Source organism: Abramis brama (genome assembly GCF_963993115.1).
Source record: "Abramis brama genome assembly, chromosome: 4".
Lineage (NCBI taxonomy): Eukaryota > Metazoa > Chordata > Actinopteri > Cypriniformes > Leuciscidae > Abramis > Abramis brama.
The window spans coordinates 45527857-45800933 of record NC_139966.1 but is presented as its reverse complement, the minus strand read 5'-3'; the positions used below and the strand labels follow the sequence as shown (position 1 = coordinate 45800933).

General features: G+C 37.2%; 13 protein-coding genes and 1 long non-coding RNA gene across 24 annotated transcripts in view; 8 read left to right on the top strand and 6 right to left on the bottom strand.

Annotated features, from left to right (window-relative positions):
* Nucleotides 1-29654: 29654 nt before the first annotated feature.
* shisal1a (shisa like 1a) lies at nucleotides 29655-58842 on the top strand (the record flags this gene model as incomplete). Of its 2 annotated transcripts, XM_084112067.1 has the most annotated exons (5): nucleotides 29655-29903; nucleotides 37659-37819; nucleotides 43721-43934; nucleotides 46886-47179; nucleotides 56868-58842. In XM_084112067.1, coding segments are annotated over exons 2-5 (576 nt in total). In that variant the 5' UTR covers nucleotides 29655-29903; nucleotides 37659-37752. The 2 variants fall into 2 exon arrangements, with proteins under 2 accessions (XP_083968193.1, XP_083968192.1); XM_084112066.1 differs by lacking the exon at nucleotides 56868-58842 and having other exon boundaries at nucleotides 29767-29903; nucleotides 46886-47183.
* Nucleotides 58843-68701: 9859 nt separating this feature from the next.
* On the top strand, nucleotides 68702-71703 carry akr1b1.1 (aldo-keto reductase family 1, member B1 (aldose reductase), tandem duplicate 1). Of its 2 annotated transcripts, XM_084110559.1 has the most exons (10): nucleotides 68702-68894; nucleotides 69156-69323; nucleotides 69644-69760; nucleotides 69842-69919; nucleotides 70039-70161; nucleotides 70267-70373; nucleotides 70908-70989; nucleotides 71170-71253; nucleotides 71388-71470; nucleotides 71563-71703. In XM_084110559.1, the coding sequence occupies exons 1-10, from the start codon at nucleotides 68832-68834 to the stop codon at nucleotides 71603-71605; spliced, it is 948 nt and encodes a 315-aa protein (XP_083966685.1). In that variant the 5' UTR covers nucleotides 68702-68831; the 3' UTR covers nucleotides 71606-71703. The 2 variants fall into 2 exon arrangements, with proteins under 2 accessions (XP_083966685.1, XP_083966684.1); XM_084110558.1 differs by having other exon boundaries at nucleotides 68739-68894; nucleotides 69644-69919.
* A 133-nt stretch (nucleotides 71704-71836) lies between these two features.
* akr1b1.2 (aldo-keto reductase family 1, member B1 (aldose reductase), tandem duplicate 2) lies at nucleotides 71837-75851 on the bottom strand. Its single transcript, XM_084110560.1, has 10 exons — nucleotides 75639-75851; nucleotides 74652-74819; nucleotides 74422-74538; nucleotides 74215-74292; nucleotides 73896-74018; nucleotides 73291-73397; nucleotides 73079-73160; nucleotides 72914-72997; nucleotides 72751-72833; nucleotides 71837-72397 (listed from the first exon to the last, which is right to left on the bottom strand). The coding sequence occupies exons 1-10, from the start codon at nucleotides 75702-75704 to the stop codon at nucleotides 72355-72357; spliced, it is 951 nt and encodes a 316-aa protein (XP_083966686.1). The 5' UTR covers nucleotides 75705-75851; the 3' UTR covers nucleotides 71837-72354.
* Nucleotides 75852-75999: 148 nt separating this feature from the next.
* Nucleotides 76000-83230, bottom strand: prdm4 (PR domain containing 4). The gene is made up of 12 exons (XM_084110554.1): nucleotides 82976-83230; nucleotides 82601-82647; nucleotides 82349-82461; nucleotides 82051-82239; nucleotides 80453-81208; nucleotides 80230-80379; nucleotides 79724-79842; nucleotides 79054-79139; nucleotides 78797-78924; nucleotides 78282-78701; nucleotides 77075-77243; nucleotides 76000-76726 (listed from the first exon to the last, which is right to left on the bottom strand). The coding sequence occupies exons 3-12, from the start codon at nucleotides 82458-82460 to the stop codon at nucleotides 76390-76392; spliced, it is 2466 nt and encodes an 821-aa protein (XP_083966680.1). The 5' UTR covers nucleotide 82461; nucleotides 82601-82647; nucleotides 82976-83230; the 3' UTR covers nucleotides 76000-76389.
* Nucleotides 83231-83252: 22 nt separating this feature from the next.
* Nucleotides 83253-88394, top strand: psmc2 (proteasome 26S subunit, ATPase 2). Its single transcript, XM_084110557.1, has 12 exons — nucleotides 83253-83421; nucleotides 83786-83823; nucleotides 83928-84009; nucleotides 84106-84205; nucleotides 85981-86112; nucleotides 86197-86269; nucleotides 86353-86448; nucleotides 86565-86729; nucleotides 86842-86929; nucleotides 87577-87779; nucleotides 87897-87993; nucleotides 88125-88394. The coding sequence occupies exons 1-12, from the start codon at nucleotides 83352-83354 to the stop codon at nucleotides 88280-88282; spliced, it is 1302 nt and encodes a 433-aa protein (XP_083966683.1). The 5' UTR covers nucleotides 83253-83351; the 3' UTR covers nucleotides 88283-88394.
* A 102-nt stretch (nucleotides 88395-88496) lies between these two features.
* On the bottom strand, nucleotides 88497-102101 carry slc26a5 (solute carrier family 26 member 5). 2 transcript variants are annotated; one of them, XR_014605643.1, is made up of 20 exons: nucleotides 101963-102101; nucleotides 100172-100307; nucleotides 99781-100044; nucleotides 98710-98849; nucleotides 98428-98538; nucleotides 96995-97167; nucleotides 95228-95392; nucleotides 94783-94935; nucleotides 94606-94688; nucleotides 94357-94504; nucleotides 93229-93342; nucleotides 92938-93015; nucleotides 92695-92790; nucleotides 92402-92508; nucleotides 91824-91893; nucleotides 91511-91603; nucleotides 91169-91297; nucleotides 90626-90835; nucleotides 89974-90205; nucleotides 88497-89627 (listed from the first exon to the last, which is right to left on the bottom strand). XR_014605643.1 is itself a non-coding variant. In XM_084110555.1 (20 exons), exons 3-20 carry the CDS (start codon nucleotides 99933-99935, stop codon nucleotides 89488-89490), a joined length of 2220 nt encoding a protein of 739 aa, XP_083966681.1. In that variant the 5' UTR covers nucleotides 99936-100044; nucleotides 100172-100307; nucleotides 101963-102101; the 3' UTR covers nucleotides 88497-89487. The 2 variants fall into 2 exon arrangements, 1 of the variants encoding a protein (XP_083966681.1); XM_084110555.1 differs by having other exon boundaries at nucleotides 89974-90028.
* A 5082-nt stretch (nucleotides 102102-107183) lies between these two features.
* tspan33a (tetraspanin 33a) lies at nucleotides 107184-122518 on the top strand. Of its 2 annotated transcripts, none has more exons than XM_084110634.1 (8): nucleotides 107184-107515; nucleotides 109609-109663; nucleotides 117850-117980; nucleotides 118262-118336; nucleotides 118846-118941; nucleotides 119027-119155; nucleotides 119888-120049; nucleotides 122169-122518. In XM_084110634.1, the coding sequence occupies exons 1-8, from the start codon at nucleotides 107429-107431 to the stop codon at nucleotides 122268-122270; spliced, it is 837 nt and encodes a 278-aa protein (XP_083966760.1). In that variant the 5' UTR covers nucleotides 107184-107428; the 3' UTR covers nucleotides 122271-122518. The 2 variants fall into 2 exon arrangements, with proteins under 2 accessions (XP_083966760.1, XP_083966761.1); XM_084110635.1 differs by having other exon boundaries at nucleotides 117853-117980; nucleotides 122169-122492.
* A 2036-nt stretch (nucleotides 122519-124554) lies between these two features.
* smo (smoothened, frizzled class receptor) lies at nucleotides 124555-132338 on the top strand. Its single transcript, XM_084110633.1, has 12 exons — nucleotides 124555-125438; nucleotides 126271-126479; nucleotides 126558-126767; nucleotides 126908-127080; nucleotides 127281-127500; nucleotides 127586-127709; nucleotides 127808-127900; nucleotides 128110-128218; nucleotides 128345-128530; nucleotides 128634-128782; nucleotides 128958-129092; nucleotides 129608-132338. Exons 1-12 carry the CDS (start codon nucleotides 125141-125143, stop codon nucleotides 130198-130200), a joined length of 2499 nt encoding a protein of 832 aa, XP_083966759.1. The 5' UTR covers nucleotides 124555-125140; the 3' UTR covers nucleotides 130201-132338.
* A 661-nt stretch (nucleotides 132339-132999) lies between these two features.
* On the top strand, nucleotides 133000-142934 carry cax1 (cation/H+ exchanger protein 1; the record flags this gene model as incomplete). Its single annotated transcript, XM_084112936.1, has 20 exons — nucleotides 133000-133072; nucleotides 133983-134138; nucleotides 134465-134577; nucleotides 134720-134828; nucleotides 135162-135278; nucleotides 135383-135444; nucleotides 135735-135917; nucleotides 137892-138077; nucleotides 138155-138254; nucleotides 138580-138721; nucleotides 138832-139015; nucleotides 139145-139244; nucleotides 139318-139436; nucleotides 139542-139579; nucleotides 139822-139940; nucleotides 140033-140178; nucleotides 140810-140904; nucleotides 140992-141070; nucleotides 141155-141263; nucleotides 142591-142934. The coding sequence occupies 20 exons, from the start codon at nucleotides 133000-133002 to the stop codon at nucleotides 142662-142664; spliced, it is 2304 nt and encodes a 767-aa protein (XP_083969062.1). The 3' UTR covers nucleotides 142665-142934.
* Nucleotides 142935-142994: 60 nt separating this feature from the next.
* On the bottom strand, nucleotides 142995-154567 carry klhdc10 (kelch domain containing 10). 2 transcript variants are annotated; one of them, XM_084113049.1, is made up of 10 exons: nucleotides 154258-154567; nucleotides 151383-151475; nucleotides 147622-147843; nucleotides 147337-147491; nucleotides 147067-147215; nucleotides 145859-145943; nucleotides 145584-145650; nucleotides 145434-145481; nucleotides 145194-145333; nucleotides 142995-145078 (listed from the first exon to the last, which is right to left on the bottom strand). In XM_084113049.1, exons 1-10 carry the CDS (start codon nucleotides 154340-154342, stop codon nucleotides 144869-144871), a joined length of 1254 nt encoding a protein of 417 aa, XP_083969175.1. In that variant the 5' UTR covers nucleotides 154343-154567; the 3' UTR covers nucleotides 142995-144868. The 2 variants fall into 2 exon arrangements, with proteins under 2 accessions (XP_083969175.1, XP_083969176.1); XM_084113050.1 differs by lacking the exon at nucleotides 151383-151475 and having other exon boundaries at nucleotides 154258-154541.
* A 1235-nt stretch (nucleotides 154568-155802) lies between these two features.
* Nucleotides 155803-159707, top strand: zc3hc1 (zinc finger, C3HC-type containing 1). Of its 2 annotated transcripts, XM_084110737.1 has the most exons (11): nucleotides 155803-155963; nucleotides 156500-156602; nucleotides 156969-157119; nucleotides 157204-157287; nucleotides 157372-157499; nucleotides 157580-157728; nucleotides 157808-158060; nucleotides 158193-158396; nucleotides 158589-158801; nucleotides 158897-158964; nucleotides 159093-159707. In XM_084110737.1, the coding sequence occupies exons 1-11, from the start codon at nucleotides 155830-155832 to the stop codon at nucleotides 159223-159225; spliced, it is 1620 nt and encodes a 539-aa protein (XP_083966863.1). In that variant the 5' UTR covers nucleotides 155803-155829; the 3' UTR covers nucleotides 159226-159707. The 2 variants fall into 2 exon arrangements, with proteins under 2 accessions (XP_083966863.1, XP_083966864.1); XM_084110738.1 differs by having other exon boundaries at nucleotides 158897-159112.
* Nucleotides 159708-160080: 373 nt separating this feature from the next.
* ube2h (ubiquitin-conjugating enzyme E2H) lies at nucleotides 160081-191981 on the top strand. 2 transcript variants are annotated; one of them, XM_084111854.1, is made up of 7 exons: nucleotides 160081-160355; nucleotides 182521-182597; nucleotides 183499-183573; nucleotides 184071-184110; nucleotides 184986-185038; nucleotides 186925-187053; nucleotides 188441-191981. In XM_084111854.1, exons 1-7 carry the CDS (start codon nucleotides 160303-160305, stop codon nucleotides 188563-188565), a joined length of 552 nt encoding a protein of 183 aa, XP_083967980.1. In that variant the 5' UTR covers nucleotides 160081-160302; the 3' UTR covers nucleotides 188566-191981. The 2 variants fall into 2 exon arrangements, with proteins under 2 accessions (XP_083967980.1, XP_083967981.1); XM_084111855.1 differs by lacking the exon at nucleotides 160081-160355 and adding an exon at nucleotides 182005-182216 and having other exon boundaries at nucleotides 188441-189844.
* Nucleotides 191982-209542: 17561 nt separating this feature from the next.
* On the bottom strand, nucleotides 209543-224391 carry nrf1 (nuclear respiratory factor 1). Of its 2 annotated transcripts, XM_084111072.1 has the most exons (12): nucleotides 224263-224391; nucleotides 222259-222508; nucleotides 221910-222024; nucleotides 221013-221139; nucleotides 220781-220924; nucleotides 217819-217977; nucleotides 217034-217237; nucleotides 216393-216494; nucleotides 216093-216250; nucleotides 215088-215129; nucleotides 213893-214017; nucleotides 209543-209989 (listed from the first exon to the last, which is right to left on the bottom strand). In XM_084111072.1, the coding sequence occupies exons 2-12, from the start codon at nucleotides 222479-222481 to the stop codon at nucleotides 209829-209831; spliced, it is 1560 nt and encodes a 519-aa protein (XP_083967198.1). In that variant the 5' UTR covers nucleotides 222482-222508; nucleotides 224263-224391; the 3' UTR covers nucleotides 209543-209828. The 2 variants fall into 2 exon arrangements, with proteins under 2 accessions (XP_083967198.1, XP_083967199.1); XM_084111073.1 differs by lacking the exon at nucleotides 215088-215129.
* Nucleotides 224392-272735: 48344 nt separating this feature from the next.
* The window catches only part of LOC311080630, a 9214-nt gene continuing 8872 nt past the window's right edge, over nucleotides 272736-273077 (bottom strand). For all 3 annotated transcript variants that reach the window (XR_014605655.1, XR_014605656.1, XR_014605657.1), the window contains one exon: nucleotides 272736-273077. This exon is cut by the window's right edge. This is a non-coding gene — a long non-coding RNA (uncharacterized lncRNA).

The following is a 273077-nucleotide window of genomic DNA, read 5'->3' as shown; positions in this document are numbered from 1 at the left end:
TGTTCCATAGAGATGGCATTATGTAGCATGATGCTAACAATGCTAAGGTCAAGGGTCCATTTCCCAGGAAACACACATATTGATTACATTCATGGGCTTGAATTCACTTTAAGTTGCTTCAGATATGCATATGTAAGACGAGCAAATGTTCATTTGCAGCTCTCAAAGGTGGAGCTCCATGGGCCGCAGCTCATAAAAAGGGAATCACACACAGGGGCCACATAAAAGCAGTTATTTTCATGGAGATGTGAAGTCATTTTCCGTAATGATTTTGCCCTTTCAGCTGTCATTCAAACTTTACATTGTGCTTATTTTGTTGTTGCTTGCTGGGACTGGGCTTTTGTTTGTTCACAGCTGAAGCTAAAGATGAAAATTTAGCTCATTAAAACAGTTGGGCTCTGAGGGGGAAAGGCCAACGCATTGCCTGTCTCCCGCGGTACCGTTTATCGCTTGTTTGGTTGCTCTAATTTGCGTAAGCAACTCTCTGGTCCCTTAGTGACTGTTGTCAGGGACAACGGTCGTGCTGCTACCTCACACTGACCCAAGGAGCAAGGTGAAACAAACAGCACCAGGAGTGAGAAAGTTTAAGAGGGAAAAAAAGACACTTTAGCTCCTCGACCAACGAGAGTCCATTAATTGAAGCAGTTCAAGGAAAGCAACTGCTTATCGAAGCATTTTAACGCAAGTGAGTGAGTCGGAGCGGGTGCAGGAAGATAAATGTGGATTCGCTTGCAGAGTGATAGCTTTCGGCTCAGTACTGGACTCGGACTGTTTAGAAATTCACCAGGGCTCTTAGGTCTTCAATAAAAGCAGAATACAATTACTTCTTTAATTATATATTTTCGAGAAGAAAAAAAAAAGCATTAAGGTTGTCCTGCACATTCAGCAGGTTTAAGAATCCAATAAACCACATTTGGACTGTCAAATGTGCGGAGCAGACTATTGCCTTTTGTTTAATAAAAAGGCTTTTGAGACAATAAAATATTAAATGCTTCTTGAAGATGCCACTTTTCTCAATCTTAAAACACTTTCTTCTATCCCAGCTCAGATACTGTACACTGTACAAAATTCTATGATCAATAAGTTACGACAACATATATTTTCTACATTGCTTTAACTCATCAAAATAAGTTAAGCAATTTTCAGATTTTTTATAAGCTATACATGATTCAACACATTTTTTAAGTCAGTTTAATGTAATTTAAGTTGAAATGATTTTAACATCCAAGTTGATTGTACTTAAAAATTTAAGTCAGCAACTTTTTCTACAGTGTAACTGTAAGCACACCTTTTGTTGGTTGATTGGTTGATTTAAAAACAAATAAAAAAGGAAGTAACTAACTAACTAACTAGAAAATAAATAAATAGATTACCGGTTTTAACAATTTAGCATGCAAACGGTCAGCTCATTAGCAAATTACCGGTAATGAAATAATAAAAACAACGGAAATAAGGACAAGAGAGAGAGCTCCTAAAAGTTGTTACTCAGATAGCGCGTGCGCGTGTGTGTGTGTTGAATCTTTGTCACTTGTGAAACACCTAATTTATCAGTTTTCTGTTCACACTGACAAACTGACACATGTGAAAAATTGTTTTGAATTACGTTTGAATATCTCACCCCACTCTCATTATATAACTGAATGTTGTCTTTGTATATGTATGCATGGAAAACAAAAAGAACTTAGAACTAAATTAGAATTAAAACAATAAACCACTTTAAGCAAATCCTTTCCCCAGCTGGGCAGGACGCCTGCTCTTCTGAAGATCTGAAGAGCTGCGAATGTGACTAAAGATCAGAGGGAGAGAATGACACACCTGCTTGCCACAGACCTGCACAACAACAGTAACACCACAGTGAAAACCAGTCAAATACACAGGCTTTCATGAGCGAAATTATCAGAGATCTTCTCACAGGTGTTTTAATACTGAATAATTTTAGTTTTTCCCACAGAATGACATCAAATTACAATTTTACCATGATGTCATGTCCACTGCTTTTCAAATTATGTATTGTGTTTAATAGCATTACATTTTAAAAAGGTTTGCAATAAAACAGCTGTATCACTTTTGCCTATAGCTTATAGGCTAATTTCATAGCTAGCATTGTAATACATACAGTACAATGAAATTATATTTGCACACTTTTTGCATAATTTAACAAAACTACAGCTTGATTTGAAATGACCAACACAGTCTAATGACAGTTTGTAACTTTTTTAGATTTGGACTAATTAGGGGTGAATTATTTGTACAATACTTGCGTTTTCTTATATCAGGTTGAAATAAGATATTATATTTACTATATTTATTATAATATAATATATTTATTATATTTAAATTTATGTTTCTAAAGCATGCATTTCACAGACACTTTTGTTTTATGATCCTGACTTTATGGAATTTTATGGTCATGATGGAAATAATGTTAGAAATGTGGGCATTTTTTCACACAATAAATAGACTTTTGACAATTTCAGTCTTTATCAGATTTTTTCCCCCCAATGTGTTTAAATTTATGATGGATTTTTTTATTGTTTTATTTTAAGATTAAGTCTGACTGGTAATGAGGTAAGAAAAGTCATTAATATATTAATTCATTCTAATTAATGGTAAAAGGTTTCCAAAACTATTTTACTGTGACTTATAACAAAAAGAATAACATTTTAATAATAGTTATACATTTAAAAAAAAAAAAATACTGTGCTTTTTACAGTGTTAAATCTAAAAGTGAAAATCTAAAAGTTAAATCTAAAATCTAAAAATCACAAGCACTTTTTATATTAACTTAAAATACAATACTGACTTTGAAGCTGGAGAATTAAAGCAAATTCAGAGTGTCTGACCTCTTGACTAAATTAGCCAAGTAGTTTATTGGTACAAAAATAAATGTACACAGGTCTAACATCTAGTTGACTTTATGCAATCAGAAATGCAGAATGAGGTTGCTGTATAATCACAGTGAGCGCATTTCTTTATGAGCTGTGAGCATGTTTAAGACTTCCATCATGCTTCCCATTATGCTAAACTGAGGAGGGATCTGACAAACCTCTCCTGCTGCTTAGTAAAAAGCAAGAAACCCACCCTCGTAATAATCCAGACGGCTGACAGAAAGAAAGCCCTGTGGATCTGTCTACTTCTCAACCTGAAGATTGAGCTACATGATTACTGTGATGTGGTGGGCAGGACCATACTGACATTTTTCTCAATAATGCATAATGATGAAATATTCAGGCTTAAATGTCAAGAGCCGCGGCGGAAACCTTTAGACTTGACTATGAGTGAAAAAGAAAAATCTCAACAAAAAACAAAAAAATCCAACAACAAAAAACAGGGTAAAACAAATTATGAAACCATTCTGAACAAAATATAAAACTAATTGAGGAGCATAAAGCATTTCAGACTAAAGCAATAAAATATTTCAGGCCAAAGCAATAGCCAGATCATATATTTCTTTATAATAGTAGCAATAAATATTGTTCCTGAGCAGGCTTCACTTAATCTCGATTCAAAAGCATTTTGTATCAAAGTTTTTCTTGTGTATTTTCCTGAGGGAATTTGTTGGCAAAGTTGTCATAGCCAGATTCTGCAAGTTCAGAACAGTCACATCGTGACTGGTCTGTAGTTTTTGGGCCTTGGTTCAGACAAACTGAAGTTGCTCAAGCAGAGAAACCATCCTTAAGTTACAGAAAACACATTTACACACAAACACACACACACACACACACACATCATCATCATCATCTGTGCCCCATTAATCTAGTTTACAGAAGGGTATTGATTGGATTAAAAACCACGTATCCTGTGAAAATCCTCCTTACATGTTCAGCGACTAGGGCCGGTTTCATAGACAGAGTTTAGATTAAACCAGAATTAGGCCTTACTTCAATTAGGGCATTTAAGTAGCTTTTATAAACGTGTCTTTGAAAAAAAACATTACTTGTGCATCTTGAGACAAAACAATGGCACTGACATATTTTAAGATATGTCAGTGCAAGTTGCTTTCAGTTAAGATAGCTCAAACATTAATTTTAGTCAGTGAAACCGGGCATAGATGTTCTGTCAGCATCCAGTAATTGCCAGCAAACATGTACTGTCTAAAAGGGTTAGCATGCTAGTTAGCATCAAGTTACAAACATGTCTTTATGGAGGGCTCTAAATTGATTTTTCCTTGCCTGCTGCGCAGCATTCATATCATGAACTTAAAATTGTGTAAAAGTGTGTGCTAGCATGCAGAGAAACTGCCATTAAGATGAATGAGAATGCTAACTGGAAACTTTGGTGTTAATTAGTTTAGCATTTGCACATGACCTAATCAAAAAGGTTGTCATGGCCATGGAGTGCTATAGAAAATCCAGCCCTGAGTGTTTCTTCCTGAAAAATGCAACAATGCTTTTCACACAGAACCACCTTTTAACAAAAATAGTCTAAAATCAACACTTGAACAATATTTGAGATGAATCCAGTCAGATTAACCATTATATTTCTCCATATCCTGCTCACATTGATGAGAATTGCTAACTTTGACATTACGATAATACATTTTCACAGATTCCCACATCATTTCAACTCTTCCAGCCCACAAACTCATTTAAATTCACTCCACGTTCTCTGTCACTCCCCAGCGATGTGCAAACCCCTGACCTAACGCAAATACTGGCCTCCTACAATGGTCCAACACAATTTATTTTGTCTGTAAGCAACTGAGTCTCATTCGCCATACTGGCACAAATCTCAAAACCTCCATTTCTGAAAAAACATCCATGTAGAACGAGACCTTACAACAGCTTATCATGAATGCATTTCTATAGCATGTGACATGATCAAGCAATGTTTAGGAGACACAATTAGTATTTTAAATGCTTATCAGGTGAGTTGAATTACGCAGCTAAGACTGTCACATTCATCAGAAACACTGAACGTCAAGTTATGATCCCTGAATTATGAATCGACTCAGGGAGAGCAAGAGCAGTGTGAAGCAAATCCTTGAATCTTCACAGGAAGATTCAACACACTGGCTGCATCCGAAATCGCATACTCTCTTGAATAGGTACTTATTTTGAACAAGTACTTTGTGTCCACTAAAAAAGTACGTTCTATGAATGCGTTTAGTATGAATGATCTGGACGTCCTACATTTGTGGTCTCATGGGATTGTAAAGTGTCCATCATATGCACACTTCAGATTTTCACCTTTTATGAGTCCTATGAATTCTAAAGTATCGCTCTTGTTTTTTGCCTATAATTCGTAGCTATTTTACATTCTGGCGAATTGGTGGTGAGTTTGTATCTTCTGAGGGAACACTAAATGGTCTGAATGGTATGAACTCATTCAAAATGTTTTTTGTTTTTTTTTCATATATAATTGAAACTAATTTACAAAAACTCAAAAAAATAGTTAAATTTTCCTCATTAAATCAGGGGTGTAGTTGGAACAACAGCTCTCAACCTTTGGTTAGAAGCTTACTTTATTGTTTGCATGACATGTGGACTTAAATCCATATCTTGAGCAAAATAAGCAAGCTGACATTCTGTAGAATTTATATCTTTAATTTCGAATATTATATACAAATTTCATTAACGTCCTTTAGCCTACTTTGTCAAGAGATTTAAAGAGTCGTTTTTGAAAAGTGCACGTGTAGGTGCTCTAGTAGCCTACGTAAGAACGAGACTATAGCCCTATTCGCACGGGATAAGTATTAGCATACCTGCGGTGACCTCTAGTAATTTGTAATAATTGCGGAGGTTGTCTGTGATCTTAATCCCGTGCGAATCGGCCATGTCGGTAATTTGTAAAGTAAAAATTCCCCTCAAATGACCTACCATATTTCGCCGAACACCGAGGTCCTGTGATAATATTAGTCCCGTGCGAATCGGCATCTCTGTGATTTGGCGGGGTCGTTTATAATGTTTTCAAGGTTTTTGTTTCCTGTGCGCTTTTTTATCCATCTTTGGCGAAGAATGGAGGCTGCGTTGGAGTGTTTTGATAGTATTTTGGGTGCTGGGTCATATCGCTATACACCATGATACGATACAACTATACAATTTGCAGAAAGAGAAAGCTGAAAACATCAGAAGAGCAAAACAAAAATAATGATTAGATGGAGATGGATGACATAGCAGCATGTGGTAAGGAATATTCTTCTGTTTATGACCATACAGCTAGACCTATAATAACAAGACATTTCCAAGCAATAGCCTATTGACATCATATCCGGGAGATAAGTCAATAATTTCAAGTAAAATCACAGGCTTCGTTTATCCCGTGCGAATACGCCACACGAAATTCAGATGTGGGTGGGTAATTTCTAAATCACACGAGGTCCCCAGATAATACTAATCCAGTGCGAATAGGGCTGGAAATGAAGCAAATTAACTGATAAAAATTTTAATTAGCCCTCAGATGCCATTCCAGAAATTTTAAGGGAAAAAAATCTGCCATTAATTAGATCTCAAACGGATTAATTAAAGAAGTTATTTCTCTGCCACCTGCATTGATATCATTAACCAATATGGTTGAACAACAAATTTGCAAGAATGCGCTTTCGAGAAACAGTCGTGACTATAGTTGATTTCTTCAACGATGCATCGTACTATGGTAGTTAAGCAGCGAGTCACATCGTTTTATGGGAAACACACTCCAGTTTGGAAAGAATATAGGCCTATAGATTTTTTAATAGCACCCTATTGCCAATTTTATCTCTACAGCAAAACTGTGATAACACAAAACCTTCTACTGATATGCTTTTCTTTTGTAAGCAATGAACTCTGAAAGAGGTCATTCATTCATTCACTTGTTGATGTATTGATTCCTGCATTCTCAAAGGATAAGCTATTTAGCTGATAAGAGTTGCAGAGGGATCAAGAGAGACAGAGATAAATAAATAAAAAGAGCTAGTCAATGATAAGTTTGATTTGGCCAACCAGAAGGTTTCATATATTACTTTTCAACGATTTACAAAAATATATCTTATCTTTGGCAACAGAATGTCTTGCAGATTAATGCTGAAATGTTTGTGATTTTAGAAATTAAAGTCATATTGAACATGTCTTGGACCGATTTAGCTGGTCACAAAATGAACACGTGGCAAAAATAAGAGAAATATCTAATTAAAAAACTGCCTATACGCTTTTCTGGCATGGCTATTGTACATGATTTCATTATCTTGAAAAATACTTTTAATATTTTGCTTTACTTCTGAAAACACACACACACAAAACCGTCCCCTAAACAATTATCCTCCTAATATTATTATTTTTCTCATTAAATATCCCATTTCACTCCTAAGAGTCACATTATAAATGAATTAGGATTCCACATCACTTTTATGAATTACATAAAGAAAACAAAATAAAAGGGATAGGGAAAGCAAATCCTCAGGTTGTTTTTTAAAATCTTGTGTCTAACATAATGCAGCTGTCAGTAATTAGCAGTGATTTCACAGACGCTCTCATTGGTGTTTGAAGAGGGCTGTGTGTTGATTGGTCATATCCTTCATAAGCCACAGGACACACCCACACATCTTCTTAGCATTGAACACAAGAAGATAACTGACATATAATCATTTAAATAACTCAAACTCTTATGTCTGCTAGTGCTAAGAGATTTGAAAAAAAATCTTTTGAAATTTTGGCCTCTGGCCCATTATAAAAAAATTGCTTTATTTTTTAATTAAAATATATTTTTTAGCTCATTAAATTAAATGATTTGGCATGAACGATCAGGCTCATTATCACACGGGAAACTTCAATAAGAGAGAATCACTTTTCAACTGCGTAGGAAGCAACTTTGTTTTATTGCTGCAATGTGATGCAGTGAACAACTGCAACTTTTTTCTTAAAGATTGACTCTATGTTTCTCAATCAATATGAATACAGGGTATTTTTCTCAGAGGACATCGTCTCCATGAAGAATTCATATATTATGCTTTTGTTTCTAGAATAAGGAAGTTGGTCAGCCACATCCAAATTTAAACCAGTATCTTGAGTTTTCTTCGACACTGGTGGTCTTTGTAAGAGCAATAAATAATTTGTATGAGGCCTTATGTTCTATTCTTCATCAGTCTGTGTCGCATTAGATCTTAAAATAATATATTAAATAGAATCTACGGTATCCAAATCAATCACAAGTACCGTAATTATGCACAACCCAATTATACATTTGCTACTGCAAATCAGGCCTCCAAGAGTTTTGAATTTTGTTGATGTACAGAATTCTGCGGCAATTTAAACTGTAGTTAAGTCATCGTTATTGTATTTATGAGATGAAAACACATTAAATGCACCACAATGTCTTAATTAATCTATTCTGGACTTTTTTTGTGTGTGTGGGGGGGGGGGTATCAATTAAAAAAATCTAAGCAAATTGGTACTGAACATTTTTTTAGCTTTCATTTTGAAGGTTTACTTTACAATTAGTCATTTTTAGTGCTGAAAAATGTCTTTGGTCTATAGAAGAGGATTCTTCCCAGGAAGACTTGAAGGCTTCTTGTTCCTCATTTCCTGTAAGCAAACCTGAACAGCTTTTGGCCATGCAATATGTTGATAATTGATAATTATTATAAAATATTTAGCAATCAAAGAAGCCTCCAATGAAGAAAATGGTATAGGAGACTATTTGCAACTGCACACAGCCTGCCAACTGCCACAGACATACATTAAGATGCGAATTTTCATGGACGAAATCCAATCATTTCAATATGAATCCACACGTAATTTCCCATGAAAGATTTCCCATGAAAGATCGCCACACTGACCAACAGAAATCTGCTTGGTTTGAAAGTTACTTCTAAGTTAGCTTCATTATTGACATAAGAGAGTGGAGAGTTTTGCCTGCAAAATTTTGTTAATGTAATCACACCTTTATACTTTAAATACATGCATTGTTATGACATACTACAACTCTGGTTCTCTTGGAGAAACAAAGCACCTTCACAACCTCTGGAAGTATGCAATCCTCTCTCAATGGCTTTCCAGCCAGCCAGACCCTCCAGTGACCTCAGTGTTGACTTCTGAGTGCTATTCGTGTTCCTAGCTGTAGACATAGTGTGAAGGACGGTCATACATTCCCCAGAGACTGTGATGATGTTAAAGTTTTAAGACCTTTGCGCACATCTAACCAACCCAGAAAGCGTCTAGTCTTGTTCTTTCCTGTCATCCATGGCTCTCGGCTGAGTTTTTTTGTCTACTGTAATCACCTGCGCTGTAAATATAAGCCTGTTGAAGCCTCAGTTTAGTCTTTTCCCCATTAGCACTCGCACAAATACTTTGAGATGTCTGCGATCTGCGTAAACACGGTGACATATGTGGTCAGAATTGCAAATCGCTTCAGCGAAGGATCCCAAAGCGTCCACAGACTGTGCGTGCGGAGGAGGAAGAGGTGAGAGAGTCCAGACCTGCGTTTGGCTCTTATCTCTCGGCTTGTATAAACGGGCCTGACTGGAACATCATGCCCATTTCTCTGTTTAGCAGCGTAACTAAAACAAACCTGGCAGTAGCCGTATGTGCCATGAAACGATCCAAGGCCCGAGCTATTTTTTCTCACTCTGTTTTGCACTTAGCACTAATGTACTTGAAATGTCTGGTGGTACGGTTACAGACTTACTGTCAGTAGAAACGGGACTTGTGTTCGAAAAGAGGGAAAAGGCAATATGTGTGGGTGAAATCCGGTCTCTTTTCCATTTACTATTTGAGGAACTCTGGAACCTCTAGATTGAAGCTCGCTCCTAAAATCTAATGAGCTGTCTATGGCCTTCATGGGCACCCTTCTCAATGTTGGTGTTCACATTGACAGCAATTAAATAACTGGATGTCGGTGAGTCTTTGCTAGTAGCCTGAATCAGGTAGCGGATCATTGTTCATTTACATAAAGTTGAGCTCTGCTCATGCCATTGGTGTCATGTGAGATTGTATCCTCTCGTAGAATCTAATCCTCCTTTTTCAATTTCTAATCAAAAACATAGCATGTAATTGTGATGTTTTGTTCTAGCTATAGTGCTATGCATAAGTTTAGACACCCATGCTAAAGAGGAATAAAAAATCATCTTTTGGAAATTGAACTTAATGCCTTAATTAAAAAAATTGGCCTCCCTTGGCCTTTGGAATTAAAATAGCCCCACATCATCACATAGCCTTCACCATACCTAGAGATTGGCATGGAGTACTTTCCATAAGATCATCTCTCAATGCAAATCAAACCAGCTTTTAGGCTAACTGAAATAAAACCATGCCAATCTCTAGGTATGGTGAAGGCTATGTGATGATGTGGGGCTATTTTAATTCCAAAGGCCAAGGGAACTTTATCAGGATGCATAGTATCCTGGATCCATGAAGTAACTGGCCTTTAAAAATAAAAATCTGCCTGCCTCTATGGGAATTTAACATAGGGGTGTCCAGACTTATGCACCCTGTATTTTAAGGAAGAACATTTATTTATTTACGATACATTATTCATTCACAAAGAAAATTGGTGTCCTTAAAGGTTGGATTTTTCCTAATTTTTTTAATTAAGGCATTAAGTTCAATTTCCAAAAGATGATTTTTTATTCCTCTTTTTAGTCAACTTTAGCATGGGTGTCTAAACTTATGCATAGCACTGTAATCAAGAGCTGTTCTTGTTAGCTCTATGCTAAGAGAGTAGCCAAAGCGGTTTGCTTGCTAACTGAAGGCTTTCTGTAAACAACATAAAGGAAAAATGTTTCATTTAAAAAATTTTAGCTTCTGTTACATTGTGATATGTAATTTAAAAGGCATAATTATTCATTTGTCTAAGTTAAGTATTTAAATATAAAAATGTATTTACTTAATTATTTTCAAATTAGGATAAGATATACAGAATAAAGCAATGTTTTACAGTTTCCTGCAATACATAGTTCCCACATGACGTCACAACATACGGGCATTTGCCGACCCGGCGCCATTTCTGTGGGCATGCTGTGGGCAGAACATTAGACGAAGAAGCTGAAACGAGTTAATTTCGTGATAAAAAGTGAAAATGGTCATCTCCTGCTGGGTCAATGGATGTTCAAATCGTGCCGGAGGTTCAGTTAAATTTGGATTTTACAGTATACCCGTCATTAGACTTCATGAATGTGACAAGACGAAGCTTTTGTCAGAACAACGATGGAGGTTATGGCTGGCGAGGATAAACAGGAAAGAAACTCCCTCAAAACATGCAAGAATTTGTTGTTTTTTATTGCTAGTGTACACAAATATAAGTTAGCACTTTGCAGTTTGAATGATGTCCTGTATGTACAAAATGACGAGGTATTAAAAACATACAAAAACAACATTGTTTCCACTGTTCGATCGCGCCCGCGACTCTCTCTCTCACTCGCACACACAGACACAGACTGACGCACACACACACATTCCAGCCTTGCAATCTCAGATTATGTCCCTAAAGAACCCGCGTATAAAGTAGTTCCGCATTAACTGTTACATTAATTTGCACGCGAGTTTTATTTATTTTCATACCGTGTATATTCATATTCATGCACATATTTCCAGGCTCGTAATTGCTTACATGTGTTAAAACTCCTAGCCAATACCAGATAATGGTACACATGGATAATACAGTATCTGAGCCAAAGCTGCAAAATCAGTGCTCAGTTTAGCGCATACGGGTCCACACCATTTATGACTGAAATTTTCGCATTGTACCTCTCTCTGTCTTGTGTTAATAGAGTGTCTTTATAATCTCTGTCACTTTGTCTCTTCATGATTTTCGTAACATTATAAATAGGAAGAAATCTTCAAAATTTGCTTTTAAAACCTTGTAAACACAGCAGCTTATGCCCTCAAAGATGGCGTCTCCGGGGAGGTCACGTGACATTAATTGGCCTGTGGGAACTATGTATACTTACTCAACAGTACCACAAGACCACTAATGAATCCAAATACAGTTCGATTGTTTCAATTATTCTTAATCAGGCATCGCATAGACAACCCATAAAAAATGTGGGTGCTTCTCAATCGAAAAGCTGCAAATGTGGGCTGCCATGTAAACAAGTGCTACTGAATGTCATCTAAATTTGAAGGATCCTTGGAAGGTAGCCTTCATTTTGCGTTCTTCATTCAGCGTGTTTTAAAGGATTCCTCAAGTGTGCCCTTCGTGTCCTCCCAATCACCAACAATCCTTTGCACACATTACAATTCATGAAAATCAATTCGTGGAAAATGAATCAGCACTGAGCTTGTCCAATTTTCTCATGTAATGCAGGGGAAAAAAAGATTTTGGAGGTCATGGCATTATGTTTTAATTGGAACTTCTCATGAGGTCTAAACATTTCCCATGCAGGTTTCACAATAGGTTTGTCACGTGTGTTTGAAATATATAATAGCCTGTGGACTTGACCATCTCATTCTATTGTTCAATGCTGAGAAGGACTCACCAATAGAAGCCTCAGAAGGACTGGTTTAGGACGGACGCAGTCTCAATAGGATGCAGCCTTCCAATTGAGAAGCACCCGTTGTCTCAGCCAATGCATTGAGGAGAAAGTAGGATTCTGCAGCAGCAGCAAAACTGCCCACTAAAACCTCAATCACTATTCCTTAATTAGTCAACTACTAGTCCAGTTGAAGGAGTGAATGAAAACGAGTGCATTTGCATTGTTTGTGCTTGCAAGTTCCTTTTTTTTTTTATTGAGCAAAAAGGAACTTACATCTGAATGATTCAGCTGTGGACGCCAGAGTATATGGGGGCGATTTCAGATAGTAGGATTTTGCGCAGCTTCAGAAATGGGCAACTCCCATTGAAAATTAATGATTTGAGGTCGCTTTGTCAGTGCAAATCGCTGTCAAGAGTCAACATGCTTGAAGGCAGCCTCCTAACTGAAATGGAAGTGACTGATTTCAAGTGTTCAGTCACTTGAAATCAGTGTTCAATGAAATCATCAAATACATATGATTCTGGGATTGCCATGTCCATGAAGGATGCAATGCGGCCTCAGTTTTCCGCCAAAATGTGGCATCTTATCTTAGCCTTTGAGTCTGGAGTGCTCCTATGACATCCTAAAATCCTCTTTTCGTTGCGCTATTGTGCTCTGCAAGAGAGAGTGATTGGAAAAGAGTGAAATTGTGTATTATTCTCACTTGAGAGCGGTACTCTTTTGTAGTAAGGATGTCAAGGACTGACTCTCACAGCAATTTTGGATGGGTGCTCTGTGATCATGTTTTCATGAACGCAGCAATTACTTGCCCATCTTTTCCCCATGGACCCTTTGCTCCACATACACTTGTTCTCTTTGATTTGCTGTCTACTCTTCTTCTTTTATATACTCTATTCAGCCAGTTCAGAGTGCCTCAAATTCAGCATGTTTCTTTAAATTGTTCTGGACGAGTTTTGTATGTCACCCTCATTACTTTTTCCTCATGATCAGACAATTTAATAAACTTCGCATTGCTTGCTACTGGGGTTTTTTAAACAACGTTTCTGACAGCTGATGGCAGACTGAAAGTTATTGCTGCGAGTGAAAATGCACAAATTTGCTAAATTGTTGCATGTTCAATGTTCAGAGAAGAAAGCACGCAAGGGTATAGCGTTTAAATTGAAATATTATCTCTTGCAATGTTCCATTCTCCATTACTGACGCAGATTAATAAAAAATTTTTTTTAACTTTTTTCTTGCACTTTGGTTAAGAACCTTCTTAGTTTGAAAGCCATCAGGCAAGTTTACTGTAGATATAATTAAAACATTTAATGCTTGCTGTCCAGGCACTCGCTTGTTCTCTAGAGATTAGTTCAGGAACAACAGGAGCACATCGAAACTGAAATTAAAAAGTTGTTGTTTGTAAAACAGATTCAAAATTTTCTTAAGTGCTTCCTTGTGAAACTCTAAATTAAAACACCCTGCAAAGTGTGCTTCATTTGGTTCCAACTAAATTAAGTTTCTGTAAACAAACTAATGGAGGGGTGGAACGGATGTTGTCAAAGATGTTCACGGAGGCTCCAGCCAAACCTAAATGTTTGATAAACAAAGGATTGCCTGCCTCCTGTTTTTAACAGAATCACTTTGAGCTCTGGCTGCGAGCCTGTATTACAGAATAAAACTTGTAATACAAATTAAAGATGCTTTTAATCAAACCCTTTTAATTTTTGCATAAGAGTTTATATTATCTCTCTAAATAAATATTTGTATTGGATGATGGCCCAATGGCTGGATGCAAGTCATGTTTTGCGTTATTAAAGTGCTGCGTCTGTTTGTATGTTGTTGAAGTGCGTAGGAGATTTAAATTTTCTGTATTTGCCAAGCGCTCCTCAGACTACTGAGTCATGCCTCGGATATCTGTCAGTGGACTTCAAGAAAATTCAGAAAATCACGCCTGTACACATTCTTATAATTAATACTAGGGGAAGAGGGGGAATATCTTCAAAAACACTGTTGGTGCAAAACCAGATTTCTGGCATTGTGTGTAATTCTAAAGATTAAATGCAGCTGTAAAATGTCAGCCGCTAATAATGAAAAATGAAGAGAGATGCCGCTCTCCACAAAGCATAAAAATAAGGGCAGCAGGAGAACCATATTGCAGCAACTTTGCTTAATATTCTGTGTTTTAGTCAGTGAACTTCAATCCAGCATTCAGAGGAAAACATCCAGCTGGCTGCTTTAATTATGCTTCACCTCTTTGTCACTGACCGCAGACTGGCAAGCCATTGTGTTCCCCAGACTTTTGTTGTGTGGGTGCAGTAGCCGTTGATGTCTATGGGCTCCGTAGCGACAGGCTGCCCGGTGACAGTTTCCGTGGTGTTATCACTGTGAGCAGACCACTCTATGACAAGCTTATTCTCAAAGCCAGGTGGGCCACAATTTCAGAGCAGTATGACAACAGGCATTGTGTGTATGTCAAAGAGATGAGAGAACACGACAGCTCCATTAATGCCAGTGTAAATAGGACTCGACCGAGAGGTTATGTCTCCGAAATTGAGGCCCCATATCAGCCACTGTGGCCAGTAAGCTGTCCACAAGCCTGAATGGTCTTATTATAGCCATCCAGGAGACTGTAATCGGCATCTCATAATGGGGTTCAATAATAATGCAGGAGAATTTTAACCTTGATCAAGCCATTCATGACACTTTCCGTCATTTCATACCTTCATCCATGTGGATTCATTTTCTAGAGTCTTCATATTCTGCCCTGACTGCTTTAAAACCTCGGCCAATCATCGGTTATCCAGGACAGTAATCTGAATGTAATGAACTGGCATATTATTTGAATAGCTGTGGATGAAATGAAAGCATCCCTCATTCCTCTGTCAGACATTTCATCCTTTATCCACCTCTCCTTCGTCTCACCACTTGAATCAACATAATGGATGCCTTTTTAAAGTTTCCATTATCTGGACCCCAAAGTGATGCATCAAATTCATAGTGAAGGACCAGGCAGAAAATGCCAACTACTCACAAACAGCATGAGCGACATCGGCATAACAATCTCTGAAAGTGCAGGTTAAATGAGGCATCTCTGTTCAAAGATTTATCGTTGTTGTTTGGAACAAAGATTGTGTCTGAAATTTAGAGGCCAAACCAACTTCTTGTGCCTGCAGCCTGTAAAACCATTGATTTCACTAAACAGTTGCACCACTTTTTATGAGTGATTTTCCATAAAGAAAATCTTATTTAATAACCACCTCAATCGAGATTAAACCAGATGCAAAATGCTGTCAAATAAATATACAGTTTTTGTATTTATATTAAGTAATTTGGATTCTCAGTGCAAACACTTCTCCGTCCTAAGTAAATCATTCACAAAAGTGAATTAATTTTGACTTAATTTTGACAGGTCAGTTCAAAGAAAGACAAGTTGCAATGGAGATGTGAGAGGAAAGGTCCACAAAACCAGATTTAAACTCAGTCGTCTAAAGCAATCTTATGCGGTATATGTCAGAGAGCTTCCCTCAAGGCCATGGCTCAGACAGATGAACACATTTCAGATGAGCAATTAATATTTATTCAGCATGGATGCATTAAATTGATCACAAGTGACAGTAGACATTAGTAATGTTCTATTTCAAATAAATGCGGTTCTATTAAGCCTTCATGAAAGAATCCTGAAAAAAATGATGTTTCCACAAAAATATTAAGCAACACAACTGTTTTTAACATTGATAATAATAATAAATGTTTCTTGAGCAGCAAATCAGCATATAAGAATGATTTCTGAAGGATCATGTGACACTGAAGACTGGAGTAATGATGCTGAAAATTCAGCTATGACGTCATAGGAATAATTTGCATTTGAAAATATATTCAAATAGAAAACCCAGTTTGAGCTACAGGGGGCTACATATTTTGTGGGTGCATTTGCACCATTACCTGATGTGCATAATTTCCAAAACATTGCAGATAGAACATTAAAAAAAAAAAAAAAATCAGTGGGCGCAGTTTGCCAACCCTCACTGAATATTTTCTTTCTTATTTTTGTGGATTGGCTTCAGTTTCTGGTTTCTGTCTATACTGTATTTATAGCAAGCTGTTTGTAATCACTGTTAGTTGGTGAGCCAAGCAGCCAAAAAATACATAGTGAATTCATGTGCATAGGAATAATTTATGGCAAGAAGAACACTGATATTGATTTTAGATCTACTATTATAAGTAAATATTTTACACAAATGCCAGACACCGGTGCTTTATCATAGGATGCTTTACACAGGCAAACACAATCAGAATGTCTCTCTTTCTTTCTCTCTCACTCCACAAATCTTCCTGATCGTTGCAGGTCTTATCAGGCAGTCTCTTTATATTGCAGCCAGATACATAAATTCCTTCCGTGAGCCCATGTTAGAGTTTCTGTTTATTCTACTGCTGTAGGATACCTGAAACTCCAGCCCAAGGTTATCACTCTTTTCTAGAAGTTTGGAGGATTTGGAGAAAGCAAACAGAACCAAAACAAATGTTTCTATATAATGACAAATGCCTTTGAGAGCTTATATGGGCTTTGAAACATCCTGTTTTCCTTCACTCCGTAAAATAACAGCCGTCTAATCGCGTGAGGTGAAATGGTTGTAGAAGTTTGTGTTGTAGAAAAGATTAAGACTAATTAAAAGGGGATTAATGATTACTGAGATAGTTTTATTGCTTTGAATGTTCTATTGCTCCCTTCATCGAGCCTAAAATCTCCCTCATTCAGAGCAAAGAGATTTACGGCGCCGAGTTTAACTGATGCGCCACCCTGTCATGTTTACACCGATCTTTAACAGCCGGCTCGTTCTGAGAAGCTGTTCACTTCTCTCAGAAGCACTTGACCTCTCTCGCGGTCTCTGTGTTCGCGGTACAGTCGCCATGAAATCTCTGGCACAAGTGAGTCGGCTCTCCGAAGATGGTAGAAATCCAAATGCCATCTGCCATCTCTGAGGACATCATCGAAGAGGATTTGGAACAACGGAGCGTTATGAAAAGCCTTGTCAAAAGCATGAATATTTCAGTAAGGACCGCCACTTACTCTCTGACAGAAGGTCAGGCCTCTGGTCTTGCTTATTAACCTTTAAATGCATGAATGTTTCGCCAATCATTCTTACATATTCGTGTCTTTAGCAACCAGGAATTATATCTAACATGGATGGATCTCTACCTGTCACGATAATATAAAACTTTCCTTATATTAGAGTAACAATTACAAAATAATAAAAATAAAGCATATTTTGTTACCTTTTGGAGCTTGGAAGGGTTCGGTTTGAGCGGGTGTTTTATATCATCATCACTGTCCTCGTCACAGCTCATTTTCCAGTATATTCAGCAAATTATAGTTTTGAGAATATGTTTGAGATCACAAATATGAGCCCATTTGCAATCTCAGTGGTCAATTCTCAAAACTATCAATTTCAACATCTTTAAAATCAATATTTTGATCGCTGACAGCTTCTTCGCCAGATCCACCATCATGACAGTGACACTAATATTTGATTGCATTCAGTACTTGCTCTGCATTAAATCGTTGAGCCATTTCAAGTTTGCTGATGATACTTCCTATTCTTTTGTTTACTGCCTGCGGTAACTATGAGTGAAACGTCACTTCATCATTGTGTATCAGACATTGCCACCTTCTGGAATAAAGGTGAATTGCACTTATTCAGCCATCAATGATTCAAATATTGTTGACCAGAAAAAAATATACGTACACTGTTACGCACCCCGGGTCGTTAGCAACCCTATACAATTTTTACAAAAAATGTATGGGAAAACTATAATTATAATTATTATTTTTTCTTGTTATATTGTTTATAATGAATTGATTGAGGAATACTAAGAATTAATGAGGAGAAGGGTAATGAATGACGTCCCGGGTCACTGCATTTAAGGGTTAAAATAATGACTGAATATTCAAGAACAACTGAAGCTTTTCAACAGGGGCAACATTAGCCGGTTGTCACCATGGAGACCTTTCGGCCAAGAACGAGAGGTAAAATAGTGTCTGTGCACAAATCATCTAAATTGTCTCAACAGGCATCATAAGCCTTGGCAAAGAACCTCTAATTTGTTCTCAAAATGAATGACCAAATCAGCGACTCGTCTGTGTGAATGCAACAAAACTGAATTTTAAGAAAAGGTAATCACAACCTTCTGTTTAATGTTTTCTTCAACATAAGCTCACTGAAAAAAACATGCCTCTACCTACATTTTTGCAAAACTCCAACACGTACATACAATTCACTGCAGTTTCCAGATGAGATGAACACTAGAGGCAGTAAAACACCATCAACTTTTACACAAATTATGATTATCGACTAAAAAAATACTGAACAATACTGTTATGACTGCAAAACACCACAGTGCATGATCTGAAACCAGCTCCATATGTATGGATTTTCTAACATGCTGAAATTGATCAGTAATTCACCTGGAACAGCATTGCACTTGCGATGTTGGGTACGAGTTCCTTAAAACACAAGCTCAAAGACTTCTAGAAGTAAGTAATATGTCAAGGTTTTTCAGCAACTGTTTTTTTGTTAACAATAGGGTAGGGTTATGAAAAATACGATTCAGGAGCATTAACCTTTTAGCGCCACTCACTGGAAATTTAACTTTCTTACTCTGGAACACATTATTTCGATGGTCCACTAGTCCACTTTAGACATTCCACTACTATAAATAACTTTGCAACAACATTTGTCAAATACCTCTCATTTGAGTATTAGTAGACTGTCTGCTCAATATCTGCTAACACTTTGACGCTCCACAACAGACATTCTACTGACTAAAAGTGACTTTGCAACTAAGTCAACTTATTCTACTCGAACCCTAACACCTAACCTAACAGTCTACTAACACTCTAATGAGAGTTATTTGTCATGTAGTTGCAAAGTTACTTATAGTTAGTAGAGTGTCTGAAGTGGACCATCAAAATAAAGTGTAACCACAAACTGACACAATATTTACAACAACCAACATAGGATCGGCAGATTCACATTCATCTGTTTTGGGGGCAAAAATGAACACACTTTTAGCGTCACTTACTAGACATTTCTCTTTGCGAAAACGTCTTTGCGAAACGTGCAACATGATATAATTTTGCAGAAAAGTCGCCACTTTTTTCCAATGAGCCTTGCTTGGATTTCTTCCATATTTTGTTTGATTACAAAGGTACAAAGCCCCTGATAGCATTTTCCTCCATCAACGACATCTATTTAACTTCATAAACAGGCTATGCGTGACACATACCCAGCCCTCTGCGGGTCTGCGAATGCTCCTAAACTTGATTAATCATTGGTTTTAACATTCCCCTGCTTCTCAGCCTCACCATTCTCAAAATAACTCCACCTGATTAAGATTATTGACTTTGTGGATTTCATTTTCTCATTAACGGCGATGCCAGTCAGAGCTCTGTGAGAATAGTTTTTGTCAGAATTCTGCAAAGGAAAAGATTATCCATTTAATGAGGCCCTTTTTTGTCTCTAGGGAGCCAACTGTCCTGTAGCTCCCAAAACTTCCCTCAATCCACATGTTGCCATTTCAGTGATAACATTTTCCGTTCCATAGCCTGCTCATCTGGTCCAGGGTGACAGATGGTGACCTATCAACAAATAGAATTTACGGGTCGATGATACAACCAGCCATTGGCATAAAGGACACCCCTGCTGCTCTCGCTCGAATGACAGCAAATCACTCAGCGGGCTAAAAAGGATGGAAATGCCTGGCCTGTTTTCAGAGGAAGTCAAGTTTCTTTTTGAGAGAAAAATAGCTTGAGAAATGTCATATTTGACTTTATTCAGTCTCCAAAATATCAAATGCATTTCTCTGAGCTGCTTGGTGAGAACTGTGTGTTTTTTTTCATATGATGTGAACACGTATGCTAGTAGATTTTTAACACTGATTAGGCCTGATTAAATGATCTGGAAAGCGAGGGTACTCATGCATACTCCTGATTAGCTGAGAGGAAGCATCATTCATACAAACACCAATAATTAAGATGGACGAAGGAGATGAAGATAAGATTGTGGTGTTGATGAGGATTTTTCTTCCAAGCTCAACCTGCATGCGGTACAATGCTTATAATCATTTCATCCCCTCTTCATCATCCCATCCCCTCCATCCTCTTTCCTCTTTAATTATTCGCCTGACCTGTTGATTGCAATCTGCCATCAGTGCAAATGAGGCCGTGTGAAGTATCTCAAAGCATCACCTGTCGCCCCGTGTCTCGAGATTAGGAGAGATGAGAACTGGAAGGGTGGGAGGGAATAGCTGAAAGAAAAAATAAACCAATGATCAGTTTTAGAGATATATGTTTTTCACAAATTTAGGAACTGAAATGAAAGAATCAGATATGAATCATCATACAGAGACTGCATGGAAGCATTGTATTGATATTCCTCATAATCATGATAACATTTTTTTATAAAAAAATTATTACTGTAAATGTATTTATATTACATTTATTTTTACTAAAAATAAAATATAAAAATTATAATATATACATTTTATTTTAATATTTTATATAATGTAGTCTTAATAAGTATTTTAATTATATTAATTCACTATACTTACCATAAGTACAGTATATATAACTATAAGTATTATACATTTATTAATTGACTAAGTATATTCCAGTGACTGTTTATGATATATATATATATATATATAATTCATATTTTTTATTAATATTATTTTAATTAATTTATATATAATCAAATATATGTAAATTAAATGCCATGAAATGTAAAAAAAAAAATATATATATATACACATTTATATATATACATAATATATATATATATATATATATATAATATATACATATATATATTATATATATATATACATTTTATTTTACTATTTCATTTTATATAATATATTTTAATTTTGATATATTTAAAATATATATATGTTTTATTTAATTCTTGAATATGCATTAATTGAAGAAGCATGCATTGTCATGACAACAGCAAAGCGAATCTAAAACAGCGTTTTTATGTACGCAGGACCAAGACCTAAACTCTAAACTTCCTACAAGTTTAACACTATTTTTTTTTGCTGTGTTGTGTAACTTGTGTTCCAAGGAAAATTCACTTCCCAGAATTTATTCCCAGATAGGAAAGTCTCACATCAGCTGCCTATGAGCAATTTCTCTGAAGGAAAAGATATACATGTTCTTGTCATGCATTTTTTAGTTATTCTGATAACAGTTCATTTTTATAAGCCAAGCCAATTTGAGTGTGTATTTCTATAATAAGCTTCACTATAATAAGATCCTAAGTGAGTTTATCCCAGTGCAATCAGCCTCTAATGAAAAGTAAGTAAAAAAATAATTTTATGGAAGTTCTCTCGAATCCTAAGGTCCACTTTACCAGAGCAGATGCATCGCCATGGTAACAGCTACATCCTGTCAAGGGGTTAGGAAACAGACATTTGAGAAGACAAGCTGACCGTGAAAATCATCATTCACTGTATTATCCACCCAATTAGTGCTCGCAAAAAAACACAAATTGCATCCAATGATTGCATTGTTCATTTGCGCATGCTGTCCGAGTTGTTTTAGTATCCGAATCACTGAAGCAATAATGAAAAATCAGGTAATGCCACAAACATGCCCAAAAATTGGTGCCATACTTAAACTTTCAAAGTAAAGTAGATGTGAGTGTGATTGTTTTCTGCAGTTAATCTCATAAATACTTTCATTGCACCATGAACTTTTCTACAAAAAGCAGGAGCGTAGCATTAAGCCCCCAAACAGCTCAATGACTCAGCCTGCATCTATAAAAGATTTTTTTTTTTTAAATAAATAAAATGAATAACAGTTTTCATGAACGGCAGAATGGGGCCAAAACAGATGCTTTGTGTTTGTGTGCGCCTTTAAACTCTGTCCTCTTCCAGCACTCTTGGGTTGGATTAACAGGCTTAATCGCATCAAAAACGAAGATAGTCTTTTAATCATTCCAGGAATTTTGGATTTCCATTTATTATAAACTTCTTTTTAGATTCTTTTTGGCCAAAAAAACTCTTGCCCCTTTTTGCATCCATTTCCATCTACCTCTAATCGTTTTTCATCCCACATGAAATGTTGGTAATATCTCACAACCTGCACATATGTATCAGCCAGCTTTCTGCAGGTACAAATGATAAATCATTAGCCATGTGACCGTCACAATCACAGCAAAAGCATCAGCAATGTCACAATCTCTGGTCTTGTGTTAGAGAGGTGACTGTCACCTTCAGTTGCCGTGCAGATCTGGATATCAGCCAGCATTGCTCTGGAGCCTGGGGTGACGTACCTATTTTTACAGATTGTCCTCGGAGGACATGTTAGCATGTGTTTTCTGTGGATAGGCAGATGACCTTGTGAAGGCACTATACAGCAAACATGAGACAAGGAGACCTATAGGAGAGGCAGCAGTGGTCGCAGATGACTTTGAGGTAGATTTTTGAGCATAAATGGTTCATGAATGCATGGGTTATTAACTGAAATCCCTCTTGTAAATCAGCTTAAAACAACCTAAAATGGTTAGACAGTCTCAAAACCAACTGGCTGACTAGCTAAACCAATTTCTTTCATGACAACTCTCTGAGTGTTTGGCATGGTAATGGATATGACAATATTGATATGCTTCTGTTATTGCTGCTGCTGTTATTGCTGCTGCTACTGCAGATCAAGTAGACTTGCTACTGCCAATGCATACACAACACTGCTGTGAGCAAGTAAGACATACGGCTTCTGTACAATATAGCATACATGAATTACCTAAAGCAGATCTAAACAGGTGGAGCTGGGGAAGGTGGAAGGTTTCTGAAAGCGTGCAGCAACTGCTACAGAATATACTGACCAGTATTTAAAGGTTTAGAAGCGAGCTCATTGGCTGCTGATACAGCAGGAACCAATCAGCTGTGCCCTATAGGGAATGATGTGATTGCAAGCTGACTGAGCTTACGCCATCTAGAGTTTCATGACAGAACTTTGTATTTAAACCAAACCAAATAAATATAAACTTAATATTTTAAGTATTTAAAACAAGACCAAAACGGCACTTTAGACTGGATTAAGCATTTTTGGTCTGACAGGGATGGTTATCTAGTTCTGCTATTTAGTAGAAAATAGAAAAGTCAAAGTGTTTCCATAGTTACTAGAGACAGGCACATGATGTTGTACTGTGTTTGAGCCTGGAAAAGCATTGTATTTTGCATCTTCAAACGCGTTCTCCTCAGAGTCCAGTTGTATTGCTTAAGAGTCATGTGTTCCAACTCTTGTTAAAAAAAAGGAACAAAAATAGATCTTGTCCTCCACCCACACGCCTGGGTGTGGATTCTGACTAAATAATCGCAAGGAACATATACATAAAAAATACTTAATTATGCAATAGTAGATAATTTGCCAGTGTCTAATATTTGGGGTATGTCATGTGAAGATGGAAGATGCTCTGTTTCTGCCACTGTATAACAAACTGTAGATTGACACTAACACTCATTCAGTCTTTCAAATGAAGGCTTGTAAACAGCTGTGTTTGTCTTGCCATGGTAACAGAGCAGTGGTGATGACAGTACTTGTTATATCTAAACATAGTCAAATGAACTTGTGCGTCAATGATCTGCAACCTACTGACTTCACTGAGCTCTGCCTATATAGTATAACCTGTTCCTGGATTAACATCTTTGTTGATCTTGGAACAACATTCCATTCAGCCGATCAGATTTGAGGGACGAGTTTACAGTTTATGCCACATTTAGGCTTACAACCAGGGTTAGGTGCTTCTACATCAGTGTTATTCACCTATCATTTCCCTCTTATTTTAGGGATAACTTATGGGAAGGGTTAGGTTTGAGGGTAGGGATATGGACGATTCATTTTTCGGACAGGAATGTTGTTCCAGGATCAACAAAATATGTTGACCCAAGAACGCGTCTAACTAAACGTGTGTAATTAAACATACTTTTTAAATGCAGGAATCTAATTCTTTTTGATCACATTTTAAGAACTGCCATGTAAAATTAATGTGAAAACAAAACCTAAAATATAGCATTACTGATGAACTGGCTATTTAAGAGTGTCTCAGATGTAAAACGTTTAAGGTATAGTCAGCCGTTCTCTCCCAAATCTCCTTCACCTTGCCCAAAGCGTTTAGCCTTTGTTACTCATTAGTTGTGTTCTGTTGCTCATCATGGCTCACATTCATTTTTACATCACTCTGTCCTTGTTATAGGACAGTTAACACACTGTCAGAAAACCTAATGGAAGAAGAATATTTGCTTCCACTTCTCTTGATGAGGCCAACTTTAATGCTGACTTTCTGCCTCAAAACTGCAAAATAAAAGCACAAAATGCAGCAGTTCTGACAGATTTTCCACAATAATCATGATTAAATCAGTTATTATAAAGTGATAATAACAGATGAATTTGTATTTTCTTCCATTGTTGTTCTTCAAAGAAGCACACACACCATATGCTAAAATTAATTACTGGCAAATTTACAAGACTGTAAACCATACACAGCCTCAAATGAGCTAAATGATGTAGATTAAATCGATGCTCTGTGAGCACCAGGGTTTACAAAGTGCAGATTGATTTACCTTTAATTAGCAGTTCTTTGGAGATCAGTGAAAACCTGCAGCTAAATTTATTCTGTGTGATTAGAAAGAGAGCAAGCCATTGTGTTCAGATCACTGATTTTAACCCATCTGTCTCACAGTAACCAAAAGTGTAAATCTAATAGATGTACAGTTTTTCAAACCTAAAAAAAGTATTTGATTCCGCCTATGAACAAGTTTGTAGGAATGTATTGATGATGAATTTTCTTCCTCGATATGAATAGGGCCTTATTTTTCTGTCAGTTTTTCAGTGAATTGAGGACAAAAGAACCACCTTCAGACAAAAAAAAAAATTGCTTTGTCATTTGAAATTTCCTTTCCACTGTCAATAGGTCCAAAGGAAAGCATTGCTTTGGTTTTTATGGCAGAAATTCACAGTATTCAACAACATCACTCACCATTCTATGGCTTTTAACGTTGATCTTTTTCTGCTTGCTTTCTTTTTTCCATCACTATCTCTGTATGTTTTTCCAGGCAGCTGGTGGTCTTGATAAAAGCCAGCTCCACTAACAGGAAGGTGAGGAGGAGGTCTTTGCTAAACTGTATTTCACCTGACAAACTTTGGCGGGGGCAACTCCCTCCCTCAGTTTTCATCTCTCTTCATCTCATTCTCTTTCTTGACATCTTTATCTGTCTTTCTCCCTCTAATTACATCTGTTTTCTTCTGTCGCTCTCTATACGAGATGTCCAAAGGGCTGGCCATGATAAAACAGTTTAAAACGTTAGCCTATATGGGCTGCTATGGAGAGATGTGAAAAAATTAACCATTTCCTAAAAAGTTTAATATATGACAAGACATCTAAATTTCCCTCTTAGATGTTTAACACTTGTTTTGGCTTGTTAAAAGTGTGTTTTTTTATTCGCTTTCTTTCATTCACTTTTTTTTATACCTTTAGGGATTCATATATTCTGTAATGCCTCCTCCGCACCAATTCATTATTTCCCCAGACCTCAAGAGTTTTGTCATTTTGCTCAACAAAAAAAGACCTATAGATTACAAGCCTGTCACACTTGCCTGCTGTGGAACATGAGATGCCACCAACATCTTCATGAAATAATGATGTGGTGCACTGCAAAGGATGTGTGTTCATTCACATGCTTTTAAGGGGCCATTCACAAAGAACGCGCTACTTTTACATTGTTTTTCTATGTAAACTAGAAAGTTTGGCTGTTGCACCCACGTCTTGCGTCTTTTGTAGCGTCTCACGCATGAAATGGAATTCTGCGCCAAAGTTCAACTTTTAAAAAAGGCGTCTCTAGACCTTGCTCTTTGTTTTGTTTGACTGACCTAACCAGTCAAACCTGACAAGTTTTCAATAATTCACAACTCTTCGCACAGAGAGCACAACAGCAGTCAGATAGATAGATAGATAGATAGATAGATAGATAGATAGATAGATAGATAGATAGATAGATAGATAGATAGATAGATAGATAGATAGATAGATAGATAGACGGATTTGTTTGATAACTGTTCAATTTCTGTAATTTCAAACCTATTAGATGCGATTAATCACGATAAAATTACAGAAAAATTTGCAGTTATTTAGTTATTTTTTAATAGATTAACAGAACTAATTTAAATATAAAATACTCATTGGCTCTAAATTTTTTATATTTACATTTTAGCTGTTTTAAAAAACAGCTTCTTGAAGCTTCTTGCTTCTGTCTCTACATGCGATGACATTTATGTGTCATCAACAGGATTCTGAAGAAAGAAATACTAAATTGCTGAGCATTTTCTCTGTTTTTTCCTTTCTCAGCCGACACATATTTGAAGCTTAACCTCGTCAGGACTTTCTCAGACTGTGCTGACAGACACATTTGTGCCATCAGATACTGCTGCGTCTTTACAATTTCACGTGCGCATCTCATCAAAACGAATCATGCTCATTTGTGGCATGGTTTCAGAGTAAATATGTGTTTGTTGATGTGGGTGTGACATTGGAGATATTTGGCAAATGTAAGCCATACTGTAGATGTGAACATGATATGGAACTGTATCTGCTGGTGTGTGTGGGGGGAGAAAGAGATTGAGAAGGAGGAAACACACTTGAATAAAAGTGTGTGTGGGTATTCATTGTGTGTGTGTGTGTGTGTGTGTGTGTGTGTGTGTGTGTGTGTGTGTGATGGTGAGTGTATTGTGGACTGCAGAGGTGTCATAATGCAGTTGTCCTGCTTCAGGTGCTCGATGCAGTACTGTGTATTGCAGAAGCGAAGCATTCTGCTGCAAATGTGTGTGTAGGGTGTTTTAGTGAATGAACGTGGGATGGTTTCACCCCAAAAAAAAAAAAGCCTGCTTCGACAAGCTTTGAACTCTTTTATCATGACTCATGTTTCACAGGGGGTACAGAGCAAGTCTACTAGGAAAAGCCATAAAGAAAAGCCATACATATGGATCTGGTTATGTGATGCATACATCAAAATGTATTCGTTTACAAATCATGCACTACGGTTACATTGCTTTGTGGTCATAACTTAGTATTGTTCAAGGGACTGCATTAGAATAAGTCTTTATTAATCAGTAATCTGCCTTGTAATCATAATTTGTGTCGAAAGGAATAAAAGTTGTTAATGTTTTACTGCCTCTAGTGTTCAGTTCAGCTGGAAACTGCAGTGAATTGTATGAATTGATATCGTTTTTGGAGATTTGCAAAAATGCAGGTTGAGCTACGTTTTTCTAATGAGCCAATATTTTGAAAAAAGTAGCATCACGCTATTAATTTTATAAATAAGTAGGCTAAATGGTAACTGGCAGGCCACGAATAGATGGAAAATTAGAAACAGGAACAGTTTCAAGTTTCCTGAACCTTAAAAAGTTGTGAAAAGTTTTCTTGTTTCTGTTAGACTGACCTCACAAATACATCTGGAATCTCCAAACCTGGATTGAACCATTGTGTTCCCATAAAGTTTGAATGATTAGTTTAGGATCTATGTCGTTAAAGATTTATGCATGATGCTCTTTAGTTTATTGGTTTGAAGAGAAACATGCGTGTCGGTTTACCGCAGTTCTGCATATGGGCATTTCTTACAGAGACAAGTCTTTATAATGGCAGCTAATACATTTCTTTCTGGATTTAAGAGTGTGGACAGGGATGTGCACACACTTTCATGTCTTTACTAAGTATCAGATAACCTAAATGTATAAATGTAACCACACAACATGTACAGAGATTTTCCCTTATCCTGCAATGACCCATGTTCACCTTGTATCTTTTTCATTGAGTATCCAGGTCCATAAGACCTTCTAGCTTTCAAGCTTCTGTTTTGTATTCCAGCTTCACACAGATATCAAGTAGAATAAATGTAATACTGATGCTTTACAACAGAGAGAACTGAACTGTATTGGGTTTTGAATGTTCTCATTTGGGTCAGATGAGGACAGAAAGATCTTGACCTCACACACATATGCAATTTCTCTCTCTCTCTCTCTCTCTCTCTCTCTCTCTCCTATTAGAAAGTGGAGATCTGTGTGAGTGTGTGTGTTATAGAAAGACTGGTTGATTGAGCTCTAGCGAGCTGTCAGAATCACACCCAGACCATCCCTCATTAGTGAGCCAACACTGACCTTCTGCCTTCAACTGTTGGACTATATCCAGATCCTGCTACACATGGTGAATAACTCACCCACACACACCCACACACACACACAGACACAGACACACACACACACACAAACTCATACTCAGAAGCATTCACCCACATTGATGTGTGTCTATTGTGCTTTCTAGTAATTTCAATACCTTTTATTGATATGCAATGATATTTTACTGACTAAATTATATTTTCTATCCCCTAAACCAATGTTTTCCAACCCATGAATACAATTTGAATATATTATATTCTATAAATAGTAAAATTCTGGCTGGTACCAATAAACTGGAAATGATTTTCATGTTGTGGCTGATAACTGAATATTAATATTTTATACTAGGCCTACATAAATTAAAAAGAAAATGTTATAAATATATGAATAATAAACCTTTAAACAGTCGTTTCAAATGCTTATAAATAAGTTATTAAAATTACAATTATTAGTGTTTTTAAAAGATTAACTTTGAGGGAGTATTAGATGACGACAAAGGTAAAAACAGACAGAAATGAGCATGCATAAAGAAAAATCCAATTACGGCATATATATATATATATATATATATATATATATATATATATATATATGTATATATATATATATATGTATATGTATATATATATATATATATGCCTTATGGTACCAATACAACCCATATGGTATATATTGTGCATTCCTATATAAAAAATAAAGCAGAACACAAAAATTGTCTTTTAAAATGGATAAAATATTTGATCATTTGCTGCATGAAGTTAAAATCAAATGTAAAGGTTTTATAAAATGTATACAATGCTCAGGGGGTACTTCAAGTAAATAATTTAACTTGCAAAGCTCTGCCCCTTCAAAAAGATTTTCTGCATATTTAAATTTTAATTTGAACTATTCAACATGCTTTAAGCCATTTTCCTAATGAAGACCATTAACTTCTTCACAAGATGTATGTGATTTCAGGTATTACTATCTCCTCAATATAGGCAAAACTTAACCCACACATAAATACACACACACACACACGCGCGCTGCTCCCTCTCATCCTCTCTGCCTCTCCCTCTCTCACTCGCTCTGTCTGCGCTCAGTTTAAGTGCAGGGATCCAGCGCATGGAAGGTAGAGGGCAGAAGTGCGTGTTTCCTCTCCTCCCCTTTATCCCTGTTCATCTTCTCATTCAGATGACAGCCTGAACGCTCGCTGGAAACAACAGGATGAGTGTGTACCTGTGCATGTGTGGCGTACTCCATCGGACAGTCTCATTCAACTGAGCTGTAACATCAAGCAAACTGGCTCTTCAAGAGAAAGAGACACAGAAAGAGGTAAGACTGACTCTCTGCTTCTCATTAACATGAAACACGCACTTTTCTGTCTGTTTTCAAAAGCACAGCCAAATTCCCTGCTTAACTCACATGTGCTAAACTTGAAACTCTTGGATTATTGTGGGAACGGTGGAGCAGACACATGATGTTCACATGATCATCAGCTCTTCACGCTTTAGATAATCACACAGGTTAAAAAGGGAACTGCTCATTTGTTTGTGTTTCCTGAGTGTTTAAATATTCCGTTGCTCAGCAGTGGAAAGGGAAAGTCGGGAGAGATGGTAACTTGGAGACAAGAGTGTGGAAAACGACTATAGGGATCAGGGGAAAATGTAATGAACTTGTCTAAGTCAACAGCAGATGGGCATCCATTTAGTCTCTGTGTGCATTTGTGGTTGACAGAAGCATCCCGGCAGCAGTTCACAACTCCTAATTGGGTTCCCCACCTCGGTTATTTCTCAGACTATATGAGTCTACGTTTTTGACAGCTCTCTTATCTCTTTGAGTAGCTGAGATGTCAGTTGGTATACTCAAGCATACTTTAGTTAGAATGTATCCTCAGCTGAGCAGTGATGAGTGATTTTTGACGGAGCCCTCAAGCTGGTTTTTATAGAGTGCCACAGCATGTCCGAAACCCTCACAGTTTGATTAGACACATCTAGTGACTGACATGACCAGAATACTACAAACCTAAGCTTTTGGGTTTTTGTTTAAGCTTATGATGTATTGTTTAAGGGCATAAATGAATAATTAATATATATATATATATATATATATATATATATAGCTTTCATTTATTTCAGTTTTAGTATTTTTTTGTACTTAAACTTATTCAACATTTCTAATATTTAACGTTTTTCATCTAATATTTAGGCCTGTTTTATTTTATTGAAGTTTTATTTTGATTACCGAACGTGATTTTTAACAGTTTCAGTTTTAGTTAACAATAACAAAACTGCACTACAGTCGATAACCGAGATGCAACATGGCAGCGGTTGCGTTTGCATGAAACAAGAGTCAGCGAGTCTGTGATACGAAAGACATGAAAGTAGTGTTGGTTTCAGTTACCATGTGTGCTCTGATATATAGCATTCCCATGGACGGCAGCAAATACTAGGAAATATCTGCTGAATGCTGCGATTGACCAATCAGAATCAAGTATTCCAGAAAGCTGTGTAATAATATTAAATATCAATGGTTGTGATCTTTAGTATCTGAGAAACGCTTCCCTAAAAGGAAACACCTGAGCCAGGATGTGAGCTGATGCATCTCCACACAGCGTTGAGAGGTTTTTGTGAATGAAACTGGATTTCCAGCATATAGGATAAAATACTTTTTGAAATCCCAAAGTTTAAATTCAGCAATGTGGCATTATTATTTAGTCTCTTTTGGAAACACTGTCAAAAAAAAAAGTTCTCTCTGAATCAGAAGCCAAATTTAGGCTCCTAATTTTAGTCTCGACATGTCATCTCTCTAAGGTGAGAAATACATTTAGGAGGAGATAGTATTAATGAGAGCCATATTTCAGTCCCCTTTTGCCCCAGCAGCATTGGTTATCTGCCTTTCACAGAGAAGGAGAGAAAAAGACATTCTTCTCGATTACAAACAACCCGCTCTGGATGTCTCTAAACAGTTTGCTATGAATACATGACTTGAAAGGCAAAAAATCCTTTCATTTCTGAGATCCACCCAGAGTCTGTCATATATTACACCTGATGCTCCGCTTTAAACATCAATACGCCTGTGGCACAGTTACAGCTAATAGCTTAAAGCTAAGAGCAGTCGATCACACTGCAGGTAAGTCTTCCCTCGGGCTCACAGACGATGTACACAAAGGGGCATCTGAGTCGCTTAAAGACAATGCGCATTAATGTGTGTAATGAATAAGCCTGCCTCTATCGTTTTCACATTACAGCAGAAAACTGACTCAGAGGAGTAATAAAAGAGCTCTTTACTAACACAGCAATGAAAAGTGAGAGAGGGAGTTAATTAGGCATAAATGGACAGAGAAAGAGGGGATATAAAAGCTATCTGCTGCTGTTGATCTCCCATTTAAATGGACAATCATTCGAAAATGGAGGATGAAACCCTGGTCAGTTGCATAAACATAAACTAAGATTGTTTCTTAAGACGTACTAGCAATTATCAGTGTTACTTTTTGGATTCAAATTAGACCTTTTTTCTGTGACTGACTTATGACTAGTAAAACGACCAATTTATGACTTCCCTATTTCCTACCAATTCTCTCCCTACTCTCAATTTAGGATGTTTTACCACCAATGAGCCATTTTATTATGACCTTTTTTATAGATTTATTATTATTATTATTATAGACAAAACTATATTTTTAATAATATTACAATAATATTTTATTATAAGCCTTTTTAATATAATAATATCATTATATTAAAATGGCTCATAATAAAATATTGAATCTTACAATAATAAAAGTAAGAATATTTAAGATTCGAAAATGGAGGATAAAACCGAGTTCATAATAAAATGACAAATTTATGGTCATATTCTCACCAGACACTCATTTTAGGATGCTTTCCCACCAATGAGCCACTTTATTGTGACCTTTTTTAATAGTTTATTATTTATATTATTATAGACAAAATTATATTTTGTTATGAGCCTTTTTAATATAATAATAATAATTATTATTATTATTACATTATATATTATTAAAAAATAAAATAAAAGTTACACTTTATTTTAAGGTGTCCTTGTTAGTGGGTAATTATACATTTAATATTAATTAACATGGTTAATCAAGGTTAGTGTTAGATTAGGGTGTGGTTTAAGGGCATAGCATGTAATTACGCATAATTACCTGTTATTTCCATAAGTACAGGTAATGTGTAACACTGTAAAATAAAGTGTTATTAAAAAACTAAAACAACAAAAATAACAACAACAATGAACAAAAATATTATTTTAGAAAGGATAAATCCTAAGCAGAACACAACAATGCCTGTAATCTGATGTTTGAGGTGTTTGAAGGTGTTTGTATCCCTGTGCCATTCTTTCTGAATTTAGGTAAGGGGTCTATTGATGGTAACTATGGGGATGAGCAGAGAACAGTCTGTACCATCTGCAGTGCTAATGACGTTAGTTCATGTTATCTAAATGTAACCTTCCCTCTTTCCTCAGTGTTCAACACACATCTCAATTCAACCCAACACTTTCTCAGAATTAAACCCATGGATGCAGTCTAGATTTAGTTTGTTTTTTGTTGTTTTTTCTTAAAAACATGTCATTAAAAATCCTTTGGTGCAATCTATGACATTTTCCATTAACGATTTAAATAGATTCCATCACCCTCCTAGATTTGCATTTACTAGAATAGACTGCTTTTTTGTGAGCTGACAACTGACTTTATCTTTTCACGGTAGAGTGCTAGTGGAAGTTTTTTGCAGTTTTAAATTGTCAAGCCAGGCAGAAAGCAAAAGACCAATAACTGAGGGACATTTTTCTAAATTCAGGATAACTTTGCATTTGGTCCTGCGGTGCTTTTGAATATGAATTGTGCGGTCGGGTATATTGAGCGTTGAGCTCTAAGGGTTTTTACCGCATGCACTCCATCTCATATACATGTTTCAGAGAATATGAGTCAGATTTATTGAGCCAAACAATCCAAAATCATGATATAGTGACTGGTTTTTAAATACAATCTTACTTTCACATTCATTTTCCTTTCAAATGGACGTCTAGTCTGTCCAGTCAGATCCTCAATAGGTTTGGCTAGTTAGCATTGTCCAGCCCCTGCCAAATACTGTGGACAAAAAGTATCTTTCTTCAATGATGGCCATTAAAAAGTAGGCGTATTCATTGTATATTTTCCCCTGTCTGCTATACTTCTGGGAGTCCTGCACCAGAAACTGCCTCTGAGATGAATGGGAATGTAAATGCATACCTCTCTCCAGGTATTAAAGACCTCCTCTACCCAATTCTGTCAAAAAACGTCCCCTTGACACCAGAAGAACAGAAACTTGTTCACACAACAGTCGTAAGTCTCAGAGGATGATGTTGCATCTTCTCGCAATCTGGCATTGTTTCCTTCTAAGCTCACATTAGTTTACAAAGCTTTCTGTAATAAAAAATTTACAAGCAACAGAACACATTCACAAACAATTAGCAAGTAGCTACTCTATTATTCAATATTCGGTGGCAGGGGGTGTGTGGATGAGCATATGAATTTAAATATTAATTGATCTTCAGAGAGGAACAATGACTCCAGCGAAGCTCAAGCTGATTTTTTTGTGATTCTCGTTTGCTCAAAGGCAATAGGAGCGTCTCCCATTCTCTCATTCTCACACATGCACAACGGTCTGGAGGGGATCGATAAACACACTGTGGTAAAGCCCTGGGAAAAGAAAGTCCTTCACACTCTTCTCTGCTTCTGTGAAGCGATATGTGATGTACTGCCAGGAGAGACACTACTAGTGGATTTGGACACAAATGTCAGAGAATTCAGAGCCATATGTACCACACTTCTGTTTGGAAAACACTGTTTGTTTTCAATTTTGTTGAAAATATAAAACTTTTCAGGTTTAAATGGCCGATCCAGATCTTCGTCTGTAGAACTAACAAGAGTTGTTCAAAACATCTGTTTGTCTGTTTGTTTTGTCTGTTTGTCTGTCTGTTTATCTGTCTCTTTGTTTGTTTGTCTGTCTGACTGTTTGGTTGTCTCTTTGTTTGTTTGTTTTGTGCATACAAAATGTCCATACAATGTTTTGTTTTGGACCCCAATGACTTTCAATGTATGTGAAAGTCATATACATTCTTCAAAATATCTTCTTTAGCAAAAAAATAAATAATAATAAGTGATTAATCAAGCATTAAATTAATAAAATTAATGATAAATTATTACATTTAAATTAATAATTAAACATTAAAAACAACTGATTAATATTATAGTTAAGAAATGATAAACTAATATCTTAAAATAAACAAATGTATAATATATGTATAATATACTGTATATACATTAAAATGAATAATACAATAAATTATATAGGCTACAGTATATTACATAAATATATATTTCATATGAATTATCTTGTTTTACAAAGCAGAATCCAAATTTAAACCAATTTAAAAATGGTCTCAGTGTTTTGTTTTTGTTTATTTGTTTGTATGTTTTTTGTCAATATAAAATGTCCATGCAATGTTATTTTAGACCCCACTGACTTTCATAATATTTTTCATGTTCCACAGAACAATGAAATTCACACAGGTTTGGAACAAAACAAGGCTGCGTAAAAAAAAAAAAAATAATATATATATATATTTCTGGGTGAACTGTACCTTTAATGTTTACATACTTTCTGAATGTCCCTGAGTTTCCACGGTAACACTAAAGCTGTTGCATATGCGTAGGACAGTGAGAATTTTTTTTACCTTATGTTTTTTGATTTCTGGTTTTAGCATATAAAAGTACAATGTCGGTTTCACCACACAGCATATGTGCGTTATCTCATCAGACCTCGCTGGAGTATTAAAGGAACAATAAACACAAACAGAGCTGCTTTCTTTATTTGATTAAGATATGAAGATATCAGCACTGACTTATGGCTTGATGCCTGAGTAAACAGTCATTACCTCATTTATGGTATCTGATTATCTGATTGTTGATACTCAAGGCTGTTATGGAGCAATATGATTCAGTAACTGCACATTCCTGTAAAAACATGAGACAGTATATAATAATACATTGTTGATTATTGATAATTTCTGCACTAGATTCAAACGTAGAGTATATCAGTATAACAGTATATCAGGATGCAAATATTTTAAGGAGAATTTATCTGTGCCATGGGCTTGTGCGAATATGACTGCGTATTGCTGCACGGTATTGACTTCTGGTGTGTTTTGTGTGTGTGTGTGTTTTCCTGTACACTTAGAACTGTATAATCCATAACAATGTGCTGATTTGTTTTTATCTGTTGGATTATTAAAAAAATGTATAAAATGTGTGTGTGTGTGTGTGTGTGTGTGTGTGTGTGTGTGTGTGTGTGTGTGTGTTTTGTTTCCTCCATGTTGGCAAGGGGCCGGGGGAGTGTTTGTGACTGCCAATAAGCCATTCAGAGGCCCGTACGGGTGACAGAGGCGGATTGGCATGGTGACGTGTTATGACAGACGGCCAGCTCAGAGCAACCATGCTGTTAGTGTAGCTGTAAACCAAACACAGACATGCTGACTGCTGTTTAAACACAGAGAGAAAGATAAGAAAGATGGATGATATAAATATAAATCTATAGAGAGAGACACATTTACACACCAAGCACATATTCCCATAAACCCCTTTAGTTCAACACATGTATTATGCAATGCAGTTCCATTTAACTGACAGCTGGTTGTCCTTAAGTGCCACATTTCCCCTCATCCTGCCTGAAGATCTCTGTCTTAGGTAGGTCACATGCATCTATTCCATGTGGTCCTCCTGCCAGCCCCTTTCACCATCCTGTGCTTAGAGTCTCAAGGTATGTTCAGAATAGCATAGTGCTTTCACTATTTTTGCATCATGCACTACACACAGGGCAACCCAGATGGCATACAACATTTGACAAAATGTGCCACTTGCAACCTGATCAAATATAGCGATCCAGAATATAATGTGCTCGACTTGACCTTCCATTTCACTACAACACAGGCAGGCAAAAACAAATGAACTGTAAATGATAACTAAAATTATTTTATTTATTTGCATTTTTGTGATTGGACTGCCAAACATTAGAACATTTTTACACTTTACTAAATCAATGCATAAATAAATCAATAAATCAATAATTTAATAAATTAATGATTAATAATTGAACATTAAAGTAGATATTTATTGAACATTAAAATTCATAAATGAATAATAATGAATCTAATAATTACTAAAGTAATACATCAACATATATTAATGTATAATATTTAATCAATATTAATATATGATAATTAAATTAATATATATTATATTTATTATTAGTTTTATGGCTTTACAACGCATTGTTAGTTTTTTTACCACTTTAATTCAAAATAAATGATGGGTAAAAGAGTTGGCAACAGTAGCGGGGAAATACACCAGCCGGATTTGAACTCATGCCCACACGATGCAAAAACCACTAGGCAATGGCTCTTAACACATACAATAAATTATTATTGTATCATGCAATTATACTGTGTAGCATGCAGTAGCAAATATGTTGGTATTCCATTCCAAACATACCCTCTTTGGCGCATCGTATTTTTTTTCTTACGTGTCTCATGACAGTCGCACCAGGATCTGTGAGGATAGAGGCTTTGAAAAGGCTTTAGACAGTGAGTTTTGATTTGATTTGTTGTGTGGGGACTGGAAGGCTTTATTCATATTGCTCTGTTATAAAATATGCTTTTCATCAAAGAAGCATGGATGGAATCATCAATAAAGAATTATCGCATTTAATCCTTTGCAACATCTATTTGTTATGGGTGCATATTGTGTGGTATTTTTCGTGCCAAGATTCCCCTCATCAATATTCGCATATCTCATGTCATATCTCATTTCCCTTTTGACAGCAGTAATGAAAGGATTTTTGTAACACCAGCTGTAGCTCCATCTAATGTGTAAATTATAAGTCAATAACTTAAATATCAAGCTCAACAGATGTCTTTGTTCAAATAATGCACGAGTCCTTCACTCCATTACATTTTATGTTGGAACAACATGAGTCTTGTTTTGAGAATGTACAGTTTAAATGTAGCCTATATTTGTGTGTGTTTCAGAGCTTGCAGAATAAAATGACCACCAGGCGGTGAGCAATGAGGGTGTGTTGACTTGCTCTCTCTCCTCATACTGTTTCTTCATGAGGGCTGAGAGATGACCATGAACGGCCGCTGGTCCTTCAAAACCCTGACCGTCATCTTCATCCTGCTGTCCACTGCAGGTAAGACCACTTCATACAGATGCCTTTAAAGTGAGCGATTTCTGAGAAACACTACTGATATCTAAAATCAACCCCAACAAACACATCCTTCCCTTCATTGCTCCGCCCACAAAATGCTCAAACACGCAATGCAAGATTGGATAGCTGAAGCAAAGCACAAAAAAATGCCTTGTGAAAAATAAAGCAAAGATGATGAATTAACAACAAGGAAGAACAAAAAATGAGCAAACAGTATACATACAAGCAAGAGCTTGTTGCTAGTCGATAGCAGCACACCAGCTCCAGACAAACAATGACATCAAAACTGTCCTGTCACAATAGCTGAAGAAAAGCCAGGAACAGCATAGACCAAAAACTCCAATCAGGGAAACACTTAAAAAAAACTAGGCATTGAGAAAGGTCACATGTGACTGAAACATTTGCCACTTTTTCATTAAAGCAGTGGTTTTATCTTCCAATTGGTGGTTCCCCTTCATTGTTAGAGTGTGCAGGCTTTTTTGAAGTGTTAACCCTCACACTATAGCTAACATTACAACAACAGGTTCTGAAACAGCAAAACCAATGTTAGTCACGTATTGAGCAGAAACAACACAACCTGCGTCCGTTATCAGGCCTTCCCGCTTAGGTCTCTCCAGCGCTTAAAGTCATTACCCCTCTTTTTCCAGTGATATTCCTCTGACCTTTTCTATTTTGTAATGTCTCTCAGCCACCTCTCTTTCAACAGTCTTTCTTCAAATCCCCCTCTTGCTCACTCTCTCTCCTCCCCCAAAACGAGTGTAATTCCCATGCAGCGTTGAGTTTTACATTAGAATGAACAAAAACTCAGTCAGACACATGTCCTCGGAAATCATGGCTTGGACTTGATGCAGACTGAGTCACAATTATAAGGATCTGACTTGGAAAAAACTGATTCAACTTTTACTCACAGTAACTAATGACTGCATTTGGACTGATTACTCAACATGAGTCATTCAGGATTGAACATTGGCTTATATTGCTCTTTCTGCCAGGCAAAGCGTGCAGTGATTTGTTCGACAATCATCAAACATGTGGAGGGAAAAATAATGGCTATGATGTAATTGAAAGCAATTCATGGGCCATCTACCAGCGCAAAATAAAATGCAATGTACTAACAAGCAAGTTTACCATTTTTGTAGCAGTTCCAATAAGTATTTGCCAAAATATAACATCACTATATACACTGTATATTTTATGACCAAATATTTATCAAATATGATACATGCATACATATGCAGATTATTATTATTCTCGTCCATTTATTCCACAAAAGCAACTGTTTGTGGTCTGCAATTATCATGGAACAAATATCTGAAAAAAAACTCTATTTGCTTAGTAGAATAACTTAATAAACATAAAATGATGCATTGCCACTATATTGCACACTATACTTGTGTATGCATTTTTTTATATAGCAATGTAGAAAATATGTATTTTTCCATTTTGTACATGGAACTCTTTATGCAAAGGAGCTGTTCATCTGCTCAATAGACCGCTGAAAATTTCATCAAATGGTCCTAACATGAATTCAATACCTACAACCACATTTCCCATAAGACAAACAGCCAGCACTGATTTTGCCACTATACTAAAGGCCAGGGCGATGACAGATGTGTGTTTGGATTGAGCTCAGAAGACTATGCTGTTGTAATAGGATGTGAGAGTGAGAGAGGAACTGTATGAGAGAGATATTTAGAGAACTATTTGGGGAATATTTATACAAATACCTTTTCAATTGTTTGGTCCTGTTCACTCACTCTGTAATATTTCAAGACAAGAGGAGCCACACTTAGTATCTCACTCAGGGGGATTCATGAAGAATGAATTGTGCCTACTGATAGTAATTTATTTGTAAATGCTGTTTGTGTTGTTTTAGCAACCGATTTGGAATTATGCTAATCGGGTAACAGCCCAAACACGGCCCAAATAGTTTGCTGAATGCAATTTGTACAGAGCAATTCCCAATCTTGTATTGCTCTACTATGATATTCACACTGCCGCTCAAAAGAATTTTTTTTCTTTTTAAACTTTTATTCAGCAAGGATGCATTATACTGATCAAAAGTGACAGTAAAGACATGTAAAGTTACAATTCTATTTCAAATTTGACATTTCTTTTGACATTTCAAGAATCCTGAAAATAAATGTATTTTGCTTTCCACAAAAATATTAAGCAGCACAACTGTTTTCAACATTGATAATCATGTGAAATGTTTCTTGAGCAGCAAATCAGCATATTAGAATGATTTCTGAAGGATCATGTGACACTGAAGACTGGAGTAATGATGCTGAAAAGTCAGCTTTGTTATCAGGACATTTTAAAATCTGGATTGAGTGTACTTGGCGTTTTTGTGCTGAAGAAGTGCACACTGAAGTGGCACAACTGTTTAGTGCATTCACCCCAGGATATTTTAACAGACAAGCAGAGCCAGAAGTATCACACTCAGACTTTTGAGATTGTTTATGTAACTCCTAAGCCATATCTCAACCGACAAGAAGAGATAAATATCTCAAATGAACCGAAACCTGTCCTCAAAGTGAGCATGGAAAGAAGTAGAGAAATAGAGTTGTTTTTTTTTTTTCAGACCTAATGGCTGAACATCATGGAGTAATGGTGCACAGTGTCATTCATAAAACATTTTGCTGTTATTCTCCAGTGAGTGCAGACATGTTAATTCTAACATCAACAGACACAACTACTCAGAAGTAACTTGAGGACAAGGCTCTTTTTCAAACATCTGTGAATATTTAATATTTCTTTCATGGAATGCTTTTCGCAGTCAAGTAACTAGTTATAATGAGCGAGAGCTACAGTCCACCATCATTATAAAACACAACCAGGTAGATCTTCTCTCTGCCAGAAAACACATGCTGATTTCCTTCATCTGCCAAAACTCCCACAAAAGGGTGAACTTTCACCTTTATGAGTCCACACAGCTCGTGTTTGGCTTATGAGGCATTATACCCCGTCCAAAATCTGCCGTTCCCTGAGGTTAATAGTCCTAAACCTATCCATTTATGGTAGCGTCAGTCTCCTTAAAATATTTACCGGACTCTCTTGACTGAGCTCACTTCGATAAGCATGAACGATTTCACTATTCATCTTTGGTTTTCTCTGAGCAAACGTCTTATGCGCCATTTGTGTGAGGCATTAGCATTCAGACACGTCTCTCTCAGCTGAACTCTGAAATAACAAAAGTCTGAGGAAGAGCCCTTGCCAAGCCCAGTGTTAAGTAGAACTGGGAACCGTTTCCATGGTTTAAAAAACACCAGAACGGAGTGATTTATGACTTTTGGTTGTGTTTACAGTGCATTCTTTCATTAATGCGGATAAAACACAGTACTAAAGTACGGTATTAAAACCGCAGCACTGCTATGGAATCTGATATTTCGCAAAACATATAGTGGACCTAGTAGTCTGGTTCTTTTTAGTGAATCAAAAACACTTAGGAATCAATACACTGTAAAAAAATTCTAACCCTCCCAAATCAAAAATTTCAAGTGACCGATAACATCTAAATTTTTCAATTGGCCCAAGTGAAATTCTTGTTGCAATAGTCTGTTAACATTGGCTCAATGAGAAATAATACGTCAGACTAATTAAAAAATGTAGATGTTATCGGTCACTTGAAATTTTTGACTTGGGGATGTAATTTTTTTTCACAGTGATTGGCTACTAAGTCATTAATTAAATCAGTGTTGCTTTTAGTTGTTTATATGACCATGTTTATTTACTGACACACATTATGAGTTTTGCATGAAGTAGTTATTTATACAAGTGACAATTAATGAATGAACAAATAAGCAAATTAACTATACTTTGTGGTTTAGTGAATTCAGGACCAATTAATGGATTGGATTAATGTCACCTATGTGCCGCATTAAACCAAATAAAAATGCGAAAAAGTAAACCATAATGTTGCTCTTGCATGCAAGAGGATTGCATTAGATTTATTTTATGATTTGCTGTTTCTGTTTTGTTGAGGACTGAAACGCTTGTCAGATTGCGAAGGGCAATAAATGCAAAAAGAATTACATAACTTATTTCCAAATATTTATTTTACATCATTACTCCAGTCTTCAGTGTCACATGATCCTGCAGAAATCATTCTGATGCTGATTTGCTGCAACATTTCTTATTATCATCAATGTTGAAAACAGTTTTGCTGCTTAATATTTTTGTGGAAACTGTAATAAATTTTTTCAGAATTCTTTCCTAAATTGAAGGTTCAAAAGATCATCATTTATTTGAAATAGAATGTCTTTACTGTCACTTAATTAATTTAATGCATCCGTGCAGAAGTACTTATCTTACAAACTCCAAACGTTTGATTAGTAGTGTACACACCAAAAATGGTTTCTGTTGTTAAATTTGGCTCTCAAAGAGGCAGCCATGCATGATTTTAAGGGTTAATATTATAGTTTTAGACCTGTCAGACAGGTGTTTGTCCACCTGGACACATCGCAGATACATTCACATTTCATTCTCACTTTATTTCTGGTGAAATGAGCATGAACTGAGGTGTTGCCTGTCAGCACAGAAAACTGGCGTACCAAAATAAAAACACTTAAATACTCCTGTTGCCACAATGAAAAGGAGAATGAAAAAATCTCCAACAGGTGGTTTTCATTTCACACCCCAGCTTTTTCTTTTGTTCTTTTTTTCTCCCCTTTTCCAAATATGAAAGACCTGCCTTGTTGCCTGTGTTTTTGCCTATTTGGTTGATGGATACATAGTGTGAGCACTGCCAAATAACTTCCAATGCAATACTGGGCCCTTTATGGGGTCAAAGGTGGCACTGGAGGGTTCTCTGGCCCACACTGCTGTCAGCACTGATTTATTCCGATCATTACCAGCCTCTCTGTGTGCCTGCGCTCTCACGTAATTGGCAGTTTTGGTCATTAGCGACAGGTCAAATGCGGCAAACATTAAATTGTTTCCTGTGTCATAATATTTTTTGCCTCTCTTATTCAACTTCGATTCCACGGCAATAAACGTTAAAGGTTCTTGTTTCCATTCCAGTTCTTGCGAGTCTTTTCCATGCCTGCTCATTCATTGTTCTAATGTGAATGGGAATCATTGCCTTGATATAGCCGGAAAACTTAACCAGTGGTTTCCAAAGAGAAAGTTTAAGATCACACAGTACTGTACAGTTCAGAGCAACAACGCCTCAGTCACAGATATTAATCCACTGTAAAAATGGACAGTGAGGTCCATCAGATTCAAAGATCTAGTGTTCTTGTCCATTTCATTTACCAAACGTGCCTTCTCAGACAGCTCTCATCTATATGCAAATGCTGGCACGGTGCTTTCTTATTTTTCATAAAGCTCAGTATGCAGCTTTAGAAATGAGCAGGTGCACTTTGGGAGTGAGTCTATGGGCATTGCTGACGAGCACAGAATTCTGCATAGAAAAAAAAAGTAGGAATGGCCAAGATACTTGCTTGTTCATTTGCCTTGTCATTACAAAGCTTCCGAGACTCTGCGAACTTCATTATCTGAGCAATTACTGGAGGGAGGATTGTTCGATGGAGAGTTAGTTGAGAAGCTATCTGTTTTGGTGCAAGACGAACATGTTTGTGATGCCACTTGTGATATTAAAAACTCTCACTTTTACAGTGCTTATGGTTCTGGAGTTTAAGTGTACCACATGACATAAAGTCAAAAAGGACATATTTAATGAATCTGGCAGCGTTTATTGCAGCCAAAGCTCTAATTACTGGAGACATGAAAGATCTGCTCGGTAAACCTCTCCCTCTGTTCCACTATCGAGCGCATATCAGAAGTCATTCATCCCACATTGAATCAGATCACGAGCTGTTTGAAATCACTCAGCTTTATCGACCTTATTCTCTCATCCTCCTCTGTTTTATCTCTCTGCAGCTCTCTCGGCGCACTTCAGAGTGTGTGAGCCTTACTCTGACCACAAGGGGCGCTATCACTTCGGTTTCCACTGCCCTCGACTCTCGGACAACAAGACATACATTTTCTGCTGTCACCATAACAACACGGCCTTCAAATACTGCTGCAACGAATCCGAGTTTCAGAGCGTGATGCAGCTCAACCTCACCACCAACTCAGACGGTTACGCCCACAAGTGAGAAACTGGTCATTTGCTAGCATGCACTTTGCTTTTTTTGAGGATCTGAACCAATACCCCACATGATTTTTTTTCAAATGATGCACCCCTATCTAAATTTTTCTAGAGAGTTAACAAACAGTGTTAATTTTTTTCAACAAAATTACTGAATTAAGTTGTTTTGGTTATAACAAAGACGTGACAAAAATAAAACAAATTTCAAATATATACTGTTGACAAAAATATGACATATCATATTATAATATAAAAACAATACAATAATAAATAATTGGAGTGTTCACTTTAAATGTTGATACAATTTTTTAAAATTTGGTTCAGTTTTTTTCCCCCCATTTGAGTAAAACTGACTCAAATTGATGAATATGACGTGATGAAAGTATGAATTTTTTTGTCAAATATGAAAGTTTTTGTCAAAAGACAAAGTATGACTAAAACAAAAAATAATCTGATGCTGTTTTACATTTAGGCTACTTATATACACCCAGATAATGAAAATAATCTAATGTACACTGTAAAAAAAACTGTAGAAATTACAGTATTACTGGCAGCTGCTTGCCAGTAACTTACTGTAGATTTAAATTGATGTTATTTACTGGCAACAGTTTGTTCAAAGTTAAATGAACACTAAACATTAACAAGTCTTTATCTTTAGAGAATAAAACTAAAATAACAGCCTCATGCAAAGCATTCTGGGAACCAAAATCTGAAGGAAAAAAAACAGAAAAAGGTTGATGAAGATTTCTGGTTCCCAGAATGCTTTGCATTAGGTTGTTATTTTATAGTTTTATTCTGTTAAGACAAAGACTTGTTAATGTTTAATGTTCATTTAACTTTGAACAAACTGTTGCCAATAAATAACATCAATTTAAATCTACAGTAAGTTACTGGCAAGCAGCTGCATAACTATAGCAAATGTCTTACAGTGTATGCAACAGTCTCCATCTCCATTTCAAACTCTTCATAGTCTTAAATATGACAAACAACCTCTGATACTTCTTAGTGTGAAATAATTCAAGATTCTCTGAATATTTCTCATTCACTCCTTCTCTTGTACTTGCTATTTTAATCTTTTTGTGATGTGTACTCCCGGGGCACACTTATTTCTACATATTGATATGTAGCTTGTCCGTCCATCTAAACCTTACCACAGCCAGTCTGCACCAGATGGAAACTTCCTCTAAAAAAGCGTTCTGAACCATACGCTGTGCTGTTAAAGCACTCTTCTGTTTTGTAATGACCACAGAAGGCTAGCATTGCCATTCAGATTTTCCCCACAGGCTGTTAAAGTAACGAAGTCTGAAAAATGACTCCCAGTCTCTAAAGCAGCCAGCAAGACCAGAAATCAGTAGAGTGATACATTTCTTCTGAATATTATCATGGCTTGTTTATCCCTCCAGCTGACTGAGAGGGAGGGGAGTAAAATGTGACAATCAGATGGACTTGCGTATTTGCGGAAAGCCTGGTTTTGTCTGCCATCTTCACACATATGCAAACACGGTTCAAAATGCATAATACAGCAGAGCAGATACTAAACCACATGCACACAAAAGATAGAATTTACTGACAGAACAGGCTAAATGCAGGTTTGTTTAAGTCAATCTTCAAACTTTTTGATGTCAAGGACCCCAAAATATGATGGCCCAAATGCAAAGGATCCCCTTCCTAAAATATACAGGCAGATATGTATACATATGTATACTGTATAAAGACGCATTTGTACTGTGTGGGAAAATGTGTGATATTATAAACACATTACCAAGATTGAATGACCGAATTTTATATTGTATTTGGCCTAAAAGAAAAAAGGAGGGAAAAAGTATTTAAAAAGTATTTTCTGGAGAATATTTACATTATATTAAGCACAACATATGTAAAACATATGAATGTCTTTCATGAATGTAAAAAGATAGATAACTTATAAATACAAATATTTTCACAGAACAATATGCAGATTCATCATTAATTTTTTAATCATAGTAAAAAATTCAATTTTGTAATTTAATCATCTTGATTTCTGAATAAAATAATTAATTAATATATTAAATTTTTCGTGTTAAATATGTCCTAGAGTATAAAAATCCCTGAATTAAATGACATTAACTGTTTGTTTTTTTCAATTACATAGTATTAAATTGGGCCCCTCTAATCTTGAATATTTTAATACATCTATTACTGTAGGAAATGTTATAAATGCATTTAAAACAATTGAAAATATCAGTGCAATATCTTGAGAAAAACAAAAGTGATTGTACGATTGTATTGTCACAGCCTGCGTCCGCGTTTTCTGAAACATCTCTGTTGGCGTCTGCTATGAGTGCGATTTATTATTCATTATTCCCAAGTGAGCCAAGCATCCAGATCAAACTGTCTGCTATGATGATGAAAGAATCCCTCTGACATTCAGCCATGGCAAAAGAGACAATATGTCATACACTCGTGTGTGTATGAAAAACTAAGACCTTGTTGTTTCAGTCATGCACCTGAGATCTCTGTCAGAAAAACATTGCAGTACTAATCCAAAACCAATCAATTAATTTTCAGCCCCACAATGGGACATAAACAATGAAGCAGTGACATAAAGGCCAACTTGTCACCATGCCCTGACTCTAGTCAAGCGTGAAAATATTATTTCACCACTCAAGATCAATTCAATCCTTCTGTGTGACTGTAGAATCCCAGAGCACTGGGTAGCTGTACAACGTCTGCCCGACCCGCACACTATCCTGCCAAAGCAATCACAAAGACCAGTAGAAAGCAATTACAGCACTTTACTGCCACTGCGTTGGCACTGACCTCTCTTTTCATTGTACTAGTTGATTTAAATGAGTAAAAAATCAGGCTCATTCTCACTTGTAATGATATGACTATTCCTGTTTCTCATTCAGAATGAACCTTTTTTGTAGAGCCCAAGTATAACTTCCATCTCTTTGTCGTTCCTGTCGCTTTAGTAACTACACCGCCCTCATCGGTGTGTGGATTTACGGCTTTTTCGTCATGATCCTTCTGGCTTTGGACTTCCTGTACTACTCGGCTATGAACTACGAGTTGTGTCGGGTCTACCTGGAGAAATGGGGCCTGGGAGGACGGTGGCTCAAACAGGCCAGGAGTCAATGGCACAGCACAGCTCAGGAGAGTGAACACAACATGGGATCAGGCCTGAGTCACCACCACCATCCACGGCACAGCTTGAGAGGCGAAGCACAGAGCCCTACGCTCCTGACCTTCCAGACCTCAACAGCCTGGTGAGTCAACGAACAGGGATAAAGGAGAGCTCCCAGAGAACTAAACACTCAGGACCCTTATGTTATGTCCAGAGAGTCATTGTAGCGTAACACTAATTGATTTCTGATCTTGATGGATTGTGTCGTATACTCGGACACAAAAAATAAATTGATATTGAATGAACATTGGATAAAACATTAATGTAACTAGCAGAAAAGTGTATAAAACATTATATTAATATAACAACTAAGATGTGAGAAGGTCTGGGCTGTTTCAGTAGAGGCTTGAATGCAATGCAAAAACTTTGGTAACACCTAAGTATAAGGTTATATCCGTGAACATTAGTTATTAGGATTCATGAACAAAATATGACGTAAAATACTTTTTAAAATGTAATGCAATATTGATCTTCTATTACTCTTAAAACAACACAACTGTCCAAAACACTCCACCACGTTATAAAAAAAATACATTAAAATACACACGTGAAATTAATAAACAATTAAATAAGAGAAATACACATCTAACAAATGTTAATTTCTACATTTATTTTTAATGTAATTTGTAAAAATTTGAATTGCATTGATTATATATATAAAGAACAAACTTGAATTAACATTGAACAAAACTTTGTAAATTAGCATTAACCTAGATTAATAAATGCTGTAAAAAATGTTGTTCATTGTTAGTTCATGAACCTCATTGTAAAGTGCCACCAAAACTTTATCAAACTTTTATTCTCAATTAATACTGGTGGATTACTAAAAAATGGATCATACAGGTCTTATAGGCACATTGACGTGAATGGACAGTAAGTCTGACTAAAGGTTTGCTACAGGAAGTAAAAACAATTGTTGTACTGTACCTCATTCCAGGATCCTGATGTCATTTCTGTATTATCCATCTTGCAGACTGTAAGACAAAATATTTGTTGTTAGTTCTCATATGATCTCTATACTTCAAAAAATGTGTGGCAGTCACCTCAACATCTGGCAGAAGTTACTTGTTCACAATGAGCATTGGTGATTTTCAAGTAAGAAATCGAACAACGAACTGGAGTGACGTAATTTCGAACAAATCAGGCCAAAACAACCTTCGTTTTGTGTTTGTTTCGGCAGTTCGAAACAGCTTCAAACAACCATTGGTCTGTGGCGATTACGTAATAAGTAGGTGTGGCTCTGAGGCTCCGCCTTCTTTAACGTGGAAATGTTCTCAGGTTTATTTCTTCTACTAAGTACCTTGAGGTCGGATGTCCGCCAGTAAAAACATGAACTTCGCCATGAGTATATCAGGGCCTGTAGACTAATATCTGATATACACCAGGAAACACTTTAAACACAGAATTTACCAGCTAATCATACATTAAAGAAGGGTGGAAAGCTGACCTTTAAAAAGTCTGCAAATTCTTGGCTCAAGCAAAGGAACTACTCAGACACCACAGAAATTGTTTCAGATGGGATTGAAGGGAAAACATCTTCTAACAGCAGGTGCTGGCCACATGGGTCCCTCATGGCTAATCTGGCTCAGTATGAGGTAGCATTCGCTATGCCATCTGTTGCATCTGTTGCTCACTGTTGCCTGACACGACCTTGACACGGCGACCCTTGGCATCCAATTCAAACCCAAAGGCATTTATGTTGCTAGAAAATGAATTCATTAAAAATGTATCAGTTTCCACAAAAGTATTAAGCAGCACAACTATTTTCAACATTGATAATAAGAAATGTTTAAGAAATGTTTGTAATTTTACAGATTTTTGATCAATTAAATGCAGACTTCTATCAAAAACATGAAAAAGAATCGACCATACATTTTTGAACGGTAGTATATGTTAGCTAAGACTTACAGTGAGGAAAATAAGTATTTAAACACCCTGCTATTTTGCAAGTTCTCCCACTTGGAAATCATGGAGGGGTCTGAAATTGTCATCGTAGGTGCATGTCCACTGTGAGAGACATAATCTAAAAAAAAAAATCCAGAAATCACAATATATGATTTTTTAACTATTTATTTGTATGATACAGCTGCAAATAAGTATTTGAACACCTGTCTATCAGCTAGAATTCTGACCCTCAAAGACCTGTTAGTCTGCCTTTAAAATGTCCACCTCCACTCCATTTATTATCCTAAATTAGATGCACCTGTTTGAGGTCGTTAGCTGCATAAAGACACCTGTCCACCCCATACAATCAGTAAGAATCCAACTACTAACATGGCCAAGACCAAAGAGCTGTCCAAAGACACTAGAGACAAAATTGTACACCTCCACAAGACTGGAAAGGGCTACGGGGAAATTGCCAAGCAGCTTGGTGAAAAAAGGTCCACTGTTGGAGCAATCATTAGAAAATGGAAGAAGCTAAACATGACTGTCAATCTCCCTCGGACTGGGGCTCCATGCAAGAGCTCACCTCGTGGGGTCTCAATGATCCTAAGAAAGGTGAGAAATCAGCCCAGAACTACACGGGAGGAGCTGGTCAATGACCTGAAAAGAGCTGGGACCACCGTTTCCAAGGTTACTGTTGGTAATACACTAAGACGTCATGGTTTGAAATCATGCATGGCACGGAAGGTTCCCCTGCTTAAACCAGCACATGTCAAGGCCCCTCTTAAGTTTGCCAATGACCATTTGGATGATCCAGAGGAGTCATGGGAGAAAGTCATGTGGTCAGATGAGACCAAAATATAACTTTTTGGTCATAATTCCACTAAACGTGTTTGGAGGAAGAAGAATGATGAGTACCATCCCAAGAACACCATCCCTACTGTGAAGCATGGGGGTGGTAGCATCATGCTTTGGGGGTGTTTTTCTGCACATGGGACAGGGCGACTGCACTGTATTAAGGAGAGGATGACCGGGGCCATGTATTGCGAGATTTTGGGGAACAGTTAGAGCATTGAAGATGGGTCGAGGCTGGGTCTTCCAACATGACAATGACCCGAAGCACACAGCCAGGATAACCAAGGAGTGGCTCTGTAAGAAGCATATCAAAGTTCTGGCGTGGCCTAGCCAGTCTCCAGACCTAAACCCAATAGAGAATCTTTGGAGGGAGCTCAAACTCCATGTTTCTCAGCGACAGCCCAGAAACCTGACTGATCTAGAGAAGATCTGTGTGGAGGAGTGGGCCAAAATCCCTCCTGCAGTGTGTGCAAACCTGGTGAAAAACTACAGGAAACGTTTGACCTCTGTAATTGCAAACAAAGGCTACTGTACCAAATATTAACATTGATTTTCTCAGGTGTTCAAATACTTATTTGCAGCTGTATTATACAAATAAATAGTTAAAAAATCATACATTGTGATTTCTGGATTTTTTTTTTAGATTATGTCTCTCACAGTGGACATGCACCTACGATGACAATTTCAGACCCCTCCATGATTTCTAAGTGGGAGAACTTGCAAAATAGCAGGGTGTTCAAATACTTATTTTCCTCACTGTAGGTCACGACTGACGACGCTGACTGGACATTTTACATCAGTATTCATGACATGTTCGAACATTCTTCTTGACATGCCAAACTGAAATGAAGTGTCTGGAGTCTGAAGTGATTTTAAAAGTACGATCATAATGTGGCAGGAACGCTAATATGAGATAAGTGTGTTGCATTTCATATAGCAACAAGACACCGGTCCGTGACGCCTCCAAAAGTTCTAACATGGGCAATTAATTTATTGTTGGTGAGCATTTCTCAGTATTTGATTTTTGCGATATTGTGTGGGCAAAGGTGCAAAGGTTTTGGTTTACAGTCACCTTTGATCAATTTAGTATATCCTTGCTGAATTAAAGCAACTTCTTTTTTTTAAAGTGTTACTGACGCTATACTTTGAGCGTTAGTGTATATATCATAACATAAAATATCATTGATGTCTGTCATAGCTTTTATCCACCCAGATCACATCTTACACTCTGACAGGCAACAAACGCAAAAGCCGGAAAAAATTTCAGTGTACGCACAGATTTAGAGATATTTTTCAAGCTAGATTTCTGAAATGCAGACTCAACTCCGAAACGAGCCAATGAGCTTTCCATTCTCTCATTCTCGCCCCTCCCCTTCCACACCTGTCCTGTCATCTGAGAGTGGAACGTCTGGAGGCAGGCGAGTGGAATCTAGCGTGTAATATGATGATGATGCGTCTCGCACTTTGAAGAAGCTGGAGAAATAGAGTTCTTGCAGCTCAGAGATAAGATGCGTGAGCGCAATAAGTTCGTCTGGCTGTTCGACTCCAAAAGAATTTTGAAGGATAAGGTTAATTGAATACTGGCACACTTGAGATGTAATTGACATCAAAGCAGTTTCTCTTATGTCTGTGTTCACAATCACTATGCTAAAGTGTGCTTCAATCAACACCATGAACTTGTACTACAAATGATAGACAATGATCACTTTAATACTGGATGGCCATCTCAACAGCGCCCAAAATCTAATTTATTAATGTGATTTTCTCTGCCCCCTTCCGCCTGGTTGATCTGTGTGTGTGTGTGTGTGTTGCACATGTGCTGCTAATTAAAGTCCTGCACCTGCATGCTGTTGGCAGGAGATAATTTAGAAGTTAAAGCCTCCCTCTACCCTCCTTCAGACTGTCTTCTGTGTCAATATTCTCTTCCAGCAAGTCAATTTTTTTTTATGATTATTTTCAAAAAGGTCCAAATGTCATTACTTTGAAGTAGCAGGCAGATTGAAGAATTATCCCCAAACCCCAATTTGTGTAATATTGAATTTATTTGGGAGTTGGGAGTAGTTAAAGCAGAAAGTGAACCCATTTGTTAAACCAGTGGTTCTCAAACTTTTTGAATCCAAAGCCCCAATGTCCAATTATATATTCCTCAAGATATTTCTGGTACTTACTCTAATGGCAAAGCTTCTTATTTTTTTTATTTAAAGAAGCTAGGGGTGGCAATATACAAATGAAGTGAATGTTTAGTAACAATTTATTTTACAGTGTCCTTATTACATATTTACATTAGTTACTATATTAATAACTGCAAATTATGCATAATTACATTATGCAACTAACCCTAAATCCCTAACCTTAACCTTACAGTAAGTAGTTAATTAATATTACTCAGTACTTAAATGTACCGGTAAAGCTGCACTGTAACAAGGATATCATCAAATAAAGTGTAACCAAATGTTCTTCAGGTTTCAGGCTCTTTATGACCAATGAATTTACATGACTTTTCTAGTAATTTAGTAGGTTTAAATAATTGCTAATTTCTCAGTAATTTCTACCCGATAAAATATTTTAGAGTTTGACATAACCACAAAAAAATCATATTAATTATTAAGTTTTTCAAAATTGTATTACCAAACCTTTCTTTCCAAACTGTTTTTTTTTTGACCATGCAATTAAAGTCAACAGGGATCCAGTGTAGTTTTGGACAGCTTTGACTTTCATTGCATGGACAAAAATGCAAATAATAATACATTCGCTAACTCGAGGGTATAGATAATAGTGTAAAAGCTGAGATTTTCTATTGAGTCATGGTATTAATGTCACAGTTTGTGAACACAGAATGTGATTCTGAGAGGTCAGTTTACTTCTGATGATAAGGGACAGCAGTAACTGAATATCACGTTGGCTACGCCAAATGAAAAACACTTGATCTGAGTGATGATCAGAGTCATGTTTAGAGCTTTGCTACAGTCCAAACTCGTACATCCGAGAGCACGGCTGCCTGCAGACTCTGGACTGTTGTTGGCAGCAAAACAAATTGCATATCACTGAATAAAATGAAATTTTTCATGGAATTGCATAAGAGAGAATCCATCTGATAATAATTAAGCAATTTCTCGACTAGTGGTGAGTGGAGATAGTGATTTCCCGTAGCTTTCGTGATTGCATTTCTTGTCTGTTTTGGAGTTTTCTCATCATGATTCCAGATGGTATTGGGTTGGAAAAGAAATTAAGAAAAATGGGAATATTTTTGAATGCCCTAAAGGCTTTAATGAAATTACAGACAAAAACCACAATCGCTGTAATGGCCAAAGCATCATTACGTCTTCAACAGGCATTTAATATGAATAATGAGGTGGTAAGCTATGTTAGGAGGCTATGTACTTTAATAACAAGCTTTTAAACCAATTAGAAAGAGTATAAAGCAGAGAATTTGACACACTATGCAAAGCCGACACTCAATTTTCATTATGTAATGGAGTGTAGCAGTGAGCATTGTTTTAAAATTACCACTCAATTTGCATTTGATACCGAGAGCTTTAGGGGCAATTCACACCGCACAGTAATAACTTGCCGCTTGCCATCCGCTCTGCCCCCACTTTGCCCTCTTTTAAAACGGCTTTGAAGAAGCACTTTTATAGCTTGGCGTTTGACTCTGACTCAGGAGAGAACTAACTATTTATTTTATGTTGTTGTGTTTTGTATTCTCTGTGTTTGGTTTTATCGATGGCTTTGTACAGCACTTTGGGCTGCACTTGAGGCAGTAGAAATGTGCTTTATAAAAAAACAAACTAAACTAAACTAAACTAAACAGTTTGTCAGATCAGTGCGACCCCTGTCGGCATCTGTTGGCATTGGTCGGGGTTTATTTTCACGTGTTCAGCAGCGTTTGTTGTCGGTGTCTGTTGGGGCAGTGTGAACATGACAGTTATTTTTCTTAAAAGTCTAAATCCAACGGCCAGCTTGTTTGTCTGTGAGGAGTGAATTGGCCTTTAGTCTTCTGTAATTCAAACATATTAATTTAGCTATTTTCCTCTGAAAGGACTCCAGTCGGAGAAAACTGATATTTTCATCTAAATGTCACCAACTCAGAGCACTTCCCATCAGAACGCCTCTGCTTCATTTCCCAAAACAATCATCTCTCAGGGGTTGTGGAGTGGAGGCAAGCCCAGTGGGGGCAGTTGGTATTTCTATTGCACACAGAGGGCAGTGCTCATCTTGTGTAAATATCTCAGCGTGAAGTGACTCACCATTGTCTCAGCTCTCATACTTGAAGGGTTTGGTTTGGATTAAGACCTCGTGTTTGGTTTAGAAGAACTCTCTTTCTTTCACATACAGATATAATCAGCTGTTTCTGCTTTTCAGTTAATGAAAATTGAATTTCAGTTTGTATTGCCTTGCAACTTATACTTCTGCTGATATTATCTAGCTGGCTAACATAGATGAGGTTTTTTCTGCATTTTGAAAATGACTTGTGATGGTCTTGCAATAAGCAGTAAGAATGTGCTGAAAACCACAAACCAACAAACCAATCAGTAATGTTTTGCATATGCTGCTGTTTTCCAGCAAAAGTGTGCTTATGACTTAATAGAGCTGCACTGTAGGTGTATAATTTCCAGCTTTTTGTAAATGTTATTTTTTTTAAAGAAAACAAAAATATTTTAGTGAACAAAAAAATGTAGTAAAGAAAAATTTAAGTGCCCCTATTATACTACCTTTGTTTTGGAAGTCTTCTATAATATGATTACATGCATCTAATGTAAAAACAAATTAATTTTCTCAAAATTTACATTGCAGCATCGCCTCTTTTCTCAGTGTCTGAATTGGTTTGATAAAGGATCAGGTCTCCCTAAACCCCTCCTTTTAGAGAGATACACTGCTCTGATTGGTCAGATGGCTCAGTCTGTTGCGATTGGTCAACCGCTTCAGCGCATGTCGGAAACAAAACAGCCTTTTGTACACAGTTATACGAACAGTAACGATGGCGCCGGGTTTTACCGTTTCAATTCGATCCTGAGTCTTCATTCGGAAAGTGGATCTGCTACAGCAAATCTACACCACAAAACAAACTCTTCCAGACCTCGGCTACAATACAGTGTTTGAGAGCAGGTCAAAGTGTTCATGGGCAGCCAATTGAGACCATTGGCTGGTGTTGTGCAAATAATATATAATACTACTACAATAAATAATACTAATTATGTATATAAATATGTACATCCATTTTGCAAAGGATAAAATGATTTTAGTGAACATAATAAATATAGATACATGTTCTCACTGTTTTTTTTCTTTTGGTGGAGAGGGTGTAAAGACTAAATCTAGAGTACTCCATTCTGAGTATTTTCCAGGACGCCTGTAGAGTTAGGGAAGACCTGTGTGTGACATTTCAACTCTTTTCATGAACAACGGTGTGTTCCTTAGAGGCGTGTTCTCCAAGACCAACAAACCTGTCTGCGCTCCTGGCCTACATTGCTTAAAAGCGTTCTGTAATGCATTATAAATGAGCATGGTGCTCTGTGCAGACAGCCCCTTCTCTAAAGTAGGCCAAAGCTCTGGACATTCCCGAAACTTTTGCCAAGACTAGATTCTTAAAAATCTGACCACGTTCAGAGTAGCGTAAGGATCAGGCAGTTGAACGGAGTCAGCCATTCATCATTACAAACAGGATTAGTTTGTAGGAACAAGTTGATTAAATGTTCTGTCTTTATCTGACATTTCCATTTATGAGGCTCACAAGTCTCACTCAAGTGGCAGAGGGATCCAAATGTTTATGCTATTTCTAAATAACTCAAGTAAAGCGTACCAGCAGTCAAGTGCCCGTTCTAGCTCTGCCAAAATGGACATTTACTAAGCAACATTAAAGGGATAATACACCCAAAAAGGAAAATTTTGTTATTATTTACTCACCTCAAACCCATATTAACTTTCTTCATTCATTGGGACACAAACCCAGTTTTTGAAGAATGTCCTGGTCACTTTTTTCAATATAATGATGGATAAATGTACAATAACAATGACAGAATATCCATTTTAGGGTGGAATGTAGTTTGGGGATGTCCGATAAGACTAAATACAAGTGGCGTATAGTAGATAGATATACTGTATATATTAAATGGAAGCAGAAATGTGAATCTTATTTAAAAGCTCTTACATTAATTTGTTAAAACTTGTACATTATTTTAGCTGTAAAGCTGTTCTCATCATTTTTAAGGTTAATTTTAGGGTTTTACTGGTTATGTTGCCATGGCAGCAAAGTTGTAAAATTGGAATTAGCAAGTGATTTTTTTTTTTTTTTTACACTAAAATCATGTTTTCGTGCACATTGTTTACATCTTGTGGCTATGATGAGTATTTTAACGTTTACAGATTGGTCCAATTCACTTCCAGATTTTAGCTGATTTATTTTTTAAGAAAAGGAGGGACAAATTTAAATTAAATTTTGTGGTAATCAACAATATGCCACAAGTGTTTAAGCTTGTATTGTACCCACTTGTATTGTGAACCCACACAAATGTGTAATATCAGCTCATATTTATGATGGAGAAAAGTAAGTTTGAGTTGAGGCTCCTAAAAGACATTATATTCATTTTGTTTATAAAAGCTTTTTGGAAAAGACTGTTGTGTCAGTCTGACTTGTAACAGGCCTTATTAGCAATCCAAAGTGTGTGCGAGGATGCTGTCTCTCCGTACAGTGAAGTAGATCAACATGTAAACAGGTTGAGATGCGATCTGAGATTGTTTGTGAACGCACAGCTCAATCGTGCTCTGGCTTGCCCACGGCTACAGAGCTGGTGTCTGATTATAACATCCACAAGGGCCTAATCAACACATCTGTTCCACTGGGAGATCCTGTTTTCCCTTAAAAGATCATCGTGCATCACTGACAGAGAATACATGCTTGTATTGTGAAATACCAAGATTATATACTGCATGTATTTAATACTTTCTGATGCCTGAGCCACAAAAACATGAGTGTCAATTGACATATTAAATTTTAATCTTGATCTGCTCTCTCTCTCTCTCCGTTTCTCTAGATATCCAGCTTTGATCCCAAGGATATACTTGGTATGACAAAGGAGGAACAGCCAGAAAATGACTCTTTTTTTAGACTCTTTTCCTGGCCCCATCTATATTTACGACACGGACTGTGCCGGCAACCTCCTGCAGCTCCGCTGGATGGCATTTTCTCCACATGTTGATGCTGAGACTGACAGCTGCAAATGACTTTCTCTGCCCAATCAGAGCAGGCTTTTTCAGCTGGATCTACTTTTGGAAGGACTTTAATGAGAATGTTGTCTTTGACACCCACTACCTTGCCTTGTCATTTCGGAAGTTAAGATTTAGACGCAGGGAATAGGACTTTGCGAAAAGACAGAGAAGAGACCGATGGGTCCGTAAACCTCTACAGTACATGTCATGTTTGCACTGCTCTGAAGTCATTGGTTGGCTTCTCTTGAAAGTAGCGAAAAAAGATTTTTTATATCCGTTTTAATTTGACCCAACAGGATTAACCATAACATCATCTTACAGTATTTTAAGGTGCGGTCACATTTACTATTGTTCTGCGAATTTCCAAGGGCGAAATCCAGTCATTTCAATAGATTGGGAATTTCACGTGAGGGCGTAAAATTTCATAACGCAGATTTTCGAGTTTAAATTGCTTGGTTTAAGTTGAAAGATGCTTGGTCTGATTTGAAAGTGACTTTACATTGCTATAGTACAATAGACAAAAGCTTTTTTGCCTGCAAACTTTTGATGAAAATTTACTCATGTGACAACACCTTTAGAAAACTCTGAAAATTGTAGGTTGGGGAAATGATTTCTACATAAAGCAATAGATAATAATGAATAACTATTAAGAAAAATGTCATTTATCGACCATAAGAACCATAACTTTACCTGAAACTTGACTAAGTGGCATTGCTTCATGGAGTGTATCTGGATAAACAGATACCTGACGGTCACTTCATTGTAGAAATCCTATTGAATTTGTGCACTGAGTCGAAACCAACTAGACATAGGTAAAAGTAGCCACTGTTAGGCTGTGAGTATTCACCTGCAATAACACACAGCGTTGTGCTGAGTTGTGTTGTGTATAGAGGAGAAATTGTTGTGATTTCGTTTATCTATTTAAGGTGAAACTAGTTTTCCCCTCTTGGAGGGAAGAGAGATATGTTATGTTTTGGAGTAATAAGTTATAATGGTTATAAATTGCCTTACAGTAAATCTGTAGTACATGCCTAGCACCTTGTTCTGTGATAGTGGTTGGTACCTCAGTTGAAGTGTGATATGGCCGTCCACCTGTTAAACTTCTCTCTGTTTTTATTATGGGTTCGGTAGTTGGGGGAGGGGGTGGGGGGTTGGGGGGGGGGGGGGGGGGGGGTCAGCGGAGTTGTAATTGCACTTGTTAACTTTTTACTGTTACAGTCTGGGAGAAATAAAGATTTATCTTTTGCAGTGTTTTTGGATGTCTATCAGATCTTTCTCTCTATATATATATCACCTTCTGAACTTATTTTATACACTACCGTTTAAAATTTTGGGATCAGTAAGACTTTTAAAAAACAAATTAATACTTGTATTCAGCAGGGATGCATTAACTTGATTAAAAGTGTTAAGTAAGCGCATTATTTAAAGTTACACATTTTTTATTTCAGAAAATTATATTCTTCTTAACTTTCTATTCATTTAAGAATCTTGAAAAAAAAGTATCACCGTTTCCACAAAAAATATTAAACAGAAAAACTGTTCAAAAAAATTTATTGAGCAGCAAATCAGCATATCAGAATGATTTCTGAAAGGGTCATGTGACTGAAGACTGGAGTAATGATGCTGAAAATTCAGCTTTGCCATCACCGGAATATATTACATTTTAAATAAATTAAAATTAGAAAACAGCTATTTTAAATCACAATAATATTTTACAATATTACTGTTTTCTTTCTGTATTTTTATCAAATCAATGCAGCCTTGGTGAGCATAAAAGCATCTAATAAAAACATTAACTCCACTCCAAGGAATGTACATATTTTATTTTTTATCTATTTATCTATTTATATGGCTATCCTTCTTTAAATTGGCCATATGCATATCACTCTTTTTTTTCCCTTTTTTCTTGGTAGCTTCTTTGGTTTCCTTCGTTAACATTAGTTAATGAATTAGGTATCAAGAACTAACCATGAACAAAAAAGTTTTTGAATCTAGGTTAATATTTTTTTTTTGCATACACGACTAATATATTTCAAGTTGTATAAAATAGCATACATCATCAACAAACATATAAATGAATACTCAGCAATAGGGATGCACCGATCCACATTTTTTCACTTCCGATCCGATCCCGATACCTGAATTTGGATATCGGCCGATACCGATACTATTCCGATACCAGAGCTGTGTTTGATTTAATATTATTATTATCATTATTGTTTATTTTATATGATGCTGAAATAAACTTCTCTCAACAGGCAAGTATGAATGATATGTTATATATGTATGTATGCCCCAAAAGTCAACTTGAGGTAAGTATAAGGTCAGAAAAGGAAGTCAGAAAAACAGGAAATCCTGTTAACAGGAAAAATCCCATTCTGAAAACAAATATGCAACTGTAAGGGTTTCAAATTGATTGTCATGTCAATATTTATTACATTCCCAAAATGTCAAATAGCCTACTTGCGTCTTGAAATATAAGAAAAGTGCAAGTGTAAACATCTTACACACACACTATCTGAAGGGTGATCCTCGCTCCGATGCAGTAACTCTCTCGATGAATGCTCGATCAACATCAGCATCGTGCAAACAAACAAGCGGATTTCGCCTCAGACGCGCGTCGATTTCGCTTCAAACTTTTGCTTTTTACGCACGTTAATTTTTCTCTGGTCGCGCGAATGGATTCAAAATATTCAAGCGTCCAAATAGACGCGGTAGACGCGAATTTGACGCGCTATTCGCGTTTGGTGTGAATGCACAGTAACGTGGTGCTTTTTTAAATGTTTGATTGCGGTCGTTGTGTTGTACGACGCGAGGGAGCTTTAAATGGCTCTGAATTACAGCTTTGCAAACATTGCATTTTGCTGTCTTGCTCTGCAGTGTTTCCAGTGTGAAGTTTATCCACACAGCGGACGTTGTTGGCTAGCCGCAAACCGTGGAATGGATTTCCTGATCGGGGGCGTGTCTCATAACTCTGTGTCTCATTGAGCCGCGCCTCCGTTCAGGAAATCCATTCCACAGTTTGCAGCCAGCTAGCAGACTCGCCGGCGGGAATCACTTTTGGACTTTGGAGTCATTTCAGCAGACATTAAAGCAAGCGCAGACATGACTCATGGATATCGGATATCTCAGCAGGTTGGATCGGGAAAATCCGATATGTGAATTACGCTGGTATCGGGTCCCGATACCGATACTGGATCGGATCGGCCCCATCCCTACTCAGCAATATTACACAGTTACATAATGATCATTTCCCATCCTCTCACATCGACTATAGCACTTTTTTCCTGCTGTGCCTTTAATACTGATATGTATATGTCCTCTGAAACCTCTAGTTTCGATGATTCTTTCAGTTTTTTTATGGTCTTGTATGTTTTTATAGTTCAGCAAATTCTGTAATCTCAAAGGAAAATTTGATTCATCATGGTAAGACCCCTTTACATTTCTTTCACACGCCAGCCAGTCAAAGAAAAGTGAGACCTAGCACTCTCCAAAGTTTTCCATCTCACCTTAGAACAGAGGTGCTGTTGATGACTTCTCCAGAGGAACGACAGTAGCAGCACCTCTGTCTTCACACCGAAGGCGCATCTGGTGGACTGGTGGAGAGACTCCTCCTGCTCTAATTGGTTCCAGGGCTGGAAGTTTGTCTCTGAGGGGATAACACAGCTCAAATGAGTTTGTGTGACCGGCTATTTCTGAACTTCCTGTCTGAACATGGAACCCTAGGCCACAAAAGTGGCACAGCCGCCGACTGACGCACTTGGCACACCGGCCCTGTCTGAGTGTTCGGAAGAGAGAGTCTCATCATTAAAGCCAGAGAGATGACAAGAAAAGTTCAGAGAAATGTGTGGCACAGGTGTGAAACTCAAAAAAAAGAAGAAAAAGTCAAGCAACAGATGATAAAAATCGATAAAGAAAAAGACATAAGAGATAAGAGAAATAGAGGAAGGAAATGAGACAACGGGAAATAATCTGAAAATCGCCTTCATTTGTCATTAGTTCCGAAAGCTTTGGATCCGACCTCAACAACAAATCACAGAAACTGCATTAATCTATTAAAAGTCTATTTATAGTCTTGCCGCCGTCTCGTGTCTGAGGGGAGACTGGAAGCGATTCTTTGGTTGGTGTGAAGTTAGCATTAAACGGATTAGCTCATTAGGCAGAGGCATGGCTCTTTACGTATGCATTAAATCTTCATCATGCATGGTCTCGGAAGAGCTATTAAATATCACAAAGCCCACTAGACACACCAAAGTTACATTCACCTCATATAGGCAATGACCCTCACGGGACCGTGTTTGATGTTATGTGAATCCATTCAGAACTAATGACTTCCTAAAACCAAGATACACTGTCTGCCCCAGTTTGAGTGTCTTTCAGTGGTGCCCCTTCCCAGCACGTCTCTTTATCTTTTCAGATATTGCCACAAATGGGATATTCACTGTTGCTTTCCACACCTGTTCAAATGTAGATGCTCTCCAGACAAAAACGCATCTAGGGCAACAAAGCTTCCTTATTTGGCCTGTAAAAATGCATTGATGTAATGATAAAAATTCAATGCACCTTGCACTTTCAGAGTTAATAATTGATAATAAAAAAGTTAACACTGCCTTGATTTGCTGCATTTTAAAAGCAAATTAATAGTTGTTTTCTTTCCAAATTGAAAATTATTATGCATATTCTGGCAGGGTTATCGGTTAACTAAAACAACTCAAATTAAAATTAAAATGGAAAATAACAATAACAATTTATTTGAAATTTGCTTTAACAAGCCTCGATTTGTTCATTATTTGTTATACGCCATTGACACAGTATGTAGGTGTTAATTCAAACCCTGTTTGATTTAAAGATAATCTATATTCCCCTATAAATAACAGGCTTCATTTATGTTTTAATTATTGGTTCAATAATTTTCCATCACATAATAAATCAATTATACATATTTAACAGTCGACTTAATGTCTTTTTGTGTTAGTTATCCTTGGATTAAAAAAAAATGTATATTAATGTTTTATCCAAATCTTGAGGCTGTGAATGTAAAGCCTGCCTTATTTTGACAATACTTGTATACAGTCCAAACTGTTTTACCATCAGCATATTTTTCAAAATAATTACGGAAAAATTAAATTGGATTGACTAGAGAACCATTTCAGACTTCAAGAACTGTAATTGAAATCAATAATTTACACCTCTAGACCTGATGTTTCCTGCAGTAAAGTGACTGAGTTTCTGTGTCAAGGTGTGTTTGTGCCTTTCATTCATCCGATGTCTTGAGGGCCACTTGAACGCAGAATAGATTGACACATGACTGCAACGGTGAGACGAATTCTTTTTTCTATGTGAGCGTTGCACGTCATCTCCAATTAAAATCATTGTTATTCTGACAGCAGGTGTTGCTGTGTTCACTAGTAATCGGCACTTTAAAGTATGTGCTTTGAATCAAAAATAAGGTCTGATATAAAAACTTTTTTAATGTAACTCTAATTCTATCTTAATTCAAGATATATATATAATTTATTATACACACACACACCTTCACTTCTGTCGTCACACGTCTGTCCTCAATTCTTCACTAACAAATCCCTGGAATACGAGATAGGGTCGGGAATCCGCTCTATGAAACAAAGTAAAAGCACCAACAGGGACACGGTTTGTGAGCTTTTCACCCAGACTTATCAGCTGAACGCTGCAGGAGTTTGGCAGATGAGGGAATTTGTCCTCGTCAGGGTCTCGCCCTACGGAATTCAATCACCACTGGCTAATCTGGTTTATTTGGCTTGCATGGGCGCAAAGGCAATTTCCAGCTAAAGGCATTAAGGGCTCGCTTCAGCCAGGTAATTGATTGTTTGAGATGAGGAGGGAAATTAGATAACACAAATGGAGGGAGAAAGAACGGTGCCCGTGTTTGCCACAGTTTTGTAAAGCTAATGAAGAGAAGACAGAAAACCGAAGATACGGACGATTTCAAATTAAATTGGACAAACGTTTAAATAGCCTTTTTGTCCCTTAAAACTGCAGGTGCCCCTTTTCATTCACCTGTGTTTTACGAAACTCATTATGGTGTTATAGAGAAGTGCAGGCCTTCAGAATTAATCAAAACTCTTCTGCGCTGCGATTAGTCATACAATAGAAGGGATCCTAAAGCTCAACTTGAATTGAATCGCATGTATTGTTTGGTTAATATCCAGCAGGATCATATACAGAAATTACATTTAGATTATTGATTACTATGACTTTAGAGGAAGTCAATTTTGGAAGGCCAAATGATTGAGTTTTCATAAAATCCTCATATGCAAACGTATCGCTTTGTTTGAGATTTTTTTAAAAGCCCCTAACATATAGCCTGCAAATGCAGAGTTAATGTAAAATTTCCTCTTGCAAAATGACTCCTGCTGTAAGTGGAAGGTCAGGGCTCAGCAGCTGGGCAGGCGCCGGTCTCTCCCATCCCAGCTGGAAACACTTACAGAGTGAATGGACCAAAGGACTCCAAACAACCACCCACAAGCGTCTGCCCTTTGCTGCTTTGTGTTCTAATATAGCTATATTGATTTAATGTTTCTCTGTGAGGGGAAAAAAAGGAAGAAAGGCAGGAATCTTACTTTTGGGGAGCCCATGATTAATGACAATTGTTTCTTGCTGTAGACACTAAAAGGAAAATTTGGAGGGGTACACTTTTAAACTTTAAAAAGGATGCAAAAGCACCATTTAAGTGTCACAAAAGCAGCCCATGAAACCCATGCACTATAAAGCTTCAATACATGTCATGTATTTTCTCATGCTGGGATTTTCTGAATCACAGCTTACACAGGGCATTGAAATGCTTTTAAGACCAGGAAGGAACCATCTTTTAAGGTCATGAACAGCAGGAAATAAAAACAATGCTTATGCATCTAACCTAACTGTAAGGTTGTCTATTTTTATGTGTTTTAATTGAGATTTCAGCATTGCTTCTTTGTTGGGGTCAGAGTGACCCCAAACAGAAATATTTGAGGATTAAAGATTAGATTTGGTATGATTTGCATAGCCTATGATTTTGAGTTTCAAAATCATCTGCTGGTAATATTAATTAATAACTATGTCCAGAGCCTGAAAGATTGTAGTAAAAATAATAATGGTTTCATACCAGTTCCCTTCTGCTTGTTTTTGTTATTGAGAGTGGCTTGCACTGCTGACAAATACTGTGGAGCAACAGTGAGCACGTGTGGAACACATTTAATTGCAATGTGTTGCTGCCATGTGGCGGACGGTACAGGTAGTGCAGAGAATATACGTATATAAACCAAAAAAGCTGAGAAACTTACTTTCGAGGGACAGTCTGTCGATGTCCGTCAACAATTATCCAAACGCCAACTATCTAAACTTTTCAAAACAATTTTGTGGAAAACTTGTATAGACAAAAGTGATAATTGACTAATATACACGACAGTAACCGCTCCAGTAAACGGTCGGAAACCGCTCATGTTGCTATGGTTACCTCAAGTAACCGAACGAGACTTTTTCGATACTACTTCTCGAGCGTCTACTGGCGTTAGACACGCATAATGACTAACTTGTAATTGAATGTAGAAAGAAAGGTTATAATAAACATTACTGTAATATGCTGAATTGAATCTTTTAGCTAAGACTGCATCTGCCCCAGACTGAACAGCCTGTAGGCTACATGTCCCAAAACCCCTAATGTTAACTTACGAAATATTAAATAAGGCGTCTGTTGTGACTACTATACACTTGCACTTAACCACTGATATAAAACATAACATGAACCACATTATTAAAAATTCCTGTTTGTATGAGAACATAGGCTTATATTAAAAAAGTGTGTAGCCTATAACGTTAGTCACATAGCCTACCTTGGTAATATTTTATATGCCCTCCCGTCCCTCTCTTTTCTAGTCTGTTTTTCTAGTCCCTCTCTTTTCTAGTCTTTCAGATGATATGACTATTGAATTTTTAGCACCGAAAAGTTTTTCCTTCAGTGTGCATCCAAAAGTGGCGGTAAGAACTAAAGAAAGTCTTTTTAAACCGAGAACACAAATAGGGCCATATGCCTGTGTGATGCCTCATGTGGACCTGCAGGTCGCAGGACTGCATGAAACTCTTTTCACAGTCTGGGCACTGGAAAGGTTTGTGTTCAGTGTGGTAGCGCCGAAGGAGAAAAAAGCATTTCCGCAGCAAAGGAATGGTCTTTTCTTTCTCCTGTGCGAGAGTTTATGGAGGGTCAGGCTGGCCTTCAACGTGAACGACTTGTCACACAAGGTGCATTTGAAAGTTTTCGTGTGTCGTGGCTGGCCGAATGTGAACAAAGAGAGTTCTCCATATTACAGTTTTTCCCACAGTGTGCACAAAGGCATGGTTTCTCTTTGAAATGTCTCCTCTGGTGTTGCGTCAAAGCCCACAGGGTACAGAAACACCTTCCCACAGTCCAAGCAATGGTAGGCTACGGCCTCTCCTCAGAGTGGATGCACATCATGCGCTGATGAGCCAAAAGAGCGCATCGGTACGTGAAACCCTTCCCAGGTACAGAGGAATGGTCTCTCAGGCTGATGCATCAGCATGTGTCGCTTGTAGGAGTTTGAGCAGATGAAGGTGGACTGACATTTGATACACTTAAGGCGGGCGTACACGGTGCGAGTTCGGACCAGGATCGGACACTCGGGAGGTCGTGAGATATTGCACACGTTGCGAGTCAGTTTAACTGATAATCGCGTCAAAGCAGCTGGTAGCCTACACGGCACGACTGTCCTGCACGAATTTTATCCTGAGCCGGCAGCAATCACGTGAGCTTTCGCGCTAAACACAGAGACCGTCAATGTTGCATGCAGGCAAAACTTCAGATAGAAAAAAATGACAGAAATGTGTGTGCAAATGATTTGCTGAAAAGCAGAGAACAGTAGCCATTCCTTTCAAAATAAAAACTAGAGAGAGAGAGAGAGAGAGAGAGAGAGAGAGAGAGATAGGTGTGTGTGTGTGTGTGTGTGTGTGACAGTGACAGTGTATGCGCATGCTGTATGGTTGCTGCCACTGAGGTATAGCCCCACGTGGTTGTGTATGATTAGCAATAGGGGACTGGTGAAAATCGGGCCGACTCCCCGTGATGATCGGGAGGTCATGGAGGTGCTCATAACGTGCTCGGCTCGGCTCGTAATTCCTCTCACACGCTGCGAGCCGCGACCATGCGAGCATCACCGATTCCACTCGATTTCTCCCGAGTGAAAAAAATCATCTGCGAGCTCGTAAAAACAGCAAAAATCGCACCGTGTACGCCCGCCTTTATAGAGGCGTTCCTCTGCGTGGATCCGCTTGTGTCTGATAAGAGCGGCCTGGCAGCTGAGCTGCTTCCTGCAGGCGTTGCAGTGATGCACTGCCTCTTCAGGGTGGGTCTTGTGATGGTCTCTCCTGGCGCTGAGCGAGCTGAAGGTCTCTCCGCAGTACAGTTGTAGGTCTGATATTTCGGCTTTTGTAGCTTGTTTTCCTCGAAAACATCTTTCAGTGACATTAGGAGTTCATGGCGACGGAGGGCCTGAGAATGGGAGAAACTGTGTCCACATTCAGGTACCAGACAGAGAAAAGGATGCTCATCGGTGAGGGTGAGCTGGTGGGTTTTCAATAAGCATGAGAAACAGTACCTTTTACCACAATTGTGGCAGCTGTTGGGCAAAAAAGGGATCAACTACAGTATCACTTCCTATAACCTCAGTTGAGTGGACTTTCTTTCCTGAGGTTTTCCTCCTGAGAGTGACTCAATGGGCACTGCAAACAATAGAAGGTGTGAGAGGATCCATCTGCAACAGGAAAACGTTATCACTTTAATCATTCACAGAAAGTGCTTTATACATATGTAACCGGTCCTACACAACCCGCTCCGAGCAGGATTCGAGCTGGGGACTCCGACGTGGGAGGCGGGTGTGTTAACAAGGATGCTAAAGAATGCAGCCTCTAGCGTCAGTCACTAGATCGCCTCTTGAGATCAGGGGAGTGATGTTTACATGCACAGCTCTTACTAGCTTACGTCCGTTACACTCCCCCCTAAACCTCGCTCCCATCCGGGTCATGCCACCAAATGTAACCGTTAATCCAGGGTCTCCGGTGTGGGAGGCGGGCACGCTAACAAGGACGCTAAAGACCGCAGCCTCTAGCATCACTCTTGAGATTTTTCAGTACCATCTGTTGATATGGTCTTCAAGAAGTGTTAGCCCAGAATCATCCAAACCAGAGCCTCTTGCAGGCTCTCCATCTTCACCTTGTCCTACTTGAGTCTCTGTACATTCAGATGCTCCTACTACTGACTCCTGGGTCTTTCAGTCAAACCCCTGAACGTGACTTACTCTCTGCTGATGGAAGTCACCCACTTTAGAGAGTTGGACAGGATGCATTTTCCAGCACTCATGGGTTGTCTGGAAAAAAATGCAATGGAGGTTATGGAAGACAACTGTTATAAACGGTAGCTGATGTAACAGACTTGATCAAATTCTTGGAATCTAGATGTCCAAGGTTCTTGTGGTGCTCAAGCAGTGACTTTAGGTGATCTGACTGACTAATGACCTCCTTACAGTCTTTAGAAACAGGCAACAGTCCAAGAATTAGCTGGACTTCATGTCTACAACTAATCAATTCTGGGACTGCTTCTGACACCAATTAAACTAAATCTGCCGGCGGCATCCCACTGCATCACATCCTTTTGCTGCACAGTTCTCCACATAAAAGCAGAAATGAGGAGTACAGGAGAGACCAAGAGGCGCAGGGCGGAGAGAGGGACAGGAATTCTGTCTATGTAATTTTTAAGACAGTCAAAATAAAATTATAACACAAAATCAGTGGGTTTGGTTGATCTTTCAGTCTAAATATTACAACAATCAATTGTTCGTTAGGCATCTAAAGATTTTATTCAAACATCTGTAGAGAAAAAGAAAATTAGATTACAAACAGATCTGTTATGAACTCTCACCCAAGTGCTCTTCTTGTCTGGGGAATCCATTATGTAATAATTTAACTGTCATTGAAGTAAAGAAGTGCACATGTCATGAGTTGCATGTTAAATTGCTCATTTTTGTTGTACATGATTGGTTGATTTACCACACATCATTATATGACTAGTCACTTATTTTTGGATTTCATGGTTGACAGTTATGTGTAAACAGCTGGTAACAACCGGGAATACAGTTTCAAAATGAAAGCTTAAAAAAAAATCAAAACTGTCTAAATAAAAAATAAATAAAAAAATAAATAAAAAAAATAAAAATAAATAAATAAAGTATTATACTATACAAAATAATTACAGAACAAATTCAATAATTATTAATTTTTGTATAATATAATATAATATACAATTATTAAATTATTAAATTAATATAAATTATTAATTTAATAATTAAACAAATTCAAAACTGTCTAAATAAATAAATGTGTTATACTGTACAAAATAACAATCAAAGATGTAATTGTTACAATTATTATTAAATGATATATCATGCCATTCACATGTTTGGATTTTTTTCTTTAAATTAATTTTTCTTTTTTTTCCACATTTTAATTACTTCTAATTTTCTTTAAAAATCTCTCTGAACTACCAGCAAGTCTGCGTTATGTTGGAATGATGGTAGGATTGATGAACTGCACCATCCTCTAAAAGGGGCGTTTCCAGACCTGACCAATCAAATTCACGTACAAGCCTATATAATAAAAAAAGCTTCAAAAAAACAGGCTTCTGCAGAGTGAGAAAGCTGCGACGGTGTGCAGGCTAACAAGTGCTTTATTTTATATCTGATAAGTGCTCTATACTAAAAGTCACCATGACATTTGTAACTCTCAATAATGGAGCTAAAATGCCCATTGTTGGACTGGGAACATGGAGGGTGAGTATTTACGTTTTTTTCTTTTTTTGTACAGTACAATTTGATTCTATTAATTATGGTAAATATTTGTTTGTCTGCCGTTTGCTTTTATTGTTGTTTGCCAATTAAACACTAGAGGTTTATTCTTTTATTTGAAACCATTCTTTTATGAATAATAATGATTTTCTTTTCACTTGATTTTCTCTCTCTCCAATATTAGAGATTTGATAATAAAGTCTACTAAGATAAGATTTAATATTAAAATTCTGAAACCTGCTCCAGTCTGCTCCAGGTGAGGTAACAGAGGCTGTGAAGGCAGCCATTCTGGCTGGCTACCATCACATTGATGGGGCCCATGTCTATGAAAATGAGAATGAAGTTGGAGAAGGTGTACATGCCATGATTAACCAAGGAGTGGTAAAGAGAGAGGACCTTTTCATTGTTAGCAAGGTAGTAGCACATTTTAATTTTAAGATTTGTCTCAGAGGCACATGACAGGAAACATGGTCTTATATGGCCAGTCATGTGCCTTGAAATTTCACACAGCATGAATCATGTCAAAGATCATACACAGTTGTGCATTTATATAACATGTATTGTTGTGTGTGTTATAATGCACTGTTAAGCTACGCCCTAATTAATAATTACTGAAATGCAAGTCATGGTTAGAATTTTTTTTGAACAATAAATCTTGTAGAAAAAAGCTTAACAAATACATCATGTGAAAGGGCCATAAACAAATGCAAAACTAAATCCTGTATCTTTTGAAGCTGTGGTGCACTTACCATGAAAAACACTTGGTAAGAGGAGCTTGTGAAAAGACCCTAAGTGACCTCAAACTGGACTACGTTGATCTCTACCTAATGCACTTTCCCATGGGCACTAAGGTAGTACTAAACAATAACTTATTGTTTATATTATGCTATATTTATTTTTATTCATGCTTATCTGTGTATTCAAATTGGCAGCCTGGACAGGAGCTTTTCCCATGCGATAAGGATGGCCATGTAATTCCAGACAACAGCAACTTTCTGGAAACATGGGAGGTAATAAGGAGTAGAATAAAAACAAAATTAATGTGAGATTCCTGTAACTCAGGCTCACATTTGATAGTTGATCAAAGAAAAGTTTCTGGTTACTTTAGTGTTAAATTGTTCTCACAAAGGCAATGGAGGAGTTAGTGGATGCTGGGTTGGTCAAGGCCATCGGTGTCTCCAACTTCAACCGGGATCAGATTGAAAAAATCCTGAATAAACCAGGACTCAAGTACAAACCTGCCAACAACCAGGTATTGCGTTGGTTGCAATACATCTGAAGAATTTGAAACAGATCAAGACTTTGTTGTTCAAGTTCAAGCGCCAAAATCTTTTCAAAAATTGCTTTTCACCTCCAGATCGAGTGCCATCCATATCTGACTCAGGAGAAGCTGATTAACTACTGTCAGTCCAAAGGAATCACAGTCACCGCTTACAGTCCTCTGGGGTCTCCAACCAGACCATGGTAAGTACTTTCTTTCTTTAACTAATATATATATATATATATAGAGAGAGAGAGAGAGAGAGAGAGAGAGAGAGAGAGAGAAAGTTGGGGGTATCATTACAAGTAACTTGGATTACGTAATCAAATTACTTTTTGATATGACAAGTATTGCATTACTTTATAAATATTACACATTAATATTTGAGTTACTAGTAATGCATGTTACTTTTCAATTTAAATAATTTGCTTTTTTAAACTACTTTTTAAACTACTGCGTGCACAGGAACACACAAAAAACACAAAAGTAACAAAAAAACATTACTTTTTCCAACATTCAAATCAAAGAGTTGTACAGTAGGTAACATAACCCGTAATGTTAAAAGATTTTTTGTACGGCTTTCCATAACTTTCCATAAAAAGTTAGTTTCTTTTTAGAGTAATGCAATATTATAACATATTACTTTTAAAAGTAACTTTCACTAACACTATATATTTATCTATCTATATAAAATATGGTATTGGCCTATACATTACAACAGATTTGACTTTCTTTAGGGCAAAGGCAGATGAACCGTCACTGCTGGAGGACCCAAAGATCAAGGCCATTGCAGATAAGCATGGTAAAACCACAGCACAGGTAGGTGTAAACTTTTTTTATTCATGTTTTTATTCATGTTATGTATAAATCAACCTAGAAGAAGTACATGTTCAAGTTACAACTTGTCAGCTGAATGTAAGACGACCCTTAAAACATTTGCATTACACACTTTAATGCATTCCTCCATCATAAGACTAAACAGGGAACTTTTTTTTCTAGGTCCTAATCCGGTTCCACATGCAGAGGAATGTTGTGGTCATTCCCAAATCTGTAAACCCCCACAGAATCAAAGAGAATTTCAAGGTACTCTCATTTTAATTAAACCATGCAATTTGCATGTGTCCTACATGTTGCACCAGTACTAATATACAAGAATAACATGATCAGTTATGATGGTTACACAGTATAATCAAGATTTAGTTATTTTATTCCCGCAGGTCTTTGATTTTGAGCTGAGTAAAGAGGAGATGAACACTATACTGAATTTTAACAGAAACTGGAGGGCTTTTATGCTGGAATGGTGAGTCATCATTATGAACATTTTCAGTGGACTTTGTATCCATTGGTGTAGTATTAAGTCAACTAAAATCCTCCTTTACCGTTTTATTGCAGGGCTTCCAAGCATAAGGATTATCCACTGAATGCAGAATTCTGAAGCTTTAGTAAATGCTGTTTGCATATTAACTGATTTTAAATATGACTCCTGCATTTCACATTGGGGATAAATGAGGTATGTGAATGAAGTATGTTATGAGCAAACCCACATTATCAGCATTCAAGTGTAATACAGCCATTTAAGGGACTAATGTGGTTAAATGTAAAGGTCAAGCGAGTTGTTAAAGACATGAGAAAGATTTTCTTCACATTTAAAAACTTAAGCCAGAGAGCTGTTTGACGCAGAGCTTTATTTGGGCTTTCAAAGCATACATCAATATATTGTAAACAGAGCTGCTCTTACAAACTGGAAGTGCTTTGTTGTCATTTTGAAAACAAGGAGTGTGCATATAAAAAAAAATATTCTCAGGACCAATACTTTCTCTTGTTATCTGCCCAATTGTGCAAAATGTGTGACATTGTTCAAATAAAAAAGTCACTAGTGCATATGTTTATAATGATTAATTTGGGTTGTTTTGTCATGAGCCTTTTTACATTTCCAAGTGTACACTAAAGTAGTAACAGCTTTAACCTCCATGTCTATGGTTAAAAAAATAAATAAAAAAAAAACACATTCATAGAAGCAAACCTGTAAATCACACATCAAGGATGAACTGTAAGGAAATTTCTCAGTAACAAGTTTCTTAATGCAAAATGAAGAGCATTTTCACATTGATCAATGACAAAACAGCATTCTCTGGAAGAGAGGAACTTATTTTCATCAAACAGCACATTTTGAGTTGTCTTCTTTTAATACTCAGCGTTAAACGGGTAGTCTTTGTGCTTCACACCCCTGCGTTGACAGATGTAGAGAGAATCGCATTAAGTTTAATGATAAATAAATTATCATTATTGATTATAATAAAATATTATTATTATATAATTAAAAAGTATAATAATAAAACTAAGTTTTTCTTTCCTTTTCATATAGAGTAAAACCAGGGTTCCCATCCCTTTTATTGGATACTGATTTTTAAAATAATTTTAGAGATTGAACTCCCTAACAGCAACTTCTAGTTTATTACACATTTCAGAACCGACCATAAACATAATTTATATTGACTACATTTCTGTGACATCCAAAGCACATTTTCCTGATATTTCCCAGTTGACCATGACCTTGGGAACCCTGCGAAACATACTCACCAATGCATTGGACAAGCCCTGAAGTTCTTGTTGAAGCCCATAATTGTCTTCATATCATCCTCACTCAGTTCAAAATCAAAAACCTGTGAATATAGACAAAAAAATTAAAATACAAGGAGCACTGTGATTCCATGACCTTAATGACCTCTGATGATGAACTTACTTGAAAGTTCTCTTGAATACGCTGAGGTGTGATAGACTTGGGGATGACGATGACATTCCTCTGAATATGGAAGCGGATGAGGACCTATACATTGATGTCAAATTGACATTATTATATGAATCAATAACAAGCTATGACATAACTAAGATAACTAAGTCTCCTTACCTGGGCGGTTGTCTTTTTGTGCTTCTCTGCAATGGCCTTAATGTTTGGGTCATCAAGCAGTGAGGGATCTTCAGGTTTAGCCCTAAGTTTGAGACAAAGTCCAAGTGTTATTCATTTTAACAAATTTTAAAGTCACCAACTGCAACTTAAACCTTCGCAGCAAATAAATGTCACATGCAACAAAGCATCAACATGTGGGAACGGCTGCCTACCAAGGTCTGTCTGGAGAACCCAGAGGACTGTAAGCAGTGACTGTGATGCCTTTGGACTGACAGAAGCTAATTAGCTTCTCCTGAGTCAGATATGGATGGCACTCAACCTGAAGAGGGAAAAATATATACATAAAATTCTAAGAATAATAATAAAAAAAAAATTGTAGCTCTATTACAAATACACACACACACACACACACTACCATTCAAAACTTTGGGATCAGTATGATTTTTGGTCCCACTAGATTAGTTGTCTTTAACTATGTGCTAACATTTAAATGAATAAAATACATATTAAAAGTTCAATATCATATTATTGATACAAAAAGTTATTCTTGTCTTCCCTGTAATAAAAGCCTGCCCCAAAATAATCATTATGCCAGCCAACCACAAAGCAAGCAGTGTCCTAATGATATTTTAAGACTATATCCAGACAAATAACTGTGCCTGTTCTGGACAAGTAGCAGGAAATTAAAGGAGTAATTGCATTACAAAGCTGCTGGAGGCGAAATGCTGATCTCTGGATAAATGTTGACCTTTCTTGTTCCATCTGTAATTGTCGAATTAAACCACACTGACACCCTTTAAAGAGTACCGGTACCAACCTGATTGTTGGCAGGCTTGTACTTGAGTCCTGGTTTATTCAGGATGGCTTCGATCTGTTCTCGATTAAAGTTGGAGATGCCAATTGCCTTGACCAACCCAGCATCCACTAACTCCTCCATGGCCTACAGCACATTATGCCATAACTATAATTAATTAAATAGAGCTAAAAAGATTAGCCAATATACACTGGCATTACAATGTAAAACAGTTCTTATAATGATGCAGTATATGTAAAACAGATTAATTCGTACAAATAAATGTGAAAGGTAACTTTAAAATCTTTTTTAAAGATTCAAGATCTAAAAAAAGTCTTCTTACCTCCCAGGTGTCCAAGAAATTGGTGTCATCGCCGATGGTTAACCCTTCACTGTCCAATGGGAACTGATCTGGCCCAGACTGAAAAGCAATGATGACAATGCATTTCTGAATGGTGTTATGGTGAGATCTTAGCTTTCATTATGGAGATCAACACTGAATGCTAGACATGAATGAGTGACGGACAGGACTTTAGAGAAGGAGAATGACCTTAAAGCCCATTGGCCAGTGAACCAGGTAAAGATCCAGGTAATCCAGTTTTAGGTCACTTAAAGTCTTCTGACAAGCTCCCTTTACTAAGGCCTTCTCGTGAAAGGTGCACCAAAGCTGTGAATCAAAATGACATGCAGTGTATTCACTTCATCATAAAGCTACTAAATCAGCAGTAACCTTCCATTTGTCAATCAAATTCTTGAGGTAAATGGTGTAGCTTGACATACCTTGCTGACCACAAACAGTTCTTCTCTTTTTACCACAGCATCTTTTATCATGGCCTGAATTCCCTCTCCGACCTCTGTTTCATTATTGTACACTGCGGCTCCATCGATGTGTCTGTAACCCGCAGCGATGGCTGCCTTCACCGCCTCTGCAACTTTACCTGGAGGAGACTGGAGGGAATACAACAGAATTTAGACACCAAAAAAAAGGAAAGGAAAGGAAAGGAAAGGAAAGGGAAAAAATGGAATGGATGGGAGAAAGGAAAGGAGAGGGAAAAAATGGAATGGATGGGAGAAAGGAAAGGAAATGAAAAATGGGAATAATAGGGAAAATGGGAAAGAAAATAAATGTAAAATAAGGGAAAGTAAAGGGCAGAAAAACGTACAGAAAATCATAAGAAGAGAAGCGAAAAGTAAATTTCAAGAAAGAGGAAGTAAATTAAAAACAAAAGAAAAAGCAGTGCACTAAGACTTAAACTGCTGATTGTGTAGTGTTTTCCAACATGATTCTACCTATGAAGAACAAAGTTCTTTAGTCACTTTAATATAAATTCTCCTCAGAAAATCTTATCTTATCTAACGTTACCAAACAAAAGACTTACTGAATGTTATCAGTTAAAGACATGCACAGGACTAATATCGGTGAACTTGCTTAGTCATTATGATCAAACTACTTTCTCTAGACACAAACATTCATATTTCGAACTTGCTCAATGTAGTTTATTGGCCATAATTCCAAAACGTAAAACAACTAAACTTTTCATAACCGCCAAGGCAACTTCATTCCTCTGAATTACGCAACATTTGACGATTCATTTCGGACTCTTGCAGCCTCGTGTAAATCCTATTAATGCGTCTTTTTAATTTAACTTTTGCATGCATTTTAAAAACTTTTTGGCCATGAATTCCCCATGCAACGTGCCAGCTAAGTGAATGCACTTCTGTAATGTAACACGATCGTTCATAAAATGAACCACACCGTAACGTTACCTTCCACGTGCCCAGCCCGACGTTGGGCATATCTGCCCCGGTATTCAGCTTCACAGACGTTGCCATGGTGAAAGATAGATTAACCACGAGCTGTTTCAGCAGAACAATTCCAAGCCTGTGCAAAAAATGGGCTGAAGGGGTTCACAAGGGTGCAGCTCTGGATCGATTGCTCCGGTCTTAATGTGATTTTGTGTCGAGGGAGCGACGTAGGCTTACGTCACTGAACATTTACCAATAAAACCCTGTTGTGAGAAACATCTGCTTTTCATTTGCATTATAGACTAGAATATAATATTTTTTAATTTAGAAACAATCATTTCTAATGCATATTATTTTCATTATGAATGACAATGTTTGCATGCACAATTTAATATTCGTTTATTTACAATATAAATACAGAATATAGAAAAGGCATGGCTGCTGTGAACAAGTTAACTGAACAAACACGTTGAACAAAAAAACAAATGTGCACTGTAAACAAATATTTTATGCAACAACAACAAAAAAATGTTTTACAAAAAGGCATTGTCTTTTGTTCATTTTTAGACAAATGATTTATCAATTTAACTGTGACAGTCGACTTGCAAACAAGTAACGCATCATTGTTCTCATTTAAATCTAATTTCATTTCTATTGGCCAGGTGACATAGGGATACATTTTGGCAACAGGAATAAAAGGCTACTGGGCAGAACAAGAATACACGAAAAAGGACAAACAGGCTAGACAAGGCTTGGTTTTTTAAGCGTAAAGTTACATTGTTTTTTCAGAAGTATATCCTCCCATGCCTATTCCACACTCCTCCTCATTGGCTGGATTGATCTGTCCTTCAACTTCCCTCTCTTCCTCCTCCTCATCTTCCTCATCATCCTCCTCCTCCTCCCCATCCTCACCCTGCGCTGCGCCTCGACCGATCTTTGGACCCTTGCAGATTTTGAGGTGGCGTGTGAGGTGATATTTAGTGAGAAAGCCCTTGTTGCACTTTTCACAGATGAAGTCCCGTTTCCCGTCGTGAGAGTTTAAGTGTTTTTTGAGATGGTCGGTCTTCAAGAACTGTTTGTCACACTTTGGACAGGTTATCTGACGGTCTCTGAAATAGAGAAAAGATAAGCAAAGAAAAAAGCAAGGTTGCTATTAGAATATTAGAATAATGGAGATTATTAAAGTCAACATCAAACAGCATTCTCAACCTATTTCATATCCGTACTGTCACATATGAAAGTTCAGAATGAAACATTATTCAACAAGAAAAATAATGTAGGGCAGGACTAGAGTTTATTCATCAGGATTTGATTGGATCATGAAATGTACTAATAGTTACCGTAATATTTATATTAATTATATTTTCTATTATTATATGTTATTTATATAATATAATAATTATTTAGAATTATATTTAGAATATATATTTAAAATAAAATATGAAATACAGCCTTACAGTGAATGTGAATACATGTGCTGTTTGAGATCTTGTTTCCGCACAAACATCTTGTCACAATGGTCACATTTAATGTTCTTGGCACCAGTGTGTATAACCATATGAGATTCCACATGCGCTTTCTGAGTGAAAGACTTCCCACATACTGTACACCTGAAGTTCTTCTGACCTGCAGCAAAAAAAAAGAAAAATAATAATATATATATATATATATTTAAAATATATCCTTAAAATACATGGTGCATAAGTGAGTACACCCCTATGTTAAATTCCCATAGAGGCAGGCAGATTTTTATTTTTAAGTATTTTTTTTAAATTTTTTTTAGGATACTATGCATCCTGATAAAGTTCCCTTGGCCTTTGGAATTAAAATAGCCCCACATCATCACATAGCCTTCACCATACCTAGAGATTGGCATGGGGTACTTTCCATAAGATCATCTCTCAATGCAAATCAAACTAGCTTTTAGGCTAACTGAAATAAAACCATGCCAATCTCTAGGTATGGTGAAGGCTATGTGATGATGTGGGGCTATTTTAATTCCAAAGGCCAAGGGAACTTTATCAGGATGCATAGTATCCTAAAAATAAAATAAAAAAAATACTTAAAAATAAAAATCTGCCTGCCTCTTTGGGAATTTAACATAGGGGTGTACTCACTTATGCACCATGTATTTTAAGGAAGAACATTTATTTATTTATGATACATTATTCATTCACAAAGAAAATTGGTGTCCTTAAAGGTTGGATTTTTCCTAATTTTTTAAATTAAGGCATTAAGTTCAATTTCCAAAATATGATTTTTTATTTCTCTTTTTAGTCAACTTTAGCATGGGTGTATTCACTTATGCATTGCACTGTATATATATATATATACAGTATATATTATGAGCACAACAGTAATGATGACAGAGTATTTCTTTGGCTAATTAAAAACAAGCTAACAGTGGTTCTCAACTTGAAGTTCATTTCAAAAGTTAATTTAAAAACATCATGAACTGGCATTCAAAAATTATTATTACCTAGTTATTATATTGATATAGCTTGTTATTACAGTTTGATGAAGACTTTTTCCCCTTTTGGATTGAATTAAAAAAAAGGAACTTAAAAAGCCAAGATCCATTTTTATTTCATATTGACTTAAAAACGGATTATAACCATTTCAAATGCAATTTTCATATGTAAACATCTAGACATGCACATGTACCTGTGTGGATTCTCAGGTGTTTTCTGAGATTGCTGGGATCACTGAAGGCTTTGCTGCAGTAGCTGCACTTGTGTGGTCTCATGCCCATGTGGCCCATGAAATGCACGTTTAGCTTAGTGGACGTAGTGAACGCTCGTGTGCACATGCTACATTTAAACTTCCTCTCGCGACCGTGCCCGTTGCTGCTGGAATGTTCATTCACGTCTGAGTGGCACTGCCATTGTGGGGAGGAAGCGGACCGGGACGGCTCATTGATCACCTTCTCCTGCGACTGGGATTGGCTGTGTGTAGAGTGAGCGGAATGGTCCTGGGTGGGGCTATGGCTCTGGGCATGGCTGCTGAGGTGAGATTTAAACTCTGTGAAAGAGGCACACTCTTTTCCACAATGACATATCTGGCCCTCTGGCACTCTGGGTACACCTGAAAAGATACAGACATAGCAGCATTGAATAGATCATATACGGATATACGGTACAGTTATCTTCCTGTTTAGGACATGCTGGAGGAAGTCCCACCTAGTTGTCTGCTATAGTCCCTGCTAAAATAAAACAGCAGCTCCTGATCTGGCAGAATCTCTCTGGATGTGCAGAAATAAAGCTTCCCGTTGTCAATATATGCCACGAGATTCTGTTCCTCTGTAGTCCTGCAAATAGAGTCGATTTTAGTTCGCAACTACCTGATTGTTTTCATACCATGCATGATTTTCAATATAGAGCTTCCTGATTTATGTGATATGGGGAAACATTTTTTAAGGATAAAATGAGGTGGTTACCTTGCTTTCCGTACAAACATCATCCAATTGCATTCATGCTCATCTGTCGTCACAATACAGAACTCTTGGATATCGTTATGGAACATCTACATTAGATTAAAGACACTGTTAAAGCCATTTTTGGGATTACAACATGATATGTCAGTGTAATAGTGAATAAAATATGTAGATGAGGCTATTTAGCTACCATGCAAAAGTCTCTTATGCTCACCAAAGCTGCAATTTTTTAACCAAAATACAGTAAAAACAGTAATATTGTGAAATATTTCTATAATTTTGATATTTTCAATACATATTTTCATATTTTGAAATACAACAATTTCCATTTCCATAAATCATTCTAATATGCTGATTCGGTGTTCAAGAAACATTTCTATACTATTATCAATGTTGAAAACAGTTGTGCTGCTTAGTATTTTTGTGGAACATTAAGGATTCTTTGATGAATAATAAGTTTTGAAATAGAATTCTTTTGTATTATAAATGTCTTTACACTTTTAGTGTCACTTTTGATCAATTTAATGCATCCATTCCTTGCTAAATAAAAGTATTAAGTTATTTATAAATAAAAAAACGTACCTACTAACCCCAAACTTGTATAAGTAAAGATTAAAGAAGTAAAAATGTTTAGCCAATGTAATTCACATATATTTAGAAATGTGGCAAGGACCTTCCATATTTGAGGGGTGTCCTTGTCAGACCAGTCTGTAAGTTCTACACTGCTACAGTGCTGTCCAACCATCGGCCCAAAGCAGGTCCTGGAGGGTATAGTCTCTCTAGCAAACACCCCTGCAGAAAACAAAAAACACCTTCAGCAATGCAAACAAAATCTTCAGTTTTCAAAAGCAAACGGACTTCACTTCCCATTAACTACATCTAACAAGCTAACTGATAATGTCACTCACTCAAACATCTTCAAAAAATGGAAAGTAGTAAGCTGTTTTTGAATAAGTTTTACCAGCAATAAGATGCTATACAACTAGGTGCATAATTTATTGGTACCATGTAGATTATTGGCTGATATTAGTGATTATTTATAATTATATTTTGATAACTGTACACAAAGCATCAGTTTCTGTCGGATAGTTCTGAAGTCTTAATATATGCAGACTCAGCCAGATTGACAGTTTCAGTGTTTAAGGACTGAACTTTAAAAAAAAGCAAAACTTCACTTACCAATAGGCTCATCAGCAACAGAAATGCGGAGACACAGGGGGCGGGGAAGAGAGAGGCGGGCTCTGCTCTGAATCGGTGTGTCTGGGATGAATGTGACTGGTCCGTGCTCAGGGCAGTCTGAAGGATATGACTGCTCACATAAAGTGCACCCTAAATGAAAATAAAACGCATGAAATTGGAACGAAACACATTGCATAATTCAAAATCACCAAGTAAAACTTACATATGTTGAATGCAGTGGCCATGTTTTCCTTATTAGATGTTGAGTCTTCTAGTTGTAATGTAGAGTTCACCAGCACCAGGCTGTTGTCCGGCCCAAGAGACACTTCTGCAGTGATGGGTGACACGTTGACAGGCTCGAGTCCCATACCTGAAGGTCCGTGTAGAGATACTGTTTCTAGTTGAGTCTGTGGTGCCATGGCCCCCGTGAGCACCACACTAACCACCCCAGAGTTCATTTCTCCAGTGGAGTGCAAGGCTTCACCCAGTGTCCCTGGGCCGCCTGCCCCTGCAGTTCTGGTTCCTACTCGGCCACCCATGTGCTCCTGTTCCATCAGCTCCAGCCCTGATCCATGCAGGGGCATAACACCTCCTGAAGAATCCACACCTGTCAAACCCTCATGACGCTGAGGTCTGGAACCCAGCTGCTGCTGGGTCTCTGCCACGACAACACCTTCCATGGTGGCCAAGTCCTCTTCCATTCCATCAGGAGACATCGGACTACTGACACGTGACTCCATGGTTAGTCCAGTGGCATCTAGCTGCACTTCGTGAGAACCTCCCTGATGGAGATCAGCCTGGCCTCCCACCTGCCGTATGTCTAAGGTCACCAGGCCTTGTTCTAGAGGGCCACCAGGGCCGCTGTACGGGTCTAAGCCAGAGGGGTTGTTGTTGGATACGGAAAGAGTCCCATCCATGTTAAGGCTGCTGGGATGAATGTATTGGGGAGGGGGACGATCTGCCAAATATGACAGAATACCTAAAGAGATAAGAAAAGGCCAGATTTCATTCATTTGATTCACTGGTGTACTAACACAGATATTAAATAGATTTAACGCCCCCTTGTGTTCCATGAAGGTACTGCACAGGGTCAGTGATCTGACACAAAAAAAAAGAATATTAAATGTGCTTGATTTGCTTTTTAAAATGTATTTTAGCAGAAATAAAATATTTTATAGGATATATCCTATATGCCAACAATACATTTTAAATAAAGCTTTAGAGCAAATTAAGCATATTTAAAATGCATTTTAAAATATAGAATTTATAAAAATGTATTTCAAATTAGATTATTATCTAAAGCTTTACTTGAATATAACATTTTAAAAATAATAATTTTCTATAGTTAAAAATGTATTTTAAATATGATTAATTTGCTCTATAGCTTTATATAAAATGTATTGTTGGCAGAATAATATTATATCCAATAAAAATGTATTCCTGTCAACATAAATGATAAAAATTTATTTGCTCTCCACCTTATTTTAAAATGTATTTTCGCAGAAGTAATATATGTTATATGACACACACACACACACACACACACACACACACCTGTTAAATAAAGCTATAGAGCAAATTAAGCACATTTTAAAATGTATAGTCTAATACTGTTTTTTTTTTTCATCTTTGAGTGATTCAACAAACATAAATCTCTCTCTCTCTCTGTTTGACAATAAAGTGGCACAATGAATCCAGGATCCTTGCAAAGTTTGTAGAGATATGTTAGTTCATAAAAAAAATCCCTAGGTCTGGAAAGATTGTCAGCCCTTGGTTTAAAGTGTATCTTAGTGTATCTTAACAGGTTTTCTGTAACATTACCTGGAAGGATATGTCTGAAGTAGCTGCTCTCCAGGTGCGGGTATGGAGGAGGTGGTAATGTATAATTTCTCTCTGGAAGGCCACACATAACACTTCTGTCCCCTAAAGGACCCATGGGTAACATCAGGGACAGTGCAGAAGGAAGAGGCCCAAGTGATGGACCCAAGCTGGGTATTGCGACTGGCATGCCTGAAATAAAACCAGATAGTGTTACTTCTCCATACACCCGACTTCCCACACAGTACCAAACAAATGTCATGCCAATGTATACACATCTACGAGGCATTTAAGTTCTGACCTTGAGCGGTGATGGGATTGTGGGTTGGGGATGTGGGGAGGCCGAGGTGACTTGCACTCACGGGCACACTGAGCTGGTCCATGCCCACTGGGCTGAGGTTCATGTCGTTCATACTGAAGAGAAGAAATGTAATTGCATTTCAAATACAATGACTATACCATAGGTTTATGTCATATGCTGAACAGAAGAAATGTTATTGCATTTAAAATACAATATACCATTGTGCTTGAAGAAACGGATATGTTTGTTTACCTGAACAGATCACTTAAGGCATTGGTGTGATGGATGCATTCTTTGATCTGGAAAAGGGAAAGATTCATCATATTAGTCATTAAAACATTTAGCTGTGGATCACAACACTCTTATCATAAGCCTCATTGAAGGTTTTAAGACAAATTTCATAGTCTTTCTGGCTATACATGTACTCAATACGCTAATAAATACAAAGACCTATATATCAAGAAATATGTATTTATTCAGACATCGACAAGGAAGAGCCAAAAATGCAGCCAGTGTTTGAAGCTAAGTTAGCCAGTTAAAGTTAACTAGCTTAAGATAAATGCAATAACAGAAGGCAAGGTGTTTACTGCGAGGTATATATCATTTAAAATAATATAATTGACTTACTATAAAGACCAAATAGTAATCCCTCCGTGGAAGATTTGTGATATAAAAACAATAACATGGCTAAAGGCAAACAAGGCGGGGTTATGATTTAAAACAAGAGTCCCGCAATGTGTCCTGCCAGTGTAGTCAATTCAAAGAAGCCAAATGCAAAATTAAGTACGTAATTAAAAGCTGTCTGTATGACCATAACATTTTTGGTTCAATATAAAGAACATAGAGGGTGGGTGTCTAACTTTTATATTGAAATGTAAACTCAGTTTCCTGTTCCCTAATGCACCGGAACACAAAAGCGCCTGTGACTGTCGTCTGAAAACCTGCTGTGTAATCTCGCCTCTACAGTCATTAACCGAGTCTATTTCAAAGAAAGCAAGCAGTCATGCCTGATTATTTAGGAACCGAACAACGTAAAGTTAAAGAAGAGGAAAAAGAGGACAAACCAATTCGAGGTATTATTTGCGAAGACTTTCGGTTGAAATTTAAATTAAACGAATTAGCAGACAAGTTAGCATTTGTTGACTAGCCGCACAACAGTTACAATTTGTCAACAAAATCCGAATCGTCTAAGCTAAATCTATTTTAATGTTATGTGATTGTTATTATTCCACCTATTTGCTCTGGCACGTTCATAATATGAGTTGTCAAATGTCTCATTACTGTGTAAAGTCTGTGTTGCCCTGAACAAACGTTTTACTGAATAATAAACGCGTTAATTGACTATCTTGACTGATTTGGGTAATTAGTAATCTATCATCATGTGGCATATGCATATCTCATTTATTGATCTTGATCTTGATCTGTTTTATTTCTCAGCTTTGGATGAAGGAGATATTGCACTCCTGAAAACCTATGTAAGTATTCCTACTACAGAATAATGCCTGATTTGGCATTCAGACTTCATTTATATATATATATATATTATTTTTATTATTTTTATTTTTTTGTGTGTGAATAGGGCCAAAGCACGTATTCCAGACAGATTAAACAAGTAGAAGATGATATTCAACAGCTTCTGAAGAAAATAAATGAGCTCACTGGTAGGTGCACTGTCATTGTGGTATGGGGAACTAGTTTTGTGGATCAATACGTAGTAAAACAAATGCATTGATGCTGTGTTATGTGTGTCTTAACAGGTATTAAAGAGTCTGATACAGGCCTGGCTCCTCCAGCACTATGGGATCTGGCTGCAGACAAACAGACTCTGCAGAGTGAACAGCCTCTGCAAGTGGCCAGGTATGAGAGAACGACAAAAGCATGTTGGGTTATTAAGGGTTAACCTCAGATTTATTGGAAAATTAATAGATTACGTGCTTTGGAATGCACTACCATTCTTTTTTCAAATAAATTAATATTTTTATTCAGCAAAGATGCATTAAATTGATCAAGAGTGACAGTAAAGACAATGTTACAAAAGATTTTCATTTCAAATAAATGCTGTTCTTCAGAACTTTGTATTCGTCAAAGAATCCTGAAACAAAAGTGTTGCATTTCTACAAAAATGTTAAGTAGCACAACCAGGCCCGGCTCCAGATATGAGATGAAAGGTGGGCCAAGTCATGGTCCAGGTGGGCCGGGTGTATTATTATTATTTTTTAATATATATATATATATATATATATATATATATATATATATATATATTTTGCTACTATTTAGAAATAAAAATGTTTAACAGGTTTATTTTTACATTCTCTCTTTTTGCGTTTGTAATATTATTATTTTTTTACCCCTTAACAGATCCTGTATCAATTAAGTAACTTTAGATTTGATAAAAAGGGACAGGTCTTTTAAAATAACTATTTACATCACTATACCATTTACAACATCAGCTACAGCTGTAGTTACAAACTAAAAATGTTAATTTTATCTGAAATGCTGTTTTTCTTGAGAATTATTCTCACGTCTGTTAATGTAGTATAACATTACAGATTTTTGTCCATTGTTATTTTTTGCATTTTTATTTTTACATTCTTATGTATATTTAGAATCTTTTTTTTTCTTTTCTTTTTTTTTTACCACACAACAGATCTTGTATCAGTTTAGTAACTTTAGATTTGAAGAAAACGGGGCAGGTCTTGAAAAAGATCTACTTACATCACTATAATTTACAACATTAGCTTTCTACTCATTTTAGAGAATTCTGTTACAAACTCACCCATGTCCATTTCATGTGTTATTGCTTTTTCATGAGCTAAAAACACAAGGTTTTCCTTTTGGAACAAGAAATCTGTGCATGTTGTGTTTTATTAGGCTACAGAGTGTGGTAACTCTCGATTACAAGTCATCATGAAGATTCAAACTTCGCAGGACGTTTGATTGACAGGCGATCTGACCAATCATAATCCGCCATCTGCGTCCGACAAAGCAGTCAGGAGAATTAGTAGATTAACGTTGGAGGATTTGAACTTGAATAACGGCGTGTACTGACGTCTTTCCACGGTTAAAACCACATTCCTTCTGATGTTCATTTACTGTATATTTATTTGATGCTATAAATTAACTAGAAGGAAGATGATCGGTTCACCAGCAGCTTTAACTGAGGCTCTACAGCGATCTGTCAGACACATTAAAGAGCCACAAAACGGTATTTATTTTTTAAATTGCGTTAAAAAATGACCAAATTTGAAAGTTGAGACTTTGTTTCATATTAAAAGTAACCTGATCTGTCCTGTCTGTCAGCGCGTTGTCAGTGTCCTTTTTGCTCCACGATGTATGTTTCACTGCATAAGAACATGGTGTGTAGCGTGAGAGCAGCAATTGAATATTGAAGATTGAACAATTTTGTGATTAGCTGTTATGTGGTGTGGGGCCAAGGTGGGCCAAGCTTCTGATTGGGTGGGCCAGGCCCACCCTGGCCCCCCCCGTGGAGCCGGGCCTGAGCACAACTGTGAAACAACATGTGACAATGAAGACTGGAGTAATGATGCTGAAAATTAGAATGGGAGTTTATGTAATAAGGTAGTTGAATGATATGATACTAATCTGCATATTTTTTTATTTGTTCATAGATGCACAAAGATAATCAATGCTGACTCGGAGGATCCAAAGTATATCATTAATGTGAAACAGTTTGCCAAGTTTGTGGTGGACCTGAGCGATCAGGTCGCTCCAACGGACATTGAAGAAGGAATGAGGGTTGGGTAAGCAGGAAATGATGGATCATTCATTTCTGTTTGTTACAGAGTAGCATCTGATCTAAAGGAGTATTGTGTATCTATTAACAGTGTTGACAGGAACAAGTATCAGATCCATATTCCACTGCCTCCAAAAATTGATCCTACTGTCACAATGATGCAGGTACGAAACTGCTCAGGTTGCTTAGTATCATGTACATCATGAAGGCAGTACTGTAGGTATAATGATGTACTGTATATAAACAGGTGGAGGAGAAGCCTGATGTGACCTACAGTGATGTTGGGGGCTGCAAAGAGCAGATCGAGAAGCTCAGAGAAGTGGTCGAGACCCCTCTGCTCCATGTGAGTCATAAGTGCATCCAAATGTACTGTTAAAAATAAACAAAGGTATTATATGTCTGTAGATGTTTAAGATACTACATAGTTTCTATAATCAACCTCCATTTATTTAATTCCAGCCTGAGCGCTTTGTGAACCTGGGTATTGAGCCTCCAAAGGGTGTGCTGCTGTTCGGGCCCCCCGGTACGGGGAAAACCCTGTGTGCCCGAGCTGTGGCTAACCGCACTGATGCCTGCTTCATAAGAGTTATTGGATCTGAGCTTGTTCAGAAGTATGTTGGAGAGGTAAGTGCTTTTTCTATTCAGAAGAAAGCTGTGAATTAAAAAAAAAAGAGCTTTTTTTGTAATTAGGTGCTTGTAAGATCTATATAATACCATGCTTTTGTGTCTAACCCAGGGTGCCAGGATGGTTCGTGAACTGTTTGAGATGGCAAGGACTAAGAAAGCCTGTCTGATCTTCTTTGATGAAATTGACGCCATTGGAGGTAAAGAATTTCTATTTGCAATAACCTGATACTACAGTCAGGATAGGATGATTTCAGCTTCCTCTGGGGATCTATAATCCAGACCCGACTATAATATTTGAATATACGTTTTATTATAAAGGTAGTTTTAAAAATTAATTTACTCACCCGTTCCAGACCTGTATGCTTTTCTTTCTTCTGCTGAACACAAAAAAAGATATTTTGAAAAATCTTGGTAAACCAAACAGTTTCAGTTCCCATTGACTTCCATTGTATTTTTGGTTCATAAAATGAATGTCAATGGGAATCGAAACTGTTTGGCTACCAACAATCTTCAAATTATCTTCTTACTTAATATCTTTGTATACATTACTTGTGTATATATATATTATATATACATTACTTGTATATTATATTATTTATATATTATATTACTTATATATACGTATACTTACTTATATTTGGAAACTCTTTGGTTACCAACTTTCTACAAAATATCTTCTTTTGCATTCAGCAGAAGAAAGAAATTCATATGGGTTTGGAACAACATGAGGGTGAATGAATGACAGAATCTTCATTTTTGGGTGGACTATCCATTTAACATCAGTCACAACAGCGTTTGTATGATCTCAGTGAAGTCTGACTTTGCTTACTCTGCCCTCTTACAGGTGCCCGTTTTGATGATGGAGCCGGAGGAGATAATGAAGTCCAGAGAACTATGCTGGAGCTGATTAACCAGCTGGACGGATTCGATCCCAGAGGAAACATTAAAGTCCTGATGGCCACCAACAGACCAGACACCCTGGATCCTGCTCTGATGAGACCTGGCCGTCTGGACAGAAAGATTGAGTTCAGCCTGCCTGACTTGGAAGTGAGTGTTCGCTACAATAGCGACAAAATAGCTACCATTTACTAAAAATAGACAGGTATCATATAACATCATTCTGAACTGATAGATATGTAAATGTATGCAATGCTCTGTTTCTAGGGACGTACTCACATCTTCAAGATTCATGCCCGTTCTATGAGTGTGGAAAGAGATATCCGCTTTGAGCTTCTTGCACGTCTCTGTCCTAACAGCACAGGTGAGTTCTTACTGACAAACATTGCAAATAGCACACAATTTAAATAGACTATATTTGCATAGGCTTAAACTGAAGCATATGTGGCAATGTTGTTGTGGCAAGCTATAGTTAACAGGACATTCTCCTCTCAGGTGCTGAGATCCGCAGTGTGTGTACAGAGGCGGGGATGTTCGCCATCAGAGCTCGTAGAAAAATCGCCACAGAGAAAGACTTTCTGGAGGCTGTGAACAAGGTCATCAAATCCTACGCCAAGTTCAGCGCCACCCCTCGCTACATGACTTATAACTAAATGGGTTTTTCTTCTTATGTGCTTTATCCTCACTTAAATGTTTTCTGCCTGATAATTCAAGGGTTTCTTTCTGTGGTTATCACTAAAAAAAATAAAAACATTATCCAAACTACATGTCGTCTATTTATATATTATTTATATATATATTAAATGTTTCATCATTTTTCTGCTGCTTTGGGATAGTTATGCCTGTAATAAATTACTAGAGGGCATGTTTGAGGAAAAAACTTTTAATTTAGAGTCATAATTTGCATTTATTATACAAAAATACCTTAAATCCACAAAAGCATAAAAAGACAATGCACTACATTATATGCAGTTGCAACTGATTGTTGAACTTTTTGGTCTTCATTACTGTAATGAAACATCTAAATATTAGTACAGAATATTATAAACTTGCTGTGAACCAAAAAGTGCTCGGAGTGAACATTTCATGGGCGATATCTGTGTCAAACATGTCAGACAGTCTCAGCCCTTGGGCTTTCCATGTAAATGTTCTGAAGACAAGAACACCTGAAATTAATTTTCAAGACTTCATGGAATCAGCTGTTTCAATAATCATTAACTAAGACCCCTTTTTATTAATAATGTTCTATGTAGCCACAAAAATAAATTGCAGTAGGTTCCAAGAAACCCCGGAGCGACCTGGATAAATCTTTAGACAAAAGTGTCGATTGAATGGAGATCAGGTTTTAGATAATATGTAACATTAAGCCTTTTTTCCTGAATATTACAGCCAGATGAGGAAAAGAAAGTAAATAAAAATGAAATGCTGTGAAAAGAAAATAATTTGTAGTGGCAAACAGCAAGCACAGGGCGTACAACTGTAAAACAAAATTTCGATCCTAATAATAAGCTTACTGGAATGTCAATAGACGAGTGCCAAAAAATAAACACAGGTCAAGAATCCATCTACCCTAATTGCACTTAAAAGAACTGAAGGTCATTCGTAACAAGTTGTGGTAGAGCTTAAGATCAAGGCTAGTGCAATAAAACAAGAGCACCAATGATATTAAGCCCAACATTTGCTGGTATATTCACATTAAATAAAGCATTTACAATGAAAACATTTTGACCAGTTCATTGCTAAAACTTTCTCAGGCTTCTTTTGTTATCGTGTCATCCATCCTAAAGTGACCCAATTAAAGTAACCGTAGTTGTGCTGGTTCCAACACAGAGTTGAAATGTCAGTTTGGTTTGTGTGTTCAATGGATGTCAGGACAGATGGGGAGGTCCTTCCTGTGTTTACAGTGCAAGACTGCGTCATGAATAGTAGGGAAAATGAGGTCAGAGGTCACAGGCTCACAGAAGAATTGTAGTGTCCTGAGATCAGAGAGAAGGATCCCTGCACAACACAAACATATAAAAGGTCTTGTGAGGATCTTAGGAAAGAATCATTCGTTACATTAATGTTAACCTACATTTCAGTTTGGCTTGGCCATATGACCGTTTATTAGTTCCAACTCTAGGTGGAGATGTATACCACATTCAACAAATATATCAGAATGAACTTTAACCTACATAAAGACATTTAACATTCATCATAACTTTGTTGAACTTTGATCTTTGTATATACATTTTTAAATGTTTATAAATGTAATTACTAATTGCTACATAGGGCAAGTATGCACTCTGATACAGTTTTAAAAAAACAAAACATTGTTATATAAAAAATAAAATTAATTACTTACTGCTACATCCAGCAAGTACAACTTTCACGTCAACTGTTGCATACTCCTTGATCACCTGTAAAACAAAGAAGAACTATTGCAAAATGTATAACTAGAAATGACTGAATATTTCTGTAGTAGATTTCTGCAGTGTTGTTGGTGGTTGCAGAGGTGTTCAGTTTGTTTAGCGCATTAAATCTCTGGTATTTGCTCATTTTATCATCCCCGGGGTGAATATCATAAATTGGATCACCTGGGAAAGTAATAACACACCTTTTCTCAATAAGCCATGTCATACCTGTACCACAAACAATGATGGAAAAGTAATGTCAATTTACTATTAAGGCCTGGTTTCACAGTCAGGGCTTAGATTACACTAGGATTAGGCCTCAGTTCAATTGGGATTTTTAAGTAGCTTTTATAAACGTGCCTTAGAAAAAAACAAAACATTACTGATGTGCATCTTGAGACAAAATAATGCCACTGACATATTTTAAGATATGTCAGTGCAAGTTGTTTTCAGTTGATTGTAATGATCAAGTGATGTAATAATAAAATGGCAAGCTGGTCAGCATGTAACAGCACAGCATGTGGTCTAACATATTAAGCCAGATCTCTGTTCTGTCTTTACAGAGGTAAGTGTCGTTTTTGAGAATAAAAGCCATCAACTTACTGATTTAATGGTTTTGGCTCCTACAGAGTCAATAAAGTTAACAGGAGTAAAGTCCAGTATGATGGAGTGAATGGGGGTTAGACGCTGCAGAAAGAAGTCATCCTCAGATTCAGACTCAATGTGGTTCTCAGTCGTCTGGCCATTGCTGTACACATGCATCTGTTTTTGCAACCCATTCACCACCTCATGAGTGACACCCAGCTCCACATCCTGTTGGGACACCACAGAACATTTCAGGTCAGAAATGTTGCGTCACCAAACCACCACATTACAAGGAGGAAACTTTAAGCTATAGCGCCGCATTTTAGGAGCCGGGGTGAAGTTTCGAGATTGCATGCTTTAATTAGTCATTTGAAATGACATTTGTCTTGCAAACATACATTTGTTTATGCATAAAAAAAATCCTAACAATGGAAAATTCAGAGGTGAGTAATCTGGAGCAACATGTAACCCACGCTGAGGTTCAAATATCTACATAAGAATAAGAAGACTTTATTGACGTAAAAGTCACAGATGAAAAAAACAAAACAAAAAACAACATACCAATAAGACAACTGCATGTTTCTTCAGTGAAGAGCCGTGGTTTAGGATCTTACTCTCCCCGTTGTCTCTTTTCGCATATTTTAGCTGTGATTTCCTGGAAGTGAGTAGTTGTGCCGGGTCAATTCCGGTCTGTAGTCAAACAAAGCACAATGTACAGAATAACACAACTATAATATCTGCAAAATACACTGAACTTTGTGAGGCCAACCACTTGCTGTTCATGGGAGCTTCTCCACACAATAAGATGTACTCAAGGACAAAACAGTAAAACACGTGCACACACACACAAAAGAATTCGGTCTAAAACACTAGTTAATCATAACATCAAGCATTTAGACTCACCTTCGCCTTGAGGGCGCTCACATACAGGTCACTGTTTGCAAAGTAGATGGAGGTATTGGACTGAAAAATCTTAATCCCTGAGCATTCCTCAGCCTTGATCAAGAGAACAAACAGCAGATAAGACGACAAAGATTGTGGGTGGAAAAAGGATGATGGATTAAATCAGGACTAATTGGGTGACTGTGACTAAGAAAAGCTGAGAACGACAGTTTTGAAGTGGAGCAAGCTAATGTTACTCATGAGATGGTTATGGGTTCAGTCTCATGTAAAGATGACCCAGGAACTAGAAATTTACGATGGTTTAATGTCTTACCTCTTCATACTCATCCACATCAAAGTACAATCCAGTATCTGGGATTTGTCCAAGAAGAGCATTCTTAGGGCTTAAAACAAAAGAAAAAGATCTGAATTAGACAAAGTAATAAGGTAAACAAAATTCAGAAAATAAATAAATGAATTACAATATGTATACATATTTTACTAATTATTTACTATAAATAATTTATAATAAATAAAAGCTCAGATCTACTTTGTACTCAATATTACAGGATTTAATTTTTTTTAAACTGATTTGATTGATAAATTAAATAGATTACATCTGAAACAATTAGTTTTTATGCTGAACTACTAGAAAAAAACAAACTAGTGCATGAATTGCCATTAGAACATAATGAATTAATGCACTGAATAAATGAGCCATGTGTAAACAAATTATTTAATAACTATTTTAATAATTATTTTTATGTACTCAATACATTTTTAAATAAAATACAAAAATATGGATGCATTATTTTTAGCTGTAAAGAACTTCAGCATGAAAACCCTGAGTTTTGTTTATAAATCTTGATATTGAATTATTTTGCATCAGAGCAGTAAGACATTGTGTTTTACCACTGTGTTCTGTAAATAACTGTGAGTATGGCAAAGCCCATGGAAACCACCAGACCATAATCCAGACCAAGGAGAACCGATGCAAAAAAGGACACCAGCCAAATTGCCTGAAGAAAACATGTCAGACATTAACAACAACAAAAATAGATTTCATCAAGTCCCCAAAAAAAAACCACACACATTAAGTATATTAAGTGGAAAGAGCCATTCAAAGAAAAGGTTCATTTTAATAGATGGAAATCAGTTGGAACAGTATGATGAACAACCAAATGAGAAGTGCCTCTGAAGCTCACCAGTTCGATCTTGCTGGTTCTCCATAATACAGGAATGTCTTTCATTTGCTTAAACATCCCCAGAAGATTGACCATGATGATAGCAGCCAACACAGTCTAAAGAGAGTACAAAGAGGACAATAAATAAACACCATTTGATCTCTGGCTTCTTTTGCACTAAGACAAACATTTTAGGTGGTTTTCTTTTGATTGCACAAAATCAATGAGCTCCATGGCAAGCATATCAGAAAGCTCTTCACATACTGTAGGTAATGGCTGAAAGACAAATCCAATGGCCACCACCACCAGTAGCACGAGTAGGGACGCCAGCAGTCCTGCAATCTGCAGACACACACATCAACATAATTCAATTGAGTCTTTTATGAGGCATGACTGTCTTATCGGCCTTATCTATAGGTTTTACAGTAGTGATATAGCCACTGTGATGAGGTCATTATCAGAAGGACACTCCATTTCAGGAAATGTACTTTTGCAATAACCAAGAAGTACATACAATTATCGATATGGCATCTTACACAAGAATGTCTCACTTACTTCAGTGTGTCCTCCTGTGCTCTCCTGTACCAGGCTGCGAGACATTGAGGCGGTAACGACAAACGTGTGGAAGAATGAACTCATAAAGTTACAAAGTCCCAGCGCCATGAGCTCCTAGTCACATTAAACACAAAATGACTGCATAAGACCATCTGGTTTTACTTCAGGATCATAAAAATATTAAAACTACTGTATAACTCATGTGACACTGAAGACTGGAGTAATGACTGCTGAAAAATCGGCTTTGCAATCACATTGCATTTTAAAATAGAAAACAGGTATTTTAAAATGTAATTATATTTCACAATCTTACTGTTTTTATGATCAAATAAATATGGTCTAAACAGCAAAAGAGCGTAATACGTAATAAAAAACGTAATAAAAAAAAAAGTACTGACCAACTTTTGAACAGCAGCATACACATAAATATACTGCAGATACAGTAAAAGTAGTATGTTAGCATGCTATTCCAAACATAGCCCTGATTTTCTATATAAAGGGAACTTCAGGAAGTTGAATTACTGTCTTCACTGAGTTGAGAATCTTGGCTCCTCACACAAAAGTTCAGTCCAAAACAGACAAACTGGTGAGTTACTGAGGTCACAATCCATCTTTATTACGGTTGTTCATCTTAAGCAAGCCTCTTTGCATTATGTTGCCCCATATGAACCCTCCTTGCAATTAGTGTACTATGAGTCATTTTGGACAAAAGGATCTACTAAATGGAAAGTAACCAAGTAACCAAGTAACTGTGTGGTCTGGCTAATTCAGATATTCAGCTGCAGTTTAAAGCCATAGAAACCAAAATAAAGGGCAGCTGAAAAAAATCCATGTCCCTGCTTCTAGGAAACACTAAATCAAATTACTTGGACAATGAAGTATGGGAAAACTAGACATGAATTAGACATTGAATTAGAGACAGTGTAGCAGTATATCTATTGTTTTATCACTTCAAAACTAACAAAGATGCTTGAAAAGTATGCTCCTTTAAAGTAAATTCCACTTGGTTTGACATTATGTTATATAACGCAATTTATATCACAAGTGTGGCATTGTACGTAAATGTTTTTAGGGCAAATGTACAAGGCAGAACTATGATATTTACAGACATTTCATTTTATTCTCTACCTGATTTCCATCCACACTGTAGCCATGCTTGAGAGCAAAGATTTTGGCTAGTGATATTGCAATCGAGAAGCCAACAACAGATATAGTAATGGCGTCTGCGAGGAGGTTAGGAAAGACTGAGAAGTCTGGAATCTTGGGTGGCAGCAACCTTAAAACAAAACATTAAGAAAGAAATATTAAAATGTAAACATTTGTTAAAATGTAAACCGTTTCAGTTCAGAAAATTTAAGTAAGGTTGCATGATCTTACCCAGTGGGAATTTTACCCACAACATCTACGCCATAGTTTTCAGACATAAGCATCCCGTACGAGATTCCAGTGGACACGATTACCTTTAAAGAACAAGAACATCATGGATTTACACAAAGAGATTGTGAGTGCATGTGTGAGTACAGATTTTCATGGAAAGGGCCTTTATAGTTTTACCACTATGATTTCTCCAGGGATGGGGATGGGTAGCTTCTTCTTGAAGCGTTCATTGAGATCTTTGATGATATACAGGAACACAGTGCACACCAGTCCAATAATGAGCGTGACAACATTAGTGCTTGCAATGTTCCTGAAGACAGCTTCAATGCTCTGGGGGAAAAACAAAATGAATGCCACAACTACAAAATAAATCACAGATCAGTACACAGTCTTCAAAATTCTAAGATCTATTATTTACATCTTATTTCAGCTTTTTTTCCCAATTAATGAAAATTATTTTTAAGTTTCAGTTTTAGTTAACAACTATCTTTATTCATTCACGATTCACAAAATACCTTAAGCGATGAGAATAAGTGTTTATGAAGTAATGTGAAACAGTGCATCAGTGTCACATATCAAAAACAAACACCCTGTAGTTTCCCCAGGGTGAAAGGTTACTCACATACACTACAGAGAGAGGCCCATTAAAGCGCGCAGTGTGCACTCCCAGCAGGTACTTGAGCTGCGACACGGAGACGTGCACAGCGGCAGCCGTAGTGAAACCTCGCACCAGCGGTTCAGTCAGGTAAATAGCCAGGAAGCCGAATCTCAGCAGACCCAGAACAAACTACAGATCATAAGAACACATTTATGTTCCCAAACATCGATCTGAAAAGGGTTACAGTAACTTGAGGAGAATCACCTGAAGTCATCAACATGAGCAGTTTTACAGTATTCCACGAAAGGTGTCTATTATAAACACTGTGTAGGCCTGCAGATATGCCTGTCAGAGGTGGACGAAGTACACAACTTCCTTACTTGAGTAAAAGTATAGATACTACTGGTCAAATATTACTCCGTTACAAGTAAAAGTTGTAAAGACCTATTTTTACTTAAGTAAAAGTACAGAAGTACTCGTTTTTAAAAAATACTTAAGTATCAAAAGTAAAAAGTAAATGTCAATGCATTGTTTTATTATTGTTGCATTGTTGTATGTAATACTTAAGTACCGTATGCCTCTGAATCTATGCCTGCCTACCCTCATATCAATATCACATTTATTTCTAGAACATGTGAGATTGAATGTGAGATTGAATAAGTCACTCAATAACGTCCACAATGGTTTCCGCCACCCAAATGGCTGTTCCCTCAAATATTGCCCTATTTAAAGTTTTTTGTCTTTTAGTATGAATATGTTAGCTTTACTGTTATCTATAAGCTATTGTGCTCCAAAACAATGACAAAAGTCGCATTTAGAAGACCAAACCCAACGTTGAAAATGAAAATCAGGTTTATGTCAGAATCCAATGTCAGATTGATGTTGATCTCCAACGTTGGACAGACGTTGTATTGTGGTTGAAAATGAAAATCGGGTTGACGTCAGAAACCAACATCAGTCGGGTTCTGACGTCAACCCAACTTTTATTTTCAATCAATATCCAACGTCAATCTGACGTCGGGTTCTGATGTCAATCAGATGCAGGGTTCTGACGTCAACCCGACTTTCATTTCCAACCAAAATGCAACCCCTGCAACCAAAATCATCCACTGACTGATGTTACTTTCTACTCAAGGACCTTGACAGAATTGTAGTGGAGTAAAAAGTATGATATTTGTCTTTCAAATGTAGTGAAGTCAAAGTAAAAAGTTTCCAGAAAAAATAACACTCAAGTAAAGTACAGATACTCAAAAAGTGTACTTAAGTACAGTACTCAAGTAAATGTACTTTGTTACTGTCCACCTCTGATGCCTGTGATGTAGACCATAAACTTGTTTTAATAGGTTTATGGTAACATTGCACTTCTTTCTCTTACAAAGTATTTCCTTATAAAGCTGGCCATTGTTGCTGATAATGTGAGCAGAGTAACTGAGAATTCCACTAGAATGTTTTTCAGATGGTTTATCTACAAAATACGAGGGTGATATCACAAACATGCTGTTATCATTCTGCTTTGTAATGGCAACATACGACTGTGTTGCAGGAATTTACTTGCATTCCTAGCACAGATACTGAGAGTGCACTAGTTTTGATCTACTACAGTTCTAATGGGGCAATCAAATGACAAATAAAGATGAGTTTAGCATTTCAAGACAGAAATAATTAAATAATTCATTCTTTGATATCAGAAATTACACACTTCACCCTTAATAAAAATAAGAAAAGAAGATGACTAGATTCTACACTCTTTGTGATGTTCAAAACCGTGGGTAAGATCAGAAAGTGGCCTACCTGAATGATTCCTACTAGGGTTGTCAGGGCTACAACCACTTCCACTCTTCTGGCATCACGGGCGTCAAAATCCACAACCTGTGATGCGTTGGTCCCATTCACTGCAAACATGGAGTCCGGGACCTCCCTTACAGCCACCCCGCCAATCATAAGGCTGATTACTGCAAAAGTGCCTGAAGAAAAACATCAATAAAACTGTGTTTTAAAGAAAACTTATCTATGGATGACATATTTTTGTAATTATTTAGCAGAAGTTGTCATATATACACACAAAGCCTATATTTGTAACTACTGTTTGATTATTTCAAACCTCACAAACTTCTTTTTGTTAAATGCTTTGCTTAAAAAGTGTGATTGGACTATATTTAATTATAATTATATTATTTTAAGTGTGTCTTAAGCCTTACAGAGTCATTGTGACCTGAATAACAGGTGGTGTAATTGCTCTACGGTACACAATGTAAGGTGGCTGAGTGTCGTCACGGAGCATGAGGCCTACTGTCGGGCGAGTAAATATTTCTGAGTGCATTTACGTAAGTGAGCTATGCCATGGCTCTGTATCTAGATAAAGCCCTCTGCAACTTGGTCTGTTTTACACTGTAGAGGGACAGAGTGTGAGTGTTGTTTAAACAGGAGACAGCATGCCTCTGTGCAGCAGGACCTTGCCAAACATTTGGACTGTTGCCCATTCTCTTGCTCTCAATTCACACCACGGGGCTGAGAAAGCAAGATAAGTGAAGCAACAGCTCTGGTTTGGGTAACCTTTTGAACCTTTGATCTATCTTCTCAGTGGTGTTTCTAATATCCTACAGGGATTTCTGTGAGTTTGAAGATTCCCACATTAAACAGGACAAAACAAAAACTGCAGGGCGTCTACCCACCCATAAAACAGTGCAATGACGTCTGGACCACCACAAATAAGACTCTTAGAAATAACACTTATCCCAATGCTGGGATAAACAGACTAAGGATTTTAAATCTTATCCAACTGAACTACACTCGTTTAGTCTAACAGTAATGCTTTGCTTAATCACACTGACTTAGCAAAACTGTACAAAGGAATGTCACTTTTCAAGTAGCAGCAGCAGTCTGCTGTCTTTTGTGGGGGAAAAAAGAAAAGAAAAAAGAAAAAACAGGCCCACATTGCAGCTTGTTCTAAGACTACCTGCAGTTTGTATTGATTTTATGTGCTGCATGGGGTAGGTTTATCTAAAATAAATTACACTACAATAATAGACAGGTGTGATAAAACATTGCACAACAATCTCTATGAAGTCATGTTGCGTAAATTCACCACGTAAAGTTAATCAGAATACAACTTTCCAGACCAAGGAAACACTTTCAATTTGACGGTCAATAAATCGACTGTGGGTGGTCCAACTGAGTCACAAGCATGTTATTAAAACCTTGGGATGCATGCCTTAGAGTCTCACCTATTGATATATGTCTGGAGGTACCAAAGAATGTGTATAACAGGACGGGATAAAATGACGAATATAACCCAAACACTGGAGGAACAGCTGCCAACATCGCATAAGCAAGACCTGTTGAATGTGAGAAAGAGAAGCAAATGATCAAATGAACTTGCCCAGTGATCAGTAACTCAATGGCATAAGAGTAAATTAGATGAATTAATAACATAACTAACATACTATATAAACCTACTTATATAATTATTCATATTTAACATAGAACAGTTTTCAATAACATCTGACCTTGAGGTAGCTGCATTACACCTGTGCTGATGCCAGAAACGATGTCCCCAAACAGGTATTCCTTTAGTGGATATGATGGCAGCCATGTTAAAATGGGAAAAAAACTAAGTGCAACCGATTTGGCTTTCTCAGACGAGCAGCTGAAAAATAAGGGAGAGATGGCTGTTAGTACAAATACATGATCATCTTCTTCATAGTTTCAAATTTTCATTTGTGCGTTTTGAATATGTGCATATTCAAACACTGCAAAAGGTTAAAATACATTTTGTATCCTTGATATCAAATCAGATGTGACACGTTTTGATGCAACGTATTTGATTATACGTGAACAAGATTATCAGTGAATGACAACTTAAATTATAGTCTGTCCTTGTCCATTGAAACAGAGTCATCAATTCATCCAACTCAGACTGGGACGGGCAGGTTTAACAAATGTAATGTGTCACAATTGTTGTGTAATACTAGTAGCACTGCAATCTTATATGGAGGATCTGATCAAATAATTAATATATTATGACTCTTGTTTTATCAGTCCAAGCTGATTTTCTGAAGTTGAGATAAGACGTGAACCTGATACCATTACTATTATTATTATTATATTATAAAATACAGTGGAGAAAATCACATTAAGATGATGATTGGAAACAGAGTTTATATATACAGTTGAGTCCAAAAGTCTGATACCACTAGTACTTTTATTTAGCTTTTTATAATTTAATACACTTTTCATTATTAATTATTTAATAAAAAATTTGAGTGAAATATTAAATGTCAGAATGTCTTAGTATTTGGTTTGGTCTCTCTTTTGTGCATGAACTCCACAAGTTAGTGTAAAACCTAATGATCATGCCCTCTGGCATGATTTGAGAATGATCATCTTGTGCTTCAGTGGATGAACATCTGATAATGTGTACAAAGAGTCACATGATCAATATCACAAATTTGCTTATATGATTAGTGACCTAGAAAATTTCTCAATGCTGTCTCAGACTTTTGGACTCCACTGTATCTTACAAAACACAGACTTTTCATCAGTAACCATGAAAGCAGAATCTGTTGAAATAGCCTTACCGGAGATGCTCAGTTATTCTCCGTCTACAGGACTTTGGTGTCCTCTTCTTCCTGTGCAGAAGCTCTGAGTCAACATAGCCTTCATTGAACACGGGTCGTTCCACTCGGTACATCAATGTACCGGATGGTCCCTCGCTAGCAGTTACGTTCTCCATAGCAGCAGTGGAAACACAGGCATGTCAGGCTATGATGACCTTGAGAATGAAACGTGCTCTTGCTTTACTTCCTCTTCCTGTTTTCAATGAATAGTGGAAAGATGGCACTCTGTGAAGAAAGAAAAGTTTAAAGAATCAGCTTTAAACTATCACACACAATGCTGGTTTTATTCAAGCATGTTCTGTTGATCAGCTATTAGGCAACAAACAAATTATATGTCACACTGGCAACCCACCTGGTTTTATTTGGAGACTTGCAGGGGTCAAACAGTGCTGGTGTATAATTACAATCCCTCAAAATAATCTTGAATGAAAGCCAGTTTTAGTCTGCACAGCCTGTTTAGAGATGACAGTGATGACCTACCATGCAACCTACAGGAAAAAGTAAAATTCAGAAAATTAGTTTTGCATATTAAACTATTAGGGGTGTGACGGGACACTTATCTCACGAGACGAGACACGAGATTAGGTTCACGAGAACGAGACGAGAATTTTGCACAATATTTTATAGAAATCTATCAGAAAGTCTGCAGGTGGTTTTTGAAATGTTTTAACTATTAAAAATAATCAAATCTGAAAGGATTTTTTCCCCCTTTTTTATCCATTCAGAGAATCAGAAAAAATTAGTGTCATTAAGTAATATGAAATGTAATATGGTTTCATGGTCCATACACCAGTGTGTCTAAAACACACAACCTGCCCTGAGGACACGGTGTACAGCTTAAGCAATAACAACCCTTCATGGATCCAGTCCATTTTTAGTATAGTTCACTGCAAATCACAAGGCCATAGTAAAACGCACTGGATTTGACTGATGTTGCTGGTGTAGTAGGCCAAAGTTGGCAAAGCAGTGGTATAAACATTACAAACCCTGCACACTACACAAGATGAACTCATGACATTCAAAGGTCATTCCATGAAAACTGTTGCCTTATCCATTTTGAAAAGGCAATTTTTTAAGATTTGAAAACATTCATTCTATTGCAAAGAATCAGTTTAAGTGCTAATAAATTACATTGTGTCATCTCAACTTAATATAAACATTATAAATACTGAGCTATAGCTATGCTTTTTAAATATAGCCTAAATAAAAAACAGTAACGGGGTGACAGTAAAAGTGTTGACAGTTTTACAGTTCATTTAGCCATTGAATTGTGCTCAAGGGGTGACACTACAGTGTGTTTATTGGAAAGCAAATGCTGATATATCTAAAAAAAAAAAAAAAAAAAAAATATCATGCTTTCAAATAATCAGTAGCTTAATGTACAAAATCATGGTGACAGGACATTTTAACATGGTTTCCGATTGGCAAACAAAATATAAGATGAAACGATAAAGTGCTTTTTATCAAATTAACTTGTATTTTGTTTGGTTTGTCAGTAGATATTAACTTGTCCATAAATGTTCACTTCCTGAATGGATAATATCATCACTAACGTTACTCCATTTTTTAAAATATTTTTTTTGTATAGAATTTACACCATTTTAAAATCATGTTCATAGGGTTGATCCTGTTTAGTAAAGTATCATGAGCTAAAATAATAATTAATACTACTATAATAATTTAATAATAACGTAACATATGTTTAACTCTTTTTGTCTTTCAAATATAGCAAATGTGCATATTTTCTTGCACACCCAGGATAAGTAGGATTTACAAGTCTAGATACAGATCAAAAGACGAAAAAGCATTTAAAAATAGTTCGTTATTTGTACACACAGTAGCCTAAATGCTGCTTTCAGCCATCCATCGTTGAAAGTCATTGTTTACATATGGTCATAAAGTCATGATGTAATAGCATACAGTAAGTTTCAACAAAACGTGTGTTTCCGCCATAGGCTACTCTGAGCTCTCACACTTTTAAAATCAAAAGGCACACACAAATATACATTTTCGAAGAACGTCCTCGTTTTGTCCGACCATACTACTCCACAAACCTGTTAAGCAGGTACGATATAGTGTGACCAAAGAGCTTTGCTAAATTATTGTAGTTTTAAGGATGAGAAAAAAAGTCTAAGCATCTTACCTATCTCCGCCTCCGTCCTGAAAATGACCCAAGGTCGGAGAACTGGGCTGAGAAGAGCGCGAGCATCGACAGTCCTGTTACTGTATAACATGTGAAAGCCTTTTAACTACCGACTACAGCTGCGTCATGTGCTGCACCGATAAGAGAAGCGCTACGTCACCTCATGCGTCACTACGCACCCGGAAACGCCACATGGGACATGTAGTTCTCCTCACTATAACGCAACCGTATCAGATAAAGGAGATACATTCTGTACACCTGATATCCGGCAGATTATAGAGAGATTGTTAAAAAAAAAAAAAGTAATTCATGTTTTTATAAGTAATTATGATTAGAAAAAAACCCAGCGTATTTTATAATAAATATAAATAATAAAAACATATTTTCCCTACGGACGCAACTGCAATGTAAGCGCGCCCTCTTGTGTAACAACTATGCAACAACAAGTTAATGCCATCTTCCTAAAATAATTGCCTATGTCATTTTTTGACAAAAATTATTTTTTTGCATAAGTCATTTCCTCATGATGCTGGCCACCTCTGGTAAAATCGCCCACATCCTCAGTTGAACATACTGTAGTATAGGCCTAATGGCCTATGTCAAGAGTGTGACTTAGGCAGTTTTATCTTGCCTAAGTCAAAAGACAATGAGACAATTTTACAAGCTTTTCAAGATGGCAGCTGCATCAAGAACGAAAATCGAAGTTAGTTCAGTTTTTTGGGGTTTTCTGAGAAACCTGAAAAAATGACTTGGACAATTATTAAGCTATAATATATATATTGGATTTTTCTCATTGGTGTTTTAAAATTAACTCTTAAAATGTCCATTACTTGCCCCTCACATTATATCATTATACATGGCTATTACATAGACTGTAGGAAAATGAATACAGAGTTTAGGGAGAATCTGATTCCTATAGGCTATCATGAATAAAAATACAACAAAATCATAAAGTACCCATCACATATCACAGTTTTATAACTTTAAAATGATTTAGTTTAAATTATCATAGTATTTCCCATTACTGCTGTCCGTCAGTGATGTCCTACTTAAACTGTAGGTTATTCACCCTAATTACCTTCAGCTTAGAGCTTCATACATTCAATATAATGTTACACTTTTAAAAGTAGGGGTAGCCTATTAAAAGCATATAATATGTCTCTTACCTGTAGAGAAAATGTCAAGGTTTAAAAGCCCAATATCAGCATGCTATAGACATTAGTCTAGTACATTATAACAAGAAAACACACATAAACAATGATGCACTGAAGCTCTTCAGTGTCAAATGACAGTACACTCCCAGAGTGCACGTCCTGGAGTTTTGAAATGCTTTTTAATGGTTAGCTGTACAAGCCTTTATTGCACATAAATATGGCATTGCAAAACTGATTACAGTGTATTGTGTAATCGTTGTGCAGGGACATGACAACGCCATGACAATTAACTCTGTTCTGTCTCGTTTCAACTACTAAAATGCATTATTTGTGCATGCATTTACATTTGCAGAAGTGTGAGATGTCACTCTTTAAAATAAAGGTTCCAAAAATGGGGTTTTCACCAGGTGGGTTGAACCTCTGAGGGCCTTTCATGGTGTCTCCAGAAGGGCTCATCATATCCATCTAAATCCAACAGAAGAATAAAAAGTGCTTTATGCTTATAGACAGAGGTGGACAAAGTACACAACTTCCTTACTTGAGTGAAAGTACAGATACTACTGGTCAAATATTACTCCGTTACAAGTAAAAGTTGTAAAGGCCGAATCTTACTTAAGTAAAAGTACAGAAGTACTCGTTTTTAAAAGTACTTAAGTATCAAAAGTAAAAAGTAAATGTCAATGCATTGTTTTATTATTGTTGCATTGTTGAATGTAATACTTACAGTACCTTATGCCTCTGAATCTATGCCTGCCTACACTGAAAAAAACTACTTGTAAGATTTACTTAATAAAATCCTCGTAACAATTTGCACAAGTAAATTTTAAGTAAATTTTACTGCCATAATATCAAGTACAACTTACGTGTCATTATCAAGTAAAATCTACTTAGTATTGAACGTAACGCTCATGAAGAAATTAAGTAAAAATTACCTATTTACATTTCATTTAGAAGCTATATTTATTTAAAGTAATTAAGTAAAGTTTATTTATTGTTTTATAATTAGGAAGCTTGCTTTTATGAAATTATGAAGTAAATCTTACCATTTAATGAAGTAAATAAGTAGATTTTATTTAAGTTTTTTTTGTTTTCATTTACTTAGTTTTATGAAATTATAATACTCCCCACAATTATGTAAACATTGCTAATTTCTTTTTTATAAATAATCATGAACATAAATTAACATTTTCTCTATATTTTTCACAAATCACACAATTAAAATACAATTAAACAGTTTATTTATTTTTCAGTCATCAAAAAATTCTTCATACAAAAATGGACATTCACAGTCATCTCTTGACACAGGTGCATTCAGTAAAACTTCAGAATTATACTGTAACCCTTGTTTTAAACATAAAAATGTATTTAAAAAAAATTCATGCAAAACATTCAACATTCAAAACAGCACTCTGAAATAGTGAACTTTAAAGAATACCATTACAACTTTAATGAAACAAATGAAAGTTTAAACAGTTCTATCATACCATAGCATTTAATACAACTTCATCTTCAATCTTTGAACTTTTGGGGAGAGTTTAAAGGACGAGTTTGGTATTTTACACATAAAGCCCTGTTTTCAGATCGTTTCTGATTAAATAGAACGGTTAAGATTGAAATTTGGACACATGCTTCTGGCCCGAGAATTTTCGGTTTCTGTGGTAGCAAAAAAAAAAAAAAAACATTTCCGTTGGCGGAGTAATACCGTACCTCACAGCACATCCAATACAAGTCAATGGAGTTAGACAAAAACTATGATAAAACCTGTTGGAAAGCATATTTTACAGCGATTTTTGTGTGAGCACATCAGTGAACACCCCTGACCACTCGGTGAGTTTCACGTCTTTGTAAACGAAAGTTTAATGCGTTTTAGGAAGGATTGTTCCAGTGCACCTATGCATTCATCTTCGGAACACAAATTAAGATATTTTTGATTAAATCTGAGAGCTGGATCACTCCTCCATAGGCTTCTAAGACACTATAACTTGCTGGCCCAGAAAATGTATTAAAGACATCGTTAATATAGTCCAAGTGACTACAGTGGCTCAATCTTAAGTTTATAAAGCGACGAGAATACTTTTTGTGCGCAAAAACAAACAAAAATAACGACTTTATTCCACTTTTCATTTTCTTCTCTCTGGGCCTCGGGTCTTTTCACGTAGTGTTTAAGCGCAGTGCGTCTGTGTTGTATGTCACACGTAGGCTCACTATTGGGCGACGCTGGTCATGTGTGTGATACGTGGTGACGAAAAAAGTATTCTTGTCGCTTTATAAACTTAAGATTGAGCCACTGTAGTCACTTGGACGATATTAACGATGTCTTTAATACATTTTCTGGGTCAGCAAGTTATAGTGTCTTAGAAGCCTATGGAGCAGTGATCCAGCACTCAGATTTAATCAAAAATATCTTAATTTGTGTTCCGAAGATGAGCGAAGTTCTTATGGGGTTGGAACAACATGAGGGTGAGTAATTACTGACAGAATTTTCATTTTTGGGTGAACTAACCCTTTAAGTGTAAAATACCGAACTTGTCCTTTAAGAAGGCTGGATACATCGATTGGATCTTCTCCATCAGCACCATGGACAACCAGTATTTTAATGATGTGCTGAGTGATGTCACTGCTGCTGTCCTCCTGCATACAGTTTAGAAAAAGAAAAAATATAATTATTTTGAGAAACAAAAATATAAAGTGACTTCATTATCATAACAGAATGAACACATACATAATCGAAACCATATGGTCTTTTTTAGTATGTTAACCCTTTGATGCGTACGATTAAACCGGTGTGATTATATAGTGCATTTCAGGCATTTAAATACACCTAACGTTAAGTATTACCTTCACATTGTGTAGGTAACTATAAAGTTTACTCTCTTTTTTTCTCCCACTTCACCGTATTCAGTAAGAAAATTCAAACTTTTCCATACAACAGTCAACGGTAACTTATAACGTAACGTTAGGCCTACTTCAGCAGGAAAGCGGTTAACGTCAATTTTAAGGCCTAATCATGTTAGCAAGCTACTAGCAGTTACAACGGTATCCAATCAGTTTGAAATTTTTACACGAAAAACAGTGTTTTATCTATAAAACTATTGAAAACTTTTCCGATTAAATATACGTTAACTAATGTAACTTAGGAAGTGAAATGTAAGGGTTAACGTATGTTATAACGTTAATGTACTGTGGATAACCCAGACGCGTTACACTAATATGAGGTCATGTTATAAGATGAGCATTAATGTTTATTGAGTCACGTAAACAAGAATCATCAATCAAAATCCACACAGACCCATGTTTTATTAAATGTAAAACAGAAAGACAAACTTACCTCAAACACGACAAAAAGCAGCCACGCAGCAGCTCACCAATCCGTCTGACCCAAAGTGGCAGTTAGACTGTCTTGTCCAAACACGCATGTGCGGATTCAAACGCGCTATACTTTTCGATTAAAATTTACTTAAAATTACTATGTTTATGTGAAGTGACTATAAAATGTTTAAATATTACAAGCAAATATATAATAATATTTACTCTTTCCAACCAGTTAATTTATTACATGAATTAAATGTGTAGATATTTAAAATTTTACTTAGAAAATTCTAGTTCTCATTGAATTTTAATTTTATAAAGTAAAAATTATGATGGTTAATTTAATATATATTACTATACCAAAAAGTTCGTTTTTACAGTGTACCTACCCTCATATCAATATCAAATTTATTTCTAGAACACAGTTCCAGTAGTGGGATTGAATGTGAGATTGAATAAGTCACTCAATAACATAATAATAAATAATAATTTCAAATGTAGTGAAGTTAAAGTAAAAAGTTTCCAGAAAAGATAATACTCAAGTAAAGTACAGATACTCAAAAAGTGTACTTAAGTACAGTAGCCTACTCAAGTAAATGTACTTTGTTACTGTCCACCTCTGCTTATAGAGTGGGCATATAATGCTGATAGAATACAGTAGCCTACTGGTCTCAACTTGAAAAAGATTCAAACACACTCACACATGATGATTCTTTGAAAAAGTAAATAGGAAACGCCCACTGGTGCTTCTATACCGCACATACGACCGGCTTTCTCAAAGCGAAATCAGGAAATACCTTTTGAGACAACAAGCCCGGATTCAATGTGATGAGTTCTTGTGATTTTAGTCGCTCGAGCGAGTTTAATAAACATCGAGAGACTTGACGAGTCGTTTTAGAAAAAGTCGAGTGGATGATTTGATTCAGCAGGATGAAAATCTAGATAGATAAAGTTACATGAACGCTGAAGGTTTGTAGGTGAGAGAAATCACAAACCTTCAATCATGCCAAAAGCCAAAAGAGACGAGGAGTTCACTTTCGTCAGTCCTGTGGTGAAATATTTACTTTTCTTCTTTAACATGCTATTTTGGGTAAGTGCTGCTCACTTTTACATACACGATATTATATTATATTATATTCTTGTGATTTATATGATATATTTTATATTATTTAATTATTTTATATTATATTATATTTTTATCACATACAAAATATATATATAAAATAGCCTGCCTTTTTTTACACTCTGGGTTTTTTATTAGATAAGAACAGAGACTAAAAACTGCATAATATAGCTGCTTTTTTAACTTCTCACATGATGAGGTTTAATGATTAATGCTTTACCAAATGACTTTTGAAACTCCCCCTTTTACATGCTCAAACACCAAGCAAGCTTTTCATATACAAACAGATGTGCTTAGTTCACTTGCAGACTGAATGATGATCAAGTCAGTGTTTTAAAAGCAACTTGACTTATGTATATTCATAAAGACAGACCTGCATTCATGGTATTTAGGTAGGCTATGTACAAACAACCCTTAAAACATCACCCATGGGCATGTCTCAACACCAATGTGTATTACAGCACCGCAGGCTATCTCTGAATACTTCGAAAAATACTGAACAGTTCATGACGCATTGTACAACAGCCTAACCTGTTTGATCATGACTTGATGTACTGAGTTACACTCAGAGAACTGTCTGCATTTTGCCCCTGCTGCGTGATAAAATCTTGCTAGAATAATAATGAGTTCATATTAGACCTCATCAACAAAACCCTCTTTTGTGACGTTCTTGATACTGCCAGTTTACTTTCCCAAACTTTTCTGAACTTGAGGCTGTTGCTAAGCAGCGGGTCTCATTGATTCATATGCTGATAGAGCCATGCAGGGTGTTTGGACGAGTGGGGGCCCCATGCTTCTTTTATTTGTTGCCCTGTAGCATTTAGTTAATAATAGACCTAAATGAATATCGCCTCTTCAGAGGGAGAATCAGACACCCAAAATATTTAAAACAGTCTTGGATAATTACTTAAGTTGTTTGCAGAAGGGCATCAAGAACATTCTAGCAATGTAAGTGGACGCAATCGGTAGATTTAAGTAGAAATCAGTTGATTTTAGCCAGTGTACTGCATGCTTTGCTGGTGCAAATATGCACATGGAAATACCTAAGGAGATTTCATGCTGAAAGCCTCAAGAACAACTCACTTTTTTATATAATGCAGTATAATACTACTGAGCAGTTTCTACGGAGTCTCAATGCATTGTAGAAAAGCACCAAACCCAAATCTGCACTGATTCAAAGCTAAAGCTTTCACCTTTGTGAAACCTTTAGGAGAAGCCTATTACAGTTTGTAGGTGTTACAGGAAATGTGCAAATGTTCAAGCTAGCATCTTAGATCATTTCCGCATGTCCCAGAGAGATTGTTTCCTTCCTTTTAGTGCGTATGCCCCCCAAAAAAAGAACAAAATTAACATATATTTTAAATAATTACTGCTTGGATTCTTGGAATGACTAAAACAAAAATGAAGATGCAAATGCATTTTAATTGTTAATTTTCAATAAAAATTGTATATTACAGTATGAGCTTCAATAAAATTATTATTATTATTTCATAAATTATTATTTAACCTTTATTTGTATAATGTATAAACCTAAATAATTTGAGTTAGACCAATTGAAGTACTTTTCAAATGCATTAAAAAGCTCCTCCAGGTAACGACTAGGATTTTTTCTGGCTTTTAAGTGATCTCAGTCTACACAGCTTTCTCAGAGAAAAACTATGTGGAGTTTCGTAGTAACCGGATAGCTGTGTCAGAGAAAGGGGGCTACATTGTGTCAGACAAAGTTGTGTGAGAAACGAAGAGTGAGTGAACCTTGAAAGTGACTTCACTTCTTAATATAGAATTTCCTCTGCTCTTTTCTTCTCATGAACTTTCACACATGCTGATGCTGTGTATAATTAAAGAATGTGAAAACCGCTAACATTTTCCCCTCTGAATTATTTTTTTTTTTTTGTCTTTACTTTACTTAGTCAAGCATTTTACACACTTAAATTCTTTTATATTTAGGAAAACCGATGAATAATGATGTTATCCTGCCACACCCTGGAGAGGAATGCCATTCTGTTTCTGTACAACATCTGTTTTAACATACAGACTCACTCCTTATCTTTCTGTTATAGATAATTGCACTGTTCCTGATATCTATCGGAGTTTATTCCAGGATAGTTAAACACGGTAAGTGTGTTTACTTGTTTTACCGTGTTTACGTCCTCAGATATCTAGGTTTCTTCCTAGGCATTTCAGCTATTTTATATGGTGATGCTGCTAACATATGCAGTTTTTGGTGTAGAAGCAGCAACTAAGCAATGGAAAAGGACCTTACAAATGTTATTTCGTAAACTAGATTAATCTAACAAGTATAAAAAATAATATTTGGAAGCTTGCCTCATGTTAGTGCCCTTCATAGCCATATCATCATACACATTCACTTGACATTAAAGGTTCAGGCAGTCTGATATTGTTTTTATTTTTGAAATAGAAAAGAAAGAGACTGACACTTATGTGAATGAACAGTTATTTTATTAAATATCTGTAAAGAAAAGAGAAAATAAGAATACATAAATTAGAGAAGAGTGATTTGATTTAATGAGACGATGATTGGTCCTAATAAACGAATCAGAGTTGGCTGCCTTAGTGGGGCCAATGCATTAAATAATGCATTTTCATGCAATGATCATTTTCCGAGAGAAGCACCGAAAAAGAAGCAGTGAGCGTGATCTGAGAAGAGAAAGAATTAGACTGAGCGAGCTAGTAGTTTGTTTAGAGAGATTTAGAGATATAGAACATAAAGATTTTGAGAAATAGAAACAGAACTTGATACTGTGATGATTGATTTTGAGTAAAAGTGAAACTAGCTTTTTGTACGTGCATTGAAGTACGGGCCTAAAGCTGAAAGAGCTGCCGCGAACTTTTTCTAGTTGATATTAGAGTACTCTTGGTTGGGTTTTTCTTTTCTTTTCTTTTTTTTTCCGATCTGAGAATCGCACTGTGAACTGTGTGGTAGGGTCGAGTACATGGTTTCTCTTCCTATCCTACTGAACCGTGAGTTAATTTGAGTTTGCGGAAGAAGGATCTCGTGAAGGAACATTGAACTAGAGCTGAGAACTAGTACAATCTCATATCACATTGAGATTTCTGTGAACACTGAGATAATTTGACTGTGATTTATTTTCATTATTGTTGTTATTTTGTTTCAATTTATATTGTGATTATTTCTTTTGAATTATTAAGAGTTCATAATTTCTATTTTTGGGTAATAAGAGTTAACTGAAAGGTAATTTGAAAGGTTGAAATTGAAAAGAGTTACATTTAAATCAGACCAAAAGAGAAAAGTATTCTTAATATAAATAAGCCAAATTAGGAATAACTCAAATAACTAAAGAAACCATATATCTTAATTATACCAAAATAAGTTAATTAGGTAAAATTAGATTTAAAATTAAATAGACCGTATAAATTATAGTAGATAAAAAGAAAGACTAAAAAAGGGTTATAATTAGGATATAAATAAGAGTTTATTTATTTCTGGTTTATTTTCTTTTATTGACGTGTTGAGTTTAATTTTTTGGTAGTTCCGGACCTCAATAATCTGTCGCAAGTTCTAGTAGGTACCAACTCCTTGGATGTGCTTTATGGTCACTGTATCAACGAGAAACAGAATAATCCTTGTTCGAATCTTCATGGGTATCAGGCAGTGCTTAAAGTCCTTGAAGCGAGATGGAGGCAAGCTAGCAGTGAACCATTAGGACATGTGAAATTGATGGGGAGTATCCCTGAGGTTGTGCCTGCCGGGAATACAGTAGTCTTGAATGGCTATGTTCAGCTTCGGGAACCTTGCTTAGAGAAATTGATAGCTCTTGAACCGCCTTCAACCCCAGCGTTCAGCGGTCTTTCGGTGGCGAGTTGTGTACACACTTTGCCATCCAGACGATCCTCTCAGCTGTCAGTTCTGCTTAAGAATGACACTCGGACTGATATAACAATTCCTCCTAAAGCTATACTTGCGGAGATTTACGCTGTAGAGGAAGTGATAGAGAGCACCAAGAGTTCTTGCGGAGTAGAGTCATCAGCACCTACCTCTGCCAACCTTACCTTTGACTTTGGAGATTCTCCTTTGCCTTCACATTGGAAAGAGCGAATTTCGAACCGGCTAAATTCCATGCCTGAAGTTTTCTCTTTGCATGATCTTGACTTTGGTTGTACTAGTCAAGTGAAGCACCAGATTAGATTGGCAGATGAGACACCCTTTAAGCATAGGGCGCGTCCAATTCACTCTCAAGACATCGATGCCGTTCGAAAGCATCTTCAGGAATTGATTTCTGCCGGAGTCATTCGCGAGTCCGAGTCTTCCTTTTCTTCGCCCATAGTGGTGGTCCGGAAGAAAGATGGTTCGGTTCGGCTCTGCATAGACTTTCGGAAGTTGAACTCTCAAACGATTAAGGATGCTTACGTGCTACCAAATCTAGAGGAGGTCTTTTCTGTGCTTACTGGTTCCAAATGGTTCTCGGTACTTGATCTGAAGTCTGGATTCTACCAGATCGAAATGGATGAAGCTGATAAGTGCAAGACTGCTTTCGTATGTCCCCTAGGCTTCTGGGAATTCAGTAGGATGCCTCAGGGAATCACAAATGCGCCAAGTACATTCCAGAGGTTAATGGAGCGGTGTATGGGTGATCTTCACAGGAAGCAGGTCTTAGTTTTCATTGATGACTTGATTGTCTTTTCAAAGACTTTAGAAGAACATGAGTCGCGGTTAGTCCAGGTCCTAAACCGGCTTAAGGAGTACGGGTTGAAGCTAGCACCTGAAAAATGCCGTTTCTTTCAGACATCAGTCAAGTATTTGGGGCATGTTGTTTCAAAGGACGGAGTAAAGACTGACCCGGCTAAGATTGAAGCTCTAAAAACTTGGCCGAGACCCACAAATTTAAAAGAGTTGAGAGCTTTCTTAGGCTTTGCGGGGTACTATAGGAGGTTCGTGCGTGACTACTCGAAAATGGTCAAGCCTCTCACGGGACTTACTGAAGGGTACCCTCCACTGCGCAGGGGCCGCAGTGGGAAGCGAGAGGGGAGCGAGTATTTTAACACGAAAGAGCAGTTTGGTGATCGATGGACTGATGCATGTCAGAATGCGTTTGATGATGTTATTTCAAAGTTGACCTCTGCTCCTGTCCTGGGCTTTGCTGACCCCAGACTTCCGTATACGCTCCACACTGATGCTAGTACTACGGGGCTGGGTGCGGCATTGTACCAGGAGCAGGACGGGCAGATGCGAGTGGTAGCGTTCGCCAGTAGGGGATTGACAAAAAGTGAGGCGAAATATCCGGCACATAAGTTGGAATTTCTTGCATTGAAGTGGGCTGTCACAGCTAAGTTTAGTGATTATTTGTATGGTACAGACTTCACTGTTGTAACAGACAGTAATCCCTTGACGTGCGTTTTAACATCTGCGAAACTTGATGCTACCAGCTACCGTTGGCTGTCTAGTTTGTCAACCTACACTTTCAAGCTCCAATATAGGGCTGGGAGTCAGAATCAGGATGCGGACGGTCTTTCCCGGCGTCCACATGGTGAGCCTTTTGATGATTTGGTCTCTCAGAAAGAACGAGAAAGAATTGAGAAGTTTACACTTCATCACCTTGCAGATCCTGAAAACAAGTCTGATGTTCTCATGGCAGATGTAGTGAAAGCCATATGTGAAAGGCATCAGGTGATTAGTTTACCTGAAAGTCTCAGTTTGACACACCCTTCTATTACATTAGTTGAGTCTCTCGCTCATTGTATTAATGCTTTGCCGAAGGAGTTGCAACATGAGACTGAGCATGGGTTGCCTGCTCTTCCCAATCTCTCTGAGGCAGCATTGGCAGAATGGCAAGAGAAAGATCCAGAGCTCAAGGTGATAGTTGAGTGGATGAGAAATGGAACTAAGCCAGGTACCCTGAGGGGTCAGCCATCTGATTTAGCATTGTGGTTGAGAGAATGGAGTCGATTTGAGTTGAAGAACGGAGTGTTGTATAGGAAGAAGCAAGAGAACGGAGTCTCTCACTGTCAGTTAGTGTTGCCAGTTGGACTAAGAGACATGGTGTTGCGTAGTCTTCACAATGATATGGGGCACTTAGGTATTGAGAGGACTTTAGACTTGGTGAGGTCCAGATTCTTTTGGCCAAGAATGTCCCAAGCCGTGGAGAAGAAGATCAAGACGTGTGAACGTTGCGTGCGTAGAAAAAGACCTCCAGACAGAGCCGCTCCCCTGGTTAACATTCAAACCAGTAGACCCTTGGAGTTGGTCTGTATGGACTTCTTGTCATTAGAGCCAGACCGCAGTAATACCAGTAACATATTGGTTATTACGGATCATTTCACGAAATACGCCGTAGCAGTACCGACCCAGAATCAAACGGCTCGTACAGTTGCGAAGAGTTTGTGGGAAAACTTCCTGGTACATTATGGGTTTCCCGAAAAGCTACATAGTGACCAAGGACCTGATTTTGAATCCCGTACAATAAAAGAGTTGTGTCATGTAGCGGGTATTCACAAGATTCGTACTACGCCTTATCACCCCAGGGGTAACCCGGTAGAGCGTTTTAACCGGACGCTTCTCCAAATGTTGGGAACGCTAGAGGATGAGAAGAAGTCTAGGTGGAAGGAGTTTGTAAAGCCCTTGGTACATGCATATAATTGTACGCGTAATGATACAACAGGGTATGCTCCTTATGAGCTTATGTTTGGACGTCTTCCTCGGTTGCCTGTAGATTTAGCTTTTGGATTGCCAGCAGAATCTCCAGCTAAATCTCACTCTCAGTACGTTAAAGATTTGAAAGAACGGTTGCGAGAGAGCTATGAAATAGCTAAGAAGAATTCTGCTAAGATAGCAAAGCGCAACAAGGGAAGGTTTGATAAACGTGTGGTTGATTCAACTTTGGAAGAGGGTGACAGAGTTCTTGTGCGCAATGTTAGGTTGCGAGGAAAGCACAAGCTCGCAGACAAGTGGGAGCAAGGAGTGGTTAGGAGAGCGGGCGATTTACTGGTGTACACTGTCCGACCAGTTGGGCAGAGTGGTCCCCTCAGGACATTACATCGTGACTTGTTGTTACCTTGTGGATTTTTGCAGCCGAGTCAACATGAGAAACAGCCTAAGCAAAGGGTTCGCAGGCCCAGAACTAGAGCCTGTGCAGATGATAATGATTCACAAGAGCCAGAATCTGAGTGTGAATATGAGTCTGACACTGATCGATTCATTAATCCTGCATTTAGGGATACATTGGATTTTGAAACCCGAGTTTTGGTGAGCCCCGAGCACTTACCTTGTCGAAATCCTTGGAATGTCCCTGTTGACTTACCTGTGGATGAACCTGTGAGAGAGAACTTACCTGAATCTGGAGAAGCGGAAGCTCCTCCTGTTGGGATGGAATCTGTTCGTGTTGATTTAGAGATTCCAGTGAGAGGAGAACCAGAAATTGATCCCCGCTCTGAGTTTCCTTCTCAGGAAGCTGAAACAGAAATTGGTTGTGGAGGTGAAAACAGAAATGAAGAGAATCCAGTTCTGAGTGAAGCTAAAGATACTGAAACTAATCAAAGTGAACGAGAGAATGACAGAGAGTCTGAAGAGGGAGTTATTCCCAGACGTTCGCAAAGAGAGCGAAGACCTGCAAAAAGGCTTGAATATCCCCAGTTAGGGAATCCACTTACCGTAGTGATTCAATCTCTGTTGCAAAGTCTAAGTGTGGCATTCAGTACTGCCTTAGAGGAAGTAAATGCTTCTTCTGTTGATGATGTACCTGTGGTTTCGATTCAATCCCAAAAACGTGTAGATGCAGCGGGACGTGCATGTATTCAAGAGGGGAGGGTGTAACCCAGGTTACTAAAGATGTTTTTATTTTTGAAATAGAAAAGAAAGAGACTGACACTTATGTGAATGAACAGTTATTTTATTAAATATCTGTAAAGAAAAGAGAAAATAAGAATACATAAATTAGAGAAGAGTGATTTAATGAGACGATGATTGGTCCTAATAAACGAATCAGAGTTGGCCGCCTTAGTGGGTGGAGTCATCGGAGTCGAGAGATGATGCAATGATCATTTTCCGAGAGAAGCACCGAAAAAGAAGCAGTGAGCGCGATCTGAGAAGAGAAAGAATTAGACTGAGCGAGCTAGTAGTTTGTTTAGAGAGATTTAGAGATATAGAACATAAAGATTTTGAGAAATAGAAACAGAACTTGATACTGTGATGATTGATTTTGAGTAAAAGTAAAACTAGCTTTTTGTACGTGCATTGAAGTACGGGCCTAAAGCTGAAAGAGCTGCCGCGAACTTTTTCTAATTGATATTAGAGTACTCTTGGTTGGGTTTTTCTTTTCTTTTTTTTTCTTCCCCCCCCCCCCCCCCCCTTATATTCTTTCGGGATTTTCTTTTGGTTTTGTCTGCCATTTTCTATTTGCTGAGTTTGGATGCTGCTTTCTGGAACGAGGATCGGGGAAGCTGCACGTGAGATGTCCCTGCTTCACTGCGAAAGTTCGAGAGTTGGTGCAAGCAGGAACTGGCGAGCCATGCCCAAATAAGGATTGAACTGAGAATCGCACTGTGAACTGTGTGGTAGGGTCGAGTACATGGTTTCTCTTCCTATCCTACTGAACCGTGAGTTAATTTGAGTTTGCGGAAGAAGGATCTTGTGAAGGAACATTGAACTGGAGCTGAGAACTAGTACAATCTCATATCACATTGAGATTTCTGTGAACACTGAGATAATTTGACTGTGATTTATTTTCCTTATTGTTATTATTTTGTTTCAATTTATATTGTGATTATTTCTTTTGAATTATTAAGAGTTCATAATTTCTATTTTTGGGTAATAAGAGTGAACTGAAAGGTAATTTGAAAGGTTGAAATTGAAAAGAGTTACATTTAAATCAGACCAAAAGAGAAAAGTATTCTTAATATAAATAAGCCAAATTAGGAATAACTCAAATAACTAAAGAAACCATATATCTTAATTATACCAAAATAAGTTAATTAGGTAAAATTAGATTTAAAATTAAATAGACCGTATAAATTATAGTAGATAAAAAGAAAGACTAAAAAAGGGTTATAATTAGGATATAAATAAGAGTTTATTTATTTCTGGTTTATTTTCTTTTATTGACGTGTTGAGTTTAATTTTATTGTCTTTTTGAACATTTTCTTTCGTTTTAATTGCTTGTTATTCCTTTTAAATACAACTTGCCTGTTTTTCCAACTTAAACAGTGTGTCCCTGTGCTTCTTTGCTGCTAACACAGTCTCTTGAGCGAATTCTGGTCTTCTGATCGTTGGTCCATAGATTGAAGCAGTGTCTTCTTTCACGCCCCTCTGTGTCTTTTACTGAGGAGGGTGAGGGTAACACACTTGCCACGACACGGGTTACAAAAAGCAATACTTTTAAGTAACCAGTGCCATTGTAGAAAGTCAGCCATTAATAATTGATTCCATGATTGAAAGTGTCCAGTAATATATGAGTTACCAAGATAAAGTGAAACTTTTATAAATAAAATTACATACACTACCAGTCAAAGTTTGGAATAATTGAAAGAAAAATCTCTCATGCTCACCAAGGCTGCATTTATTTGATGGAAAATAAAGTAAAAACCATATTGTGAAATATTATTACAATTTTAAATAACTGTAAAATGTTACTTATTCCTGTGAAGACAAAGCTGACTTTTCAGTCTTCAGTGTCACATGATCCTTCAGAAATCGTTCTAATTTGCTGATTTTCTGCTGAAGAAACATTATTATTATCAATGTTAAAAACAGTTGTGCTGCTTAATATTTTTGTGGGTGATACACTACCATTCAAAAGAATTAAAACTTTTCAGCAAGGACACATTCAATTATTCAAAAATGACATTAAAGACTTTTTCAAAAGATTTATTTCAAATAAAATAACTTTTTTAAACTTTCAATTCATCAATGAATTCTGAAACAAATAATAATCTTGGTTTCCACACACATATTTATGTTTTCAACATTAATAATGAGGCCCATTATAAAACATTGAGCACTAAAATAATTTATAATAACTGAGCACCAAATCTGCATATTAGAATGATTTTTGAATGATCATATAACATTAAAAACGTAATGGCACTTACATGTTAAACAGTAAACAGTTTTTTGTATTATTATAATAATATTTCACAATCACCCTGCTTTAGCTGTACTTTTGTCAAATAAATGCAGCCTTAGTGAGCATAATTATCTTCAAATTACTTTCAAATTTTTGACCTGCAGAATACATACAATATTATAGAGAACATTTATCTCTCCTTAGTGTAAGTATGCCACAAAAACGGTTTCTTTACATCTATCTGGTCTGCTCTGTTTTGCTCAGCAGAGACAGTGCTGGCCTATCTGACAGTGGATCCTGCTCTGTTACTGATGATAGTGGGCGTTCTCATGTTCTTCATCACATTCTGTGGCTGTGTGGGTTCTCTGAGGGAGAACATATGCTTACTGCAGACGGTCAGTAATAACGCCAGCTGCCTGATCAAAAGTGTCACATCAGGACAGGACAGTTTCTTTGGCATTTTTAGATGATTTTGAGAATGGTACATCAGAATTTGGCTACATTATATGTGTAATTTGAATCAGTGTTTTCATAACAGTCTTGGTACATTTTTAATCAGGACAAAGTTGGTCATTAGTGGAGATAAAACTACATACAGCATCAAACAACATACATTTTACATAGAAAATGTTAAGTACAAAGCAAACGCTAATAGCAAACTCTGATTCCCCTGCAGTTCTGCGTCATCTTGACTATCATCTTTCTGCTGCAGCTAGTGGCTGGTGTTCTGGGTTTTGTCTTCTCAGACAAGGTAAAAAAGCATCATGAATCAGATTAGTAGGCTAATGCCAATGCTACAGCAAAGCAAGCTTGAGTAAATCCATTTTTTAGAGCTAAAGCGAACTTGGGTTTTTAGTTGACACGATGCGCCCTCTAGTGTCTGCCACCTTACCAGTGTAATTAAGGGATAGTTCACCCAAAAAGGATTTACTCACCCTCAACACAAAATAACTTATTTTGAAGAATGTTGGTAACCAGAAAGTTGATGGCACCCATTGACTTCCATAGTAGGAAATACTATGGATGTCAATGGGTGCCGTCAACTGTTTAACATTCTTACAAATATCTTCTTTTGTGTTCATCAGATTCATACAGGGACAACATGAGGGTGAGTAAATGATGACAAAATGTTCATTTTTGGGTGAACTATACCTTTAGCTAATAACAACAATTGACCAAAAGAATCAGCTCTTTAAATGACCATTTTAATAAATCTGACAAAAAAAAAACAATGTTTTCAATTAGAGTTATCCATTACAGGCACGGGGCAAAGTTACAGAAATGGTTGACAATGCCATCAAGCATTACAGGGATGATATAGACCTACAGAACCTCATCGACTATGGACAAAAACAGGTCGGGGTAATGTATATATGTATATAATGCATAATAATAGTTTGTAATGGCTGGTAATGATGTTTCTGTTTTGTGTTATGATCAGTTTAACTGCTGCGGGGGGACCTCTTACAAGGATTGGTCTCAGAACATGTACTTCAATTGTTCAAGTGACAACCCGAGCAGAGAGCGCTGTTCTGTACCCTTCTCCTGCTGCCTGCTCTCCAAAGAAGAGGTGAGAAAGGGCCTCCAAAAAAAGATATTTGGAATATACTTTAATATTTATTCAATATTATATATTTAAATGTTGAATATATTAAAATATAATTATATACATATATAAAATAGTATAATACTATATATTCTGTGGTGGTTTTATTTAAATGTAACTATAAATATAAATATATATTAAAAAAAAGATTATTCATAATATTAATAATACATATTTATATTTTATTTGAAAAAATATATGTTGTTATTATTATAGTTATTATAATTTATTTATATATATATATATATATATATATATATATATATATATATATATATATATATATATATATATATATATACATATATATATAATTAATTTAACAGAATGAATTATTATTATTATTATTATAGAGTTGTAGGGATATTAATTTAACAGATGGTATTATTATTATTATTATTATACAGTTGTAGGGATATAAATACACATGTAAACACAATGAATTGTTTCTGCAATTGGGCTCCAAAAAGTATGTTTGTACTTTTTAAATATTATATATGTAATATACTTTAATATATTCAATAATATATAATTAAATTTGAATATATTAAAATATAATTAAATGTTAAATATTTAAAATGTATAAATAATGAATATATACAATTTTTGAATTTAATTATAATATTATAAATATATTAATAATATATTAAATGTCCCTCCTCCTAATACCACCTTGCCTTTTGTCTGTTTTATCAGAGTGTTATAAATACCATGTGTGGTCATGGGATGCAGGAGCTGAAATATGATGCAGCTGGTGCCTTCATCAATACCAATGGCTGCATTGATAATGTGGTGAACTGGATCCACAGTAACCTGTTTCTGTTGGGAGGCATCGCTCTGGGATTGGCCATTCCACAGGTAACCCCTGATATGGGATTAGAGGGCAATCTGCTTAAAGTTGGCATGAAAGGGAAGTTGCTATAGTCTTTTCTTCCCTATTGTGACATGAATAAAATGGCTTCTCGGAAAAAGAAAAAAATGTAGGGTGGGACATGATTTTTTTCTATCAGGAATTGATGGTTTTGCTATTGCTGTGACGTCACGTGAGTGACAGGTTACTGTCCTGCCCTCACGACAGAAACACATCATCAGAGAAGAGAAAAGATGTCGCTGCAGGAGGGAGGGGAAGTTATTTCGCTTAAAGATAACAAGGGCACATGAATTTTTAAAAAATTCAATATAAATACTGCATTATTCCATAAAAAATAAGAATTGTCTATTGAAAAAAAAAAGTTGAAAAATTAAATAATGTCAAAGGTGGCTGAGCAGATTTAGTCCGATTTCAAACTGGCTACATTATGCATTTACATTTAAGCATCTATAAATCTATATTCAAGCATCTTTAAAGGCACACTGTGAAGGAATTGTGTTTTTGTCAAACAGCGACCCCTAGAGTCGCTATGGAATACTTGCACTGTCGTAAATACCCCTCCACCCCCCACCCTGTACACTGGTACCTGCATCGGGCATGGAATAGGCACAGATAGACTCCGAAGACATGATTATTGCAATTTATCATAATAGTTTGCAAATTGTACTCGTTTACACTATTTACAACCTCTACGTTAGGCTTATTTATGTCCTGATAATTATGTGAGATATTAAAAACTGTTCTCATGATAATCGCAAGAATCAACGTCAACAGCGTCGTCTGATTTCCCTCAGGACTACGTGATAAATACACCTCACAACACCTGAGTTCAGCTGGCAAACTAGTTCGTGAGGCAAGCTAGGCAATAAAACATAACGCAAAAAACACGTAAGAGAAACGAGTGTTTGTTAGCAAGTCTGTAAACAGCTCTGATAATCGGAAGCTAGCTAGACATATGTGGAAATTATTGGACTGGTCTAATTATCAGCAATAAATGAATGAACAGCATATAAATAAAAAAACATACTACAAGCAAGCGCAACAACATACAACATAGAATGCAAACAAGTTTACAAATAAGAGATTTATTTTCTGGCCACTTCATGCGTTTTCTGATTTATCAAAACAATTCAATTTACAACTGGTCACATAAATGTGTTTTTGCGAAACGGATTTAAATCCGATCTTCAATTCTCACGCTATATGCAGATTTAATGGAGTGCACGTCACCGAAAACAACAGATATGAACTGCATTTTATTGATCATCAGCTAAAATTTCAAAATCAAAGACCGCAATAAGAGAGAGCGGCAACAGCCCTGGTAAGATCATTTCGTTTCTTTACTTTTAATGATGATGATTGTGTGTTAAGCGTCTGCGACTTACTTTCACTTTGATTTGCGATAGTTTGCACGTTGTCTTGATGAATAGCCTATGCTCAGTTGCTCATCTGCGGTGATGCATGTTCCAGTAGCGTCGTCATATCTGGCTATAACATATAGCCTATAACACGCTCTCACACGTTTTTATTTTTAGCATTTTTGAGAGGAGTACAATTTACATGTGGTTTCAACAACCAGATGCATTTACACTTGTCCAGTTTCGTCTGGAATGCGTCACAGACCTCCTCCTTTAGTGGTTTGAGCGATCGGATTCAAATCCGTCTTGAATGCGTTTCGGAGGACATTTACACCTGGTCTTTTCACGATCAGATAGCTATCCCATCTGAGAAAACGCATGAAGTGGCCAGGTGTAAACAGCCCCCATGACAAAAACATACGCACGAAAGCCGAAAACAAACGCTGGTTGGCCTCTCACGTCCAAATTTGACGAAGTGGTGGGGGAAGTGACGTATGCCGTAAAGCAGTCGAATTTTGTAGTTCTTTTTGTGCTCTGGTTACTACCCCAACCCCGAAGTTACATAGTGCCAGTAAAAGCGATACAGACCCCGTCAGGCTATGGCAGACGTGTCATTCAACCTATTGTAAGTCGATGTACCATCACAAGGGTCTTGGAAATATATTATGAAGGTTGAAAAGTTTCACAGTGTGCCTTTAAGCATCTAGATTTAGTTTGAACTGACAGCCTGTTTTCTTCTCTTTTTCAGCTGGTTGGGATCCTCCTCTCTCAGATCCTCATTAATCAAATTCAGGATCAAATTAAACTACAGAATTACAACCAAGAACATCAATCAGACCCCTTTAGATGAAACTGGAGAAACTGGTTTCTGCAGAAAACTCATTGCTGCCTGAAGTGACTGCATGGACGGGCTTTTGAATGAGAAAAACTAGGCTTAAGAACAGGCATGTTTTCAGATAAAAGGTCATTTGTATGATAATTTATGAATCAGAGTGCTTCTATAAATATTGTGTAAGCGCACTGAAGATCAATAGGTCAATAAACCTATTTTGGGATATTTTATGAGTGTCACATAAAATTTCCAGTATGGACATTTTTAAAAACAACCTTGTTTTGGCAGATATCATGAACATCTGAGGTTGAATATACAGTATATAGATATAGATATAACTAAATGAAACTTTAATTTTCTGTTTTGTATTAATATTGTTATTTCCGGTATTATACTTATTATTATAATTAATAAATATTTATATTTTATTTGAACAAAATGAAATATTATTATTATTCACAGTTATAAGGATCCAAATATGCAAAAGCACGGAATTGATTCCCCCGTTTCATTAGCCGGTGTTGCACATGGATTTTATTGGTGGTCAGTTTTAGTCTAACACATGTTACAAAGACGCATTCATAGACATGGTAGGAAATGCATACCAGGTGCAGAGCACTCAGCAGAGAAACCAAGAGTGCAGCGTACTGAGAACAGCCGTATTTCATGAGGCTTTTATCCAAAACTCATTTGGAAATCCAAACAGACAGTGTGGCAGACACCTTCAGTTTGTTAATGTTGTTTAAAGGCCAGTGTGGGGGAAAACATGAAATGTGAAAACACTGCTGAGGTATTTTATGTCAGTCTATAGGAGGAAAGCAATAAACTGTGTGTGTAGAGAAAGAGAGGGAGGACTTTTCGGGCCAGGCTCTCCCTTTTGGAGCTTGAGCGTGTGTTTGTGTGTGGTCCCCGGTCTGTGCCTCTCTCTGGCTCATTCTACAGCAGCCATGTTAGAAGGGCTTTTTAAGGAGGCCCTGTGCTGGGAACATGCAGCATAGCTTACCAACCACATCCACACCAACAAGTGCTGCTGTCTAAATCTGATACACCAAACTACACAAAGTTTATTCTCCTCCCTTGAGAATTCCGTTTAGTTTCCATCGCAACGGCCAAATTGGAACCATGGGAATAAGGTCGAATACGATTTGAAACGATTAAATGAGATGAACTCAGTCATGAATCACAATCACTGTAAACATGCTGCAAAGTGTCCTAAAGGTACATCACCAACATAAAAGTCCTGTTTTGTTGTTGTTTTAGTCTACAATGCAAGATTTCACTATTGACACTCCAAGTGAAAGTGTTTAAAGTACATTTTGTATGACTGTCTATGTTGTATATTTTGTGCGTGAGTTTAAATTGTCTATCCTGTACATTGCGTTCTTCACTATAGTGTTGTGAATCACACACCCTAGATTTTTAACCATCATTACACTTGTGTATATATTGAATTGACAAAATCCTGTTCCTCTCTCATCACTATGAAAGCCCCTTTCCGCAACTTACCAAAAAGAATCATGCTTTGGTAAATCATAAGGTCAAAATTATGAGATGCAGTCATAAAAATGTGAAAAGATGAAAAGTTGAAGTTTTTAAAATACTAAAGTCGAAACTGAGATACTTAGTCATAATATTATAATCGTGATATAAAATGTAGATTTTTATGTCATAATTATGACTATTTATGACATAATTATGATTTACCAAAGCATGTTTTTTTTTTCTTATGTGAATCTGAGAATAAAGGCAAAATAACCAAAAATATGAATTAAACAATTATAGGAGAGATTTTTAGCAACAACAACAAAAAAACATATATAAATATAAACATACACTGTAAAAAAAATAATCAATAAGTTATGACAACTTATGTTTTACATATTTAACTCATCAAAATAAGTTAATTTTCAACTTTTTTTTTACAAGTTATACAAAATTCATGTAATTTGAGTTGAAATGGCTTAAATATCCAAGTTGATTGTACTTAAAAATTTAAGGCAGCAACTTTTTTTTTACAGTGATTTATTTATGTTATATATTAAATCAACTTTTTTGATCATAGCCTACCACTTTCAGGGTACACTTAAAATTGTTCTCATTATTTATTTCTCATGTAGCTAGAAGAAATAAAGACAAAATGAAGATATGTAAAATAAGTAAAAATGATCATATCGGACATGAGGGAAGGTATGAGTGAAGCATGTAAATATTCTGTAGGCTGGCATGGGTTGCTTTTCCCCAGCATGAGGGGGATGGGAGGGGAGCAGAAGTTTTTGTTATTTGTGTGTGTGTGTGTGTGTGCACCCTCTCCGTGTGCATACCAGAGACAAGACAAAAAAAAAAAGATTCTTGTGAAAGTGAAAGATATTTTAATATCACTGGATCTCAGGTCTCCATTCGATGGGCAGATGAGTTTTGATAACATTTCTCGCTCTCTGGTTTTGCTGTAAACTGGGGGCGCGGGGACGCGCTGAAGGGGGACGGAGCGCGCAGCCCCGGGATCAAGTTACAGTCCCAGTCCCAGACTTTTCAAGGCAACATTTTTTTTTCCTCCATCACAAAAGTGGGGGATGGTGAACGCTATTTGGTTTCTTCAACATTTTAGAGTAAGGAAAAACGGAGCTGAGCTAAACTTTGCGCTGAAGCTTAAAAAGATTTATTTTGTTTAGTACTTTTACGCACCGCATTTGTATGATGACGAGATTTTCAGTAGTATGTGAGCGAGAAAAAAGGCATAAAAAACTTTGGAATCGGACGAAAAGACATTTCTTTTAACTGGGAGAAATGTCGAATCGGGAATCTGTCAAATATTCACACTGTGGCTTTGTTTGAAACCTTCAAGCGCATTGCGCGCGAGTGGAGAACGAGAGTTTAATTGGAAACATTTGATGAAACATCGATACATTGTTGCGTCTCCCAAGATGTCCTCCAGGCGACTCTGCTCCATTGTTGGAAGCTTTTGGATGCTTTGGATCTGGGCAGCCACCTCTATGGTCGCTCGGGCGGTCATCTTGCACCCAAATGAAACGGTATCCAACGACTTTTGTAAGAAATCGACAACTTGCGAAGTGCTAAAGTACAATACATGCCTAGGTTCACCTTTGCCGTACACACACACTTCTCTAATTCTGGCTGAAGACTCAGAAACTCAGGAGGAAGCCTTTGAGAAACTGGCCATGTGGTCTGGTAAGTTACTGTTTTATTATATAATGCATAAATGCAGTGAAATAACCTTTCCCCCCCTTTAAAGCTAATTAAGTTATTTTAGTTATTGTACACTTGAATAAAATTGCCATGATTAAAGTTTTTCGATTGTATGTCAGTTTTGAAACTTATTGCATAAGAAAGCCTAATATTGCTGAACAAAATGTATCCTAAGCAAATTGGTTGCAGAACATAAATAATATTAACTTTGCCATAAAGATTTTGGCATAGGCCTACACACTGTAAAAAAAGTTGCTTTTAAGTACAATCAACTTGGATGTTTACGTCTTTTTAACTTAAATTACACTAAACTGACTTTAAAAAATGAGTTGAATCTTGTATAACTTATAAAAAATGGAAAATTGCTTAACTTATTTTGATCAGTCAAAGCATGTACAAGCACTGTCATAACTTATTGATCATATTTTTTACAGTGTATTAAACAAGATTATTGTAAATGATTAAAATACATTCTTAGATGACTTTTGCATCAGTTATTAATGCCATCCTGTTCTTAATTTTCCTCAAGTACCCCATAATGACCAATCCACACCTTTCCTGTCACATTCACACCTTAATCCCAAAGTTCTCAGTATTGTTCCTGAAAGTCCATTGCCAATTGACATACGAAAAAGAAAAACTACCAGATATTTAAATATCCACTCGATGCTGTTGAACTTAACTAAATATAGACTTATTTCTATAAATATTACTTTGAATCTTAATCTTAAGCATCTTAACCAGACAGCTAATGAGAATTAGACACTATTTTCTCAGACAATTAACATCTAATCTCTCAATCTCTTGTGCCCAGGGTTGAGAAATGCTCCTCGCTGTTGGGCCGTCATTCAGCCGTTGCTGTGTGCCGTTTACATGCCAAAGTGTGAGAATGGAAAGGTCGAACTGCCCAGCCAACACCTGTGCCAAGCTACACGCAAACCTTGCAGTATTGTGGAGCGGGAGAGGGGCTGGCCCAACTTCCTCAAGTGTGAAAACAAGGAGCAGTTCCCTAAGGGTTGCCAGGTAAGTCATCCATTTTTGCGTACGCCCAAAATGGTCTGAATTGCCTGTGATGTGACCAAATTGACTTTTGGCTTTCAGAACGAGGTCCAGAAGATCAAATTCAACACATCAGGACAGTGTGAGGCTCCCCTTGTCAAAACTGACATCCAGGCAAGTTGGTACAAGGACGTGGAAGGCTGTGGGATCCAGTGCAACAATCCTCTCTTCACGGAATACGAGCACTCGGACATGCATAGCTACATCGCCATCTTCGGCTCACTCACTCTCCTATGTACCTTCTTCACACTGGTAGGTGAACCGGCAAAGACGGGTCTCCGTAATCTCAGGCTGGCTGACTTCCTGGTGTGCAGTATTTTGACAAAAATCAACTCACGTTTGGGCTACAGTCTTTAATTTTGAATGTTATTCCTGCTTACAATTTCCCACAGGCTACATTTCTCGCTGACTGGAAGAATTCCAACCGTTACCCCGCTGTGATCCTCTTCTATGTCAACGCGTGTTTCTTTATCGGAAGTATCGGATGGCTCGCTCAGTTCATGGATGGAGCCCGCAAGGAGATTGTGTGCAAAAGCGACGACACTATGCGGCTTGGAGAGCCAACGTAAGTATGAAGTCAATGGAAAATCCACCTTCCAAAAGATTGGATTGCAGGAAATTTGAGTTACGCTGCATATTACAAACATTGACTGTCAGGATAGCCAAGAAAAGTAATTGAACCGAACAATAATAGCAATATAATTATCACTTACCATATATTTCTGTATGAATAATACCCATTTTCCATGGCTTATTTTTCTCTAGGTCCACCGAGACGCTGTCATGTGTGATTATCTTTGTCATTGTGTATTACTCTCTTATGTCTGGTGTAATTTGGTTCGTTATGCTGACTTATGCCTGGCACACATCATTCAAAGCCCTGGGCACCACCCATCAGCCTCTTTATGGGAAAACGTCCTATTTCCACCTGGTCACATGGTCTATTCCTTTCATACTGACAGTTGCTATTCTGGCCATTGCAGAGGTGAGGCTACTCTTGTCTTATTTTTTTGCATCAGCATATTCACAGTGATTATTTTGAATATATGAAACTTTGAAATAATCCACAGGTGGATGGAGATTCAGTTAGCGGCATTTGCTTTGTCGGCTATAAGAACTATAAATACCGGGCAGGGTTTGTTCTGGCTCCTATCGGTGTGGTCCTTGTCGTTGGCGGCTATTTCCTGATACGAGGTGTGAGAAATATATTTTCATTCTGTTTGACATGCCATAAAGAGATTTACCTAGATGTATTCATCTATGTGGATTGATACCATAATCTCATTTTCCAGGGGTTATGACATTGTTTTCCATTAAGAGTAACCACCCGGGGCTACTCAGTGAAAAAGCTGCTAGTAAAATCAATGAAACCATGCTGAGGCTTGGTAAGTTTGGGTTTCCTCTTGAAATTCTTTGCACATCACACAGCATGTAATGCTTTCATCAAAAACAAAATGGAAAGCACACCAAATTATGACAATACAAATGTCAGTAATAGAGGTAAGTAATTATACTGCGGCTATCGTAATAAAATTATGCTATTTAATTATTTCATCTATCTATATGACAAGTTGCAATGTTTTTCATTTCTCAGGTATATTTGGATTCTTGGCCTTTGGTTTTGTTTTAATCACTTTCGGCTGCCATTTCTATGACTTTTTCAACCAAGCGGAGTGGGAAAAAAGCTTCAGAGAATATGTACTGTGAGTCCTATAATACACCTATAGGAACAATCCGTGTGTTACCTTATCTATCATACAGTGTTCTGTGGTTGTGATACTGTAGAGAGCTACTAGTGCTGTCATTTAACAAAGGTGTTTTTTATACAGATGTGAGGCTAATGTCACCATAGCTCACCAAACAAACAAGCCAATCCCAGAGTGTGCCATCAAGAACAGGCCAAGTCTTCTGGTAGAGAAGATCAACCTCTTCTCAATGTTCGGCACAGGCATTGCAATGAGCACATGGGTTTGGACGAAGGCCACAATCCTTATCTGGAAACGTACCTGGTTCAGGTATGTAACAAACATACAAATAATTATTTATATAATATTTTATATGTTATAATACATTGTTTTAAAATAAGTCTAATATGAACTGTTTTCTCTCAATTCCAAGAATCATTGGACGAAGTGATGATGAGCCGAAACGCATTAAGAAGAGTAAAATGATTGCCAAGGCATTCTCAAAGCGAAAAGAACTGCAGAAGGATCCGGAGAAAGAGCTGTCCTTCAGCATGCACACCGTTTCTCATGAGGGACCTGTGGGTAAGCACCTCCTCCTACATGCTAAAGATCATTTTGTCAACTTTTAGGAGTACACTAAAATATTGAAAGCTAAAAGATACTCCACAAACTGTCAACCAGTCACATCTGAAAATGTTTTTGCTACCCATATAAGACACAAATAACTAACATCAGATTTTTTTTTAAACCCTTGCAGCGGGTATCAACTTTGACCTGAATGAACCATCAATAGAAATGTCCTCTGCATGGGCCCAACATGTGACCAAGATGGTGGCTAGAAGAGGGGCAATTTTACCGCAGGATATCTCAGTGACACCCACCGGAACGCCTGGTTAGTGCTCTAGTTCTTAAATAATAATTGATTAATGTATAATCAATAGTTAAAGCGATATTTCAACCAAATGTGAAAATTCTGTCATCAATTACTCACCCTCAAGTTGTTCCAAATCCGCATGAATTTCTTTCTTCTGCAAAACACAGAAGATATTTTGAAGAATGTGGGTAACCGAACAGTTGAAAGTAACCATTGACTTCCATAGTATGAAAAATATGGAATTCAATGCCTGCCATGAACTTTTTGGTTACCCACATTCTTCAGAATATGTTCTTTTGTGTTCAGCAGAAGAAAGAAATTCATACAGGTTTGGATCAACATGAGAGTGAGTAAATTATTACAGAATTTACATTTTTGGGTGAACTATCCCTTTAACTGTAAAGGCAAATAGCAGAATTTTTGTATAATTTAACAAAAACAACAACAATAAAACATAATTTTATTATGTTTACCGTATACTGTGTAATATTTATTATATTTACTACAATAATTAATAGCATTTTCCCCTGCAGTTCCACCTCCAGAAGGAAGGAACAAACTTTGGATGGTTGAAGCAGAAATTTCTCCTGAAATGATGAAAAGAAAGAAGAAGAAGAAAAAAGAAAGAAGAAGAAAGGAAATACGGTCAGTGGGACCTGCAGCGGATGAAGGGAATCCTGCCTACCACCGGAGAGAGTTTGGCTCCAGTGCAGTGCCGCGTCTTCCAAAACTTCCCAGTCATCGGAGTCTGGTGGCAAACCTGTGGGAGCAGCAGCGACAGCAGCAGGAGGAGCAGGATATGCTACCTGGAGCCTTCCCAGAATTCAGGCCTTCATGTCCTCTTCCTTACCAGGAGAGGTATGGTGGGTTGGGATACTCACACAATAAACCCTCCTGTCTCCCCCTTGCCAATCCCCTGACTTTAAGAGATAGTGTGCAAGATTGCTTCCAGCAATCATCATGGCGACCTAATGGAGTTTTCCGGCACCTTGGACAGGAGGCTTCTATGATGGATGCTGGCAGGACTGCCGTTGTGCCACGGGCAGATTGCAGGAGGGGTGTGCCAATACACTCCAGAACCAATTTAATGGAGGCTGAGCTACTGGATGCTGACTCGGATTTTTAAGTCTTGGAGTTGTTGGTGCTCATATTGTGGATAAAAGCGAAAGGTGCTGGATACTCATGCCAAACAATGAACCTGGAGCAGGAGTGAACTGCTGTGTCAGCTCCGCTTTTCTAAAGGATAATGCATTTTTATGCAACCCTCATGATATTATGAATTTGAACTGGATTTATGAAACATTATTAAAAAGATATATGTGTCTTCAGCGTGGCTTTCATAACACCCTGCTTGTGATTCTGCACTTTTATGGTTGCAATTAATATTGTTTAGTTTGCCAAGTGGGGTAATATGTTTGGAAACAGGTAAGTGTGCCATGGGGCTTTATTCAAGAATGCGGCATAATTCAGATCTTGGCTTCAAGGGGAAGTGTGTAATTTCTGCAGCACTGGAGTCACCAGGCGGAATCGCACAAAAAAAGAAGACTATTTTCAAGTAGGTTTCCCTGTCTCTCATTGGTCACTTTAAACATATCCCACCTAGAACACATGCCATTGGTCAAGCCCGTGTTGCTGTCTCGGCATGTTCAAAAATAGACAATTTTCAGATCGCTTGACCTGTTGGTGACGCTGTAACCAAATTTGGCATTTGCCCTCAGATCTTTGTGCCGATGAAGTGTACCAAGTGTACATTTTCGATAGTTCGAAGTATTGCCAAGATACAGCCTCTCATCTAATTTTGGGTCGAAATTGTTGAATTTGCTTAAGCGTAACTTTTGAGCAGTCCAGCGATCATCTGATCCAATTTTGGTAAAAATGATCAAACCGTTTTCCTCGTCAGCCATTAGTCAGTCAAAATACTCCATTGGTTGAGCCAATGTTGCTGTGTCGGCATGTTCAAACAAACATACAGTGTTTACACTTTTTGGGGGAATCGGTGTACAAATGGCTAATTTAAAAATTGTCCCCAGATATTACACTGAGATGGGGAAAAGTATTTTTAAAACTAACCAACACATTGTTCTGAGAAAAAAACAAGTGTATTGTATCTGTTTGAAAATCTCACAATTACATAATTGGCTACGCTTTTATAGACATAAAGAAAAGTAACTGACAAAAGTGCTATTTCTTCAGAAAAAGAGAATCTATTCACAGCTATTATTACTTTTTGTTAAAAAAAAAAAATTGCCTGGTGCAATTACAAACAAGTCCACCTCTCACTCAAAGAGTAAGAGAAAAAAATAAAGGGCATTGTTTTTGTTCATTTAAAAATGTTTTAAAATTGTAGCTCAAAATGCCAATGGTTATGTAAGATTCTGTTTCCATTGACAAATACTTCTGTACAGTGCTATTACAAAACATATTTTTGTATTTTCGATTGTTTTTCCTTCCAGTTTTATTTTATATTATTTCAAACTGTACATACTTTAGATCACATTTTTGTTTCCTACATCCGTTAGAGTAATTTTGCTTCATACACATACTGAATTTTGTTTGAGTTGTTAAGCTTATTGATGCTTTTTATATTTTACATTGTTTTGCCTAGATCGTTATCAGTGGAAATATTAACAAAAAAAAGCAGCTGTGCAGCATTTTTCTGACAATTTGAAGCTGTCCTTCAAGAATGTATGTTAAGAGAAAGTGTTTAATGAAGATGCTTGTGCTCTGTGACTGCGATGATATATTTTTCCCCATCACTGTTGCTGTTATTCCCTCATAAGAGCCAGTCTGTCCTCATCAATACTCTTTTATGTCAGTATTTTCATGTGTTTGTGTGTATCTTTGTTTTTTTCTGCCAAAGTTTCATTCTATTGTATATATTTTAATATTGACACACCATTAATAAATAAAATGTACTGAAGCTGAGTAAAACAAAAGGATTCCTATTATAAAATTGTGAATGCTTTCAGGTTATTTTCATTATACACCTGAAAAAGGAAATTATGTTTAGTGATTAAATACATTTCATGTCACTGAGAGTATATTTTTTTATTTTGCAGATAAATGGTGCATCTCTACTACATAAGACTATTTAGTAGTACATAAAGAAAGAAAAATATATCTTTCCTTCATTGTTATTCCTGTACTCACAGATATGAAAAAGAGTATAAAGCTGAATCATAACCTTTAAGCAGCTGGTGAGCTGGCAGTGTTTTGAAAGAGTGGTCATATTTGTACATACAAATAAACACACAAATTTTTTTTAATTGTGTCTGTGTTACTGTTCGTTCTCAAGCCAGTGAAATCAAAACAAACTCTTATATGAGCTAATATTTAGATTTTATTCACTCCATAAAATAGATTAAACTGGAGTGTTCTGCTTGTAAGTGTGATAGGCTATTTGCTTATACCATATAGTTCAATAAGAAAAAAGCTAATACTGAGTAACGTTAGATAACTTACATTTTAAACACAATTTTGGCAGTCAGTTTATTTTGCTCAACCAACGGTCTCCTAGAAACACACATCAGTGGTGTTTCGTTCCTGAATGAATCTGTGCTGTTGAAATAAAAATAGGCTAAGTAAAGGATTCAATGACACTATCTTAAGAACAATAAAAGCCTACATTGCCACATTCTCGAGTGATGATTTCACCTTCAGAAAAAAAGAAACTGTCTTATGACAAAAATAAAAGTAGGCCTAATAATTATTATTTTAATTGTTATTATTATTATTATTAGTAGTTGTAGTCGCAGTATACTGTAGGTTATTTTTGGCATCACACAATTAATTCCAAATGTTTAGACAGGGAAAGAAGGGCAGTGCTGAGAAGCGCGCTCCCAGCAGGCGTCGGTGGCGCGCACAGGCAGTGGCTACAGAAGAACTGATCTGATGGTGGAGGCGCGACACTGAACACTGAAGCAGGATGGCTTACAACACCAAACACACGATGTCCGCTGATGTGGAGAGTCGGAGGCGAAGGTCCACCGAGAGTTCAGGCGAGTATTACAGTCATTTTATGATTATTAAGAAGCTCAGAGACTTTTTTCTCTCACTATGCATTCATTCGGACCGTTTTTAAGCTAGTTTTCTCTGTTTGTCTGCTTTGTTTGTTTGTTTGGGTACCAGTGGTTTTCCTAAACTATTGAAACTCATTCGATTTCTTTTGGAGATTTTAAGTCATATCAGTTAATAATTGTAGATATTTTGACAAATCCGATTTGTTGCGGAATTTTGGGAATGTGTCACACCTGTAACTAAGGAGAGACTAATTTCACCTGTTTCTATCTGCTCACTGTAGTAGATGCAAAGTTAACGTTAAATCTGCACGTAAAAACATCAGTGATGTGCAGATGGCTTGTCAAAAAAGTGTTTGTCTGTTTTTAATCTGTCACAAATTTAAAGGCAATTTATATATATTAAAGGCAATAGTTATATCATCACTGCATTGCTCACATCTGAAAATAAAGATTGTAAGCAGTTTTTCTATCTATGTCTTTGAAATTATTTGTGAGTATGTGATGTTTGGTTAATTCTTAAATGCTGAAGTAATGTGACCTTTGAACTTCTAAACATATATTTCAGTTTTTAATATGAAATCAATTAAAGCTAATAGGCCCATAAGTAATATTTGACTTCTTGTGTTGAAATATGGTAGTAAATGTAAAACATTTTTTTTCTGCTTTGATTTAAAAAAAAAAAAAAAAAAATGCCATGAAATCAATTAGCAATGCCATCAGACACAGTCGCTTTACTAATGTTATGTTAGAAACTCTTGTTCATGTGACCATCAGGAGTCTTTTGTTAGTTCCACACTGACTGGTTGGGGACTCGATCAAGTCATCAGATGACCATGAGAAACCTCTAAATCCACTGAGACATTGATTTCTTTCTCTTTTTGACCTTTAGAGCCCCTCTGGGACCATGAACCCAAAGGTCGCCGCTGTAGCTCCCAGTGTGACAGACTGTGTGTAGCCGGAGCATATCTTGAGATCCCAGATACTCCTTCCCCCTGCACCTCCCAGTATTTAGCACACTACACCCCGAAATGCCTCTCTACCCACAGTGAGTGTATTCACATAGTCAGACTCAAAGTCTCAAAAATAGTATTTGATCACTTTTTTGCTCTTGTTTGTAGGAAAGTGTCATTAAACAGAGAATGAAATAAGCTTCGAACAATTTCAATATTTATTGGGTAGAATTTATTTTTTTAATTATATTTGTATTATTTACATTTTTACAATTTTGTTTTATGTTATAATGTTATGCAAAATGTGTGAAAATATAGTTTGTGTGTTTTTAGCATGCAAATATTAGCAATGAAAAAGCAATCAGCCATTTTATTCCAAAGGATTGTTGCAGATCTTTCTCCAAAAATGATCACTTTTCAGGGCATTCCCTGCATTCCCGATGCACGGATGACGTTTGGCAGGAAACGAGCGTCAGAACCACCATCCGAGCAGAAAACGAGGTGGAGGCGCATAAACTTGCCAACAACTACAAGGTGTGTAAATATGAGCGCTCATGAGATATTCCTGTTTTAACAGTCAGGGATGTTTCAAGAGTGAAAAAAAAAAAAAAACAGAATAAGGGTGCAAATCCATGCAATAACTGGAGGAAATGATTTGTTTATGTTTTTATGCCAGTTTGGTTTCAGGAAATGGAAGAGTCATGTAACCGAGCGGCCCATTGAGGACAGATCTGATGTAGTTAAGGAGCTTTATTCTGAGCTCAACTATATCAAACATCATTCAGGTTAGACAAAAATCAATGAGAAAAAGATAAACCCCAAAAATTATTGGACATGCAAGCCACCCTTGAAAATATGTGTCATTGCAGAAGACTTTTTTTTTTTTTAAAGCACACTTTTAAAGAAAAAAAAAAACTTTCCTCAAAAATATGTTTTTGTGACCATTTGGTTAATAGTAATTTAAACAGAAATGACTGAGAAAGATCTTTACAGATGCTTCATGGTTTAATGTTTGATCATTTATCCTATGGCATCCCATTCATTTTAAGTGTGATTTGAATGTATAAAATACTGTAGTCTGTTGATTAACTAATGTTTTTGATCTCTTTTGCTTCAAGGATCACTGGTTACTGTTGGAAATATAGTATATGTATTGCTCTTTGGCTGGTGGATCTCTTTGTTTTACTTCTTGGTTAGTCTGCTGATGTTTTGTACCATTGCTGGGATCCCATATGGTATGTCAGGGTTCATTTGTCATTTATTTTTGTTAATAGTCAATTTCAGTTGCATTTTGACCCTTTATTCTCACTTGAATCTGTTTTCTCATATTTTGTGATAGGAAAACTCTGTTTGGAGCTGTCAGGTTATTTCTTATGGCCATTTGGAAAGGCATTGCAGAAAGTAAGAGCAAAATGTATCAGTGGAAGGTTCCTCAAAAGCATATATGTACCCTGTTCATGTTTTTTTATTTTTTTATTCTGTCACACCGTTAAATCATTTTGCAAAGGCCAGTTAAATAAACAAATCTTATGTCTGTAGCATGGCACATGACATTCATTCCAGACTCTGCAGTCTTCATGTTTTCCGTGTTATAATTGATTTAGAATGCCAATGATCCATTTTCACTGATATATTTGCAACTGCACTCCTTTCAAATCTAAATGTGAAGTCTATTTAAATTTTTCTTTCAGAGCAGCAGCCTGCTTAGGAAATGTTGTATGAAATTCCCACACTGTGAGGCCATTCCAGAGGAAGTGGATGAAGTAAAGGAGTCTTTGGAGGTGAAAGAATCTACACCTTTGCTGCGCTCCGCTCCTGTCTTTATCGCAGAAATCCCTGCGCCTACGCTGCCCCCCAAGAAGACACGTTACTGGGTGAGACTGTCAGTTTTGAAAAATGCATTTAGGGCCCAGTTTACCTGAGGCTGGTTTAGGTGGATAACTTAGGCCCTGTCCCATTTCTCCCCCCTTAAAACTTCCACTTGGTTTTGAGTGCCCTCAAAAGTAAAGTCTCCTCAACGAGGGGAAGTGGAGTTGAAGATCTTTCCCTATGAAATGGGACACCACTAATTATATGTAAATTATATACATGCACATAACTATCCCAGTTATGATCAGGATATAAGTATCCATAATAATATGCTAGAAATCTAATAAAGTAATCAAATGTAAAATAACACAGCATAGTTTATTATAGATAGATTAATGCTCATTAAAGCTAAAGTTATTCATTCAAGAGCTGGGAGAAATTTTCTCTTTGCCTTTAGTTGTTTTATTCACATTAAAGGTGTAATCATTCGCAGGTTTATTAGACGCTGCCACTTTAAGACCGAATGCAGATCTAATAATACACATTTTCTCCCAACTATTCCACAACCAACTCCCATTTAAGACATAAACTGTGTTAAAGTGAATCTCCAAACCGGTCATTTAGCCATATTTTTGTCTGTATTTGATCGTTTAGACGCGCACATGAAACCCAAAGTATAGTTTGCTTGTCTAGTTGCAGTCCGTTTCCGAACGCGCGCCGCCATGGGAACAGGGTCAACGTCTCTTGCGCGGATCATTGTGCTTATAATTTTAATAGCTCTTTTTACAATCAAACACCTCCCGCAATTTATAATCAGCAGACACTGCATTTTACAACCATCACTGATTGTGCACTATGTTTTGAGGGTTGATTTTAAGGGGAGAATAGCACTCCCCCTTGCTCTTTAGAGTATTGGGACACCCTACCCCTACACGAGAACGCGCAAAAACAAGGGTTAGGGCAGAAATCTAGGGTAAGGGGAGGTATTGGGACAGGCCCTAAGTATGTTTCAGTTTAGTTTGTGCCAGTCCTGGGTTTTAGGCACCATGAAAGTGGCTTGGCCTTAAGCAGTGTTCATCGCCATTTTAACTTTCTCTCCACGGCTAACCTGCTCCAGGGCAGGTTATGTTCTGGGTAAGAGACCTCAAACTGAAAATGGACCAATCAGCTGTGAGCAAAGTAGTCACTTCCCCAGTTTCTCTTGCTCCAAATTAAAGGTCGCTACATATTAAGAGATTTTTAAAAACAAAATCGTCTGGATTTATGTACATTGCGTGAACTTATGTTGTCCACTAGATTGAGAGATCTGAAAAAGCCTATAAATTTAGTCTCCCCTCGAAGAAATCAGGACAGAAGGGGTTGAAGGTGGACAAAACAACCAAAACGCATCTTAAACCCAGGTGTAAACAGGGCCTAGCTGATAGGCCATTGTTATACTGTAAATCATGCTTGGGGTTAAAGCAACATTAAGGAACATTTTTTTACCTTAAAAGAATGTTTCCAAAATCGTATCAGTGGTTCATCAAGTTGTAACAGGGTGAAAGGCACTTCTGGATTCGCTTTGCGTCCCTATATCGGCTATAACCACACTATGCAAGTTTGCCAAACCGGGTCGCGTTTCTGTAACTACAAATTTGACTTGCTTTACGTCAAGCGTTACAATAGTCATTATTTAGTTTTTCTTCGTTTCTGGTGTCACAATACATCATACTTTCATGAAATCATGCAACATACTCTACCTTGTCTGTGGACATCGTTCATTCCAAAGCCGGTGCTAGATAAACAACGAGCGTGCGTGCGACAGTAGACTGCGGGCGGAGAAATTATTTACGACAGCGGTAATGGACAATTCCGCTTCCAACCTGTAGGGCGACCGAAGAGGAAAAGTTCCTTAGTGTTGCTTTAATGCATCGTTGGTAAAGTTTAGGATTGTTAACCAGACGGTTGTTAGTTTGAAGCCCATGAGGACTACTATAAACTAAAAGTACAACAAAAAGATAAGAATTCAATAAATGGTTACCTCAATGTTTTCTTCCTAGTGTCGGTTGAGTACGTATGTTTGGCTGATGCTGGGATATCCCCTGCTGGCTGTGGTTCACACCCTGGCCGTCTTCCTGTCCTGGATGATGGTGTTCACCATCCCTGTGTCAAAGATGAACGCCAGGACCTTGAGCATCATCCTGCTCATGCCACCGGAAGAGGTCAAAGTTCGGACTGTGAAAAAGGTGAGTACTATTCGACTGTCTACATGATGATTTTACTAACTGTTTTACTAATAGTTGTTGTATCTACTATTCTTTAGCCACAAGGTTGCGAGACCAGAGTTCTGCTTTGCTGTTACCGTGCCTTCAACTGGTACTACTACAAATACACTGTGGATGGGATCAATGTGTTTGCTGTCAGTATCCTTCATGTCTATGCCTGATTTTAAACCACTCTCACCATACCTTTTTTATGTATGATTTAGTCATAATTGTTTTATGAGACATACAGGGCGGGAAAAGATAAATAACAACTGAGACAAAAGGGAGGTAATGATGAAAATAATTACATATGAAAATATAATAAAGTATATAAATATACTCAATAAATGTTATAAATATTGAACTAAACTACTTTTGTGACAAATCCCTTTAGCAAGCTTTATTGCAAAAAAATAAAAAGTAGATTTTCTTTATGATATGCAGTATTTATGGACATGTTAAAATCTTTAAAACCGATATTCAGACCTGTTGCCGCTGGTTATCATCACTCTGGTGATCGGATATGTGGACCGAGATAATTATTTTGTGAGCTCAGAGGTGAAGTTTTTCACAGCAGTGAGCTCCATTATCCCATTGTCTTACTACATTGGAATGGGGATAGCAAGGTAACATTTAAATCTTAAATCTGTTTATATGTACCTATTCAAGTTTATATATTTTATTATATTGTTTATTTTTCATGTAAAATCTGTGTGAAATCTTGTTTTCTCTGTAGTATTTCCGCACAGTGTAACTTTGCAGTGGGAGCGGTAGTAAACGCCACGTTCGGCTCGATTACGGAGATGGCCTTCTACATCACAGCTTTGCTGCAGGGTCACCGCGCAGGAAACAAGTGCTATGCGGAGATCGTCAAATCTGCTCTCACCGGCACCCTGCTGGGCTGCATCCTCTTCATACCTGTGAGAGCGAGTGTGCTTCTGTGATGCTGCTTTCTCACACTAGCCCTTCTGCTCTGATACCAGCCACACATACATGTTGTACATTATAAAATTCCCCTAACAGCTACATTCTGTGTGAGTGCCTTTTAGGGTATCTGTATGATCATCGGGGGCTGCAAGCACAGAGAGCAGCGGTTCAACAGCAGGTCGGCAGGGGTCAGCTCAGCCCTGCTCTTCATATCAATAGGAGGTGAAAGAACCACCAAAAATTCACTGTTTTTAGGTAGAATGAATTATTTTTGACCTTTTACCTCTGACCACAGGTGTTTTCGCCCCCACGTTGTTTTCAAAAGCTTATGGAAACTTTATATGTGAGGGCTGTAACAACTCACCTGGTAACACCACAAAGCCCTTCATATGTAACAATTGCCACTATGACCTGGTATGTTGTTTACTTAATATAATTCAGGCCGTTTAGACACATTTTGTGGATGTATATGATGCAAAGCACAGTATTTAAATATATGACCATGATATTTTTCTACAGAGCGAAAACAACCGACCACTTTTTTTGAGTCATATCGAGTGAGTATCCAATCGCACTTGTTTTTACAGTCGTCATCATCTTTATTTATATATCGCTTTATACAATACACATTGTTTCAGAGCAGCTTTACAGTGTTAAACAGAAAAATAATAATTCAGTGATGCAAGCAGAATTCAATTCTGGTGTAAAGCAGCTCTAAAAAGACAATAGTAAACAGTCATTATTCAAAAGTATTTATTACAGCATAAAGACATTCAAATATTTCCGTCTTTGCTTTCAGGCCTTTAGTGTACACCATCTCTGTCCTGTTACCTGCTGCGTATCTCATTGGTCTGATCTTCACCCTTAAGACTCATTCGCATATTTATGACATCCACGTCAGTGACGGACACTGTCATGGTGTGTATTTGTGATTTTGCATTTCAGTTATGCAGTTGTAGGTGTGTGTGCTTTTATTATTTAATGTCCTAATATCTGTGTGTGTGTGTTAGTTATTAGTGACCATGGTGCAGTGGTTCATTGGTCTAGAACGAGAGCTCTTGTGGTGCTCATTTTGGCTACGGTAATGATGGCAGCTTGTGCTGATCTTAGCACTGAAAACATCAAACCGATCATCTCCAACTCCAGTGTCTCACAGGTACAAAAATGTATATACATTTTTTTTTTTTTTTTTTTTTTTTTATCCAATATTTTTTTTAATAAAAAAAAATTATTTAACATTTTATAATTTTTTTTTTACATGTTCAACTTTCTTTTGTAATGTTGCTGTTCGAGCATGAAAAAGCTCTTCAAAGTTACAAAGCACAAAGTCAACTCCAAAGGGCGCTGTTTCTGAACTCCCTAAATACCTCGATTGTAGTCTTGAGTTTTCTTCCAGGATGGTTCACGTCACAATATTCTTCGTTTAAATAATTCTCACCAAAGGAATCGAGTCCTGGTCGAGTTGCTTTAGTAGTGTGATGAACAATCACAACTCACTAGTCCACCTGACCAATCAGAGCACATTGCGCTTTTTGGAAGGAGGGGCTTCATAGAGACCGGAAGTAAAACAGCATTACATGCATACTGGGAAGAGAGGTGCTGCAACTATTTAAAATAAGTGATAAATAATGAGTTTTTTGAACATTCAAACCAAAAGTTTTAGTAGACACCAAAAACAAAACTTTTTATAAATAGCCTATAGGTCTTTTTCATAAATAGCAGGCCTTGTTCTTACTCTGTATCCAAGCTTAAATATTAATTTATATCACAAATATATTGTGTTACAGTATTTTATTGGAGTTACTGTATTGGCCATGGTTCCCGAGCTTCCTGAGATAGTCAATGGGATCCAGTTTGCTCTTCAAAACAACATCAGTCTCAGGTTATAACTTTTACAAAAATGTGCACTTGACTTTTTTTCAATATATGATCTGGATCTGCCTCTATTATGGTTATGTTTATCATCTAGCCTGGAAGTGGGGAGCTGCATTGCAGTTCAGGTGTGCATGCTGCAGATACCGCTACTGATCTTGTTCAATGCTTTTTACGTAAGTCACACTCAAAAATAACTTAAGTTGGTTTCTGTTACTCAGTTCTGCAGTATGACACAAGTTCTTTATGTTTCTCCAAAGGATGTTGGATTCGTTCTCATATTCAGTGATTTACACCTCTGGGCAAGCATCTTTAGCGTTATCCTGGTCAACTACATATTTATGGATGGAAAGTCGGACTACTTTCAGGGTAAGCATGGTAAAGGAATAGTTTGTCCAAAATAAAAATCATATCACATAAGGAACAGTCTGCTTAACAGCCATGATCGCTCTTCGGCAATAATACTCCTTTGTACTCTACTGAAGAAAGTAAGTCATACAGGTTTGAAAAAGGCTGATGACAGAATTTAGATTTCTGGGTGAACTATTCAAAAATATAATGGTAACTCTTTACAATAATGATTAATTTAACATTAGTTAGCATGAACTAGCAATGCTTCTACATGTTTCTACGTGTTTCTATCCAAAGTTGTAAAAATTAACTAAAACGTTTGCGATTAACTTAAAACATTTACGAATAAAGCACCATCCCATGTTCAGGAAAACAAAATGGTCACTTCATGGGAAATTGGCGCAAAATATCTGTAATAAAAATGGAAGTTGCTGCAATCGCCACTATTTTTTCCTACATCATAAATGACTTGCATTTCAGAGTGCGCGGACGAAATGTTTGGTTTGCGTTCAGATGCCTGGTATTTGAAAATGCAATCATGTGAGATGCTTAGAGGGAATTAATCCAAATCATTTTGATGACAGGCTTTGGCTAAGGCATTTCAGAATGATCAAACCAACATTTGAGATGCTGTGCAATAAAAATGTTCAGCTGGTTAGTCCAGTTATCTAATAACATCCACTGTTGAGACAGTTTTTATTTGTTTGAGGGATTTATTCAGTAAATGTGTTTCCATCATAGTTTTATGCGCATGTCTTATCAGAATTTTTTTTACTTTACAGTTTTTTTTATGTGCACTTTTAGAATTTATGCCCATCTTGCCGTTTTCATCCAGTATCTTTTTTAATGCGATATCCTAAAATGCACATTAAAATGGATGGAATGGAAACATAGCTACTCCTAATTAATGTTCATTTCTACATTACAATTACTATATTCTTACTAATACATTTTTAAAATCAAAAGTATCTGTTTACATTAGTTAATGCACTGTGAACTAACATGCAAAAACAATCAACAATTGTATTTTTTTATAAAATCATGTATTAATAATAATGTATTGCTCATAGTTAATGCATTAGTTAACATGAATGTTAACAAATGAGAACTTATTGTGAAGTGTTACCAAAATAATAATAAAATACGGTATAAATGTTATGTATAAATGTATATCTACAAGTTTTGTTTATTGCACCTTTTTGTTGTGCATGATTTGAGACAATGAATTAGTAATATTATGTAATTTCTATGGTTTGGTTTAGTTATAAGATATTAGTTCAGGTTTCATTGTTGCATAAAAAAGTGAATACTAATTTCTGACTATGGTTGTTGTGTTCCTGAACAGGAACGGCTCTGGTGGTTGTGTACCTCATTCTCCTGGCTTTGTACTTTTTTGCACCTGCTCCTCTTGGATGTTGAAAAATGACTTTTTCCCCTATGATCTTTTATTGCTGGCATGTTTGTATAGTGTTTTTGTGTATGTTTGTTCCATATACACTGTAAATGTCTTTATTTAGATGATTTTTTTTTTTTTTTCATCATGTGAAGTATTAGAGCTCTTTCTTAAGCCTGATCGAAGCTGAATGTAATTTCATCATGTTTACTTAAAATATGCGTAAAATACTTTACATTCACAAAAAAAGTGTAGATGTAGCAATCTATCAAAATGAATAAATAAATTAACTTTTCATTAACTTTTCTTGTTGTAATTTGATTAGATGTAAAAACACCAGAGATACAACACAGCCAGCAGTTTGAACAAGTTTAATTTTTGAACAATAAAACACAAAACTGGTACACAAGTTACAGGTAACTGGTGAGTACCTTAAACATTTGCTGCACAACTGAGGAATTGAAGTCCAGCGAGACCCTTCGTCTCAAAAACACAAAGAAATGAAGGGACTCCCGTCACGCCATGCAGACTGAGTGAAATATTCCGCCGAATCATTAATCATTCTATGAAAGTCATAAATATGGAGTTGTCACAGTCTGCACATTGCCTGTATGACAAAGCATCCTAAAGTCCTGACCCATGCAAACAGGAATCCAGTCATGAAGAAATAAAATGGCAGAAAGTGGTGGGTAGGCACATTTGAGCATGTATGTGACCCAATTCCAGAGTGAAGCTACAGATACAGAGGGTGTAATGATAGCAATTATGAATCTTTTAACATTTTACTCAACTACATCAATTGCTGGTGCCTAATAAATGTAGTTCCATGGCCACAAACCGTTAAAATAAAATGCATGAACTTTGAATTCAAGATGCTGTATTTGGCATTTCAACTGATGATGCTTTGAATTCAGAGCTTGATAGTTTAAATGGGTCCGCATAGTAAAGAGATGCTCCGCTACATTATTGCTAAATGACAGGAAAGTTATCAGTTCATTTTTTCTTTTTTTGACTGTACAGATATACACAAGGCCCAAAATATCATTAGCATTATGCTGACCAAACATGAAATAGTCTTAAATTTTATTTATTGTAAATGTGTCAAGTGCTAGAAAGCTTGATGAAAATGGTAAGTGCGCACCTTTGTTGTATTATAAATTCAGGTCAGCTTGTTTGAGTAAAATTTGAATAAAAATAATAAAGTGCTTTTAGCCAGGCTTTGTCTCAATGTTAAATTTAGCACATTATCAGGTCTTGCTCGGAAAGGCACTAGATCAATTAAATGAGTGTCTGCAGTTGGCTGAAATGTGTCGATTTAAAAACTTTGATGAGTGACGATTCATTTAAGGAAAAACAAACATTTTATTTCAGTAAAAGCTTTAAAAGTAAATTAAGGAGCACCTTATTCACAGTGATGTAATGACTGGTTTACAAAATTGAGTGAAACATGGGAACAGCTCTGCTATGGCTGTACAGCTTTGTTGAAAAAAAAAAAAAAAAAAAATTACTTAGTCTGGTGTTTGTGCCTTAAGTGCAGATGTAACTGCAGATCTGAGCAACAGCGTCCAACCTAAAAATCAACATTCGCAGTGAAAACCAAAAAATTGCCATTTTGTTAAAACATTCAACATTTCAACACTGTTTGCACCATTTTCATTGCAGTAAAACCTTAAATCACAATCCCAGGCATCAATAGTTCTGCATAAGTTGGTATCTGTTCAGCTGCCTGGAAACTGATTAAACCCCAATTACATCACTGCTGATTAAATATTCATGCTGTGATGTGGTGATTTATAAAACTTAAATAATTATTTGACAGGAGAGGAATTAAGATACATCAGTAAAATCAACTCAACGTCCCTCACGTCACTTCTGAAGGCCAATAAATAACAATATTACAATCTCAAGAAAAAAAAAGAAAAGAAAAATCCTTTGAGGTCACTGACCCATATAGTGTTTGAGAAAAAACCCTTCACTTTAAAGGATATTTATGTTTTGTATTGATTTTCAAATCATTAAAACGTGCATACGCAAAACAAAAAAAGGCATCCTTCAGTTTTTAGTTTTAAGGCGGGCTGCGTTAGGATGGGGTTCCTTTGTTGATCCTGGAGCTTGAGTCCACGCGCCGGCGTCAAGTGCCGTTGTCCTGCCCATGATCAGCTTCCAAAACAAAAAAAAAGGACACACATAGTACGTACACATATGGTCCCTCGCGCACACAGCCCCCTCTTCATTTTAAGCGTTCAATGAGTTCCTGGGTGAGGCCCAAGTTTAGCAGCTGTATCGGGGTAAGTTGGGCCAGGTGCGGGAAGGATTTGAGCAGACGATCCCAGCACAGCTCAAGCAGACTGGGCACTACCAGCCAGATCTTAAACAAGGAACCAGTCCGCTTATTCTCATGGATGTTCACCACGCCACCGTGGATGTACATGCAACCGGCCTGAGAGGAAAAATAAATAAAAAATAAGAATAAATATATGAATGCTTGAGGATGACAAAAATAAAATGTAAATAAAAATGTAAATACATAAAAAAAAGTGTAAATAAAAACTGACCGGGGTAACAGCAGCACAGTGGAAATACGCAGGTTCAGGCATCACTGCAGGTAGTTTATTCCACTGGAACGTCTGCAGGTTGATTTTCCACAGGTCGTCCAGTATTACTTCACCATTGTAACCTCCACATATAAATACATCTGCCACAAACCACAACAGCAATCAAACACTGAGCTCGAAAAAGTAACGGTAAAAGAGTAAAATCTTCAATTCAACAGTTAGTTTATTAACTGACTCTACCATTTTTAATCTGCACACAACTATGACATCTCCGTGGGGCTGGGTATCCTGAAAAAAAAAGCACTGAATAAGCATGTAATACAAAACATTCACAAAATGCTTTCCTTTGTCAGATGTCAAAAAGATTAAGATGAGAATTTCATTACTTACCTATTCTTTCATGAGGCTTAGTTGTGATTTCCTCCCAGGAATTTGTTTCAAGGTTATATGCGTGTATCTAAACATTTGGGACAATTGTCACTTACAATAAAATTTCTGAATGAAATGTAAATTGTCATAAGCAGTTTGATTGGACAATTTAAGAACTATTTGCACAGGGACGTGTTTATATTTCATAAGCAAGGCCAATTATTTCCAGTAAACAAAATAAATCATGTAACATTTGTGAAATGAACTAAATTGGTGATTCATGGAAGCATTTGTACCTTGTCTAATGGGTAGGAAGTCCAGGAAGTTCCACCTCCTAGAATATATATCCTCTGTCCATCATGAGCTATCTCATGCCTATATCTACAAGAAACAAATTTAGAAGGAAGGAAGTTTGTCATATCTGCTCAAAGACTGACCTTTTAACATCAGACAAAGAGTGAGTTTTAGTAACCCTAGCTTAGTCTGTTTAAAGAGTTAGTGTCATCAATTACTCACCCTTATGATGTTCCAGACCCATAAGGCTTTCATTCCTCTTCAGCACACAAATTAAAATATTTTTAATGAAATCTGAGAGTTCTCTGTCCCTCCATTGAAAGTCTATACACCCAAAACTTCAAAATGTTCATAAAGAGATCGTAAAAGATATTCATATGAATAGACTGGTTTAATCCAAGTCTTCTGAAGAGACACGACCACTTTATATGATGAACAGATTTAATTTAGACTTTTATTCACATTTAAATATTGATCAGAGAGCACAAACAGAAGCTCAACTGTATCTCGTGAGCGTCCGTTTGCCGAATTTGAACGCTATATGTATGTTTGCTGTTTAAAGGTTTTTCATAAACACTGCGTAATACTGGTTAAAACTCTCTTCACATCCTGATAGCAATCAATAATAAAAATGGTCTAAATATTTTTTAAACATTTACATGCATCTTCTGTGGAAGTCTCAGGACTACGCAGAGTTGTAGACAGACAGCAGCCGCCTTTTACAGTTCCTCCTGAACCAAAACAATGAGCTTACGCTAAGTTCACGGCATAACTGCAGTGATTAAGCGATACCTGTCCTCGGAATTATGCATTTGTATGGCAGCACTATCAATGCCGAAATTAATCTGCAGCAGTCAGGTGGTACAAGTTGAAGTCGTTTACGTTCATTATTATTGTAATGTTATGTGCTTTGAGACATGAGGTATTTTAACTCTGCTGTGCACGTTGGAGGAAGCTTTCAAAGCTAGCTTGCTATTGCTAGCCTCTCAGAAATTGCCTACCCTACCTTTAATGTTTATATGTGAATAAAAGCCTAAATTAAATCTGTTCATCATATCAAAGCAATCATGTCTCTTCATAAGGATTGGATTAAACCCGCTTGATTCATATAGATTTATTTTACGATTACTTTATGAACATTTTTAGGTTGAATACACTTTCAATTAACGGTTACGACCAAACCACAATCCCCCCAAAAAAGTTGACTCACCGCTCCTCAGGCAGGTCGTCCGGTGGGTTGTTGGGTTTCAGGTGAATCCACTCACGTGTTGTTAGATCCAGTCTGTGAAGATCTGTGCTGTAGATGTAGCCTGTCGTACCTCCAAATACATACAGGAAGCCGTTGATTATGGCCATCGCCTGCAAAACACAAAATAGGGATCACTCATTTAATCTACATAACATACTAGAAAACATTGGATACCTTGTACTTGTTTTCATTAATAGGTTAAATCATATGAATTTGTTTGGGTTTTTGTACCTGTCCATATATTCGATTGGGTTTCTTTCCCCTGCAGTTGAGGAGGGACCAACGTTTGTATTTAACATTGCAGACGTGAACATCATTTCCGTTGTTTTCCCCGAACGGGATTCCGGTCCCGCCGAACACAAGCAGGTTATTTCCGTGTAAAACAGCTGTGACACGTACAAACAAGATGGTCAAGAGAGGAAAGAGGTTTAAAATACCTGACATACCGGTGGCTTTTTGGAACATCCTCAAAATAAAAATAAAATAAAACAATTTAAAATATCATTTTCACATTACCTGACATCGAAGCCAGCTCGGTGGGCATGAAACCCTCCGTGCGGATCTGCTGCCATGTCCCTGTGGCGAAGTGGAACCTCCACAGCTCCCTGAACAGTGGGTAGTCTTCGTTCTCTGAGCCGCCTGATTCGTCGTAATCGGGGTTGTACCCTCCGAACACATAGAGGTTGGTGTTGTCTGCTACACAGCGATGGCCACTCCGGGCCGGGGGGGCTCTGTGACCTACAGAGACAGACAGCAGCCTATTGATGATGAGACGAACAAACAGCTGGGAGGTCCTCAGTGAGTTAGCATCTGTCTTGAAAGGTAGAAGGAAAGATTAAGGATGGAGGGAAAATGAGATCCAGTGTTTGTTGCTGGGATTGAACAGTAAGGGGTCATTCACTGTGCCAAGTAAACGCAGACGTCTTTAACCGCTGAGCTCGCGTCTTTTGCACCGTCATTCTACGTGACATGCGTTGTGTGAACCAGCCCTAAGGCAACAAATTATTCTGACTAAGCACAACGTCAATATTCAAGCCTCCACAGGACAGTTCTGGAAAGCAGGAAGGAGATTAAAGACACATTTGAGTTGGTTCTTCACAAAGTCACCTGTGAAACAAAATGCAAACTGTATTATTAGTTTAGTTTAATCCATAACATAGAAACATAACCCATTCTGATTTGACTAACTTTAAGGTAAGCAGTTGGGCAATAAAATGCATCTACATTTCAGATACATACAGTGAGGAAAATAAGTATTTGAACACCCTGCTATTTTGCAAGTTCTCCCACTTGGAAATCATGGAGGGGTCTGAAATTGTCATCGTAGGTGCATGTCCACTGTGAGAGACATAATCTAAAAAAAAAAAAATCCAGAAATCACAATATATGATTTTTTAACTATTTATTTGTATGATACAGCTGCAAATAAGTATTTGAACACCTGTCTATCAGCTAGAATTCTGACCCTCAAAGACCTGTTAGTCTGCCTTTAAAATGTCCACCTCCACTCCATTTATTATCCTAAATTAGATGCACCTGTTTGAGGTCGTTAGCTGCATAAAGACACCTGTCCACCCCATACAATCAGTAAGAATCCAACTACTAACATGGCCAAGACCAAAGAGCTGTCCAAAGACACTAGAGACAAAATTGTACACCTCCACAAGGCTGGAAAGGGCTACAGGGAAATTGCCAAGCAGCTTGGTGAAAAAAGGTCCACTGTTGGAGCAATCATTAGAAAATGGAAGAAGCTAAACATGACTGTCAATTTCCCTCGGACTGGGGCTCCATGCAAGATCTCACCTCGTGGGGTCTCAATGATCCTAAGAAAGGTGAGAAATCAACCCAGAACTACACGGGAGGAGCTGGTCAATGACCTGAAAAGAGCTGGGACCACCGTTTCCAAGGTTACTGTTGGTAATACACTAAGACGTCATGGTTTGAAATCATGCATGGCACGGAAGGTTCCCCTGCTTAAACCAGCACATGTCAAGGCCCGTCTTAAGTTTGCCAATGACCATTTGGATGATCCAGAGGAGTCATGGGAGAAAGTAATGTGGTCAGATGAGACCAAAATAGAACTTTTTGGTCATAATTCCACTAAACGTGTTTGGAGGAAGAAGAATGATGAGTACCATCCCAAGAACACCATCCCTACTGTGAAGCATGGGGGTGGTAGCATCATGCTTTGGGGGTGTTTTTCTGCACATGGGACAGGGCGACTGCACTGTATTAAGGAGAGGATGACCGGGGCCATGTATTGCGAGATTTTGGGGAACAGTTAGAGCATTGAAGATGGGTCGAGGCTGGGTCTTCCAACATGACAATGACCCGAAGCACACAGCCAGGATAACCAAGGAGTGGCTCTGTAAGAAGCATATCAAGGTTCTGGCGTGGCCTAGCCAGTCTCCAGACCTAAACCCAATAGAGAATCTTTGGAGGGAGCTCAAACTCCGTATTTCTCAGCGACAGCCCAGAAACCTGACTGATCTAGAGAAGATCTGTGTGGAGGAGTGGGCCAAAATCCCTCCTGCAGTGTGTGCAAACCTGGTGAAAAACTACAGGAAACGTTTGACCTCTGTAATTGCAAACAAAGGTTACTGTACCAAATATTAACATTGATCTTCTCAGGTGTTCAAATACTTATTTGCAGCTGTATCATACAAATAAATAGTTAAAAAAAATCATACATTGTGATTTCTGGATTTTTTTTTTTAGATTATGTCTCTCACAGTGGACATGCACCTACGATGACAATTTCAGATCCCTCCATGATTTCTAAGTGGGAGAACTTGCAAAATAGCAGGGTGTTCAAATACTTATTTTCCTCACTGTATATGTTAGATGAATACACTTTTCTTGAGTTAGATCAACTCTATTATGAGTAAAGTCAATCCAACCACATCTAACCATGTTCATCCAACTTGAAATGCATTCTTGAATCTACAAATTAAAACTGAGTGAGCTTTATAATCTCCAACCAGATTTTTTTCATATTTAATGCACTAGAATTTCATAATGGGATCCAAATATTGCAGATGTAGAAGTGAATGGATTAGCCTTAAATGAACTTCTTTCACTCAGATAAAGCTTGAAAATGTGTCAAATCTATATGTACAAATACATATCTGAAGTTTGACTTGTTTAGAAGAAACATCTACACGATGGCGACTTCAAATACAACAATTCAACACAAAACAGCATGGGTAACAGTGAACAGAACACACCTGCGACACCAAATTAATTAACAACTACTAGTTCAAACCCTAATAAGCCTTCATTCCTTGTCCAGGCCTGCTTAATTAAATATTCATATTAAAGAAGCTATGGCCACTCCCCCAAACACAATGCAGATTCAGATACACAAACAGGATCTTGGCTGAAACAACTCCATTTATAAATAGGTTTTTATTCATTTATTAATTATATATATATATATAATGTATGTGTATGTGTGTGTGTATATATATATATATATATATACATATATATATATATATATATATATATATATATATATATATATATATATATATATATATATATATATATATATGTATATATATATATATATATATATACACACACACATACACAATTTATTTTTATTAGCATTATTGTTGTTAAATATATTATAAAAAAATGGAAAGTATAATATTATTAAATGTTTTGTTTCAATTATGTAATACATTAAATATATATTACAATTAACCAAAAGCGCAAAAGATGTAAAATTTCCACACATCCGTTTTTTTCCCCAGTGCACAAAACTGATAAGTTGACACCCAACTTTATGAATCTCTGAAAATAATTTATCAGCACGGTTCACAGGCCACCGAACCTACGATCACAGCATGCAAAGCCTCACCCTTGCAAATTTCAAGCCAGTGAATTTGCCTTGAAACCTGGAAGCTGTACCTGAGTGAGAGCATCGCAGGGATAATAAAGATGGGAGGGAAGTGAACAAATAAAAACTGACACAAATCAATAAAAATAAAAAGGATCAACACACATCACTTACAACCAGATGAACACTTTGGCCTTTCCCGTTATTTTTTTAAACACCCAAGCCATCCTGCCCCAGCTTTGCCCCCAATGAAGCTTAGCAGAAAGAGCCCTGGCAAAAAGAGCGGTGGTCTTTTTTCTTTTACACCACAGTGAAGAAGAGCAGTTTTGAAGAGAGGGAGGGTGGGGACAGCATGGGGGAGGCCTCCAGACTTCTCATGTGGGTTTTCTTTTTGAAGTTCAGTTAAAGGCAGACATCGCCTATTACCCACCTTCTCTTAAAAACCTGTTAGGGATCCGTAGACTGGGGCAGGGCTGGCCGAGGAGTCTTCGAGCTTGTACCCAGGAAACTCTCTTCTTAGAGCCTGTTACCACAATTACCGCAGTCAGACAGACAAAATAACAACAACAAAAGGACAATGGCAAAATAAAGAAAAACATAAACAGACAAACACCCTGCCCATCACTCAAGGGGTCAACAAAATGGGTTTGGAAGTAAAAAAAGGCTAATGTACAATGAAGTGAGATGGTATGTCACTTCCTACATTAAAAAAACAACGACTTCTCACTGCCACACGCCCCACAGTTTAAGTAATCTGTGCTATAAATAACCATGAAAAACATTAAGAGACTCATTCAAAAGGACCACAAAATACTCGACAGAGTTCAACAGCCCTAATACTCAAAGCAAAGCAGAATGAAAGTCCTTTGGTACCTGTGCATGAACAACATATACCCAGGATAAAATAGAAAACATGCACAATTGCAAAAAAAAATAAAAAAATAATAAAATTATTTAAAAAAAAAATATTTTTGGCATAAAATAAAAATCTATAATTTTGAACCATACAATGTATTGTTGGCTATTGCCATAAATATACCCATGTGACTTATGACTGGTTTTGTGATCCAGGGTCACATATATAAAATGAAGATGCTGTTACAAAACACAAAAATATTAAGCAGCACAAATGTTAGCAATATTGATAATAATAGCTAAGAAATGTTTCTTGAGCATCGAATCAGCATATTAGAATGATTTATGAAGGATCATGTGACACTAAAGACTGGAAAAATTCAGCTTTGCCATCACAGGAATACATTGCAGTTTTACTTTTTTTGTAATAATATTTTTGTAATAATATTTCACAATATTACTGTTTTACTGTACTTTTGATTAAATAAATTCAGCCTTGGTAAGTGTAAAAGACTTTTCAAAAACAATGAAAATACTAATTAAAAAAAAGATAAGGATTTCCCACACCTTCTTACCAATTAATTTCAATGATTTTCCCACGCTCTCTCATGATTACTGGATAAGGATTTTTACAATTTTTACATTCATAGTCAAAGTAATTTAGAGACTAGCTTTTTTTTATTTATTCTATGACTTATCCAGACCTGGAAAAAATGATGCTCACTGGAACTCTGTTTAAATGTACTGTGTTGATATGTCTGGATTCAATGTTTGGAAACACTGATAACTGGTTTGCTTAGGTTCAACAGCAAATAAACGACAATAAAAATGATGGATGCATCCCAGTAATGTTTGACAGAGCATTGTCACGTGGTTTCTAGTGGATTATGTGTGGTAAGAAGTCAAAAGTCTCCCCAGGTGTGAGAACACATGACGTAAGCCCCTTCAAAATACAAACTGAAGATGTCCACTGAAGACAAACTGCAGGCCATGACGATTACTACAGCACCAAATGAAAAGCAAGTCACATGGTTCGATTTGAGGTTTTTAAGATTGCCATATGCAAATCAACATCTGAGGGCTACATTTACAGTGAGTGAACCGGCTGCCTCCAACTGAGAAGTGTGTATTATGCATGACGTGCATTGTGCATTAAGCCCTGCAGCTTCAAAACACATGTTTAGGACAACCTTTGAGTAACATAATGCGTTCTAACTCAAGAAGCCTGTGGCGAATACATAAACTCTTGTTTGGTGTAGATTTTGCGCAAGTAAGGCGTTTAATAGCTCTTCATATAAACAGGAAGGAGGATACAGATGGCTAGAGCTGCAGGTATTCTGCAGTGATGGGTGGTGTGTGAATATCATTAAAGTCCTAATGTCACACTGCAAGTACTGTTTTAATGCACCACAGCTGCCTGAAATTATTAGTGTATGTCTTACTGCTGAAAGATAAAAAAAAAGAGAAGTATTTACACCGTGACTCTGAACAGAACCAGACAGAGTCCAGCTTTTATTTACCCATGTGCTGATCTGTGGCACTATTAACAGTCCAAACAAACGGCCAAGTGAAATACATCCCTAAACTATAAACATCACACTAAACATGGAGTAATTCTGTATATAAGCCTTGCCACATCCATTCTTTTTACTGTTGGTGTGCATTAAAACCCATTTAGTCTACAACTTTTAAACGGAATTTAACTTTTACGTTTAATCTAGAAATACAAATAAATATTTCAGTAACAAATTTCCCCCAAACTTGCATTCATTTAGTCGATCACTATGTAACAAGTACAACATGATTGCAAACAGGTTTGCTTATTCAGGGCTGAAACGAATTAAAACTGGAAACCAAGAGCATAGAGTTCAAGCACTAGCTGCTTTTAAATTTATAACAACTGTATTGGCATTATTTGAACTTTATAACAGTAACGTTAGTAGAGCTTGGTCTGTAAATCAACATTTAACAGATGCATTAAAGAGAAATGCTTAAACTTCACTTGACAAGACGATCAAATACTTGATAAAAAAAGCATTAAATGCAGATGTAAATTATTAAAAATATTCATATCACAGTCAAATAATACGTCTGACATCAATAGCTAAATGCAAATGAAGCTGTCAAGCTCCATTCCCACGCTAACCGTATTTAACGCAACTTTTTGACGGTAAAGCCAACATCAAATGACGACTACAAAGCACAGACTTTTGCGAAGTTAAATATGTGATACACATCATAATTAATAGATGCGAACTTGAAAAGTTTCTAATAAAAACAAAACCATTAGCGATACGGCTAACGCTAGATGCTAGCATCGCGAGAGATGTGAAATACAAAATAACTGTGCTTTATATTTATGACAGAAATTAGATAGAAAATTAATTTTTCTGGAAAAAAATATTGTTGTTTCTGTGCTTATTCAAGCGGTTTACAGAGTCCTCACTGACCTGCGGCTCTTATCGGAGGCCTTCCAGACAGCCGCTCGAACTGATTGAGTCTGTCCGGGCTGTGTGCTCCTTCTGCGGCAGACATCGCTCCAAAAATCACGCTGAAATCATCCACCTACACGCACTCGCAGACAACGGGGTTTCCTTCAACAGACAGAGGTATATCGTAGAGCATAACTCAGCCCATTCTCCCCGGAAAGAAAGAGACGCTTAAATTAAATAGATGGACCTGACCGGGTCTCCTTTGCAATGAATGTGAAGGCAGAAACGCTGGTGAATTGAACACATTCAAGATGGCCACCAAAAAAACACATATGGACGGTTTTTTTTATGCATTTCAAGATAAAAGTCTTCATGATAAACGTCAAACTTTAAAATCATGAAGCCATGAAATAAATGCTGGGTGTTTTGAGTTGTACAATTTTGGTACATTTGAATTAAATACTTCAAGCTGACCCAAAATGTCCAATACTACAAAAATGCTGTAGTTTGTTGTATAAACCCTGCTGCATGTACATTTATGTTATATATATATATATATATATATATATTTTTTTTTTTTTTTTTTTTTTTTTTAAGTCACCATTATATCAAAATGTGCATTTTTTCTTTTTTATGGAATATAACAGTATTTATTATAAATAATTTTTCAGTGCACATCATTATTTTTTCAAATTCAAATTCATGTGCACACTTTGAAAGGTTACGTCAAGGGATTTCCTTGATCATCATCAGTAAGAAATGATGTCAAATATCAAACAAAATTTCATGTCAAATGTCATACATTACTTTAAGAATTAATTGTTTATTTATTATATCTCTATAATATAATTAAGACTAATTGACTAATTGTCCTAAATGTACCTGCAAAAATTATTTTGCATATTGATGGCAGCTTGTATTTTGAGGAGCACTTAAGAGATCTTTTTACAACACACACTGCGATTTAAGTTTTCACCCTACAAAATGAGACATCATAATTTTTGTTCCCAGCTCAACTCAAGGCCATCAGACTGCAGTTTGAATAATATAAAAGGAACTACTCACAATGAGTTGGACTGTCTACAAAAAAAACAAATGTCTCTTACATTAACTGTATGTTCTGCACAAACTAGCTGAGTGTGTCAAATGTGTGTATTGCACCTTTTTCAGTCTATGAATCACACTAAAGAAGCATCAATTCATAATTCAATCCCCATATTTACAAGCTGTATTATGTGGATAAATCATATATATATATATATATATATATATATATATATATATATATTTTTTTTGTTTTTTTTTTGTTTGTTTGTTTGTTTGTCTCTGATTAAAATAACTAAGATGTTAATGAGAAGAACAATTGTCATCATATATTTGGTGAACAAAACAAGCTTGGTCATGGGTCACTACAATTAAATTATTATAATTTGGTGTTAACCTGTCATCAAAATAAGAAATTTAGCAAAATGACAGAATGCTTCTTAAATGGTTACCACGCTACACGTTTGTAATGGATGGGGCGGAACTGTGTAAAAATGTTGATAATTGATATCTTGCAGTGGGAGTGTTTAGAGACAGACACCGAACATGGCGGCGCTCGGCAGCCGCGCAAATCGCCCAGAAAACGGCGAAAAACAAAGCAAATCTCCTCTCGTGTCTCCCCTGAAAGTGCGAGAACTTCTAAACGAAGGCGTAGCCTCGGAAGACAACGTGTTTAATTGGTAAGAGTTTCATTATAATGAGAGAGAAGTTACAAAAAAGTGACAATGTGCGGGAGGAAAGCAGAGCAGGGGTGGTGAGCAATTCGACAATCGGTTAAGTTTTTACTGAAAACCCTGATGAAAAATGTAACTTAAACCGGTAGCTGTGTTTTTGAACATAGTAGATGGTACCAAATGGACTTTAACTGATGCAAACTGCTTTACCATCTTAGCAAAATCAACAAACTAGCTAAAGACCACCAGCTTAGATAAGAAACAAACCACGTTACCCGAGTCCCTGTCAACCTGTAGATAGTTTTTAACTGGTCATTTGCTGGTGCAGGCTTTTCTTAGACCAGCAACAAACCAGCTACCAGCTGGTCAAAATGTTTTTATTTATTTAAGCATGACAGCTGGTCTTGGTATACTACCTTGTTCCAAATCACATCTCAAGATGTTATGGGTTTTTTTCCCCTGTAAGGAGTAAGTCACTTGGGTTTTACTTATGTGTGGAAAATACAGCACTCGGTTGATTCACTTTTCTCTCCATATTTCAGTTCGCAGCAGGATCCAAACACATTGCCTCCAAATGGTCTTGGGAAAGCTCCTTGTGAGGCAGCAAACAAAGAAGCATTTTTCAACAGAGTAGAATCCTACTCCATATCCTTTTGAGTGTCGCTGTGAAAACATCAGGGTCAGTGCCTGAAGCTGGATTTGAGAAGGCAACAATTGCATGTCTGTTTTAGACTAATCAACTCAGTTGTTGGACTTTTCATTAATCCTTGATTCATTTCAAGATGTTGTTTGTATTACACGTCTAGTTGTTTGATTAATCTGAATGAGAAGGTCTTTAAAACCTGATAGACTTAGTCACCATGAAATCAGAATTGACAGTTCTTATTTTTCTTTTATGGAATATTGTAGTTTATTATTAAAGTCCTGTCCTTTTATATCAAAATTTGAAAAAAAGATCACAACTTTGGTTTCATTCATTGCCTTTGCAAAAAAAGTCCTTAACATAAGCACTGTCTGAAATGGGCCGGAAAGCCCCGTGTGCTCTCGCCGCTGAGATGTGCACGGTACGGCTGGATCAATGTAGACTGTGATATGTTAAAGTGTTCTAGTTGCCAGGCTTTTCTCTGTGCATCAGTCCAAGCAACCTTGGACTTCCAGAAATGTAAGTTTTGCTCTGTTTTTATTATAGAGCGAAGCTATATTTTGTATCTGCACACACTGACTTTTTATTTTCACTTTTTTTTAGATGAAGGACGGATTTCGGAGTTGCTAAAGCAGCTTCAAACGCAGCATGAGAAATTCTGTTCCTGGCCAGATTTTCCATGTCCAGGTATTTTGAGAGGCTCACTAGTCGTCTGTGTCTGTTTAACATCTAACTCAATCATTGCTATCAATAATGTCGTTTGTGTTGCAGATCGCTTCTGGATGGTTCCTATTAATGAGCCTACGATATTACTCGGTGCCTTTGTAGACCGTTTCAAGAGTGCTTGCCTTCTAGAACTGCAGCTGCCTGCTATGAAGCCAGAGCAGCTCAAAGCCATGGTATTATTCTTTATTCTTAAAGGGAAGTCTATGAAGGATTCTTCTATGCATTCATAATTTTGGATTTTCTTTTTCCTCAGACCTTAACCGAAGATGTTATAGGTGTCCTCCTACATTTGATTGAAGATGAGCAAGTGAAGCAAGGTGGTTCTCCCTCTAAAGTCTCATCAGATCCACTCTCTGTACAGGTGGCAGCATGCATCATAGCCCTTTGTGGTTGGGCAGCCAGGTAAAAATCCAATCAGTGACTTTTGACTTCTTGCAGAACTTTCGGGTTTTATGTCATTCTATGCCTTGTTTCCATTTAGCCCGTCACTACACATTATGAATTTGCCCATCCTCACTTGTTCGTACTGCATGAGAAAGGTAGGGATGTGGAACTTCTATCAAATGGAGACTGTTTCAGAGGGTGAAAACCCTCCGCAGTCTCCAACATCTACTACTGCCTTGACTCCAACTCAAAGCGTAAGTGGGGAAAAGGGGATGCCCACCTCACCATCCCAGTCCCCCACTCCATGTCGCATGAAGCTGCGTAGTCAAGACTCCACACGCTCTGAGCAGGTGAGTCTTTCGCATTTTGAGATTGGTTTGTCTTGTTGAGTTTAACTTTAAGACTGGGAATGACCATTATATTACTTTGATGTTGTTCAGTCCACATCCATCTAAATTGTCAACACTGTCTTGTGCATATAGATGGACACTACATCATCCCCGCAGGTTCTTCGCACCAGAAGCAGAGACTCCCCTATCCCACATGATGAGCTTCCAAGCCCCCTGTCCAGGGGCAAGAGACCAATGACCCGCCGCAGGGGTCAAGGAGAAAACCTGGCCATGGATGTGTCCTCTAGTCCACAGCGAAAGACAAAACGCCCACGTCTGTCATCTGCCAGTGGCTCTGTAAGGACTATAATTATGTATAAATTGCTGTTATTATTATTATAGGACAATATAATATATTTCATGCATTTTATTTATCTGCATAACCTGATGTCCTAATGGCATATTTGTTTTTAATGACCCCACAAGTTCGATTAAACCATCACGTTTTCAAATTTGAAATGCCTAAGCCTGTTTTGTTTTATGTTATAGGAAGGGCCCATGCACAGAAATATGTTTGACCCAGTAGCCCAACACCGAGACTGGTGTCCTTGGGTGAGTGTGGGAAGAGAGGAAGGCAATCTAGACGGCTCTGTCTTTGTTGGCTGTGAGGCAGAACTCCCTCAACCAGGCTGGAAAGCAGCGCTCACCCTGTTCTTATCCATGAAAAGAAGCCTCAGTCCAGTAGGAGCCAGCCCATCTCAGGTGAGCCAAATATGACAAACTACTATTTTGTTGAAGCTAACAATAATTTTTCATCCCTCTAACACTGTTTTTTTTATTATTATTTTTTTATCTAGGGTCCTCATGACAAATCAAAAAGGGTGTTCTCGATATTCCGACAGTGGCAGGTATCTTCCCCAAGCCAGTAAGTTGCACTTTGGAAAGTGGACTGGGAAACCCTGGTGACGTTATCCTAGTGGTGCGCTGTCCTTTGTAATAATGACAGTACCTTCATATCAGATTGTTTCTTGATAATGTGAGTCTTGTTTACAGTATTGGGTTTGGTTGGGAAAGGGACGGTAAATCCACACGGATCAAAGCAGCCTGTGCTGAAAGACCTTGCCTTGGAACAGGAAAGCCCAGCAGAGTTCTTCTCAGAAATTATAACTTTAACACACTGTTTTGAATCTGGGTCTGTCCAGTCTACATTCAAACATCAACAGACCAGTGGCCAGCGCAATTTACCTTGCATGGACTGCCAAATAGTCCTCGCCACCTCAGGCTTTAGGGTTTTAGCCTAATTTAGGGAAGCTTTAGTGAAGCTCCTAGACCTACACTGGAAGACATGCTAGTTGTATCATCGCTGGACGTTGTTCAGATTATAGATCAGCCAAGGATTTTTCTGCATTGTTTGAGTAGGTATATGATATTTACTTCCATAAATGTGAATGGGCTGAATCTCATTTTTAAAGATGTTTATCCCTTGTCTTTTACCCACATGCCAGCTAAAATAGATGTCATATTTAGAAAAGAGTGCCAATGTAAATGATTTGTTTTTGGATCAGTTTCTCTGTAATTGCTGCCTGTAGTGCCCTTCATCATGCATGCAATTCTTGGCATCTCTGCCTAATCTAAATAAACATATTCCTTTTGCTGGTTTTCACTATGTATGGTTTTTCATTATGTTGTCTTAAAGGGATACTCCACTTTTTTAAAAACATTTGACTCCTATGGCTTTTACATGCTTGTAAAATGCAATATTACGTTCCTTAAAAAGAATGGGGAAAATGTCGTTTTATTCTTGTTTACTACCAATATTGAGGATTAAAAATGGAACTGTTAAAGGAAAAATATATATGCATAAAATAAATAAGTTCGGTAGCACAAGGGGGCTGTGCCCAAACTGTCACCGTAGACAAAAAAACTACAATTTTACAGATGTACTACAAATTTGAATCGTCCACTCCTTATGACAGCCCGAAACACCGCATAGAAAGAGGAATGAGGGGTACACCTTTCGTCGCGCAGACATGACGTCATCGGCGGAGGGATAGATAGATAGATGTGAGAGAGAGCTGTGCGGGCAGAGGACTACCAGTGCTATCCGCTGCGGACAGAAAGTGGAGGGCGAAAAATAACTCTCGAAACGACAGCTTGCCGTGTGCCAATGTGCAAAAATATACAGTTTCGGTAGAGGCCAAGGGATCGGGAATCAGTCGCAGAAGATTTGAACTTCGGTCATCTGAAAGAGGAGTGTGTAAAGATGTCGTCTCCAAGTCCGGGCAAAAGACGAATGGACACCGACGTGGTGAAACTGTATCCTTTAAAATATAAACAACAGAATTACTGTAAAGCTACAGCCGTCAAATACCTCAAATATTCACGAAAACAGCCCGAAAACGCTTTTCTTGTTGTTTTTAAACCATTCGGGGCGCCCGTCTGGTCTGAAAAACAGTTGTCAAAGCCAGTATAATGGTTTATTGGATGGTGATCAGCTTTTGACAACAAAAGTGTTTTGATGGTTGTCAGTGCGGCCAGCAACAAAGCCAAGATTTCTAGACGTTAATTTCTCAAATAACATAACTCAACCTAGAAATCAGATTTTTCTCGACGGGATTTGTTCGTTGTCAGTGTTCAAAGGCAGAAATGTTGAGGATTATTTATAGCAGATATGTTGCTCTGTGTCCTTTGAGTGTTTTGTCATCGCTTTTCTCTTCAAATCCACACCAACGCTTGACATCCACAGGATTTAAACACATATTTATATAGATACCAATCGTATATCTATATTTATATGATATCTGACAAAACCAGACGTGTTTTTGAGCAAAATAGTGAACGTTACTATGCATTTGGCCTGCTAGCGAGCTAGCACAACCTCACAAGCCAGTTATTTATTTATTTGTCGATTGTTTTTGTTGCAGTTTTATAATCAGAATAGACATGTGTAGGCCTTCCAAGAGCTTTTAGCACGGATTTATGTGTATTACACGAAAACAATGCGATGTTTATGCACAGATCGTTGTCTTATAGACGCTTATGATATAGACGCTTTAAAATGTTTTTTAAATAATAACATCCGAAATGACATAAACTTCAAATTCAGCGTTATTTTATAATCCTGTCTGAATGTGTTTTTCTCTTTCGTGGAGGATCCATCTTGTTTTTCTGGCTTTTGTTAAGGTCGAATGTTCTCGTTTTGGGGGTTAAATGTTTTGACAGGAAATTTAGCTTCTATTTACCACCTTTCTTTTCATGCTTTTAAAGTTGTTGCTACAGTGCTTGGGTGCGGATGTTTGTCTATATGTCACTAGTCCATAAGAATCCCTTATGGTGTGATTGACACAGCAAAAGTTTTGTAGAGTTGTTTTTCGTCTTCTTTTGCTCAAGAGTTCCATGGCTATTATGTGTGCTACTACCATGCCTTTATTCGTAATGTGGTTTGTCTGTGCTGTCAGTGTGTTTTGTTGAGTGTTTTGTCTATCTAAGCATCTAGAACACGCACTTCTGTTGGTTTTGGAAACGTTGGGTTGATCATTTATGAAGTGCAGTTATGTCAAGCCGTTTGAAACAAAAGAAACCCGCATAGATTTGTTTGTTTTAAAGATCAGGAAGGTTTCCATGCTTCTGACTGTCCTTGCGATGTGTTTAGTTTGTGCCGTTTAATTTCTGTCTTGTGTAGGATTATGACGTCTGCACATTAAAAGTAAATTATGCAACACTCTTTGGGACAGTGTAAACTTCTGAAAGGCTCTGGGAATGTCTCGTTATGTTTTTGTCTCGAGCAGTAGGAACTAGCCTTATGATTGGCCACTCTGTTACTACCCGGAAACTGCAAGTAGGTGGGATTAAACAGTGAGTTGAGTGACAGTATTTCCTAGTTAAAGCTCAAGTGTGTAATTTTTTTCTTCTTCTCCCAATGCTAAATTAGGCTACTTTCTTCTCTCCCAATATGATATGCAGATATATTTATCTGTTATCTCTTATTAGGTTACTTTCTCTTAAAAGTGTGTTTAAGTGGCCCCACACACAACATTAGTTCAACAGTCAGGTTCATAAAGAAAAAATCCAATTCATTTTACTGACCTATTGTGAACTATAATGTTGTTAATGGTGTATGCTTTTGTTGAAGAGCCACCAGTTTGCATTATTTCAACTTTTTAAATAAATAATTGTTTAAAAGCGTATTTTTTGGTGAAAAACTACATTGTCCATAATTTTGCATAGAAATCACCTACAATCAGATAATCAAAACAAGCAAATCATGCCTAAAGAACCGCCCACTCCCATCAAGAACTGTGAATTTATAGATTGGACATGAAAATATAGTTTTTATGTTGGTTGTCAGTTGTAATAGTTCTTGGGATTGTGGTTCTTTTACTCATTTAAGGTGTGTAGTCTTTGTCTTTTTTTTCTTGTTTTTTTAAAATTCTTTTTTGATTCAGATCAAAGTGTATAATGTGATTCACCTCGTATGCTGGTTGGCTTGTTTCATGGCTTATATCTCTCAAATGAAGACTTTTTAAAAAATCCCAATGGGAAAAATACTTTTGGAAACAAGGCTGCTGAAAAAGTGGATGGGCACATTGCAGACAATGGTTCGGAAACCTGTTTACTGTTGTTATCTAGCAGTGCAGAAAATTCACACTTCAGGGGTCACGGGTGAAGGACTGGAGGTTAAAGGTGAATGGACTTAATTACTGAAAACAGCTGATGGTAGGGGCAACTTTTTTGAGCCTTTCAAGCAGGTGGCAAGTGTGACCTAAAAGTTTCCTTTTAAAGAAATTAAAAGAAGTTCGGAGGTGGACTATGCGTGCACAGAGATAAATACAGTAATGATGTAATTTGCCTTCCTTTATTATTTTGGTCAGCTGGATCCCACAAACCTTTCACTAGGAAAACATGACCACAGTAATTGTCCAGAATGTCTGGAAAAATGAACAGTAACTTTATTGTTTAGCATTAGTTTTACATAATTGGTGAGGGGTGTGTATTTATTTATTTATCTGCTTAAGTTAGCATAGGAGACGATAATAAGTAGGCCATCCATAGGCTGTTGTGCATTATCCAAACATTTATTTTCTTAGTGGATTCCAACACAACATTGGCTCAACCAATGGTGTAAAGGCCCGTTCACACCAAGAACGATAACAATAAAGATAAATTACGATAATTATATTAGCGTACACACCAGAGGTCGACATCGTTCTGTGTGTTCTATGTACGCGCTTCAGTTTTGTCATCCGCCGCTTTAATTGCTCGAGCTCTTTAAAGGGCCTATATGCGTTTTTCTGAAATTTAAACTCGCGACTGACACCTGTGGTCAAAAAACGGAACTGCTCTTCCTTTCTGCTCGCTCTCGTATGTGCACACTTCACAAGTCATCCGCTGCAAAGAAGTCAACATTATGTTTACAGAGGTAAGAACAGTCAAATACATATATTGTTTGAGAAACTAAGGCTAATTGCTGACTAGCGGTGGTGGCAGAGTGATCTGAAACGTTTAACATGAACGCGCTTGACGTCACATCCGCAGACAGCGCGCGAAAAATCCGACCCGACAGAAAATAGGAAAAATAGGATACAGGCTTATAGGTGCACCCACTGTAAGCTGACAAGGTGTCAGTATGCTCATCAGGAGATGTTTGAGTCATAAATGGTCAAATAAAAAGGCTATTGTTACGTTTATTTTGGGGAAAAAGTTGCATATAGGCCCTTTAAAGCAGGATGAATTCTGATTGGCTGTCAATGTTTTTATCATTCATCATCTGAAAAAAAAAATCGTTCTGAAAGTGATTCCAACGATATTCCAACGTTTCTCTGTACCGTTATCTTCATAGTTGTGGTATGAACTCTGCAATTCTTTTATATTTAGAAAGATTTTTAGAACTGTATCTTAATCGTTATTAGGGCTGCCCCCTAATAGTCGACTAATCGTAGTCGACTAGAAGAGGCTTAGTTGACCAAAATTTTTATTAGTCGGTTAATCAAAGAAAAAAAAAAAACTTGTGGTGAGCTCACGCAGTCCGTGGATAGATCGTTAAGGGCGGGTCCTTGTGATAATTACAGTATGTTGGGCAGGAAATCCAAACGTTTGCATATCATCCATCGACTTTAAATATGGCTCATCAAGTAGTAGCAATTTTATATGGCCGCACGCTCTCACATTAACCTAGATAAATGTGCGCTAGCCTAGTATTAGGTGCCATTCCAAGTTTTTGTGCGGAGTGTGGAAGCACGCGGCGCGCGATCACTTCCATTTAACTTAAACTACTCTGTCATTTTTGGTCTTGCATCAAGAGTAGCCTAATACATAATTCGAAACACTCACAATAACTAAACGTTGTGCTTTTGTAAAATAAAGAAAACAAACAGTATGCGCTTTCTGCCGTCTTGGCCTCTCTGAACTTGAGCACGTCAAAAAATCAACCGAAACTCAGCGTGAACTTTCCTCACAGACATGAGAAATACATCTATCGAAAGCTTGAAATGTCTATTTTTAAATGAACTGATTCAAATGGAAAACAAAAATTCTAAGATTATGTTATGAAATGTGCAAATACGTGCGTGCACTGCTGCGGAGATGACGAGTCCGCATCGCCAACTTCATCACTGCAGCCGAAAACAGAAAAAACACTAGTTCTTGGTGTGAATGGGCCTTAAGTTTGAGGCTGACCAATGGCAGGTGAGGGGAGTGTTCATAAAACGGCAAATTTTGGTGACTTGGCTCAGAAATTACATAATTGAGCTTAATTATGTGAGGATATGGACGGGATCTGTGCATGAGATCTGGGACAGCTCTAAAACAATATGGTGGGTGGACTGTCTCAAATTGTTGTCATTGCAAAACACATGCAAAGACGCCCACCCTCCCCCAAAATACACACTGACAGCCTTGAGAAAACACAAGTTAAATACCCTGTTCCCTTAAGGGGAAACCGACAGACATGTGACAACTGGGAGCAGGTTTCCAGAGTGCCTTCTGTTGCTTGGGACAAGTGTTTGCAACTGGAATGTGTTTTCCATGCATAACTATTGTTTTCCGCAGTATCCTTCTGACATAACCTGAAATGCACGCTACCTTATGAAAGGCAAACATAAGGGCCGTTTAAAGAGAGCTGTTATGATCTGACTCCACGATCCACGCTCGGTAATTTGCTACAGGCACCAGAGAGCTTTGGATCTGGAGCACGCTCAACTGGGAATTCACGAAATGAATGTCAGAATGACCTCGCCGTGCAGAGCTGCCTTAAGCACTTCCTAAGCTTGAGAGAGAGAGAGATGATGACCCGTCTTTGACATCACCAGATACTTCTGAAACATGCTCGAACAGGTCAGAGCTGGCTGTTGGCTTTGACTGGGCAGCATGCAATAGCATAATGTCAATATGTTGTGTAACATCTGTTGCACTTCTCATTTAGCCTATCGTGTGTTCACTGAGGGATGTAGGTTTTTTGAATATATTAATCTGGAACTCAAAGACCTCCTGATTTAATCAGTGTGGACTGATCTCTAGTGGTTCTTGCTTTTTTCTCACGTTGCCAAACCACGTCTTGATCTAATTAGCTGGACCAACTGTAACAGAAGGGCTCATTTCATACTGATTTATTTGCCTTTGAAATGCATCAATAGTTAGCAAGGTCAGTTTACCTAGTTAGTCTAATGATTTGTCATTATGAAATCTTCAGCAATAAATCATCAATATGTCACTGGACATTTATTCACATTTTTCATTTTGACCTACATAGATTAGATTCAATTGTCAATTGAAAAGTCAATTGCATTTTTTTGCTCTTGAAATTTGGCCTAGCTTTAAAAAATAATTGATAAAACATCACTAAACTATTGCACACCATTTATGCTACGAACATAATTTATCTTGTGAAATATGACTTCTGCCTGCTGAATGAACCCCCCCCCCCCACACACACACACACACCGCAAAATATCTTAAATTGACTGATCCTTAAATCTCCTTCAAAAGGTTCAGTGTTTTGTCATCGCTGTCTCCATAGGAATATACATCGTATCCGAATCAGCCATTATATGATAAGTCTCTTTTATGTTCATTTTGTCCCAGCCAGTCACAAGATATAGCGTCATGCAGAGTAGTCCTGCACACAGTATAATATCATCGTCCCGAAGTCCCACTTGATATAGCTGCATGTTAAATGTCAAATGTGCTATGATTGTGTGACTGGGCCATGTCACGCATTATTTCACTTTCAGTGTGGCTAGAACATGGTGTCATGCTAAATTCTGTATTCAGAAGGCACAACCTTTTTTCAAAGGTGATTTGATAACTTGTGCCAGGTTCGAGCATTGTATGTGGAGGTATGTTCTTAACACAAGTGCTATAGATCCAGGAGTACTTGCTATTTTCTTGCGCAACTTGTTGGTTGATTAATCAAGGGACTTTTGTTAATCAAGGGGACTTTTTGAACATTTGTTTGACAAATGAGAGAGCATTTAGGGCCTATTTTATAGTCGGCATGATGGCCACTGGCATAGCTTCCAGCTCTTACATATTCTTTGATTATGCAAACACATCTACATCTACATAAAGAAAAAAAATCTAGGTGTTCCCATTGAGTTGTCCTTTCTTGACTACTAAGAATCAAGTAGAGGATTATAAACGGAAAGCAAGACCCCTTCAGGAATGCTTTGTGTTTCTATCCACTTGTTTGACTGCCAAGGCTTTAGACGAGCAAACAAAGGCTGCATAAGCGATTTTACACAGGAAAAATAAAGAGATTGACTGTTAGACTCTTACAAAGATGATTATACAACCCCATCTTTTAAAAAAAGGCATTGCTGTTTGTAAACAGCATTTGTTAATGGTAGTGAGCTCAGCGGTATGAATCCTCCCCCCGTAAAGCTGCCGGTTGAATAGCAAAGCTGTGCTTTTCCTTGGCTCGAAGTCTCCGTCTTGTTGTCAGCCTGAAGGTTTGTCATAACATTTCAGTGCCATGTATGTGGCGGCGAGGGGGAGGGGGATTCGTAGTGTACCAGCATCCATTGTTCGGCTCCGCTAATTTGAGAAAAGATGCAGAGAGTGGCGAAAGTTTTCCGGGGCCCTTGCCAGCACTGTAAAGGGAAAACCAGCGACATTAGAAATGCCCCCTTGTGTTTAGTGGAATGTATCGGTTCCCCATGGTGCTGAGGCAAAAGCCCTGGTGTGTAAGACCAATTGAGAGCTTTATCTGGTGCGATCGGGCCCTTTTGTGCGTGAGCTGACATCCTGCCTTCCCCAGCCTGCATTCATATTCCCATGGAGTCTTAGGAGTGCATTGCTGCTGTGTTATTGCCTCTTTGTTTGCCAAAGGAAGATATTCCTCAACATTCTCATCTGTTTTTGCTGTTATAATGTGCGTATGTTGCGAGTACGTAACTGAAATGACTCAGAAGGGCTGACACTTGTTGTCAGGTTTACCAAGTATGGATGTTTCCTGCAGCTCAACTGGTAGAACATGGGGCTAACAAAATCAACATCATAGGCTTCAATGCACTGTAAGTCACTTTGGATAAAGCCGATAAAATAAATTGTAAATGCAAAAATAAAACATTTAATTTGCTATCTGTTATATGACTTAAAGGTACATAATGTAACTTTTTTTGTTTTGTTCAAAATGTATATAATGAGCGGGTACATCATGAATCCGTCTTCTTATCCTGAAGCACTACAGTACGCCTATAATAAGTTTTTATATTCTGATTATTTGCGGGATGTCAACCGTTGCGGAGTAGCTCAGTACCAGCGTGACTCTCATATACATAATCTGAGAGAAGTAGCTCCGGCTTGTGCTGCTACACTGTTCTTCTGCAAGACATATGAAGTTTTGTTTATTAACCGCTATATCGGCAAAAGTTACATACAAGTGTAACTTTAAGGAAACTTTGAGAGTAATTATTTACTTATTTATCTATTTTATAGTGTTTATAATGATTTTTTTTTTAAATATATATATTTATGCAATAGTATTTCTTATTTATTATCTTTATGGACCTTGCTGATCTGATTAGCCATCCATTTTCTTTTGTATGGAAAACAGTAGCCTGAACATCCTGCTAAACGGCTGCTTTAGTGTTCCTCGGATGATACAATTTTTTTGACCAGTGCAAGTATGGAAATTAAGAAAATGTTCATCTTTGTATGAAATCTCTTTTTTATTTCAGTTTCTATGTCTAATTATTGTAGCTTTACCAAATGTTGCTCAGAGTTTCTGTATTTGAGCTTAATTTATCTACAAGATTCTAAATATAGATGAGATTATTGACTGGTTAGGATTGTTTCTGTTACAGTGAGTTTGACGGACAGGGAGGGCAAACGGGTCGGGTTGTGGATGCGTCTGCCTCTTGACAGTGGGAGATATGAGGCCCTCTGTAATCCCACAATAACACTGCAGTTTCCTGCACGCATGGCCAACCTCAGGCTGAAAAACAGATGGACTGAAGTTCCTCTCTTTGTCTGATGATTGGGGCTTTGCCACATGTGTGCTTTTTTTTTTTCCCTTTTGAGAATAAGTGAATCACCATTTTTATAACGGTCCAAAACGCACAACAATTATCTGTTAGATCAAATCTAAATGCTGCAGATAAACGGATGTAATCACTACTGTGAAACTAGATAATCAGATTAGCTTTGATGTATATGAATATCGTTGTGACCTATATTAGACTGTCTTGCTCTACTAATGTATAACTATCACTTGTAGATGTCATGTGACCTTTTTTGATGGAGAAATTGGAAGTATTGCATTTGTACGAGTTGTGGTGTAATCAGCTGAGTGCGTATGCTCTTTATCATGTCACTGCAGGATGTTTCAGGTGATATGGTCGTTTGAGCCATGGTGTGTTGCATGCTGATGGACCCTGCCCTTTGTAAGCCATAGAACCCTGTTTGAAAAAGCCAGAAAAAAAAATAGATTTTGTAAGAAATTGAAATGTAGATGAAGATGCCAGCTACTCTCTTATTGTGAAGGAGACAAGGAAAATTATTCCTTCTTGATTATAAAAATATGTAATAGGCTGTCAGTCGGTTTAAAATTGTAATATCAATGTTATAAAACAATATGCACATTATTTGAATGAATCACACATAGAACATTTTTATATATATATGTGTATATATGTATATGTATGTCTATATGTGTGTATATATATATATGAACTCTACTAAATGCAATTCAGGTCAGTGTGCCGAGGGACAAAATTAACATTTTTAGTAGCATCATTATCATAAGAGTGGGATTACATGCAGACTAACATTAATGAAAGCTCATTGTGGCACTCTATTTTGTTGCTGTTTGTCTATGGAAATGAGAGCAGGGTCCACTTGGCTGCAGGATGTGATTCTGGCGAGAGGCGGTGCGTGTTTGGCTGGTTTGTGTGTTCTCAGGAGCTGGCCCCTATGTGAGCAGGAAAGGGATCAAGATCTCTCACAGGAGATTCTGTAACTCATAATAGCTGTGTAGCCTTGTAATGCCTCTAACTTTTATGGCCTTATTTTTAGTATGAAATATATGGTTACTTGAAGTCAAAACTGTTACATACAGTTTATGTCATTTTAGCTCCCATGTAAACAGGTTACCACTTTCCTGCTGCGTGCATAAGCATTTTCTCACTGAAAGTACAAATCGTGCTTAATTTTCTGGTCTTTGTGGAAATGCATTTGACCTGTACACTATATGCCAACAAACATTCTATGGTCATACGTGGCAGTGAACAGGTTGAAGTTTTATTCAAGAGGGCATTTCCATTTGGATTTTACTGCCTTTGAACTGTGGGTTGCGACAGGCATTGATATGTTAAGTGTGCTAAGGCTTTTCTTTCCCCGTCTCTTTTGCTCCATCAGTATTTATTCACCGACTATGTTCAGGCCTCTGGGATCAGAGATTTCATCCTACTGGAGCGCTTCAGATTGCAGCATTCCACTCGGAATAAGAAACTTGTGATGTCGGAAGGGAGGTTAGCTGCTTTCGTACGGAGTAAAATCAAAACAGATTTGGATCCTGCACTAGAGTAGATCAGAATGCTTCACCTCAACATGCCAGCAAATCATGGGCCGCTCAACCTTGACGCTGTGCCATATGTGACTGTTGATATGCTAAATGGGTTTATGGCATTTTGTAGTCTTTTCTGTGTTTCTTTAAGATTTTTTTTATTATAAATTGTTAGATGGAGACCAAAATGTGTGTGGTTAGTTTGAAAATGGCCTTTAGAAAAAAAGTAACCTTCCAAGTTCAGGTCATTTACGCTGCAGTAAACAATATAAGTGGACATCAGAATGGTAATGAAGTCAGTTTGTGGTATTAGATTAAAAGTGAAGGTATGTCGGGTCCCGTGATATTGTTTTCTGCAAAGAGAGTATTGCTACAGACATGCACATCTGAAACCATTTTAACTGCAGAAAAACATGAGCCATGTCAGGTTCCGTGATGTCATTTCCTGTCCTTAAGCTTACAAAAGGGAAAATCAAATGCAAGACTTTTATATATAAAGAATTTTAGTATTATACTGTTATAGTATTTATTAATGTTTTGAATTAGCTTTTATTTTTGGATTTTCAATTTTGATTTGAGGTTTAGTCGTTTTGTTATAGTAAAGTCTATATTAATAAAGTTTTAATGCTTCACATTAAATTAATTTTATTTCAGTTAGTTGCCATGGAAACATTTTCATTTGTTTTTAAGATTACTTTTTTTATAGTTTTAGTTTACAACAACAACACTGATGCAAAACCACATCAATGATGTCTCTGTAACAAAAGCATTTTTTCTTCAAATAGGCCTTATGATCGTTCATAAGAGATAGAGAGATAGTTTCTGAGCGCTGTCTGAGAGAGATAGTTTCTGAGCGCTGTCTGAGAGACGCACATGAAGCCGCTGCTCATAGAGCACATTAGTACTGAACTGAGTGTGTTTTTTTGCCACCTAATTGGGCTTGAATGGTTAAATGTGTGGTCAAAGTGAACAGTCATTTATGTCTTAAGTGAACATAAACAGTTGCAGTGCAATTGTTCTTAAAGTGACAGCAGCCTAATAAACCTGCTGCTATCTGTGTCATTAATGTTAATCATACGACAAAAGAGAAAATCTCTCACTGCTCATGACTGAACCACTTTTGTAAATTAATAAAAATGTATGTATATTTAATTTACACCGTGAAGACTATGCAGTTTTTTTTACACATTTCATTAATTTATACAATTTGTGTAGTATTTCTTATTTCCAGTGCTTGAAGTTTTTCAGGTTGGTCTATTTCATTTGTGTCTTTGATCTATAGTAGTTTGTTTTCCTATATGCTTGTAATAAGTTCCTTTGTTCCTAGTTCTTTGTTCACTGTTTACTTGTCTTCAGTAAGCGTTTTTTTTAAACTTAGGCTAATATTAGTTTTTTGTGATATTGAACATGGTGATAAGAATTAGGAAATTTCAACAGTATACATTTTTTTGACATCATAACCTTATTTAAAGCAAAAATAACAATATTGTGATATATATTGTTATCGTGTAATAAAATTACTTCTATTGTGATTTTGGTCATATCGCCCACCCCTTGGTATAGGGAAATCAAGTCTATTGTGTACGTTTTGTAGCCAAAGGGGCATAAATGCAATCCACTTGACTCCAAATCCTGGATATGTTCAGGCTGTATACTATATACTGCATCTAGCTCTTTGTACTCCAATACTGCTAACAGAAAGCATTATTATGTTCAGTTCAGGCTTTAAACTCCAGGTCTTTGCGTGTCTCTGTGAAATGGCACACACGTATGTCGCTGCCCTGAGGTATGTCGCTGCCCTGAGCACTATTGTACAACTGCTTCCCTTATTTAGAGGGCATGGCATGCAGCGTTTAAGGTCAGACTCCGTAACGGCAATGTATACCAGAGGTTAGCTGGACTCTGACCCAGCAGTGATGGTTAACACTTCCACAGCGGTCCAAGTAAACAGAATAACTGGACAATGTAGGATACATGTATCCGTTATTGGTTGTCTCCATGCTCCAAACTAATTTTATTTTATTTTATTTTATTATTTTATTTTATTTTTTGTTTAATTTTCAAATTAATTATCATACATTTCAAATTAATTGATTAAATTTGTTTTGTAAATGATTATGTTCAAAAAATTATATAAGTTTTATTGCAGCAATGTTGTGTATGTTTGATTTTACATTAAATTGAATCTCATATATTGACTTTATAAAAGCCATGCTTTTCTTTAAGATATCACTCAGTCACTAATAATTGCCTGTATTTTGGTCATTGTTCTTGGTTTTATTTTATCTTTTAATTATCTTTTTTACCTTTTATTCTTTATAACTCTCTATTTTTTAATTATTAAATGGGTCCCAATCTGAAATCAGCTGTTGTTAGTTAACACTATGAGAGATGGTTTAGACGAGATTGCTAACTTTAAAGCTAAGCAGTCTCCGGGTTGTGCTTTACTGAAGATGACTGGTAGTGCTAAATCCCCCCCCGCCCACTCATCCGCTCTCATATCTAAACACACATACATTACCAGGCAGCTGCTACTCGCTTTCAAATCAACAAATGCACACTTATGCTGGCACAGCGGATAATATTTGTAACGTGTACGTTGGCAACGAAAATGCAAGTGTGTAATAATGTTTATTCAACATTCCTCTACTAAAGATGGCTACAGATGACTAGCTTTTTATAAGACATAATGCAAACAGACATATCTGGAGTTGATCATTACAACGCATGCATCTGGATCAGTCCTACATAATTAAGTATAGGTGTTTGCTCTAGTAGGTGCTTGTGTATGATCTCTGATGTGGTATAATGCTTCACAGATAGCAGATGCCGTGTCACAGCAGTGTGGTGTTTCTGTTCTGGCATATATCTAGACGTTCTCAGTGTTTTTACATTATTCAATACATGTTTGATATTTCCTATATATTTGCTCTAATGGCATGAAGATTTTTTTATAAAACGGATAGTTCCAGTCCTTGATTCTGATTGGTTGAGCCACGTTCGAAGCCGTTGTAAATTACTCAGCAAACATACACCTGTGACCGCATTACATTAGTATTATAGTCCAGTCATTTTAAGCCAAAATGGGGGTCAACCTTGAACAAATTGCAACAGAAGCAAACTCAACTGATTTTGTATCCTCAATATGTCCTGAGTAAGGGGGAAAAAAAAGTCCTGAAGAATCCCATTAGGGGAAAGTTTCGAAAAAGACCCAAATATAGCCTATTCATACGCCTATTCATTCTTTTTCTTATTTGAATAGGGTACAAATTTTAACCTTTAGATATCACCATGAAAATTACTGAGTTGATTACTTACATCAAGACAAACAAAAAATGTATTACAAGTTTTTGGAATTTTTTTGTTAACATGGACAAACGGTGCATAATCTAATTACGTATGTGCTAATTTTGCATAAATACCACAACAGATCTAAACATTGGGTATAGCCAATGGTTTCTAAAGTACTTCCTGCCTCTATGTATTAATGTTCATGGGTAGCCTAAATGGGTTACATTCAGACCTTAACATTAAGTATTTTACTGTTATATGTCAACAAAATTCAACAAGACATTTTCACCTGGCTATACCCAATGTTTAGCCCTATATTTGGGTCTTTTTCGAAACTTTCCCCTAATGGGATTTTTTTTTTCCTTACTCAGGACATATTGAGGATACAAAATCAGTTGATTTTGCTTCTGTTGCAATTTGTTCAACCTTTTTTCATAAAATGACTGGACTATTACTGCGCAACTGCCGTTTGTGATTCTTTGTTGCTGTATGTGTTGCTTAGCAACCTCTTTGGCACTACATTGCTTGGCGGAGGAATAAATGTTTTATAATGTTATATTTTTTGTTACTTGTGTTTATTTTATGAATAAAATAAATATTAAAATGAAAATTTTTATGGAGTAACCATTTTATAAAAGCTTATACTCAGCGCCGCTTCGTGCCTAACAACGCACCTTAGCTGTTCTAAATCCACTGTAAAACACGGCTTCGCGGGGCTTATTGCTTAATTTAACCACGCCATTGTTCCCATATATTTTTCAAATGCTTAATGTAAGTTAAGTTAAAAATTGTTTTTATAATAATTTCATTGTTTTTCTCTAAATGTAAACAGGACATTTTTTCTATGAATTTATTTATCTATTTATTTATCTACGCTCCAAGTAGAAGTCATGATCCCTTAATCACGGTAGTGAACGCAGCATAAGCTCATTGTTTTGGTTCAGGAGGAACTGTGAAATGCGGCTGCTGTTTGTTTGTGGTGCTGTCTGTCTACAACTCCGCATAGCTTCATGGAACACGCTTATGATGTGTGATGGCTGCGTGAGTAGGGTGTGCGGAGGTATGCAAATACATACCTTGATATTAGGCAGGTAGCCAATTTTTTTGGTCCTGAGACCAATTTCTGCTACAGAGTGCTTGACTCTTGCATTGTTAATACAAGATCTTGACAAAAAATGTATGCACCTCTTGATGAAAATAACATCACAACATTTATTTATATCAAGAGGTGCATCAAGCTACACACTCCATCAGTGAGGATTATTGCCAAACATATAACATGCTAGAAACATAATAATCACTGCAATAATGATCCAATCATAGGCTCTTTAGCATTTGCCTATTTAAATACAAACAGCGACCTTTTTTTGGCCAGGCAGTGTATATGTACATTTTTTTAATATTTAGCACACTTCTATTCTTGATTGCTATCAGGATGCGAAGTTTCAACAAGAGTGAATGAAAAACATTGCATACCCTACCTTTAAAACACATGGATATCCGTGAACAATTTTAAATCATTGAAACAAACAGTTTGAACTAAAAAGCCAGAAGACAAGGAAAGACTTTGCAAAATGTGTCTAATGACGGCCTTTAGAAAATGCAATGGCCAAGAGGCAATTAATACTTAAAATCACTGAGATATTGACAATGTTACTTCATTTCATATCACCAGCCAAATCACCATGAATATATATTACATTTTTGCCCAGCTTTAGTCTAGAGTACAGCAGATGTCCAGGAGAGATGAGGACTATCTCATGTTCCTGCTGATCAAATGAGAGGTGGTTAATTAGGGAATAAAATAGAGCTCTAGTGGAGAGAGCTAGGAAAAGGGAAGGGAGATTTTTGTCATTTTTATGTGTGTGTTCAAATGTCGTTTTGATGAAACTGTCGTGCTGTTGCAGTGGGGTCCATTTACTGCGCACAGACTGTTACACGGGTATGGTCACTGTAATAATGCATAGTTCTCACTAATTCACCCAGTCTCTTTTTAAAATCTAACTAGAATCGAGAAAAATGGTTAAACATTCATGCATGTGACTCCAGAGGTTAGCTGCACACAGCATAACTTCAGTCCAGAACAGAGCAGACTTACACAGAGTTTCATTGAGCCAGGCAGCTGGGGAAGGGTGTGAGGTTACACTAGGGTAGGATGTTGTTTTAGGGGTACTGGCAATGGCCATAGATGGCTTCCTTTCAGGTTTGATGTCTGCCTTTTTAACCCTGTTTGACCTGATGCAAATCATGACCCATAATCACTCGATGGTTGAATGGAATCTTAAACCTCAAGGTGCGTCTTGTCTGTTTCTCCATCTGTGAACCCATGTACTTCCTCTTAGAGGCGTGCAGACTAAAAACTGTCACACTTCCTGTCTTTCATCTGCCCAACTGTGTGCTTGTGTATGCATTAGAGAGAGAGAGAGAAAGAGAATCTGCCAGCCTTTTCACATCTGTCAGAATGCAACGTCTGAAAGTAAAAATTACATTTGTTTTGTTAATAGGTCAAGATTTTTTTTCTACTTCATATAATTTTCTTCAATTGAGTTCTGTTGTTAGTTAGTGATTGTATATGCTTCTGGAAACCCATAAAGGTGCAGTCACATTTACCTTTGTTTTGGTATCCAGTCATTTCTATGGAGCCCCTAAACTGACCTTTGCAAAAATAAAAAATATACGGACTCTCGCGTGCGCACGAGAAACTTTCACATATGCACGCGAAACTTATCTTGTGCTCACCAGAAAATTCCACGTGCTCATGAGCGCGCAATAGATTCTTGTGAGCATGTGAAATTTGGCGCAATACGGCTGTGTGCATTGTCCTGTTTGCCAAGTATAAGGGTCCATAAAAATAAGTCTGATACAGTTAAAAAGTGCTCAAAATTTGGCTTTGGCCATATTTCAAGGCTTTATGTCCACTTTAAGAAATTTAGCCTAACTCTGTGGTGGCCGAGAAACCTTGCCGCGAAATGGACTCAGTGTACATTGTACATGAATAAACATTGCTACTGTAAAAAATGATGAAAATTGGTATTTTGTTAGGGCAGTATATTTATATCATCCCATATAAAAATGATTGGGACAGTAAAATGTAATAAGATGTAGCATTTCACAAAAACTCACTTTATTAAACCACTTTGTCAGATTTAACGTGTCCTTACTAGTGGCGGAGAAATTCAGCTACCTAGCAACACCTTAGCAACCACCCTAAGAACACTCTAGCAATGCGTTGGTGAGTTTTGCATTCAACCACCACTTACTTTTTCTTCAGAAAATTAAAAAATCTGGCTAAAGTTGTTAATTTGTGTTTGGAGCTTGGGTGGTCACTTTTAGAGCTCAATTACACCTTAATATGAGGTTTAAATAAAATAGTTAGCATATTTAGCTTGTGTGAGGGCCTGAGTGTCTATTCTGTTTTGTAGATGTTGCACCACAAGCTCCAATTGTTTTGTTTTTTCCAACCAACACTAGTAGATTTGAGACCCTGTTAGTTGACTGAGGTGTCTGAGTGGTTTACAAAATAGAAATGCTTCAGACAGAATGTCCAGAGCCCTTGGCATAAACATAAATATTTTAGACCACAAAGCTCTTACATTAACTGTACTGGCGTGCGGTAGAATGGTGATGTATTGTCTTTAATCATCTGTAAGTAATGTTGCGCTAACAAGCAGACGTGCTTTCCACCCCGTTGGCAGTGGGTAAATATTTTGCCTGTGCCCCAAGGCCAGCCGTTAGCATTAGGTGTCAGAGAACAAGATTCCCTCCTTTCTGTGTTTGTCTATAATGGTGAATGAATGCGTCTCAGGAAAAAAACATGCTGCTACGCTGTTGTGCCTTGGCAGTTGATGTCTGCCTGCTGTTTTCATCCTTGGCAATCCAGAATGAACAGGAGGGATTTGCTCCTGCAGGGAGGGGGCAAACCTGGCTATTGTGTTTGTGTCTTTTGCACAAGAGACAGATTTAATTGTAATTGTACCCTGTGACTCATGCTGTGATTCAGCACGGTGGCCGCCGACTTCACTAATAAAAAGTCTGAGAACACACTTTACCTGTATGTCAACCTGCGTACCTGTTTCAATTTTGATCTGATTTAGGTTCCTGTTTGTCTGCGATTTTCATTCTTGTGAATTGCATAAAGAAATGGACCTACAAGAGAAAAATTTAATAAAAAATAACTTAAAAATTAAAAATAGTTTAAAATTATATAATTATACTTGTATATATTTTATCAAATATAATATATACAATTATATAAAATATATAAATATATAAAATTATAATTATACACTCACCAGACACTTTATTAGGTACATGTTGCTAGTACCGAGTTTTTCCTTAATTCTTCATGGCATAGATTTAACAATGTGCTGGAAACATTCTGGTTTTGGTCAGAGATTTTGGTCCATATATTGACATGATAGCATCATGCAGTTGCTGCAGATTTGTCAACTGAAAATCCATAAACATCCCAAATGTGCTCTATTAGATTGAGATCTGGTGACTGTGGAGGCCATTTGAGTACAGTGAACTCATTGTCATGTTCAAGAAACCAGTTTGAGATGATTTGAGCTTTGTGACATGTCGCTGAAAGTAGCCTTTAGAAGATTTGTACACTGTGGTCACACAAGGATAGACATGGTCAGAAACAATACTCAGGTAGGCTGTGGAGTTTTTAATGATGCTCAATTGGTACTAACTAAGTGTGCCAAGAAAATATCCCAGAATCCATTACACCACCACCATTGATAAAAGGCAGGATAGATCCATGCTTTCATGTTGTTTACACCAAATTCTGACCCTACCATTTGAATGTCGCAGCAAAAATTGAGACTCATTAGACCAGACAACATTTTTCCAATCTTCTATTGTCCAATTTTGGTGAGTCCGTGTGAATTTTAGCCTTAGTTCCCTGTTCTTAGCTGATAGTAGTGGCACCTGGTGTGTTTTTCTGCTTCTTTAGCCTGTCTGCTTCAAGGATCGACATGTTGTGCGTTCAGAGATGGTCTTCTGCATACCTCGGTTGTAACGAGGGGTTATTTTTGATATCTGTCCATTCTCTCCTCTGACCTCTGGCATCAACAAGGCATTTTCGCCCACAGAACTGCCGCTCTGTGGATATTTTCTCTTTTTCGGACCATTCTCTGTAACCCTAGTTTCTGAAATACTCAGACCAGACCGTCTGGCACCAACAACCATGCTACGTTTAAAGTTACTTAAATCACCTTTCTTCCCCATTCTGATGCTCATTTTGAACTTCATATATAAACAGTGAAACATTTACAGTGACACACAATAAATGGCCAAATACTGTCTGATGCTGTACATAAAACTATGTAAAAAATAGTGCAGCTGGAGTGACCAAAGTGCTGACAAAATGACCAAAATAGCTCTTACTGCATATATAGAAAGTGTTTGAGCATAAATTCCATGCTGGGATTGTCCCTTATTTGTCTGTCCAGGCTAGGACGTTCTTTTCTCATAACAGACTTCTTAAAGAAGGTGAAACCCCAATGGTTTTCTCCCACATGTGTTATGACCATTTACAAAAATGCTCTTTTATTTTTTTGTTCTTTTATTTTTTTTAACCCAAAGGGCAAAGCAGAACAAGACAGTTTCTCTATAAGATCATATAACCATAAACATGCTTGTCTGGACCTGTTCATTCACACAGGTTTATAAACACTCGTAATCATTTGTGCATGAGACGGCATTGTGCAACCAACCACAACAGCTGGTAGGAATCCATGTCTAAGCACGTGGTGTTTCATCATACATGAACGCTAATCCGATTGGCGCTTTCTCTTTTTCCTTGAATGTATCAGATATTTCTGAGTGAGGTTATTGATCAGTCTTTTGAGTGTGTGAGTAGATTATACATGTGCATAAAGGAACATTGGCCCAAGGGTCTCCTGTAGATTATGGCTTAATCCATACAAATCCATTGAAGGGGGAGGGAGCGATGAGATGGAGGAAAACAGGTGGGTGTCAAGGCAGTGTCTTGTGAGAAGAGAACACGTTTGGGTTGCTTTTTCAGCAGCCGGCTGGAGTTGAACAGACATTTAAGTTACGATCAGTTTTAACACAAGAACTATTTTGTTTTTTGCGTCATTTGAATATGTGGAAGTGCAGACAAAATTTGATTGTGAAATTTGTGGTGAATAATGACATCTGTATTTGTTCCTTAATCAAACCTGCTTCAAAAGACTTGTATTATAACACATGAATCCTGTGGTTATGGATTTTTTCTCCCCCTCTTTGGAGCTTTATGGAGTCAAAATTGCCATGCATTTTGTTGTTGTGGGGAAAAGGGCAGCTTGGACAATCTGCTGAATATCTCCTTTTGGGTTCCACATTGACAAAAAAATTATTATTGGAATGACTTGATGAGGAGTCGATACTGACAGCACTATTTCCTTAATGTGTACAGGATTCATGGAAATTAATAGCAATCTATTTTAAATCTGTGTCACCGATGCTTCAGAGGAGAAACACGTGCCTTCAGTTCTGCTGAAGATTTGATGGAGGACTATTTAATTATCTTTGTCTACAAATGAAGAGAGATTTCGAGTCATCCGCGCTGGTGAATGTTTTTTAAAGCATGTAGGTGGAGAGGAAAATTACCTGTAATTTTCTTCCCATGCTAGTATGAATCCATCTCTTCTTGAGTCGTCTTCAAGATGAGGGGAAACCGGCATCAAAACTGCCTCAAAGGCATGAGGAATAGAGAAAAACCCCTGCAGCCTCCAGGCTTCAGTATTTAAAGTGAGTGTGTGTGTGTGTGTGTATGCCTGTACATGCATGAGCAATTGCTTTTGTGTCCATCCAAAAGAGGCTTAATATACAGGCAAAAAGTAGTCCCACATGTCATTGGGTACAGCCAGACAGCTCAGCGTGGTTCTTCTCCACTGGAGGACTCATGATCACAGTGATGGGCACAGATTCTTTAACAGGTCTTCTGAAGCTACACATACATACACTCGCCCCCTTTCTCTTTTATCTCAGGAGACAGCAGCATTCCTTCCTGAACGGATTGTGATTTCATGTGTTAAAGAAAAAGCCATGTGAAAAATGGAGCTTGTTCCCCATGAGTCATCAGTCCGATCTTCAGGATGGTGTTTGCTCCGAGTCTCTGTGTTCATTGGGAATAAGCAGCTAATGATGGTGCTACATTCTTCAGAATTGAATCAGTGAGTGAAAACATTGTGCAGTATCACACTCTTCCTGGGTGTTTCCTCTATTCTCTCAGCCTCTGCAGATATACTTCACTGCCTAAAATAAACCCATGATGTTTAACCCCTTGGTGACCACAGCTGCTTACAGCTACAACTGATGAAGAAGCCAGCTGGTGTCCTAAAACAGTAAATACTATCAGTCTCTGTCACGCTCACCCTGTCTCGATCTGTTTCCCTCTTATCACTGTGAATGACTAGGAGTGTCATTAAAAAAATGGATTTAATTGTTTATTGAAAAAAATTACTGACATAAAAATAATAAAATATGTACATAAATATACAAAAAATACATATTTTAAATTTAATAGCAACAAAAATGACAAATTCAACTTTTAGATATTTTTTATTTATTTATAGTTAAATATTTGTGATGTAGTAAAAAAAGTAATTGGAATGTTAAACAATTAAATTTTTTTATTTATTATTTTAGCGTTGCGTTTTACTGTTTTTAAACTTAAGTAGATAGTTCACCCAAAATGAAAATTGTCATTATTTCCTCATTTGGTCATTATTTACTCGTGGTCCAAACCTGTATGGCCTTCTGTGGAATAGAATATATTTAGAGAAATGTCTCAAAACTGTTTGGTTACCAACATCCTTTAAAAATATCTTCTTTTCAGCAGAAGAAATAAAGTCATACATGTTTGGAATGACGTGAGGGCAAGTAAATGATTTCATGGGTGAACTATCACTTTAATTAAATTTGATTATATGTCTTTAAATATCAATTTAAAGTGACTCTGCTAATTTTCCTTATTATAGCACCATCCATTCATGAATAGATCTTCAGTTCTGCTTCTCTGTTTTTAAATTAATTAATAAAGTATTTAAATGATTGAATATTAAAAATGTTTCTTGACCGTTTTGTTGTACAAAATTCATTGGCTCCACAATGTTGGATTTTTGGTGATAAATCTCTGCGTAATTACAGTCATTCGGTTCATGCAGCTTGAGACTTCCGCATCAAAAAGCCACAATGAGTGAAAATCGGAAAGAGAGCACCTTCCACGCCTCTCCCGGGAGCCACACAGTCTTTCGCACCAGATGTTTTAAGGCGACCACTTGAAGTTGACAGCTCTGTTTCCCAGTAGAGCAGAGAATCATCATTTGAGACAAGCACTCAACTGGTTAAATTCTCACACAAGTCACAAGACACATCACGGTTCTAACAGAGCGTAAACATGTTTGCCTTCATGAGCCAGTCTGGGCAGTGTGAGTGTATGGTTTGAGTCACAGTGCAGCCTACACAACAGCTGACAGTTGACACGCATGATAGCATCATGAAATTACGAACAATGACAATGGCAAAGTCTGCTTGAGAACTGTGTTTTGGGTGCGTGTTGTGTTCAAGTCGAGATGGCAGACTGTGTGTACGTTTTTTGAGAGCGTCGGGTCTCCGTCATGGTCTTGGTGTGGGGGTGAGCATGTATTGTCTTGCTCAGCGAGGGTCTGACTGCTTCTCTCTGTGCCATCAATATGAGAAGTGACAGTCTGACAACCGTAGCTAATGACGGGAGTGTGGTATTGAGTTGCCCTGATGCCCCGCGCATCAGTCGGAGTCGTGTGGGTCAGACCCACGGATTGTGTTTTTGCTATCCGATCTGCTGAGCTGAACCTCTTGATAATTATTGATGGTCAGAGAATAAAGGCTAAGTGAGAAACGTGGTTTGTGAGATCAATCTGTTGGTGTAAATGTGCTTTTTTTGTACGTTGAAAGATCATTTTAGTGCCTCTTTCCAGTTGTATTTTCTTTCTTATTTGAGGTTAAGTTAATTTGGATGATGAGTCTTGTCTTATTTCATCCTGATTAAAGTTCAACATTCAACATTTTCCCATGTGCTATTTTTATTAAGTATTTTCTATAAATTAATTGTGAATGATATTGCTTGACTGCGTTTGTGAAATGCTTACAGTTAGTATCAAAGCTCTTGAATTTGCCTTAACAGATTTCCTTTAGCATTGAGAGTAAACATGAAGTCACAATCCTGAGTGGACTCAACGAATTTGTAGTGAAGTTTTATGGACCACAAGGAAGTAAGTCTGTTTTTAAATTGTTTACATATATGTTTTTTATGAAAACATTTCCAGGTCAAATTTCAGCCCAAAATCAAATGAAAAAAGCCCATTTTAAAACCATAAGATTTTTTATAATAATTTTCATGACAAATAATAGCGTGCGTGTGTGTGTGTGCGTGTGTGTGTGTGTATAATATATAAATTTTTTTTTTTTACTTTTTCATGTTTTTTTGTGTTTTTTTTTTACACAAAAATCAAAGGCTTCTAATTGATTCTGATTCATTACAGTAACTTCTTTCTTATTTCTTTATGGAGCGAAATATGACCCAGACATGTCTTTGACCGGGCTTGTTCGATTTCTTTACCTAGTGAAGCAATGATGCCACTTTTTTGCATATTTAAACACGCCTATCTTACACAACTTTTGGTTTGGGACATGCCGTCATTGCTTACTCAGAAAACATCTCGTGACCCTTTTTAATTATCATATCATCTTCTGTTAAATGATCTTTCCTCCCTCTCTCCACTTGAGAGGTCGGAGCAGGTCTTATCCGTGACCTCTGCGGCTAGGCTTTACCTTTTGGAGTTTGAGCCTGTGGCCACAAGGGTCAGATTGCAGAAGGCTATTCTTGGAGTGAGCACACGTTGCACCATACCCCATATCACACGAGGCCAACAGGACAGCTTCCCTGTCCACATGTACACACCCACACGTGTGTCATTACACATACAAAATTCATAATGATCTAATTAAGAATTACAGTTACACCCACACACCGTCACTTTTGAATACAAAGACCTCTACGCTTAGTCATTTAGAGTGTGCATTACTGTTCGTCTTTCAAAGTCTGTTACATGCTTGAGGAGATGTGAATTGTTTCTTGAATTGTCATGTGTCTCTTTCTGTTTTTTCTGCCAGCACCATATGAAGGGGGCGTATGGAAGGTGCGAGTAGATCTTCCAGACAAATACCCCTTCAAATCTCCCTCTATAGGTACAGTATTACTAGCCATTAGCCATTATCAGCTGAGTGTTCTTCAAAAGCCACACACACATTGGTGTGGTTGGGTAATTATGGGCAGAGTACGTTTGAAACATTCGGTAGAAAAAGCACATGACATCCCTGTGATGTCATATTTAATTGTCTGTAAAGATGGTGTGGTAGGAGAAAGGTTAGTGCTGTGCAGTCAAATGTTGTTATTTGTATCTAATACCATTTTAAGACCATTAGGATTTTTTATATTTATGACAATTTTCATGACAATTAAGCACACAAAGAATTTTTATTTGAAAAATATTCATTTAATTATTTATTTAATGAATATATAATACAGTAATTTGATAAGAGGAAATAGTCATAAATAATGTAAAGCGAAATACTTATTTATGCTATTTTATTAGTTTTAAAAAGTCTAAGGAAACATATGCCATCAAATGCTGTTATTTCTATCTCTGATCTCATTTCATCTTTCTTCTTCAATCTCTCTGCAGGATTTATGAATAAGATTTTTCATCCGAACATCGATGAAGCGTAAGTCTCTTTATTCTGAGTCTGAATTACCTTCTGGTTTGCTCTGAGCAAAAAGTTATTTTCTTAAAAGGATAGTTCTCCCAAAAATTTGCATCTGCTATCATTTACTCACCCTCATGTCATTCTCAAACTTTTTGTTACTGCTGTGAAACATAAAAGATATTCTGAAGAATGTTCGCACTGCTTTTTTCCATATATTCAAAACATCATCAGGAGATCAGGTGCCGAAAAGCTCCAAAAAAAGGACCAAAAGTGTTATAAAAGTAGACTTAAGCACACTCTTTCAAAGCAATAAAATAGTTTTGTGAAGAATGTATTTTCTTAAATCCTCCTTTTTAGCCCTCAGATATTTATTTTAACTCTACAAGTCATGCAATGTTTGACATCAACAATAGCAAACTCTTTCTTTTCAGCAGTATTTTAGTATTTTTTTAATTAGCATTTATTTCAATATTTTCAGTTTTCATTTGAATTTGTTTGTTTCAGTAATTTTGTTGTGTGCTTTTGACATTTTTATTGTTATTTCAAAATAATTCTATATAGCTTTATTTTATTTTTATTTCAGTTTTAGTTTTAATCATATTTTCGAAAAAACTTATTTCATAGCCTAGGCATTCCATCTAATATATATATATATATATATATATATATATATATATATATATATATATATATATATACTGTATATGGAATGGAGAAGTGGAAGTAAACAATGTGATGGGGTGTCACTGTCATTTTCCTGTTATCATAGTAACGCTGCTTTGATACAGTCTGTATTGTATAAAGCACTATATAAATAAAGGTGACTTGACTAGATCACAGTATAATGAATCATCACCCCTACTCTAATGCCAAGACTGTTATTCTTTGTCCAGGTCAGGGACCGTGTGTTTAGATGTGATCAACCAGACATGGACCGCTCTTTATGGTATGTATACGCGATCTCGATTATGTTTCTGCTTTCATGTATATTGAGAATAAATGCTCAGGAAAATCCATAGCTTGCATCGATGCTACCTGAGGAGTAGAATAAAGTCTCTGTCCCTTAGACAGGACCGTGGTGCACAGTAATCCTCTTAACCTCTCTGAATGAGCTAATACCTGCAAGGTCAGAAAACAGCATCAGCTCACCTAACAGCCACACTTAAATGGCCCATTCCCACCAGCAATCATTCAGAGCAACATTGTCTGTCTTTTTGCAGCTGTCTCTCCATTTTTGTCTTTATAATAATAGATCAAGTCACAAATTTAGGACAATTGTAATTTTCATTCAATACAAGTGTAAGTTGTTTGCATCCTAGTGTTGAAGATATTATTCTGAAATACTTGATTCCAGGGTTCTCAAGTCTCACGCATTGGCCGTGAGACACATGCAATTCAACCAGTTCACACGCTCACACGCCACACCGTGTATTTCTCACGCTGAAAAGGCAATGCCAACCAAGTTGTCCTGCAAGCTTATAACGTTGTATATACGAGGCGCAGGCACACAAAGTGAAGTTTCCTGCCGCCAGCACGTATCTCGGCCAGATTGCGTTCGTTACTAGGCAACATAGATGCGCGAACACACGGAAGTTGACGGAAAATTCTCGGCCACCATACGTTCGTTACTAAGTAACCAACTACATCGCGCGAACACACGTCTGATGGAGAAGGTAAGTTGGAAGAAAGTAAGCTCGTCTAACATTTTTAGGCTAGAACATTAAATATATAAATGTTATCAAGGCATCAAAATGTGCAACAAACACTTACAACACAAAACACATTTCATAAGTTGGAGTGTGTACTCTTGTGTACACACACACATACACACACACACACACACACACACCTTAATACTCTATGTCATTTGTTCACAATGTCCCACCACTCGTCCCATCCATTAGGGCTCCTCCCCTAACCGCATGTGATCTCACTCCAAGCTTTTGATAAAACTTGAGAACCCTGTGATTCTGATGTTCTGCATTCTGTGTTCAGATAGTGTTATCATATTGTAATGGTATAGAGTGGTCATGTTTCATGATTCAATTCCACAGCACAGCAAACATAATATTTAACACACTGCTTTATTCCAAAAATTCAGTGTTAATATAAATATGAACTAGTTTAATTAAAACAGTGGCATGTAGACTTCCAATATTTCTCAATTAACTGCTTCATTGATTCGCTACTTTGTACTGTAGATACTATAGAAAGTCTGTTATTCATATATTTTCTTTCTTTCTTTCTTTCTTTCTTTATTCTTCTGCCCCCCCCCCCCCACTTCATTTTCCACCTAATTTTTTTAATTTACTCAAACTACAATCTATTATTTATTTTATGGATACTATAGAAAGTCTGATATCATTTTATTTATTTATTTATTTATTTATTTATTAAATCTGTTTGTAAAGCATCACTTTGCAATCTTCTTTTTTCCACAAAATAATTCAAACTCTAATTTAATTTAATTAAATTTTCCATGTAATAACTGCCTCTTGATCACCAGAACTTTATTTTGTGATTAATGACCAGCTGACTGTCCATTATCCCGTATTTGGTTTATATATATACTCAGCTGCTTTATGTCATTGTCCACTTTGTGTTTGTATACTAGTGACAGCTAGAATGTACAGTACTGTCTATGAGAGAAAAGAGAAAGAGAGAGAGAGAGATCTATGTCTACAGCCCCCACACTGAAAGGGAGATTAGGCCATAATCATGTCACTCACCACAAATCCTCCATTTTGTGCTGCATGTAGGGCTCATAACATAAGACTTTTGCTCTGCTCCTGTATTAAAGGCTCTACTTCCTGTCTTTCTCTCTCCTCACAGATCTCACCAATATCTTCGAGTCGTTCTTGCCACAGTTACTGGCCTACCCGAACCCCATTGACCCTCTGAACGGGGATGCGGCAGCCATGTACTTGCACCGGCCAGAGGACTACAAACAGAAAATCAAAGGTGATTTGGAGAGTTGCTGTCGTTTGACTTGGTGTTCTGTTGGTTTAACCTCCATCTGGCCTCTGGTATATCTTTATATCTGTCACCATGTTTCACATCACCACTTTACAATGTCTTCTGCTCTGAAAAATGCGTGTGCGTAAGGTACGTTATCATAGTGAAACATGCCAAATTGCAGACATCATTTTTGACCTGGCTGTTATACAAAGAAATTATTAACACATGCAAAACAAGAGAGAACCAACGAAATAATAATAACTGATTATGTTGTAGCCACTGTATGCTTTTTCATGTGAGCTTTTTGTTTCTCTATGCATTTTTTTTTCCCCAATAGTAAAATAAAACCTGTAGCTTTTGTATGCCTTTTTTGCCAAATAATTTTGTCAGATAAATACATTAACCAAGTTAAGTGTTTTGTTCTTCCCTCATATTTAAGATATTTAAAAAAATACATAAAAATATTGTCCTCATAATATGATGATTTAATCGAATTTGTAGGTTCATTAAAACCAAATTTCTTCTCTGGACATCACTCTTGGCCAGTCGTATATCTTTTTCTTGCAAAAGTTAAGTCTTCTTGAATTTAAAAAGCCAAATTACTGTCTTTACCATTATGTATTTCATAGTATTTCTAAGCAATTTTGTGGATATATTGTGATTTTATTTATTTTTTGTATGCTTTTCATTAGGCAAATTGAGTTTCCAAAAGCATGAATGTTGGAATCATGACCCAACATAAAATGTTTTGGTAAAAATTCACTACAGTTAAAACATTTTAATGTCAGTTAGATTTTCTAAAAATAAACTATTACTTTTATTCAGGAAGGACACATTAAATTGATCAAAAGTGACAGTAAAGACTTTTATTTTTAGTGTTACAAAAGATGTCTATTTCAAATAAAGGCTGTTCTTTTGAACTTTATATTCATTAAGAAGCGTGAAAAAAAAAAAAAATGTATCATGGTTTTCACAAAAAACTTAAGCAGCGTAACCGTTTTTAATATTGATAATAAGAAATGTTTCTTGAGCATCAAATCACTGAAGACTGGAGTAGTGATGCTCAAAATTCAGCTTTGCCCTCAGGAATAAATTACATTTCAAAATATTTTAAAATAGAAAACACTTCTTTCAAATTGTAATAATATTTCTCAATTACACAGTTTTTACTGTATTTTTGATCAAATAAATGCTGCCTTGCTGAACATAAGAGGCTTTTTCAAAAACAAACCTTAGTGTGAATATAGGTATATATTCCTTAATTTAGTGATTACAATAGTGTGATTAACTTCATTATTTTATTAAATTGTATATTTATTTGTAGTGAAATAATTATTTGCTTTCTGTCTTTTTCCCATCCATCTCTTTCCGTCTCGCTGTTTCTCTTCAGAATACATCCAGAAATATGCAACAGAGGAGGCTCTGAAGGAGCAGGAGGAAGGAGCGGGCGACTCTTCTTCAGAAAGCTCCATGTCTGACTTTTCAGAGGACGAAGCTCAGGACATGGAGTTGTAGTTAAGGGCGACAGTTTCTCCCCTTTACCACAGAGACTATATTATTTCCTAACCATGCGAAGCAGACTATAAAAGATTCATATTTAAACAAGGTGATTTTTTTTTTTTGATTTTTTTTTTATCGTTATTATTACTAAACCAGGATTTTTATGGATATCTAGCGTTGACGATGAATACGGCCGGGCACACTCTCTAGGTGTTCTATCTCTACTTCTTGGTGGTTGTTTCCCCCCCCCCCCCTTTTTTTTCTCCCGTTCACTCTCTCACTCGCTCTCTCCGACGCCCCAACAAAAGAAAGGCTTGTAGTGTTTCCCCCCTCGATTCCACGTTGGTAGCTGCGTAGCTGGAATGCATGTCATCGCCTCCCTAATCCACCTTTTCCGACGCAGACCGACGGGACAGAGGCCGTATTTAACCGGGGGGTGCCCTTGTGATGTTACTAACGTACTGAGAGTTGTGTCTGTGATGCTCTGATATATGAATCCCCTCAGCTTAGACCTTTTTGCAAGGACGGTCTTCAGGTGGAGCTGTCGCAGTTGGATCGGACACGTTTTGCCTCATTACTCCCCTCCACCTCAGCGCTTTGATCGATCCAGCGCAAGTCATTTTGAATTCTCGTTGCTTCCCTGGTTGTCCTGTTTTTTTTTCTTTGGTTTTTTTTTTCTTCTTCGTTTGTTTGTTTTCTCTTTAAACAGCTGTTTTAAGATAGCAACGCTCAAGAGAGGAATTTCTCCTTTCTCCTTTTTATTTGGCTCTCACCTTGAGGGGAAGTTTCCACGCTGTACGTTAAAGCAATCATCAGGATTTTTCCAGAACGTCGCACACATTCTGCTCACCAATCAAGCTCACGATCCAGCGCGTCTACGGCGGAAAATATCAGTACGACTCCCTTTAAGTTCCTCGAGCGTCTTTTTAAAGAGGACGTAGATGTAGAGGCTAGCACACCGAAGCTCAACTTTTTTTCCCACTAGCTCGATGTTTCTGGCTTTTGTTCCCTCGTTGTGGAAGTCCCACACCCACAAAGCGTGGCTCTACACTGTGTGACCTTCCACAGTGACCTTCACTAAACGACCAGGAAAGTGACTGTCCTGCTTTACGGAGCACAATCTTTTATTTTGTACCAACATTGTATGCACAGAGTGTTTTGTCTTTTTCCTCTTACTGTCTCGCACCCTCTCCCTATTTACGAGCATCTTTTTTTGTACATTTGTTGTATGATGCGGAAGTGGAGTCGTGTAGGACTTTGTTGGTCTAGCCTAGAAGAAACCTTCAAGAGAAAAGAGACAAAAAAACAAAAAAAAGACTTTTACTAACATTTGTAGAGTTCATCATCTTTTCCTATTGCTTGTGCATAACTATGATAGCTGTTGTTTGACCTCATGTAGATCTAGTTAGTTTTACTGGGTGGTGAAATCAAAAATAGTTGTTCATATGGATTTAGGTTTCGTAACCTGCTTGTCCGAATACAGATATTATTCGAGGGATCCCATTTGGTAAGATCTGCCTCGGAACTTCTTGTGGTTTTAGGAGAAGGCCGAGTAACATTTACTAATGCTGAGGTGGGGTTCGGCCACTACGGTGTGGAAATGGGCAGATATCTTCTGTATAAAGAGCTTTTGAATTTCAACATCTGCAGATATCATCAGTGGCATGTTGGTAACATGAAGAACCAGATTTAGTTTGTGTGTGTGTGTGTGTGTGTTTTGCAGTATTCTCACAAATCTCGCATTCTGAATGCACTTGCAGATTCATTCATCGTCCAAAATGTAAACGAAACGGGGTTGAAGTGAAGCGTACGACGTTCCGAAACAGACGTCGACCCCCAGCGGAACGGCATTAGGGGAGGTGTTTCAGTTTAGTTTGGCTCGCGTGAACGATTCAGAGCTGCTTATTTTTATCCCATGGCTTTTTTTACGTTCTCTCCTGTTTTTCATTTTTAATTAAATCAATGCTTTATGGGCAAAGCATTTGACCTTGTTTTAGCCCAAGTCAAGAATTGGCCAAATTGTGCAATGGGGGGGGGGGAAAAGAAGAAGAAAAGTCTCAGTTACTCTTTTTTTTTTTAGTCTAAATTAAATTTTTGGATTCCTATTTTTTCCCTCATGCGGTCATTGGGGGTTCATATTTTCAAGAAAAAGAAGAAAAACATCACTTATATGCAGTATTGTATTAAGAGGAAGTTATATTGGTCACTAGGAGAGAGACGGCATATGTTTAGACAGGCCTTTGTTTCACATCTTTCAGACATGTATGGAAGAAAATGCTTCTCGGTTGTGGTTTGGTTGCCTTGGTAAACATTTTGCCATGCCAAGCAACACGCACCCGGACAAACACGACGGACTCAGCTTCTCTTTCATTTCTGCTTCATTTTTGATCCAATGTGAGAGGCAACATGTGGAGATTTAGTTTAAAAACATATATTTTTCCTTTGTTTTTAACTGTCATGTCAAAGAGTAAAATGACTAAAGAATTTGAGAATCTCAAATAAACAATGTATAAGTGTGCTTCCAATATAATTAGAAATTATACCTTTTTTTTGTGAATTTATTTCCTAATTTTTGAATTCCTATTTTTTCCCTCATGTCAATAACGGAGGCATCCATCTGAGCAGGTAATATGTGCTGAAAAGGTGTGTGGGATTGAAGGGAGTTTTTATTTTTAAGTTGTTTAGTGGGTGGGGTGGAATAAATAATTACAGTGTGTCCTTTGTGTTTTGCACTCATAAGCCCCCAGTGCTTACACACACGCACAAACATTGCACACGTACACATTCAGGGGACAGCAGTTATTAATGTCGTGGTCTCCAGCTGTTTGTTTGCCTGAGAGAGAGCGAGAGAGAGAGAGAGGAAGAAGAGATGTGTCTTCCGGCTGCTGCCGTGGCCTCAGAGGCTCCCCCTGCTGGCCCTCTCGGCCAATGGCATCGCGTCTCTTGCAATTGTGTTGATGACGAGCTTTCCAGTGCACTTTGCATGCGTCCGGTGTAGAGTCCAGTCTAATTGAGTCCTGGCTGTCCACTCCTTTAGTCCCTTTTATACCTGTGCTTCAAGAGGGTGCGCAGACATGGGGCTTATGTGGGCACACAGCATGGATTTATTTTTTAATTAGTATCTGTATCTAGTACCTAGTGTGTGATACGCTGATTTAAAAAAGAAAATACACTGTTTTTTTTTCTTTTACACTTTTTTTTTTTTTAAATCACAGGTATTATGGTAATTTGCCCCTTTTATTTCCTTAACCATTAATCTTACTCTCTTTTTTTGCCATTCTTTTTTTCTTTTTCTTTTGCATTGTGAAGTGGGCATGCCTGTCACAAAGGACAAATGCTCTTTATCTATAGGATTATAATCTCTTAAATAGCTGTGTACAGTAAACTGTAATAACTTCTTTTTTAATAAAATATTAAATATGTGTACAAACTGCTTTGCATCTTTCTTTAAAATGAGTCATTTTGTTTTTCATTTTCATTCAAGCATTTTAGTGTCCCCATCATATGTTAATTGGGTGAAATGTTAAACTCACGATAGAAAACCCCCCATCATATTAGTTTATGACAATATCACAATTAAATGATCATGAAGTGAATTTTTAATAAGTAGATGTTTCCTTGTTAACTTCTAACAAAAAATGGAAATGTATTGGGAACTTAGAATAAAATGTAGGCTATTTATTTATTAAGAAATAATAAAACGTAAAAATAAAACAAATAAGCATGTTTTGCTAACTATTTTATTTCAATTGCCATTTAGTTTGAATGCATTTTCTTCATAGACTGTAAAAAAAAAAGATTTTCTTAAATTTATTTTTCTACCCTGTTGGAGTTTTGTAATATCCCTTTAATGATCAAAGACCGTTCCTTACGTCATCTCACAGGAAATTACAACATCATTTTTGGCGCGAAAGCTACAGTTTAAACATCAGTAAGTATAAATCCGTTGTATGAATTTTATGATGTTTTGCTGTATTTGTCAGTTTGTTTAAATCTAAATCGTTTTACCTAATGCAGAAATCAGCATGATTATATATATATATATACATATAATTGAAATATCACAATGAACTTACTAACGGTCAGTCCCTCGCTTTAAATGAGTTTGAACAGAGCATATCGACCATTAATCTATGCTTTTTTTAAATAGAAATAGGCTACTTAAATTACAGCTCATTGTAAAACTCAAATGATTCAGAATGGCCAAATGATATTCTGATATATTTGAATTTATATTAAAAATATTGAGATGTATTTTGAATACCAGTGAATGGGTAAATTGTAAAGCCTCTAGTATAGGGATGCTTCCCCCGGCCTCATCATTTACATGTATGATGTGTTACTCTGTACCACCACTAGATGGCAGACAGGTTTCAAAAGTGGCCAAGAGGAGAATAATATGCATTAAAGTCCATTATCTTATATTTATATTAAAACTGTTGCAAGAACACCAAAAAGCCTTCATTTCATCCAAAAAAAATAGACTTTATAAATCACAGCATAAAGCACTAAAGACATAGCATATATAATTTAGGCCATCTAAAAGTGGGCCAAATGCATTACATTACTAATATCTTACCATATATATATATATATATATATATATATATATATATATATATATGCTATATATATATATATATATATATATATATATATATATATATATAAAATCAATAAAAATCTAACCTTTCATTGAAGTAAAACCATTGAAAGTGGAGGTGGGTAAATCACATTATGAAATAAATATTTTTCTCCAAAACACGTCGGCCACAATTAGGATTTGCACCCCTACAAATTCTTATGAGTAAAATATCTCTATATAAGTATAAGTATATTCCCATTCATTTTTTAGCACACCAGGGTGACTAGGGACATGAAATTGTCCAGCCATGACTTCTTGTTTCACATGAGTTTAAATGGAAACACAAAGGCCAAATTCCCTGAATCATCCATCACAATGAGTGAAACCAAAGAATATAGTTCTGATGTGCAGCAAAATATTGTTGAGCATCACAAAATAGAAAGTGGCTGTAAGAAAATAGCTAAAGCATTGAAAATCCCCATTTCCACCATCAGGGCAATAATTAAGAAGTTCCAATCAACTAAAGATGTTACGAATCCTCCTGGAAGAGGACGCGTGTCTATCGTCCTAACGCACGGTGAGGAGGAGTATATATTCAGTTGTCAGACACGACTGGGACTTCAAAAGGGACCAGCTTCTATGGTCAGATGAAACTGTGATAAAATGTACCCCATGCCCACTGTTAAATATACCACTGGATCTTTGAAATTGTGGGCCTATTTTCTTCAGATAAATGGATTCTATCAAATACCAACAGATAAAAAAGCTAGAAATATTATAATGGGTCGTGGTTGGATCTTCCATCAGGACAACGATCCAAAAAACCCCATCAAAATCAACACAAAAATGTGTCACTGAGCACAAAATGAGGCTTCTGCCATGGGTGTCCCAGTTCCCTGACCTGAACCTTGAACTAAAGAGGAGAAGCACCAACATGGAGCTGGGAATCTGAAGGATCTGGAGAGATTCTGTGATCTCTTGTCAGGTGTTCTCCAAAACTCATCAGGCATTATAGGAGAAGACTCAGAGCTGTTCTCTTGGCAAAAGGAGGTTGCAAAAAGTTTTGAATAAAAGGGTGACTTTAATTATGGCCAACGTGTATTGGAGAAAAACACTTATTTCATAAAGAGATTTTCCCCACATTTTCAATTCTTTTTTACTATTAAAGGTTCGATTTTTGTAATTAAATATCAAAAGGATTAACAATGCCGATTTATTTTCACAGGCTTCTTTGCTCACATTTACCAATGGTGCCAATCATTCTGACCACGACTGTATATATTTCCAGTTTCATGTGCAGAATTCAACATTGACCAGCAGGTTCCCCGTGACCATGAGTTACACAAAGTAGAATCCTAATCCAAATGTAGTGCCATTAGTGGCCTGCAGGGGACGATAACACTCGTTTTCAAGGGAGGAAACAATTTAGTAGCATAAGGCAAATTAATCTTTTCAACCAAAACATCTCTGTCACGCAGCAGTCTGTCCTCACTTGTTCTTTCATGCTTAAGGACAATTAACAAATGAATACAAACTGTATGCCATTGCTCTCCTTTAGATTTCCCCCTGCTTTCCCTTCCTTTTTCTGCTTCTCTGTACTTCTGTTTTACCCCATTATAACTCCAGATTTCCCCTCCATTAACATTTCCTCTGAGTCTATGCGTAAGTAGTCGAGGAGAAGAAGACATCGAGCTGGGACAGAAATGGGGCAGTGCGTATTCCTCTTCTTTCCAAAGACCTGACCTCCAGTGATGGAGAAACATGAGCTCCTCAATGAAATATTTAAAGCCTTTATCTGCAGTGCGATGGTCAAGAGGGCTACAGGCCTACATGATGTAATGCCCAGCCCCAGACTGCCTCCCTGATTGGCCGGAATTATAGCTTTGCCGTCATGTGACCAGTCCCTGTGGTTCAGGGAACTCACAGGAGAAGCTTGATACTCTTTCATATTCGTTAATGTCTCCATCATTTTCACTTAAAACAATTTCGGACTAAAGGGCGTAGAGGTAATGTGTCGGGATTTGTTTTCGCAACAATTTGATTGATGGCATGCGCAGAAAAATTCAATTATGGAAAGATATACAAAAAAAAAAAAAAAAAAAAAAGGGTTGAAAGTGCTTCAGAATGAATGACAAATATTGTTTAGCTTTAACAGGACTGCAGCTTTGTAAGGATAAGAATGATGCGGCAGTTGATACCCATCCCTATAATCACAGTCTGCACTTTTGAACTCTAATCAGTAAATGAGTTTGATAATCAGCAAACAAGGAACGTTCTCAGAATGTTTTGGCAAGGTTATCAACAAACGTTCTTCCAGAAACACTTTTTATCTGGTATTTAATAATCAAAATAATTCAAATGTAACATTTTCATAACCTTTGCAAAATAATGGAATGCTCCTTTAACGTTCGCATAACCAAAACGTAACCAAACACGTTGAAATAACTTAATGGGAACGTTAGCAAAAATGTTCTTAGAACATATTTTTATCAGCTGGGTACACCCAGAATCATAGTGTGTCCTATCAAGGTATCATATGGCAAGATGGCAGATACGACTGTATGATAATAAAAAATATATAGGCTATTGTAAGAAACAACCAAGACCATAAGCTAAACTATTGTCTTATTTTCATTTCATGTGAGTGTGCGTCTCCTGTGAAATGGCATCCTGATGCTGACATGTGAGACAGTGGATCTTGACCGGCATAGCGTCTCTCATGTCGAGGACTCGGTTACTAAACCAGCCCAACTCTGTTATTAATGGATGACCGTCTGATTAAAAACGCCTCAGACAAAGACACAAATGGCAGATGCTCTGACTCCCCGTCCGTCTCCATGGTGACTGATAATGCCAACTTAGTTAAATGTTGCTGATGGTAAGGTGATGACCTACAGGGTGATAAAAAACTCCATGGACAAAATTACTATTATTTTATTAGTATTAGTATTGTTATTTAAATATCATTTTATTCAGCTATTTTGTGCTTATTAGTAAGTGTTTTATTTTATTAATCCTTTTACAATCAAATTGCATGAGCAGATTTTTATACCAAGTTTCCTAACACAGTATTATTTTTATTTTTTCTTCTTGATTATCTGAAATGCTTCTTTCCATTTAGGAACAAACAATATCAGATCAATATTAATTATATTACACCCCCATGCAGTCTATTAACAGCATCTCAATATATTCTCAAACCATTATCCCGCACTAGAATGATTAAAATGAGCCTTTTGACAGTCTGCAATAACATCTTCTTCCTGTGTCTTTGCAGATTGTTTTAAAGCTTTTAAGAGATGCTGTGAAATATCATTCAGAAATAAAATTGTAATACATACATTTATTCATTTACAAATAAAGGACTAAATTATGAGCAACAAAAATTGTAAACATTTTTGCTTTCAAGAAATTGTTACTGTTAAATCGATATTGTTAATATTATGAACTGAAATAGGAATTCCTAAATAATAATAATTTAATAATGAATAATAAAAAGAAAGCAAGCAAGAAATGTATTCTTTTCTTATTTTACTTTCTTATATTACTAAGTGTTTTGTATCATTTTATTACTAAGGGATTTAATGATTATAATACTGTCCCCCCCCTGTGGAAACCCCAGAACAAACTATATTAATAATTACAATCTCTTAGATTTATTTGAACCATATAATTTTAAATAATAATCTGAACCACAAACGGTGGATTGAAAACTGTTGGTGACACTCTATATACTTATAAGTGTTATATAGTTCTTATAACTATAATATTAACCATATAGTATATAATATTTAATGTATAATATAACAGACGAGGTATGCAGTGGATAGATGTTTGTCAGTACATCAAATGCTCCGCTGGTCATCTGTAAACTATTCCACCACGCTTTTTGTTCCTTAGGCCCGTATCATGTATCACTCGATGAGGGCTTCAGTAGTGCCAGAAGAGTGGGCCGGTTACACCCGATACCCGTCCTGGCAGGTGGGGAGGGCTCTAAACGTCATATGGACCGACAGGTAGCTGCAACGAAATGACTATTTTAAAAATTCAACAGCTTTACTCAGCTTCCCTCATACAGGTGATCCGTGGCTCGTGTTTCAACTTTTCCAGAAGTTAATCAGGTGAATGAAGAGTGGACGGGTGAGGGGAGGACTCGACCAGGGCTGACTGGTCAACAAAGAGCCCTTGGGATAGGTTTCACTCCGGCTATTCGGTTTGAATAGATGTAACCAGAGCCGCCAGACTAACGCCACCGGCATAATTTAAAAATATAGAGGGTTTTTTTTCCACTGAGGTGTCAGTATAGGCTTCAACTATCAACAGCAGGTAAGTGGACTCGGGGGTTGTGGGTAACGTGGACCGGTATATATATACGAGGAGTGACCCAATGGAGGACAGCCTCGCTTCCCCATCCACTGTGATGCACCGACTGCAGTTGCTCTAAAGATGTCCTGATGTCTTCCAGGATGGAGGGATACTGTCTGTGATGACGCCTGCATTGGGTAACCTTTTATATCAGTTTAACTTAAGATCATTTTATTTTTAGACTGCTAAAATTTTATCCTTGACCTATAAGTAGTTGACACTGGGGTGCAGGCAGACCTAAACCTATACAGGAATTATTAGAAATAGTCACAAATGACTATACACATAGATTAGAAATAAACAGAATTAGACTTTAAATGTATAACAGCATATGGTCCTATTTATGTTTTTTTTATTATATATTTTTATATTCAAGCAACATGCAGAGCACAATGATGGATTCAGGCTGCTAACTAAGGAAGACTGTTATGTAAAAGGATGCTCGTGTAGCTGGTAGGGCCTACAGGCATATAGAGCAGATGAAATAGTGCGTTTGAATGCCTGTTCATTACTGACCATCTGGATGATGTCATCTGATCCCAAAACCCAAGACCTGCGGGACACACACAGGGAGAAAATCTTAAACCAATGCAATGCATTATCACTTACTGATAGACTACTGAAGATGTATGCTGTTTTTTTAGTTTTTTTTAGAATATTTTTCTAGAATTATTTTTTATAGATCAGAGAAATAGCTAGTCTTCAGCTGGTTTAGTTCCCAGCCAACTGACCGGTGCACAAAACCTCATTAAAAACAGGCAAAAGTTTTCTTCGATTAGGCTGTTAGACCAGCTCAGACTAGCAAACTAATTTAGTCTGGTTCAAGACTCTTTTTCAGCTGAGTTCTTTCATTCCCCCTTTTGCTCTCTCTCTCTCTCTCTCTCTCTCTCTCTCTCTCTCAATACAGACAGAGCCTCTTTGTCTGCCAGTAATACAGGTAAACACCTGTCTTGGCCCTCACAACACGACACATTTAGTCCAATATGTGTTTGTAAGAGTCTGCTCTGCTGTCTAAATTGAACGACAAATTAGTCAGAACACTGCGATATTAAAGGCATGCTATTCTAAATAGCCTAACTATTTTCACAGTGTATATTCAGATATTGTTTATAATTTTTTGTTCTAATTATTTACATTTAGTCTATATTAGTACAGCACTGATAAATAAAGAATAAGACATGCAAAGTAGGCTATACTGCGCAATTAAAAAAATGTAGGCCTTTAGAGACAATGCGCATCAGAGACAATGCGTGTTGGGACAAGAAATAAAAAATAAAAGAAATAGACTGGGTGTTGTATTATTGCCAAATAATAGCACGAATTCCCACCACGAAGGCCAGCGTTCGATCTTTTAAAAATAAGCTCGTTTCAACAACGTTTCAGTGACGACAAAAGTTTGAATTTACGTATAATTCGTTAAATTAACGTTCGCGTGATGAGGGAGGCTAACCGTAACCAACGGATGTCCATCGCTGACAAACAGAAGTAAAGCAACTAGCGTTATTTTTCGCTTTGTAGATTTACATATCAGAAAGTTATATTATATTAAAAGAAACGTTAATGTATTGTTTTCAACTCTTTCGAGATAGTTGAGATAGACAATTTGGGTTGTTTACTGACAGGAATTCTTTAAAAAAAAAAATTATCGCCTTGAAAATCTTCGAATAATTCGCACTCCTGAGACTATAAAATGGTGCTGTTGTTGCAGTTAAAAAGCTGCTCGCTTCATCATTTTTGTATGGTAAAATTAAAACCCGTCTCCAGAATAATTCGGGTTTGAAAATCTTTTAATCCGAAGATGAAGTAACCCAGTGCCAGCTGTAGCCTAACGTTATGCTAGGAGCGCAGCAGAGCTCAATCAGAGAGCCTCGCCTCCCGTCAGCTCCACCTTAAAAGGACAGAAAAAAGCACCTGAGTTAGTGACATCAAAATGCTGGAGACAAGAGGAGGGTTGGATTATTCCTTCGGCACTGGGGTAAGATGCTTAACTAATTATCTTTCCATTGGCAAATCCTCACGGTTGCAGACTAAACAAGCGGGCTACCTTCTGTGCATATCGACACGTTTAATTTTGTCTGCATGTTGAGAAGAGAAAAGCTGAAATTCTGAGAGTCGTTTGAGCACCTGGAGCTGCGCAGGTACGACTCTCCAGGTGGAAAAGAGAGGGAGAGAGAGAGAGAGAGAGAGAGAATATGTAAGGGGGGGAAACTGGGCTGCATTTGTTATTTGATACTCAGGAAGTCAGTGACGACGCTTTGACTTCTTTGTCTCATTGAAAAATGCTCGATTATGCGGCGAGAGAGCTTGATAAATCCGCGTTCACTCATGGAAGCGAACGAGTTTAAATCAGCGCGAGCTCGGCGTGGCGCGTTTGGAGGAAAGTCGGGTCGTTTTTCGATAGCAATCGCTCAGATTGTCGTCGAACCTGTGCAAATCAGGTATAGAAGAGCAAGTTTTTTGATTTTAGTTGTGTTAAAAGCTGTGTTAGCGTTCATAAATAAATAAATAAACTAAAGGAAGAAGCCGAGTCTGAAAAAAAGTCAGGATTTTGAGACGTACGCATCAGGTAAGTTTCTAAATAATTGTTTAAAATCAAACGTAAATTGCAGACTAATAATGGATTGTGTATATAACTGTTTTCTTTTTTAAATATTATCCTGCATATTTAGGCTACCTATGAATTAACATATTTTTACGGGTTTTATGGACTGAGAAGGAAAAAAAAAAATATAGCCTATTTTTGTTATTATTATTTTTTCAAGGTTATTTACAGAGGATAGAGGATACAACAGAGGATACTTGTAGTCTCAGTGCAGAAATAAGGCGCATGTGTGGAAATGCATTCACAGCATCCCTCTGCGAAAATAGGGCTGGATATCAGAGTGGTTGACGCATAACGTTTTTATCAGCATCAATATGTTATGTTCAAATTTATTTTGATATTTAAGGAAACGTGTATGTTTTAGGTGCTGGAACTGAACTAATTAATTTATACTAAAAAATAACTCAGTAGGCTATGAGATTATGTAGGCTATAGCCTAATAATAATAAAAAACGATGTATAATAGGCTATCTGTAAAATATGTAGCAATTATTTTAGTTTAAAATGGTTTTAGGTGACAACAGCAGGTCAGACCGCAGGGCATGTCAACAGCTTCCCAAAAGTATTTAATATCATCAACCCATCTACACCATTTCCAGGGTCCTGCCTAAATCTAGCAAAATGTGATAATCTTCTTTTTGTTTCTGATTTTTTTTTTTTTTTTTTTTTTGCCCTGCGTCGTTTGCATAGGCTCAAAGAGATTTGTTTAGTAGTCTAGGTTACTCGTTATTCTATCAATTGCATGTGGATAAAAAGTCGAAGTAACTAACAGTCAACCGCAAGATTATTGGGTTATTTAGCTACATTAACTTAGATTTTTTTTTTAACTTTTAGATTTTTAATTCACCAAAAGCAAAACAATGACACTGAAAATTATTCTGATAGGATGGCAAACAGAAAGCCCACATGAACAATTAATTCAGGATTAACTCTTAATTTATTGTACAATGTAAGTATATTTTTATTTGCATTGCATGTTACAAGTAGCCTATATTTTTGATATTTTCAGTTTGTCACGCATCACCACAAAACATACAAATGCCTATACACAATTTATCCATATATTAAAAAATAGTATTTAAAATAAATAAAACAAGTAGCCTATTTATATTTTCTACAAAATATTTTATTTTCAGGTAAACAACACACGCGATAGGCCTATCAATGATTGTTTTGTCTACAATCACCTTGGGAGAACGAGTAGCCCCGGGCGTTGTCCTTTTGGGGGAGACTGAACTAGTCTGGCCAAATCTTTCCTAAAATAACTGAAGTTCGAGGAGATACTAGCTAATTAGACAAATGCGATTAACCGGGAGCTTTGAGACTGTTATTGAGGTTAACGAGAGGTGCCAACGCACTCACACGCAAGCTTATTGATGATGATAAAAAATGACGAGACAAAAAACATAAAAAATAAATAAAAAAAACTTCGATAACTCCTGCCGTATTCAATGTAAAAACAACCGGGCAGAAATATGACGCAGTGCAGGGTTCAAAAACACTGCATTCAAGATCAACCTCTGAATAATCTGAAAAATATAAATAGTTATAATTTTATCAGGATCGAATGAATTGGTCTTTTAGGTATTGTGGATTGACCTGAATTAAAATAATAATAATAATGAATCAGATAATAGTCCATGATTCTGGATCAAATAATAACAATAATCAGCATGGTGGATTATTTAATTAATTTATGCTATTTCTGTAAATATTGCCTATTTTCTAGTTATAAAACAGAAATGAAAACAGATAATTTGTGTTGCTAAAGTAAATATTTAGCACATTTTATATAGTTAGGCACTGGGTTCACGCTCTTGTATTCACAATTTGGGAAATTGTGAGAGTGATGACATTTTATTCTGCGCACTTTCGTTTTTTTACATGCTTTGTGCCAAGACACTCAGCAAAAATAGACAGTGAAGTCGTCATGATGTTATCATATGAGAATTTGTTTCTTTCATTACGCATGGGTGGGGGCGAAACAAAATGAGCTAGACCAATTTGACTATGCTGGCTTCTCAACTTGGCTTTTTAGAGGTATTGATTATTCCAGGAAATTGCAAGAGGAGTCCTGCTCCGGGAGCCATTTGGGCGTCTGAAAAATCACTTAGAACATCATTTTTGATCTGGAATCAATCTGGCCTCCATCTCCTGCAGGAGCTGAGGGAGCAGGAGCTAATGGCTGTTCCTGCATGGGTCCTCCTGGGTGGGGCTGTAGGCTTCGCCTATCGGGGAGGAGGGTGCTCGAGGTCTGGTGGCTTCTCCCATAGCAGATGGCATGTAACCAGAAGATATAGAGTCGAATGCAGCAAGCTCTCTTGGGTGCTGTGTGTTTGATAATGTAGTGTTGGGTTTTTTGCTTAAGGCTATAGTGAACCCAGCAACATGGCGTCTCTTGTGTCACTTTACTCAATGGTGATGATTATGCTCAGGGTGATGTCAAATACTAAAGGAGCACGTTGATGGATCTCTGCAGGCTTTTATTGCACATTTGTCTGCTGTGTTTGGAAGGACATCATTGTTTTTTATCATCACTCCCATCGTGCTCGGAGATGGAAACGGTAAAGGGATCGTCCTTTAGGTATAAATCCAGAAGTTTGTTTGATAATCTCTAAAGATTATCTAAAGACAATTTCATTTGAGGAAAAGACTGTCCGTTCTTAAGGAGATGCAAGTCCCTCCTCAGCATAAAGTATGATTATGTATTAATATAACTTGGTATAATCTCCTCAACAGCTAATTAAAATGCCTAGTTGAGCACATTATGGAGGATAATGTCAGCATTTCAATTGATTCAAAATTTTCTATGTACCCATGTGGAGAGTCACTAGTGTGTCCTTTGTAATCTTAGTGATAATCCAACATATCTTGGCAAAGCATTGGAACCAGTAATATCTTGGCAAAGCATTGGATTTTTATTCTCATTTATCATAACTGTGTCTTTTATGAAGAATCTTCAAACTGTAGAGCATGGTGCTAGAAACACCAAAGCTGCCAAGGTCATTGGTTCAATTCCCAGGGAATGTGTGAACTGATGAAATGTGAAGTTGCTTTAGACAAAAGCATCTACCAAAATGCACAAATACAAACTAGACTTTCCCTCCACTGGTTTTACAGTTTTTATTTCACCGGATTATTCTGTAGTGAATCTTGTCTTTCTTGGCTTGCTGTCTCTCTGAAAATCACTTTAGCGTTTCCTTTCTCACTCTCTGTCTCTCTCTCTCTCTCTTTTTCCATTTAGGAAGAAGGGTTCTTCTCAACCTCCTTAACCAAATCTCCCCAACCTCCCCCGTCCACCCCCCTCCCCGCTGCTCAATCGTTCTTTCATTGGTGTTGCTGGAGGCCGCAGGTTGTCTTAAGGGGTGAAGCTGACAGACTCCTGTTCTGTGTATGGCACTGGTAGAATTCACTGTGAAAGCACACTATCAGTGAATTACCAAAGGGCCATAAACAGAGCAGAGAAAGAACCACGTGATGGCCAATTTGCTTCAGATTTGCTCTCTGGTGTAAGTGGGTACAGATCCCAAACTCTCTGCTGAGCCGGACGCTCTGCTGTCCCTCTTCTTTGCCTGTTTTGGCACTAGCACATTTTTGCTTTTTTATATATACGTTGAGCAATTATGTGTAGTGCCAATATGGGACAAGACAGAAATGCTGCTAAAAATCTCCTGATCACGAGCAAAAGGACAGACAACCGTTGGCGCGATTGATCCTCTCCTAGGCAGTCATGTTCTATTTTCAATCCCTCTGCCCGGTGTAACATAAGAAGCGACCTTCGCTGCGGAAAGCCGAAAATTCAATAATCTCGGATCTTTCGGAAGACATTTTCCTTTCTATCACTGCAGCTGAACCCGAAAAGAAGTAGCTCACGGTGGTTTTGCACGGAGATGATTTGTACAGTTGCATTATTACAATAAAACATTTTGTCTTGCATCAAACGCCATAAACAGTCATTAATGGAGGATGTTCAGAGATTCATCTTCTCTTGGAAGCAACTGCATCTTCATCGATCAACGTTCTTTCAAAGGGAACATTTTTTTGCAAACATTTTTCTGTACTTCTGTGTAGTGCTACAGTTGCTGATTAAAAAGATGTTCTTTTTTTTACGCCTACAATCTTATAAATAAATGTTCTTCATTGGCATTGATGATTCCATGAAAAGCCATTAACATCCATGGAACCAAAAGGAGTATTTCTAGGAGTGTATTAGAGCCTTTTTTCTTACCCAAAACCTTCATTAATTGTTCATCTCTTATTTTTCATTTAAAGTATCTTTAGAATTAAATAAAAATGCAAAAAATTACTGCTCGTCTGTTGTGGCAAAAACAGCCATTTTCTCCTCCACTACCGAGTTCAAGGACAAAACCGCAAGGTTCTCTGACGGTATTTGGCAATGGTAGAACTCACACTGGTGAGGTAGTCAGATCCGGTGGTTCTAGACTTGCCAACTACTACCTGAGAACTTCTCCACTGTCAAAATATCATCTCAGAAAAATTGAGAGCACCATTTTGAACCCTGATTGCATTTCAGTGATGTCACAGGCTCCACCCCCAGAGTGAGTGACTGTGGGTATTGCGGGTTGGGGTGAAATTCAGATATTCCCCCCTGCACACCACAGTCTCATAGCTCCTGATGCTTCGCTCATTGATCCAAACTGTTTGCTGATACTAGTCGGCCATGTTTGGCTTTCATTTCATTGTGAATCTCATTACGTTGGACATACAAGACTTATTTCTCTCTTTTTGGGCTGTGTTAACCAAAATAGGGCATTAAATTGTGTGTTATAAGTTACTAATCAAGTCTACTGACCAACCAGATGTTCATATTCATGCTCAAAATAAATAAATAAATAAACAATGACTGTATGAAACACGGCTCTTGGAGAAGTGGTGTGGCATTTGTGTGAAACAGCTTGTGTTTTGTCGCTTGGTAAAGGGAGAGGCTGCCCTGTATCTGGGTCAATGGCTGCTAATGTAGGTGAGGAGAGGATTGCTGGATTAAGTCCTCTTTATCTCCTTTTGCATAAATCTATTCATACAGAATGAATGACAATATGAAAACATTAGCCATCACTGAAGTGTAATGCTATTTCTAGTGTCAACCACGCTCTTCAGGTCTCTTGTAGGTGAACTGTTTCGTTACTAAATCTGAACCTCATCGACTAAAGATTCATTTTCATTATAAAGAATATGGAGAATTTGTTAGAGAACTTATGTTCATACATTATTTACGAGCAGTTAAAAAGGAAACGGTGTACATATTGGTCATTGAAGAACAAATGTGACCCACTATAGTGGTTTCATCCCTATTTAGACTCATTTTTGCATCTAACAGTTGTGTAGACTCCCAAATGCATTGCAATATCCCATTAAATTCATTCAGTCGTAGCTTTCTCCATTGGTTTTTTATCATCATCTTCAGTATCTCTCTGCTATTGCTGTTCACCTGTGTTTACCTGTCTACGTCAGAAAATCCAAAGTAAATATGCGTATATGGGAGAAGAAAGGAACATTGTCAGATTCCTGCCGAAACTTTGGCTGCAGTAATTGCTTTGTGGGAAATCTCTGTCCATGTGGGCCTTCTCCAGATGGGCCAGCCGGGTCGGGTTACACAGCATTTTCCAGGCCCCCTCCTCTGTACCGACTACTCCTCTCATTCAGTGAATAATCCCTGGTTAGGAGAGAAAGAAAGAGCATGGCTGAGACAGAGCTCGGTCTGTACTCTAATGTAAAGAGAGCATTAGTGGAATGAGATTAGGGTCCATCTCTCTTACGCACTGTCTGATGCCGAGGTGCGTATGATGGTGAGAACATCATCAATGTTAGAAAGTGATGATGATGGTGGTGGGAATAATATATCCCCTACTTCAGGAAGCATCTGTGCAGTTTTATTCACTGTAGTATTTTGCTTTGTGGAAAAAAATGATAAAAGTGTGTGCAAGATAGATAGATAATGACTAAGCTGATTAAGACTGCCTCCAAGGTGATAGGAGTTCAACAGACATTTGTAAAGAACGTGTTGTTAAAAAAGCCTATTCGATAATTAACTGTCCATCACTTCCATTATACAAGGAGTTTGTTGTCCTCCCATCAGGCCATAGATAGAACATTTATTTTCCTTACTATTTGTATTCATGCTCTTATAATGTCTTTGTTTTGAATGTTTATATGTGTATTAATGTGATGTGTGGCACCTGTGCAAACCAAATTTCCTAATAAACTGACAGGCAGACAGACAGGTAGGCTGGGTTTAGTAGAGGGGATAATCCATTAGTTCAGAGCTACTGCTACATGAACGCCTGTGTGTGTGTGTGTGTGTAAGAGAGAGGGCCAGAGGGATGCAGTGTGTATTAAGATATTAGCAGAGATTAAAGCTCTGCCCCAGAGTTTGTGGAGCTCCAGGCTGGAGGAACAACCCCCTGCGGAGAGCCATATCCTCTCCTTAACACAATCAATACTTCTGCCCCATATTCCCCTGATGACACAATACCACCAGACGGCTATTACCATTCGTCTAAAATGGCAACCTTCATAAAAAGATAAAACTTTTAAGGATGCCTATACATTTACAGCTCTGAGACTGACGGTGCAATAAGTAACTTTGGCTTGCTTGCGTTGGCAAAGCTTTTTCCTCTGTCTATCCAAATCCAGTTTTAGCTGATTACACAAAGTTTATCTATGGGGAACAAGTGATAGAGAGCAAACTCGCAAAAAATATGTTAAAAAAAAGAGAGGGACAAAACCCCACTATTCTCCTTAAAGTAACACATAAATTGATAGGACAAAAGTGTGTAAAAGGGTGCTGACTGGATCACAAAGGTTATCATGACACGAGTTATGGTATATTCCTACTACCTCATTACATATTATATACAGTGAAGCCTTAAAATCACATTGGAAATGTGCATGCTGATATTAAAACATTAAAACAAATTTGGTCCCCTAATTCAACTTAGCTTCACGGTATGAGTGAAAAAATAGACACTAAAAATAACACTTTACAATAAAATTACATTGATTTACACAATTTATTACTTTTGCCATTTCAAGTTACATAATTTTTTTTAATGTTTTATCATTGAATATGAATTAAAAATAAACCGTATGTTTTTAAATGAACATTAGCATAGATTAATAAAACTGTAAAACTTAAAATTTCATGAATTTATCTGTATTATAAAATGTTATTATTAAATTTATTAAAAAATACAAAAGCCTTAAAGAAGTATTTCACTAGTGTATTTATGTAACATAAGTATCAAAGATTGCACTACAGTTGTCAGTGATTTTACGAGTGACATCACGCTTAAATCAGGTACGTAACGCTCTGATGTTAAGATAGAATTGTGGTTATGTATTGGGATTAGAGCTGAGCGCTGTTCTGTGAACACGGCCCGACTGAGGAACAGATTGGCTGAGCACTAGGGCGGGACCAGGGCCGATTCTCAGAAAGCGTGCTAATAAGAGTGCCTTAATCTGCAGCTCACGACTGACGCACGCGTGCGCTGAACATCTCCTGCCAGCTGCCACCATGACCTGGAAACCTCCCTTATACGCGGATAGTATACACACTTCCCTTAACGTGTCCCTCTCACTTTGCTCTGTTCAGAACGGATGTGGTTTGATAGGGATTAGACAGTCGCATGCTTCATATCTCTCTCCGACCGTGGAGCTCCGCGCTGATAATCTGGAAGTGGAGTGGGACGCTGGGATGTGTGCGGTGCCTGATGGATTAGCGCGTTTCCCTGCTCCTCCCTCGACAGAAGGACACGGGCCTTAAATCCAGGTTTTAGCCAGGAGGGAGGGATCAGGGCTTATGATGCAACAGGAGCCCCATCCATCACAACAAGCTGGAGGGGGGGTGCGGATGTGACCATGTGTTTTGTTGTAAGGTCATGGAGTTTTCGTGATGAGATTACTCAACTTCATAAAAACAAGTGACTAGTGACCTTGACATAAGACAGGTGGTATCTAAATGCACGCAGATACTAACTTCCACATTGGATTTATTCTCAAATTTGGGGATTTATGATGGTGTCAGTGCAATATGGCCCATAGTTCTGAATGACAACTGGTCAATACAGCGTTTCCAGTTGTGCTAAAAACCTGTTGATCCCACTGCACAGCTCCCTTTGAGGCTAACTATAAACTTTTTATATTGCAGTATAATGAACTATAACAGCACAATGAATTTCCTTAATAAACTGTTCTAATCAGAAACCTGTCTTTAATATTTTATTATGTAGTACTTGTATTATTATTAAAGCATTAAAGCACTTTCCTTGTGTCAGCAGTGATTATATTTCTGTAATAATTTTCAAAAACACAATTCTGAATAGTGGCCACTTTATTTCCAAGACTGGATAAAAAGGGAAAGACAAACTCTGTCAATGTTACCATCATTCTTTCACAGGCAACATGGGAGAGTTCGGTTTCATCAACCTTATATTTTACATATTTTACATAAAAAGGATCTCACTGCGTGAAGTCTTACAGACGTATAAAAATTCAAACCGACCAGGAGCAGAAAACTTGACAGAGCGGGTTATGAGTGGAAGAGGTGATTAACAGTAACAAAACATCCATATTTGACACAAATTTGCATTGTAGAAGCAATACAACAAGAGCCTGTGAGATAAAGAAAGAGATATGAATTTATGGTTCTTAGCAATATATGCAATAACATCAGAATTCAAAATATGCCCTGTATCATATCTTGAGCTCTTTCATTGTGTGATTTCGTGTTAATCTAAAGATATGAGCGCACGTCTAACCAAAAACATTAAAGAAAAATAAATTAAAAAATAAATAAAACATTTTCCCCAGCAGTTTCAAAACAAGATCAGTTTCCAAAATGCTAATATACCATGAATATGTAAAGTCTGTTCATGATCTGAAGTATAAAAGTTGAATGATACGGAGTGCTACATCTTCAGCCTCGTCATTGGTAAGTCGTCGACATTTATAGTTATGGATTAATAGTACAATTCAGTGAAAGTCTATAGACAGCACTGAGCGCCAGTGTTCTTCTGTACCGACAGGAAACGGTGGTCTCATTCAATACACCACACAATCATTCAAGGTCATACCATTTTTTTTACATTGGGAGTTAATGTGAAATGCATACAAAGAGAATTCTACATTATACAGCCTGACAAAAGACAAAAAAAAACAAAAACATGCATGTCATCTCAGTAGTCAATGGAATCTAACACTAAAATCGTAATGCAATTTTCACATAATATATTAATGAAATGATTCAAATATGGCACAAGATGGTTCACACACATATATATATATATATATATATATATATATATAAACCTAGATTAAAACTTAGGAGAAAACATATCAAGAAAGACTTATCTGGGGAGAAAGGAACAAATTATGCCAGTTTTTGAAGGCTGAAAATTTGGTTGATTTTGTTTTCTTTTGTTGAGGATACATTTCTTTTGTTGCAATACATTTATCAAACATCAGCTAAAAAAAAAAAAAAAAACTAACATTAACATATTTAACAACACTAGGGAAAAAAATAATAATAAGACAATGAACTGTGTACAATGTAAAAAAATAACAACAATAATATTAACAGGAAAAAGCCATCCAACCCCTGCAGACGTATGTGAACAGGTTCAAATATTATTTTTACACTATACTCCAGCAGCCACTTCACATAGGCGCTGAATTTCCTGTCCCACACATCTGCAGGGGTAGAGTATGTCACTGTTCTAGAGTCACCACTTCCACCGCCTGTCCGTCAAGTGTTACCGTGTTGTCGATGCGCGTGGCTACGGGAGCCATGGCCACCTGAACGGGTCGGTTTCCCTGGGCCAAACTGGTGACGACCGTCTGATACATGCTGACTGGAATCTGGACGAGACCTGGGATGACACAAACACCGTTACATATATGACAACTTCTGTGTGTATAAACTCATTTCGGTCACTCTTCACTAGCTGAAGATTCACAAAGTACAACTGTGATGTCATCAGCGAAGACAGCGGCATAGTGGTTTGGGATGCACGTAACTTGTCATTTGAGACAGTTGGGAGGGAGGGGAGTTTTGAAGTGCGTAATCGAGCGGCCATGTTAAGAGTTTGAACGCTACGTGGCCAGGGCTGGGCTAGAGCATCACACTGCAATGCGGAACAATGGAGTAATTGAGGCGGCCACTCCCAGCTTCCGCTTCTCTCTCCCTCTCGAGGTTAAACCCCTCTCTCTTTCTCAATCTACCTCTGTTTCCCCGCCCAGCTGTGAGCGGAGCAGCCTGGATTACTGCTGCAGTCACACGGGGCAGGAGGGTGAGCAACGCGAAAGGTCAAAACTAACCGTGACTCGTAAACCCATCGAGAAAGTCTTGCAGTTGCGTATCTGCCGGACGCTGGACTTGTGCGTTGTGTTCATTCGCTGAAAATAGTCTCACGATGCTACTCTGTCCCAGCGTCTCCAAGAAAGGCTCATATTTCAAAGTCGTCATTTAGGCTGTCAGTTAGTTTATCTATTCATGCCGGCCCAATCTCCCCAAGCTAAATGTTCCCTTTAATCGCAGTTTAACACAAAAAGTAGATCAGTTTTGAGCTTAAATGTATCTTAAACAGGCATGGAGAATGATTTTGACTTGTTCCCTGTCATGAAACGTTCATAAAAAAAGAAAAAAGCATTAATGAGGCTATGATAATTAAGCTCTTCACCCAATTTGAATGATTGTAAATTCAAATAAATAAATAAATATATTATTTTCACTTTAATTTAGAAAGTGCTTATAATAACAATGAGATTACACTTTATTTTAAGGTATCCTTGTTACAGTGTAATTAGACATTTATGTGCTGAGTAATAAAAATTAACTACATATACTAACTATTGGGTTAGGATGAGGGTTTGATTTAGTTACATGTAATTATGCATCATTTATAGTTATTACTATAGTAATTAAAGGACACTGTAAAATAAAGTGTTACCAACAAATGACAAATAATAAATTACACTCAGTTGTCAGTGTAAATTAAAATATAACACAATATAAAAACTATTCATTAAAATTATGTAAATACTTAATATAAATAATACCTAAATAGTATATCTTTGCGATATATATATATATATATATATATATATATATGAAGAGTTCAGATGCAAAAGCCTCTAAGTGCCATCTGAAATTTTCTTCTAGAATGATCATTTTTATCAAGCTCGTATATTTAAGTTCAGTAATTTCGCTTAAATGACAAATCATAGGAAATTTTCATTCTCTTCATGGAATATATATATATGTAGACACACACTGTATATATGTTTTTTTATATACATATACACATATATTTTTCTTTTGACGAAAACATCAACATGTTTTTATGAGATTCACCCCTTTAAAAAGGGGGAAATCAGTTACTCCACGTGGGATACAAGCGACTCTAATTTCTCTTAATCACATCGTGTCTCAATAATTGACGGGGAGTTTGGAAGCATTGTTTTTTTGAGTGAAGAGCCTACAAACCCTCAGTCACTCTGACATTGAGGGTTTCTACGAGGCTTACGGAGCGATAAAGGGGCATTGGGGCAGGAAACAGAAATCAGTCACGATTACCTCAGGCCAGCCACTTCAAAGCTGCACCCGCACTGCCATTTCACTGATTGAATAAGGTCAATAAACACTGGCTGTCCGTCAAGTGTCTGTCTGTTGTTGACTACGCTCCCGCAAACCTCCCCGTGCTGAAGCGTAAATTGGGTTTAATTGCGCAGCTTAACAGAGAGGGCCTCGTTTTAGGCAGAGGTGGATCTCCAGGACTCATGAGGCCAACAGATGGTCAATCAAGAGATAGCGAGTATAAAAGAGCTGCGGGACTAAAAAGTATAGTTCAATATGTAGTACATCATTCCATGCATATGTAGAATTGCTAATAAACTTAATGATTCAATTATATAAAATATAAATAAAATGTAACGGCAGTGGTCATATATTAATACCAAGAGTGGGGAAAGGCCTGACGCCCATGTCTTTAATTGTAGTTTTAATGCCTGCTAATCAGCTTTTATGTTCAAATACAGCCCTTGCTCCTGTCTATTCTCTTAATGTCATGTGAGATTGTGTGTGTTTTATAGACTGGGCTTCCCGGTGCTGACAGCTGGCTCTGTGATTAGACTATGCTCTGATAATGGAGAGGATCAAAGCCCTTTAAGAGGGTTCCTCGGGGGTTAGGAGGGGGGGCTTCTCTTTGGTCAATGGGGGCAATGGACTAAGCCAGGACACTAGGTACAATAGGTCACTTGGAAATGCGCAGGTATGATTGGAACAACTTTAAAAACATTAAAGCAATTTGGACCCCATTTACTTTCTTAATGGATGTTCTTGGTCTTATTGTTATTGAACGAATCATTAGTGTATATTAGAAAAAAAATTTTTTTAAATAATTTACGGATGCACCATATCAATTGTCAGCTGATTTATCTGTAGATATTGAATGATATCAAATAATCTTAATCTTTAAATTTGAATCTTTAATTGAATGTTCCTATAGCCGACAAAGCATACGCCACTAACCGAATGTCCATCCAAAGAATGCATTTTAGAATTTAATAATTTGTTATAATTAAGTTTGTTTAATATGAACGCCAAAATCATGAAGGCAAAAAGTTACTATTATTTATTTTCAGCAAGTTTCTTTTTACTCCAACCAATATGGATCTGAAACAGTGGACAATGAAATCTTTAGAAAATCTCAAAAATGAATAGCCATTTTTCATACTGTACCTTATTGTATTGCATAAATTCACTTGTAGCATTTAAATTATTTTAGGTTCTTGTGTTATTGTTCATTTATTTAGTGTATTATTTTAAATTACTATAGAATTTTGAGTAACACTTTACAATGCGGTCCCATTAGTTAGTGCTAGTTTATTATTAGTTCATGTTAGCTGTATATTAACAGATACAACATTTGATTGTATTAATGTATTAGTAAATGTTGAAATTAACAAACTAAGATTAATAAATGATTTAGAAGTATTTTTCATTGGTATTTAATGTAATGTAGTTAACTAATGTTAAAAAACGGAAGCTTATTATAAAGCGTAAATGAATTTAGATTGACATTTTTTTATTATTGGCCATAACAAAAAAAAAAAGAGATTTAATCGGCCTATTGCATCGGCAAGAATTGTAATATTAGTGTATCCCTAAAAAAAATCTTAAATCAAAATCAACTAGCAACAATTTTCCACAGAAATGCGTCACATTATGGAAATGGTTTGCAAGTGGCACTTCACTTTGTCTTGAAGGATGTCGTGGTCAGAAGAGACAAATACATAAACTTCTGTTGATTTTCTAGCTTTTCAATCTAACCTAGTTTATCGTAGCTAAAAAAGGAAATGTGTAGTGCCATTTCAATACGCTGTAATGAATGCCTATAGTACACATTAGCACTGCACTTGGTTTGTAAAATGGCTTCTAATGCATGTGTAAGCAGCACTACTAGAGGGTGCCGTGCATATGCAGAACGCTTAGTGGTTGAGTCAAAGCAAGGATTAGCAAGAAGTGTAGAAGCTGGAGTCACCATCTGTCCCACAAACACCCCGGGGATTACAATAGACCTCCACGGACTTCCTCGCGCTCTAACACACCTTACATGAGACCAATACGTTCCCTCACATGCTAGATGAGTGATGACGAAAGGGACGTTTCATAATATGTTTGCCCACCCCACACTTTCCTGTTTGTTATGTATTTGAGTGTCAGGCTGGAACAGAGTGTGTGGATGCTGGTGATATAGAGCAGGGGTTCATACCACTGCCATCCGAAACTCCAGTTAAAGCTCCTACTGCGGCCGCCGTTTCTCCCGCTAACACGATCTGTCCTCCGCCCTGAAGAGTCGCTTCCGCTAATGTCGCCACTGCGTGAGCTGCTGCTTCACTGCAACACACAGATGTAAATTAAGGAAATAATCTCACAATATCCCTGCTTTCATAAACATGCAATGCTTTATACAGGATTTAAGATGTATTGATGTGAATTGGTGTGTACTGCCCCCTAGTGCAGGAAGTCACTCAAGAGGAACCAGAAAAAGATAACCACTGTCCTAAACAAGTTCTTCTTGCTCTCTTGATAGATGTCCAAAATACGGACGCCCATTTCTGACACATAAGTAGATTGTTTACCAAGCCCAGGCCCGATTCCAGAATCAAATCATGTGATCTAGCCTTAATGCACATATCAGATTTTTGTCCTGTCCATTGCAATGGTCACTATGTCAATCATTGCAATTTCAAGAGTGAATTCCGCATTTGCAGCGTGCACGTGGCATTTAATCAATGAAGCTGACTACACTATCGTGTCTACACTCTGTTTGTTAAAATGAGAGGATTCGCTAGCTTGCATAATTCAGCACTGGACAAAAACTGAGCGGTGAGTGGATTCTGACTAACTTAAACAGCCCTGATTGGCCATCGAGTTCAAGTAATCAACAGATATGTCTGTGATTGGCTACATTGCTCAACACTGAAAAAGCACGTTGTAAATATAAACATTTGACGCTCTTTAGAGCGCAAACACAAATACGTTTGCCAATTCTGTTTCGCCAATTTCCTATTATTACAGCTTCTACTGAGGATGCTCTTGCTTTCATGTGAGGTTGCTTAGCACCCTCTAGAACAAGGCCTGGCCAAGCCTTAAGAGACTCTGGCATAACAATTAGACCTTGTAAACTAAAATCTTTGTGACTTACCTAATGCAAAGGTTGATGTTGTTTAGCATTTACTAAGCACTGTATGTCAGGCTGAAGAGAAAGTATATAAAGCTTAATCTGGTCAAATAATGTGGAAATCAACCCTAAAATAAGCTAAATAATATAAAGCTTAATTTCAGCAACAGAGCGGTAGCTGCTTGTTCTCCACTCCCACACATGAAGACTAGCTAGGTAGTCACTACTGAATTTAGCCTTTATTTTTTTTTGATGTCATGCATTGCTGAAGATTTATCCTTACTTGTAGATGAAGAAACTTCTGCATTTGTCCTTTTCAGCGACCCTGTTGATAACCATTTATCCATGTTTAAATCTGTTGTAGTCTACAGTAACTGTATGCAACAAAAGTATGGTAGATAAATTGGTGGTTTATTCTAAACACAACCAAGTGCTACCGATGAAAGTCTAAAATATGACATAGTATTTCGAAAGTGACAAAAAGTTGAAACTGACAAGTCAAAATTGTGAGATAAAAAGTCATATTTGGACAAAATGTTTTGACATTTTCATCACAAGACTTTATCTAACTTCATAATTAGTCAAAATGATATAAAAAATAAAAATTATGACATACTAAGTCGAAAATTACATGAAAAGATGAAATTGGCAAGTCAATTACAACAGTATGTCACAATTTCAACTTTCTAAGTCATAATTATGAGATAAATCTCCAAAATTGACATTCTGAGATAAAGAAAATTGACAAAACTCAAATTTTTATCTAAATTATGACTTACTACATGATCATGAGTTTTTATTTTATAATTTGAAATTCAAACAAAGCATGATTTTTTTTTTCTTATGTGGCAGAAATGGGCTTCCAATACAAATACCAGTCCAAAGACTGTCTATCCCGATTCCCTTTGAGAAACTGACCAAAAAGAGGGCTATTTACAGTGCTACGGGGCTTTAGTAGACAAAATAAACTTTTTTTGATCCCATTTGTAGATGTCCTGACTGTGCTAGATGGTAGATTTTACTGCTTTAATGAAGACTGTTGAGCAGAAAACAATGCCTCCTCAGCCTAATTGTTGTGGGAATGGAGTATGATCCAATTGTTCCCGCTGTGCTGTATTTCTGAGCTGCTGCTGCTGCTACCTCCTTGTGATAAACAGGAGAACAGGCTCAGGTGAGGCCTGTTAATAAGACCCTGGGGACTTAAACCTGCACCTAGATGCTGCTGCGGTTCAGTATTTCCTTTCTCTCTCTCCCCAACCCCAGCTTCACCTCTACTTCCCATGAGTACCTGTTGAGTGCCATGGTAACAGTTGCCCCCTGTTGCATCTCATGTGATGCAGCAACCGCAGCTTCGGCTAAGGAAGCCACAGCCTGCGTGGCCTCCGACGCTTGCGTGGTCTGGATGGTCATCTCGCCTCCCTGTAGTGTGGCCCAATTCTGCTCCACCTTAGAGACGAAATAACAATAATAGGTGTGAAGGGAGAGATGTGACCTAAAAGCACAGTGTGTGCGTGTAAGGACAGGACAGAACATGCACAAGATGCAAACTCATGGAATATTCAGATAAGGAAGTGTGCGTTGACATTACCTCTCCGTCTGTCACTGTGGAGTAATTCACCTGGGCGACTGTCACCGTGCCTGGCAATTCTGACGCATCTGCCAGTGTTGCTACCGTGGCTCCAGTGCCAACCTTTTGATCAGTTCAAATTTGGACATTAGGATACTGTAATGTGACCGCTGGTGAAATTTTTTACTTTTTTTTTTATTTAATACTATAAAAAAACAAAAAAAAACAACTATAAATCTTATTAGCATAACAACAATTACCATTTTAATCAATTTAACCTTTTTAATGTTTTAGAAAAAAGTATCTTATGCTCATCAAGGCTGCATTTATTTGATTAGTGTGATTTTGATTTGTTTGTTTGTGTGTGTATATATATATATATGTGTACATACATATATATATATATATATACACATATATATACACATGTATACATATATATACATATAAACACACACGTTTATACACAATCAGACCAATTACATGTATTAAGGCAGTAAACGTTAAATATTTGACATCATGTTGACTTAAATAGTACATATTAGTTATTTTTTTATATTATGATCTCCCTCTACTCTAAATGAAGTCCTCCAGTGGATCTTGTATATTCTGTAGTCAAAAACAACCGTGTCGTTGTTCCCACAACTGGGACCTGAGCTCACCTGTATGAGCGAGACGGTTCCATCAGGATTACTGATCGTCTGCACTACGGTCTGTGACGGCACTAGGTGTGCAATGCTGTGAGTGGCTGTTGTGGCAACTTGCTGTGGGGTGATCTGGTCCTCAAAGGCGTAGAGCAGGTCCTCTCTCCCATGCTGCTTATAGCAGTTTTTAACGATAGTCCTCAGGGCTTGCGTCCATGACACCTGTTTCCAACGGAAATAAGCTCTCGATAAATCAAGATGATGCAAGCTCTAGCTCATTTGCTTCAATTCAGATGCCATTTTGTGGAAAGCTGACAAAACTATGGTGTGGCTGATTCAACAATTCATTTGTCATCACTCGTAGCACTTAAATGTAAATGTGCTATGAGTTTATTTATTTTTTGAGTAAAAATATATATATTGGTAAATACTGCTGCTTAGTAGTGTATATTGTAATTGTTCTATATTTTAATAAATTAAAATGATTAAATATTATTATTATTTTTTATTATTATTTTAATCTAAATTTCTACTGTATTCTTCTTCATATATATTAATATATATATATATATATATATATATATATATATATCTCTATCTATCTATCTATCTATCTATATATATATATATATAGATATATATATATTCATATATATAAAAAAATTCTACACACACTTAATATAATGTTTTACCATTTTAAGCAAATATATACATTTTAACCATATTCTACATATTGTTGGTCAAAAATATTCTGTAGTGTTATTTCTTTATGCCCCAGTCCTAGTGTGAGCCTCCAACACTACCCTCTGTTTCTGCTCCTCTGTTCGGACGTCACTGCGTACGTTGGCCCAAGGAATGTCCTCCGGCCACCAGATGGGCTTGCAGCTCTCTTTCCCCCAGCCAGGCTTCCCACGGCCTGTGGAATACTTTAGCATTTCTGGAATGAACGCTCTGAGCTGGGCCTGAAAAAGCAACAAAGAACGCACAATCACTGTGGGAGATTTTAAACTGGGAGTGGCAGAGCGCACGACGGCCTCTGGAAAAATTAAATTTGTGGGAAGAGAGTTTGGAAACAGCAAGCCATTGATTTTCCCCTTCCTTCTGCAACTGAGTACAGACAGTCTGCCGACACGTATAGCTTGTGAAAAGCTAAAAGTAGACTATTAGGTTTCTATTTAAAGATTAATCTATGGGTGAGGCTCCACTGCACACTGACTGCAGGAGATTGAGAAGATGGAACATACACCACCGCGCTATAGATTATGTAGACAACAAATTAATTAATTAACACTTTTAAGGTTGGTACACTACTGTTCAAAAGTTTTGGGTCAGTAAGATTGATTAAAAAGATTTCAATTTAAAATAAATGCTGTTCTTTTGAACTATCTATTCATCTCAGAGTCCTGAAAAAATGCATTACGGTTTTCAGAAAAATATTAAGCAGCACAAATGTTTTCAATATTGATAAAAAAATGTTTCTTGAGCAACAAATCAGCATATTAGAATGATTTCTGAAGGTTCATATGACGCTGCAGACACATAACTACCACATTAATGTAAAAAATAATAAAAAACAAGGCATCTGTGCTGTCTCTTTAAAGTTGGCAATGAATGGTTAAATAGATGCAAGGAAAAATAAATAAATAAATCAGTATAAATACAAATCATTAAAACCAAGAAATAGAAATAATAAATGCAAGGGGGAAAAAAACAATTGAAAATTCAGTAACGAATTTTGCAATGATGCCATATTGCTTTTGGTTAGATTTGAAATGTATTTTAACGGGCTTGAAGTCGTAATCTAAAAAAGTGTTAGTAAGGAATTGTCAAGGTATTAACACGACAATCAAGGGGCTTTTTTTTTTTTTTTGCCTGAATGATTCCATTGACTTTTTAAAATAACACTGAGTTGTATGGGGCAGCCCATTAGCCCAGCGACAGCTCTGTCCTGGGGGTGAGGGTGGAGTTTATCCCAGTGCCCTCAGTGCCCTTGGTAATTCCGTAGGCAGGCCAGGGATTGAACTGCACAGCACTCTGTAGCAACGTCTGTTCACCTCGACATCACAGGCTAAATTTGGCTTGGGAGGAATAAATCAGTTCGGAAAAGAGCTTCTCCCCCCCTCCCACTCTCTCACTGTCACAAACACAAACACTTCCTGTAAGCCTGACATTGGACGGTGACAGTCAACAACATGGCGAACAGCTAGTTGAGAAGGATTTCAGGAGAAAAAAAAGTTCTGATACAACTAATTAATTGAAAAGTCAAGTTTTTGACCAATTAATTTCTAAGATTCTTCCAATTGTAATTGCTGGATAAGGATTAAAAAAAAAATAATAATTGTATTTCAAATGGTACACTCAAAGATTATTGTAAAAATTGTAAGCATACCTAGAAAATGTCTACTCACACACACACACACACACACACACACACACACACACACACACACACACACATATATATATATATATATATATATATATATATATATATATATATATATAAAAATGACCATTGTTAATGTTTTTTGAAAGAAGTCTCTTATGCTCATCAAGCCTGCATTCATTTGATCACAAATACAGAAAAAAACAGTAATATAGTGAAATATTATTACAATTTAAAATAATGGTTTTCTATTCAAATATAATTTATTTCTTTGATCCAAAGCTGAACAAAACAGCATTTATTCAAAATAGAAATAGTTTCTAACAATATAATTATCACAATTATCAATTTAACACATCCTTGCAGAATAAAAGTATTAATTTCTTTCAAAAAAATAAAAAAACACTTTTGAACGATAGTGTATATTGTTACAAAGGATTTATATTTTAATATAGGCTGTTCTTTTTTTTTTTACTTTTTATTCATCAAAGATGGTTATAAAAAATATTAAGCAGCACAATTGTTTCCAACATTATTAATAAATCAGGATATTCAAATGACTTTTGAAGGATCATGGGACACTGAAGACTGGAGTAATGATGCTGAAAATTCAGCTTTGCATTACAGGAATAAATTATATTTTAAAGTATATTCAAATAGAAAACCATTAGTTTAAATTGTAAGAACATTTCACAATAAATGCAGGCTTGATGAGCGTAAGAGACTTCTTTCAAAAACATTAAAAATAGTAATAATTCCAAACTTTTGCCAAGTAGTGTATATATATTAATAAAACAATTTAAAAATCTCATTTACTGATGTTAAGTACAGGTTTCAAAGTCATGTAACAGATTGTCCACAGTGGCATCATGAGTTGTAGGCTCTTCCTTGTGTTTGTGCAGATGGTCTAATTACATGGCGAAGGAATTAAGAGGAATCTCACGCCCCAAACACACCGATCAGCTGCCCCTTCCCTCCCCTTGCTCTGCTCTTAATCCACTTGGGAGCCAATCAGAAACCCCTGTGCTCGGGCACGATGTGCCGGATAATTACTCGCGCGTACAAGCTCACCTGATGATCCCTGCACAGACCTGCCCCCAACAACCCAAGCAAGGTGTGTCTGTCCTGAGGGACATCAGCTATCAGCACACAGCATGTGGGGTAGTGAGTAATGGGCTAGCTGGTAAATGAAGTGGGCTGTACTGGTTATGTGGTCTTGCACCAGGCCAAAAGTAAAAGTAACCTGTGCTAAAGCCCTGTAGTGGTTGAGGTGAGACGACTTCTACGTCTCGATTAAATGCTGCTGCACGAGTCTAGAAAAAGCTCATTTGCATGGCAAAGCAGAAAATTCCTGGCTCATAGCGCCACCTGGTGCCCACCTGTGTCATCTTGTCCACAGACACTGGTATGCCGTCAATAGTCAGTGGAGGCAATTCAGAGGTGAGCTCCCCACCACCAGGGGGCGCATGTTCAGCCAGGGCGTTTTCCAGATCCTCCAGAATCATGCTTTTGTATTTCCTCACCTGATCACAGGACATCAAAACAAAACAAGGGTCAGATCAGAAACAGTGCAAATGCTATGAAGAGGAAATGCAGAGTAAAAATCCTCACCACATTCTCTAATGGTGCCGCTCCAAATACTCTAAACACAGGGTTCGGTTTAGAGGGAGAGATGCACAACACAATAGCCTGCTGGCCAACCCGTGTCGTGTACTCGTCTAGAGTCGCTCTCAGCTTCCTGCAGACATAGTAAGAGTCAGTGTTGTTATTATTAACTACAATTCGTAAAAATCATGCTAACACTTTACAATAAGGTTTCATTGTTAACTACATTAGTTAACATGAACTAACAATGCACAATACTTCTACAGCATTTATTAATCTTAGTTAATGTTAAAGGGCTGGTTCGGAGCAATTTCAACTTAGGATCCTTTGCACCATGACCCCCCAGAAGCTTTTTTTCCCTTGGCCGAACATTATTAAAGTTAGAGCTTATTTAGAGATATCAGCCGAATGGCTTAGTGCAGGCGCTAATGGATCCAAGGTTGTATCTTGTAAATTACCCCACTAATAATGCCCAGAATGGTACCAAACTTCTACAGTAGTACAAATAAGTTCTGTACTCATAAAACGAGGCATTGAAAAGTTTGTAAGTACATCAGGAGTTTATTTAATTAACACTTGCCTGATTGCTTATGCTACAGCTAACCAGGACGTCGAGGTCACTTCTGTGATTTGGGAAAAGCCCGTAAAAGTCCTGGCAGAAAGCGATGCATAAGGATGTAGTTTAACGACGCCCAGTTCCAAGAATGCACTAATATTTTGTTGGTAGTACCAGTTTGCAACAATTATTAGTTAACACTAAGTTGTCAAGTGTTATTTAAATAAACTCCTGAAGTTCTTACAAACTTTCCAATGCCTCATTTTATGAGTACAGAACCTATTATGTTGTAGAAACCACTGATACTTAATACCAATTCATTGAACAATACTGTGAATATAGTTCACCTAAGCAAGCGGGTCTGTTGTCTTTTACGGATTGAAGGGTTTGATTCAAAGATGTGTGGCCGTTTACGTTTCTTCCCTGTTGCTACAGCGGCGGCTGCTGCCATGCCAACAGGTCCTGAAAAAGAATAAGGGGCATAAAATCAGCTGTTTTTAGACATTCTACATCATTCAGGATATACGCTGTTTGTGTATTCACTGGGAATCGAAGCAATGAGTGACATTGCTAGCACCATGCTCTATCTTAAGCTAGAAGACAGCAGCCAATTTATGGTTCAAGTTCACCATCTAGTGGTCAGTGTAATAACCACTAGTCACAGTCGGTACACAATAACAATGTGCTGGAACCGACCTGCAGCAGCCAGATGTGCAGTGACCTCATCTGTTCCAGTTGAGTTGAGGATGTCGGAGTCATCATAAGCGTCATCATCGGGCGAGGAGGGCGAATCCTCATCAGCGCTCAGCATGCCGTGCTCTGTGTACGTGGCGACATGCACCTGCCCGACCTGCTGAGAGACGGCATGGGCCTCGATAGTGGTCATGTGCTCTGTCTGATGCACCGTGTGGTCTTCCATCACCCGATACAGTTTCTCTCAAACACACTGAGACACACATAAACAGTATATTAGCACACACACATTCCACAACTGGTTTGCTTACATTAATAGGTCAGGGTGAGAGTTATTGACCTAATATTTTGAGGTGGCCCAAGTACTCAAATATATATGTGTGTGTGCAAGTGTATTTTAATTTGTATAAGCATTTGCATATAAAAAGTGCACTCAAAAATGTAAGTTGGAATCATCTTATTACACTTGTCTTATATTAGCTACCAAAATCACTTTTTACTAGTATGTAATGTGAATCAGACTTACATGGTATTCTATTAGTATAGTGTTGGCAGATATGCTTTTATATTGAAACATCATGACAAAACATTTAATCTGGGGTGAATCCAGGTAAATTGGGCCACTAAAGTGTGATCTCAATGTCATTAAGTGATCAGAATCAGCCCCCCAAAATTTGACATTTGTAAATGTATATTCATAAAGCACTGCACCTATTTTTATTGCTTTAAACATCACTCCAGTAGGGGGCACTAATCATCACATATAAACAATATAATTTTCTCATATATATATATATTTTTTTTTTTTACAGTGACAATGTTTTGACTGTAGTCTGTAAGACTGACTGCTTTCTGTATTTACCCAAAAGGATATGTTAGCATTCAAAAGTATTAACAGCATATACCTTTGCTGTGCGTATTACAATTTAGCAATGTACAATCATGTAAATAAAGACCTCAGGAATTATTTACAGGAAGAAATCAAAGCTTTATCAATGACAAACCCAATGACACAGAGAGAGAACATTTTTAACTTAAGTTTTATTGAATAATAAGATATCCTAATGACATTTCTCTCACAGCAAGGAGTATGAATTAAATGTATTAAAACGTTTTGGACTTAAAAAAAATAAATAAATAAAAACGTATGTAGGAATTATTTAGGATGACGTAGGTGCTATCCACATAGATAAATACTCCAGCTCGCGTCGCGCTGCATCATCATCATACTGTTCAGTTCAATGGCCCTGTTCTGGAAACGGTACAAATGATATACCCAAATCACCAAAAACGTTTCCAAATATCAAAAGACACGTCAACAACCAATAATAGCCACCATAAAAGGTAGGTTTAAATATCTGAAATGACTGAATCGATATAGACTAACGTTAAAGATGTCCAGCATTAATAACAAACACATAAATGGCGGTTATTTTCAAACTGTGAATAATACATGTAAAGCGAGCTAACTGTAATAGTGAAACATTAAAACACTGAAGCCTTTTCAAACTGCTATTTCATACACGACAGTAAAAAAAATCAGACGAGCTTCAAAACATCTGAAATTATCTTTTAAATAAAATTTAGCCGGGCACCGTTTTCGACTCTGTATAAAGCGATTTAAACACTCGACTGATCGATAACACTTCTGTGCTAATATGCCATGAAACATGCATTCATATCCGATTCCCCTAACAAGAGCATATAAACACAAGCTCTCAAGCACTGAAAACCCATTTAGCATCTGGACAAAACAAGAGCGATTACGATTGCACATCTAAATTCAGTAGGCCAAAGGCCTGCGACAGCGCCATGATTATTTTGCCCCAAATTTGAGCGGGGTAAATAATAATTGCGATCCTGGTAAATGCTTTCGAAATCGTCCCGAGTTCTGTTTCGCATCGTCGCGATCTGCATCTGAGTGTGTGAAAGACAAACGCTGCCGGGTTGTTTGGTGCGGCTGCGCCGGGGCTGAAATGGCTGGAGATTGCGCGGTAGGGCACTAACCTCAGAGCGGCTGCGCTACTTCGGGCCTGCGCTGTGCGGCGGAGCTGCGAACACCAGCTGCAATGGAGGACAAAGAACGAGCAGCAAGCGCGCGCGTCCTGGGCTCAGCTCAGCGGCTGATGCGCGGCCCCGAGCGAAGTGCACAGAACAAACCCCGCCCCTCCCTCGCTCTCATTCTACAGACTAGAGCCTGAACAACGCTAGCTCTGCTACATGATAGTGCAGCACAGAGTACACACTACACTTTCAAAGAAGTGTACGGGAAATACAGTTTTCTTGGGCCTGACATATTTATTTTTTGTTAATATTAAACTGTGGAAAAATATTTTTTCATGCACAGTACATTAAAATAAAGTTTAATTAAAAATAGAAATAAATATTTTTTGATTATTTTGTCAAATTATTCGAAATAATTAATGTATTTATAAATTGATTCTAATATATATATATAGATATATTTTTCACAGTATATATATATATATAGGCAAAAGTTTTTTTGTGTGTGTATTTGTAACTGGGTAAAAGACAGTGAACAATTCACATGTAATTGTAAATAAATGATTAAATTTGTGTTTAAAAATATTGTTTTATTAGATATGGTTATTTATTTTTTGTTAATATGAAACTGTGGAAAATGTTTTTTCATGCAGAGTACATCAAAATATGGTTCGACAGAGAATTAAAAATAGAAATAAATATTTTTTGATTATTTTGTCAAATTACCAAATTATTCAAAATTCATTAAAGTTCATTAAGTTTATTAAAATATGGTACAACAGAGAATAAAAAATAGAAATATATATTGTTAAATTAATTTGACAAATTACCAAACCATTTCAAACAAATAATGTATTTATAAGTTTATTTATATATAGTATATTTAATTTACACGTGTGTGTATATATATATATATATATATATTTATATATTCACATTTAATTTTTAAATTAATTAAATTGTTTATTAGATATGGTGCAATAGAGAACAACAAAAAGATTCAATAAAAAAATCATTTTTATTATTTATTGCATTTTTATTATAGGTTTTGAATGAATGAATGAATGAATGAATGAGGCATTTATATAGCGCTTTCATATGTACTACTGTACACCCAAAGTGCTTTACAATCATATCAGGGAATCTCTCCTCAACCACCACCAGTGTGCAGCATCTGGATGATGCGACAGCAGCCACAGTACAACGGCTCACCACACACCAGCTGCAGGTGGAGAGGAGAGAGAGTGATAGAATTAAAAATAGAAATAAATATATTTTGATTATTTTGTCAAATTACCAAATTATTCAAAATAATTTATGTATTTATAAATTGATTATAATATTATTGATATAAATATTATATATTATTTATATTGATATAAATATAAATTATAATATAAATTATAATATAATATATTATAAATAATATAATCTAAATTATATATATATATATATATATATATATATATATAATTTTATTATTATTTTTAATTTTTATTATTTTTAATTATATTATAATACTGCATTTATTTTTATTTCTGGAATAAAATATATTTTATTGTTAATGTTCATAAAATGTTTTCTGTAATGTCAGAATAATTAAAAGATATTGGATGGCAAAACATCCTGTTTTTCGTGTACACCTATTAAACTACATTGCTTTTAACTTGGCTTCTTGATTTTCTACGAGACATTTAATGAAAACTAATGCAAAATAAAAGTTCTCAACAACGAAAAAAACCCCGCATTCACCTGTTTCCAATTAAGCCTTGATGAATCTTGATTGTGTGTGATGGACGGACAAAGACGAGATTGGATGTGGATACGTCGTTTTATCTATAAAAATCACACATTTGGTGAGTACTTTTGATTTCCTTTTCGTTAAAAAGTTGTTATGAGTCTTTTGGAGATGAGACAAAACGATAAAAGAGTTAAATATCCGTTGTTAAGAGTAAAAACATCCATAAGAGGGCAATATGGTATCACAAATGTTTCCCCTCGTCTGTTTGATTGATGTGTATCACTAGATGGCAGTAAATGATCATTTTTGAGTTGTTGTTTGAATGACTGATGATGCACGCGATTGAAATGACAACATTGTGCTTTTGCTTGTGTTTAACTGAATCTCAGATTATTCCAAGACACAAACTAGCTTTTCTACAATGTATTTAATTTGGTTATTGTCTGCGTCTAATCCAGTTAATGCAAGCTACTGTATTAAAATGCCCCTTAATCACTGGGGAAATTGTATAATAGCCTAGATATAATTTCAATCCACTATGGCATCTTTTGTTGTTGGCAGCGGACCTGAAGTCCACTTTAGTTTATTGCATAAAGCTTTAGTTTAAAGGTCGTTTAGTTCAGCCTATTGTTTCAGAGAGTGACTGCATGCCCATGCGGTGGTACGCAAAGTGATAAAGAGTCAGTCTTTAGAGGTTTCACAATCTGCGATCTATCTTCACTGTGCTGCCCTGCTGGGGAGAACCGATAAGGTTTCCGAGGAGTTCAATAATTCTCTTAATTGATTGTCTGAAAGTGAAGATAATTCATGGTAATTGTCAGGCCAGTGAGGAGCTCATGAGCTGAAGCCACCGAGGGAGGAATAATGGACGCTTCCCTCACTTACATGGCAAAGATAGACCAAGAGACCAGTCACAGTTTGTTTTTGCCTTCTCAGAGTTAAACAGACTAATGCAGTGAACTGAGAAAACAGATTGCGCTTTGCTTATTATACATCAGGCTAAAACACTTTTCTCCATTCTGTCACCTGATGGAGTTTTGGTTCCTTGCCACTGTCGCCTTGGCTTTTGGCTTGCTTAGTTGGGGACATTTAATATATTATTGATCTGCCTGCATTGACACCATTATATGAGAACTGAACTGAGCTGGACAATGACATCACGGTTTTCTCCTTTCTAATTTATTAAACTAAATTAATAACTTTTCTTACAACAAAAATGAACCATCACTGAACTTACTTAAGCTGGACTATTGCGCTATTTTCTTCTAGAAACAAACTTTGTTGCATTATTTTCCTGTTATCACTGTAAAGCTGCTTTAAAACAGTCTGTATTGTAAAAAGTGCTATATAAATAAAGGTGACTTGACTCATGAATGAAGGCAAAACCACCAGAGTGCACTCTGAGACCATTTAAGTTACTTTTAGCAAGATTTAATATTTTAACAACATCATTGGATGTTAATTTAGGACAAAATATTTCACCATCAAAAAAGCACACAACTTAAACTGTAAGTAATTATGATGATTGCTATTATTTATAATGAATATATACACATTTTGTAGTAGGGGCCTTCAAATATTGCCTTTGACAATGGGGGGCCTTGAAGTAAAAAAGACTAAGAACCACAGTTGTAGGGCTTCCCGAATCTTCTTCAATATAATGCTCATAATTTCATGTTAATTCAAGCACTTTTTCTTTTTGTCTTGGGCATTTGACAGTTATAACTGTTTCATTACTCAAACTGCCAAAGGAAACGACTGTTTACCTATATGATTCAAAATTAGATCAATATAAAAACGGCAACACAAAATGTTGGCATCACCAAATCAGCCATTAAGTGTGATCTTTGCCAAACACAGTCAGGCAGGCATTATCTGCGGTGGGGAATGAAGGAAGGAAACCAGAAATAACCCAAGCCCTTTAACCATGAATAGAGGCTTGTATAATTTATTCCAGCTGTAATCAGAGCATGGATTGCTGTCAGTGCAATCAGCTCATAATTAGGAGAATTCTCCGTTGTTCTGCTGTGTTTTCTGGGAGGCCCTGTGGCGCTGAGTGTCTGTCTGGGGGCCGATGTGTAGCAAACAGCCAATTTACTGAACCATTAAGATATCGGCACCTTTTGCTTTCCCCTCGTAACCTGTTGCCATGCCTGCTTCTCATCTCCTATTATCTCTCCCTCTCTTCCTCCGTTCTATGTTCCCTCCGCTTTTTCCCCCTCTCCGTCTGTGCTTTCCTCCCCCGCAAGTCCTGTGGCGAACAGGTGCAAAAATTATCTCTCATTGACAAAGGGCGAAAATACTTTGCGTATGGTGTCTTTGTCACATGTCAGAAAGGGGGCCAAAGACTGGTCTTTCCCATGCATTTGCAGTTGTCAACCGAAACTGAGGAGGAACTGATAGATTGGAGAACCGGACACTATATATATATATTGTGTATCTTAGGGTTAAGGATTTTTTCAAAATGACTAAACTTAATAGTGATGCCAAATCATGCAACTTGTTGATGTTCTGTAATTTTTAAGCAACCAGATGATTTTCACCTGCTGAATTGATAAAAGAGGTGAGAAAAATCTCACAGATTCAAATGAGCAACCAGAGTAATCTCTAAGGACCAGAAAATAAGACTTGAGGGGTGGGTTCTTCTGACTTCAGGTCCTCCTGGGAAGTTTGTATCTAGTTGGGAAGTCGTAATATGACGCCAGACACAATCAAATCAATGGCGACATACAATTTTTTTTAAACAATATTTCTAAATGTAAAGAATGCACATCAGGTTTGTTTTTGCTTTTTTATGTTTTTATTATAAATGAAGGTGCTATAATCTGAATTGTTAAATATTCTATTCTGTGCATGCAACTTGGCTAGTTTTTTTTGTAAATAAAATTTTAAATAAAAATTTATTTTAACAAATACAGTTTTCCACTCATAATTATGACTGTGCAGTTCATGTGCAGTCGACTTGTATAATCTTTCTGACATAACTTGAATGCACTAAGCAACCAGCAACCAATATGTGCTAAAAACCACACAGAACACATTAATAACAACCATAGAAACCTATATAGGGAGAGAGAAAAAACATTCAAATTAAAAGTTGATAAGCTCAGTTTTAAAGGTCATTTCAGTGATAGACTTCTATAGAAGATTTAGGTTCGAAAGAGTGGGGCGAAACAGAATAACAGATCTGCAGATGGGACCGTGTGGTATAGTATAACTTGTCTACAGTAGAACTAAAATGGTCATTCTCTGTCTTTCTTCGGTGTGAATGCTTAATTTAACGCTCAGGAGGGGACTGTACCACTCTGACATCAGTGCCCCACTGTGACATTTCTTGCTCTGCAAGTAATGACAGGGCATGAAGGAAGCGAGGGGGCTAAAAGTAAGAGGGAAAGAAAGAACGACAGACATAATGGTCTGTACAAATAGTCCACATCAATGCCCCTGGCCCCCGCATTAAATCTTTGTTCTCCTGATAGGGACAGGAGAGTGGGGTCCCAATTTCTGAGACCACATAAAAAAAATCCAGATTTTTATTTATTTTTATATGACATTTCTTATTTTTAATGGAATATTGCAGTATTTATTATAAATAATTTATCCATGCACATCATTATTATTTTTAATACATGCCCTTGTAATCTTTAATTGAAATAACTTCCTCTTGCAGCGATGTCTCTTCTCTGATGATGTGTTTACTGGCGGGACAACCTGTCACTCATATGACATCACAGCAATTGGAAACAATAACGATCCAATCAATTCCTGATGGACAAAATCAAGTCCCGCCCTACATCACAAACTCATCGTGAATTGGCTATTCAACACACACATACAGGGCATTTACCTCTGCAATTCTGCTTACTGTGAAGCTCAAAATGATGGATCCTATAGGGCAGCTCTCTCACAGGTTGAATCCACCGGAGACCTTATTACTTTAAGTCTCTTTGCATGCAGTTCGGCTGACATGGCACTGAATGTGTGTGGATTGCCACAGTGTTCAGCTGCCCAATTATGTCAATAGCTCGGATTTGAAACAGAATATGATAATGCCTTGGAAAGTTGCTAACTCCCTTGTTTTGAACTTATTAGCTGTGGTGTGAAGTGCTGTTCTGTAATTTAGCGCCTCTTGGAGTAATAAATGGGGAAAGTAAGCTCTGTTTCTTTTATTGATTCACAGTGAGTGTTGACTTGCAGGTCTAGAAGAGAGCTCTTGCGCTCAGCACTTATTTGTCAACCGTTTCTTGCTTCTGAGAGTGTTGACCAAATCTGTTCTGCATGCACAATTATAATTGCAGCATATTTTACAGCATATACAGCATTATTTAAGCGTTTAAAACAAAAAGCAATCTTGAATACAAAGCATGGAAGCACAAACGCCTTTATTAGTGTACAAAAGATGAGCATGGTCATTTCTCACTGCGTCACCAGCATTTGCTTTTGCACAGTCACTGTGTTGTTGTGTGGGAGAGGTGTTCGGTGTTGTTTTTGGATGGAGGATGTGCGGGCATAACATTGCGGGAGGGAATGTGAGGTGGAATGTGGTCTGAAGGCCAGGCTCTTGAGGGTGGGCATGTCTTGTCCTTTCTATAATTGTCTCTGGAGCTACGTGTTTAGGTTTACAAAAATTGGCCATTGGTCCATGTAGGCCTGCAGTTTCACTTTGCAGTTTTTGCTTGATTTGCACCTCTGCGTAAGTTCGCAGGTGAGAGGAAGTGACGACATTGGTGATAAAGAGTGTACTGTTTGTGATCAGGCACCTGAGATATTGCTGATTTTGGAGGAAGAAGGAAGAAATGGATTGGACAGGGAAATTAAAGGGAACTGTCAATCAAACTTGTGCGCAAACATGCAGAAATACAAAGCTCTGTTATGAAACTCTAGATGGCGCATAGGTCTTTAATCAGTTTGATAGCGATCACATCGTCATCTACATAGCGCAGCTGATTGGTCGCTGTGGCATCAGCAGCCAATCAGCTTGCTGCTCAACATTTCGAAAACTTGGCAATGGCATTGTTTGCTGTTAGCAGTCTGCAGTGAGCTTTCAGAAACCCTCAACCTTCCCCAGCTCCAACTTATTGATCTGCTATGGGGGTTATTTCATGTATGTTATATGTGCTGCAGCAGCATGTCTTACATGCTCACAGCAATTTCTGTGAATGTATTGGCTGTAGCAAGTAGATGTACTTTCTCTGCAGCAGCAGCAATAATCAACAGCTATCTATTCCACCAAGACCAAATACATTAACATTGCCACATCCATTACTGACCATTATATGGTACATTATGTGCTAATGTCATCCAGTGTCTAGAGCTCATTTGGGGCAGTAGAGATTTGCAGGTAAAATGGTGTAATGAAATGGCATAGATTTCCAATACCGCAGACTAAAGAACAGGATACCTCAGTTCAGACCTTTACTTTTATCAATATTATGATATTTCTATGCTCTGCTTGACACAAAACATGGTCTGTATTCCAATACCCTAGATTAATTTCAAATGAGCTCATATTAATGTTGCTTGAGCTATGTTTATTAATACCAAAACAAACCTGCAACTTGTGAAGATGAAAATGTACCATTTCATTAAGAAGCAATATTTGGATTTTTTTTCTTCAATTTTATAAGAAATAAATCACATTTATGTAAAATTAATGAAAGTATCAATCTCAATCTGAATCCGCATCAAATATAAAGTTAATGCAAATAGTAAGAGTCAAAAGGAACTAATGCAAGAAATATCATAAAATGACCACTCTGCTAAATACATTTACATAATTATCTGGTTTATATATTTTATGTTATCGCTATTTCAAGTTTTGGAGGTTTTGGGAGTTGTTCTCTACTCTTTCAATACTTGCACAGCTAGTTTTAGTTTCTGACCTTGTCTATTACCCATTAACCACTGTTGTACATCCGTGTTTAAATTCCACGTCAAATGTAGGATTCATAGAATTTCACTGTGGTTTTAGAATCTGATCTCAAGAGTTTGGTGTATTTAATTTAAGCAGGAGATGCGTTCTGTATTCTGACTAGATTTTGAGCAGGTTAGCAACCTTTAACACATTTAGACCTAGGGGCGTATACATAAACTGCTAAGTTTAATCGTACAAATTAGTCATCCAATTTTTTTCTTTAAGACTGTTTATAACTTTTAGTCAGTTACTTAAAAACGTTGATTGGTTTAATTTGATACCGAAAAGTAAGACTTACCCCTAACCAACTGTTAGTTGGTCATACTAGTTCTTAAGACACAGTCAAATTTATGCAACTGGCCCCAGAGTTGTCTAAATGTCTCTTTGTCCTTGAAACATGTAAATGTTTACTGTATTGTACGACTTATACAACCAACGCTGAAATGTAAGGAATGGTGGCTATACAACATACTAAATATTTTCATCTAAATTGCAAAAAGGTTAGGTTTAGGGTAGGGGATTGAAAGCTAAGTCTAAAAAGACAAAGGCAGGTCACCACCATGTTAGAAAAACAAACATACATTTGTGTGTGTGTGTGTGTATAAAGTGCTTCTTCACACTCCAATTCACACTGCCTTGTGTGGCTGTGTTGATATGTGGGTTCAGCAGGTGTGTGAATCACAACCCCATATTAAATCTAAATTTACCTTTCATTTCCAAGATGATGAATGGAAGATTGAGTGTTTATTTATTTATGCAGCTTTATACAGCGATTCAGACCGCCTTACCATACAGCTTGTTAATGCATTTATATTCATAGGAACATAACTTTCACCTTAGAACATGTATATATCACTTTCAACCGAGTTTTTATTCATCTGCTCACAGTATTACAAATCAGTAAATCTGCTTATAAGGGCCAATATTTCAAAAGGCTTTTATTAAAACAACCCAGCTGAGCCGTTATAGTAAAATATTAAGATCCTGGCCACATCGATCCTGTCTTCGTATTCGGGTTTGTTCTACAGAATCCAACTCTGCAAATCATTAAATTTTTAGTGTCTACTTATATCCAGTTGAATAATTTATCAGGCGGTGGGCCGAGTGATTCAGAAAACACTTGATTGTCTGCATGCTGGGGGTCTGGGGAGGTATTGAACCAGGAAAGATGATTTGAGAATGCATTGGATGGAAAGTCGTCGGTACGGAGATGATTAAGCAGAAAGATGGCGATGTTAATGACTGGAGAACATTGAAACTGTCCATTGTGACAAACTGGGGTTTGTGGAAAACTTGAGGTATATACAGTTCAAAAGTTATGTTTTTGAAAGAAGTTTCTCATGCTCATCAATGCTGAATTTCTTTGATCAGAAATTACTGCTTTCTATTTTAATATGTTTTAAAATGTAATTTATTCCTGTGATGGCAAAGCTGAATTTTCAGCATCATTACTCCAGTCTTCAGCATCACATGATCCTTCAGAAATCATTCTAATATGCTGATTTGGTGCTCAAGAAACATTTCTTCTTATTATTATTAATGTTGAAAACAGTAATGCTGCTTAATATTTTTGTGGAAACTATACTTTTGTAAAAATTGTAATGTCTTTACTGTCAATGCCTCCTTGCTGAATTCATTTTTAGTAAAATAGTTCTTAGTAACCCAAAACTTTGGACGAAATATACTTATACCTAGAAATCTGAATATTTTTTTATTTATTCCTAAATGTTCTTTGCTTGGAATGTAATTAGGAATACTTTATTTGCTTGTTAAAGAATCATATTTATAGGTGGGTGCTCTTGATAGGTGCGTTTTCCTCACTACTATCATTGTCTCCTATGTTGACATGCACTGAACCAGTGATCTGGCCAATTATTAATTGATAATTGTTATGAACCCCATATTTAAAAAAAAAATCTGCAACGGGTCAATGATAAAGGTCTGTAGGCCGAGTCTTACCTGTAAACTTTCAAACTTCACGTGGTGCATTTTGTCCATTTTAGGCCCTACAGTTTCTAATTTTAACAAAACAAAACAAGAACATTGTGTTCAGCTCTTCAAAACCTCTCTCAATCCCTTTAGGTCCAATTAGCTCGGCTGTCCATTGTGAAAAGCGTTTTTACTGACAACACAATTTCAATAGTTTTGACAACAAACTATTTTGAAAGAGGTGTGACGCCATCAGTGGTAATCAGCAACATTCGTTTGCTGTAGTGAGAATGAGAGAAATTTAGCCTCACCTTCTCCTTCCTGGCGCATCCTCCCTCCCTCTCTCCTTCCTGCCTGCTCGTTTGATTGTTTTTACATTACAGCATTATGTAAATATGTGCATTGTGATTCTTTGGGGAGCATCTGAGCATTAGCGAGGGCAATCTGGGCCTTTACTAGAAATGCTAGATAACATATGTCCACTTGTCACGCAAAGACAAACACACAAACAAATGGACATTAATAGACTCAAGATCAGGCCTCATCTGCAATCGCGCACCATTTGCTGGCACCCCCAGGTGTCATTTACGAATGCTGAACTTACGGCTGTGAATAGACATTATTAATAGAGCCCAGAGTGGAGATACAAGGAGCTGCTTAGCCCTGAACCCTTAGCGAATATGAATAACAATGGGCGAGGGATCATTACCTCGGCCTACAGGGAACATTTAATCAGGTTTTGCGTATAATGAAGGCAGTTGCCGTAAATCGGGCACATGCATAATGTTCTGCTGACGTGTGCTCAGCATTGCATTAGCATCGCTGCCACTGCCCTGTTAGCAGAAGTGTAATTGAGTCAACGGAAATCTGAAGTCTAAAAGAACACCAATGTTTTTTTGTTTTTTTGTTTTTTTAAATTCAGTCATCATTCACAAATAGTTTAGGTAATATTAAGTGCTTTTAAAATCCACAGGCTTGAAATGACATTGATTTATACAAATATAAATATGCTAATATCAGTCAAGATACCACAGATTCCTTTTTTTCTAATATATTTTGTTTGTCCAAACCACCCTTGACAAGTACTATGGACTAAAGCAATGAAGTCCCTTCAAAATGAATGAATTTTAGTCACACTTCTTGATGACCTGAAAAATGGCCATTCTTGTTCAGTGGTTTTCAAATATAGGGGGGTCTCCGCAAACTTCCAAGGGGGCTTCAAGAATTTAAATGAATAAATCAAAACGAAATGTATTTCTGAAATGTATTTCTTATATTTTATAACTTATATATATATATATATATATATATATATATTCTTATAATATGATCAAATAATAATGAAATAAAACTAATGAAACATTTTTTTCCCCTTAATAATTGTTCTTTTTAAATGAAGAACATATAGTTCTTCTGAAATAACTCAATAAACTGTGGTTAATTAAATATATAAATACTCAGTTTCTGTTAATAAAATATTTCTTCGAGTAAAAAAGATTGAGAATAACTATTCTAGAGAGCATTTTATTAGATAAATCTTTGCATGTGTGTGTAGTCTAGAATATTTTATCAGTCTGTTGTTCTGGCTAAAAAATGTACGTGTCAAAAAAGTCCATAAGCATATAATCAGCCTCCAATGCATGATCTAAAACTCCCATTAAAAAAAAAAAAAAAAAATTACACTTCTAAAAATCTCTTTTGTTTCAGGTCTCAGTGCTTCCCATCGTAAGCAAGAAGAAACGATGTTTCAGCAGGACACTTTCAAGATGAAGACGGTCGATACCTAATCCTGAATACATCAAAAGTAAGTGAAAATGTGTTTAGTCAAGTTCAGAAAATGCTGTTTTGCAAGGAAGATGCTGGACTTCAATATGATGCAGATCAACATGAATCCTTTATTAATTCTCTGGATTCAGTGCGGCAGACGAGTCAAAGCTGATGCGTTTACCCTGCTGTTCTGATTAATGAAGTGCAGCGGTGAACTGCGTGTCACTCTCATGCCTGTTTGATGTCCTCACGCTTTTCCTTTATACTGAGGGCACAACAGCGGGGGCCTCGATCACAGCCAAACCCTGTTTAATCTAAATTAAAACTCACTAATCTTGTTATTATGCTGACCCCTTTGCGAGACACACTTCCACAAGGCCCCCTCATCCCCCTACCCATCACCCAAACATTTTCATCCAACCGAGACAAAAGGATATGTCTCTTTGGGGGAATTAGATGACAGTATGGCGGTCTGAAGTGGGTACATTGATTTCAACAGGCTTGTTTTGATCACGAAGGCTTTTGAGTGATTAGGAGTTTTGCTTTCCATCCCTTTTGATTGTTTGTAGTACATTTACGGTTCTCTGCTCAAAATCGAGGGCATACGCTTCCCCATCACTGCCTATTTGAGATCAGCCATTGGGTTTTGGTCACATTGCTCAAGGTTAGAATTTGAGGATGGAATAGGCTGTGTATGCGTCAGTGGAGATGTGCGGATACACATATGACCTCCTCCTAATCCTGCGATGTGTCCTGCATAAGACTTTTCAGAGGACAGGCCAGACCCCGTACTGGAGATGGAGAAAGTTCCATTTCCATATGCATGAGATGAGCCGTTGTTATTTTAATGAAGGGCATCCTCCCTCGAGCAAATAAAAAAGATGCTAGACATGCCTCTGTGATCAGCTTTAATGGTCTATCTTTGTAAAGAGATGTGGCAGAAAGAAACACATCAGGGTGATTGCATGCGTGTGTCTCAGAATGTCTCATTTGTCTCTTTGCTGTGATGATCCCAGACAAACGAAAAGTGAAAAACAAAATAAAATCTACCACATTTATAATGTTTCTGCAAATGCCCTTGCGTTTTTTTGTTTTATGTCTTTTGAGGAAAGAGCCTGGGGCATTTTGTCACAAACATCCTCTGCAGAGAAAGTTTTGTATTTTGTCTGACGTGCACAGACATACAATTTTCTCTCTCTCTCTGTGTATGTGTTTGTGTGCATGGTAATATACTAATAAAATAAAATAAATAAAATAATCCTCATAGAAACCTGTTAACATTATTAGATTTAAATTAAAATGTGATTTGGCTGATTTATGAGCATTTCAAATAGTGATGACCATGCTTCAAATGTCCTTGATTTTTATTATTATTAATAATGACAACAACATTAATAATAATAAACATTTTACACTATATTGGTAAGGACATTTTCAAGATTTTGGCCTTCACAAGTGTAGCCAAACTGCACTCAAAAACACTCACACACTCATCACAATAATCTATATTATCATTAAAAGTTAGTGACTGGCAAAACAAGTAGGCCTATTGGTCACAAATAATAATGGTTGCACTTCATTTTACAGTATATTTACCAAAGAAAGTACTGGGTAATATAAGGTAATACTTGGGTTAAGGTTAGGTTTAGGGGTAGGTTCAGGGTTAGTACCTAGTTATTACCCAGTTATTGCAATTACTATAATAAGTACATAGTATGTATGTATATGTGGCACATAGTATATGTATATGTATATCTCCTCAACCACTAATGTGGAGCATCCACCTGGATGATGTGACGGCAGCCTTATTGTGGCAGAACGTATGCTTATTTCACACACCTGCTTATTGGGAGACAGAGTGATATAGGGGGAATAGGGGGATGATTAGGAGGCCATGATGATGGACTGAGGCCAATGGACAGATTTGGCCAGGATGACGGGGTTAAACTCCTACTCTATTTCGAAAGACATCCTTGGATTTTAAATGACCACAGAGTCAGGACCTCGGTTTAATGTCTCATCCGAAGGACGGTGCTTTTTCTGACAGTATAGTGTCCCTCCCTATCACTATCCTGGGGCGTTAGGACCCACACATTCCACAGGGTGAGCGCCCCCTGCTGGCCTCACTAACACCTCTATAAAGTCCATGTATATAATTGTGTCCCATTAATGATTCACGAATTATGGGTTTAATAGAAACATTTAGTTTATATGAGGTGTATGTGACGTTCTCTCTGACGTGCTTTGGTGTCAGTTCAAAATGTCAAACTTTATGGCACTGGCCCTATGCTTGTAGTCATGAAGAAATGTCTAGTTAGTCACTTAACACATGCATACTAATTGATTCTACAAATTCCTGCTGGTTCCCTAAGCTCTTGGGAGAGTTTCTCCTCAGTAATAATTTTTCTCAGAGTCAAGAGGGAAAAGACGAGATGTCATGTCCTTTGTATTTGTATTATAATAACCTACCTAATGATTATGCGGCAGCGAAAGTGATATGAATCATTAGTAATGAAAGAACAGGGACCTTGTAGAGATGAGAAATGCATGGAATTAAGTTATTATTCAAACAAGACTGAAGTAGAAGAGGAGGCATCCAAAAGAAGCAATAAGACGGAGAGGAAAAAGACTTATGGACAAAAACAGGAAGTCTTGTCCTCTTAGACGTCCGCCATATTGGTTTTGAATTAAGTGTATGCTGGTTTACATTTATGATGCTTATGTTGATTACTTGTTACATCCACAAAGTAAATTTTAGTCCAATTAAAATGTCTGTCTGAAAGTTGTTGGTTTCTGAAGTTTAAACTGTAAATTTAAGTGAATTTTGTCCCCAAAAGGTCTTATTGAGTTTTGGTTGCTGGTGATGCCCTCAACCGGTTCAAAGACTGAAAGATGGAAACTATTGATGATTTAATTTCTCAAAATAACATCCTTTATCTATAAGTCTGGAAAGATTTCAGATAAAGGTCACTATTTTATAAATAATGAGAAAAAAATAGACTTTCAAGGTTTTCTTTTTTTTTTTTTACTGTCATAAAGTGCAAGACTTACTTGGTTAGAAGAATATATTGTCATAAGCCTACTTGTGTTGATTATGATAGTTAAGTTTGCTGTGTGTGTGTGCATGTATGCAAGCCTGTGAGTTACCAAATGTTACTAAAAGGATAGTTAAACCTGAAATCAGTTAGATTTGTGGTGACCAACCAATGGTCCCAACGAGGAATATGGCTTATTAAACATCCTAAACAATGTCTTGATGCAAATTTAAAAATGCAAGAAGTTTTTGAGTAGTATAAAATTAGCTCAGTATAAAAACAACAGAAGTCAATAGAAAGCCCCCACTATGATAGAAAACCAAATCTCTCTCTCTCTCTCTCTCTCTCTCTCTCTCTCTCTCTCTCTCTCTCTCTCTCTCTCTCTCTCTCTCTCTCTCTCTCTCTCGGTTTGTGTTTATATGAAGCAGTGAAAGAATGACTGCCACCTTTGACTTACTCCTCATCCAGCCTCAGATCACTCACTGTCAAGATTTTCAAATTCAATTTATCTATAGATATTTCAGAAACTCATTTGGAGGTGATTTTCTCTCCCTCCACACCCACTGGCTCTGGCTCCAGTCATATACACCTCTCCCGTAGGCGTCCGTAAGCCAGATCCTGAGCTGTACTATTTGATTTAATTTGAAGGGCCATCTGTAATCCCCCGCGGTACTCACTGAATCCCTGGGCCCGTCTGCTCTGCTGTGCTGCGAGTGTTTGCCCGCTATTGTACCCGCTGCAGTGCAGCGGCTCCTTTGTCATTTAGATCTCAAACTGTTGAAAAAAAAAGAGTTTTGAGCTGCTGTTTACCTGCAGAACTCATTCAAAATATGACTCATATTGTATCATAAGCATTTCTCTGTCACATCAAGAATACCTTATATTACACATAAAGTGTATGATTCAGCGATTTAACTAGGAAATACATTCAATAATGTTTGGATATTTGAGTTAATATCCAGTGGTTTAGTCCAGTGATTCTCCTCTGATTTGCTTGTAACAAATATCTAATATTGAAATTGATTTAAATGATCATGAACTGCATAGACCCAACAATAGGCATAATTATTAGTGTAAATTTTAAAAAGGGTAGAGAAAATGCTTCCCATATCTTTTGCAGTTTTTTCCCCTTACATTTTTCCCTTTCATTTTATTTACATAAATGCACAATATGGTTTAAAAGATTGGGGTCAGTAAGACTTTTTTTTAAAAGTACTTATGCTTTCATTCAGTAAAGATGGAGAAAATTGGTCAAAAGTCACAGTAAAGACATTTATAATGTCTCGAAAGGTTTCTATAAAAAAAAAAAAAAAGTTATTTTGAACTTTATATTGTTTTACTACACCACTGTGTCTATTAGGACCTTCTAGTGGCTGATACAGGTAGTGCTTTCATTTTTCTCTTGTGGTTTTCAATCTGAGGGTGCAGTGGAGGGTCGAGGGGGGCAGTCGGTGCTCTCTCAGGTTGAACAGCTGGATCTGTGAGCACCGGGCAGAGATAAGCACCTGGAGAGCTTTTATATTTTCTTTAAAGTGTCCAGTCAAAAGGAGAGAGCAATTCGGCAGCACAGATTCGGCCCTAAATTCCATCTCCTCTCTCGTCCTCTGCATGTCATCCTCTTTGCTCTGAACTAAATAATTAACCTTTATGTTTGGCGCACAAGAGTGAAACATCCACAGCCAATCAAATGAATGCCATGTGACTAATGATGTCTTAAAAACACAAATAAATGAAGCAATAGTGAAGAATTAGAAAGTAGCAGTTAATGGATTAAAACAAAAAAAGAATGCATTAAAGAAGTCATGTTAATTGAACGGTTAATAATCCGAAAATGACGAGACCTTCTTTCTAAGTCTCTCTCTCTGTCGGTGTGGATAGTAAGGGTAATAACCCTTTTCTTTGCAGAGGCAGTGAGTCAGCAGTAATTACAAGTCCTGGCTTTGGCTCCCCTGACCCTTAAGTTCTCCTCTCGCGTCTATAAATAACAACATTGATGGGTCAGCAGCATCACCCATGAGCACCATCACAGCATAGCAAATGAGATCCCATGAGCTATGTGTGTGAGAGAATGAGTGTACGTTTAATGATACAGAGTCTGCTGCTATAAGTGTGTGTGTGTGCATACGCAGCATACATGTGTTATTAATATGCGTTTAAATTTGTAATTCATAGAGTGTAAATGGGCTATCGGTCAGGCCATAAGTGTCGGCGGCAGAGTTGTAACAGAGAACTGCTGTCTGCATCGTAACTCCCTCCACGATCGATCCACGCGCAGAGAGGCTGATAAAAGGATCGAGCCGGGCTGGGCAGAACCTCAAGATCTGCTGCAAAAGCAGTTGAAGTGTCAAGTGGGCTGGCGAGAGGGGGGTTGATAACTTATGTGCGCCCTCGCCGTTTCTCGCCTACTTGTTAGTTGTGTTCTCGGTTTTCTGTCGGATGAGTGATTAGAGCCAGGGTTCTCAACCTTGGTCTGTAACCTTTTTTTAATGATCCAAAATGTTTACAATCCCGCACCCCCACAGCATTAAGCTGGTTTTAATCTCACAGACTGCAAATTACGTTGTGTCAAGTTCTTAGCAATAACAACACAACTTACAATTTATTCAATATTAATTTAATTTAATTTAATATTTATAATATATATATGAATCATTTGATTTATTTTCATTATTTTATATATTTTATTATTTAATAAAATAATAAAATTGATTTACTATATTTGTTTATTTATATATATATATTTTATACACACAATATAATAAAAATCTAATGTGTGTGTATGTGTATATATAGAGTATATATGGTGGAAGATAGATAGATAGATAGATAGATAGATAGATAGATAGATAGATAGATAGATAGATAGATAGATAGATAGATAGATAGATAGATAGACAGAGACAGACAGATAGACAGACAGACAGACAGATAGATAGACAGATAGACAGATAGACAGATAGATAGATAGATAGATAGATAGATAGATAGATAGATAGATAGATAGATAGATAGATGTAGCCTACTGTAGGTGTAGTGAGAGTGCTAGATTCACTTGTAATCATTTTGAATCAATTGGGGTCGTTTGTAATCATGATGTTCAGTAATTCTATGGTGATGCATTACAGGCACATTTATATTTAAAGACTCAGTGCCTCCCTCAGACTTATTATGAATTCATGCTTGGTTTGACGGTGAATTTCAGATCACTCTCACTGTCTCACATGTCTCATTGTGTTTCAGGTAATGATTGTTTTATTGACAAGGCCCTTGTGTTTACGGAGTGAAGCCGTTGGCTTTGTTTGTCGCGCTGAAGTCTCAAGGACAGGGATGGATTTTAGTCCAAGTCATTAATATGTATTGGAAATTATTTTCTTCTTTGTTGAGAATTCTAACAGCTTTGAAGGCCACTGAAGTGTTGAGGAAGGTTAGAGCGCTTAGTCATGTTCTTTCACTGGCACAAAGGTGCTCGGTATTAGACTTTCTGCCCTGATTCACAGGGCCCGGATCATCTCATTCTGTCTGTGTCTTTTTTTCCCCCCTCTGTGTCTTTTTTCCCCCTCTCTGCTTTTTGGCTGCCGGGTTCTAGAGACCCTTATTCCACTGCCCTGACAAGGAGTGGAGAAGAAAAATAATATCCAATTCGAACAACAAACAGTTTGTGCCCGAAAGATATTTTGGAGGAATATTAACTTTGTAATTAGTTTTAATGTCTGTGTATAACCTGATTTAACTTGGGTTTAATCAAGCTTAATTTTATAAATCTCATTAAATGCCCTTTTTGCCTTTTGTGATGTCTTAAATCTTCTTTCTCTTTCTCTTTATTTTTATTCTGTCTGCTTTCATAATCTGTTGAGTGTTGTTGAAGAGAAGCTGTGAGTGTTTTTTTTTTCCTGATGGGGTGTGATATAGAGATTGCTTGGGGCGTAGCTGATTTTAATAACCCTGCAGATCCTTTCCAAAGCTGTTTATTAAACAGTATACAAGAAGACAACCTCCTTGCATTCATTATTTCCAGAATGAAGGAAAAGTGAAAGCTATAGGGACACCAGTCAGGAAATGGCTGATGTTGTATTTAATTTATATTCTTCACATCCATAAATGATTACAAATGTAATCCTACTTTTGTGTAAATGACATATTCATATTGCTAGATATATTAAAAGGTGTAATCAAGACGCCACTCTCAGAGGAATGGGAACTTAAACATAGATTTCCCATGATGTTCTTGCTGATTCGTTGCATGTGGAGGCCTTTTTAAGAACACATTGCTTGACATGGCATAATGTGTATCAGTGTAATAAAATCCATCAGTCAATGTTATAGTACAAATAAAATGAGCTTTTAAACTACATGTTTTGCCGTCAGAAAATTTGAGCTAATGTTATGAGCACAGTATCAGAAAATGGCCTTATTAATTTTCCCCAAAAGTACCAAAAATATTCAAAATAAACGCCTACAATTGGTAGGAACGCACTTAATTTCAGTGGTTACTATTAAATGAGAAATTACATTAGATAAGAGAAAGCAAGACATACAATGCATGTACATAAGCCTCATTTAAATATAAAAGAGGCATATTTTGGGTAAAAAAAGGCAATGATGGTGCAACACTATTTCAACGCATTTAACACCTAGTAAAGTGTACAGTAAGTGAGTAAACCTGTAGAGTGAGTGGTTTGTGAATAAGAAACGTTTTGCACTGTAAAGTGGTGCATCTGTTGTTAATTCACCCCATTATATTTTAAAAGTAGAAAAAAGTAAGCATCTGAGAAAGGAAGTGAGAAAGCAAATGCACATAGAAGAGAGAAATAGAGCAGTGATCTTCGGCCCGCTTCTCTTTAGAAGTAAGCACTAAACATTTAAATGGATATGTCAGTTCGAAGATGGATAGGACTCTGTTAATGCATTTTCTCTCACACGGCGAGGAATTAACTCTTCGCCGACTCTCCCACCCCAGATTGAGGCTGTGTAATGAACCTTAAACAGAAAATACCGAATGTGTTTATCTTTCTTTTCCGCCTTTCCACCGCCCAAAATAAGAAAAAAAAGAAAAGCCAATGAGGGCTTGAGAAAAATGCCTTGACACAGCTGTGACTGATTGAAAATGCAGTACTCAAAGCCCATTTGAGCCACACAACAGAAACCCGTCCTTTAAAATCATTTCTGTGAGCTGTGAGAAAAAGTGAAGTGTGGAAATGAGAGCGTGTGTTCTCAAGATGCATGGAGGGAACCTATGAAGGATATCCAACAATTCGAGAGTGTGTGTGTGTTGGTTTGTGGGATAGATGTGTTAGATAGATGTTCCAGTCTCCACAGGGGCTCGGAAAGCAAATCAGTGTGCGTCAGGCCAGACAGAATTTTAGTACTGGGGATGTGAGTGGTTTTGAAATGCATGGCTTCTCCACGGCGGCCACTGGTCATGTCTCATTTCTGGATGAAAGCGAAGAGACCCCCACCCACCTGTCCTCATCCTTCCCTTTAAAAGCTGGGCACTGAGGCTTCCCATCAGAGCGAGGACGAGGAGTCCCCGTTCCTCTTCATCTGTGTGTAAGGGGGGGTCTATCTTCTGTGTCCTCCCAAGCTGCCCCCTGCCGGGCCTTTGTCCCGTTCCAGGATCTTTTCTCCAGCACTGTCGCTTCAAACGTCCCTCGAGATGCTTTGTAAGACTGTGAACTCTCTGGGAAAGCACATTCTGCTCTATATGTGTGTAAAAAATGTGAATGTCTTCAGACTTTAGCTCATTCCAAACTAGGATGACCAAAAAACTCCATGTGGTGACATACAGTTTAAGTGGAATATTCCTCGTATAAGTTACTAAAATCATTCTGCGCTTTTACTTTTTGGCTCATCTCATAGCCATGTGATTTCAAAACAGGTGTTTGAGTGTAAAGTTAATTTTGCTTTGTTAAACCAGTACAAAATAAGTTATGATTTTAAAAGTAAAAATAATAAAATAATTAATTTCAAAAAGTAAAAATAAAGTTAATTTCATGATTTTATTTGTAGTTAATATAATTTGTATATAAAATATTTATCAATTTTTTTCCTTTTGAGTTTTTTATTTTTACTTTTAAAATGCCATCCACATAATATATACAGTACAATATCTGTTAAATATACAGTAAAAAAACTGACTATACTATAAAAATGGGTATTACGGGATGCCATATTGGTGCCTGTATATTTTCCAATTTATAGCAGTATTTCATTAAGTTATATAATGTTAATATGAAATCTACTTCAATATACCTTGATAACCACCATAATAATACAGGCGGTACAAAAGAAACAATATTTAGTTTGTCCATTAAACATGGACAATATTCATATATAGGTGCTGCACAAGGTCATACACTCAAAGACAAAACACCATCAGGGCAATACACATGACACGAAAATAATGCAATAAACATGAAATAAATTACATAAAATATAACACAAAACAACCTAATGTACATTACTGAAAACTAAAAAGAGAAGACAATGTTGTCACAGTTATAGTTATTGTTACCCTATTAACAGGTTTTTCCTGTAGCATTTTTTTCAGTATATTTCAACAGGAAAAAAATATAAATATACATTCGATATATAAATATAATACTTCATTTTGGATTGTTTTATTCTGCACTTAGAATAATTTTACATACATTCTATACAAAAACAGTGCAGTTACAAAATACTGTTTTCATGGTTGATAATTTATGGATAGTAATTTTTGTGAATTGCGCACCCTGCACATTCCCATACTTCTTTTCTGCACTCTAGGCAGTTAAGACTGCCCTTATAGACAGCTTTGATTGATATTGGTGCTAATTATTGCTTCTCTTGCAAACCATCCTCCTCAATTTCTCTGCATGGTTCGTCCATCCATTAAAGTTTGTAATGTGCATATTGAATATTTCTTTTTGTGTAACAAGATAACTCTTCATCTGTCATTGACCAATATTGAGCTCTGCTTAATGAATGTCTTCAGCTATAATCACAAATAATGCTTTGACCCTCTTTTGCATTAAGCATGAACAACCTTATTGATGTTTTTAGCAGTAATGCATTTGATCAAACTGATTAAAGGGCTGGTAGCTCATTCAGAAATGTTCATTCGGGTCACTCTTTCATTCCACATCCCATGCACAGTGGAATGATGTGCACCAGTATTTGCAAACATTTATTTCGAAAGTTAATTGGGTCAATTCTGATTTCATGTTGTTGACTTTAAAATATATATAGTGATGACATCTTACACGGACCCCCATTAACCCTTTGCGGCTCTGATGATCTGGCAGGAATCTCTTTATATGCAATCCATTCCTTTAAATATTAAAGCCTCCAGTGAATAAATGTAAAAATCTGCCCCCTTCTGTGTTATTTCCCCTGCCAGCTGTCCTGAAGTTAATCTCTGTGGGTAATGACCAGAATTTGATTTACCCCAGGAAATTTATTAATTTAATCCTTATCTCTTGCGTGTAATATATCTGTGCTCTGATTGCTTTGGGCAGCATTTGACGAGATTAGATGTTGTTTGCATTGTGTTTCTGAGTATCTGCCCGTGGAACGGGACCGTCATCGGTGCGGGTGGATGGGATGGGATGGTGTCCTGTATACTGTGATGACAAAAATGTCATCCTGGCCCTTTGAATATACACTGTAAAAAGTGATCAGTTGACTTAACTTAAAAAAATATTTGTAAACCTGTTGCCTTAAAACAATTAAGTAAATAAACGTGATGCTTAAACGAAAAAATTAAGTAATGTGGAATTGTCAAGTTCACATAACTTAATTTTTTCAATTAAGCATTAAGCTTAGTTACTTAATAATTTTAAGCTTAATTTTTAAGTAAGTGCACTGAACACTTTTTACAGTGTAAGTTAAAAGTTTTCACGTCAAAACATAAATAGACAATTCTGCAGTATAACATGCCATTATGATTCTTCGGTGTAGCAGTTAAAAAGTGCAGTGGCATTGATATATAAACTCATAATATTATATAAAAATATGTAATACATATATATGCACATTTATTTTGTAAACAAAACTTTTATGTGAAAAGATACAAAAAACAAATGGTGTAGGATTTACTTTGAAACAAAGAAACGGCACGTAACATTGAATTAAACGTATATAGAAAGACTAAAATATTAGTTTCTTGTAAAATGTTCCCAATAATATTTGTTTTATTTACAACTCTGAAAATGTTTTTTTCCGTGCACATTTACATTTACGCTTGTGCTTGTCCTTTGACAACTTGAGAAAACATGACATTTTTCTAGTAAGAGACTACAGTGAGCAGCTGATACTCATTTCAGTGCACTAGATTAATTTCGACAATGGCAAAGTGCACTAATCTGGCGAGCTGATTGAGACACACCTTGTGTCTTTGTAAGGTTGTTTTGGCAGTAAGTCCTGTAAAACAGATTCCAGACACGTGGAAGGCAGTGAGACGGTGCACACATTTGGTTTGGCATGCTGAGACCGCAGATTTACCTTTCATCCTTCGCAGAATAATAACAAGATAACTCTGTTTGTCTGTTGTATTTCAGCTTGAACAGCCCGGTCTCTAGGTTTATGCTGGAAAGGCTGCTATGAGTAAATATCAAACAGATAAGTGTGTGCACACAAACGCAATCTTAGTCATAACCACTCATAAAATGAAACATGAATTTTTAGCTTGGTATTCTGGGATTGGAATTTTAATTGCATTAGCCTTGAATATCAGCATGGTATTACTTCTGAGTCACTATGTAAGCTGATCTTTTCAATATTAAAGAAGGATTTTGAGAGGTGTTATGCGCTTGATCCCGCACTTCAGATTACATTGAAAAAGAGCGACCTTAAATAGACTTTCATATTGTCATTCCACAGTGACCTTCACTAACCCCCCTCCACCACTGCTGTGTTTCTTTATTCTAATCTGAGGCAAACATCATATTGAGTTTTGGACCACAGAACGGACTTCCTGTTTGTAATATCGCGATGATTTCTCTCTTTCTCTGAAAGAAAGCTGATAACTCTCTTCACAGGCCTCACATTTCTCTATCAGAGATCTGTCGACATGCACTGCACTCTCCGACTCGGAATGTCATTTTTATTACCAGCTTGCCACCATATTGGACTTTAAACAGCTCACTGGCACATATAGCACATGAAGACCCCAGCTAATATCAAAGCTTAGATAAAAGACTGTTTGTGATTAAAGTAGGAAGGGGTATGGACGGAACGTGATGGATTTGATACAAATAGGCTCCTCTGGCTGTAATGCATATCGCAGCCTGGTGTGTTTTCAGCTCGGAAGATTGCTTTTCCCTTCTCCCTGCTGTTACAACACACACCAAAGTGACCGCCACTCTGTCACTTTCTCAAAAGGATTGGTCAAGATTACCGCATTACGCGCCGTACAACCGAAAGGCCTCAGGGTGAATTTAATTGGCAAGAACAGGAGTCGGTAGCTATTTTCTCTGAGAAATGGCTGCCTTACGTACACTGTGATGTAGCATTTAATAATACATTTTTATACAGAAAGCCTAGAGGACATCTATAACTTCCATTTCATTTTCTTGCATCTTATCTCTTCACCTCTGGCAACATATTCAACAAGAAAGGTTTTGATTTTTTTTTATTTTAAATGCCATTATAATCTCTCTTCTTATTATTGTTACTATATTTCTTTGTAGTAGAAAACAACAAAAGAGTTATGAATGAGGACAGTACATGTGAAAGGTTCTTTGTACAGATATAGTACAGAAGAACTAAAGGAAAAGGACAACATTTCTCAGCTGTTTCCTTTTATTTTTTTAGACTTGCATAAGGTTTTTATTAATATTATGCAGCAGACAGTGTAGCCCCAATATGATCTGCCATCAAAATTTAGTCTTGGTTTTAAATAAAACATTTATAAAATATTTCACAGTATTTTATTGTGAGAATCTCTTTTCTCCATTCAATTGCACTTCTGGATATGCCTTAAGAGGCACTACAATAATCAGAGTGACGATTGGTTTATAAATCACAAGTCCAGAAGTAATTGGCTGAAGTGAGTATAATTTGATTGCTAATTGGTCCGTGCGGCAGAATGTAATAATGAACTGCGTAATTGTCTGACAGCTTAGATGTGGTGCCATAATCCAGTGTCTGGCAGAATAGTGTTTATATAGTGTTCAATGCGTACAGCATGATTCCGGGTAGCATTAACAAAGCACATGGAACTGATACGGGAGTTACAGTGGCATTCAAGTTGTTTCCTCTCTTTTTCTCTGCATATGAGTACATTTACGAAGGAAATGAGTGAAAAAACAGAATTTTGAGCAGCTTTGTGTATCTAAGCGAAGAGAAAAAGAGAGGGATTGAATTGTTTTGTATACAGTGTTAAGGATTATTCATGAACTGGGATGTCTGTAGTTTATACTATCGAAGTGTCTTTTGTTAAAATGTGGGTATTACTGAAGGTCATGTGTATAACAGAACCCATTGAAATAAACACACTAGTATTCAAAGGTTAGTACTTTTATTCAGCAAGGTTACATTAAAAGTGACAGTAAGACATTTCAAAGATTTTTTTTTTTTTTTACATGTTCTTTTGAAATTTCTATTCATCATACAAAAAAAATATTTTGTACGGTTTCCACAAAAATGTATAAAAAATTAAGGAGCCCAAATGTTTTTTAATATTAATAATAATAAGAAATGTTTCTTGCGCACCAAATCAACATATTAGAATGATTTCTGAAAGATGACACTGGAGTAACGGCTGCTGAAATTTCAGCTTTGCCATCACATGAATTATTTACGTTTAAAGTATTTTAAAATAGAAAACTGTTATTTTAAATTGTAAAAAATATTTCACAATTTAATTTTTTTTACTGTATTTTTAATCGAATAAATTCAGCCTGAGTGAGCATAAGAGACTTCCTTTAAAACATTAAAAGAGTCTTACCAACCACAAACTTTTGCATGGGAGTGTATAAGTTATATATATAATTTTTTAATTTTTTTATTATTAAATTCCATATGTTTATACTAAAGGGACAGAATTAAGGGTGCTACTACAATGATAATTCTGAACAGTTTGTAATCTGACTCTCTTTATTGATTTCATTCTCTCTCTATTTTTTTTTTTACTAAGAAAAACACACGTGTTTTATTCAGACAGGATTAAAAGCATAAAATACATGCAAAATGTCCAATTTACCTAATCGCCCCAGTGAAAACTAGTCCAATAGGGTTTGCTCTCACCCCTTTTTCCTCTCTCCCTCCCTTCCTCCAGTTCTCCTTTCATCTCTCCCCCCCCTCCCTAAAATAATCCTCCCTGTTTCCACGGTTGTTCTTAGAGCAGTAACTGCAGGAAACTAATCAGAGGATCAATACTGTGGATATAGCGTCCGGCTCATCCCTCTGATCGTCAGCAGAAACAAAGTGTTTATATAGAGGAACCCCTCGCGATGCTGCAGTGGCGCAAGCGTCAGAGACAAAGGCTGTACCGGCCCTCCTCCTGTCGATACCCCCTGAGTGTAAAGCATGCCTGTAGCATCTCGAAAGGAGTTTATCTGACAGCATTCTTAATGGGCTGATCCTTCTTTTTTCGCTTACACAAACACTTTCTCTGGTCACTGAAGCAAAATGTTCTTAGTTTTGTGTCTGACGCTGCAGCAGGGCTGAACTCCCGAGGGCAAGTTTAGCTCTCAGCAGCAGAGATTGATATTTCTCATTCCAATCGCTCAACTGATATCGGTGATTATATCAGACAGATCATAAATGGCAGGTCTTTGTGGTCGGTCGTTGACAGCAACAATCACAGTCAGTCTTAACCTTTTCTACGTAGAATTATTTCATGGCAGATTAAATGTGAAAGGAGGAAAATGATTTTCTGTGGAAGATGGAACAATGGCAGGATCAGATGCGTGGAATTAATGATCGATTCATTCATTAATGTAATTTACATTGCTGTAAGCGTCTTCCATCCATTATAGCACCCAGCCTATTGAACTTATTATCAGACAATGGGTCTCATTCACTAAGGTACTACCTCAGGTATTACAGATACCTGAGGTAGTACCTTAGTGTACCAGGTGATTGAAAGAAAAAATTGTGTTTGGCTTATGTCCGACATTGCACATATATTTTGCATCCAATAGATTTACTTATGATTAGCATTTAGGGACATGTTCTAGTAATGTTCTAGTAGTTGCATGTTCTGTTGCATCTTTGAATGGATTTTTGTAAGGTGTTTTAATGCTGGCTCAAATCATGTTGGAATGAAAAATAATAAAGTCCAGTGGAAAACTCGTTTCTTTGAAAACTGACTTGTAAATTCCACAAGATTTTGAAGTTGAAATATATTTGCATTTCATTCTCTTATTCTTTTGACTGCATTTTTTAACTGAATGTGGATTCTTTGCTGTTCACTTATTCGCATTTGTATAGTTTCACTTGTAAGTAGAAACTTCCCAGGAGGACATGCAGCTTAAGGCCTAGTTTGGCAATCCAGCCAGTGTGTATTCTTAACTCCCTGCCCTGGTATTTGCCAATAACATGATTGTGCACTGCATAGCAAGTCATTCTGGTAAGAAAAGATCTGCTAAGAACTTAAATGTACCGTTGTTTTCCCTGATTCTTCAAAGGAATCTGCGCCACTCCAAGCTCCAGCAAGGCAGTGGAAAAATCAATCTCCCATTAATGGACTAAGTGGCTGTGCAGGGATATTAAATGTTAATTGCTGTAAAGTATTGATCACGTTCATTGATCCCCATGATAATTGCAATCGGTGCAAACAAAGATACATTATGTAGGGTTTGTGGGGCTCACCTTACAGTGGATCGTGGACTGGAAGAAGGGATGGAATGGTAAAGAGCTTGAGATGGGTGGGTTTGATTTATTGATCTATTAACACGTTAGAAAGTCATTTCCACTTACCAGATTTTCCAATCATTCTTTGATATAATTTTTTTTAAGCCAAGCAAATACTTCTAGACTGAAGCTGATTAGTACTCAACAAAAACAGCAGATCGTACCTAACCCGTAATGCAGTCTTGGGACATCTTGTGAATAGTTGCTACAACAGATTTCAGACTGGTTTGAAAACCTTTTCCAAGTAGCCAGCTTGTTGATTGTGCGTTATGTGCATTAGATTAGGTGAGAGAATTGAATGTCAGGAAAGTCGGGGAGGAGAATTATGTAATCGTCACATTAAGTGTGAGATTAGTTGCATAAAGTGCACAAACATTATTGAAAACAAGAAACCAGTATGCCAGAAAGTGTCAGTTTTGTAGTGTCCACCCCAAACCTGTGCTTAGCTTCAGGCTTGCCATGCCAGGTCAGACTTCAGATTTTTAGATGGTTGATCTGGATGTTTGGATGGTTTTGTTCTTGTTGTTTTCTGCCCTCCAATGGGTCAGTGCAGGGGGGGGATGTGATCTCAGATTGTCTGCTTCATTTTCAGCAGGTATAGACAACAAGTCTGTACACACTTCATATATTAACCTCTGGCTGCTTTGGGTCGATGAATTCTCGACAACAATCTGGCACCAAAGAGGGCTAGCCAGGGGCCAGTGGGTATGTGAGTGAGTGAACGAGCGCGTGTGTGTGTGGCTGGGGAAGTTAGTCACAGCTGAGCTCCTGTTGCCCTGGGATTGCTTGCTGCCAGTAGAGCTTGTCAGCTGCCTGTTGAATAATACATGGTGGAACGGTTTGGGTCCTAATAATGCGTGACTGAGACATCCCCTACAGGTCCCAGATCAATAGCACTTAGCTGCAGCTTTATAATCAAGAAGACTTTAAAATACCATCATCACACAATTAGATCGAGTCTCCATCCATCTTTATTTTTCTCTCCAACATCCACAGCCTACTTACCCCCACCACACAGTCCATTCATGACCCATTCATGACCCAAAGGCCATCCGTTCTTCAAAGACATCCCACTCATAGTAAGAAACACATTTTACTGGAGAGTTCCGAAGAGTTTAACTAGGCAAATGTCAAGCCGTTTTTTTTTTGGGAGACTTTCGAGAGATCTGCCAGGAAAGCATGAGGGCTGCTGTGGCCTAAAGCCTGTTTCGCCATACATGTGAAAACTGTGTATTTATTCCGGCGCCCACGTTAACAGGTTGCAGTATTGACACACGGTGCAGCGTAGCAGGTGTGAGTGCAGTTTAGGCACTGAGCCTATTTTTTCCACACTTACTGTGCAGAAAAATTAACTTTGAATTCTACTAATTAACATAATCTTTGGTAATATAGGCACTCACAGAGTGACAGGTACATAAATTGCCTGTTTCTGTTCAGTAAAGCTAGACAATTTAAGCAGTTTATTGCTGCATTTTGGGGTTTGGGTTCTCTTTCATGTAGATTAATTACCAGTTGCATGTGCATGTGGTCTTGGTCACTATGTAAATTAGATTTTACAACAAAATTGATCATGATTTCTTTGGGATCTACTTCTGTTTTAAGTACTTTTCTGTATGTTTGAGTTGCAGCTTCCTTTTGTGAAGGAAACAGTGCTGAAATGCATTTTCTAGCACGCTATTTTCTGTAGATTGACTTTGTGATTGTAGCCTCAGGCATATGCAATAAAGTCTAAAGTCACTGCATGTAGGCTACCGTGAGTGGTATGGACACATGTTAATGTGAGTTCACATCTTTGTGGTTTCACATAATGGCTTTCATTAAATGGCAGGCCTAATGGTGCAATCCATGATGGCCTGGGCAAATGTAAATGCCCTAAAGAAAAACAAAATATGCAAGTATGTTGTTAGCATTATAAACCAGTCACTTGATGCATGGAATGTAGCCTCATACTGGACTGATTTTAACAGTATTCAAAACTGACATACTAGTCATACAAATGTTCTGAAATTCAAACAATGGCAATGGGATAGTTCACTAAAAAAAGAAGTATGGCTTCTTTTGTCAATACAATAAAAAAGTCAATTGGTGTCTAGACCCCAATGTTCTTCAAAATATTTTATTTTGTTTTCCACATGAGAGAGAATGTCATACAGGTTTGGAACAACATGAGGGTGAGTAAATTATTCTTTGGGTGAACTATCCCTTTAATATTTGAATGCAGTACAATGTGCATCTGAGAAATCTTATATTTTTCAGGGCTGTTTGTTTTTGTCATGATGCAAAACTACTGATAGTAATTTCAGCAAAGTAGATGTTAGCACACGTCTAGATCAGTTTGTAAGGTGGAGACGGGCATCGAAGATTGAGGTCAGTTTATTAGTACATCCTGCCAACATAAAGACGGTCCAAATCATTACAGCCCATTATGTATGGTTACATCACTACATGTGGTCAGATCTAAGTGCTTCTTAAAGTCCCTGGATGGATGAGCTTATCCATTGAAGGAGTCTTCTGCCTATAGAGGGAGTCATTATTTGGCAAATACTTTCAGGTGCATTTCATATTGATGCATATGAGAGACAGAGACAGAGAAGGGTGACCATACGTCCTCTTTTTCCCAGACATGTCCTTTTTTTGGACCTAAAAAAATGCGTCCGGCCGGGATTTCTAGATCACCCAAAATGTTCGGGATTCGGCTTTTGCTTTCTACAGTCACCATTCATTGTGTTTACATGCACACCTTTTGTTTCAATCGGACTGAATTCATTCAGATTGATGAATCTGAATGCACTGTTTACATGAACGACAAACAAGTGATGTGAGGTTGATGTGCGTTATTGCATTGCTTAGGTCCTTTTGGTCGGTCGGTAGAGACACTAACAACATGTATAATGTAACAAACAGATTTAAATAAATAAATGCTGTTCTATTGAAATATTTAAATATATTAACATAAAATATTTCACAATATTACTGTGTACTGTAGTAGCATTGATGAGCATTAAAAACTTATTTTAAAAAACATTAACAAAATGGTAGAAACCCCAAACTTTTGAATGGTGTGTATTTAAATATTCAAAATTACATTTCTAATTTCTAAATTTCAAAATGAATGCAATGGGGTTACGACTGCTTTCCCAATAAGGGCTGTCGCATAGCGGCGTGCAGAGCTCTTACTTTTCAATGTCAATAACAGCTCTCCACTGTGCCACCCCCCTCTTTGCCATTAACACACATCTTATGCACTCATTTGCGGCTCATTTAGTTTGTATTAGAAAGAGTGGAGGAGTGGGGCCTTTAGCTGAAATTGGCCAGCTCTGTGGATTCTCATCACTGGGCAAGAGACTAGAGTCGTTCTTCAGTCTGCTCTGAAGAGCTCTACTCACCGCTGAAGACCACAAGGTTACATCCGTGGCCGAGGCCTATCAGTCAATCTGCAATAATAGAATAATCGCGCAATTAACAGGGAGGAAAATTGCCCCAGGCATGAGCGCTCAGACTCCGCCATTAAAGGAGATCATAGGGCCATAATTAGGTCCTCGCCGGTTACTAATTGTCATGCCGTTATGGCACTGGGGTGTTTCTGTTATTTATAATGAGGGCGCACACTCACCCACAGAGCGGGGTCACACTCCAGCACACTCAGGGGTCCGTTTTGGAGAAGGCCTACTGTGTGCGTTTATGATGGATGGCGAGAGAATGAGAGGGGGAGCAAGAATGAAGGCTAAAATATTAAAGCAATAAGCCAAGAACGAACTGGCCACATTTGAAATGTATTGTAAGTTACTCGACATTATTGCTTTTTTTTTATTGATATTACAGCTTTTATGCAACAGTTATGCAAGCGATATCCCATTCAAAATCAGAATTATGATATTACCCTGCTTCTTGCGAGTTTCGCAGCACTTTGCAAGTGAAACATGAACATGAATCTGGTACATATCGCAGCAGGTCGGAAATGAAACGTTCAGTGAGTGGTGCTAAAAGGTTAATGCTCTATCGCGTTTGAAAATGAAAACGAAACCCTATACACTAAACCTAACCGATAGTGTTAACAAGAGCAAACGTGAGTTAAAAACAACCATGAAGCAACCATGCCATTCTTTTATCGTGACTAGTGTTTTACAGAACTCGTACAGGCAGTGCTGTACCAGATGAGCTACCGAGCAAGTTTACAAAGACAGAAAAGCAGTAAATATGGAACTAGTTATGTGATGCTAACATCAAACCTTCAAAACATTGAAATATATTTGTTTACAAATCATGCACTATGAGAAAAATGCTTTGAGATTATAAAATAGAAGTGAATTGTATGAATAGAAACATTTTCTGCAAAAATTAGGCAAGTTTCCCCATTGAGCCTATGTTGTCTATATGTTAATTTTTAAAAAGCCAAATAGCTTTCTTTTCTACTGAAAATGTTTGAATAACCTCCATTAATGTGTGATCTAATCAGAAATTGTTCATCTGTTTGTGTTCTTAAGAGGGAAGCAAATCATTTGCATGCTTGTTAATTTGTGGCAGCTATGAATTTGCTCTAAATCAAGCAACAAAAATTGCAGCACAATGCCAATGCACGGTTTCCTCCGTAGGGTTTTTGTAGAAGAGATCAAGATGCATTAGGCAAACTCTCTCTGTGTGACTGATTACCTTTATTGTGAGGAGACAAAATCCAGCTGAAGTGACAATTGGCAGTAGATGTTTGAAAAATGCTTTCAGTAACTATTGTTACACGTCGAGTTAAAATGGCACTGTCACGTATAGGACAAAAGCGAAAGGAGATGGAGGGAGAGAGGATGATAATGAAAGGCGAAGATTAGGAGAGGTGTGTAAGAGAGGGAGACAGCATTGTGATGAACCGCAGGTTTGTGCTGTTCTGTTGTCATAAGTGCTGCTCTGAGAGGACTGTGCACGCAGATACTGGCGCATTGCAGTAGAAAGAAAGAGAGGGGAAAAAGTGAGATGAGAGTTTTTGAGTGGAAGAAAATTTGACAAGCTTTTCATTTACTGTCTCTATAAATCAACTCATTTCAGTTCTTTTACACACACACACACACACACATGAACACAGGCTCGCTCTCCCACGTCTGGCTCAAAGATGTGCCTATTGACCTTTTCTGCAAGTTCTTTTTTCTTTCTCTGCTGTAAAGAATGAAAATCACTTTGAAATGTAAATGCCACATTCAGCGCTTTTTATTTATTTAATGAAGTGTGGAAAGAGGAAAGAGTCAGAGTTTGAGGTAAATAACGCTCCTCAACTCCTCAAAGAGTTTGTTCTTCGTGGACTTTGTGTGGTGTGGATGTGTTGTAACTCTGCCTACTGATGTGACCGTTCTTTCATGCGTTTAAGGGGTGAAATGAGAATGGAATGAAACAAATCCATCAGAAGACATTTGTGAAGCAGAATTAGTTCGACTTAGATTCTTGAACCATTTCCAGGCTAAGGACCTCTTGATGGATAGAGAGACGGATCAGGAGTGTTGCATTTAAAATCGGGCCTATAATGAAATGCATAAATTTCCTATAATACTGTATGCATGTACTTTATGATGCTTACATAGCAGAAGCCATTAAAAAGCCATAATATACAAAGTCATGTACATCACATTTTAATTTTACAGAATACATTTTAATATGCAAGGGACAATGAAACATTCAGCTACACTTTATAACAATACAAAACAATACATTCAAAACAATACATTAAACAACATTTAGTTTAATGTATTTTTGCTTAAAAAAATTACATTTAAAATTTACATTTCAGTTAAAATGTGAACAAGGAGTCTTGCACTGAATTTTAGCATGCTGTATTTTCCTTATTTTCAGACAAATAAATGACTAATGGAGATGGGAGATTTATTCAACACTACGGTCACTGGAATTGTGTGTTTTTATACTATAAAGTCTTCTAGTGTGGCAGATATTGCAGTGGTTCAGGGCTGGTGTTTGCTGTAGAAACAGTAAAAGCCTAATTTCATGACTGGCTGGGCTTTATGTGTGAGACATTATTTAAAATGTGCAAAAGTCCACACAATATATCAACCGGTTTTCTCCCCCCCCCCCCCCCATCATCTGTCCTTTTTATAGCGCCCTCAGCGTCAGCTCTTTCTTTTTCCATTACTTTTTTCCCCTCTCTCTCCTCTTCTTCTTCTTGCTATTTTTCTCCTCGCCACCCTTCTCGTTTTTTTCCCCTCAAGTTCTTTCAGCACAGCTGATGACAGAACTCGACTAGCTTGCAGTGACCACAAATAGATGTGCAAAACAGCTGAGAAAAGTGTTTCATACTATGAAAAACTGAAAAAGCCTGAAAAATAATGTAAGCCTGATAAACCAAGGTCAAATATACAGTGGGGAGAACAAGTATTTGATACACTGCCGATTGCAGGTTTTCCCACTTACAAAGCATGTAGAAGTCTGTAATTTTTATCATAGGTACTCTTCAACTGTGAGTGACGGAATCTAAAACAAAAATCCAGAAAATCACATTGTATGATTTTTAAGTAATTCATTTGCATTTTATTGCATGACATAAGTATTTGATACATCAGAAAAGCAGAACTTAATATTTGGTACAGAAACCTTTGTTTGCAATTACAGAGATCATACATTTCCTGTAGTTCTTGACCAGGTTTGCACACACTGCAGCAGGGATTTTGGCCCACTCCTCCATACAGACCTCCTCCAGATCCCTCGGGTTTCGGGGCTGTCGCTGGGCAATACAGACTTTCAGCTCCCTCCAAAGATTTTCTATTGGGTTCAAACTTTAAGATACATACCGTTCAAAATTTTGGGGTCTTTAAGTGTCATGCTTAATTCAGATGAAGATGATGAAAAAGGTTCAAACAGGTTTCTACAAACAAAAGGTTCTTTAATAAAACAAACTCAGGTAATCCAAAGGCGAGAAGACAACATGACAGAGTAACAGTAAGATTATTTTAAATGTATTTGACACCGTTTTGGCCGTTCATTTACATGACAATGGCGTTTTGGGGGTCTGAAAACGCAAACTATTGAAAACGGGTTGCAAAGTGCAAGTTTTGGAAAATGATACCATTATCATCGCACTCCTGATTTTGCCCAGTTAGACGCATTCCTGGGTAAACATATTTTGGTGATCCTGGAACAACATTCCTGTCTGAAAATTTATTCCTCACCATATCCTTACCTCTAAACCTAACCCTACCCATAAATTATCCCTGAAATAAGAGGGAAATGATGAATAACATTGATGTAGAAGCACCTAACCCTGGTTGTAAGCCTAAACTTGACATAAACTGTAAACTTATGCCTCAAATCTGATTGGTTGATTGGAATGTTGTTCCAGGATCAACAGTGTTAATCCAGGAACATGTGCACTTGGTGAAATCAGGTTCTGTGTTATTGTCTTTGTGTAAACTACAAAAACGTGAATTTGTGAAAATAGTGACGTCTTGTGTATTACGTGTTCAGTCTGTAGGCACGTAGTGTTTCTTTATAAAGTGACGTCGCCAACTACTGGCCTGGCATGCATAATACAGCGTTTTTAGTCGTTTCCGTGGATATGTGTTAATGGGGATCGTTTTGACAATGTAAAACGATCAATGTAAACGTACCCTTAAGCTCACCAAATCTGTGACAACTTGCCCCAGTCTTGTAAAACCATTCACTGAAAACTGAGATTGGGAACATTTTCCAAGATTTTTACACGCAGAGATTTTACATGAAAGATTTTAATGTGATCGAATAATGCTATTTAGTAAATCCCCAGAGAGCCTCATCCATGTAAGTAGTATTTGTAAGAATTATGTATTTTGTGTTGCCTGCTCTGAACCAGCGGAGAGATTGAGCTAGCGTGTTTACGGTGGACTGCATAATCCTGTATAGCGCTTTGTCACATGCCTGCGAGGTCCAGAGACTGATAACCTGAACCAAAGATCTGCAGAGAAGCTGAAGTGTGCTTACAGCCCTTGGCATTTGTTCATCTTTGCTGCCAGAACGCAATCTTGTCAAAATTTGTTGCTGTCCTCCCCATGTCAGATTTCTCTGGTGCTTTACATTTTAAATGTGGAGATAATCCTTGAGGCACATTTACCAGAGTAAAAAAGTAAATAAAATCAATAAAACTAAGCAAGACCTTCTAAAAAAACAAAAATAGCGAGGCACAAGTATCCTTCTTTTCTATTAAACAAGCCATTGCAAAAACAAGCTTAAAGTGGACACTTCAAGTCAAGCAGAGCTTAAAAAATAAATAAATAAATCACGAATGATGAGGAGGATGATATTTGACGGATTCCTGATGTTTATATCCAATACAAACTAATGGACACAACAGTTTTACCCTTTTAGGAAGGATAATTTGACACTGGAATATAACTCATTAATTGATTTCATGGTGACTGTCTGTCAGTCTGCTAAATTTGTAGTCTCAGCCTCAGATGTCATGCCCATGTACCGTCCACACTCATTTCACTAAATGTCTGATGCATAAGGCACACTGAAGTCTAATCTGATTTGCTGACTTCTATAAATCTATACATTTACATGTCCCAGAACTTGAGATGTTTAGATAAGCAACTAAACACTGGATTCAAAATAATTTGTTAAGATTGTGGCTTAAAACATTCAAAAGACATTAGTGCTTTGCTTGAAGGTTGTAGCAAGGCCACCAGGGGGCGCTTAGTCTGCTCCAGTAAAGAGATTGCCACACTGACTATCCTAAAAAAGATTTATTGAATTATTATCATCCACATAAAAGCACCATCATGTTGAACGATGACAATTTATACATCTGTTAAAAGAAACAGAAATACTTGTCAATTTTTTTTTGGCCACTTGTGTAGAGTGTGTGATGTTTACATTTTGATGCCTCAGTTTGCTCTTCATTAAAGCTGAACGCAACAGTTCAAGATGTCAAATAGTACCTCAGGCCTTCACATCATCTCAACACACAAAACTGAGACGCAGCTGTGACCGAGCACCATCCATCCAACCTAACTCGCCCTGCACGCCGTGGCGTCCGTGACTGAGATGGAGGGTTTCATTAAGAATAATTAGATCTAGCTGTTTTAGAGAAGCGCGTGGGAGGCAGGAACGCGTATGTGTGCCGCAGGTTTGGACGCTGGCATTCGCTGGCTCCTATCCTTCTGTGCCATGAGTTTTCCCTTCACACTGATGCACAAGATTCAGATGCCATCTGTGGTCATTCTTCTGCAGTGTGTGTGTGTGTGCACTTGTACGTGTCTTGTGGATGACAGCGCTCTGTGTGTAGCTCAGATGTATAGCGGTGATGGATGAGCCGGGTCAGTGCAGAAATAGAAATTGGAACACGCTGTGACTATCTTCTGGCTATATTATCATAACAGTAACCAGAGAGACTCTTTGAAATCAGTGATTAGAAACGAATGCACTTTCAGATTCTTGGCTTTGAATCACAGATTTGTTTTTATAAGCTTAGATTTAAAGCCTTGGATCAAGAAATGCATTCAAATTAGTCCACATCTGCTGCAACCAGGCTGTTTTTTGGTTGCTTTTTGACCTATTCATGAGTAATGTGTACAGTATTGATGTTTCAGTCATACCCTGACATTTTACAGATTTTTTTATTTTTTATTGTACATTTCAAATCAAGTTGTATTCAAAATGCTTTATAAAAAATATTATTATTCGTGTGTGTGTGTGCGTGTGAAATCAGGATAGAAAAAATCCTACGAAAGTTGTTGTTTATTCAAAAAATATTTTTATGTTCACAAATTAAGTGAAATATGTGAATGGGTTGCTCATTGGGAAAAAAATATAAAGACAGTTCAGCTTTGCCATTACAGGGATAAATTACATTTTAAAATGTAATTAAATAGAAAACAGTATTTCACAATATTAGCATTTTTACTGTACTTTTTATACATTAACCCTAACCCTAAGTGCGAGTAGGAGACTTTTTTCAAAAATATTACACAAAAAATAATTTAAAATGTTAAGACCATTTGATGATATACAAACAGAAATATGAGGCAGTCTTTTGTCTTTAAAGGCAAAGCAATCTCATATACATTGAGTTTCTGAGCAAGAAAAATGTTTGTGCTAGAGATCACCTGGAGAAGAGTCTAAATGTGATGATGAAATCTCTCAGAAGCAGCATCACAATAAATCAGTGCAGGCCCTTTATCCTGGCACTCGGCATATTATTCTCAAATCAGATTCGTAAGGATCCTATGAGAAGCCATAGACCCGGGTTACCACGGCGATGGAATAATATCTGCTGTGGGTGACTGCAGTCCTGTGTCTGCCCTGTCAAAGCAAGAGAGCGATATTTTCTTTTTCTCTGCCTATTTGTCAAAGCCAATGTTTACCATCATTTAATCCCTCTATCCATGCACCAACAGATAATGGAATAAAAATGAGCCATGCCATCATCATGTCTAAATCATTAAATCATACAAAATGTGTGTGTCTGACTGCCTTCTGTGCTGGCATGTAATTACAATCAAAAAGTCTAAATGACGCTTGCTCTTTTCCCCTTCTGCAGCACAGGCTCTTCTGAGTGGCTTCGTTAAAATTCAGCATATTTTCTTTTGTGTGGGCATATTGTCCTCCTCGCTCATCATCATTGTGTTGCAAACCAGTTCAGTTTTAGCAGTATTTGTCCTCATGTTCAATCAAAGATGTAACCACATCATTATGCAATAATTTAAGAATAAACCATTGCATATCCCATCAGTTGACCACTAATTTGAATATCGAGGGTGGATGTGTCTCCCTAAGTGTCTAAGGCGGTTATAACCCTGAGTTCAGTATTTGTTGCCTTTATGTGGGTGAGAAAGTGAAATGTTGTCCGAATGACTCATCAAAGTCAGCCCACTAGCTAGATTGTCATAGTTTATCTGGCCTATGAATGAATGTGGGCAGCCATTCTGCCTACAAAAAGATTGTTACTGTAGGGCGGTAATATTCGTCAGTGTCTTATCTGAATGCTCTCTTTTCCAGTAAAATCTCAAACTAATATGCAACCAAATGCCGATATACATCACCGACTAACAAATGCATTTTGACTTGTTTTTGTTAAGTCAGTTGAGCAAGTGTCACTTAAAGTCACCATGAAATAAAAAGTGACAATTCTTGTTTTTTTGTTGTATTTATTATTGTATTTATTATAATTGATTTATCTGTGCACATCACTATTTTTTTTTCAAAAATTCACGTGCACTCATAACATTGAATCAAAATAGCCTTCTCTCCCACTTGCAGCAACATCTCTTCTCTTCTTTAATGACGTTTTCGGCACGAGGGCAGGACTAACTGTTACCAAAGTACTTTCACTCGGCGGCCATGTTTGAAATGCCTCTCGGGCATGCAACTGCAACTCCTATCTCTTTGAATGGGGAAACAGAAAATTCTCCAAAACTGTTTGCCAAGCTTACTATTAAATTTCATATTTGAAATCACCAATGAAATCTGACAACAACTGCCTCATAAATTTTGTTTCTAAATGCTCGAATCATGACAAACAACTAAAGATTTTCAAGCTGGACTAAGCTAATGCGCATGCGCAATCCTAAGCGCGTCTCAGAACACTGAATGTTTCTTTAGGAATCAGAGATTCCAACGGCAGCTGCAATAACGTGATGACTTTACCAATCGGCGATTGGCTCTTTTCTTTTGAAGGCGGGACTTATTCCTCCATATTGCACGTTGCAATTTCTCCCATTCACAGTAATATGAGTGCACGGTCTTTCTGTATAAAAAGTCATTGCTGTTACTTACATGAGATCGCATAGCAATAGCAAACCACAACGATCCAACCAATTCCCAATGGACAAAATCAAATCCCACCCTACATCTTTTCTTGTTCGAGAAGCAGTTTTACTTGGATATATGTCACAATAGGGAAGAAAAGTCTATTACAACTACTTTAACATTGTTCAGTGTTTGAGTGTGTTAATGTGTGGTCACATTTACCATTATTCTGCAAATTTTCATAGGCAAAAGTCATTTCAATAGCGATTGGGAATTTCGTGTGAGGGCGAAACATTTCCCCAAGCAGATTCATCCCATCAACCAACAGAAAACTGCTTGGTTTGAAAGTGACTTCTGATGTTCTGTGCTTCATACATCTCTACGCTATTGGCAATAGATAATGGACTTTTTTTCTGTGAAATTTTGCTAATGTGCATGCACCTGTATTGGAGGTTCTGGAATTAATGGACTCTGTTAGACTCCTGGTATTTATAACTATGTTGCCGCTTTAGATGAAGGTGCTTCCAGCGGCTGTTGTTTTCTTTCGTTTGGAAGAATGATGGCTTGAGATGTTGTAAATTAGTTCACTAATCACAAACAGATTAGCTGCTCTCATATTACTCCCTCCCACTCCCACTCCTCTTGATTATTATGCCCCAGCTTTAATAGAATCTCTAAAACTCACTTAATTGAGAAAGAGAGATGAAGATAAGGGAAGAGTGGGAGACGTGAGTTTAAAAAAAATTGATTTCATCTCTTAATTACTCTGCCATAATTTGTTTGTCCATGCGCATATTGTTCCACCTGTTGCCGTTTTGTTTTAATTCAATTTCACGTTGAACATTATAGCTTACTGTATAGGCTCATTCATATAGCAGCAATGCTAGCTGTGTCGATAAAAGTTTGGTTTGCTGTGTCACTTTATGTTAGCATCCCATAGCCAATATTTCAGCATATTTTCTTCATTTATGTAATCATAGAAAGTTGGTGTGAGTGGCTGGGTGGGTGTTAACAGCCTCGTTGACTGAACTCTCTTCTGAGTTAATGGCCTTATTGGCCCTCAGACAACTTTAAAGCAAGTTTAAAAGTAGTCAATATTTTGTATCCCGCTCAGACCTGATCCAAACCTTTTCTAAACACAAAGCCACATATTGCAAACACTGATTGTTATTCAGGATGATTGTGTAACCAAGTATTTTTCTGAGCTTCTCCTACACTTGTAGTAACAGAATAAAAAAAAAAGTGAAGACAGAATAGTTTGTTTATTAAGCACTACATTTTTTTCCCCCTTGCTGAATCTCGGTATAAATATATTCATTAAATTAGTGAGCGTGACCGAGCTCTGACAATAGAGGGCGAGATTTCAGCTAAAAGGTAGGTGTCATGAAAATAGGCTGTTTTGTGTCAGCTAATTACGTGATATACTGTATATGCAAGCCTGTCGGCCTGATGTTTAGGGGTAGATTTACAGTTAAGTTACCCTGTCAGGCACAGAGAAGGGCACCTTCCACTAATGGGCGTCACTTTACTACATCAGATCTGGAAGGTTGGACAGAAGAGATACTTACAATGTTTGACAGTTTCATACTTTCAGCACTCCTCTGTCATATAGTCCACTAATAGTAAGCACTGCAGATCTGTTCCTTACTCTGTGCGTCCTGGATAATTCTCGACCTCCATATTGCATTGTGGGACTTAGATGGCCTGCCATTTATCAAGCACAGGTCTGACTGAAAGTGCCTTTCACACTGCCAGTAAAAAAAAAAAAATGCATCCTGTAATGCAGACTGATGGAGAGGGAAAGTGTTTGCGTGGCTGTGCACATTTTTAGTCCTTAAACTAGATTTTGCTTTTATTTGCACGGTTGCATCTCACGCTATCGTCCTTTTGGTACCTCAGGGAATTTCCACAACAAAATTATCCTAAACACAGAGAGAAGTTTATCTCAAACTTCTTCCACTTCCTCGCTTGCTTTTTTCTTGTCTGTAATAAATCGCCAGAGGTCTGCACATCCGAGATTTATCGCTTTCCCTCATCTGCTGCTTATAAACTGAAGATGAGTGACACAATCTAATATTCGGCACTTAAATGATGAATAATGTCAGACAACAACAAGCGGAGGGTACCGAAGCCTCTGAATATTAAACGCCCAAACTCAATTTGGATCCGAAGGGAAATGAGCCATTAATGGGGAGAGAGAAGGCATGCTGTCGTCTCGGTATGAGATTTCAGGATTTTTCCATCAATCCAGACGCCCAGCCAGGTAATGGCACCGTGGCCGCAGAGTGGCAGCCTCAGCTTGTCTGCCCTGTTAGGCCCTTAAGTGGCGGCCCCTAGTGTCACTGCTTGTCTATCAGGAGCTATTTGGGGAACAGGGGTTTCCTATTAAAGGGCTGGAGGTTAAGAGAGGAGTAATAACCTCCAGAAATGCTGATAGAGCATCACAAGGAAGAGTAATGTAGGGCATCAATGCTTTTGGAATTCACCCTATAACTGTCTCTTAGTATATCACCACACCACCTCTTTTTTTTTTTTATCACAAGGGTTGTGGAGATAAAGCATCAACAGGCCAGCAGCTGTAGTTTTCTCGTTTTGCTGGCTGACGTGAATGAGTACGACCAAGGACTTCCGCATCCAGATCTGATTTCAGGACCGCAAGCTAATTACCCAGACTCACTTTTGCATTGGGTCTGATAAGGGAATGAAAGCTGTAATAGCAGACCAGAAACAACAGAGACAAGGCTTGATTAGCCAAATTAGTGTACTTATCTTCTTATTGTTTTCATAGGTCTGACTCTTTTATTGAGTAATCTAGAAGAACGATAACAATGTTCACTTTTTTTCCCCTTTTTTTCTCCCATTTGATTACTTTAAAGTCAACATGAAACAGCACTTTGCTTCTCATTTTGCTTCCATAATGGCTTTGTTTTCACTGGACTGAACACTATATATATATAATTTTTAAAGTATAGGTTGCTGTTATTTAATATTAATTTTAATTATTTTAAATATATAATTGATTATTTCAGTAAGAAATTAACATTTATTCAGCAAGGATACATTAAATTGATGTAAAAAAAGTGAAAGTAAAGACTTTTTGGTTAAAAATTTCATCAATCAGCATATTGCATACATTAAAATACTTGAAATTGTAAAAAAAAAAAAAATCACACTATTACTGTTTTTACTGTATTTTTTTAACATATTATTTGGTGAGCAACCTTGGTGAGCATAAGAGGCTTCTTTCAAAAACATCTTGACCATACAGACCACAAACATTTAAACAGTAGTGTATGAATTTCATGTCAAAGAAAACCAAATGATTAAGCACTGGCCCAATAATGCAAGTGACAGTTCCATCAACTGTCCCAAAACGTTCTGTATTTTTGAGACCTGATGTGAAATTTTATAAATGCGACTGGTTCAAAAAACCTGGAAGCTAAACTGAGTGACCATGAGCAAAGATGGCAGATTTCAAATTTCATATTTCCAGGTGGTCCTGCACCAGCTATAAGCAACTGCCATTGTGATAGCTTCTTTCTCTATGTATTATAAACCTGCTTGGTTCTTCAATAAGAATACTGTACCTTTTTATTAATGGTCATCACTACTTTCTTTTCATCATCGCCTAAATTGCTTCCAGGAGATGTTGATTGGTCTGGACAGAGTTCTCGTCCTGAACCTGTGGAGTAAAGTGATGTGGGGGTTGGTGAGACTGAGTGCATTAGTTTGATGGCCTGCTCATTGCTCATCCATTGAAAATATCACCACTTTGACACCGTCAACACTGTCGGTGTAGAACCCCCCCCCCACCACCACCACCACCACCACCAATAGCTTTTCATATCTCCCTGTTTGCTTCTCTCTTATCCTCCCATTTTCAGTTGTAATTAGTGCTGCTGTCACATTGCTGTGAGCTGATTGGTCCTGATGTCACTGCCAGCGCTATGTCTGCATGAAATGTGGGGTAGAAGCAGGGAAAAGCAATAGGTTGCCTCCCATAGCGATCAATGCTCAATCACCAGAGAGCATTTTTCTTCTGTCACGCCATCTCTCATGTTTTTTTCCCCCTCTGTGTCTCTGACATCTTTCCTTATTCCACGATTCTACACATGATTAAGGCCTTTAGGCAATTATGATTCATCTCAGAGTAGATGGGGGAAAAAAAGTATCAAGATCAATCTTCTATAAGCTCCCTCATTCTGCCCATCCCAAAGTGGACTGTCAAATCTTTTGTGTGAAAGCAACATTTTTTCTTTATTATCTGCTAGATGGTTTGCATTGTAACACCCATAGTTATTTATTTTTCTAAGGTTTACAATCTGTTTGATGCAAGCTTTTATTGATTGTCTGATCTGACATTTGTTTTACTGGAATATCATGTTGTTGTTGTTTTTTAAAGATGTGAAGCTGGAAGATGAACTAAACCGTTTGGATTGAGGCCAGATATTCATTCTCTACAAAACAGGATATTAAAATGCTCCCCTCATGAATACAAGATCTCAATAAAGATTGCCTTGTAGAAAAAAAAAATTTGTAAATGTATTTTCCTCTTTGTATCTAGAATATGATCTGAGAGACAACATTTGGATCCCACTTGTATATATTTTTTAATTAAAAATTCCATCCCCTTTTAAATTGGTGAAAGTTTATGTGCAACATTTTAGCTTTGTGTTCCTCTAAAATTGTCTGTGTTCCCATTAAAGGCATTCTCATAACAAGCAATAACCCTGATGTTATAGACGCCCCCAATAATGCTCGCTTTCCCCTATCTACTCTTGAGATTCAATTCAGTTTCGGTATACAGTTTATGGATTATGTTCTCGTGCACAGGCCTTTGTGTAGCCTACATGCTCTAGTCTAGTGTGTACAACGTGTGTGATGTGGATTATGTGTGTATATGGGACAATTTGTCATTGTGGCTGTTCAGCGCAATAGCTCAGGTCCAAATCGTTTAAGCGAGGCAGGTTTGTGGGTCATTAACCTAGCTGGATAATGCCTTGGCGTTCATTACATTGGAATGGGCCTGCACAGACACAGGGCTCATTAAAAAAAGATAATTGAGAGACATCAGAATAAGAAAACATATTTGTTGTTTTAAAATGTAGACACATTGCCTCTAAAAAAATAAAATAAAATAAATGAATGAATAAATAACAAATAAAAAATTGTTATCTTGTTTCTATTAATTTTATATATTCAAATATATTTATTTGATATGACTTTAAATGTATTGTTTAAAGATTCTTAATACTTTATTGAAATTATATGTTTTTCTTGCTGTGGGACTTTTCCCATTATATTAAAACAATTACTCATTGTAGATGTATTAAATTAGAGCAATCATGCCTGTATGCATTTTTCTTGTATCATTTACAAATTGAAAATCTCAGTGAGTAAATGTTTGTGTGCCTCTAATAATGTTAGGTTCAGTGGTCCATGAATAGTTTAGCAAATAAATGTAAAATACGATAGCAAGAAAAATAATATTAGCTATGGGGTGTGAGCAAGGGGGCAATAGAACAGTGTGATTTTCAAAGAAATACATCACACAACAATATATAATCCCTTTAAAATTGACATTGATATTGTTGCTGCTGCAGAAAACATTTACTTTTGTATGTTTGGGTGTCCGATCAGACTTGCCACTTAATCACGTTAATCACAATCACAGGCTTTTAACTGGCCAGTGATTGCAAGTAGAAATGTAACTAAGTATATATGAAAATGAAGAGGGGAAACACACACACACACACACACAGTCCTTGGCGCCCATCAAACACAGTAGGGAATGTCATGATATTGCAGGCCAAACCATCACTGTCCACCCCCGTGCTTCACTCTGGACTGCAACAGTCCGGGTGTTAAGCCTCTTTGGGGCTTCTCCACACCGTAACTCCCACGGATGTGGGAAAGACAGTGAAAGTGGACTCATCAGAGAACAATACATGTTTCACATTGTCCACAGTCCAAGTTTTGCACTGTTGACATCATTGAAACTTACATTTGGCATTGGCACGAGTGACCAAAGGTTTGGCCATAGCAACCTGACCATGAATATTGACTGTGGAGCTCCCAATGAGCAGTTTTGGTGGAAACAGGATAGTCGAGGTGCACATTTAATTCTGCAGTGAGTTGGGCAGCGGTGTTTTTTTTTTTTTTTTTTTGTATACAATCCGGGTTAGAACCTGGACATCCCTTTCAGACAGCTTCCTCTTGTGTCGACAGTTACTCCTGTTGTATGTAGTTTGTCCTACGTGGTGGTATGCCAACATTACACTCACACCATAGCTCTGGATACACCACAAAGACTGGCTGTCCTGGTCACAGATGAGCCAGCAAGACATGCACAATTTGTCCACTTTCGAACTCTGATACGTCTCCCATTATGTTGTGTGGATATTTTATGTACAGATGTGACACTCTGCTCTTACTGATGGAATGTAAAATCAGTGAAGATTGGCCAACCTCCAACATTAGCCAGTGTTTCAGTTTCATTGTCCAACCCCTATATATACATATATATATATATATATATATATATATATATAATTGTTATTGTAGCCTTGTCTTCTCATGTACCAGTCAAGGTCTTCTCCAGTTTCCTTGTTAATCAATTTAGTACCATGTGATGTCATTGGCTGTCCCACTAATTAGGCCAGTGAGCGGTTCGACACTGATCTAAATTGTCAGAATGTAAATATCTCCTGTTTCCATGACGAGAAGTGCCTCAGTTATACAGCAATGCAATTATACGATGGGCCAGAGAATGTGCTCTGTTAGGAGACCAATTAGCTTATCTCCTTGTCCATTCGGTCTTTGTTTTGATACCACATTACAGCATCTCCATTTGCATTGATGTGGGCTTGTCAGAGGAATAGGAGTTTAATGCGAGATGGAGTTCTTCTTTCTCGGATGAGTGGAATAGATGTCATTAATCAGAATAAAGGCTGTGATGAGGATTTATTTAATTTTGTAATTTATTTCTAAAAAAGAAAAAAAAGAGAGAAATCCTACTTTTAAGAAATGCAACTATGCAATATCTAGGGTTTTTCAAAGTCTACCCTCAGCTATTTGTTCTCTAGTGTTATTTTATCAAAATGTATTAAATTTTAGCTGCTGAACCAATGATGATAAACAGCCTTCAATTCAGTCTGACAGACACAGTTGGCAATGTGTCATACATGGGTGAGGGGGAAACAATCCTATAATATTAGGCAGAAATTGACTTACTATTTTCACTGTATGATATCTGTCAGTCCTGGGTGAATTGAGAAAATATACCAGCTATAAATATTTTGTATATATTTGTCTCTATGACAACATAATTACTTTTCCTTGCAAATTTGTGACAAACAAAAAGTCATTGTGTCACTCAAGATGAGCCAGTTTCTATCTCTCAGTGAAGATACAGTGGTTTTGATTATATATGAATTAAAGACCTATTTATTTTTAGTTTGTACTTTGTGGATCATTCTGTGGAAGCCTATTTCTGCTTCAGAGTAAAGAATAATTGTGATAAATAGTTTTAAATGAAAAATAGTCACATTTTGAGAAATACTTTTGCAGTCGGAAGATAGGAAGTAAGAATTGTAAGAAAAAGTTGCAGTTGTGATATTTTAGTATTATTTATACTACTATTATAGTATTTATTTACTTTTGAATTAGTTTTTTTTTAATTTAATTGTAGTTTTTGTCTGCTCTTTGCGGATGATGTTGTCGTGTTGGCCTCATCAAACCAGGACCTCCAGTATGCACTGGGACGGTTTGCAGCCGAGTGTGAAGCGGCTGGGATGAAAATCAGCACCTCCAAATCCGAGGCCATGGTTCTCAGTCGGAAAAGGGTGGTTTGCCCGCTTCAGGTTGGTGGAGAGCTCCTGCCTCAAGTGGAGGAGTTCAAGTATCTTGGGGTCTTGTTCACGAGTGAGGGAAGGATGGAACGGGAGATTGACAGGCGGATCGGTGCAGCTTCTGCAGTAATGCGGTCCCTGTACCGGTCTGTCGTGGTGAAGAAGGAGCTGAGCCGTAAGGCGAAGCTCTCGATTTACCAGTCAATCTACGTTCCTACTCTCACCTATGGTCATGAGCTGTGGGTCATGACCGAAAGGACAAGATCCCGGATACAAGCGGCCGAAATGAGCTTTCTCCGCAGGGTGGCTGGGCGATCCCTTAGAGATAGAGTGAGAAGCTCGGTCACTCGGGAGGAGCTCAGAGTAGAGCCGCTGCTCCTCCACATCGAGAGGGGTCAGTTGAGGTGGCTCGGGCATCTTTTCCGGATGCCTCCTGGACGCCTTCCCGGGAAGGCGTTCCGGGCATGTCCCACCGGGAGGAGACCCCGGGGAAGACCTAGGACACGCTGGAGAGACTATGTCTCCCGGCTGGCCTGGGAACGCCTCGGTGCCCCCCCGGAAGAGCTGGAGGAAGTGTCTAGGGAGAGGGAAGTCTGGGCATCCCTGCTTAGACTGCTGCCCCCGCGACCCGGCCCCGGATAAGCGGTAGAAGATGGATGTAGTTTTTGTAATTTTGTTATGCGCTTTTGGCATTTTTATTAGTTAAAAAAATGTATATAGTTTTTTTCAGTTTTAGTTTTTAGTAATTTTAGTACTTTTTTAAGTTAGGTTTTTAATCTAATATATATATATACATATATAATTTATTTATTTTAATTACTGAAAACAATTTTTAATAGTGTTAGTTTTAACAATAACAACACTGGGTAGAAACAGGCTTCCATGTCATTCTCTGCTCCTCCATGCACCTCCCACTTCAAAAATGCTTATCTAGACACTTTAATCACTTCATATCTGCACTGGAAAATCCAACAACCATAGAAATCAGACTAATCACTCAAAATAAATGTAAAAAAAACCCTATTGTCTTCTTACATACTGTGTGCAATTTTTTTTTCTTTTACACTATTTTCAGACCTGTTGCTATGCAGTACAGAAATCAAAACCAATGCTTTGTTGGACCAAGCATACATGCAGAAAGTTATAAAGCCATGCAGACTGCATAATTTCAGTTTAACTTCACTAGAATTTTGACAATTGAAGTATGTTTTTTTCCAGTGGAGCATGGTTATTTATTTATTTGTGAATGACAAGGTATGAAGGGAGAGTTTATCCTGTGTTCACTCGGATACTTCTGTGTTATTAGAGGGCTTTTGAGTTTCTTTCACTTTGCATCCACTGAATGGTGTTTTTCAAGGTTGACTTCAGGCTGCTGTGGTCAAGTCATAATTTAAATGTACTATCAGCAAGCTTCTGCCCCCAAGCCCCAGTGGCCACAAATACTCTGCTTTAAACGAATTGGACTCCACCATCTCTGGAGTCTGCTGTTATCAAGTGATTTCACAGGCCATTTCCTAATTGGCATCTGAAGCTCATTCGAGCGTGCAGGTGCTCTGAAGAACACTTTAGCATTCAGGGTTTTCGAGTCCTGCTCTCGTTTTTCAAAAGCAAACCAGTGGAATGGATTTCTGCCAAATTGGAACATGTCGAAATACGTTGGTCTTTGAAGAGGCTACAGTAAAAGAAAATACAGACAGCTATTTAATGAAGAACACATAATCATAATCACATAATCATTCGAGCTTGATTTCTATGCATTAGGGCATACAGTATATTGTGTATGTGATGAATGTTATAGTAGGTTGAGCCTTTGCAAAGTTTTATGTGTTTTGCTATAGGTCTGGTTCTGCTAGACATCAGCAGTGATCTTTCCTTTTTTTCATCTCTAAGTCAGATGTCAAACACCCAGAGGTCACAGTCTGTAATCTGAGTCCTGACCGTCACCTCTCTGGTTCAAGGCTTTGGGTTGCACAGACATTTCCATCTCCCACTTTCTGCTCCAAACCCCTAGAAACAACCATATGAGGTCTTGA

Coding starts and splice junctions, on each gene's coding strand:
- akr1b1.2 (XM_084110560.1), bottom strand. CDS start 75,704: ATGGCAACGTCTGTGAAGCTGAATACCGGGGCAGATATGCCCAACGTC. Junction 73,161..73,290: donor GGTTCTCCAGACAGACCTTG/GTAGGCAGCCGT, acceptor TCTCAAACTTAG/GGCTAAACCTGAAGATCCCT. Junction 72,398..72,750: donor AGGGCTTGTCCAATGCATTG/GTGAGTATGTTT, acceptor CTGTCAACGCAG/GGGTGTGAAGCACAAAGACT.
- smo (XM_084110633.1), top strand. CDS start 125,141: ATGAAACATCGATACATTGTTGCGTCTCCCAAGATGTCCTCCAGGCGA. Junction 126,480..126,557: donor AGTTCCCTAAGGGTTGCCAG/GTAAGTCATCCA, acceptor TTTGGCTTTCAG/AACGAGGTCCAGAAGATCAA. Junction 128,783..128,957: donor TTCTCATGAGGGACCTGTGG/GTAAGCACCTCC, acceptor AAACCCTTGCAG/CGGGTATCAACTTTGACCTG.
- ube2h (XM_084111855.1), top strand. CDS start 182,101: ATGCCCCGCGCATCAGTCGGAGTCGTGTGGGTCAGACCCACGGATTGT. Junction 182,598..183,498: donor GTTTTATGGACCACAAGGAA/GTAAGTCTGTTT, acceptor TTTTTCTGCCAG/CACCATATGAAGGGGGCGTA. Junction 187,054..188,440: donor CTACAAACAGAAAATCAAAG/GTGATTTGGAGA, acceptor GTTTCTCTTCAG/AATACATCCAGAAATATGCA.
- tspan33a (XM_084110634.1), top strand. CDS start 107,429: ATGCCAAAAGCCAAAAGAGACGAGGAGTTCACTTTCGTCAGTCCTGTG. Junction 107,516..109,608: donor TCTTTAACATGCTATTTTGG/GTAAGTGCTGCT, acceptor TTTCTGTTATAG/ATAATTGCACTGTTCCTGAT. Junction 119,156..119,887: donor GCCTGCTCTCCAAAGAAGAG/GTGAGAAAGGGC, acceptor CTGTTTTATCAG/AGTGTTATAAATACCATGTG.
- prdm4 (XM_084110554.1), bottom strand. CDS start 82,460: ATGAACGACATGAACCTCAGCCCAGTGGGCATGGACCAGCTCAGTGTG. Junction 79,140..79,723: donor ACACCCCTCAAATATGGAAG/GTCCTTGCCACA, acceptor AATCTAATGTAG/ATGTTCCATAACGATATCCA. Junction 77,244..78,281: donor ACACCTGAGAATCCACACAG/GTACATGTGCAT, acceptor TTTTTGCTGCAG/GTCAGAAGAACTTCAGGTGT.
- psmc2 (XM_084110557.1), top strand. CDS start 83,352: ATGCCTGATTATTTAGGAACCGAACAACGTAAAGTTAAAGAAGAGGAA. Junction 83,422..83,785: donor AGAGGACAAACCAATTCGAG/GTATTATTTGCG, acceptor TTTATTTCTCAG/CTTTGGATGAAGGAGATATT. Junction 86,930..87,576: donor TGAAATTGACGCCATTGGAG/GTAAAGAATTTC, acceptor GCCCTCTTACAG/GTGCCCGTTTTGATGATGGA.
- zc3hc1 (XM_084110737.1), top strand. CDS start 155,830: ATGGCGGCGCTCGGCAGCCGCGCAAATCGCCCAGAAAACGGCGAAAAA. Junction 155,964..156,499: donor GAAGACAACGTGTTTAATTG/GTAAGAGTTTCA, acceptor TCCATATTTCAG/TTCGCAGCAGGATCCAAACA. Junction 157,729..157,807: donor CTTTGTGGTTGGGCAGCCAG/GTAAAAATCCAA, acceptor GTTTCCATTTAG/CCCGTCACTACACATTATGA.
- slc26a5 (XM_084110555.1), bottom strand. CDS start 99,935: ATGGAGAACGTAACTGCTAGCGAGGGACCATCCGGTACATTGATGTAC. Junction 97,168..98,427: donor CTCCAGACATATATCAATAG/GTGAGACTCTAA, acceptor GTTTTTCTTCAG/GCACTTTTGCAGTAATCAGC. Junction 95,393..96,994: donor CCCTAGTAGGAATCATTCAG/GTAGGCCACTTT, acceptor TATGATCTGTAG/TTTGTTCTGGGTCTGCTGAG.
- nrf1 (XM_084111072.1), bottom strand. CDS start 222,481: ATGGAAGACCACACGGTGCATCAGACAGAGCACATGACCACTATCGAG. Junction 217,238..217,818: donor CAGAGGAGCAGAAACAGAGG/GTAGTGTTGGAG, acceptor CGTTGGAAACAG/GTGTCATGGACGCAAGCCCT. Junction 214,018..215,087: donor AGAAGTTTCTTCATCTACAA/GTAAGGATAAAT, acceptor TGTGTGTTGCAG/TGAAGCAGCAGCTCACGCAG.
- akr1b1.1 (XM_084110558.1), top strand. CDS start 68,832: ATGACATTTGTAACTCTCAATAATGGAGCTAAAATGCCCATTGTTGGA. Junction 69,920..70,038: donor ACTTTCTGGAAACATGGGAG/GTAATAAGGAGT, acceptor GTTCTCACAAAG/GCAATGGAGGAGTTAGTGGA. Junction 71,471..71,562: donor AGGGCTTTTATGCTGGAATG/GTGAGTCATCAT, acceptor GTTTTATTGCAG/GGCTTCCAAGCATAAGGATT.
- klhdc10 (XM_084113049.1), bottom strand. CDS start 154,342: ATGTCTGCCGCAGAAGGAGCACACAGCCCGGACAGACTCAATCAGTTC. Junction 151,476..154,257: donor GCCTCCGATAAGAGCCGCAG/GTCAGTGAGGAC, acceptor TTGTGGTAACAG/GCTCTAAGAAGAGAGTTTCC. Junction 145,079..145,193: donor ACTGTGCTGCTGTTACCCCG/GTCAGTTTTTAT, acceptor TTTTCCTCTCAG/GCCGGTTGCATGTACATCCA.